The 288,358-nt window shown below is 34.8% G+C and overlaps 5 protein-coding genes across 13 annotated transcripts; 3 read left to right on the top strand and 2 right to left on the bottom strand.

Moving 5' to 3' along the window:
• Nucleotides 1-92,598: 92,598 nt before the first annotated feature.
• On the bottom strand, nucleotides 92,599-272,919 carry LOC149579504 (methionine aminopeptidase 1D, chloroplastic/mitochondrial-like). Of its 9 annotated transcripts, none has more exons than XR_016365143.1 (13): nucleotides 272,482-272,885; nucleotides 199,837-199,911; nucleotides 196,957-196,996; nucleotides 196,220-196,442; nucleotides 162,797-162,913; nucleotides 155,086-155,247; nucleotides 154,939-154,980; nucleotides 154,641-154,712; nucleotides 150,922-151,001; nucleotides 147,539-147,633; nucleotides 115,705-115,752; nucleotides 114,613-114,721; nucleotides 92,599-92,896 (listed from the first exon to the last, which is right to left on the bottom strand). XR_016365143.1 is itself a non-coding variant. In XM_089833275.1 (12 exons), exons 2-11 carry the CDS (start codon nucleotides 199,841-199,843, stop codon nucleotides 115,667-115,669), a joined length of 924 nt encoding a protein of 307 aa, XP_089689401.1. In that variant the 5' UTR covers nucleotides 199,844-199,911; nucleotides 272,482-272,885; the 3' UTR covers nucleotides 92,599-92,896; nucleotides 115,655-115,666. The 9 variants fall into 9 exon arrangements, 5 of the variants coding, with proteins under 5 accessions (XP_089689401.1, XP_089689383.1, XP_089689411.1 ...); XR_016365142.1 differs by having other exon boundaries at nucleotides 92,690-92,896; nucleotides 114,613-114,748; nucleotides 272,482-272,884; XR_016365146.1 differs by lacking the exon at nucleotides 162,797-162,913 and having other exon boundaries at nucleotides 114,613-114,748; nucleotides 272,482-272,919.
• Nucleotides 237,559-238,308, bottom strand: LOC149579508 (uncharacterized). The gene has a single exon (XM_089801982.1). The coding sequence runs from the start codon at nucleotides 238,306-238,308 to the stop codon at nucleotides 237,559-237,561; it is 750 nt and encodes a 249-aa protein (XP_089658108.1).
• Nucleotides 265,979-266,730, top strand: LOC149579507 (uncharacterized). Its single transcript, XM_089833331.1, has 2 exons — nucleotides 265,979-266,465; nucleotides 266,589-266,730. Exons 1-2 carry the CDS (start codon nucleotides 266,047-266,049, stop codon nucleotides 266,608-266,610), a joined length of 441 nt encoding a protein of 146 aa, XP_089689457.1. The 5' UTR covers nucleotides 265,979-266,046; the 3' UTR covers nucleotides 266,611-266,730.
• On the top strand, nucleotides 266,937-267,566 carry LOC149579506 (uncharacterized). Its single transcript, XM_089801969.1, has 3 exons — nucleotides 266,937-267,081; nucleotides 267,167-267,510; nucleotides 267,555-267,566. The coding sequence occupies exons 1-3, from the start codon at nucleotides 266,937-266,939 to the stop codon at nucleotides 267,564-267,566; spliced, it is 501 nt and encodes a 166-aa protein (XP_089658095.1).
• LOC149579505 (uncharacterized) lies at nucleotides 267,583-268,930 on the top strand. The gene is made up of 2 exons (XM_089833318.1): nucleotides 267,583-268,077; nucleotides 268,209-268,930. The coding sequence occupies exons 1-2, from the start codon at nucleotides 267,726-267,728 to the stop codon at nucleotides 268,793-268,795; spliced, it is 939 nt and encodes a 312-aa protein (XP_089689444.1). The 5' UTR covers nucleotides 267,583-267,725; the 3' UTR covers nucleotides 268,796-268,930.
• Nucleotides 272,920-288,358: the final 15,439 nt, after the last annotated feature.

Raw genomic sequence — 288,358 nt, 5'->3', positions numbered from 1 at the left:
TTAATATTTTTACAATGAAATTCCGTCTTCCTTATAAAGACTTCAAAGACTTAGGGTTTGATTTGGATCTATGATCCATATTGAATCTCAATTTCCCGCTCAATACTTGACTTTTACTGATTGGTTGCATGCCTTTATCATTTTTCTTATTGGCTGCATGTGAATTGCACGGGAAAAATAAAAGATTCGATTTTATCATTGAATCCCTCGAAGTTTGCCTTATGTCGGCTACAAAAATTGTTTGCATCACAGTTTGTGCAATTTCAAACTTTTATGCTGATCTACTGAGTTACTCGTCTCCTAAAGTATTGCTAATACTCAGCACATGTTGTTTCCTAGATAGCTCGGCACCTAAACAAAACTATATCACTCGGCACCTGTTACACTTGTCACTTATTGCTCTTGGCACTTGATAACACTTGACACCTGTTATACTCGGCACTTGTTAACACTCGGCACCTGTTATCACTCAGCACTTGTTAACACTCGGCACCTATTATCACTTGACACTTGTTATCACTCGGCACTTTATCTTACTCGGCACTTACTTTTGATCTTGGTTAAGTGTATTGACACTCAGTTGTCAAATTTATTCTTTAAGCTAACAATTAAATAATTAAGAGATGGTAATTTATATCATGTAAAGATGTTTAATAATGATTGTTATAATAATGTAAATTAAGAGACTTTAATGATATTGGATTAAGATGCACTTGACAAGGAGTCATTATTACATTATAACATTGCTATGTTTTGAATTGTTATGTTATTGTTAATACGTTTGAATTATTAAATAACTTATTGATATACCTTAATGTTGTTAAGAGTTAGTCAAATATCAACTAATGAGGTTTATGGAAGGTTCTCTAGATCGATTATTTATAGTTTTGATGAGTTTATTATTTATTAATGTTTGCTGGCTCTAGCAAATCATTAATAAATAATAGTATAATGGTCTAAATGATTATCATTAATATGAATTTGTTAAGAAAATATTAGTATTCATTAAAGAAAGATGAATTTGGTCATTATAGATTTATCAATAAGATTCCCAATATAGCTTGTTATTAAATATTAACAAGTTATTATTATGGAACTATTAATATGAATATTTGTGTATTGGATTGTAGTTGACTTTTAACATACAAATTATAGTTAGTTATTAATCAACTGATATTTATTGGGTTGTTGGTATGGTTATGTAATTATTAATTTAATTAATTAATTAGAGTTAATTAAATTTAATTAATAATTAAGGTATGTAATAAAGTTTTAATTGATATGCTAATATCGATTCCTCTAGCGAAGTTGTGAAGTATTTACATCGAAGTTGACAAGTTGTACTCTCATGACTTGAATAATGACCTTAGATATTTTAATGGTGAGACTTAGTAATATTTAATTGAAAACTATTAGAATGTTAAAAAGGTCATGGATTGTGTACCTATATTAATTGAATGATTTAATTGATCATTTTAATAAAGTTATAATCTTCTTGTTCGAAGATTGGTAACTGGCTTTCTTATAATTTAATGAATAATGATCCTTTGATTATGTTGAAAAGTTGAATTAATGATAAGGAAGAGTTATTCAATTAGTAACATTGATCTTAGCAAAATAAATTGAATGATTTAATTAAGGGTCAATGAAGATTAGTTTAATGAGTAAATATTTATCCTTCAGTTATTTTTGGAATGTAATTATAATAATGGAAGGATATTGCTATCAAGTGAATAAATGGCTTGACTTGTAGATCAAATGATTAATCCTATACACTTGAAGTATACTTGCAAACAGAAAACTAAAAACCTCTACACTTGATTCAGTTATGTAATTTTAGCACACCAAAACATGTGTTTGCATTGTGTATTCTCTATGCTTCTTGTTTTGGGTTTTTGGCTTGACTAGTGTTGACCAGTTATAGGACGTCTACCAGAGGCTCGAGGGTTATGAGATGTGATGGCACATTGATGTTATTTGGTCTTGATCTTTCTAAATTCAACCATGGTAATATGATGGCATGCTCTATGAGATGTTTGTATTTATTGTTTGTTGTTGCTTTTCAGCCTTCATGTGTGAAGCTAAGTTATATGTATGAGACACTTGACTTAACTATTTTTGAGTCATCGATCAATTATCCTCGAACTACTTTCCAGTCACCGTGATGGGACTAAAGTGTTGATTTATTTCTTGATGATGTCATGTTGTGACATGTTTTGACTCAACCATTTTGGAGTCTTCGATTAGTATGATTTTGAGATATATTTCAATTATTGAGAACTAATGGATACTTTTGATTATCAGTGATACCTTTAGTTGCCAATAGAGAACTGTTGTAATCATGATTTTCTATGGATGCTTTTCAGATGCTCATGGAGATTTGATGCTTTTATTGTGGATATTTGATGATTCTTATTGTGGACTATCTTTTGGTATTACTTTCCAGTTGCTTGTATAGGACTGGGGTGATTTATGATTCCATGAGCTTAGGGTAGGTTATCTACTTGTAGTGTCAGAAAGTGGCTTGCAATGGGGGTCGGGGCCCTAAGTGGCTGCCAGGATAACTCATTGTAAGTTTTTTTAATAAGTAAAAACATTTACACTAAATGGGGATTAAATGAACCTAAAAAGATAATTTTTTTGTTCTTGCCCATGCCTCAAGTGCTTGTACAGACTAGGATGGGAGTAGAGAGAACACTTAGTTGCGACCTTACATTCCATAGTATGCCTTGTCAATATGAGAGGATACTAATGGCCACATAAGGATTATTAGGGACCCGTGGAGTTGTAAGCTAACTGCGAAGGTAACTTCTACATGATATATGTGATGACACTTGCCCGGTTACAGAGTAGGTTTCCTACATGTCATTGTGTGCCTCTGGGATTAGATGTCGGTTTTGTGATTGGAACCTTTGAGTTAGTGTACTTTTAGGATTCCTAGACTTATAGAAATTTATGCTATGTGATTTTCATAGCCTGTTTGGGACTTGAGACTATCTCCTCAGCATGGTGGGAGTGGACCATTTAGGTTCCACACGGTCGAGTGGTAGTACTTTATTGTCATGCCCAAACTATGAGGAAAAAACAAATTTTTTTTTTTTTAATTAATAATTAAAATGCTCTAAGTTTGATATGGTTGTGATCACATTTTAAGTAAAGGTTCTCTACATTACGTCTTAAGTTTAAAAACTCTTGTGGAGGAATGCATCATTAAGATTTTGAAACTTTCGTTATTAAGTTGATATCGACAAAAGTTATGTTATTACATAACTTCACAGTAATATATTAAAATTATTTAAATAATAATGTAAATGAATTCAAGTTAGATTAATTTGAAAACATCTAATCAAATAAAATCTACATTTAAACTTATTTAAATAGCCAATTAACCTTTAAAATTAAAACTACTTAATGCTCAAAAATAACTAAATTTTACTATCAATATACGACTAACTTAGAACCTATTAATATAAACTATCATCACAAAAAAAAACTTACACAATTTTAACTTAATTAAATTTAAACTAATTAACTATCTAAAACTTGCTAAATTTAAATTTAATTAATTAACAACTAACTAAATTTTAACTAATCATTAAATTAAAACTTTCTAAATTAATTAAACAACTAAATTAATTTAAAACTAAACTTACTAAACCTAATACCCGCTAACTAAATATGACTAACTTAAAAGCTTTAATAAATTAAACTAATTATACTAACAAATTGAATTGCATTTAAAATTAACTAATTAAAATTATTTATAAATTACAAAAAAAAAACTAAACTAAACTGACATATTAACTAAACCTAACATCATACTAACCTATACTAACCTTACCCCTACCAACACCTACACTAACCCCCTACCTCTACTCCCCCTACACTCTACCACAAACCCCCATGCATTTCCCAACACCCAGTGCATTGTCCCACCAACTGACCCTGCATCAGTATTGTCCCCACCCCCACACCTCACTTGACACATCGACCCCCCCATACCCCTGCGCTTGCTCAGCATCCAAGTACATGGGGGAGCAGATGTCATAAACCCCAAAGTACTGTGCAGACCAAGACTTTAAGAAAAAACATGCGCAGGCCTATCTCCCAAAAAGGTGATGACCTAAGTTTATGAGGGGGGTGAGAATATATAAACAAATTTAACCTACTACCCATGGTCCAAGGTCTGCAAAAATTTATAGAGGGAACAGGTGACATCATGCCTTATGATGGCATTATGACTTTGTTAAACAAACAACTTTTTTTAAAACAAGATCCAAGACCCAAAACTGATGCCAAGTTGGAGGAGTTATTGCAAAAATTAAATAGGTAAGAATTAGATATTTAGGATATTTAGTTTAGTTATAATTTCTTGCTCTCCTTTTTTAGATATTTATTTTGTTATTGTTTTTCATTTTAAATATAATTTTCAATAAAGAAAAAAGGATAATAAGAGAATCTTTTAGATTCTCTGTTACCAAAAAGGTAATAATTCTATTTCTCATACAAAAGACAGAGAGTTTTTACTCTCTTGAAACATTTTTTTTTGTCAAAATTTTTCTCAGTATAGATTCACAATGTAATGTATATTTAATTTTTCAAGGCGTATATTATTTGAATGGATTTAAAACATGAAGTTAATAATTGTGTCACAATAATACATGATTAATTTATCTCCTAAACAACTTGAATTGAACTATCAACCATAACCATTTTTTTTTTCTGTTAGAAATGGAAAAAGAAATCTGTAAATAAGCAATACCAGGAAAGAATCTAAGTGAATAAATGCATGAAAAGATATTACCATAAAATTGGAGAGAGAAAGCTTCAAGCTCCAACACCATGAGACAAGATATTTGGAAAGGGGAAAGCAAAGAAAAACCCTTGTGACATTATGAATGAGGCATGAAAAGCCTAAGAAGAAAGAGAGAGAGAGAGAGAGAGAGAGAGAGAGAGAGAGAAAGAGAGCAATTGCTCATACAATAATTGAGAAGAGGAAGAAACCTCATTGTTAAATGAGAGAAGAGGGTCATCTCTTAAATAGAGATGAGAGAGAGGAGTTAGAATGTAACTCCCATGTCTATGAATGCCACCATTCATAAGTGTGTGAGGCCAAGTGTGAGATTCCTCTTAAGGAGGAATAATCTAAAATTAGAAATTACAATAAATATTTGTCCTCACATATTCCACTAGATGACAAAATAAGATGTAGTGGAAAAAGGACAAAAAAGAAATATATTAGGATACCTTGGCTTATATCCTAATATATTACAACAATAAAGAAAGGAGTTCTAACTTTGGTTTATAAACACACCAAGGAAAGATTACAACTTCTAACACCCCCCTTTAATATTTACTTGGGGTAATTACATCAAAGGGTATTAAACCCATAATTTACAAAAATCTGCAACTTAATCTTCAATATGAAGGAATTTGATTGTCTTCAAGCCATATGGAACATATGCAGATCCAAGAGAAGTACAGGAGTCCTTTGAATGTGATCAAGTGGAAGCATAGACACATCTTCGAGAAGGTTCCTTGATGGATTACCTGAAAAAAAAGAGAACAACAAGACAAATATCCACAAGTAGAATGCCATCATATATGCAAATTTGAAATCCTTTTGAATAAGGATAATAAAACTCTCATAGAGAAACAATGAGTAAAACATGTTACCACAAAACAATGGAGATAACCTGATATCAAGATAAAGTATATGCTCAAAAAATTGTCAACAAGGACAAATTGAGTAAAAAGCTTGATCAATGCTCTCATGAAAAGTATATTATACTAATGCACAAATGACCACAGACAAGGCCAACTAATGATACTTGCATCAATGTTACATCAATCACATGGATATAGACAGTCCACTTAATGAATCATCCCACTGCAAGCTAATGGGGGCGTCCCTCCATAACATGCATGACTCATGATCTAAGCAATAAATTATGCAGATCATTATCACATTAATATATGAAAATAACATAAAGGAGAGACATGCTGATCAAATTAGAATTATCATGATTTGTTAGGATAATCAAAAGAATGGATTATGAGGATATAACAACATCTTGCCTTTATTGTAGAGCCCACTGATTACTCTTTTAAAAGCCACAATATTTGGGTAGCGCCCTTTTCCAGATATCTCCTTCAAAAGTATGGCAGCCTCATCCATGGATTAGCGTGGTGTAATTCTTCATAGTAGGAGTGCACCCATTTGATTCCATGTCCTTCAATAACTCCTGTTATATGGATAGAAAATGCCCACCAATGCAAGCATAAAGATGCAGATAGCAAGTGCTAGTAGCTGCGTGCCAGAGCCCAAAATAGCACAAAATAGAGATTAAAGGGGGGTGTTAGAAGTTGTAATCTAACCTTGGTTTATCATAAGATTCTTAGGTTTATTTCTTTAATAGTCCTCTATTTAGTGTCATGGTCTATTTATTACTAGTGTAAATAATCTTATTATGCTACATGATTGTGATGCAATTCAATCACTTTCTATCAACCTCTTTAATGGATGGTTGGAATGTTCAATTTTCTTCTCATTCTAAATATATATTTTTATTTGGTTGGAATTATTTCTTAATTTTAAGCTTTGTAAGCTTTATGTTTAAATTTTATGTCTTATTTTCCTAATACTCAAATTCATAATAAGTTGAAAACCCTTTGGCGGCAAGCCTTCCAAAGGGGGTTAGATGAAAACTAATAGAAAATAAGAAGTAACCTGCACAAATTAGAGCACACAAAAGTTAATCGGGTTTGGTGGTAAACCAGCCAAATCCAAAAAAAAAATTCAATTTCTTCCATCTTATGAAGATTAAAGAAGAAATTAGTGAAATCTCTCTCAAGAGTCTCCTTCGAATCGTACCTTCATGCAAACACTCAAAACAAAGATTAAACTGCTCTGATACCATGTTAGAAATGGAAAAAAAAATCTGTAAATAAGCAATACCAGGAAAGAATCTAAGTGAGTAAATGCATGAAAAGATATTACCATAAAATAGGAGAGAGAAAGCTTCAAGCTCCAACAATAATATATTACAACAATAAAGAAAGGAGTTCTAACCTTGGTTTATAAACACACCAAGGAAAGATTACAACTTCTAACATTTTCTTAACATAATTTTCATTTTTAACATAAAAGGAAACTTGAAAATTTTGCTTAATTAAACAATCATCATATCATTTTATTTCTGATGTGCATCCATCTAACTAAAAATTATGATTAAATCACATGATAAGCAATTATACTCAATCACCATTTTATTGGCAAACCTGATTAAAAGGCTCATGCCAAGAAAGAACCAAGAAGAAAACTTGGCATCGTTGCCATTACAACAAGGTTTTGAAATAAAAAATACATAGGATTCCAATCCCAAAATTCACAACAATGTAATTGAATTTCCGTCATGACCCTCATCAAGGGTTCCATATCAATTTCTGCAACACATTTCTAAGAATCATGGAGGGAACAAAATCTGATCAGGTGACAACAAGCATGACCAAGAGACAATCAAACATGCATATTCATACAAAGTTTTCACAATAGGATTCACAATGAATCAAAACTAGGGAAAAGTGGATTCTTCCAACAGGAGAAGTCAGGCACAACACCAAAATAGATGCCCAATTGAGGCTATAAACCAAGAACTTCCGTTCTTCCATTTTAACATGTCATACTCATACGAGGTTTGTTCTAATAGGTAGGGGCCCATAACACCCTACCCTCTCTCCCTCTTCTCATCCTAAGAAGAGACTCTACACTGGTTGGAGTCCAACTAAAAAGACCTTTCCCAAAATTGGTCACTTTTGGCCTATCCAAGGGTGAGTAATACCAAAACACCCATACAAGAAAGTCTCAAAATGAAAACATAAACATGAAAGGAAAACATTCAAAAAACATGGTTGCAATCCTTCCCAACATACCCAACATACATACAAGCATCCAACTAACACCACCATAGCATAAGCATGAAACAAGCATAAAAATTTGAACAAGGGAGATGAAAATTCCTACCTTCACAAAGAGGTAACGGCAAATGAACAATTTTGAGTAGAGCTTTTCCCTTCCTTCCTTCACTCTTCCAAGACTCCTCTCTAAAAGTAGAGATTGGGTAACAACCTAAACTACTCCAAGAAGGGCCTCTAAATAAGTCTCAACTCAACCACCAAAAAAAATAATTTCTCCCACCCACCTACAAATCTAGAAGTTCCTAACTCAACCCATACTATGGTTAACCACTAAGTGGAGTTGAGGTGATGCAACTCATGGTAGCCATAGTCAATTTTCGCAGAAAGAAAAAAAGACACTTTTTGAGTGATCTCAAAAGTCAATAAAAGGGGCTTAGGGGATGGAAAAGACCCCCAACCCATACTCATACCCTTTGGGTGTAAATATTTCATGTTTTAAAGCCTTAGGAATAGGTTTGGAACCAAACAAAAGCTAAGAATTAATTAGGACCATCTAACAATCTTAAAAAAATAGATTAAGCACTAATCCAGATTAAGGGTGACTAAACTTGATTAAGAACCAAATTAGCAAAAAGACTCTAACTAAATCTGACTTAGGTCCAAAGGTTACACATCTAACCCTAATTAGCATGCTGAAGAGCATAAACAATTCACGAGTGTCAAGCGACACTAAAAGAGCACAGTTACAAACATTAACATGTACTAATCACATAAAGATACATACATACATCTCACAATTAATTTAATTATGAACAACAAGGTTTCCACAATTAGCACATAGGGATCAGTTCTGTTCATCCGTTGGGTTTCTCAGATAAAATATCCTGCACACTCATTGCACACATCAGTAGCCTCATAAAATCACATGTACATATGTATCAAAAATTCACATAAATTGAAACATACATCAATCAGGGTTTCTTTCATCCTACTTAATTCTTAACCATTTAAAATCTCTTAAACCAAAATATTAATCCTACCTTTTACTTAATTCATCAACATACATATACATAAAACATTAAATGACGAACATCAAATATCTAAAAATAACATCACACAACATGAAATAATATGATATGTTCAAAGCATCAGATAATGTCTCAGCATCTCGAATCGTGAGTATCAATATAATAATAATGTATCACTATGCTACGATGGATCAGGGTGAGGCCTCACATCCTCCCCCACTAGGAATGAACTTCCTCCTAGAGTTCATAAAAAAGATAAGGGTACTAAGATCGCATTTGCATTGCATCCTCCCATGAAGCCGTGACCTCATCGTAACAATCCCACTAGACCCTAACCTAGTCCAGCTCTTGGCCTCAAAGTGCTAGGGTCTGTCGGGTAATAATTCAGATAGGCTCCAATGCTAGTTGTCCATCTGACTCCACCTATAAAGCATCCCAATCTATAATATGAGACTCATTATAAATTTATCCTCTAAGTACTAAAATGTGAAACACATCATGGATGCATGACAGGCTAGGTGGCAAAGCTAAATGGTATGCAACACGTCCTATCCTCTCTAGGATCTCAAACGGTCCAAATAAACAGGGTGCCAACTTAGAGCCCTTTTCGAATCGAATTGGACTCTTAAGCGGTCACACCCTCAGGAACACTCTATCACTGACCCAATACTCTCAATCTGTCTTCTTCGCATCAACATACTTCTTCTGCCTATCCTGCGCCTCTCTCAGGCGTTGTCTAATCAGGGTCACCTACTACTCCATCTCCTTTACTAACTGGGGACCAATAGATGCTCAATCCTTGATCCTATCCCAACTCAAGGGCATCTTGCATGGTCTTCCATACAAGGCCTCATAAGGCAACATGCCTATGGAGGAATGGTACCCATTGTTATAGGAAAACTCGACAAGATGTAGGTATTCCTCCCATTTGACCTAATGGTCCATCACGTACATATGTAGCATGTCCTCCAAAACTTGATTTACTCACTCAGTCTGACCATCAGTCTAAGGATGGTATGTTGTACTAAAATTGAGCCTAGTGCCCAAAGCTACCTGCAACTCTCTCCAAAATGAAGAGGTGAACAAAGAGTCTCTATCAAAGATGATCTTACAAGGAACACCACGAAGTCTGACAATGTCCTGCAAGAACACCTGAGCTATATCTTGTGCTGTGAATTTTGTACACACGAGTGAGAAATGGGCAACCTTGGTCAATGTGTCAACTATCACCAAGATGGCATCATGGCGATGAGATGACATAGGAAGACCAACAATGAAATCCATAGGTATAGTATCCCATTTCCACTCTATAATTTCATGCAGCTGAAGAAGCCCACCAGGATGACGATGCTCCACCTTCACCCTCTAGCACTCAAGGCATCTTGCAACTATGCTAGCAATCTGCACTCTCATGCCTGGCCAGTGATACAACTGCCTCAAATCTACATGCAACTTCTTAACACTGGGGTGCGCTGCATAAGGTGCTCTTTTAGCCTCAAGTACAATGAGCTCATGCAAACCCCCAATGGAAGGTACATACATACGTCCTCTATGATGTAAAATTATGTCAGACTCCAAGGAATACTCTAAATACTTCCCTTCAAAGGGTCTCTAAGAATGCACTATTTGACTCACTTCTACATAAAGCTCATCAGCTGGTAAGTGCTGTGAGATCCACTCTCTCAAGTCAGTGCAAGTAGTCACAGATGAAAGCTCATGGTGCCTTCTACTTAAGGCATCTATAACCACATTCTCCTTTCACTTGATGTAATGAACATCAGAATTGTACTCACACAAAAACTCCATCCACCTTCTTTGTCTAGCATTAAGGTTTGGCTATGAAAATATATACTGCAAGCTCCAGTGATCGGAATGAAGCTCAAATCTATGACCCAGAAGGAAGTGTTTCCATCTCACCAAGGCATGAACCACTACCACAAGTTCTAGGTCATGAGTAGGATAATTGAGTTCATGAGTCTTCAACTTCCTAGACTCAAAGAAAATAGGTCATCCTTCCTACATAAGGACTGCACCTATACCATCTAAAGATGCATCAGTGCACACCACAAAATCTGCAACAAGATCTGGTACTACAAGAATTGGTGCACTCGTGAGGGCTCTCTTGAGCTCTTGAAAAGCTTTGTCACACTTCTCTGACCACTCGTACTTCTTCTCCTTTTTCTGAAGAGATGTGATGGGGTGTGCCAATCTAGAGAATTCTGAAATGAAGTGTCGGTAATAACTTGCTAGCCCCATAAAGCTCCTCACTTCAATAACACTGGTGGGTGCTAGCCAATCCATGATGGCCCTAATCTTTGATGGGTCTACTGAGACTCCATCACCTAATATGACATGACCCAAATAATGTATCTCAAGTCTGAAGAATGCACACTTCAACAAGTTGTCAAACAACTGATTCTCTCTTAGCTTGTGCAATACCTACCTCAGGTGCTCTTCATGCTCTTTCTCATCATGAGAATAAATTAGAATGTCATCAAGAAAAAAAACCACAAACTTATCCATAAAGGTATCAAATACTCCATTCATGAGGCTCATGAATACAGCTAGAGCATTCGTGAGGCCAAATGGTACCACCGTGAACATGTAGTGACCATACCTAGTACAAAAAGTAGTCTTGGAGATATCACTATCCACAATCCTCAACTAATGATAACTTGACTTCAGAACAATCTTTGAAAACACTCGGGCACCCTAGAACTGATCAAAGAGATCATCAATTCTGGGAAGAGGATATCAGTTCTTGATGGTCACTTTGTTCAATTTCTGATAATCAATACACAACCTAAGTGATCCATCCTTCTTCTTGATGAAGATCACTGGTGCACCCCAAGGTGACACACTAGGTCGAATGTGCTCCTTCTCTAAGAGTTCATCCAACTAAGCCTTTAGTTCATTGATCTCATGAGTAATCATCTTGTATGGTACTCTCAAAACTAGCTTGGCTCCTAGCACAAGGTCTATGTGAAAATCCAATGCTCGAGGTGGAGGCATACCAGGAAGCTCTGAAGAAAACACACCTGCAAACTCTTGCAGGACTGGAAAATCATTGAGGGATGGCTTCCCCTCTGAATCTTCCTCTCTGTCACTAATGGTGATAGCGAACAACTGACAACCCTTTCACATGCACCGTCTAAGTTGCATAGTGGAAATCATACAAAGGGACACAAGTCTCTTCACTCTGAAGATCTCCCTAGAAATACCATCATCATCCACACAAATCACCCTCTTCTGTTGACAATCCATCTTGGCGCTATGGGCATAAAGTCAATCCATACCAAGAACAACATCATAAAAACCTAGAGGGGTAATGCGTAGATCAAATATAGTGGACATGTCTCCAAATTGCATCTGACAATTCTGCACCATGGAACTAACTGACACTCTAGCTCCTGAGGCTAACTCTACTTCCCAACTAACATCCTGCCTAATTGCCACTAGCCCACAATGCTCCACCACATATGGAGATATAAAAGAGTCAGTAGCTCTAGAATCAAATAAAATTCTAACTGTACAACCTTGAATAATACCTGTAGCCTTGATAACTGTGGCCTGATGCTCAGCCTAGCAGTTGTCAACCGCTGCAAAAAATTTGTGGGATCTACCAATGTCACCAACTGTCGGCACTGAAAAATCCCTACTCTGACCACTGGATGCCTATCCCTACGGACACTCCCTAGTTATATGACCCATGCCACCACAAGTGTAACATGGTCCTTGAATATAACATTGTGCACCCTATGATCCAGACTATTGTGAGCCTCCTGACCTGCTAGATCCATTGTATCCACCCCTAGAAGACTATTGAGTCTTCACTGATTGTGACATTGAGACCTGTACTTTATGGTCCTGCTTGGGGCCCTATGACTGCCATTTCTTGGGCTTGGAGCCCTAATAACCCTAAGAATGTTTCTACTAATGTTGCTACTATGGTTTCGACTGCTGAGACTGTTGGCCCTTAAAGGACCCTACTGTATAGTTTTGATTCCCTTTCCAAGGGGGTTTCTACTGGGAAGTGTTTCAATTTTGAGACCCATCCCGTGACTCCTGCCTACCTCAAGTATCCTCAGCCACTAGTGCTATCTCCACTACTTCTCTGAAGGTGGTAGGGAAGGTCATCCGAACTAGGCCCTAAAGTGAGAAATTTAGACCCATGATAAAGCAATGCACTCGCAGTTTCTCATCCTTCATGTGTTCCACATAAGGAAGGAGCTCGAGAAACGTGTTCTCATACTGAGCCACTATAAGACCTCTTTGATAAAGAGAATGAAACTTCTTTATCTATTTCTGTCATAAATGCTTTGACAAGTACATCTCTTAGAATCTTTCTAGGAAAGACTCCCATGTGAGGGTATACATCCTCACTCTTCCTATGGTCTCCTCCTAATGCCACCAATTGGAGGCATCCCCTCTCAACTGATGAACTACTAGGCATGCCTTTAGATTACTCCCATAAGGGCATAACCCAAAGCACTGTTGTAGGCTCTATAACTATGCCTCTGCTACTGTCCCCTTAGTGGAACCGGTATATAATGGTGGCTCGAGTCGAATCAATTCCCTAATGTCATCTCCTATATGTCTAGGAGGTCTATCAAATGGGGGTCCTCTCTGTGTATTGAATCTTCCTCATGCTCACCTTGACCCTCTATCTGTCTTGGTGGGGGACTCTTAGTCCTCTCTCTAACTTTGGGTCCACCTCCTCCGGGTCCCTCTGCTTCCACTATTGGAATCTGTTGAACTGGCTGAACTATAGGTACTACCCTCTATTGGACTACACTGATCAAAGTCTGAAGTGCATCTATAATGTCTTGGTTCAGGTTTGGTGGTGGTGGAGGTGGAGGTGGTGGTGGAGGTGGTCCATCCTCCTCTCTCGCTCTAACACCCCTAGGTCTACGTCCTCTATCTCGCCGGTTGCTTCGAGTAACAGGAGGCATCTACACAATTAAATGTTTGAGTTAAGTTTAGGAAGCACAATGGTCTGAGGTTCCTAGTGTTGAAACATAGGCTTTGATACAAAAATGTCATGCCCAAACTATGAGGCAAAAACAATTTTTTTTTTTTTTTTAATTAATAATTAAAATGCTCTAAGTTTGATATGGTTGTGATCACATTTTAAGTAAAGGTTCTCTACATTATGTCTTAAGTTTAAAAACTCTTGTGGAGGAATGCATTATTAAGATTTTGAAACTTTCGTTATTAAGTTGATATCAACAAAAGTTATGTTATTACATTAACTTCACAGTAATATATTAAAATTATTTAAATAATAATGTAAATGAATTCAAGGTAGATTAATTTGAAAACATCTAATCAAATAAAATCTACTTTTAAACTTATTTAAATAGCCAATTAACCTTTAAAATTAAAGCTACTTAATGCTCAAATATAACTAAATTTTACTATCAATATGTGAGTAACTTAGAACCTATTAATCTAAACTATCATCACCAAAAAAAACTTACACAATTCTAACTTAATTAAATTTAAACTAACTAACTATCTAAAACTTGCTAAATTTAAATTTAATTAATTAACAACTAACTAAATTTTAACTAATCATTAAATTAAAACTTTCTAAATTAATTAAACAACTAAATTAATTTAAAACTAAACTTACTAAACCTAATACCCGCTAACTAAATATGACTAACTTAAAAGCTTTAATAAATTAAACTAATTATACTAACAAATTGAATTGCATTTAAAATTAACTAATTAAAATTATTTATAAATTACAAAAAAAAAACTAAACTAAACTGACATATTAACTAAACCTAACATCATACTAACCTATACTATCCTTACCCCTACCAACACCTACACTAACCCCCTACCTCTACTCCCCCTACACTCTACCACAAACCCCCATGCATTTCCCAACACCCAGTGCGTTGTCCCACCAACTGACCCTGCATCAGTATTGTCCCCACCCCCACACCTCACTTGACACATTGACCCCCCCCATACCCCTGCGCTTGCTCAACATCCAAGTACATGGGGGAGCAGATGTCATAAACCCCAAAGTACTGGACAGACCAAGAATTTAAGAAAAAATATGTGCAAGCCTATCTCCCAAAAAGGTGATGACCTAAGTTTAGCAAGGGGGGTGAGAATATATAAACAAATTTAATCTACTACCCATGGTCCAAGGTCTGCAAAAATTTATAGAGGGAACAAGTGACGTCATGCCTTATGATGGCATTATGACTTTGTTAAACAAAAAACTTTTTTTAAAACAAGATCCAAGACCCAAAACTGACGCCAAGTTGGAGGAGTTATTGCAAAAGTTAAATAGGTAAGAATTAGATATTTAGGATATTTAGTTTAGTTATAATTTCTTTCTCTCTTTTTATTGATATTTATTTTGTTATTATTTTTCATTTTAAATATAATTTTCAATAAAGAAAAAAGGATAATAAAGGAATCTTTTAGATTCTCTATTACCAAAAAGGTAACAATTCTATTTCTCATACAAAAGACAGAGAGTTTTTACTCTCTTGAAACATTTTTTTTTGTCAAAATTTTTCTCAGTATAGATTTACAAGGTAATGTATTTTTTTTTCAAAGGGTATATTATTTGAATGGATTTAAAACATGGAGTTAATAATTGTGTCACAATAATACATGATTAATTTATCTCCTAAACAACTTGAATTGAACTATCAACCATAACCATTTTTCTTTCCTTAACATAATTTTCATTTTTAACATAAAAGGAAACTTGAAAATTTTGCTTAATTAAACCATCATCATATCATCTTATTTCTGATGTGCATCCATCTAACTGAAAATTATGATTAAATCACATGATAAGCAATTATACTCAATCACCATTTTATTGGCAAACCTGATTCAAAGGCTCATGCTAAGAAAGAACCAGGAAGAAAACTCGACGTCATTGCCATTACAACAAGGTTTTGAAATACAAAATACATAGGATACCAATTCCAAAATTCACAACAATGTAATTGAGTTTCCTTCATGACCCTCATCAAGGGTTCCATATCAATTTCTGCAACACATTTCTAAGAACCGTGGAGGGAACATAATCTGATCAGGTTACAACAAGCATGACCAAGAGACAATCAAACATGTATATTCAGACAAGGTTTTCACAATAGGATTCACAATGAATCAAAACTAGGGAAAGGTGGATTCTTCCAATAGGAGAAGTCAGGCACAACACCAAAATAGATGCCCAATCAGGGCTATAAACCAAGAACTTTCATTCTTCCATTTTAACATGCCATACTTATACGAGGTTTGTTCTAATAGGTAGGGGCCCATAACACCCTACCCTCTCTCCCTCTTCTCATCCTAAGAAGAGACTCTACACTAGTTGGAGTCCAACTAAAAAGACCTTTCCCAAAATTGGTGACTTCTGTCCTATCCAAGGGTGAGTAATACCAAAACACCCATACAAGAAAGCTTCAAAATGAAAACTTAAACATGAAATGAAAACATTCAAAAAATATGGTTGCAATCCTTCCCAACATACCCAACATACATACAAGCATCCACCTAACACCACCATAGCATAAGCATGAAACAAGCATGAAAATCTGAACAAGGGAGATGAAAATTCCTACCTTCACAAAGAGGTAATGGAAAATGAACAATTTTGAGTAGAGCTTTTCCCTTCCTTCCTTCACTCTTCCAAGACTCCTCTCTAAAAGTAGAGATTGGGTAACAACCTAAATTACTCCAAGAAGGGCCCCTAAATAAGCCTCAACTCAACCACCAAAAAAAATAATAACTTCTCCCACCCACCTACAAATCTAAAAGTTCCTAACTCAACCCATACTATGGTTAACCACTAAGTGGAATTGAGGTGATGCAACTCATGGTAGCCATAGTCAATTTTCGCACAAAGGCAAAATGAGACTTTTTGAGTGATCTCAAAAGTCAATAAAAGGGGCTTAAGGGTTGAAAAGACCCCCAACCCATACCCATACCCTTTGGGCGTAAAAATTTCATGTTTTAAAGCCTTAGGAATAAGTTTGGAACCAAACAAAAGCTAGGAATTAATTAGGACCATCTAACAATCTTTAAAAAATAGATTAAGGACTAATTCAGATTAAGGGTGACTAAACTTGATTAAGAACCAAATTAGCAAAAAGACACTAACTGAATCTAACTTAGGTCCAAAGGTTACACATCTAACCCTAATTAGCATGTTGAAGAGCATAAACAATTCACGAGTGTCAAGAAACACTAAAAGAACACAGTTAAAAACATTAACATGTACTGATCACAGAAAGATACATACATACATCTCACAATTAATTTAATTATGAACAACAAGGTTTCCAAAATTAGCACATAGGGATCAGTTCTGTTCCTTCATTGGGTTTCTCAGATAAAATATCTTGCACACTCATTACACACATCAGTAGCCCTGTAAAATCACATGTACATATGTATCAAAAATTCACATAAATTGAAACATACATCAATCAGGGTTTCTTTCATCCTACTTAATTCTTAACCATTTAAAATCTCTTAAACTAAATTGTTAATCCTACCTTTTACTTAATTTATCAACATACATATACATAAAACATTAAATGAAAAATATCAAATATCTAAAAATAACATCACACAACATAAAATAATATGATATGTTCAAAGCATCAGATAATGTCTTAGCATCTCGAGTCATGAGTATCAAAATAATAATAATGTATCACTATGCTACGATGGATCGGGGAAAAGCCTCACATTTATCACTCTTATCATTTGAGATCCATCTGAGACACCATGGCTGATGCATTCTTTGTTGGCATCTATCTTCATGGATTATGATGGTGGATATTTATCCTCACATTGATGATTTGCATATGTTAGATGATGTTATCTTATGCTTTACTTTGCGTGTTAGATTGCTTTCTACATATGATGTAGTATGATTTAGGAGTGACATTCCTACTATGTTAATACCGATGATCTCTTCGATGATTTGGAATGTTATGCATGGAGGGATGGGTCAGATCCATGATGATCTAATGATGCTATTTACGGTTGGGAGGAACCATGCACTTAGTTAATTATGTTTGATGATTTATAGTTATGATGATGTATCATGTATGGTTTGTGGTTTCATTTATGTTGTTACATCATGGATTAGAGTTAGTATGATGATGTACTTTATTTTCACATATGTATATTCTTTTAAGCCTTTCATACCCTGTGGCATGTACAGTGGATGATTGAGCAATCAAAAATGTAATTTAAGAACGTTGGACTTTTCATTATTATTTCATGTAGATGTGGATTAGATGGATTCATTAATAATAGATAAATTAGATTTGATTCAACATTAAGGGATCCATAAAGAATGAAATCTGTTAAGTTATGTTATGTTTACTTTCAGTTGAATAATGGTGTTGCTTTTGCTACTATATAATGAATTGTTTTACTTTCAAAAATTTATAAATTAAAAAAAATGCTACCAAACTTAGTGAAACTTTAGGTTAATTCTTTGGATCTCTTAGTGGGGCATTACAAATCTCTAATGATATCTTATTGATTGTTAATCAATATGCTATCATCTATTTTCCTTCATGTTTAGTCTCAGATTCAACTCATATCTGCAATATTTGAATAAATTCTTACTTGACAAGAAATTATTTTTTATTATTGGATGTTGATTATCTTTCTCACTATCTATATTTTGATGGTTTCCTCCCTTAATTCAACTGTCGCAATCAAATCTGAATGTCTTAGACTTAGTATTTCATTGGCATACTATATTGCTTTCTAGTCATCTTTTCCTTGGTTAGTATTCCCTAATTTGTTGAATGTATATTCTCTTGTTGGGTCATCTTTAATAGTAATGTATTTTGTTTTATTTTCTATTTCCTTGACTTGATATTGTTTTCACTAATGTATCTACTACAGATGGTACCGATGAAACCCAATATTGCTTCTTCTGCATTGGATTCAAGGATCAAATTTTAGTATACAACTTTCTACTCTTTTATTTATCATAGTTCATCTGTAGATTACTATAATATTTGACCTTTGATCATTTCACCAATTTTTTTTTCTTAAATTTGAAGATCATTGCCCTTTAATTGATGCTCAGTCTATTCAGTTCATAAAATATATGGAAGAGATTAATGATATAAAATCTAATATGTATGCTAGAAGATTTAGTCACAAGTTCATTCCTTATTTCTCTCTTTTTTCTTTTATAAGCTCCTACTCACAAGATGATAGACCCTACTCTTCATCCATGTTTGATAAGATAAATTTAAATAAGTGATGATGTAATTCACTAAAAAATGATATCCTTATGTATTTTTCATGTTTGAAGGGATGTATCTCTTCTAATGCCTATATTATAACTATTATTTATATTATTAATATATTATTATTATTAATATTTTCATAATTATTATTCTTTATTTATTTTATTAATTATGATTAATATTATTTATTCTTTATCATTTAATAACTACACATTTCAATCATAGTATTTGATGTACTACTATTTTATATTATAGTTATTATTATATTAATATAATATCATTATTATATCATTATTTTGATATATAGATTACATTATATTATGGTAATATATAACCTTATATCATAAGTTTAATTAATATATTATATTCATTTATCATTATATCAATAGTTAATAGTAATGTATTTAAATGAGGTTATTTTATATCATCTATCTATCTCTCTTAGGTAGAGAACATGTAATGCCACACTAAACATATACTAAAAGATAAGAAACAAAGAACAATTACCCTATCCACAATAAAAAAAAATTTAAATTATCTTATTACAAGTACAAATACATAGATTGATTCATTCTTAATCTGAAAACTTCAACAAGAAATATAATATCATCCACATATGTTTCCATAATGATACTAATACAAATCGAGTTTAGCACAATAATGTAATACATCATCTTTTCTAAACACCTATGTCTAACATAGGAATCCTAAATGTTGTTTCAAAAGTACTTCAACAGTCATCTTTGGTTATTTGCTATACAATCTCGAAGCACTTGGAAAAACATACAACAATGCAACACAACACAACACAACAAGGGGCTCAGTACACGCTGATTAAAAAAAGTGTAATCCACCTGCATACATGTTAGAATAAACATATATAAACCATAATGCAGATATCTTAACCACTTTATCATAGTGCAGTTTGAAATTAATATGCAAGAAGTAAATATTTACTTAACAATGCAAAATTAAACTCGCACTAAGAATAGCTCATAAATGAATCATATATATACTGAGGTGTCATCATTATGGCACTAAGATTCTGCATCCATGTTTGGTATGCCCATAGTCAACTCATAACAGTAATTTCTATTATACTTATCATTGATAGAATAGAAATATGCCTTTTTTTCTCCGTATTCAACCATATAGGTTTAAGTCATAGGTAAGGCCAAATATATTTTATATAAACTTAACCCATCCCAAATTATTTTAAGGTTATCACCGATTTAATCAATTGAATTAGAATAAATTGATATTCAACCACCTCGATATACGTTCATTACAGTTATCCTTAAAATACACATCAAGCAGATATTCTAAGAATGCACAATTATGAATAACAAATCAGTTATTACATTCTTCATCTTTTGATAAACAAACTCATCTTTTATTGTCACATTCAAAAGTAAACTTAGATTATTTTAACAACAGAAATAAGTACTATAATATTACTCTCTCGTAATTATAACTAAACTATTACACTAGTTTAATGATAATTACCAGTCGTAACACTATACTACTTACTCCTACTGTCGAAGTAAACTAAATTTATCCTTTGAAAAGACCAAGACAATAAAATAATGCTCGTGTGATATTCTAGTTTAATTTGGTTAACTTATATCATAAAGTTGCCTTTCACAAAACAACTATCCATTTCATTTATGAACTGAAATACATCAAGATAAATTAAAAAGAATTCTGTTTCAACATAACATTCCAAACAATCCATATTTACTATGAAAATACTTCACAACAAAATTCAAATATAATTAAATCTAAATACTACCAAATGATCCTTTACCATGCTATGGTAAATCCAAAATACGATTCACAAAAGTGCAATTTAACTTTCAGCATGCCTTTATCCAAAAACCATTAAGCTATATAATCCTTATACAAAAATACATACCATTTAGATATTGATAAAATAGCAACCAAAACAAACCAAATTCTTCAACCATAAAAAGAAGTTTATGCTGTCGCATCAAAACTTATACTTTAAATTCAAATTTCCATATAACTGTTTGACGATTTGCTATGTCAGATATCAACCGACAGCGAGACCTAAATTTTAAATTATCAAATGAATACTTTGTAACAATAATACGATCTCGAATCACATTACATATCCATGATAATGACAATCGATAGTCTTACTATGCTATTAAGCATTATACAACTCTAAAATTCATTTCAATGTTATAGTACCCATTCTAAAATCCTAAAGGTCAAACTCAAGTTTTATACCTCCAAACCCATACAACTGAATAAACAATGCCAGTACCTTCAAAAACATACAGGTGATTCTATGTTACGGCTTAAACCTTAGATCTTTGCAATGGTATGAAATTATAAACACATAATGCCTACTAATTAAGCTCAAACAAAAATCATTATATTGAAAATGGTCTCCTATGCCGTTAATTCTAATATCATTACAATCCAAAAATCACATACAGTTCACTATGTTTTTCCTCATCTTTTCAAACAACAGTTCCAGTTAGCTAATTCATAAAACAAAGTAACTGTGCCCTCAAACCGACATGATACTGCAACCTAATACGTGCACCTGATTGTGGCAAAACCACACATTCCAATAACTCGAGATATGGGTTCTATCCAAACTAAAACCACATACAGCTAACTGTCTTAGAATGAGGCCCCAAAAGGGTTTAACATGAACAAGACAGTATAGCTAGGGCAAAGCCCAAACATAAAACTCATCACTATACCCAATACGGTATTCCCATACTCCACATCCAAAGGTGGGTATCTACAGGGCATTGCACACAGTGCCTTGCTCTGTACATATCCATCTTTGAATGCAGATTCACATTATAAAATCAAATAACCATTTGCAAAATGCTAAATGACAACATAATAAAATTAAAAACAGAAAGAGAGTAGGGTAAGGAATTGCCCCTATGTGGGTAATGATGATGGAAAACTCTTCTGTAATAAAGCTTGAAGCCAAAGCCCAAATCCCAAGTCCAAACCGCACTTCCACAAGACAGAGATTGAAGAACTTTCTCACAATAGAGGAAACAATTTCCAACAACAAAACCCGAACCATGAATCAAATGAACTGACTATCAGCAACTTCTCAAATCTCTGTCTCATAAACACAAAATCTCTTTGCTCAAGACCTTCCATAATGCCGATTTCCCAGCATCAAGGGCTACAGATGCTTAAAAATCAAAGCAATGCGGCCATATTTTCGGCCCTATCTCAAAGATAACCCATTCAAAACAATGAAAAGATCAACAAAACCCATTAAACCATGATATCTCATTAATACGCAACTGCCAGATTCATTGCACAAAAGTTCACCACAGCGCCGTGGATATGGCGGTTCCATTTCCACCGCCATAAGTTTGGCAACGATAAACTGCAGATATCCCATTAAAAGAAATGCTTCAAAAGCAAAAAAAAAAAAAAAACCCTTAGGGTTTTTATTAATAAAACCTCCTTACATAACCAATAAAATAATATGAGATGCCATAAATCCATTAATGAAAGGTATAGCCACGGGTTTTAAGCCCATTCCAAATAAATACAACACATAACATATTGAAGCTATTGGTAATTTCTTTAAAACCCTAATCACATAACCAGAAGAATATAAGTATATATATCTAAGAAGAGAACCTTTTAATACTTTTCATCATTTAACACAACTATAACATAACAAAATATAATTCTTTTAATTTATTGAATCAGATCAAACTGTTTTATAACAATATGCCTAAGCAAGAAAAACTCTTTCTGCATATCATAGATTTGACATTGGCAATTGAATAATCCTAGCAATGTTTGCAAATTAATCACACCATAACATTCTGAAGTAAAATTTCTAACATAATTCCTAACAGAATTATTAAAAATGTTTTCACAACAATATTGTAAAAACAGTGAAATCAAACATAGAAATATGAGATAGCAATATGTTCTGAAATAACACATGTCCCAAGACATTAACACCAAGTTCAATAGATAAAAAGAACGTATCATCAGAAAGATACTATAACCACAAAATCCTGATAAGCAGTAAAGTCCAAGAAAAGGTCAGGCATGACAGAACACTATAATTGGGGTTCTAAGTTGGGGCCATGACAAATTCATCTGAAATGAAATCACCACCTCTGTTTGATCTCAAACATTTCAAACTCTTTCCTATTTCTTTCTCACCTCTAGCCAAATACCACTTAAAGATTTGAAATACATCATATTTTCCTTAAGAAACATTACATTCATCATTCTACAATAGTCATCAACAATAAAAATAAACTATTTATCACTGTAATAGCTCTGTATTCCAATAGGAGCACACAAGTCAGTATGAACCAACTATGAAATATCATTATAAGAATAGGTCTTTCTCTTGAAACTAGACTTTGTCATTTTACCCATTTGACATTGTTTTCACTTCACTTTATTAGGTTTTCATAGTCTTGGTAACCCTTTAACTCTTTTCATTTTACTTATGATTGCCAAGTTATAAAAATTCACATGACATAGCCTCTTATGTCATAACCAAACATCTTCATATTGCACAAATAGACAAGTACCCTCAAATAGATCTAGATAGAACAAGTTACCTCTTGTTTCCTTTCCACTTCCAACTAATTCACCAGTAGCATCATAGATCTTTTCCTTGTTTTTCTAGAAATCAATTGTGTAGTTTATACTTATCAATTGTGCCACACCTAACGATTTATATTTCAAGTCATCAACCCAATATGCATTGTCACACTTGATCTTTTCATTCAATTTAATTAATCCTTTACCTTTCACATAACATGGTGCATCATAACCAAATTTAGCACTACTTCCATTATAATGGTCTAGCTTATCAAACTTACTTGTATCACTAGTCATATGATGTGAGAACTACTATCAATTATCCATCTATTATTCTTACTCACATGTGTGATCAATGAAGTTTTCTCATGTTCATCAAAATTATCTTTCATTGCAAAATAAATAAATTCTTAATCATGGTCTTAAAAATTACTGTTAGAACCATCCTCTTCAGCAATCTAGCAAGATTTCTAATCTTTATCTTTGTAGTCTCTTCTATCTCTATTGCCTTTGTTGTCTTTATCATCTCTTCTTCCTTTGTACTTGAAGTCTTTCCTGTTATTTTTCTCATCTTTATCTAGGCATCTAGTAGCAATATGGCCAACTTTGTAACATGTAAAAAATATAATAGGAATCTTATCTTTGTATTTCCCTTTTCCTCTAGGGATTCTTCTAGCCAACAATGCTTCAAGTTCATCAAGTTTGTCATCTAATCCAGTGTCACTTTCTAGTTTTAGATCCATCAAGAGTTAGTTGTGTTTTGAATGCAGATTTGACTTTAGTAGGGGATTAATTATCAAAATTTGATAATTCAAATGCACTAAGTCTAATAATCAAACTATCCAAGGTCAGATCATTACCAGGTGTACATCTCAATTATTGAATTGTAGATACTTCAATTGCATAGATAGGAAGTAAAGTCCTCAACACCTTACTTATCATAGTGTCATCAACTATTTTTCCTTCATCTCCTCTAATAGAATTCACCATTTTTTGATTCAACCACATTACTTTGCAACATTCTCACCTTCTTTCATTCTCATGTAATCAAAATTTCCTCCCAAGATTTCTACCTTAGCTCTCAATACATTCACGTCTCCACCATGAAGTTTTTCTAACTTATTCCATATTTTTTTAGTAGTGGTGTATTCCTTCACATCATAAAATTCTACATAATTTAGGGCTTCTACAAACACAATCAACATTTGGTTGTGCTCTTGCTTCTCTTTCATTTTCTCAACTATCATAGGTCTAGGAACCTCAATGTATTCATTTTCCAAGTATTAAGATGTGGATCTCCAATACTAGATAAGTACAATCTTATCAATCTTTGCCATGCTTAGAAGTTCTCATTAGTTAGCTTAGGTATCTCTCTCTTGTATATCTTGATCTTTGGCTTGACTCCCTTAAGATTTTTCTAACAAGAACCAATTAGTAGTTGATATCAATTGTTATAATGAGTTATAATAACTAAGAGGGGGGTGAATCAATTATCCTTGAGTCCAAATGTACCAATTAAACTTTTAATCACTTGATCTTTATAGCGTATCATCAACAATGTATCATGTCATGATATATCTTAACTCATTGTCTCTATATGCATTGACTATCAATAAATAAACTCCTATAAAATATAGCATGCAAAATAACAACATCCATGCATGAAAACAACACTTTGACACCAATATTTAATGTGAAAACCTAATTTGGGAAAAACCACCAAGTAACATGCAACCAATTTTTCACTCTTTTGAAATGAGCTTAGTTAAGTGACAACCCTATTAAAGGTTATATAACACATTATTAAATGTGACTCTATTAAAGTATTTAATCACCTTTCTAGGAGTGTCTTTGTTAGAGGACTTTAGATAATTCCATTAGAATGTTTCCTTGATTAAGGATTTACAAAATGACTATTTGGTCAACCTTTATTAAAGGATATTGATTGATACAATGGTTAGAATGTAATAGTAGGCTTGATCTGTAAAGTACAACTCACTTTGTAAATTCAAATCTCCATTTGCACATCTATTGGTTCACTGACTGGCCTCCATTGACATCTCCATCATTGATATGCTTAGAATCTCCTTGAGCAATCACTCTTCACAAACTCTTTGCACTTCGCCTCTGTTTTTCTAGCCCTTCATAGTTTCTCCTTAAGATCATCAATCAAAAACAAACCAACCTTAAAATTTGTTCCTTATGCCTCCTTAAATAGGTCATTTCAACCTCTTGCCACTTAAACACCACCACTACTCTTAGTGTAAGGTCAGATTCATCAAATCCTTCCATCTTTTTGTTATCTTTCTTCTAGAAACTTTTGATCAAATCATTTCCTTTGATCACATAGAAAACTCTCCTAGTACATTAAAAACATCATCCCATCAATCTTTATCTTCCACACACTTTGACTAATTCAAAATTCCAACTATTTCTACCTTAAAATCCATTATATCTCAAACTACAACTTTTGTTGTCACTTAATGATCACTGTGTTCTTCATCTATGTCATCACTATGTAGCTTGGCACACACTATACTTTCTCACTCAGCATCAATAGCCTCACTCGTTCGTTACAATGCTTAGCCACTAATATGACTCTTCGTAAATTTTCTTAGCAATATCTAACAATCTACTTGAACTATTTCACCCAACTTCTACTTAAGTTCTTTAATCTTATGCTTGATCTCCTTCATTGACCGTGTCATACTAATACTCAATCAAGCTTATCTCTTTGGCTTGTTTCTACTCTTAGCTTCATTCAACTATCTTCTACACTTCACGTATTGATTAAACAACATATTATCTTGTCAAGGACTAACTTATCAAGTTCAAATTGTGTTTCCATAATACTTAACACATATGAACTCAACCTTTCACTAAGTCATCTCATGATCTCTTCTTTTCAAATCCTCTTCATCAATCAAATGATTTGGCACTATACACTATTACTAAATGTATCTCTAGTATTTTTCACTCTCTATATTACCAATAGGTTTGACATCAATGAAAACATAAATATTGCTCCAATTATACCTTCCAACATTTGGTACAGTGCACTTCCTGATGAACAATTTCTTTTGACTCCTATGAGCATTATGTTGAATGACAACTCCTTACAAGAATTATCTCCAAATTATTTTAGTTAACTCATAATGCAATTCTTGTTACATTTGAACCATGTACTTATGTTGGATGATAATTCCTTATGACTCCCAGACCCAACATACACCATCTCGCTTAAGTGTGGTTCATGTGGTTCAAACATTAAACCTCCCTATTTTAAGGGATCATAGAAACCATTATTTTATGAGCTCATGCTCAACTATATAAAATATTATAATGTATTATATGTTGTAATATAATATATCATATAAGGGATGTAGTATATAAATATACTACAATATCAAATATTAGATCCATATATGATATCTAATACTATTGACAAGATCTCTATCCTTTGAATTTTTCTTAGGATTGCTAATGGAATTAGCTTAGGATTCCAAATCTAGAAATTCAACAGAAAAATGTGTTTGTTATATTCCCTTGTATTTTTAGACTTCAAACTCACAGTTGACTTTTATTTAGCCAAAATTGATTAAACATAAAGTTTTTGTTAAGGGGGTTCTTACTCTTACATCAATATAAATTTTGTCTTATTTTGAGTTTAATAAATAACTATTTTTCATTTCTAAGTGAATTGTGTATATTATAGGATTATAAAAAATGATTTTAATAAATTTTTATATTTTGAAAACATTTTAATAACAAAATCATAACTAACTATTTACTTGGTAAAAAATAACAATAATAAAATGTCACATTCAGATATAAGTTAAATTTTGAGCATTATAATTGTAACTTTAAATATCACTTTGTATATATTAAATATTGGAGCATCATAAGCATAGAACCTTTATTATAAATAGATAGTGGTCGTATCCTAAGTAAATTAGTTCAAAATTAGTACTGTAGAAGTTGTAAATTATATTGGGCTAAGTATTTATTTTCAATATGAAATAGGAGGTCTATCTAGTTAAATGAAAGAACTTATTGTTAGGGATATTTTTAAAATTAGGAAGGTACAAATTTAATTTGACATAGGCATATAAACATAATCTAGGAAAAGTTGATATAGGATGCATTAACAAAGGCCATTAAGATAACAATATTCACAAATAGAAAAACATTAAGAGTAACTTCAATTTCTTGATGTACTTTTGTCATGTTAGATATCCTCATGGTTTCAATTAAATAGATCAACTTGTGAAAGAAGATCAAGTAGGTTTATGGGAGGATATTGGAAATATCAATCTTAAATTCATTATGAAAAATAAACCCTATGATGAGATATCTAATTTATATATTACGCTATCTTAGTAATTTGTTCACAAATACTACCTATTCTATGTTAAAGAAAAGAAGCTTTGCCAATAAAGTTTTTTTCTTTAAAACAATATTAAGAATGAAAAGGTTGATCATATTCTGTTATTATGTTTTATGTATCTTGTATTAATAAATGTATCTTTAAAAAAAAAAAAAAAAAAAAAATTATTGGAACTTTTAGATTTTAAACCTTAAGATAAGCTTTATTTTTTAAATTTAAGGCATGTTTTCTCTCACTAAAAACTTCATCACAGCCAAGTTTTATTTCAAGTTCTACTCATAAAAATCTCTCAAGAATAAATTTATAAATTCAAAAATTAAGAATAGGCATTAAATCTAAATAACTAATTTTATGCAACAATTGTAAAGGCTTCACCAAAGACACTGAACCAACACTAATCTTTTTTTATATTAAGATAATTTTTTTATTATTTTCATTCTCTTGGTCCTTATGGCCTTTTACCTACAAAAAAAGGTCTTACACTTATAGACTCTGATAAAAATACTATTACTATTTGATTGTCATTGGGAGGGTCATACATAAATCTACTTCATATATTTTTCCTAATGTTTTTGTAGTATTCTATTGAAATTTCAAATTTTCACCAAACAAATTAATTTGTTTTTTTTTAACTAGTAGTTTAAAAACTAAATTCAATTTACTATGTATTCTATTCTTACATTTTTTTTTATATTGTTAACAACTTTCTAAACTTTTTACATAAAGTTCCCTAGCTCTATTTTATCCAAAATTTATTTCCACCTAAGGGTCTACTTTGGCCCTATTGTCAGTCAAAATTGTGCCTATAACATGATCTAGAGTTAAGCTATCCTATTAAAACATGGAAACACTTTCAGGCTATGGGTGAACCTACAATGAGAGTATATATATCTAGGCGAAGGGTTGGTTTTCCCTAGCAAATCACCTAAACTAAACTTGAATGAGAAAAGAGATAGAAGGATATGCTTGTAAAACTGAAGCTAAAACTAATGGTGATGCACTAATAAATTTGATAGGCTTGTAACCACAGCTTCTCAATACTACTCATTAATTAACGCTACAAATTTACAAACCAATTGGACAACCTTGCAAAATTAACTATATGAAAAGCTTCAGTATCCTAATATCTAAAGCGAAAAATGCTTTTTTTTTCACATATTTAGAATCAAAACTAAAACACAATCAAAAATCTGCACTATGGGACATCAAATTCACATGAATAACTCATAAGGAAACTGACTAAATAAAGGTTTAGAACATGATACTTAATAAAATTCTAATAAATAAACACTGAACACAAGAGAAGAATTGAGAAGGAATCAATCTCTACATATGAATAATCAAGAAATATGTTACAATCTACATGCCCAAACTATCGAGCATGATTTGTGAGGTGCAAAATCATGACTAAATGTTAGAACCTTGAATAATGAGATGAAAATACAATAAATAAGAATTAAAACTCCTATGGTCGAATAGAATATGATAGCACAAGATAAGAGGGGTCAATTGCCAAAAACATGTAGTTAACCACCTCAAAACTCCCCTAGACCCACTAAAACTCAAGTAGCACCTCAAAAAACATGTATAATTATCCATAACTACCTCAAAAACTCCAAAAACATGCAAAAAAAAATGATGAAACTCATATGCAAAGACAAAATTCTCAAAATTAGGAACTCAACTAGTTATGACTAAAGTTAAATTGCTTAATAACTAAGAAATTGCCTCTATATGATCATTGTATCTAATGAAAAATAAAATCACCTCTAGGCCATATCTGGATGTATATGAGAAACAAAAAGACTCCAACTTTTGCAAAATGAACTTTGTATGCATATGGTTAAAACCTCAGAAAATAAACTCCCCCATGTATGAAGAACTCCAACTTGATGTTCAAAACTCCAAGTCAACCATCCTATCTCATAAAAGAAAAGAACAAGGAACTTCATCTTTCTTCTAAATTGAACTTAACATTCAAACTGTAATCACTAAATTCATGAAAGAGTCTTTTATTTATAATACTATATTCATATTTTATATATTTTTAATATATTAAAAAAAAGATTTACTTAATATTAAATATATAGAATATAAATATATTAATATTATTAAACATTTTTATTATTAAGTAAAATTTATTTACCAAATATGAAATAGATTTTATATTTTTTAAATTGATTTAAGTAATGTATACTTTATGTTATTTATAATTTAACTTTAATAGATAAATAAAATATCTATTAACATAAATCATATTTACAACATGTAATATTCCTTACTAAAAATGTTAGTTTGTAGTGATTGATTAGGGAAGTATTGTACATATTTCATAAATTCTTTGGGGTTCAAAGCTACTATTTGCCAATGGCCAATGGTGGGCTACTATTCGCCAATTGGCTATTGTTTATATTCACCAATTTATGGCTAACATGTTGTAACTAGGTTTAACCCTAAAGTAGCAAAAATACTTGTATAAAAAGGGCTTAGGATTAAGGATTGTCTCATAAGGTGTGATGCGAGAATTACTTCTTGAGGCAGTGTTGAATCGTAAGGGATTACTGTCATGCCCAAAATACAGGACAAAAACACACCAACAATTTTTATTTTTTATTTTTTTAAGGTCAATAATGCCACTAATTTTTAAAATGTTTATATGGACAAGTTAAAGTATAGGTAAGATGAGAAATAGGTACGGGATCTCCTAACGATGTCTTGACATTTCCATTTAAGTTTTTTTTTTCTCAATCAATGAGTATTGATAGATAGTTAAATTTGAATATTTGTTATTTAATTGATTTTGACGTTTATTTTGTTATACATTAATTTTAATCAATATAGTATTTTTCATATACTTTTTAACAACTCATACATAAACCAACCATCTGTTAAATCTACTAGAAACACAATTTGTAACTACCTTAAAGTAGCATGAATATGAATTTCATAACATTATTTGATCCAAATATTGATAACAATATAATTCAATTATTTAATGACAATATAAGCAATTATAACTCTAATTATTTGAGACATTTGAAATTACAAGAAACTCTCTAAGTAAGGTAACATCTAACATCTATAATCTTGACTTGATTTTTATACTGGCATAATAATACCATCATTACTTTAACCAAGGCTAAATAATAATTCAAATAATACAACTTGACTAATACTCAAATCACCATCTAATTAATTAAAATTAATTCAAAATATCTACCATTCTCTTAACCAAATATTAACTAATAATGAAACTAACTTATCTAAATAAAATCTAATCATTGAATTTTCCTAACTAAAATATACTAAATTTAGAACTTAAATCTCAACATTAAACTACACTATTAAATCAAACTAAAACTAACAAAATCTTTAATTAACACAAACCTAAACTAAAACTAATTAAGATAATAAAATTATCTAATCCACCTACCAAATAAATCCCAACATATTCTCATATATCACTTACAACAATCAAATTTTAGTACTTTAGTATTCAACATGAAACACCATTTACCACTTAATTTAAATAGGTTTAAACAACTGAAAACAAAATGATAGCCATGAAATCTCTAAACCTAATCTAATAACAAGCATATCTTAAACATGTACCAAAACAACTAAGAAAACCAAATTTAATTCTTGCTATATTTGTATTTATTAAAAGAAACTAGTTTCAAACCTAACAATTGATTATATGTGTGAAGCTTCCACTTAAAATTTCAAACAATAATAATTTAATATAGTTATTGTCTATCTACTTTAAACTTTAATTAAATTCTAACATTTAAACTTAAATATAAAATTCCATAAAAATAAAAATAAAAATGAACATCTAATATTAATAAAATCTATAACTTTATTACTACTAAAATTATCCTAACCTAACACCTAACACAACTTACTTAACATCATAATATAATACTAATCTTAAAATATAATACTAATGCAAAACTAATCTTTTAAAAAAAAATCTAACATTAAAACTTAGAAAGAACAAATCCTAAGCTAACTTCATTAACACATAACTTCTAACAACTAACTAAAACACACATACTTTCTAACAACTAATTTACTATCTAAAATTAGTACTAGATACTACTATGCTAACATCTAACTTTAGAAACTTATTCCTAAACTAACCTAAACCCATACTAACCACTAACACACATAACATAAAACCCCAAAACCCCCTACTCTCCAACCTAGCTGCTCACTTTCCTCCTATTCTAACTGCCTCCAAGTGGGATCTCACTTTCCTAGGCATAGGATTAAGAGGGGAAAGGTGGGCTACACATGACTCAAGGGTCTAACTTGGTTTTCCCACCAATAAATGGAAATTTGGCTTATGCATAAGGAACCTCCCCAAAGTACTTGTTGTGCCCAAGGTAATGTGATAGGGAGGGTGACATCAACCACCACTAACATAATTTTAAACTTTTCCATTTCAACACATAGAAAGGAGGGGAGGAAAAAAAGGTATGATAAAACAAGGGCATGTTAATATTTTCTTTATTACAAACGTGCTCCTTAATGGATTCACCCTCCAACCCAAATTAATATGTCAGACACTTACAGCCCACTTGCTATAACACCTAGGAAGTAATGATTATAGCTTGGGCAACACATTTAGGGGATAGGATAGATAGTTATTCCATAAAGATTAGTTGGTGAGACTTTGGGATAGGCTTAGGAGGATATTTTACATTTAAGTACTTATTTATTTGGTTCCAAATCTTTTTTTTTTAAACTAAATTTAGAAAACAATTTTTTTAAAGGAATCACTTTAGAATATTCTTTGTTCCTAACAAGGGACTTTATTTTCCTTCCATACAAAATCCAAAGAACAATATTACTCTTGGAGATTTTTGTTTCTTTTTTTGTTTCCAGGTGTGAAATTTTTCTAACTTGCATAATTTTTCAAGAGGGATACTTTTGTGCCTTAAAGATTTTCATAACAAGGAGGTTTATATTTGAATTCACCAATTATTTAGTTAAGCAAGAAGGTTGAATAATTTTGTTTTATCGACAATGTGAGATTATTTGTTTCCCAATAACACAATATGGATTGAAGTTCTAAAATAACATACTTTCTCCCACAATGTATCGAAACTTGAAAATTAAATAATTGATCATCACCATTTTATCCACTTTTCCATGCACACATACATAACTGAATATTATAAAGTTCAAATGCAAGATTTGTTACTCAATATTTTCTCTTCTATTAATCAACTTGGTTCAAGGCTCCATCAGGAAAGAGCCAGTAAGAAAACCTGACATCCTTGCCAATACATCAAAATTTAAATACATTTTTTTACATAATGTTACAATTCAAAAGAATTCTCTTCTAGGTCCTTCACAAGAGATCCCTTCCAATATCTTTAATGCAGCAAGGGAATCATGGAGTAAATGAGAACTGACCCAGAGGTAAAACAACATAATAAGAAGAACAATACAAGCAAGCATCCTCATCTCAATTTCACACAATAGATTCAATATTGAACTGGACTAGGGGGGAGGTGGATTTTCCCAATAGAAGACGTCAATCACCATACCATAACATAGCCCTTTCGGGGCTAAGATTCAAGAACTTTCATTCTTCTATCAATGCCCTTTCGAGGCCAATATAACTAGAGTTTTCATTCCTTCCCTTCTTCAAGAATTCAAATTTGCATACAAGGTATGTGATGACAAGTAGGGGCCCATACACCCTACCCTCTTTCCCTCTTCTCACCATGAGAAGAGACTATAAACTATTGAGGTCCAACTAAGGCCCTTCCTGATGGGGACACAACCCAAAAACCAGAATAGACACAATAGAAAGGGGAAATTATATTAACTGAGAAAATAAGCTGGTACAAACAGTGCAGAGAAAATAAACTCAAAACATGCCCTGCGGGCTTACAATGGCATAAATCTGGAGAATATTTCTCCTTTTAGCACCTCCTCTCAAGCTCCAATCCGAACTGCCTTTTACAATGCCAGAAATCTCCTTAAATAGACCCCAGAGGGTTAAGGACTAGGAGTACATTCTAGAAAGTGCTAGTAGGCATCCACCGACAAAATAGAAGGTTCCAGAAGCTGCGTTAGAAGTCGGTGCAATTCTAGAAGAATCCAGAAACGGTAGCCGAACTTCCGGGAGGCATAACTTTTGAACCGTAACTCCGATTGACGAACCGTTTACATTTTCGGAAAGCTCTCGAAGCGCTCTATAGCTCTATGGACAAGCTTCGCTCGTCCCCCATTTTTCGACCCTTTTCGAGGTCATTTAATGCCCCAAACTTGACTTTGAAGCATTCTTAGGGGGTCTCCAAAACCCGAAAAACTGCAATAACTTTCAAACCGTGGGGCCTTTTGACCTGATTCTTTTTCTGGAATGCTCTAAATCTCGATTACATTCATCTGGCCAAGTCACACCTTCTAGGTCACCAAAATGATGGTCAAATTGCATGCTCCTATTTTTTCGGGATTTTTAAATGCACTGATAGTTGAACTATGAGAGTTGGAACCTTTATTTGAGCCAAATGGGTATCCAAAAATGCAAAGACATAAAATAGAAGCTAAGTCTAAGTACATTTTTTTGGGTGACACAGGATTGCCCTTATACCTCTGGATGCTCCTGCATCACTTCCCTCGTACTTGGCCACTTCTTCCCTATCCAAAGGTGAGTAATGCCAAAACAATCCCCACGAAATCCCCTCAAAATTTCAAAGAAAAGCATAAGAATGACATCCAAGAACAAGTTAAGATCTCTTTCCAAACAACCTCAACACACATGAAAGCAATACAAGAACAACACAATGCCTTATGCATGAATCAAAGTATGAAAAATATGAAGAACATGATCAAAAGAGTGAAGAACCCTACCTTCACAAAAGAAAGTTATGGAAAAATGACAAGTTGAGAAGAGTTTATCCTTCCTTTCCTTCAATCTTCAAACTTCTCTCTCAAAACCAGAGATTGGGTAACAACCCCAAAAACTTCTCCAAAAAGAATCTAAATATGATCTTAACTCAACTAGGCTTTAGGTAACCCCAAGGTGGAGTTTGAGTCACCAACTCATGAGAGACACAAATCAATTTTTGCAATCAACCAAAAGTAGGCTTTTTGAGTGACCCTAAAAGTCAACCTAAGAGGCTATGGGAGTGGAAAGTACTCCCAGCCCATACCCTTACCCCTAGGATACTTAAATTTAATATTTTTAGACTTTTAGGATTAATTAGAGGCCTATCCAAAGCTAGGAATATTTACTAACAACCTGTAAAATGTAGATAACTCACTAATCTTAATCAGGGGTAATTAAACTCAAAACTAACTGATTACCAAAAAGTTAACTAACCAAATCTAGCTTAAATCTTTAGGTTACTCGATTCCCTTTAACTATCATGCTGGAATGCATACACAATTCACAAGCATCAAGTGACACTATAAAAACACTGTTATGAAGCATTAACATTTATTGAATATAGAATGATGCATTCACCCAAACCATGACACAAATAAAATACTAACAATGGGGTTTGCATCTTTCATTAGATTTAACCCTGGTTTCCACAATTGATACATAGGGTTCAATTTTGTTTCTCCATTAAATTTTTTGGCTAAAATATCCTGCACACTCATTACACACATCAGTAGCTCAAGAAAATTATATGCACATATATATTAAAAACCTATCTGGATAGTTATATAAATCAGAACATAAATCTTTCATAAAATCAACTATTTACCTCATTTCTACTCATATTTAATCATCTAAATCACATAATCAGTCTAACATAACTTATTCATTAATTCATATTAAAGTACCAGAATAATCATCGTTAGGCATCCATACACCTAATCATCATAACAACACCAATTAAAGAATATAAAACTATCTGAAGTGTAAAACTTTATCATCAGGGTACCAAAATCAACACCCTTATCATTAGGTGAAAATGCCTCATAGCATCATTAGTGAAATTTCAATGTTTCAACAATTGAGTTAATGTAGAAGTTCTCGAATCACTAAGTATTTAAAACATGGTTGTATCAACTACTCTTAATTTCATTAGGACCTTCACAACATAAAACATTACTTCAGATCCATTCAAATCTCCTACAACAGATTTAACAAGAAAATCCATATTTAATAATTGCATACGAGGAGGGTCCTTACAATTACATATTGTAATTAGGTTTTAATCACTGGATCATAATAATATTGGATTTTTTATTTGGTGGACATAGCCCAGGGATTGGGTGAACCACGTTAAATCTTGGTGTCTTGTGTACTCTTCTATGTGATCTATTATTATTTTTTATTGTTTATTTGCATGTAATTGTTATTTCTGTCTGAGGTTTAATCCTAACAAGTGGTATCAGAGACAAGTTATTTTTCAAGTATCCTCTGTAGGAAAGTCTCACAATTTAGTGGAAGCAATGGTAGATGATAGTAAGCTAAGGGTTGAAAAGTTTAATGGGTAGAACTTTCGGTTATGGAAGATGCAAATGGAGGACTATCTATCAAAAGGATTTATGGAAGTTGTTGGAAGGAAAAACCAAGAATTGGGGATCTATGATAAATGATGATTGGGATCTATTAGACAGAAAGGCACTTGGAAGCATTCAATTATGCTCGACACCATTAGTGGCATTTAATATTACAAAATTCAAGATGAAAAAAGAGTTGATGAAAACTCTATAGAAATTGTATGAAAAGCCCTCCACTTTAAATAAGATATTTCTCATGAAGCATTTATTTAATATGAAAATGATAGAAGGTGGATCTATTAAGGATCATTTAAATGAGTTTAATACTCTTACTAGTCAGTTATCTTCTTTGGATATTATTTTTGATGAAGAAAATAGGGCTCTCTTGATTTTGTGTTCTTTGCCTGAAAGTTGAAATGGCTATGAGTAATTTCATTTCTAGATCTAATATTCTAAAATATGATGATGTGAGTGATGTTATTTTGAGTGAGAAAACTAGTAGGAAATCCTCAAGTGGATCTATATCAGGAAGTGTTTTGAACACACAAAGCAGAGGCAGAATGACTGAGAGAAGAAGTAATTCCAGAAATTGTGGATAGGGAAGAGGTCTCAATTGAGAGGACCAAACGACTACTAGTACTACAAGAAACTAAGGCATAAAGAGAAAGATTTTTGGACTTGAAAGAAAAATGAAGGAGAAAAGAAAGATGGAGACAAGGAGGAATGTGGTAAGTAAAAAATCTAAAGAGGATGTTTTGCTTCTATCTTTAGAAAGTGTTGATGATTCATGGGTTTTAGATTCTAGTGCTTCATTTCATGCTACATCTCATAGAGATTACTTCATTGATTATGTACAAGGGGATTTTAGGCTTGTTTATTTAAGGGATAATGAACCCTATCAGATTATTGGAAATGGAAAAGTTAAGATTAAGTTGCAAAATGGGAATCATTGGCTACTACATGAGGTAAGACATATTCCAAGGCTGAGTAGGAATTTAATTTCAGCAGGGTAACTCAGTGATTAGGGTTGTGTAGTTATTTTAATGATAAAAATTGGAAGGTTTCAAAAGGTTCCCTTGTAGTAGCAAAATGTGTGAAAGTAGGCACCTTATATCTTTGTATAGGTCATATTATTTCTTCTACTTTAATTGTTTCAGAGAAAAATGAATGTTCAAGAATAGTTGTTGTAGTTGAGTAGGGAGAACAAATAGTTGTTGCAGATTCTGATACAATGGTGTGACATCAAAAACTTGGGCCCATGATTGAGAAAGGTATGAAAGTACTTAATTCAAAGAAATTTTTACTAGGTCTAAAATGTGTTAATATCATGGATTTCTTAAAAGTTGTGTATATGGGAAACAAATTAAGATAGCGAATTTTGTGAAGACTAGAAAGAAAAATAAAAGGGAGAAATTAGAGCTTGTACATGCAGATGTATGGGGACTAGCTCATGTATCTTCCCTTAGTGGCTCTCATTATTATGTTACATTTATTGATGATGCAACTAGAAAAGTATGGGTTTATTTCATTAGATAGAAATCTGATGTATTTCAAACTTTTAAGAAATGGAAATACTTGGTTGAAAGTGAGATTGGTAAGAAATTAAAATGTCTTAGATCTAATAATGGTGGTGAGTATTACAGTCATGAATTTGAAGATTATTGCTCTACTAATGGTATTCATAGACAAGAAAAATTTCCAAGGACTCAACAGAAAAATGGAGTGGTTGAACGCATGAACAGGACTATAATGGAGCGTGCAAGGAGCATGAAGTTGCATGTTGATTTGTCTTTACACATGTGGGTGGAGGTTATCAATACTAATGTATATTTGATTAATAGATGTGCCTCTTACTTCTTTGGGTTGGGGTATTCTAGAGCAAGCATGGATTGGTAAGAAGGTGAGTTATTCTTTTCTCAAAACCTTCAGTTGTGAAGCATTTGCTTATATAGATTCTAAAAATAGGACCAAGGTAGAAGCTAAGTCAAAGAAATGTGTATTTTTTGAATATGGAATTAATGAATTTAGTTAGAGGCTTTGGAATTTTGAAAATTGTAAAATTGTAAGAAGTGGGGATGTCATATTCAATGAGAAAATGTTGTACAAAGATATGTTGCAGCAACATGAGAAGAAAGAAGATGATTATGTAGTGTTGGATGATACTCCAAAAGATGATGTTCTAAGCATTCCTTATGATGTGCAACAACTGCAATAATAAATACCACACACACCAGTAAAAGTTAGATGGTCAACATGGCTAATTAGACCTCTAGAAATATTTTCTCCTTCTTTGTATTCTATTTTACTAACTAATGCTGGTGAACCTAAATGTTATGATGAAGTTGTGCAGTTGGATAATAAGATTCAATGGAAGTCTATAATGAAAGACGAAATGGACTCTTTGCTAAAAAATAAGACATGAGATTTCTGCAAGTTTCCTACAAGTAAAAGGGCTTTACATAATAAGTGGGTTTACAAGTTGAAAGAAGAAGATGGAGGTAATAAAAAATTTAAAGTTAGATGTAGTGTCTACCCCTAGTTTACATTTTTATTATCATGCTCTAACTCTTTTAGGCCAGTTTTATGTTAGATTATTAGTAGTATTGCTTTGAGATGATCAAATATTGTTTCAGATTCAGTTGATTATATGACAAGATTACTTGGTACTCTATACTTCATGTATGCATGATGATTATTTAGTGATTTCAATTATTAATGATGATTAGTTAGATGGATTATCATGTGTTTTCTTATGGATACTTACCCATATTGCATGTGTATGGTGTGTGTGTGTGTGTGTGTGTGTGTTTTCTTTATGTATGGTATTTCTGATGTGGTTAAGGAAGGGATTCACAGTCACCTGATAGTCAGGATCTACATGATGCATCACTTCCTGCCATTGTCCATTTAGCTTAGTATATAGGTGTTTGTATATGCATGAATTTTATACAAATTGCAGGTATCAGGTATTGACTTCCCTGAATTGCTAGGATGAGCGTACCCTATCGCATTATCTTAATGGTAAGAGAGGGGAGATAAATTCTTAAGTCCAAATCTTAAACCTTTAACCCATTTGTCTTAAAAAATTAGGACAAGTATCTATGTTGTTTACCTTCTAAATGCATTGTATGAGGTTAATTTGTGATTATAACCCTTTAGTTTGATCTTGTATATATTTCTCTTTGATGGGTTTTCGTTTTTTTTTTATAAGTCTTTGGTGATTTTTTCCTATTAATTAAGTCAAATTAAATGATTAAATTAATGATTTAATTTAATGGAAAATCATTATGATATTTTAATATTTAATTAATTAAAAAATTAATTAAATATAAATGATTAAAGATAAAGATAAAAGTTATAAGGTTAAATTTTAGAGCGTAATAATATTTATTTAATTTAATAATAATATTTAGAGTTCAATTTTAAATAAATACTAAATACTATTATTATTTAAGTTAATAAATATTTTATCAATTAATATTTTGAAAATTAATTAAAGCATGAAAAGGTATTAATTTATTAAGAATTTTAAATTGCATAAAATATGCATGAGATTAAAATATAACAAATTAATTAAAAAGTAAAAACAAAATATATTAATTTATTAAAAGTTTTAAGATTGCATAATGTGTGTATGCGATTAAAATTTAATAAATTAATTAAAAAGAGAAGTCAAGTGAAAATTAAATAAAGTTATTTTATAATTCATTAAACATACATGAAAAGGATAAAGAAAAGATAATAAAAAGTTAATGTTTGGTGAGCAAGGAGTCCTCTCGGGTGATCACACAATTAGTGCCCCACTTTTAACAAAGAACTCCTTATCACTAATTGAGGGTTCATTTTTAAAAAATTACGAATTTGGGAGAAAAATTTTTGGAAGAGAGAAGGTTTTGAGAGGAGAAATTTCTCTCACAATCTTTTTGGGCGTAGTGATTAGCATCAAAGTCTAGGTAGATCTTTATGATGATTTGCACAGTTTAATATGATTATTTTTTCTTGTCTTCATCATGATTGTGATATGATTATCTAGATAGCTCTTTATGATGAGTATTTTGATTTGTAATTTCGTGTGTGTATGTGTGTGTGTGTGTGTGTGTGGATATTCCTTCTGCATACATAGAGATTAAAAGATCTTAAATTTCCTAATCAGTAATTTTCAAATTAGATATTTAACTAGGGAGGGTTTTGTAATTTAATAAGGAAGATTTAAATAGAGAATTCGACTGGTTGGCCATATTTTCCCTACCAAGGTATTGCTGGAATTTTTTATAAAAATATATATTTAAAACAAAATTAATGAGGGGGGGAGGTTGTTGATATTTTATATTTATAAACCAAAATTATTTTTTTTAAAATAAATTAAAAAAAAAAAAATATATATATATATATATATATATATATATATATATATATATATATATATATATATATATATATATATATATATAAAGGGGAGGCGAGGCGGTGACACCCCCACACTCCCCCCCCCCATGGTTGTTGTTCATACTTGTGCTACGGTAGCAACAGTTAATGACTGTTGCGGCAGCAGTTGAAGGTATACGGCCCTAGTCGTTTTAATATAACATCGGTGGACCTTTGAAGAATATGCCAACCCATTTCTTTTATAATTTTTTTTTAATATAATATAATTTTATTAAATTTATTTATTGATTAATAAAAAAATTATTTAATAATTTTATCAAACGCATTTATTAATTGTTAAAAAAATTATTTATTAATTTTATTAATTTTATTAATTATTAACTATTTAATAAGAGATATATATTATTAACATAGTTTGTTTAATATTAATTAATTAATTTAATTATATGTATTTAAGTTTAAATAAAAATAGAAATTATTTAGTGAAGTGTTAGATTTATTCTATTATTAATTAATGATATTGTTTTTAATTAAATTATAATTAATTTAATTAAAAATTAAAAATTATTATTTAATAATTTAAATAAATAATTACCCTAAATTATTTTGAATGATTGACTTGAAATCAAATGGGGTAATTCTATATTTTATTCAAATAAATGAATGGGTTAACTTGTAGGGTAAACTGAGAATCTTATGTACTTGAAACATTCATTGAAATGAATATTGAAACCATACATTTAACTCAACCACGTGTTTTCAAAATCAAACCAAACTATGAAACCTACACTATGTATCTATATGTTGTCTATGTTTGAGTTTGGGTTGACTAGAGTGTTGACCAGTTCTAGGACATCTACCAGAGGCTTGGGAGTTCTATAAATGTGGTATTATGTTGACTCATCTTGATTATTTTAACTCAACCATGGTAATGTGTTGGTATGCTCTATGATGAGTGTGATTATGTTGTTAGTTATTGTTTTCATTATCATTATGGGATAGTGAGATAAGTTCTATAATATACTTGACTTAACCATTGTGAGTCTTCGATCAGTATTTTGGGATACTTTCCAGTTGCTCGTAGAGAACTGATGTGTTATTGTGATCTATCTTTTGATGTTTTTCAGTCACTTGTATAGGAATGAGGTAATTTTATATGATTATTTGATTTGTGATTTCATGAGCTTATGGTAGGTTATTTATATGTAATGTCGGGAAGTGGCTTGCAATGGAGGTCGGGGTCCTAAGTGGCTGCCAAGGTAACTCATTGTAAGTTTTTTAATAAGTGAAAACACTACACTAAATGGGAATAAAATGAACTTAATAAGAGTCTTTGTATGCTCTCATCCATGCCTCAAATGCTAGTACAGACTATGATGAGAGTAGAAAGAATGCTTGGTGGCAACCATGCATCGTTAGTATGCCTTGTCAATACAAGAGGATGCTAGTGTTGCATAGGGATCACTAGGGGGTTGGGGTCCTGAGAGACTACCAGAGTAACTCTAGCATGATTCATGTGATGACACTTACCCACTTACATAGTAGGTTTCATATGTGTCTTTGTGTACCTTTGAGTCTAGATGTCAAGTTTCTTTATAACCTTTGAGTTAGATTGCTTATAGGGTTTCCTAGACTTAGAGTGTACTTTTGATATTTGGATTGATATCCTATTTGAGACTTGAGACTATCTCCTCAATGCGGTGGGAGTGGCCCATTTAGGTTCCACACAGTCAGATGGTAGTGCTTTTTACTCTTACCACTAAGATCTATCTGTTGATACCGTGGCTAGAGTTTCCTTGTCTACATTTCCTTTCTTTCTATCTTTTTGTATTATGATGGATGGTTATATCTTTATGATGGATAGTTATATTTTTATGATAGATGGTTTCATTTATTGGATCATACTTTGTATCATGGATCCGAGGACGATGATGTAATCTATTCTTATAAATGTATACTATTTTAGCCTTTCATACCCTATGACATGTACGGTGGATGATTAAGCATTCCAAATTTTATTGCCAAGTGGCATTCAAAACAAATGTATATTATTTAAATGGACATTGGACTTTTAATTATTCTTTCATATGGATGTGGTATTTAATTGACTTAGTATTAATTAAATTTAAATTTGATTCAACATGTTGGATCCTTAAGGAATGTAACATATTATGTATGCTTATAGATGATTGTATGTTATTGCTTCCACTACTTTATGATTGATGTGTATGTTATTCCTTCTTCTTTTTTTAAAAAAGTTCAGAAAATTTAGTAAAAACTTTAGGTTAATTCTTTTGGATCCCTTGGTGGGGCATTACACCAAATTAGTTGTAAAAAGATTTGCATAGAAAAAAGGCATTGATTTTGATGAGCTAACCAGGGTATCTTACGAAGAATTCTACTTTGCACTCAAAGACAAAACATATTTAGTTGCAATACCATTTCATTTGATTAGTTATTTTTATACTTTAGTTATTTTGCACGTAAATTTTTACAATAGTTTTGAAAATCTATATAGCTATACATTATAATGTTATAGTTAATAATTTAATGTTGATGTACATAGATTTTTATAATAGTTTTGAAAATCCATATAGATAACTATTGAAACTAAACATTATAATAATATAGTTAATATTTTATCTTTTTTAATTCCTAGAATCATTATAAATATGTTGAAAATGTATTAGAATTAAATTAGTTAATTGCAAATTTATATTAACATTACATATCAAGGAAGTAATATAATATGGGTAAGTATGTTCATCATATTCTAATAAATTAATTGATTTAAATATTCATATTAGTTAATACCCAATGCTATGAATATTTATCTCTATTCACCTTATGTATATGAACTTTTGTATTATATAAAGCTTATAGTAACATGTACCTTGCATATAAATGATATTATAAATTATAAATAAAATTACATATAAAATTCAAATAATAGGTAGCCACATAACTAAAGGCAAGTACATAGCCACTAAGTAGAACTTGTTATATTTTCTACTCCTTCAAATCTGCCTTCATTTGGGAATTAAACCTATTCTATCATTTTGCACTTTCAATTCTTCTAGAGAGTTTTGCGGCTTAGAAAAATGAGGGTTTGTCAGTTTGAATGGAAATTTCTCACATTTGGAAGAGTTATTTTTCATTTCCAATTTGCACAAGAGTACAAGTATAGACAGCATTTTTTGGTTTCTAAATGAACATTGAAATAGTTCATTGAATATATATTCTCAAAACTTTATTAATTTTATTACATGCTTTGTTTTGTGTATTCTCTATTCTTTGTAGTTGTCAACTTGTATGAGAAGTCTTTGATAAAACAATCTATATATCTAGGCTTTTATTTTCCCTCTATTATGTTTATTATTGTTTAAATAAATAGAAAGCTCATAACACTTCAAAAGAATATATGTAGCTCTATTTCTTTTCAGAAAAATAAGGGTTCTGATTGTATCTATTTCCACGGCTATTTGTTTTCTATTGGAAAGAGGGATCTTCATTTTTTTTAAACTGTTGTACCTATATATGTCTCACCATACCAGCCAAATCCATTTAAATACCTTTATTTGTTCAAAAGACCGCATCATCTTCTATGCTATGAACAACAACCTCCACCTCTCTATATTTCCATGTCATCAAACATGGTGAATCAAGAATATTAAATGGGCTCCTTTCGTGTATTTTAAAAATTTCTTTTCTACTAACTCTTTGTTGGAAATGAGAAGCTCCATTTCTTTGCAAAACAATGAGGGTTTGTTGCTCTAGTTTATTTAGCACAAACTTTCTATTTAAAAGAATTTATTTGTATCATGAATCTTTGCCATTTTTTTCTAAAACACATGAAAACGTATTGCTGAAATAAATTGGTGCGCAAAGATATCGATAACTCCTATAATACTACTCAAATTCACATAAAGTTTATTGTCTTTTTGCTTCAATAAAGGTTATCTCTCCAGTTGAAATTTTAGACCAACCCAGATCACAGACTGGGAGAAAGGCCAAAACACGACCGACTATCTTATACATGGCTGAAAGTGGCATTGTATATTCAACAAAATTTCATTTTTTGCAATCTAATCTTTGTTAACAAATTATAGACTTTTCTAGTATATCTTTCTTTAGGTAATGAATACGATTCTTGGATGCATTTGAAACAATATTATTTGGATGATTTTGTTTTTGAATTCACTAGTTCTCTACATTGCGCGAACTATGCTTTAGCTATTCATATGATACTCCACATGTCTTATTGAATGATCACTGACATTGATGGATATCTTTTCCTGGGAAGTATGAATTTTCAGCATTTTCATTTGCAATATGTCATTGGAAAGTTGCTTGTCTCTTATATAGCTTTCAAAATCAGCTTCCTACATGGTCTAACTGCCGTAAAAGAAATCATGTGATTGTTCGTGAGTACCTTAAAGGACTTCCATATTTGTCATTGTAACTAATCTTTGAGTTGTTCCTATACGTTACATTACCTCCATGCAATTTAGTTGCTATAGCCATTCTGTTACTATAGCCAATCACTATAAATCTCTATGTAGCTTCTGAAGTCCAACGTAATCATTTTAATTAAACTTTTATGTAACTATAAATGAAGATATGTTTTCTTTAATTTGTCAATTTTTTCATAGAATCTTTTGAATAAATTATTAATATGTTTCTCTTTTAGTTTCTTTACTTTCAAAAGAGGAAAAATCGTTGTCACAAACATAGCATTTAAACCATGAATGTTCTTGCACATTGTTGAATTGTCATTTTGCACAATGCTTAACAGCAAGAATCCTTTCGAACTCTTCTCTTGAAAAGTCAATCTGAGATCAACACCAAGGTTTTGAGCAATCTTGTGACGTACTAGAATCCACTCATTAGAAGATAAATGTATTTGTTCATCAGGAGGTGTTTGTTGGTTCGAACAATCCGGATAAGATGTAGAATCTACTTGCTATTTCAAAAGGATAAAATACACAAAAAGAAATATTTTTTTTGTATTTTTCTATTTTTTAATGAATGCAATATAACAATGTGACTATGAATTCCTAATTTAACCAAGTGTTTGTCAAAGAAAATAACAAAGATAGGGTAACAAGAAGTTTAAGCAAATAACATGAAAGTAAAATCCTAACGGACATAAGCCACAGAAACAACGTGTTTGCGAATTAAGCCTTTCAAAAGATTGGCAGGTAACCAATGAAAATAGGAGCAATGCTTCCTTAATTCCACTGATGCAATCGTCGATGGGAATTTAGTAACCATAAGATGTTTCATTTTTCATCAAATTGCAAAGTCATAGAAAGTGCGCTCATGCGAGACGAAAAGTTATGCAAGAGCAATATGATGATCTTCTCTCAAACTAAGTATGTTAGCAAAATTTGTAGACCTATAGAAAACACCATAAAAGATCGCACAACTAGAATAATGCAATAAAATAATTGGCTCAATTACACTTCATGAACATACATCCACAAAATATAACTCACTTAGACAAGAATCACTACACTCCAAATGTGAGCACCAATAGCATATATTATTGCATCAAAATAATGGCGGCCTAGAATACATATTACATTCCTAAATTTATAAGAAATCTTCTCCTCAATTTGTGTTGAGAGTGAGAAATATCTTTGTGCAATCATATGCTTCTAAACTAATAAAACAAATCTATTTATATACAAACTGACTCTCTAACTAATGCTTAAAAGGACTCCATCCATATTTATATCATTAAATGGATGCATGAGCCTTTACATATCTTAAAACAAAGAAAGCATGAGAAAATAAGAAGAAGAAATCCTTTAGATGATGTAGGAGTGTCAAGAAGTGCAAAAAATAAAAATTTCATCTTCATTAATCGTCTATAGGAGGTAATCTACTGTCAGAATGCATTTTTTATGCATGGAAAGCACTAAATTTAGAATTGATAGTTAACTATCAACGCACCTCTAAATTCTTCAAAATCTTCTAGCAAACCTTTGAAAAAGCACACCTCGAAAGCAATGCAATTGTGCACATATGCACCTCAAAAGTAGGTTCAAAAATTAAAAAATTCACTAAGTGTCAAAATTGAAATTCTGGCTTCCGGGTTTTGTCCCTCTTTATAGCACAGCTATGTCTACATATTTGCCCTTGAATTTCTCAATAATCTCAATGACTTGAGCTACATATAGAAAATCTAAGACTTCATAATTATCCTTTACTTTTTGCCTATAATTTCCCACCTCGATGCAAGTCTCTGCAAAATTTATGAGTTTCACATCCAACTCTAATAATGCTTCTTCCATTTTGAATACTTGTCTAATATCATCATCATTAGTAGCTTTCTCAAAAGTCTTCCAAAATTGCTCAACTACTATCTCTATAGCTATTAATTTATCCCTAGAATCATCTTCAAAAATGTCTAAACATGCATCGCTATAATATTTCTCTGCCTCCAAAATTTGCTCTTGGGTTTGATCCTTGAGCTTGTGAATCTTCACATGTAATGATTCCATTACTTTATTTCCATTCAAAATCTTCTTTATCCAATCATCAATCTTATCTAACTCTTCTACTGTATACACCTCCATTAACATCTAATACCTTTGGCCTTTGATTTCCTATAGTGCTTGCAAGTTCTTGCCCTAAGTATGTAATTCATCCATCAAACCAAAATCTTGATTCAAAATGGCCACTATCCTATCCACGTTATCTTTCATATGGTGTAGCAACTTAAGATTTCCCTATATAATATGTACACCTTTCTCCTCAAAACTTTCTTGTCATTGCTAACAAGCTCTCAAAAATGGGTCTAGCTGTATTGTCCCCTTTTCTCTTCTCTCTAGTGTTCATTCAAAGTTTCCTCAAGATTTGCAGGATCTAAAGGACCAACAACTCCATTCAGATATCCTTTTAGGATCTCATTTTGTCTCTAAAATGTTATCAATTCTACCTCATCTTGTTCTAAGTGCCTAAGCACTTCTTTAATTCCCATTATCACCATTACCTTAGCCATGTCCAAAGTAGGTTTCCCAAGCATGCCCTCATTGATCTGATAATCTCTTGGAGTCAATTCTTCAACATCTATATGTGGAGGAGGGATAGCCACATGAGCAAATAAGTCTCAATTCTAATCACTCATAATGAAGGCTAATGCTCGTGCATCCTTTGGTGGTGACTCAGGTTTTCTAAGAACTTCAATCAATTCCATCCTATCCTCTTCCTCAGTAGTGAATTGTTGTCTTTTGTTTCTAATGACTTCTTTCCTCAACCATCTTAGTACATACTCTATTGGGGATTTTCCTTTTGAAGATGATGGAGTTTGCTCTACTATGCTCTTCCCTTTATCCATCCTCTCTGGAGTCTTCTCCTTCTGTGAGGGATCCACATTAGGAGCCTCTATATTTGTGGAGTCCACTATTCTCATCTCTATGTCTTGGGAAGTTTTCTGAGGTTGCTCGCTTATTTTCCTTTCTTTTGACACTTCGTTGGTGGATGCTTGTTGTGGCTCTTCCCCTTGTTCTACTTGAACTTGTTCTTCTTCAGTTTTTGGAGGAAGAGGGGTAGATGATCCCTTACCTACACAAAATGTAACATGAACAGGTGATGTTGGAGCTACTTCAAGTCCTTGTGGCTTAGGTGGCAACTGACTCCAATCCTCCTATTGAGGTTCATTAGTCAGAGTATCCCTTATTTTATCTCCAACCAACTTAGTGTCGATGAGCATGAAATCAAAATCTAACATCTGAAAGACATTAGTGCCCTCGCCCTCCTACTCATTGATTTATTGTTGCAACTCATCTTCTAATGTAGTAAACTGAATAGGCTTCTCAGGAATGGGTGGCGGTGTAATTGTGGAGCTTCTTCTCAATTCTAACTATGTAGCTCTTGCAAGATAAATCCTCTAGTTCAAAGGAAGGTTGTCATCTTCATCCTCATCATCCTCTTCTTCTTCTCCCTCGGGGATAACTTCTAGGACTGATGAGAAAGGAATCACTCTCCTAATCATCTTTTGCCTCCTCTTGATCAAAGTCTTAATCTTTCTTCTCTTAATAGAAGATGGGGAGGCTTGTACCTCTTGTTGAGGTGGAGACACTTCTTGTACTTCCATTTTAGCTCCTCGTTGCTCTTCCTTCATTAGTGGCACTTGAGGATTATCCTAGGTCTGTGTAGCTTCAATATTTTCTAACCCTTATACATTTTCTTCCCCTGGCTATGGAGGTGCTTGAGTTGCTCCCTCTTATGGCTTGGCTTGTTGAGGAGAATTCCTCTTCCTCTTATCTTTACCTTTCTAAGCCCGATAATAGCCAACTTCTCTATCAAGTTGGTGCACTATTTCTGGCCTTATTAGCGACTGAGCTATAAATTTGGGTACTATGACTTTGGCTCCTCGACCTCTTGCTGGGTAGGCTTGAGCGTGGAAGACCACTACTTGAGGAATTGAATCCAACTTAAAAGGTCTTTTGATCCTATCCTTCGTTAATTTGATGACATACCTATACCTATGATTGATGTATGAGTTTTCTTCTTTGTCAATCTCAGCATTCATGATAGGTCGATCACTAATCTTATCCCTATTGAACAATGGATCAAGAACATCCTCTATATCAATCTTCAAATGGATCTTTAGTTTCAAGGCACTACTTTCTAGATAGAGAGTCATCCTACAATAATCCCTTATACAGATATCATAGTTGTCTATTGTGATTGTCCAGTGATCCTTGACTGCATCTTCATGTTGAAATGTCTTGCCAGCCAAATATTGTACCCTTCCAATGTTATCAAAATAAAGGTGAGGATATTTATATTCCTCTAAGGGATATTGATCCCATTCAGGCTCGAAAGATGGAATATCTTGTCTCTGGACCACACTAAATGGTTCTATCGTAATATGCCATAACCATTTTATTTTATATCATTTCCTAACTCTATCGTAAGCAAACAAGAGTTGTCGAGTGATTTCAAGTAGAATGAGTATGTCACTAGGACACCTAGGGAGCTTCTTGGGGTTGATAGTGGTACCAAAAAACCTTAAATAGGTGAATGTTTGAAACTAGATATAGTAGGCTCCAACCTCTAATATCTTAGTTGCTGCCTCCTCTGACATCCTCTTCACACAATCCCCCTCAATGAATCAGATTATTGTAAATATAAATGCATCATTCACTATCTTGTATTCCTTACTATGCTCTGGGAGCTTCTTTTTCACTAGCTAAGGATACACTATATAGGGCCATGCATTTGCATCTTGCACGCTACTCTTTTTGTAGATTCTTGGATGATTTGTTGCCCTTACAACTAACAAATATACCAAATATGATGTCATATAGAACTTATGGTTATTCTTAACTACCACTAGCTACTCACCCAAGTTCTCACTAAGAATCAAAGCCCAATCAATTGGCATATTCATTGTCTTGATGGTCTCAATAAAATGCACCATCCAAATATTCAGGTGTCCTAATGCTGGCAACCCCATGACTCTAGTCAAGAGTATTATAGAATATCCAATATCTTCTTTCATGTAGCCTCTCGTCATGTTGAATTTGCCTACTTTACACCCTAGAGGAGTCTTCTCAATGAGGTAAAAGGACTGAATGATTTTGGAAGCTTTGTCTACATGTTCACTATACCATCTTTTGACTTGGTGATAGGTCAATCTAATGAACTAATCTACCCTCAAAAGATGGAACACCTTTTCTATGTTCTTGGGTTAGAGATCAAGGATGATCTCTCCAGTTATGCTCTTTATGACCCTTTCTTCAAAGACATAGTTAGTTGCTAATGTCATGATCAGCTCTAAAGATTGCATTGTTACTAGATGTGATGTTACATTAACAAGTCCTGATTGGATCAAAGCGGCTATCATTGGGGATCTTTTGGTGGGTTTTTTGCATAGTGTTAGGAATGCACTCAAGTCTATGTGATCGAGTTCAGTGTCCCAAATCTCTAAATAATCATCTTGAAAGCATGATTTGGCTGGAGCATCTTGAAACTTGAACACCACGGGTTTTGGGACCATCTTTGTAGCAAGGGAGGATGATGAAGAAGCCATTGAATCTGCACAAAAATAATGTTGATTAGTCTGGAGTCAAAGAAAAATTGATTAATTCAAACCCTAACAATGATTCGAAAAAACCAAAAAACCCTAACTATTTAAAACATCAAAAATCCAATTTGTAACCTTTTTATGCAGAAAAAGGGCATACCTGGCACACCTTGGAGGTGCTCTAGGTGCGCTTATCCTTGAAAAATCAAAGTGTGCACTCAATACACCTTTGAGGTGCACCTAGTGTGCACCTTGATTTCTTTGTTGAGTTATACTACACACCTAGACTTAAGCTTTTATATGTTTTTTTTTTAAAGTTTTTAGGGTTTATTGCATAGACAAAAGGTGTGGCACCTTTTAGGTATTTTAACATTGTTTTTATTGAACGTGTAGGTGGGAGGAAGCAAGAAGAAGCAGAGTTGCATGCCTAATGAAGTGTGCTACTATGATGCGAGAGTTGGTAGCAAAGAAAATGTGAAGTGAAGGGGGTAGGAAGGTCTCAGGTTTTATAGACCTGAGGACCCAGTGCACCTCTTGGTGGTGCACAACTACACTATTGCACATCACCCAGGGTGATGCCTCCTCTATGAATTTGGTGCACTAGGGCACCTGGGGAGGTGCATTGGTGAACCATTTTTCTTTGCAAAAATGACTTAGTCATTCTAATGATGAGTTCCAAAATCTAGGTTCTTAATCCAAGACACGAATCTAACCAAAAAGCACTAGATATAACCCTAAAAAAGACTCGAACCCTAGACTAGGGATCCAGAAAGGTCAAAAAATAAAGTAGGGGGTCCTCATTTCTAGGCGAAATGGGGTGTGAGTTGTGAAACGACAACACACATATACCTACACATTAAAATAAACTTTTTAAATAAAACATGTTACTATTTTGATCGGTTCCCCTACAAATTTACATTCTGTATAATGTCATTTGATGTTTCATAATGTAGGAGTTACTATATATTGGTGTTATTGAGATTTTTCATTGCCTAGTCTCATATAGACTAACCCCCTCTCACCTTCAATATTTTTTAGGTACATGCTCCTGATAGTGCAACTCAACAACTAACTAGCTAGGAACACTACTTTCAATCTGTCATCCTACTCAGGAAATGGTGAACCTTCCCTTCTTTCTTGACTTCTAAATTGTTGTGCATTAGTTGCATTGAATATAATGAAGATCTTGTACCATGCACTTTTCTATAGGTAAATACAAATAAATACTCTAAATTGGAAAAAAATTGTATTTATATGTCTTTTGTAACACCTTTGTGGAATAATATTTTGATCTTATTTTCATGATTAATGAGTCCTTTCATATTGCATACTTTGTACACTCCATTCTCTCTTGAATGTTTAACTCAAAATGAAGCACAATGAACATCACCTTTAAAAAATCAAATTGTACCAATCCATATTAGCTATAAAGCTTGTATTTGTATGCCAATTTTAGCATAAAGCAAAAATTGATAACATTTTTGGTCACTTCTTGGGGGTGTTTGCCTGCTAAAATAACTAGATTAGTTTTCCTTTTTCATTCCATTAGGCACAAAGTCAACTCTTGATTTGAAAACTTGGAAATTTGAAACTTTCTCAAACTGAAAAGAAACTATCACACTCATAAACTAAAAACTGAAAGCTCGCACAAAATTAAAACTGAAATCTACAATATGTGACAGGAACTCACATTTGTTTGTCTTTATTATTATGGTGTAGGTGGTATACCAGATTTTTTGGAGTGAAATACTACCTCCTTTAGTTTTATAGATCTGTTTCACTGGTATATCATCTATATGATGACCATGGAGGTGGTAGGTTTTCATTTTTACTATAAATTATAGAGTCATGTGTTAGAAACACCTACTAAAATTCAAAACCAAACTAAAGACAACTAAAATACTAATTATTGGATGTCATGATTAGCACTTATTAAACTCTAAAAAACATGCATGCTAAAAACCAACATTTGACTATAGTAAGTTATGAGATATTGATCTCTACCTCAAATGAAATCACTACAAGGTTGATCAAAATAACTTCCTAACCTCATAATCCAAGATAATATCTCTCTTTTACTAGCAACTAATAAGACCTTAAGAATGAAAATGAACTTGAGGATATTCTGTAATTTATTTTGAAAAATACATGGTTGTTGACATGATGGTTCTTTTGAATGTTACTAAGAAATAAGTATGCATCTTAATCAACTAGTTTCTCAACAGGAACATCTCCTATAGGTAGTTTAATCAAATTAGGTGGCCTATTTTCTTTGAATCTAGCAATGTGCCTAAGTGGACAACCCTTAGTATGCACAAAAATTGATGGCTTGGTATGAACCTTTTGTTTATATACATCTCCTTCTTGTTTATTTTCTTTATAGGGATAATCAACCCTTTGCCCACTAATTCATACAACTCTAATCATCGTTTGTCCTTGTTTATCCCAAGTGGATTAAAGAGAACAACATGCCTATTAGTTTGATATTCCTGATTAGTGCATGCTTGACCCTTACAAAAAAATAGATCATCAACCAAATGTAAACAAAACTCTTCTATGATATAGGTAAAATAATCCTCTTGCAACTATTCACTAGTTATTTTACATTCATTGTCATCAACATGATTAGAAATTTGAGAATTTGGTAAACTATGTAGATTTTTTCCTTTTTGAACATGCTTACCCCCTTCTTGTTGTTTCTAATGATTTTCTTCAGAAAATCCTTTCTAAACAGGTGCTGGTTCTAATTCAAATTTAGGATGTATCAGTTGTTCCAAACCTATTTGCAAATCTAAACCCCCTTTTGGTGCCATTATCTGAATAAGATCATCATTTTGTCTAATGACATTAGAGATTTTGTTAAACATATCAACCACAACCTCATACTCAGGCTAAATATAACTAGGTAGCTCACCAAACCAACAAGGAAGATAATTTGCATCATCATGTGACTCTAACTCACTAGTAGGAACCCCTTTAATAATTTGTACCTTATCTAATACATTCTCTTGAACCTCATCAATAAAAATTTTATTAGCAATGAGTTTTTTTATCACTTGTAATTGACTTGTCCAATAATCTTAACTTTACACATATGTATGTCTATTGGTAAAATGACTAAGTTTTCTACACATATGTCACTTTTATGCACTATATCTTGAGAAGTCATAATAGCATTCACTACTTGAGGCTTCTTTAGACTTAAAAGGTATTAACTCCTAAAGTACTTGAGCATCAATGAGTTTACTATATGGAAATACTTTCTCAAGAACAATTTTTTTCAAAATTAGGAAATGCAAACATACTTGGTTGTCCTGGTAAAGGCTCTTGCAACAATACAGAATGTACAAAATTTGAAACTTCATAATTAGATGGCTTAGAGGGTCTACCTTGAATAAAGCTAGGAATGTTGACTCTAGGAACTTGCTTTGGAAGAGTTTGTTGCATTCTTTCATGCTGTCTAATCATCTCCTCTATTGAGAGCACAAAGTGCAAATCCATCATCAAGGTTAATACAGTAGCTCACTAAGTTCATAGGTTTCTTTGTGTTGTTTTATCAAATTTGCAAAAAGAAAACCCCTTCTCATTCATCATGTAGCTTCCCATATTACCTCTTCTCATATGATTGAGTGGATGCTTCTCAAGAATGCTTTGACTATACTGTGAATTATGATTGAATCTTTGACTAAAATCTCTATTCTAATTTTGTTTACTAACCTGATAACTAGAAACATTTTGATAAGAAACTTGATTAGACATGTTACCTTGATTATTCTTCCTTTTGAGACTTGTAATCTCAATGCCATAGCTCTCTAAGGTCATCAACATGTTCTAATTTTCCTCTTTAAGTTGTTGATTCTAAACTTTGAGCTCTTCTAATGGCACTATAATTGTTGGAATGTAACAACTATAATAGGTTTAATAGCTTACATGCCTGACTAGATTTCTACAATGTATGGCATTAGAAGCCTTGGTGCAAGCTTACTAGCTTGTATAAAATAGGCCTCTAGAGCAATAGCTATGTCAAACACTTTTGGTGAGGTATTTCCTCTCATTGATTGAATCATCACTAAAATATCACTATTTAATGCCTTTAGATAAAACAAAAATGCATAAGCATTTGATGGCCTCACAAAAATGGGAATCTGGTTCCATGTCCTTCTGAACCAATGATTGAAATCAAACATTAAAGCATGACCCTGTCGCTTAATAGTAGTCAAATGCTCAAACAATGAAAGATGATCAAACTTATCCTCAAATTGACAATTCAATTATTCTAATAATTCATCCCATGTAGATATTGAATTAATTGCTAACCTTGTAAAATAGTCAAGAGCCTTACCTTTTAATAATGCTACAAGTAGCTTCAATGTGTCATCCTGATGAGTAAGTTGATGAACCCCACACAAAGAAGCCACATCTCTGATGTGTTCAAACAAAGAAACTTGATCTTGACCTATGAAATGAGGTAAATGCTTTAGGGCTTCTCTCAGTCTGTCATGATGCTGCTAAATATTCAACAAACTACCTTAATTAAATGCCACAAATGGTAGATTCCTTAGCTGTTGATGAGCCATTCAAAATCCAAATTTGTTGTAAGTATTGAATCTACAAAAACTTGTAATATAGAGTCACCAAGTGTTCAAAATCACCTTCTAAAAAGGCTAAATACATGTTCACACCAATATATATATATGTATGTATGTATGTATGTATGTATGTATGTATGTATGTATGTATCTCAAATGAACTATGGATCAGTTTGTGTCCCATCAGGCGTGCAAAAAAAAATTATCAATCAAGATTGCCCCTATAGTGTGATGTGGTGTCAAGCTATCATGTTAAAATTATTAGAATCATTAATCTTTCTTTGGTTGTATTTATTAAATGGCCGGATGAACCAAGGTATCCCTTATGTATTTTGTCCTCTTGTCCATGTGTGAGGACAAGTCATTTTTGTAATTCCTTTATTACAAAAAATAGTTGATTCCTCCTTAGGAGGATTATGGCACTTTTTATGCACACACTTATGAATGTGTAAATCATTCACATAGGATTTACTAAATAACTCCTCTTCTCATCTCTATATAAGAGATGTTCCTCTCTCATTCTCCATACACACACTCACTATGTAGTTTGTTTGTAATGACTAAATGGCTCCATCTCTCTTTTCCTCTCTCTTTTATTCTTTAGGATTTTGTCCCATTCATATTATACACAAGGGATTTTCTTTGTTTTCCCCTTTCAAAATCTGTCTCCTCTTGTTGATTCATTGGTGGTTGGTACTTGGATTTTTTTTTATTCCATGCTCTCTTGGCTTTAACTTTATGATAACTAGTTTCATAACAAGCTCTCATGGATTATTTCATTTCATTTTGTTCATGTGAAGGTTACCACATTGGAGACTTTTTATTGATAGAAGAAGAGAAGAAAAGCTTCATTACTAAAAACATTAACCCTCTTTAGAAGGTTTACCACCAAAGAGTCATTTTTTGTCATCTAATCTTGTTTTATTTTATCTTGCTTTGGAAGACTTGTTGCCAAAACAAAGAAAAAAATTTCTCTACTTTTTTCGTAATCCATTCTTGCAAGTTTTCATTTAATCTAAGAAGTCTATTGTTACAAGTCTTTCTTTACAAATATTGTAGATTTCTTTGATAGAAAGGAAAGAAAATATAACTAACCCTTCTTGGCTTAACAAAGCATTTTATTACAAGTTGTTATAGATTTTAAATCTATTATCTTCACAATTAATCAAATTTTGTTTATTTATTTTCATTCTTCTTGTATTATTTTCATATATGCCTAATTTATTGTTCAAGATCAGTTCAATCCAACGTGAAGATTCACATTTTTCTGCTCGTCACTTTTTAGCCCACTCCTCTCGGTTCTATTCTTTCCTACTAATGTTGGTCATCTATTTGATCTGTCCGGTCTTAATCATGCTTCTCATTTTGTCTTCACCTAAATTTTTTTAACTAGATCATCCTTTGTGTGCTACACATGTCCATTCTATTTGTTTTACTCTAAAATTTATGCTCATTATTTTATTTAGTAGAGGCATTGATTCAAATTCTTTCCTTGCACCATATATTCGACACCCAAGTAATATTTGTCACCACTAAACTCATAATCAAAATAATTAAGCCCAAGATTGCAACATTGCTTATTATCCTCTATCACTGTTGCTTCTCCCTATTGACTTTGGCAAACAAGACATAAATTACATGAGAACAAATATTCAATGGTGAATCTATAGATTTTGGCAACGCTCCCAAACTTAGCAATGTGTTAAATGAGGTTAATCTTACTAGAAAACTCTGTAATTTTTTTAAATTATGATTCTTGTAAGTTTTTTTAAAGTTTGATTCTTCGAAATATATAAATTTGTATACATTATTCAACTATTCTTTGAATATTGCAATTTTATTTTACATAGTAATTATATTTTAAGCATGGGAAATTTGTGAATAGCTTGTCCTAATTTTATTTTCTAATCATGTAGTTCTTTTTATATTTTTTTCCAAACTTTTGATGTTATGGAAATGAAATATTTTCAAGATTTGTATACTATTTTGCATCTTATAATTCTATTACAAAATAGGTTACTCCTATCTGCTTATCGTTGCATGTACAGAAACTTGCAACTGCTAGTGTTAGTATATTTTTAAAAGAGAGATTATTTCATTTTTTAATAAACTAATAAGAGGGTATGTAATTTCTCGAAAGGGTATCTCTCCTTTACCTCTCCTTTTACATATCTCCTCTTTCTTTTACTCAATGATTTAATTATATAGTTCAAAAGTATCATTTATGGAAATCATATATAAATGGAAAGGAGATTATCTTCATTAATCAAAAGAGATGATTATTCTATTTATTAGTCCTTTGTTATATTATTATTTTTAAGATATTAAGTTGCTCGCTTAAACTTTACATTAAACTACAAAATACTTTGTTTTCATATATATTATTTGATTCAACTCTATAATACATTTCTTTTGAATTATTGATTATACATATATCTAAATTGTAGGTTTTAGTATTCTCTTTACTAAAATTTGTCTAATCATTTTTAATGATAATTATGTTCTATCATCATTTGACTTTCATATGAGTTACATATGATCCAATTTTCTCTTATTTAAATTGTGTGATTTCATACCATGAAATTGGAGGCATATTTATTCAAATATATATAGGTGCACACACATATACTCAAATATATATACAAAATATTGTGTCTATAATGTTTAGTAACTTGTAAGTACATTCTTTTGTAAAGTAAAATGTGTTTTATACTTCAACTTCTTTAATGTAGTGCCCCCTGTTGACCCTCAATGGAGTTTCATACCATCCATACATTTATATATTGTTCATTTCTCTTCCATTTATCTATACTTGTTCCTCAAATTATTTGGGATGATAAATTATCATACACAATTGCATTCAATTTTACTATGCTCTATTGATTTGCACATAGTTGAAGTTTTATGCTTTTATAGCATCGTTCTATGCCCATATTGGCACTTTTTGGTTTATACAATTGATTTATATGAAGTTTATTGGATCTTTTTTGTAAGTTGCATAGGGACCCATTTATTTTTCAATGTTAACTATGAAGGACCCATGAGTATAACTAACTCATATTTTCTTTATTCAGACCATGGAGTATCCCTCCATCCTATCATGTTGTACACTTACTTTCTATGGAGTTTCTCTCCATTTGGTTCTATTTGTTCTAGTTTGAAAGATGATATATTCATACGGCGTTTCCCTCCACTTGGCTCTACTTGTTTCACTTCGAAAGATGATATTTATATGGAGTTCCCCTACATTTTGATCTGCTTGTTCTACTTTCAAATGATTATATTTACATGGAGTTTTCCTCCATTTGGTTCTATTAGGTGTATATTTTGCAACCAACAATTTTGGGTAAAATCCAATCACAAAATAGGATGACCAACCATAGTGTGTGAGACAGAGTCTCTCCTACCTTAAAGGGAAGGCTCCCCCTTCTCACTGTTCCTTGGATCAACTCAAGGTAAGTAAGTAGTTGAGAAACTTTGTAAGGGGTGTTACCAATATTCTTTCCTCTTAGCTTTCAGGAAAGAATCAACTTACTTGTGAACCAAGTAATGGGCAAGATGGAACCTCAAACTACACTTCTATCTAAAATTGTAAACATTGATACTGATAAACTAACACTAGCTCAAAGGCTACCTGAAAGTGTACCAATTTGGCTATAAGTTATATTTTAACATATTATATAAGAATAACATCTACCATTGGGGCACAAAGACTTCTAGAAGTAGAGAATTATAACTATTTTTCATGAATTTGAGATGGTAATACAAGCTACAGTCAAAGCTCCTCGTCAATGTATTGCCACAATCACTCCTAGTCAAAGCTTTAGCTCTAATTGCTTCCTAAATCACTATTCTCTATTATTGAACACACAATAATAACATGAATCAAAGACAATAGGCACAAATTATAGTCAAAGCTTCTAATTTCCTCTAGATCACAATTGCTTCTAGTCAAAGTTTTGAATCCAATTGCTTCTTTTATTCACTTTTCTCCCAAATTTGTACTATACAATCAAAGTTATGTTTGTACAAGTCTAGTAGAGCTTTCTTTCATATAACAAAATATGATTTTACAATGAGGGGCACTCCTTTATATAGGCAAATGAGCTAAGAAAAGATGGAGGAAAAAGTGGGAGCAACTCAACCAACTTTGACCTGATCTAACTAATGAGAGAAATTATTGGGTTACATGTAGCTTGCATTACATGTAATTACACATTTTCATGTAATACATCCTCTTCAATTACAAACATGAAAAAGGAAGAAGAAAGACATAATAGAAATGAAACAATCCTAGGGGTTGTTCTAAACGGGCTTGTACTTAGCAATGTTATCTCAGATGATAACAAGATCAAGAGTTCCTACATTTTGTGTCACTAAATTCACCTTGATAATCATGGTATTATGTCTTTTGATTACCTCTAACTCTCTTTGATGAATTATCCATTGTCATTTAAACTTGATGTGATCAAACTTTTTCTTGTTCAAGTTATTGTCAATTCTCCTTTGTAGATTGGCACATTCTAGAATCTTTGTCACTTTGAAAACCTTGTTAATGGTGTCTAGATGTAAACTTAGAACAAATTTTCACCAACAGCTTCAACTTTTTCTTCTTCTTTTTTGAAGCAAACTACTTGGCATGTTCCATCATGAACTTAGGTTCTCGAGTAACCATTGGAAAATGGAGACCAAATGATTATTGCTTCTTAAGAGTCAAAACATGCCTTCTTGATGAGATATCTCTGTTCTTTAAAGAATTTTTCACATATCTTGAAGAGTGTGCCACAACATGAAGATGATAACATCTTCTAATGAGATTAAATCCTTGAGAACTTTTGGATTTGAGTTAAAATGACGAATCCATGAGGGGTGTGTATTCAAAGTATGGCTTAGACACCTATGAAACACATGTGATGGTTGTAAATCAACCAAAAAGCATATGTATTTGGATGGAAAGGGCCAAAGTCAGACTTGGCTTTCAAGATGTCATTACACATAAAATAGATTACATGTACATGCAACATGTAATGAGGAATGGAAAGTGAGATGAGATGTGACAATGGATGGAGAAAGAGCTTACACGTAAGTGTGGATGATGGATGAGATGAAATGTGTAATGAAAAGGTAAGTGGAATAACATGTATTTTCTCGTGGAGGTGTAAGTGCATATGGAAAGATTGAAATAGAATGTAACTTGAGGCAATGTGAACTTTATAGATGCCTTTGATGAAAAGTAAAGTTAAAGTACATGGGAAAACATGTACATGACATTTTTAACTTTTTAAAAAGTGACTTTTAGTCAAAAATGGGTTTGAGAGATACAATTACATGTAATAATTTTCATGTAATCATGTCATGCGATTGGATGTAGAAAGTGAGATGAGATGAAATGGAAATAGAAAATGAGATTAGATACACATACGAATGATGGATGGGATGAAATACATGTAATTGCATTTGATGAATGAGATACAAACTGTTGTGGCATGGAAAGATGGAAATGGAATGTGATGATGCTCTTGCATAAAATGGAAGATGGAGTGAAGTAAAACATGACCAAGTTCTTGGGAAAGAACTTGAAACTTCTCCAAAATGAAGAAAAATTGAAAAGAAAACACAAAAAAATAAAAAATAAAAAAATAGAACGTACCTTTGGCAAAAGACTCAAACATGTCAACAAAAAAACCACTTCAACATGCAATTTTGAATTTGGAGTTTGGGAAAAAACCAAAAATATGAAAATGATCCATTTTAACATTTTTAAAGGAAAAATCCACATTCCATGGCATATATCAACAAGTGTGAAGCATCAAGATAAAGCATGCATAAAATTAGCAAGATAAGCTTGAGTTAATTAGCAAGAAGGAAAATGTCTACTTACCTGATGATCATAGAGCTAAAATAGAAAGTTTTATACACTTGAAGACCAATTCTCCCTTAAATCTGGATTTTCAAACAATTTTTTGACTTATTTTGTACTTGCATGTAATGGGCATTCAATGGTCGAATTTGACATGACAATGCCAAAAACATAGTCTCCAAAGACAATAGCATACATTAAAACTCAAAAATGACCACTCGTGATCAAAGGTATGGGCTGGAAATGCCATTTTTAAAGTTTTTTAAACAAAAACCTGACATTTTTATGCAAAAATATAGGTCATTTTTGCAAAAACGTGGCCAAAAAATGCATATTTTTTATTCCTTTTTGACTTGTGAATGCAAAAAAGACTTTCCCAAATGCATATACAATGATCAAAACTCCAAAAATACCCATTCCCTAGCAAAAACATGAATTTTAAAGGCCCAAATCTTGGCATTTTTCTTCAAAACGTGGCTTCAAATGGAGCTGTAATGACATTTTTTTGGCAAGAAATTTAACTTTTTTTTGTATGAGAAGGATTGGATATGCATAAACATCCTTAAAGGAGAAGAATAGAAGTCATTTCATGAAAAAATCCAAGATTTCTATGTAAAAACATGTTCTTGGGAAGAACTTGCATGGAGTTTTTTCAAAAATGGGTTTATGAACATCAAATGCATGTGTTTGAGATTAAAACATACCTTTTGGAGGTGTTTGCATGTTTTAAAAATGTAACATAGAGCAAAACATACCTTTTAGAGGTCATTACATGTTTTAGGCTCTCCCAAGGCAAAAACGCATCTTATTGGTGCATATGCATGTTTTAAAAACATACTTTTTGCCAGTTTTGTGGATGCATTTACATGTCTTTGGTGCAAAATGCACATTTTTGGTGCAAAGACATGTTTAAGTTATTTGCATATACGACTCAAGGAAAAAAATCACATTTTAGATGCATATGCATATAACAAATGTAGCTCAACTTTTTGATGTCATTACACATTTAAGTTGAGCTTACATGTGATTGCATCAAAAATGTCCACATTTTTTAGATAATTGCACTTTTGAGTTGATTTTTACATGCAATAGCACCAAAAATGTCCATTTTTAAGTGATTTTACATGTAATACCATCAAAAAGGTCCACTTTTAAGAGATTTTACACATTTAAGTGATTTTTTCAAGCACGTGTCAATTTAATTTTGATAAAATATTACTTAATGGGATATAAATTATATTTAGATTGTTATATTAACAATTTAATGCATAAATATGATTTAATAAGTAATATTTACTAGAGCATTTCATTTAAATATCAAAAATTAAATTGAACTATATAGTTAATATAGTCACTTAAGTGAAAAATCAAAAAGCATCTCAACTTAAAAACATAACATAAAGTGCTCTATAGCTACTTTAAATGAGAATTTAAATGATAAAGTAATTTAAAAATATAACATAAAGTAAATTTAAATTATATTTTCCAAAAAGTGAATGTCAAATTAAAAATGTAACATCATTTTTTTAATTTGTGCAATTGCATCAAAAAGGTCCACCTTTTTAGCACTAAATTGATCATATCTTTCGACTCACAATTCTAATGAAGCCCTACGATATACCAAATTGGAGGAAAAACCAAAAGTAATGACTTGAACAAAACCAAAGGACTAAAAACCAACAAACACACACTCAAAAATGAAGAAAATGACATTGAAGGCCTAAAAAATCAAGCATAGGCTTGACATATAGAAAAAAGAAAAAGAATTGACAAAAGTCTTCAATAAAAGGATCCTTTATATCAATTGGTATTGATAGGTTGATCAATACTAACCAATTAAATGATGAACTAAACTCAAAGAAATGCGAAACTATTTTGAAAAATTTTTGTATTGTTACAACATTTTGTGGTGACAAAATGCAAGACAACAGGCTCTATTTGTTTCACTTTGATAGATTATATTTATATGGAATTTCTCTCTATTTGTTCCTCATCTAGAGGATTTTATTTAGTGAAATTTCCTTCCATGTTTGGTTGATTTCACTCATGTTGAAGGCAATATATTGTTACTATTTCTGGTAAACATGCTAGAAAATCGAGATCTTGAAATGATCTGTTACTTGAGTCACATGTTTATTGACTTATCTTTGTCTCTCATCATATTTATTACATAACTACACTAAGTGGATAGTGTTTCACATACTTAATTTCTTAGATCATAAGTCATGTAAGTGGTGGACAGTTACCTATTCACTTGCAGTGGGATGATTCATTAGTGGACTCTCTCTATCTATGTGAATGGTGCAATGTTGATGTTGGTGGCACTAGTTGGCCTTGTTGTGGTCATTTGTCTATTAGTATATTACCTTCATGGGAGCATTGATAAACACTTTTCATAACTAACATATTTTTTGATATTTTGAGCATATGATTGATCTTGATATCAGGTTAACTCCATTTCTTTGTAGTGAAAAGATAAATTTATCTTTATCACTCTATCTCTATGAGAAATTTCTTTTGATTTTAACATTCCAATTTTTTTACTAGATTGAATATAATATGGAATTATCCTTGTCAATAGTTGCCTTATTTCCTGTTTCCATTTTCCAAGTAATTCATCAAGGTGCATATAAGACAACATTATTTTTTGTACATATCATATGCACCATGAATACACTTGAAGATGTAACACATTTGAAGGACCTATCCACCTCTCTTGGCCCTCCAAAGATGTACCTTCACTAACAAGAAACCTCTTGCATAATTGAAGACATTTCAAAGATCAAGTTGTATTTTTTTATAAATTGGGTTTGATGCCCCTTGTTGTAATATCCCCAAGTAAATATTTAAGGGGGGTGTTAGAATTATTAATCATTCCATGGTTGTAATGTATTAAATGAAAATAACCCAGGTGTCCCTTATGTATTTTTTCCTCTTTTCCATGTGTGGGGATAAGTCATTTTTGTATTTCCATTATTAACGAAAATAATGTATTCCTCCTTAAGTGGATTATAAAACTTGTTATGCACACACTTATGAATGTGGCAATCATGTGTGAGTTACTAAATAACTCCTCTTCCTATCTCTATATAAGAGATGTTTGTCTCTCATCCTCCATACACACACTCACTATGTAGTTTTTCTGTAATGAGCCAAAGACTCCATCACTCTTTTCCTCTCTCTCTCATTATTTAGGATTTTTCCTCATTCATATTATACACAAGGGATTTTTCTTTTCTTTCCCCTTTCAAAATCTTTCTCTCTTCTTGTTGATTCATTTTTTGTTGTTCCTTGGATTTTGTTTACTCCATGTTCTCTTGGCTTTAAATTTATGATAACTATTTTCATAACAAGCTCTCATGGATTATTTCATTTCATTTTGTTATTAATCTTCTTTCCAAACATGGAAACACTCTCAGGCTTTGGCTGAACCTAAGATGAGAGTAAATATTTGGGTGAAAGGTTGATTTCCCCTAGCAAATCATGTAAAAGTAAACTTGAATTGGAAAAGGGATAGAAGGGTATGCTTGTAAAATTGAAGCTAAAACTAAAGGTGATGCACCGATGAATTTGACAATCTTGTACCACAACTTATTAATACTGCTCATTAAAGAACACTGAAAATTCACAAATCAACCGAACAACCTTGGAAAAGTAACTCTATGAAAGCTTTAGTATCATAATATCTAAAGAGGAAAATACTTGTATTTTAATAGATTTAGAATCAAAACGTGAAACATAATCACAAATCTGCACTATGAGATATCAAATCTACATGCATAACTCATAAAGAAATTGACTAAATAAAGGTTTAGAACACAATACTTAATCAAAATCTTACGAATAAACATTGAAAACAAATGAACGATTGAGAAGGAATCAATCTCTATATATGAGAAAACAAGAAATGTGATACAATTCACATGCCCAAACAATCAAGCATGATTTGTGAGGTGCAAAATAGTGACTAAATGTTAGGACCTTGAATAATGAGGTTGAAATACAATAAATAATCATCAAAACTCCTGGGTTGAGATAGAATATAAAAGCACAAGATAAGAGGGGTCAAACTCGATCAAACTATTAGAAAAATGTAGTTGACCACCTCAAAACTCCCCTGGACCCACTAGAACTAAAGTACCAACTCAAAAAAATGTATAATTATCGTTAACTACCTCCAACTCTCAAAAAACATGCAAAATTTTGATGAAACTCGTATGCAAAGATAAACTCCTCAAAATTAGGAACTTAACTATTTGTAGTTGAACTCAAACTGCTTTAAAACTGGAAAAAAAAAAAATCATCTCTTTATGATCATTGTATCTGATAAAAAATAAAATTCCTTCTTAGGTCATATCTGCATTTATATGAGAAACTAAAAGACTCCAACCTTTGAAAAATGAACTCTCCATGCATATGGTTAAAACCTTGAAAAATAACTTCTCACATGCATGAAGAACTCCAACCTAATGTTCAAAACTCCAAGTCAACCATCTTATCTCATAAAAGAAAAGAATGAGGAACATCTTTCTTTTAAATTGAACTCAAAATTTAAACTCTAGTCACTAAATTCATGAGAGAGACTTCTATTTAAAATACTTTATTCATATTTAATATATTTTAATCAACATAACCACCCACAATTGACCATTAAGGGCCTCTCTTGTAAATAAGATTTGCTTAATAATAAATATATTATATATTATTAAAATCATTAACCAATGTATACTTTATGTTTTTTTGTAATTTAACTTTAATAGATAAATAAAATATCTATAACCATAAATTATAAATAACATACTATATTCCTTACTAAAAGGATATTAGTATCATAAATAGAAGGCCCTAAATATGATAAAGTAATTAAAGAAAGAAAATATGTCCACTCTTTTATTAAATTTTATACTCCTTCAAATCCACTTCCATTTGGGAATGAAGCCCTGTTGTATCATTTTGCACTTTTAATTCTTCTGGAGAATTCTCTATGGCAGCTTAGAAAAATAAGGGTTTGCTAGTTTGCATGGACATTTCTCACATTTGAAATAGCCATCCTCATTTCCGATTTGCACAAGAGTTTGTGTATTGCCATCATTTTTGTGTTTCTAAATGAACATTGAAATAGTTCATTACATATATCTTATCAAAACTTTATTCATTTTATTACATGTTTTGTTTCATGTATTCTCTATTCGTTGTAGTTGTCGGCTCTTATCGAAAATATCCAATACAAGGATTTAAATATCTAGACTTTTCTTTTTCATCTTTTATGTTTATTACTAGCTTGAATAAATAGAAAGCTCAAACAACTTCAACAAAATATATGCATCTCTATTTCTTTTGAAAAATAATAAGGACTTTGTTTCTATCTATTTCCACTACTATCATGACTGTACAACCATTTTTTGTATTGGAAAGTGGGCTCTTCATTGAGATTTTCTTTAATTGTTGTACTTGTATATGTATCACCATACCAGCAAAATCTATTTGTTTACCTTTATCTATTTAAAAGACCGCAACCTCTTCTATGCTATCAACAACAACCTCCGCATCTTATATTTCCATGTCATCCAATGTGGTGAATCAAGAATATTAAATGGCCTCCCTTTGGGTCTTTCAAAATTTTCTTTTCTGCTAACACTTTGTTTGAAATGAGAAGCTCCATTTCTATATAAAATAATGAGGATTTGTTGCTCTACTTTCTTTAGCACAAACTTTGTATTTCAAATAATTTCTTTTTCTCATGAAGCTTTGCAATTTTTTTTCTAAAAAATACATGAACACAAATTGCTGAAATAAACTAGTGTGCACATATATCCATAAATCCTATAATACTACTCCAATTTGCATGAAATTTATTGGGGTTTTTTGTCTTCAAGGATTTTTGGTCCAATTAAAATTTCAAACAACCCCGTATTAGAGATTGGGAGGAAGGGCCAAAACATGACTGACTATCTTATACATGGCTGAAACCGACATTGTATCTGATTATGTAATGAGATGTCTATGGGTGACCACATATTTCCCCAAAACCCTTGTCAAAATCTCAATTAATTTAACAAAATAAATTCCTTCAATGTACTTTACAATTCACTAGCAAAACCCCACTAAACAACTAGATGAAAAGGAATCATAAAATGTTATTTCCATAAACCTCCAATAGTTATGCATTATCATAAATAATATTTCATTAAAGTTCCTCGTACAAATGAAAACCAAATCCAATCATAGATACAACAACAAAACTGGATAATAGAAAAGATGAAGCTAGAATACAATGTGAAACAAATGCCTGATGTCTCCAATTAAGATCGAGTTTATCAAGTTTAATGGTTTCCATCCTTCGACCTACTGAAAGTTGATGCTTTCGATAAATCACTCTCCAAGATAGAATGAAATCCAAGTCAAAACCAAATATGTTGAAAATGAACTCCCTCTTCTCATTTTAAGCACAATAAGGTGACTCTTCACATTCCACTTTCTATTTCATTATTTCCTTGTTAACAAAATAACACTTTTCCCCCACTTTAGGATATAAAATGCCCATAGATAATAAAGAGACATTAGCAATATGAACTTAACTTATAAAGTTACTTTATAATAGATCAGTCAAATCTTCAGGCATTAAAATATATGAATAGATGGACTCAAATATGCATGTGTGATAGCTTGTTGGAAAAGTCCCAACAAGATGCTCCTTGTCCAACCCTAAAATGCCAAGAATGCTAAGCCTATTGACGTACTAAAAATAGTAAGTTTTTGGAAACCCTACTTAAACAACTCTGATTGTTCAACAACTAAAACTACCTAGTCCAAAAATTGAACTGATTCCACGAAAAACTCAGTCGGCCCTTGGGACCAAGGAAAAATGGCTAAGCACTCAACAAAATTCATTATCCTTGGAAATGGGACATGACATTTCTCCCTTCCCAAAGAATGTTTGCCTCAAGCATTCCACATTTGTATACTAGAACAAAAATTTTGGAACCCAAATCTACCTCAAAGTTGACACTCTATCCAACTGATGCACTACACTAGTGTAAACATCTCTAGCCACAAAGTCGTAAAACAACTCAACATGAACCCAAATTCTAATCAATTGTATATTTGGAATCCAAAACATCTTGTGTATACTCAATCGAGATAACCTTTTAGTAGTGCTATCATAAAACAAAACACTCTCTAAGCAACTAGGTACCTCACTCTAATTGTATCTACATACACCTCCAATATCGAGAAGTGGCTCGAACTCAATAGTATACTAGTCACCATCAAGAACAGTGCAACAAATCACTCCTTCCAACTTCCTAATCCAAAACCATCCATATGAATGATTCACTTGGATCCCAAGTAATGTTAATACATGAAGCAATGGAGATGATAACACATGCTCGACGGACACAATCACCAAACAACCATGCTGGAAATGGTGAGGCAATTTAACAGTTCATCAACACTCTCACTATCATCATTGTCAACCTCCTCAACTTTCACATCTAAATGTTAAGCTAAGGTAGAGTGTGCCAAATTTAATTCCTGATAAATCTCAAAAATCTATTCTTATGCCTTATGATATGATGCTAAGGAAACCTCTAGGATGTACTTGTATTCGTGAGCTCGAAAGAAAGGATGACCATTTCTTCCTTCTTTCTTAATGCTTCAAAATAAATCTTTGTGATATTGAGAAGATGATCACGATTGAAAGATGTAGATAGTCTAATTTCATTATTATCATCCCATCTTTAATTACGTACAAATGCAAGAGCTCCTCTTTGAGTTTCTCTATTCCTTTTTTCTAATTCTTGTACCTTTCTAAGTTTACAAATCCATCATTCAAACAGTTTTTTCTACTCCCCTAAAGAACTCACAAACTTAGAATCATGAATACTTCTCCCATTAAATAGTTTTCAGCTAGCGTCTCCCAAACAAAATCCCCAAGTGGCACTTCTTAGAAGGAAACATAGTAGTTTTAATTATATTTGATATTATCAAGGAAAACCTTCAAAATAATGGCTTAAAAAGTCCAATCCATACAAGAAACAAGAGTTGTGGGCAACTAAAGTCCTTGTCTAATGTAATAAAGTAGGAGGAAGTATCAACTAATTAGCATGATACAATGGGATCATTTGGTGCAATCATAAATGATTAATCTAAGATTAGTAGTTTTAGAACTATATTGAATATTACAAAATATGAAATATTGATTGACTGTACAATAGAACTTATACATTTTGTACTCAAATTCGTAATAACATATTTTCATTAATAAGAGAGTATTTGAATTTTTCTTGTGATTAATATTTTTTTTAATGTTAGATACCATATGCAATAAAATGTTTTATAGTTATATATTATTACACTTCTCGGAAAAAATCCCTCCAATATTTAGCTTTGTTAGAAGTAAAACCCTTATAAGAACTTTGCTCAATAAGTTGTTTACTTCAATTTCAAACTACCTCTAAACTCATTTATAAATGTCAATTTATAGATCCTTCCAATGTTACACTTGCTATCATCAAGATCCAAACACCTCTCTAGGTTTCTACTGGGCATGAAGATTGATTGGATACTTAAAATAACCAATTTTTCTTTTTGCAAACAAAGAAGAAAAAATACAAATATTTATAAAAATGCATACTTTTCAACTTAGTAAGACTACCTAATCTTAAAATTTAAGGAATTAGAAGAAAAGTAAAGAAAGAATTCTTAGAAAAGAATGGAATAATTTAACTACTACTCCCCATTTTAGCATATTATGAAACCAAATCAATTATAAATGAAACATATGTGTGATATTGCCAAAATAAAAAGATGCAACTCAAGAATATAATGGTCAACTAAAATATTATGGAAGAAAAATACAGAGGAGTTTGTTAGAATTAATAATCTTTCCTTGGTTGTATTTATTTATTTATTGGGATAAACCAAGGTATCCCTTATGTATTATTTATTTGTCCTCTAGTTCACATGTAAAGGACATGTCATTCTTGTCCTATTGTCCACTTGTGAGGACAACTCATTTTGTATTTCTTTTAATAAGGAAAATAGATATTCCTCCTTAAAAGGAATTTGACACTTTGCACACATCTTTTATGAATGTAGCATTCATAGAAATGGGAGTTACACATGCAAAGACATGCAACTCCTTTCTCATCTCTTTAAAAGAGGTGCTTCTCTCTCTCATTTTCATCTAGTCTCCATTATTCACATCAAGTTTTTGATGCTATTGTAAATGAGCTATTTTGCTCCATTTCTTCTCTCTCTCTCTCATTCTTAGACTTTTGCCTCATTCATAATACTCACAAGGGATTTTCTTTGCTTTCCCCTTATCAAATCCTTGTCTCTTGTGTTGTTTCCTCTTTAGTATTTCTCCATTGATCATGTATCATTTGTATGGTAAAACTCTTCTTGCTCTCTTGGATTAAATCTATTATTTCATGCTATTTTATTTTATTATATTTTATCATTTCAATCACTTTTTTCTTACATGATATCAGAGCTACTAATCCTTGTTTTAAGCTTGTGTGAAGGGTTCATTAGAAGAGCTTGATATTGTGAAGATCTTGAAGTTTGAAATATTGAAAGTCTTATCTTATTCTTTTGCATATTTTCTTCTTCCTTATTCATTCTAACCCTCTTTGGAAGGCTTGCTGCCAAAGAGTTCTTCATTTTTTTATTTTTTCTAACCTCCTTTGGAAGGCTTGCTACCAAAGGATTCTTTTTTTTAAAAAAAAATTTATTGTATCTAACCCTATTTTTGTTGCAGGTTTTTTAAGATTTTGAAATTCAAGTTTTTTTCTATTTTTTGTTTTAGAAAGGAAAGTACAGCAATTCGTATTTTTTTTTATATCTCATAATCTATGATCTAGGTTTGGTTGAAATTTTAACAGCATTCAAAAAATATAAAAATATAAAAACCCTTTAAATTTCATTTGTATCAAAATAGTATTGCAAAAGTTATTATACTATATGTGCAATATTATTTGTTTTTGAAGTTTTCAGACAGCTGTTCGTATTTTTATGATATCTCTCAATCCGTGATCTGGGTTTGGCTAAAATTTGAACAGCATTTAGAAGACATAAAAATGAAAAAATCCTTTAAATTTTATTGAAAATAAAGTTAACTTAAAAAATTTATCGCTCTCTGTGTGTAACACGTTTTTTTAATTTTTCAAATTTTTATTTTTCCTGTTTCTTCAATCGGACCAGTGGTTTTGCAGGGAACATTTTAGTTTTTAATTTTGACTCTCTAAATCTCTTAATAATTATTTAACATTCTTGTGGATAATAAGTCTCACTTTTTTATTTCAAATCTATTATTTAAATTTTAAACGTAATTTTTAAATCATGTCGACTTTAATTCTAAAAATCAAGTTAAATAACTCAAACTATCATGCTTGGAAAACTCATCTTTCATTTATATTTTATTTTAAGCATATTTTAGATGTTGCTACTGACCCTTTTGTAGTTCCTGGTACCTCAACTACACAAGATGAAAAAATGCATGGAATACTAAAAATGAGAAAGCCCTTGGCCTCATTGGTATATCTCTTAACCCAGATTTATATGTTCTAATTTTTCATTGCACTAATGCCCATGAAGTTTGGAGTATTTTTAAGCAAACGTATGATAGGCCATCTGAATCACGCAAGATTCAATTGCAAGACAATTTGGAAGACTTGAGGTATATTGATTTCAAATCCATGGATGAATTTTTATTTAAATTATTAAAAGTCAACTAATTGGATTAGGCGTTACTCTCACTGATATTAGATTAATTACCATTATTTTAAAGAAATGTCTTCTTAGACAATTTCAACAATTTATTAATAATGTTCATTCTCAACTTGCTATTCCTACTTTGTCTACTCAATTAACTTATAGTATTTTTCAAAATTTGTTGCGTCAAGAGGAAGCTAAGTTATTACAATTTGGTACTCTTAGATCTAATGAACATGCATTTGTGTCTAAAAATCAAAATCAAAATCTTAGATCATCTTATCATGCTCCAAATAATAATCAAAATCAAAATTTTAATACTCAAAATTTCAATAATAATCATAACAATCATAACTTTAATAATCGTCACAATAATAACAACCTATTTAATTCTAGACCTTCTTTTAACAACAATAATAATCAAAATACAAATCGTAATAATAACCATCCTAATCAATATAATAGTCCTAATAAGAAACCTCATTGTACTTATTGTGGGAAAGATGGTCATTTGACTAACAATTGTTTTAAAAAGCAAAATGATAAGCAACTTATCAATAACAAAAATCAAAAATCTCATGGTAATCAATCTCGTCATTCTTTTACTATTAGTTACAATGCCTCTAAACGATTAGAATGGATAGTTGATAGTGGCGCTTTTCAACATGTTACATCTCATAAAGAAGTTTTTGATTCTTTGCAACCCGATCCTTCGAATACTCCAATTCAATTAGCTGATAATCATCATTGCAAAGTTGAAGGATTTGGTGATGTTAATGTTCCAAATGGAAAGTTACATGATGTTCTTTATGTTCCTGACTTGAAAACCAATCTCCTTTCAGTTGCTAAATTATGTCAAGATTATAAAGTTGAATTTCATAAGGACATGTGTTCTATTATTGATCCTAGCACTAATGTTGTTGTTGCTAATGCTAAGTTGGGTCATGATAACTTATTCAAGTTTTATGAGTTTACCTCTTCAAGGTACTCTTTGCAAGCAAATATTGATTTTAATGTGTGGCATGAAAGGCTTGGTCATTTGAATTCTGATTATATAGCATTGATGCTAAAATCTCATATGGTTGAAGGATTACCTCATATTGTTCCATCTAAGATTACATGCACTGGGTGCATGAGTGGCAAAATGCATCGGGAGCCCTTTCCCCATGGTTCATCATGGAGGGCATCTCATAAGTTACAATTGATTCATAGTGATCTTTTAGGACCTATGGAAAATATCTCCATTCAAGGATCAAGGTATGCTCTTACTCTCATTGATGATTTTACTAGAAAAATTTGGATATATTTCTTACATAATAAAGATCAAGTACTTGATACATTTTCCAAATTTCATATGTTAGTAGAAAGGAAATCTGATTCTAAGATAAAGATTCTTCGAACTAATAATGGTACTAAATATGTTAATAATGTCTTTCATTCTTACTTAAGATCATTTGGTATTAAACATCAGCTTACCATTCCTTATACACCACAACAAAATGGTGTAGCGAAAAGAAATAATAGAACTATTATGGAAATGGCTAGATGCATGTTACATGCAAAAAATATGAATTATAAGTTTTGGGTTGAAGCTATGTCTTGTGCCACTTATATTCTTAATAGAACTCCTACTAAGGCTTTGAGGGATATAACTCCTAAAGAAGCTTGGTCAGGTAGAAAGCCCAATTTACAACACTTAAAAATATTTGGATCTGTTGCTTATGTTCATACACCCAAAAAAAAAAGGCATAAATTGGATGCTAAATCTTCTCCATTTGTATTTGTTGGGTATGATGAAAATACTAAAGGTTATAGAGTTTATAATCCTCTTACTAACAAAGTTCAAATTGCAAGAGATATTTGTATTGCAGAAAATGAAGTACATGATTGTTCTAAGGTTCAAGATGATGAATTTAGTGGAAGTAATATTGTAGTAGTGGAGGACCAACCTCCTTCTCTAAACCCTACACCTTCTCTAAACCCTACTTCTCAAGTATCTTCTTTTATTCCTCCTATTTCTTCTAATTCTAGTAATGATGTTGATACTAATGATGCATTTATAGATCATGACTCTTCTTCTAGTGATGAATTTATTACTAATAAGAGAAGACCTAAATGGGTTCAAAGTTTACTTAATGAAAAAGATGATTATCTTACTAGATTTGGTGGACTTAAACCTAGGAGAATTAATTATTGTAATTATAGTTTGATGACTTCTCTCATGAACTCTAATGATCCTCAAACCTTTGAACAAGCTAAGATTCAACCTCATTGGCAAAAAGCTATGCAAGAGGAATATGATACTTTAATCTCTAATGAAACTTGGGATTTAGTCTCTTTGCCTCATGGTAAGAATTTAGTTTCATGCAAGTGGTTATATAAAACCAAACTTAATGCAAATAATGAAATTAGTAAGTTTAAAGCTAGACTAGTAGCTAGGGGATTTTTCCAAATTGAAAGTTTAGATTACAATGAAACTTTTGCACCAGTTGCTAAAATGCCTACTATAAAAATTGTGCTTTCTTTAGCTTCAAAAATGAATTGGCATATTCATCAAATGGATGTTAAAAGTGCCTTTTTAAATGGTGATTTACATGAAGAAATTTATATGGCTCAACCACCAAGTTTTATCAAAGAAGGTAATGAGCATTTAGTATGTAAACTAAAGAAATCTATTTATGGTTTAAAGCAATCTCCAAGAGAGTGGTATTCCAAAATTAATGCCTTTTTAATTTTTCAAGGTTTTGATAGAAGTAAAAATGATCCTAACTTATACATTAAACATATTCAAGATGATATTATCATTATTATTCTATGTGTTGATGATTTGATTCTTACTTCAAGTTCTAACACCTTGATTTTTGATATTAAGTTTCAACTCAATCAAAAATTTCAAATGACTAATTTAGGAATTTTACATTACTTTTTAGGAATGCAAATATGGCAAACACCTAAGGGCATTTTTTTTTTCTCAAAGAAAGTATGCTCAAGATCTTTTGGATAGGTTTCAAATGAATGTTTCTAACCATGTTTCTATTCCATGTGAATTAGGAACTAAGTTAATGGTTGATACAAACACTCCTTTTGTTGATGCTGCCTCTTATAGACAACTTGTAGAAAGTTTAAATTATCTCACCCTTACTAGACCCAATATTGCATATAGTGTTGGTTTAGTTTCAAGATTTATGTCCAAACCTCAACAAACACACTTTAAAGTAGCTAAAAGAATATTAAGATATATCAAAGGAACTCTTAATCTAGCTTTATTTTATGATGCTAGTTCTACTTTTACTTTACAAGGATTTACTGATTCTGATTTAGGTGGAGATCCCAACGATGGGAAATCTACTGGTGGTTATTGTTTCTTTGTTAGTTCAGGTGCTATATCTTGGAAAAGTAAGAAAGACACCTCTGTTTCTCTATGTTCTACCGAAGCTGAATATAAAAGTTGTACTTATGCATCTAAAGAAGCTCTATGGCTTAGAAGAATTCTTGAAGATTTGGGTCTACCTCAACAAGAACCTACACCTTCGTATTGTGACAATCAAAGTGCAATAGCCTTGGCAAAGAATCCTATCTACCATGCAAAGTCAAAGCATATTTCTCTCCACCACCACTTCATTAGAGAACACATTGAAGAAAAGAAAGTGTCCCTCATCTATTGCAAGGGTGAAGATCAAGTTGCTGATATTTTGACGAAACCTCTTTCTAGAGAGAAATTTGAATTTCATCGTAAGAACTTGGGCTTGATACCCTTTGATGTAATCTCCCCAAGTAAAGATTAAAGGGGGATGTTAGAATTAATAATCTTTCCTTGGTTGTATTTATTTATTTATTAGGATAAATCAAAGCATCCCTTATGTATTATTTATTTGTCCTCTAGTCCACACGTAAAGGACATGTCATTCTTGTCCTATTGTCCACTTGTGAGGACAACTCATTTTTGTATTTTCTTTAATAAGAAAAATAGATATTCCTCCTTAAGAGGAACTTAACACTTTGCACACACCTTTTATGAATGTGGCATTCATAGAAATGGGAGTTACACATGCAAAGACATGCAACTCCTTTCTCATCTCTTTAAAAGAGGTGCTTCTCTCTCTCTCATTTTCATTTAGTCTCCATTATTCACATCAAGTTTTTGATGCTATTGTAAATGAGCTATTTTGCTCCATTTATTCTCTCTCTCTCTCATTCTTAGGCTTTTGCCTCATTCATAATACTCACAAGGGGTTTTCTTTGCTTTCCCCTTATCAAATCCTTGTCTCTTGTGTTGCTTCCTCTTTGGTATTGCTCCATTGATCTTGTATCATTTGTATGGTAAAACTCTTCTTGCTCTCTTGGATTAAATCTATTATTTCATGCTATTTCATTTTATTATATTTTATCATTTCAATCACTTTTTCTTACAGAGTTATACTATATTGCCCAAAATATGATGAAATGCAATGAAAAAGGATTTGATAATGGATCTTAATGGTTTTTGCATACCAATTTTTTATGAGTGGTAAAAGGATAAAAACTTTTTAACGGGGGCAAAAGTTTAAGGGATTGAAATTAAAAGATTATACAATAGTGTAAATAAGATTATAACATAAAATCCCACATTTAAAGACTCCCTCCAATCACACATAAGTTTATTGTTTCTCAAAATAATTCCCATTCATAGATTTTTTTTTTAGCCCTTTAAAAGTAAGAATTCCTTAAACAAGCTTGCAAATAATTTCTAGTCTTGTTTGAGATACAAATAATGACCAAATTTAATTAGTAAATATTATAAAATGGACAAATTGGTTGAAATTGTCAGCTGCATAGCCGCTTGCCAGAGGAACACCTCTAGAAATAACATACTATAGATTTCTAAATAGAATAGAATTATTCTTTCAACCTTATTTGTAAACTCCAAACTATTTCTGACCTTTTTGACACAAGCTTCGATCAAAAGTTTCAGTTTACAACACAACGAATACAAAGTAACAAATATGTGGTACATTCTTTTGGCTCAACACATTAGTTCTAGATGGTGATGACCTCCAGTAAGCTCCACAAATAGTAAGATGCTTCATTCATACCTATAATACCCTATATATATTATGTTAAAATTATTGTTCCATTTTGGATAGTACAAATCAATCTGTTTTTAGATAGTAATTTTAGATAGTAAAAATCTTGTAGTATAAGTCTTTCTTTTTGCAAACTTTAACCAACCCCCTAAGTTTTGTTAACACACAAGTACATAATTTGGTTATAATATCTAGAGACATGTGAACATATATTATAATTAGTATCGTAATGAAGCCCACTATAGATATCAAAGAGATAATCAACAAATTAAATCAGATCCACTCTAATGGAATTATTTGTGCAGTAGAGAAAACAATGTCCTAAGCAGAAAATAATTAATAATTAAAATGTGAATAAAATGTTTAATATTGAGATTTATCTAGGTCATTGTAGTAAGGGTGTTGCATTGCCTCCTTGTTTGATATCCTATTTTTTGAATCATAAGCCAAAAAACACTATACAAATGTGTACCATACAAGCATGGTTGGTATGAAGAAATATTTCAAACTAAACAGACTCATAAAAAAATTGTGGGTGCAAATAAATTATACTTTGAGATAACAAATCTACACTCGGCTTCATATCTAGAACAACAAAGCTTATCTTCTTAGGTTTCCACTCAGGATGTGCATGCCAATCCATGTACTTGTCATGCCTGGCAATATTTCCTCCTAAGGATGTTTTGAGTTGTTTGTTGTCAAAAGAAATTAAAACATAATTCTTAGAATAGAAGATAGTGTTTTGCAATATTATTACATTAATATTAATAACCAATTTTAATAAAGAAACTATATGATTTTATGTACTCTATCATAGCAAAAATTTAAAATAACTATATTTAAACCAAAATGAAAAAATCTTTAATTGTAGAAAAATTTAGTTCTCCAACAATTAAAGGATATACCTAAGCAGATGACTTATTTTTTAATCTGCTCTGAATAAGGTAGTCATTCTAGGCATTTTAGCTGCATAAAAGATCATTTCTATATTTTTGTTTTAAATTTATTGAAAGAATAATGGAAATTAGAAAGGTTCATTTCAAAAAAAAATTGTTTAAATTTATAGAAAGAATAATGGAAATTATAATTCAGGAGGTAAGTAGAACAATGTTTTCATCTTAGGATTGCCAAACAAGAGATATGGAATAGTAAGAAACACCCAAAGAGCACTTTAGGGGCCTTTACCAAAGAATCATCCCCTGACCATGATCAAACCAATTAATAGTATCAAATAAAATCCAAAGTATTGATATTTAAACATTATAAGGCACCCAAAATGGGACAATAAGGTAGGAGTCCTATAAGATTTTTTCTATTGTCGATTGTGGCCATTTCTCCAATAAATTTATGTTATAAATCATGGACATATTTTGGATAAAATAATAAGACTTCTTCTTAAAAACATTATGATGGAATAATGTAAAACTAATTATAAATTTTAATGATTTTATGATGATGATATTAAGGATATGTCTATAACCAAGAGTGTTTTTATTTATCGTTGATCCACAATGAGAATTTATAAGACACACATTTGAGTCTTATTCCAAACCCGTCTTAGTGGCTACATGATATCAAGAAAGGAATTTCCAACCTTAAGAATAAATTTTCTAGCAAAGAAAGATTCTTCAAGTGTAGCTTGACACTTAGTAGTTCTATTGGTAAATAGTAATAAGTATTGAACTTTAATGTTTCCTACTATGCATCCAGCACATTATAGGGGTGTCTGATATAAACATATTAATGAAGCTTATGCTTTTAAAAAGAAGTCAGTCCTGTGCTACTACACAAGGGAAACCAATAACAAGAAGATGAAAATAGAAAAGGCTTATGTAAGGTAGACTTGGGAAACATAACATTATGAGTTAAGGCATTGACACTTAGTAGTTTTATTGGTAAATAGTAATAAGTATTGAACTTTAATATTTCCTACTATGCATCAAACACATTATAGAGGTGTTTGTTTATAAGTAGTTTTATTGGTAAATATTAATAAGTATTGAACTTTAATATTTCCTACTATGCATCCAGCACATTATAGAGGTGTCTGATATAAAAATATTAATGAAGCTTATGCTTTTAAAAAGAAGTCATTCCTATGCTACTACACAAGGGAAACCAATAACAAGAAGATGAAAATATGAAAGTCTTATGTAATGTAGGCTTGGGAAACATTACATTATGAGTTAAGGCATTAACAGGAAGAGTAAATGACAAGGTCTGCAAGTTTTAGTAAACCCCTTGTTTTATTTACCAATACATTTTGAGGCTTCAAGTTCCTATATTAAAACAAATTTCATCATCATTAATTTTTGAAAAGTGAAAACTAAAATTTGACCCACAAAACAATTCATGTTAGACAAATTGAAGTACATGAAGATTTGTAACATAAAAAAAGATTAAAAAGATTAATAATAGGACCAAGTGATTCATATCAATAATTAAAAACAAAAATAGCATAATTCACTTCAAGATTTTCCTTTTTAAAATAACATGAAAATAAAAATAGTATAATAACAAGACAAAAAAATCAAGACGACTAAAACTTACAAGCATTGCCTTGGTGATGGTTCTGCAAAGTAATCATCACATAAATAAGTTGAGTTAGCGTAGTTATCACAAGACTTGATATATATCATTTAGTACCACACCCATCAAGCAATTCAAAATAAACTGTCTATTAACCGGAAAAAAAGCTTTATGGATATCAATAGTTAAAAACATTTGTGCAGTGCATGAGCAAAAATTTGGAAAAATCAACTACATACTAGATAGAATTTCTTTAAAAAAATTAACTGCAATAAGAAGAAATAATTAAGAACACATAATCTAGGCAACTATTTGCAGGAGAGCATGTGATTTATTATTTAAATTTCACTTTATAGTATACTTGAAGATATTATCATTTAAAGCCTAATCCAAGTTCAAAACCTCCTTCCAACCATAAGTCATGGCAAAATTTAACTCCACCAAATACATAAGTGAAAGTGAATCCATGCTCAGAAATCTTGAACTTTCACAATTTAAAATAACCCCACACCTAAAGGCAGCCCAAAATTGAACTAGAATGGGCCAAAAAAGAGCTACTACGCATATTTTAGAAAGATGTTGCCAAACTAGTTTTCAATATTCTCAATATAAACTAATGCCAAACAAGGTATAACTATAAGGTAGATTCCTTGTTATTCATTCTTGAGGAATCTTGCTAATGTAGCAATGGAGACCACCAAATGACTATAACTAATTATGTGTTTTTAAACAACCAAATGCACAAAATTAAGAACTATGAAATTCTACAATAAGTGTTTTTAATACACAATAAAGGTTTTTGGAATGAGAGTTGAATGAAGTAGAAATATGGAATCAACCCTAATATAATACATCTTTCCCATATCCAAAGTCAGGAAACCATTTAACCCTCTTCCAAGAAAAGCTTGGTCAAAACTATTGGGATATTATCAACAATGGGAAAAATGATTATCATGGTGAGTGCATATGACCGACTATTGGTTCATTTGCCGCAAGGAGAACAAGGATGGAGGGACTAATAAGCATTCTTTTGAGAATTGGAGCAGGATATGTGAATGCAAAGGGCCCCTATACTATAACTGGATGTCATGTCCCCTTTCGCGTGACATGATTTCTACAGTAGATTTTCCTATCATTAACTCTCGTAGGCAAATGATTTTGGTGAGAGAGTCATCCTGTGCCAGTTGACTGCATATTGCTCTCGGAATGTTATAATTGAGCCTATATTTAGTAAGTTGGGGGCCTACATGTTTAATTTTGAATTGAGATTGCACTTTTAATTTTATAAAGTTATTTAATTAATTTTATAAAGTTATTCATTAATAAAGTGCATTATAATAAGACTTTATAAAGATGTTTCTAGAAGCTCCTAGTGCTTTCTTAAAAAGATGAATAAATAGAGGGCGGTAGGCACCCATTTGGCAAGCGATTTTGTGGATTCTACTACTTATTATATTGGAGCAATTTGTGGTCTTTGGTCTGCAAATTTCCATTAGGTCTTTGGGAACGAAAACTCCCTTGGATCTGCATAACTGAGGAAGTGAGATATCTTCTGAAGGGTTGCTCATTGGAGATAGTATTCAACCATTTCATGAAGGATTATTCTGAGAAGTGGTTTTGAGGATTTGAGTTTTTGCAAGGGTTCTGAGTTCATCATCTTCTTACAAGATCAATTGGCCAAGTTCAGGAGACAATCTGTGCATATTTGGATGAGATTATGATCAGGTCTGAACTCATATTTTGCTCATAACTTTCCTCAGCATGGGAGTCTGAATTTTTGCTCGGGAAGGGTTATACATTACCCTAAGGCATCTCAAATTTTGCCAAATTAAGCATCCAATACACAGACAATTATTTTGTTGAGCAGGGTCGTACATGTCAGAGTCGTACCAAGGCACAGGTCACAAAATTGTCTCCACTTCACAAACTGTTCAGAATTGCCTTCGATATTTTTAGTGGGCTATTTAATCACACTAGGAAATTCACCACATATCAGTTTGGGCACTGTTTGGAGGGCTGGGGAATTATATAAAAAAATCGTACCAGAGCCGTACAGGTACGGCAGTGCTGTAATGCCTAGAAAGGAGCAGACCTGAGCCACCATTCAGTGATTTACACCAGCAGGGTTGCAGACAGGCAGGAAGAGGTGCCATTTTTAAGACTCATGCATGTGACAACTCATGGATGCAAAAATCCCAGGTTCTTGATGTTGCTTCATTGTTTTAGAATTAAGTTCAGAACTGTATATGCTCAGACGTTGTTACCTTTAATTGAAATATTACAAAAAAAATTGCTATTTCCACTAGAGTTTGTACAGATCAGTCTCTGAATGCTAATAACAGTAAATTTTCCTGAATATTGTTGGTATCTACTGCATTTGTTTCATCCGTTTACTTGGTGAATTGTTTTAAAACATTATATCTTTACGCATTTATGGTTGCATGCTAAGTGTTTGACGAATTGCCAAAAGTCAATTTGGGTGACCTTTATAGTAAGGGTCATTACATTGGATGAGGACAAAACATTATTTATTTGTGCAGGTATGGTGGAAAGTTGCAAATGCAAGGCAATTTGGATGTGCTTGGACCAAAACTGATCTTAATCTTGATGACTGTCATGTGCTAAGAAAAAAAGTACTAGGTGAGCTGACGCTAGGAATTAAAATAGATAATAAGAGAAGATCGCTCTCCTCTTGGACACAAATAAATTTAAAAAATAGAGAGAACAAAACTAATCCCTAATAGACGAATACAACAGAAATGAAACAAAACTACAAAGGACAAGGGGCAATGAATGAAAACTACAAAAATTGAAGAATACCTTGAAACTGTGACAAGATGGACATAGAAACGTACATATGTGATGTACAATAAGCAAAAAAGGAGGAAAAGAAACTCACAAGAAGGAGACCTCGAAAAAGCACTCCCACACTTTTTCTATGTTAACTTTATGTCTGTTTTGCACACAAATGTATGATTTATGTTATAAATTTTCTAAGAAGCTCACACCTCATTCCATGCAAGTAATGGTTGGAGACCAAGTTTTATTTTCTGTAGACATTGCATGTTTCAAAAATTGCAATAGTAGACACATAGCTGTCTTTCGTAAATGACAATTGCCATATTACAAATTTTGGGTAATATTTGTAGTGAGAAAGGAAAAAAATACTGACAAAAAAGCATAATAGCCAATGGGAAAATATTAATTTATATATATATGAGATCAACTAATATCATTTTGAGAGAGGAAATATTTTGAAAGGAAAGATTGAGAGTTCAATGGTTAACTGAAGGTGACAGGAACACTACCTTTTTCCACAGGTTGGCCTCGAACCATAAAAGAAGAAACACGATCAATAGATTGGAAGGAGAAGGGGGAGGAGAATATAAGGACCAAGAGGAGATGGGAAGACATTTTGTGGAGTACTTTAGCAAGGCCTATAAAAAGGAAAATAGAACAGGAAATCAAGTAATAAGAAGTTTGATAAACATGATCCCACAAGTGCTAGGAGAAGTGGAAAATAATAGCATTCTTGGAAACATCACGGAGGAGGAAGTGAAACAGGAAGTGTTTTCTATGAAAGCTTACAAGGCCCCAGGACCTAATGGTTTCCCCCCAGCGTTTTTCTAGCAATTCTGGGAGGTTATTAAAAATGGGTTGATTTGGGTAACCAATGACTTTCAAGGAAGATGCTAAAAAGGATAAATAAGACTTGTTTTGCTTTGGTCCCTAAGACTTTGACACCCACGAGTCTCCTTGACTTCAGACCTATAAGCCTTTGTAACATAGTTTATAAGATTTTTGCCAAAGTAATGGTCAACAAGATTATACCCTTCCTAGAGAACATTATAGAAGCACCACAAAAGGGATTTGTGTCAGGAAGACAAATCCTAGATACTACGATAACAACTCATGAGATCATACATTCAATGCAGAGAAATAAAATACCTAGTATGGCCTTCAAACTAGATATCTGTAAGGCGTATGATAAGGTAAGATGGGACTTCCTTTATGATGTTCTTGAAAGAGTGGGGTTTAATAAAAAAAGTCATAAACCTTATTAAGATGATGGTGAGTATTGTCTAGTATGCGGTCCTACTAAACGGCTCTCCTTGGGGTAATTTTGAAGCAAGGGAGAGGATTAAGGCAAGGAGACCCACTATCTCCCTACCTCTTCATTATGGTGGTAGAGGTGTTGGGAAGATCATTCTCCAAACTGGTAAATACGAGTTGTGTTAAAGGTATTAAACCTACCACTGCTGTTGAAACTAAAGTGTTACAACAATTTGTTGATGACACTTTTCTTTTTCAAAAATCCTATATAATGGAAGCAAGAGCATGGAAGAGTATCCTTAGAAACTATGAAAATAGCTCAGGTCAGCAAATAAACTACTCTAAAAGTAAACTTTATTTTTTTAACATTGATGTTGTTATGCACAAGAAGATCAGGAACATTTTAGGTTGTAAGTCGGCTAACCTCCTGGATACTTATCTTGGTTTATCTTTAATCACCAAGGAGGTAACAAATGACTTCTGGAATACCATTGTTGAAAGAATCCAAAAGAAGCTAGTAGGATGGAAAGGGAAAATTCTCAATAATGTCGAAAAACTACTGCTACTCCTTGCGGCTCTCTAGGGCATTCCAATTTACTTTCTATCCCTTTTTAAAATAAACTAAAACATGGTGGACAAAATTGAGAGAATACAGAGGAATTTTCTTTAGTCAGGAACAGAGGATCCAAAATATGGATGAATATCGTCAAAAGCAGATGTATACCGAGGGAAGGGGTGAGGTGGATTACGGTCAATGGGCAAAACATTAGGTTCTAGGAGGATAATTGGATGGGGGGGAAACTGCTGGTTTACAGCAAATTTAGAAGACTAATGGAAACATTGAAGGCAGAGGTAGTGTTAAAAGTGGCGGATTATAGAGACCCTAGAAGGAAGTGGAAGAAATTACAAAAAGATGCATGTCCTCAAGAGTATACTCAACTACTTAAAGAAATTGAGGAGTTGATAGAAGCTCAAAGACTGCCAATTCTACTTCAAGAGCATAAAGTGGTGTGGGATATAACTTCTAGTGGCCATTATACTATAAAATATGCTTACAAACCCCTCTTTTGTAAGGACTTTTGTCCCACAACATTGCGTAAAGTCAGGATTAGTAATCTTTTGCCCAAAATCAACTTCTTTTGGTGGACTATTCAACATGGTAAGATACTAACATTGGACAACCTAAAAAAAGGGGGCTTTTTTTCACAAACAGATGTTATCTCTGTAAAGAAAAAGAGGAGGTTATCTCTCACCTACTCCATGAATGCCCATATACTCTAATGATCTGATCACTGGTGTGGGAGAAATTTGGATTGTGTTGGGTGCTGAAGGAAAATTTGAGTCAATTTGTGGAAAACTGGGATTGTCCCTTTTATCACCCCAAGCTGGTATTCCTATGGAGAATTGTCCCACCATACATTTAATGGCACATATGGAAGGAAAGAAACAATAGTCTTTCAGGAAGAGTTAAGGCCTGTGGAGGTAGTTATGGGAATTATGGAGAAACTGCTGAAAGAAAATATAATGTTTACCAAATGTAAGGCACCGAAGGAAGAACCAGGAAGGAAAGAATGTTGAATAGCAAAATGATGGGATATCCACTAAAACTTTAATCATTTTGATAACTCTAAGGTAATAAAGAGGCAACAGACAAGATGGAAACCACCAACAATAACATAGCTTAACAAGAGAGGGTGTTGGGGTTGCAGGTGGAGTGCTGCGAAATGGAAATGGTGAAGCACTGCTAGCGTATTCTGGGAAAGTTGGTGGAGGAAGTAATAACATGGTTGAAGCAATGGCTCTACTTTGGGTCCTACAATTGATTAGTGATATGCAAATAAAGGAAATAACTATAGAAGGTGATTCTAAATTAATAATTGATATGGTGAAGGGAATCTCTCAGCCAGGCTAGAATATCCAAAATGTTATCACATATATTAGACATATCCTAAATGGGATGGAAAAAGTCCAATTACAGCACATATACAGGGAAGATAATATGGTGGAGGATGTTGCTACTACCACAAGGTTTGAATTAAAGGAAATAACGTGTTGGAGAAGCATGGATATCCTAAAGGAGGAAATTAAGGCCTTGATTTGCAAGGGGGGGAGCAAAAATTGAGCATGACTAGACAAATAAAGATCAATGCCACATTTGGCAATATCATATCTAGGAAGGCAAAGCTTGCTAAATTTAATAAGAAATGTAAAGGAAAGATGATGAGACATCGTCGTATAGGTTGGATAATAAATGGACACAATTTGAGGCAAGAGTTACTTCGTAATTATGGTAACATAATGCGACATTTTAAATATTTTCTTTTTGAAAGTACGAAAAATATCATTACAGATACTGTCAAAGATTTCATCAACGTTAAAGTTATGATGCAAAGTACACACGAATCCCATAATGAAAAGGTATGGGATTTCGAAGTGCCTAGAAAACTTGCTTATAGGATGTTTAAAAGGCCCTAGAGATGTTACTTTCAACATCTCAGTGTTGTTATTGATGAAATATATCCCCGTTGTCAGCAAGCTTGAGGGTAAGAAGGTTCGGATGCAAATTATTGAGGTTCGAGAGTCAAGAATTAGCAAGGAAGAAATGGGTGGAGATTTGAATCGATTAGAGCCAACAAAGATGGAAAATTTGAAGGATAGAATGGCGACCTGATTCCTGTTAAAAGAAGGGGGATTGCTTCCTTATATGCAAGCAATGGCGGGTCACGACGAAAATTGTGCTCTTTAGTTTGTGAATGGGTGGAATGATCACAGAGTTACCATAAATGATATCACGTTCCAAGTTAATGAGGTTATTGCAATGGTCATTGGTTTGACTCTAAAAGGGAAAAATGGAAGAAGGTTACGAAAATGATGGACGAGGCTAGCATGAATAGCTTTTTTGCTAAGGATGAACCTGTTTGCTATAAGGGAGGCTTTCGAAAGGATTAGCTACCGGCTCCTTGGGATGATGTTTGTCTGGTGATCATGAAATACCTCACGCTTGAAGGGACGTTTGGAGTCTTATTATTATCACTTGCCTCTCCTAAACCATTTTTGAAAAAGACACTTTAATTCTATTTCGTTCTTTCTGTTACACTCCCTTGAGGATATGATAAGTGATGTTAGGCAGAAGAGAAGTAAGGGTAATAATTTCACTATCATTCATTAGGGTCTGATTTTTAGACTTCACCAATTTCATTTTTCCCTCTATCTCCCTAGGGTTGTTGATAATCAACGCCACCACCAAAATTCCCCTCCGAGTACCAGCACCGCACCCTCCCCCAGTAGGGATAATAAGAAAAAGAGAAACCCAAACCCAGTAATTGAACAAAAGGGTAGTAAAAAAATCAAAATTGAAAAGCTAGTAGAGGTGGTCATTGGGGATTCGAAGGAAGAGGGAGCAAATGGCAAGAGAAGGTCGGGAAGGTTAGCCAAAACACAAGCAAGGTATAAACAAAAGGCAAATAGATATAGGGTCCAGAAGGCAGAAGAGGAGAATTTTGAGAACAATGCAAGAGAGCTGGAGGAGGAGAAACATTCTGACTCCAAGAGAGAAAAAGGGAATGAAGAGAAGAAAAAAAGTGAAAACTCTATTGATAACACCCGGGTGTCTGCTAGTAATGTCAATACCATTGAGACAATGCATGTGTCGGCTAGTTTTACCTTGTAGCCTATTACCTTCTATAAGGACAGCAATAAAGTGGATACTTCCCTATCACCATCTCCTCCCCAACAAAGGAAAAAACCAATTTTTTGACTAACCTGCAGACTTTGCAGGATAAGAACCAACCATTGACAAAGACTAAGGAGGTGCATAAGAATAGAAAAAAGAAACAAGGAGAAAGAAGAGGGATAGAATGAGAAGAATGCATAGATGGAGAAAAGGGTCAAATCTTTAGAGGATGTGTTTTACTCCTCTAAATTTCCCTTGAAGGTAAACCATGCTACTGCTACTACCCTCCAATTATTGGCGTAGGAGAAGGATGAGACGGCTGGACATAGGACAACGAGCTCCTGTATAAGTTTCTTGCTGAGGATTGGGCTAGAGTGCTTCTGGCTGAGAAAGGAAAAAATAAGGATGAAAAATAATGTGGTGGTCTCTAGGGGATTTTCAGCCCTAGTTGTTTATTTGTTTTTGGCCGCTACTTGGTTTTCTAGTCTACCACTTACTCGCAAACTTGGGTTGGCTTGTTTACGCGAACAGTTATATATTCTGAACTTTAATAGTATGTTTAGTACTATAGTCTTTTAAATTAGTATAGATGATACTCTCGTAGTTGTAAATGATCGTGTGTTGTTTTTGGGCTAGGTTGGTTTGTTTATGCCAACAGTTCATGTTTTGAACAATCATAGTAAGTTTAGTACTATAGTTTTTTGAATTAGTATAGATGACTCTCTATTAGCTGTGTTTTTTTGTATGGTCTTTTTTGGTTGATAGTTGTAGTTCTCTATAGCAGTGACTACCTTCTACTTGTTTTTGTTGGCAGTGTGCTTGTTGTTAGCTTTTTGGATGTAAGGGCCAACCCCCTTGTTCTAGTTGCTTCTTATTTCAAAAAATAATTTTAATATATCTTACAAACTATAGTGTTAACTGTCATAATTAGAAAGAACACTATTTCAAATGAGAGAATTAATATAATAAAGAAGCTTAATAGCTTTAGTCTCTACCTTACGACAAGGATTAACAATGTTTTCATGACAGGGTTCATGCTAAATATTGTTTGACTTCTCAAATGTTTGTTGGGAGTATAACTCAAAACTCTACCAACTTCATCAAAAAGACTTCTATTAAATAAAATTATGTTTGGACAATTCATAACTTCATGAATATGTAGAATTAAATATTTGTTTGCAATCTTCTCATGAAAACACCAATTAAAATTAAAGATTTCAAAAAGTATTTAAATCATGTGTTAAATGTTTAATAATAGAGAAGCTTCATAACTTTAGTCCCTACCTTACGACAAGGATTAACAATGTTTTCATGACAGGGTTCATGCTAAATATTGTTCAACTTCTCAACTGTCTGTTGGGAGTATAACTCAAAACTCCACCAGCTTCATCAAAAAGACTTCTATTAAATAAAATTATGTTTGGAGCGTTCATAACTTCATGAATATGTAGAATTAAATATTTGTTTGCAAACTTCTCATGAAAACACCAATTAAAATTAAAGATTTCAAAAAGTATTTAAATCGTGTATTAAATGTTTACAATTCTTATACATTATATATTATTCATTCACGCTTGTAATGTTTTCGGCCTATTCTTATGCAAATATTTCCAATGGCTGGCTTGAGGTGTAGCAGGCCCATAAATAATCAACTCTTGTAGGCCGCATGTTATACATAATAAAACCAATCAAAATTAATCACTAGACATTAATTTTCATAACAATAAGTTATGCGGCTTCAGATATATAATAACCACTCAAAACCCACTATAATAATAGTGTTCTAACTTTCTCCATTATCTTAGTTGTGCAAAAGAGTCATCAAATTTATATGAATTCCCAAAGAAGGGCAAATATGAATTGGCCCAATGCCAAGGTTAATATCAACTTTCATTAGGAAATAGAAAAGATTTCACATGTAGCTTTTGAAAATAATGTATCTCTCCCCTCTATTATGCAATGCAAGAAAAAAAACTAACCCAATAATATATCTACGACAAGCCAAAATTTCAAACACTGAATGACAGAAAAATTTCCTAGACATTAGTCGAGCTCATTCAAGTTATGAAACATTTTATTGGAATCAATATGCTGCCAGTGTTGTTCAAATCAGACACAATACTTTAGCGAAAGAAATTCCCTTAGGTATCTCACGAGAATAAACCATGATAAAGACCTATATACTGAATCAAACTTTGGTTTGCAAATTTTCTATTAGTGCAATTTTGACCCTTTAGGATGATAGTATACACTGTTGTGATAGCACTATAGTATCTTGACCAGATATCTTCTTCCCCAAGACTCTTGACAAAATATAGAAATTTTAAACAAATAAATTCATGCAATGTATTTTAGATTTCACCAGCAAAACCTCAATAAAGAACCCGATGAAAAGAAGTTTTAAAATGTTATTGTCATAAACCTCCAACAAAAATACATTTTCATAATAATATTTCCTTGAAATTCTTTAGAAAAATTAGAATCAAATCCAATCGTAGATACAGTAATTACAACAAGATTGGTTAACATAAAAGATGAACCTAAAATATAATGTGAAATACTTGTGCCATGTCTTCATCCGACAATGACTTTTCATCCACTGTCCAAACTTGACAATTTCCGTCCTCTCACCTACTCAAAGCTAAAGCTTTCAAAAAATAACTATCCATGAGATAGCAAAATCCAAATCACAAAACCAAGTATGTTGAAAATGAACTCTCGCCATTTTATAAACACAAATAGGTGCCTCTTTACATTCCCCTTTCTATTTGTTTTTTCCTCTTTTAAAATAATATATTTCCCCCACTTAAGGAAATATAGTGGCCATAGATTATAAAGTGACACTAGCAATGTGAACTTTAAGTTATAAAATCATTTTATAATAAATCGGTTAAATCTTTAGGCATTAAAATCTTTGGTCAGATGGACTCGGATATGCATGTGTAATAGCTCACCATAAAGGTCACAACGAGACACTCCTAGCCCAACCCTGAAATGACAAGAATGTTAAGCTTGTTGAATTACTAAAAATAGTGTTTAAAAAACCCAACTAAAACAGCCCCAATTGCTGAAATTGCCTAGGCCAAAAAAATGAACTGATCTTAGAGATAACTTAGTTTGCCCTCACGACCAAGGCAAAATGGGCTAATTGTGCAAAGAAAATCATTGTCCTTGGAAAGGGGACATTGCATGAGGCCTAGAAGCAATTGTGTTTTCCTATCACAATGCATGGCGTGATAAAGGGTGAGGAGCCCCGCTACCACACCCAACTTAAGGCCTTCAAGGACACAAAAACTTTCATGACACCATTTTTCGTAAACCTATTTCTTTCGAGCTACACGACTCCAAACTCTAAACCTTTCAAAAAATTCAGTGCGATAATTGTTGAATATTAATTAGACCCTAACCATATTTTTTTTACATTTTAAGATAGAAGTTTTAATTTATATAATGGTAAGTCTTTTCAAGTGCATAGGTTTTGTATTCAGTGAGGTTTAATTTTACCCTACAAAAATTGTGAGTCTATGCGGATTCGTAGAAACTCGGCAACACTTAGCTGCCAAGTCTACGAGCCTCAAATGTCTAAGTCTGCCAAGTACTTGATAAATTCAAGGGCAACATCTAAACCCTAAACTAAAAAGCATATCTTACCAAGGGGACAGATTTTTTTTCAAGCTTGTCTTCTTGTGTGCAACATTTTAGTTTAGGCTTCATCCAATACCGAAATTCTGGAAGCAGTATATGATGAATGTTCGATGTACTTTAGATACTTCAATGCAGTCCAGACTAATTCTTTATTTAACTTTTTATAGGAAATTTCATTACAATAAGAAAATTAAAAGATTTGCAATAGATAAAAGAATAAAGACACTTCGCTACTGATAACTCTAATACAAGGTCATTACTCAACTAACAAAAGGTGTAAGAGCGCTGATATTCATTTATTCTGTTAAGAACCCAAATTCTATTAACCTTGTCTGACAGATATTACAAGTTATGCCCTTGAAACACCAAAACTTGGGCATCACGTCATCCTTATGTATTTTGACATTTTCTATAGCGTTTTAATAGTTTATTTAATCTCTCTTCTTTCAAACGGTGTGAAGTAATTATTTTTGACAGCAAATTTCTATGCGTGTAGTTTACTACAAATTGTTTTCATTTTGTACACACAAATTAGCTATTTCTTTTGTCATAGAACTTGTCCAACCAGTAATGTGTAAATTTGAAAGTAGCAATGAGCGAGAAGTGTTTGTGCCGTATAAAAGAAACATTTATCTTAGTAAAATAATAAAATAATGACGTTGGACTGAAATATGGATGAAATATTGGTGAGCTGCTCCGTTCAATGATAGGATGCAAGTTTTCATGAAAAATAATCATCTAAGTAAGCAAACACCAAACAACATGGATACATGCTGCTTTAAGAAAAATAAAACCAAAGAGGGCAGGAAATTAAGTTGTAACTATAATTAGTAATTACAAATTTGAATAATTATTAAGAAATAAATCTGAAAGCGACAAGGAGTAAAATGTTACTGCCATTTAAAAGAGGCTTTAAAAAGTTTAGTGAATGCTTAAAAATAATCATGTTCGTCAGAAATAATTTCAAACTATTCTTTTCAATGATAGGATGCATGTAATTTCATTGGAAAAAATCATATTAGTCAGCAATTATAATAACATGGATGGAAGCAAGTTTAAGTTGCACATATATTTCTTGATGTCTGCTAGTAGGAATCCTTCATGCACTTGCAAAATTGGACGAAATGATGAGATAAGAATAGCTAGTATGAAAAGGACAAGGCCCGAGTACATTATTTTTAGCTCGACTCGAGAATAAAATTGCAATATACAACTCAAGTAAAAGGTCACATCCGATCATAAAAATTGCATGGTTAACAATTATAAATTGTTTTGGCTGTGAATGTTTAAATCATGAGTAGAAACTGTTCCATTGGAAAATAAAAAAGACTGAAAAGTATATGCCTTTACTACTATAGTTGTTATTGCTAGTGCTAACTGAAAATAAGGAAATCTTTGATTGAATGTACTTATTTGCAAACAATTTCTATAACATGATAGAAACATTTTTCAGGTCTCCCAAGGAGGGTAAAACCATGAATGATTGTTAAATTGATGTGAGCAGCATCTGAAGAAACATAAAATCAACCTAATTTCGTCAAAATATCCACACCAGTGTTTGTGATTAACAGTGTATGCTCAAATTGTGCAGAAAGACTACCATCAGCAGTCACAAAAGTAAATTTGTCATCCCAAAACTCGTACTCAATGCTCCCTAGTGACAACAATGGCTCTGCGAATCCATAACCATGTCTTAAAAAAAACAGCTAACATACAAATATCCCATTCATAAGTCACATACTAGAGAAAAGAAACTAAAACATACACAATTCATATGGCATTATTTCAATGGAATTCACACAAAACATCTTTCTAGAAGATATCTTAAACATACACACATCTATAACATCCTTAAAATTCTACTTCATAAACACACCTGCTTTCAACAGAGGAGGATAGGTAGCAATCTTCTCGACAAAAGTCTTGAATTTCTACTGTAAAGAAATTCATGACAGAACCAAACCAATAGATTCTTAACTCGTATTCGAGGTTTACAGAATTTGTTAGGAATATTAGATTATTATGTTCTTAATTATAGTTTGTTTAGAGTTATCTTTATAAATATTTGTTTTGTTTTGGTTATATCTGTGAATCTTTGTGATTATATATACAAAGGAAGTAACTAGTTAGAAGGCTCCCTATAATATAGGAAGAGATTATCCTATATACATGTAATTTGTACTAGATGAGAACTAGATAGAAGCAATATAGTTTTGTAAGACAATTTCTTTTCCACTTCTGTGGCTTTTCTATATTTCTTATCATGATACAAGAGCTATATATGAGTTGTTGATGAATGCCATTGAGACCACTAGAATCATGACAAGGCTGTCAAAGAGTTCGACCTTTTCTACAACACATCATCCACTTATTTAAGCGGTGCCTCTAGTTATGATGTTTAAGGATGGAGTGCAGTTGGTAAATATAGCTTACTTGTATGGGAGATATCTTTCAGGCCAGTTTAAGAGAAAGATATAACTATACTGTGCTATTATTTGATCTCCAGTAGCAATGCAGTTTTCAAAAACTGACCTGGAAATTATCATTATTTTGTGAGCATGCATTGATTTGATCTTCTCATTCTAAAATTGATTTGAATAAGCAATATGTTGCTCATTTCAAACCTCGCCATCTATGGTGTTCTATTTAGGCCATTTGTTCTAAAAAGGTTTCTTATATTTCTCATGCTAGAAGGGCTAAGGCTGGAATCTGGTTTCAAAGGCTAAACTATCCAGGTTTCTAGCCCTCTTAATGGCTTCCTACAAGGTACTAGGGCCAAATGTTTGATCCATCACAGAGTGACTTTGATAATCACCCTATGAACAAAACAATCAATCTATGTTCTGACATTTCCATGACCATAACAAGTAATTTCTAGAAATCCAAAACATATGCTTCAACCGATCCAACCAATTTCAGTTGTGCCAACTTCCCGAATTGTTGTTCCAGAGCCTTCTGTCAAATATGCCAATCAATCTATGAGTGAAATCTGCATAGGAAGTAATGCTATCATGTCCCATGTTCACTAGCCCATGGTAGCACTCATAAGCTTTTCCATCAAGTGAAGGGTGGCATACTTGATTGCTTCCATCTCTATCATGAGCATAAGCTGAAAATAATGTCCTGCACTCCTGCACCAACAGTACACTTACTTGAGCCATCATAACGGAGGATAGGGACAATGCTCACCTTAAAATCTTTCCAATGTCCTTGTTTACTCTCGCCTTTTGGATTATTTCTATATTTTATACTAAAAAAATCTGCCTAAGACATGAGCATAATTTCATCTCCCAAAGATTCATATTCTTTGAGGTAATCTATTAAACTTTCACCATCAACTTACTGTCATGTTTTCTCTCTAGGTGGTACCACCAAAAGTTTAGCATAAGTGGCCAGGGAGTGCTTCTACTAGCTGTCCTAGTGTTGTTTATTGGAACATTAGTGTTACTACCTTCTAAGTAGTTACCATTATACCCATTATTGCCATTACTGTTGCCTTTGTTCTCACAATCACCCTGATTAGTTCTGTTATTTCCATATGTTGTTTACATCATTTAGGTTGTGGTTTGAACCAACTGTTGTATTCCTTTAGCTAGATCACTGTGCATCTACATTGCACGGTTCACATCCAGGACACACACACCCGGTCTGGACACACAAAAAGCAACCGGGTTAGTTCTGGGTATGCAACTACATACACGAAGCACACCCACAGGGTATCCATGGGAGGGGCCAATAAAAAGTAGGAGAAACAACACTCGAAAACACATTTTGTTCATGCTTTTTTACAAAAAAGAAACATATAACGGCTCTTTATGAGACCATTCAAACCTAAAATGTATTCACTTTGTTCTCTGTTTCCTTGACTCGTTTTATCTCCATTTTGGTATTTGGAAGGGCAGCAAGCTTTTTTCGAAGGCGATCATTCATGGAGCGCCAAATAGCTTCCACAAACAAGATTTAAGTGTCTCAGATTTAACCCTATTCTTTTGTCTTTCTTAACAAAACAAAAATTAGATTTTGATCAAGTTTTTCAAATTCTTGATGAATTCTTGCAAGTTGTTTTCAATTTCTTTTTTAAGAAAACAAGAAACAAATTTAGCTCTTTGTTATAATGTTTTTGTATCTTGTTTTTGCACTTGTATACTTGCATTTATTTGTTTTTCTTAATTTAAAATTATTTAATTTCTTAGAATAGCAAAAAATCAGATTGCTAGAATGGCCAAGAGTCAAGTTCAATGTTTGTGAAAGGAAACTAAAGATTCAAAATTGATAAAGGACCCCTTTATGGAGGCATACCACAAGGTTTGAATAACTTCCAAGGGGTGGACACTATATTTGCAAGTGTAATTTGTGTAATGCACAATTTAATAGCTCATATTATTGACTGAAACTGCAGCCTGTGGGCCCTTCTAAACCACAGATTGTAATGTGTGCAAGCCCAAATGACATGGACTTGTTTGCTGAACAAATAGCGTCATTCGTAAGAGAACAAGAAGTTGTGAGTACAATGGTAGCAAGAGAAAAGCACAGAGCTCATCTTTCTGCAAAGGGAAAAAAAAAAGAATTTACCCACTGATATAATAATGGTCTCCCAACATACCTTCTTGCAAATACCATTTACAAAAGATGAAGTAGAAATTCCCAATTCCCCTTGCAAAAGAAGTCCATTGAAAGAGGCATTTACAATTGAATCAAGAGATATTGCTGATTGTAACATTGCATCTTTCATCTATGCCAATAATCATCTTTAAACTTGGTGGGATCACCATATTGGCTGGAAATGGTTTTGGCACTTAATAGTGGATCTCGTGCTTTCATAAGTCTTGGGAAGAGGCTACAGACAGGAATGTCGAGGCTACCAATGGACTAGGGCATGGTAGTTAGCACAATCCACCAAGCTCCAACCCACCTAGTGTAGGAGTGCAATTAACTAGAAGTAACATAAATACAAGAATGACATCACAACAGCCGAAGCTACCAAAATTTAATGTTGACGAGAAGGACCCTGTAAGACACTTTCGTACATGTGAGACAATCTAGACAGTGACCAAACTCACCGACAAGGATGAATGGTTCCAACCATTCCTAGTAACCCCACATAGAGACGTCGTTGATTAGTACTCGGATATGGACAAAGAAAAAACAAGTACCTGGGATAACCTATGGAAAGAATTTCAGATTGAGTTTTGCTTGCTTTGAGATGACAATGAAAAAGTTGTCAAAATCCAACATGAGGCTGGCTGAAGAAACTATTGGGGAAGATGCAAAGCTAGCTAACTGACGGGTTAAAGAAGAGATGGTTTGTGGAGGGACTGAAGGCTTCTCTCAAGAAGAAACTAAAGATAGTAACTCCCATGTTTTACGCAGACGTCTACGACAAAGCCATGAACCTTGAAAGCAAGGATAAAACCTCCAAGAAGAAGAAGAGCAAGTCATCATCAAGGAGTAATGACTCATCAAAGCAGAGTAGCCGTGACGAGGAGTCGAATATGAAGGTACATGCTTTGAAGAAAGATATAGAAAGAATGATGAGGCAATTTTAAAAAATGAAGGAGAGTGCAAGAAAGAAATGTTGAAGGCGAGTTGTGGTGCTCCAATTGCAAGGATAACGACCACACAAAAGGCTCCTATGCAAGAAAACCATTCTACGAGATTTGTCAAGTTATGGGCCATTCCACCAAGGAATGCATATACAACATGAAAAAGGACGAGCCAACAAGTCTTCTTCACACAAGAGCAACCATCCACATCTAAATGCATCATTTGAATGGTTTTGAAATAGCTAGTATGGAGAGAGAGGCAACAATAACCTTGTAGCCCTTGACTTTCAATTTACTTGGTACAAACCATCAAGGAATCAAACGTCTCGTGACACTAAAGGAACAACAAGTCACAATAGGAACGCAACTATTTCTGCTAGACTTTGTTAAGATTCTGCTCAAGAAGATACAATATGATGTAACTCTCAACAAGGGGTGGCTTGTGGCGCTGAGGGGAAATTACAACTAGAAGAAAAACGCCCCCTCCATGGAGAGTGGAGGGTAGAAGTTTGTCATCGAGCTCCAAACCCAAATAGTGAACAAAGAGATCGCATCTTCCTTAGACTCTTAGCCTGACAGAGAGAATGGTTGAATAGACAACCAAAGGAACCGAATGGCACCTAACAAAGAAGTTGTTTTAGAACTTGAAAGTGTTCAAACGGTGAAACGAGCAGAGTGAATGGAATCTTCCACTGGCAAATGGAAGACTGGGCTATTTCACAATTAATATGTTGAAGGTGGAAGAAGTAGAACAAGCATCAGAGAGATTTGCTTCCGTTAGAGTACTAGAGGCTTGCGTGAATAGAAACCCAGCTCACAAATTTGGCACTAAGAAACCAATCAAGTATGAAGAACCATCCTTGCAGATAACCAATCTTGGAGATGAGATAAATCAAGGAAATATAATGGTAGGGGATGATTGGATTCTCACGTTGTAAGGTCACGACATTCAAGATCTTTGTGAAATACAAGGATGTATTTGCATGGACTTATACAGACGTCAAGATTGTACTACTAGAGTTGTGTGTAATCACATTCTTTTGGTACCTGGAGTCGTACCCATGTGGAAAAGGCCTTACAGAATGAATAAAAATTACACAAGGTCAAATGAAGAGATTGAGCATATGCTAGAGGTAGGGATCATCTTCAAGGTACAAATAAGTGAAAAGGTGTCCCCAATTGTGATATCATTGAAAAAGGAGGCCAACCAAATCAGAATGTGTTGACTTCAGGTACCTTAATGATGTCTCTGTGAAGGATCCTTTCCCCATACCATTTACAAACACCATCTTGGAGGAGACTGCTCAACTTGAGATGTACTTGTTTATGGATGGGTTCTCACGGGAGAACCAAATATCCATTACACAAGAGGACAAGTTGAAAACAATCTTCATGGTAGAGGACAAAGTGTATGCATATAACAGGATGCTCTTCAATCTATTCAATGCACCTCTAATATTCCAAATAATAATCCTCCACATTTTTGACAAAAAGTCAGTAGGGAATCTTAGGGCCTTCCTCAACGACTAATCGATCTTCAATAGGCAGGACTGCAACCCTTCAAGAATGTATGGAGTTTCGGTTGAGAGCAAGGTTGGAACTCAACCTAAAGAAGTGCAAGTTTATGGTCCCAAGGGAACTTGTTGGTTTCTATCATTTGCAAGGCTAGATTAAAGACAGACCCCAACAAGCTCAACGTGATCATTGATGGACCCTCCCATAGATGTTACGAGGGTGAATTTATACCTAGGCAACATTGGCTACTACTGGCGGATTATAAAGAACTTTGCTCAAGTCTCTTACCCTCTGGACAGGTTGATGTGGAAAGGAGAACCCTATGTTATGGGGATATAACAAGATGCCTAATTTGCAAAACTAAACACAAGACTAGTTGAAGCACCAATTCTGGTGTACCTCAGTTAGGACAAGTTCCACGTGTATGTGGATGCTTCAAATTTTGCAATTGGTGCAACCTTGGCTAAGGTAGGCGACAACAACTTAGACTATCCCATCCATTTTGCCAACAAGTTGTTCTCAAGGGCAGAAAAGAAATATAGGATGATAAAGCGAGAGGCACTTGGGATGGTTTATGTTATACAAAAGTTCAAATATTATCTATTGGCAACATTGTTTATGATTTATGTGGACCACCAAGCACTAACATATCTAGTGGATAAACCAGACATACAAGCAAGGGTGATCAGATGGTTATTGCTGCTATAAGAATTCACTTTTGCGATCATCGTGCTACTAGGAAAAGGCCATGGTATTGTAGATCAACTCTCTCCTTAAGTTCAAAGAGCTGCCAGAGGAAGTTAATAATGACTTTCATGATGTCCACTTCTTCCAAACTGTAGTCTTGCTAGAATTGTTATAGAGCATTGAAGAGTACTTGTCAACATCATTGTTTCCGAGGGACATGTCACCTGATGAGCAAAGAAAGCTAGTACTTAGAAGCCGAATCTTTCAACTGATCAATTAATTGTTAAAAAAAAGGGATCCGATCAAGTACTAAGATGCGTCATGGAGAGAGATAGTGTTTTGAGGGAGGCGCGTGAGGAGCTAGCAAGAGGACATATGGCACCAGGTACAACATGGAAGGTGCTACATGCAAGGTTGTGGTGGCCTACTCTGTACAACAACACCAAGGAGTGGGTCATGAGTTGTGATGCTTGTCAAAAAGTTGGGAAAAAGATGATGAGGGTTGTCGTACCACTCAATCCTTCGCAAATACAAGAACATTTTAAATGTTGGCGCTTGGAATTTCTTGGAACTCTTAAGGCAAGTAAGGCCTAGTGATGTCGGTATATAGTAGTGGCCACGAAATACCTCACAAAGTGGGTAGACGCATGGGCTTTACCTTACAACTCGGTATTGAGCACGGCGAAATTCATATATGGATTTATTATAAGGTATGACATCCCGATATAGATGACCAACGACAAAGGCCACTTTGTGAACCATGTCATGCAATTGCTCACAACTGAATTCAAGATTTTTCACTCCTTGTCAAGCCCATACTATCGCGGTGCCAATGGCTAAGCAAAACCTACAAAGAAGATATTGGTGTCAGTAATATACAATTAGTGTGGAGTTGAGGAAGAAGACTAGGAATAGAAATTACTGTCTATACTATGGGCATACTGCAACATATAAAGTGAAGACAAGACAAACACCATTGAAATTGATGTACAAGCAAGAAATCATTGCCCCTTTCGAGTTCATGGTTCCAAGTTTGAGGATAGCTATTTAAAACAAATTAGGGGATATAGAAAGCCTTCGGGAAAGATTGCATGACTTAAACAAATTTGACAAGCATCGAATGATGGTGCACTGGACAACAGAGGTGCAAGGTGCGATATGACAAACACCTCAAACAGGTTTGGTTCACACCATGGCAACTAGTATTGAAGAAAAACTAGAGAATTGAGATCAAGCCAAGAAAGTTCAAAGTAAAGTGGTTGAGTCCATACCAAGTTTGAGAAGTTGGCGAGAATAGAGCTATGAAATCATGGACACTAGATGGATGGGAGTTGATATGGTGTACAAGTCTAAGTTAAAGCCCTACGATGAAAGGCGAAGGCAACAGGTAGTGCAACCCAAGTCAAGGGATAGTGTTGCAAGACGAAGTAGATTAGTGTAATATCCCCACCACAAAAGAAGATTTATGAAATAGATTAACAATAATAAACCTATTATTAATATAATAAAATGATGTACTATTGCAATATAATATATAATATTACTGATACGTAATTGATGTAACAATACAACATAATTCATGATTAATTATTATACATATATTATTAGAATATTATAATGTTACTTCAATGGTCATTTTAGTTAGTCTCTAGTTTATTAGGTAGTTTCTATTTTCATCTTTAGTTCACAATTGTTTCTTTAGAGACATCGTCTTTGTAAATCTATATAAGAACGTTACATCCCTATTCTTGCTTAAAAATTAAATATTCTTATAACCGTTGAGAACTTCATATGGAGTTAATTTGGTTAATTTGGTTCATCGTTATGGTTCATGTGAATTGGAAGTGTCAGTTATTCATTATAATTCATGGGATTTGGAATAATGGTTAATCGTTATGATATTATATGAATTGAAAATAGATAGCTAATATGAATACTTGTTATAGTAATCTTGATTGATTAAATGATGAAAAATATATTATTACCATGGTAAATTTCGTTTGCAGTAACATGACTAAGGAGAGAAGCCTTGCCAAAAAAGGAAAGGGCCCAAGGGCACCACCTAGCATTGAGCCAACACGTATAGGTCCTAAACCACCTTGGTCAAGGGGGAAAATCAGACTAGGCAACAATTGGATACCAAGTGATCACCATGAGCTAAATTTGTCTACGTATTTAATAAGATCAAATAATTAACGGAACAAAATTGTAAACTATATATATTGGTATGAACTTCAAAGAATTTAGCTTGTCCATCTTCCTTGTGTTATTAATGACCTGCTACTACATGTTGGTACCTTGGTGGTCAATATTGTATGTACCTCCAACCTCTTGCAATCAAGATTCTCTTACAAGCATGTTTTCTTTGTTTTTTATTTTACCATTTGTTTGTAGAATTTAGTACTTCAACATTCTTCAATTTATGTGGCAACTTTTATGTTAAAATTTTGTTAGTTTTCTCTCCAATTTCAATAGGTTGTAAGCTCTTTTGTCATTGAATGCAATTTGAGTACATACTCCTTTATCCACTCAGTGATAAATTAACATGTCTGTTGTGAAAAGTGCAGAAGACTTCATTTATATTCATTCCAATTTGTGTCTTCTATTACATAAGGAATCCCAACACAAGGAGGGGGCAGCAAAGCTTTTGGATGTAGCTATTCAGTGTACCAACATGGATGCAACTATTGAAGATCTTGCTAGATTCACTATGGATGATGATGTTGATGACATACTTACACATGGTGCATTAAATGTAGTAACCCCAACCGCTTATTACCTCGACAAACACCAATTTTCTTATAATTCAGTTGTTTGGCAATTCCTCAAACACTTTGCAAGCAATCATTGTCCTTGGTCTTCCGATTGATAATGATTTCTTAAATTTATATGTTTTCCTGATTTATTTTCCGTTTGGGATATAAATGAGTTTAAAGGAAATGCTTGAATAAAATGTTGAAATTAACAATTCAAACTAACCACTGAACTACAAATTTTATTCATGCTAAAATAGATAAAATATACAATTAATAAAAAATGGAAACTGATCTTTCATTTTTTTCTGCAACACCTTCTCCTCAAAATACATCGCAGGCCTGTGCATGCATAATCCCAACAGCAGATCACACCTGGAAATAGTAGTTATGTTGTAGCAGAATATTGAGCATGTTAAGGCCCCCAATAAGCAGTTCGTACATATGAAACTTTCCTCCCAGCCTTTAAACGCCTATCACTTCTCTCCAGTTGCAGATCGCATGTATGAGAACAACCCAAACACTGCTACAGGCAATGTTTGCAGCCTCTCAAAATGCACAACACTTCTCAAATCCAAGTCATGGGGTTGGACATTTTAATCACAACCACCAAACTCCCATTTAAGGTTGCCAATTGTTGTAGAATAAATGCCAATAGTGCAAAACACTTGGAGAATATAATTTCCTCAAACAATGGCATCCAAATCAGATGACAAATTAACCACAAGAAAGGACTAGTTGCGAGTCAAGCGAGTCGTCCGGGTCGAAGTGACCCGTAACCTTGACTCGGCTCTCCTGACTCGTGGGTCAAGATGCTCGTGACTCGGCCGTGGCTAGGCAAATCTAGACTTCAAATAAAATAAAATTTTGCTTGTTTTTCTCCTAATTTTTTTTATGTTTCTTTTGCTTATAACCCAAAAAGAGCTTTCATAACTCTTTCATGTGAGAATAGAACAACAAGAAAAAGAATGTCATTGTTTTGCAACCAGCTGAAAGAAGAGGAAAAAAAACTTTCATTTGTGACATTGGAGCAGCTATAATACTTGCATTTAGATCATGAAGGAGTTTATTGGAGCTCTTCTCAAAACTTATCAACTCTTTTGAAATAGGTAAGAGTTGATTTTTTGGATTTAGATGATTTTTTTTTTCTCTATGCTTATGGGTTTTTTGAATGAATTTTTTCTGTTATTGGGTTTTCTTTTATTTTAAATCTTCATAAAATACAACGCTTAAATAGTAGTTTTTGGTTTAAAATGTCTTATTGCAGCGACTTTAAATGTCTTATTGCAGCAACCTTGACATTTGAAAACATTTTTTTCCTTACTCATAATGGCTCCTCCAGCCAAAAAACCCAAGCTCTCTAAAGCCAATAGAAAAGATGACTGCTGAAAGTATACCATAGACTTTCTAGGTAGAGGTAGAAATCAAACAAAATGTTTATCCTGCAAGACCATTAATAGTGGGGGGTTAAATAGATTGAAATACCATATTGTTGGCATATGTGGAGATGTTGCTGAGCCTTGTAAAGTTGCAACTGTTGATTCCAAACATTTTTCTTATGTTGCCTTAGAAAACTATGAACAAGAAAAGCAATTAAGATAGAATTAATTACCAGAGTTAGCCCTAATTGGTTCCACTTCTTGTCCACCCTCATCCTAAAGTGCATCTGTATCTTATTTTACAACCCTAGGTTCAGTAGGTTGTGTAGGAGAAGGTTCTTCCCTTCCTCCCTATCATCCTAGAGCTTTCACTAGTGCTTCTGCTTCTACATCTATTCCTACTAGTGGCATTGCCACTGATAGTAGTATTGGCATTACCTTTCATCCTAGAGTCAGAAAATCTAGTTTGGACTTTTTTTTGTACCACATTCCACTCCTTGTGCACAACCCTCACTTGGGAGCTTGGATTGGAATAAGGAGATCGATGAAGATGGAAGAAGAGCAATTTGCAAGTTTTGGTTTTCTGCAGTATTCCATTTATTGCAGCCAAGTAGTTCATTTAAATTTGATTGTTTTAAATTTTCCATTAAATTTTTTAACTTCAACTTTGAAAATAAAATTTTATAATTTTAACTTCATGTTAAAATATGCTAATTTAACTATTTTTATAAATGTGACAAGTTCCTTATTGGCAGGACACCTTTAAGACAGGGCAAATTAGACATTTGGATGATTCATTTGCATCATGAAGCCACCTTTTATACTTGACTCGGCTTCACCAACATGCTTTTCACTTGAGAGGCTTCAACTTTTAAATATAATAACTCCTTGCACTTTTATGTTTGATACTTGACTTAGGTTTATAACTAATTAAATAAATGTCACATTACAATGATGCCACAACTCTCAACTTAAATGAAAATATAAAGTCAAATTATAAAATAATAATTTGGCCACTAAATCATAATAACCCCCAAAATACTCATCCTTTATGTATGTCTTTTGAAACAAGACTCACATCTATTATTTCCCCGTGTGGCCAAATGGCACTTTCCTAAAATAGAAAGGGTCCCTCTCAATCATCACTCAACTTTCCATAAATAGCAAGGCATGATTGAGGTGGTTTCCATCTATGGTGCAGGGCTTAAAGCCCCCATTGAAGATGAGTTGAGTGGCCCCCTCTTACTAGAAATGGTTGAGGAAATGAAACTTGAGTTGGAAAGCCATAGCAATATTTGGAGCCAAAGGGGTTGCACCATTATGACAAATGGATGGAGAGATGGGAGGAATAGGACTCTCCTAAATTTTCTTGTTTCTAGCAGAGGTAATTCATCATCCTCTACTTCTCAAAGTCTAAAATTTAATGTATTAAATTATTAATTGATTATTGAATAACTAAAATATTATTTTATTGATTGGTCAATGATGATTATTTTGTTTTAATTTGACATTTAAGATCCACCATGTTTTTGAATTCTATAGATGTTTCCTCACATGTCAAAAAAGTAGACATACTTATGTTTGGCTATTGAGGAGGTCGGAAGGGATGAGGGGAAATAGAATGTTGTTCTGGCAGTGACTGATAATGCAACTAATTTTGTTGTTGTAGGTAAAATTTAATATTTAAGTTTCTAAATTTTTTATTTTAGTTTATTAAATATTTAAAGTTTCTTGACATATCTAATTTTTTGCTAATTAATTTAAAATTGCCACAATAAAACTTTTGATGGAGAAACACCCAAGAATCTTTTGAACTCCATGTTCGGCCCATTGCCTCGACCTCATGTTAGAGGATATTGGCAAGATTGAATGAGTGAAATCTTGTGCTGATAAGGACAAAAAAAATTGCAAATTCATCTATAATCATGTCGTGATCCTCGACACTTTGAGCTCATACGCGGGGGAAAGGAGTTGTCTCGTCCCGATATCACAAGATATGCCTCTAATTTTATCACACTAAAATCCTTCCTGAATTCAAGGCTACCGTTGCGGTGCATTTTTGTTGGTCCACAATGGACTTCCTTGTCCTTTGTTACCACCCCTGTAGGAATAGATGCAACTAAATGCATTTATGATGAAGAAGATTTTTGGAACCCTCGTAAGGAGCTTGTGGAGGTAATTTAAATTTTAAAAACTTAAAATTTATAAATTAATTTATGGCATGCATAATTTTGTTTTATTTTCATTGTGCAACTTTGCAAAGTTTCATAATAGAATGAACATATCATTATTCACTCAATTGGTTTTTAGTTTAACTGGTTTGAATGTAACTAAGCCCCTTGTAGCCCTCCTACAAGTTGCTGACGAGGAGAAACCCGGTATGGCTACACATATGAAGGAATGGATAGTGCCAAGCATGCCATTAGAGACAAATATGTAGGAAATGAATTTTAAAATACACCAATAGCTGTTGAAACATTAAAATAATTATTCAGGCCCTTTAATTTTCTAATGTCCCTTCTTTACGGAGCAATGGGCAATATTCTAACATTGTCATGAGATATATTGCATCTTGATTCTTTACTATGGCCGAGAAAAAAATTTGAAGATATAATGATAAAAACTATAGTTGGCCCCAAATAAGTTTATGCTATGTAATGCTGAGGTATTGGATTTTAGTGTTTGCAAATTGAACTAAATTAATACTGAACCTTAATATATTGAGAAGTTGAGTGTAGGAGTCACAGCAAATTCACATGAGCAGTGTCTGATTTACATGAAATTTGTCAACTCCCACTATATTCACAGGTTGTTCCTGTTACGGGTTGTATATGTGCTACTGAGTGTGGGTATCCCATCTTATCTATTTCACTCTTCAGTTGGTTGTTGAATGACAGATTCCACAATGCTGCCTACAGTTGGATCATCAGTTTATGCTCTTTTACCAATGGATTGTCTTGTCCAAGTAATAACCATGCGATATGTCTGTTGCACATGATTGGTCGGGACAGGTATGTCCATGAGAATGTATGTGTTGGGTGGAATCATCTCTTTGTGTACATGTGTAGAAAGGTTGGCAACAACTAGATTGGTGCTCAACTGTGCCTGTTCAGTTATGGCATTGTAAGCTGCCGACAAATCACCACATGCATACAAGCTTGTGTTGAGAACTCAGTCACACACACGCACGAAAGCACGCACACGCACATGTGCCCACACACCCACACACACACACACATCAGAAATACCACTACATGTTTCCAACAAAATATTATTTGAATAGACATTGAGTATCTATGTTATGATCAATGAGCTTTATTCTATAAACTTGGTATGTAAATTATCTAGTAAGATAAAACCTGCTTGGTAACCAACGAATTGTATATGCCATTATAATTATCAAGTGTGCCATTTCCACCTCTAAGAAACAAACACAAAACCAGTTCAAGGATGGAGCTTTCAGATAGCAAGTTAAAATGTTTGACAAATTTACAGCTGAGGGCACAAGACAGATTCTAAATATTAAATTCATCAGAATGTTTGACAGAATCCCTACATGATCTATGTATGATCCAGCATTCCAAGAACTTTATTATTAAGGCTTGGCCTGTGTTTTCGCATGTCTGATCACAAGAACTTATCAGCAATCCCTATATATATGGAAAAAGTCTGATACTAAGTTGTCAGGTTTCATATTTTATAAACATACTATGTATTCTGATTTCTGTAACATTGAATGAATTTTTCTGCCAGTTTTGATTGAATAAGAGTAACTATGGCATGTAAAATAAATGACCTGCAAACTGTTTGTCATCATGTCTGATACTAAACCACATTGACAAACTATTTGGCAAAAGTTATTGGAAGATTTTGATTCCAATCAGAAATGTTCATCATGGGAAAAAAAATGCACAATCAGGAAAAGGCTGTGAAAGAACTTGCTCAAATACAACGACAGTTGGCTCAGAATTCGAAGATGGATTATAGAAATGAAGTAATCAAAGTGTTAGATGAAAATTATACACTCCTTTCATAGGTTCAAAATGATTTACCCTCATCCAAGTCTTCAGAATAAGAATAATGTGGCAAAGAAACAATACCACGAGCTAGCTCATGAACCTTTGGCACAAGGAGCTTGCAAAGAGTTGCATGAGGAGTTTCAAACAGTCAAAAATCAGCTAACAAGTAGTCTTAAAAAAAAAAATGAACAACCAATTACCACTAATTTGCAGCCTTCTCATGATCATGTGAAAGAGGTTAATGCACAGGTTTAATGATAGGTAGTTTGAAGATAGAGGTATCTTATAGAGCTGCCTATAATAGTGCACTTGATGGACATATTGATAGCTCATGTGGTAAGATTTTCCAATCAGCCAAAGATTGTGATTCCATATCTATTGTGAGTGTTGATGCTTATTTTGACCCTGACTAAATGGTCTCTACATGTGGTATGAATTCGCTTTGCAATAAATTTGTTTTTGAATACAGTGTTGTCCCTAATTCCTATACCTAGTTGGGCACAAACGATGGCATTGATAGGTGTGATGAAATGTACACCCCTACACCATATGCAACTGAATGTTCTTGTGTATCTACTAATTCACCTAAATTGGAGAGTCAGATAAAGGTAACTGAAAATAAAATTGTTGCAGACCTGTCAAATTTTGATGACATATATAGGATGTTTAAAAAACACCTTTGGAAGGAATAGTTGGAGGTAAAGCAAACAGGACTCAAAGAGGAATTTCCATACGTATTAATAATCCAAGAAGGGCTGGAAACTATGAAATCAGATTAGCTACACCTTTGAGATCGTGATCATCTCTTTGAGCTTCAACAGATTTACTCAGCAGCACTACGGAAGAAGTAAGCAGAAGTAGATGCATGTATAAGAGGTCATGAATGCCAAGGACACCCTAGAGGCTACCTTAATGGCATTTCATGAAGTAAAAAATCAGATTAATGAGCTTAATTGGAAATGAAATTTGGCACGCTCTACTTTAGCTCAACATTTAGATATGATAGTTGAAGAAGTTGTCAGAAATGATACTACAAGAGTTAATCAGCATGAGCATGATTCATCTACACTCAATGGGCAAACTGTACTTTATGATGATCCATTGACTGAGGTTGAGGTTATTCATCATTAATATATAGTGAGGAGTGCTCGACATTTTTTGTTTGATGGACACAAGGACTTGATGCGGCGCACGAATGGATGGGCCGAGATTTGAATCATCCATTGTGGGATGGATGTCTGCCATCTTCAAAAAATGGGGTTAGAGGCTTTAAATATCCAAACCAAGTCATTATGGGGGATTGCTTGCAGGGACACCAATCAATTTTCCATCATACTGATATATATCCAAAGAGAGTTAGCAGCTTCTATATCCCAGAGGTCTCATGTAGATATAGGTTTATAGGTGGATTACTAGCAAAATCAGCACATTCATGAGGGTCTACCAAAGGTTGGATGAAGTTGTGAGGTTGCAGAAACCTTTAGTAAGTTGTTTCTCCTCATAGCTAATGGATGTGAAAGAAGTTTTCTTTGGCACCTGAGTGCTGCACAGTTAGCAATATAGCTTAGGTGGGTTCCACTAATAGTCTTCAACACTTCTGGCATAGTGAAGATGAGGTCAAAGTCGAGCGACAAAAGTTTGATATCTTCTTTGACCTATTTCTATTTTGGTGAACTCTTGTGAGCGAGATTCGAATGGTTGTTATGATATATATCCTTTCACAATTGAGGGAGGTGAGACAAGTTGGCTTTTCAAGTTGCTCAATTCTACAATGTTCCTTCTTATGACATCTATGGTCGGATCACTCCATCATTTCCAGAGCACAGGCATGGTGATTGTATCGATTTTTTAGGTATTATCATCTTCATTGGTACCTATATTACAGGAGTTGGTGGTATTACGGGCATCACGCAAGTCTCCACATGGCATCCAAGTAGAGCATTTACATGGGTGGTTATGGTCAAGGGAGCTGGGAGGATTCATTTGTTGTGCTACTTTCTTCAAGAGGGTCGGCATTCTGTTGAGACCCGGCCAGCTATGGATATTAGAGGTGTATAAATTTATATTTGGAGAGAGGTACTTAGAAAGAAACCGTTCTTTTTATGATAGCGCCGCATAGCAAGTCGTCCTAATCGAGTATACACATGAGATGTTTTCGATTTGTAGCATTTAGTTGATTGGTCATTTGGTTGATGTTGAGTTGCTTCAAGATTTTGGGGTTGAAGATGTTTACACCAGTGTAGCATACTAGACTGGTAGAGCATCATCTATGAGGAGATTTGGAATCCAGGAATTTGGTTTTAATGTATAGATACAAATTGCTTGGAGGCAAGCAATAGTTAGGAACAAAGGACTATCATGACACCTTTTCTAAACCAATAAATTTTGTTGCGTCATTAACCTATTTTGTCTTGGTCTCATGGGTTAACCAAGTTATCTCTGGGATCATTTTGTCTTGGTCTCATGGGTTAACCAAGTTATCTCTGGGATCAAATCAAGTGTTGGCCTAAGCAATTTCAGATTTCGGCCAATTGAGGTTGTTTTAGTGTAGTTCACAGACAATTACAATTTTAGAAAGTCAGCAGGCTCATTGTTCTTGGTATATGAGTGTTTGACTGGGAGCATCTCGTCGATACCTTTCCATTGAACCATTGCACATGCATATCAGGGTTCATCTGATTAGTGATTTTAATGACTAAGGATTGAATGGTATTTTAATTAAGTGTATATAAACATAAGTTTATATTATTAATGTCACTTTACTATATTTGAGCACTTTATTTTCTTAAGTGGGGAAAAGGTGTTAAATTAAAAGGGCAATAAAGAAACAAAGTAATATGAAGAGTCACAAGGTTGGGCTTAGAAGAAGATAGAGGGCTCATTTGTAACATACTTGGTTTATTATTTTGTATCTCAGTTTTCTCTCTTGGAGAGTTTCAAAAACCTCATCTTTCAACAAGAGAGAGGACGGAAACCCTCAATCTTGGACAGTGGGAAACCCATTCTCAATTGGAGACATCGTACAGGTGTTTCACATAGTGCCTCAGGTTCATTTTTCAAATATCCAATCTTGCTGTAATTTTCCTGACTATGATTAGATTATGTGGTTGTTTCGCTCAAAAAATCCAATAGAATATTATTTCTGAAATTCTTTTTATGTTTGAGCTCAATTGCAACATCATTTCTAAGACTTCATTTTATCTAGTTCTTTTATGTGGATATGCCAGTTAAATCTGTAATAGATTGCATGAAACTTATAATTTAAAAGTTTTAAGACTTTATTGAGAGTTCTGGGGCAAATATCCCATTAGGGATATTACACTACAAAACATTGAGATCAAAATTGGGTGTACCAAAAAAATGTATGCCAAGGTTGAAGATATCTAGATGCTTGTCACAAAACACCACATGACCCAAGGAATTGTCATATTGATCTCAAGTTTGGAGCTATTGAACGTAAGCAAACTTCAACTTGAAGTAGTGATGTAATTTTTTAAAAATAAAAATTAGTATATTTACATTTTCTGATTTTCATAAATTGATTGCGTAATGTGTGATCTTTTTAAATTGTCTATATTTAATCGTTTTGTTTGTTCTACTTCTATTACAAGTTGTTTAGAACCACTTTGCTTCAAACTCAATATTCTTGACGTGACTTGTAAAAGTGAAAGTGGCTCTTTGCAAAATGGTGATCAGCAATAATTGCTATATATGGAAGCAAAGCAACACTAGGAGGGCAACAAAAATCAAGCAAAGGATATTGGATTACTAATGGTGGGAATGTGTGGAATATTTCCTTCACTTCATGGATAGGCCTTGCCTTAGAGAGGTGAATGATGGCTTAGACTCAATGGTCAAGAAGATGAAGAAAATCATAAATGACAAACAGCAAGACCTTGAGGAGACTTCTTCAAACAATTGGTGTAAAATGATGGAACAAGATGACCAATCCTCCATATTTGCTTGCCTACGCATTGACACCAAACCAATTATGCTTCAACTCAATGTTTAATAAGATGAAAAAAACCAAAAATGACAAAGAATGAGACCTTGAGGAGACTGTCCTAAAACAATCTCAAACAATTGTTGTAAAACGATGGAACAAGATGACCGCTCCATATTTACTCGACTATGCATTCATACCAAATTATATAGCAACCAATATCTCAATATACCAAGAAAGCTGCCACAATATAAAGATTTAGAAGTGTCTAATTGGTACAAGGCTGCATTTCAAAGACTGAACTGACGATGATATGCGAGATTTGACTACAGACGAATTCTTATAGTTTGTGAATGCAAGAGGCCTAAGTAATGATGCTCTTTGTCATTAGTTTAGAAAGGAAGCTCATTATCGGCGGTTCCTCCATGGCCAACGATTGCAATTGCTGCAGCCCCTTGTAATCAAAATTATATCACAAGTTTCATTTATAATTTTAATTTAATTTGTCCTCAAAGGTTACTAGTAATTTTGCAACTTTAATAATTTTATTTTGATTGCTACTTTGTGTTGTCATCATAGGTTGCTAGCTCATCTGCATCAAAAAGAAATCGGAGCACATGTTCTTTCATCTACTAAGCATAGCGCAATACGTTACAATTAAAAAGAGCAAAAATTTTAATATATGTGCTTTCCAATCAGTGTCTCCTTTCCCATAAGCCGAATGAACACAAAGAAGGTGAGACAAAGATGTGTCACACCCCTTTCATGATGCCCAATAAGAAATTGAATATTTTCAATAATGGTTTTGTAAGTGTGCCCTAAACAGAAATACCTAATCTAACATTGGTTTTATTGCCCTAAATGGTTTTGAGTACAATGGTTTTGTTGCCCTAAATGGTTTTGATTACAACGATACAGTGGTATAGATTTTCTTCCCTAGGCAGTATTTGTGGACTAACTGTGGTTTTGTAGACTTTCCCTAGGTGGATTCTAGTTTCGAAATGTATGAAATCCCTAACTTAAAACTCGCAATTTGTTTAAGTAATTACAACATAAATAGGATCGAAAAACAGCTTGTTTATCATGTGGATTAAGATTGATGATAAATAACAAGATGCTCATTGATATGCCAATGTAATTACACAAAATCTAATTTATGTATATTTTGATATCAAGATTAACTACTCGTGTGATTGAACGTAGGAAGAATGTAAACCAAACCCTAAAGTGGGTAAAGGTATCACCGAGAAAGGGGATGATGAATGACCAAGGTCTAGATAATCTGGAAATGGTAAGACTTGACAAATTGTACATGGGTAACCAAGGTGACTTAATTTTAAGGACTCACCTTTACGTTCTTTCCTTGACAATTTGATGATTAATATCTTAAAACAATTTCTTGATCAATCTTATAACGTAGAGAACCGCCTGTTATCTAAATTGTCTTGTTCTTAGCAACCACCCTGAACATTAATAGAATTGGACTACTATATTATTAAAATAAAATAATTAAAACATAAATAAAGAAATTAAACTATAATAAACCATCTTCAATTTTGCAATCTTCATATTACTAGGACTCATTTCTGTATCTAATTTCTCATGGAAGTTCCATGATCTCCGAAAACATTCTCAACAATATATAATTATTATTCACCTTCCGCACTATGATCAAGATTCCCTAAGGGACCAAAAACACCCTCTTAATTACTAATTCCCAAACTTACTATAATTTTTCCAAGGTACATAAAATATCTTCATATTACTAGGACTCATTTCTCTATCTTATTTCTCATGGAAGTTCCATGCTCTCTGAAAACAATCTCAACAATATATAATTATTATTCACCTTCTGCATTATGATCAAGATTCCCTAAGGGACCGAAAACACCCTCTTAATTACTAATTTCCAAACATACTATAATTTTTCCATGGTACATAAAATTAACTCTTACGATTGTTATCAGGCAAAACTTAGGAAAGTATAGACAAATTCCTCACTGAACATAGAGAAATGGTTCATAACCAAAGGATCGTCCCATGGATTGACAACAGAAATTTATTCATGACGCGTAAGAAAAGAGTGTGGAATAGAATTAGGGTGCAGGAAGTATAAATAGGGGAGCAAAAGCTTGTTTCACCACCTTTTTACGTTGGAAAGCACTGAAAGTACATAATTAGATTAATTGTACATTGTTTATTAAAATCCTAATGCAATTCTTTCATTTTCATAAAAATAAATTCACGTTAAGTTTGAGTATCATAGTTTGAATATCAAGTTCAACTAATGGGTTAATAATTTATTCTTCGTCTTCTTCAATGCCAATGGCATTAGTTGATCCACCAATAGTACCAAGACTTATTGGCTCAGCTGTACCAATAACATTATTGCTTTCCAAGTCATCGAATGCATCAATTGCAAGCTGAGCAATATTAGCACCAAGCCCATATGCTCTGCATTTATATCCCACATTGTAACAAGCTAAAAAATAATAACAGAAGTTTACTAAGTTTACTAACGGTTTTAGTTAAACTAACTAGTTTGCGCTCAGTATTGGAATAAACAATAACATCTGTAACAACATTTTTTTAAGAAGGAATACATGTCAAAGCAGTTACTATGCTAAATCTATGTTTAACAAGAATTAATTACTTGATACTGCTTAGTATCAAGTAATTAATTCTTGTTAAACATAGATTTAGCATAGTAATCAAGTAATTAATTCTTGTTAAACATAGATTTAGCATAGTAACTGCTTTGACAAGCAGTATCAAGTAATTAATTCTTGTAAAAATCAATTTAGCATAGTAACTGCTTTGATATGTATTCCTTCTTTAAAAAACGTTTTTACATATGTTATTGTTTATTCCAATACTGAGCGTAAACTAGTTAGTTTAACTAAAACCGTTAGTAAACTTAGTAAACTTCTGTTATTAATTTTTAGCTTGTTACAATGTGGGATATAAATGCAGAGCATATGGGCTTGGTGCTAATATTGCTCAGCTTGCAATTGATGCATTCGATGACTTGGAAAGCAATAATGTTTTTGGTACAGCTGAGCCAATAAGTCTTGGTACTATTGGTGGATCAACTAATGCCATTGGCATTGAAGAAGAAGAAGAATAAATTATTAACCCATTAGTTGAACTTGACATTCAAACTATCATACTCGAACTTTACATTATAATTTGTCATTTAAATTTTTTATATTTTGATGTTGAAGTACATGATGGTATGATCACAACGCTGTGATTGCAAATTTATGGTGTTTTTGTGTTTATATGATATTATGTGACATTCTAATCTTAATTCATGCTTATACGCAGTGTATATCTGTGTGTGTCCGTCTGTTTGTACTAACGAATCCAAAACCCATTTCAAAATTTTGTTGTACCTACAAACTGCTTCGTTGAACCCATATCTGAACCTGAACAAAATCAGGCTTCCTAGTTTATTTTCTTTGTTAATATGTAATAGCACGAATATTTTCACACAGTGCTTTGCTTGGTTTGCGAAAAAATTATGTGATTTTTTGTTTAGAGAATTACCTTTCAAAGTTGCACACACAAGTTTTGCAGCCAGCACAGATGGTTCTTGGTCATGTACCCATTCCTTCGAGAAATAATGTGATCTCATGCCCATGTGAATGGGTTGGTTCTACATCATAGCCATTATTGTCCATACCTCAAGATATTTTAGTAAAACATAGTATATTGTCAGCCATGTAATGGATCAAAATGCTAACAGTTGTCAACCAATGAATTTAAATGATTTGTTAGAAATCAGAGTAGCTATCTAGGAAGGTGAACCATCTCAGGTGAGCCAGCAAGTTTTCAGTTTGTGAACCAGAAGAAGTGACAAGTCCATGTTTTGCAAAATTCCATATTTAGTATGTACACCTCAAACTAGAAGACAGGGAGTTTGCAGAAGATACTAGCAGAGGATTAGTACAAGGATTCGACATAAAAAATTTTCATTGCAAATAGGAAATTCATGCATAAATCAGCTTGAGAAGATTGTTTTTTGAGAAAAAATAGGTTGAAGTTGATGCAAATCACTCTATTAGAATTGTGTCACAGGAGTTCTCTATACATCTATGTTAATATCCTATTATAAATGACTAATATCATTCTGTATTGATAATTTATGATCATTGATACTTAAGAATCTGGAAAATCTTCCTTTGTGTATTGTGTGCATGCATTTACTTTTTTTTTTTACCCATTAAAAGCACTACATTAGAAGCTTCGTGCACATGTTTAACTTATTAGAAAGGAATGACGTTAACAAATGTGCTAGTTGTGAGGATTTCAAATATAGGAACATATACTTATCAACCCAAGATTCATGAAATGTCAAGCTACCACTCATATAGTTGGTGTAAAACAAAATGTGCAGAAATTGGATATAGCTTTTATAGAAAGCGAAATGTTAGTGAAGACAATGGTAAAACTTCTAAATAATTATGACCAAAACAAATACAACAAAAGTTCAACCAAATACAACACAACTCTCAATGGAAAAAGATAACAAAAGTAAAAAATTAAGTCAATAATGGTCCTATAAGTTACAGGTTCTAAAATATTTTACTTGATAAGTTTGTTATAGCCAGGCAACAGTTAAATTACAGTGAAGCATACCAAGTGCAAAGGTTTGCCCAACCATCATGCATCCACCCTGATCCTCACCTGTAAATAAAGTGAGAATAAAAATAGAATTGAAGTAAGTATAATTGTTTGACCATTATGATATTAGTATAGAAATGAAATTCAAATACCTAATAAAATGAAACAAAACAAAAAAGAAATTGCATTAAAAGAGAAGCGAGAGTTTTAAAATTTCAGTTTGGGCAGCACACAAATGGATCACTTAGTTCCCAAAAACCTGGATCCAAATTATCCCACCTCAAATTTTCACCTCAACAGTTCTCACTCAGTGCATTTAGTACCTTAATTGATGAAAGAAAAAACTTCAGCTGGAGGACATATAGAATCAATCCACCACTCTTTTAGGTACTCTGTTAAGCTAATCACTTGGTTATAGACAACATTCTCTTTACATACACACATAATGGAAAGAATCATGACCCCATACAGACATGACAATATAATTTTAAACGTGTCTCTACTTAGCAATAGGTTGTACACACATATGGAGCTAAACAAACAAAAACTGCAGGAGTATAAGCATAAACACACTCATCATAATCAGCCATCTTTATAATGGCCCCATAGATTTGGTTTCTGTAGTTCAGCAAAATAAAAAAATAAACAACACTGTGATTTCTCAAAAGCAGTTAAAGACTTAAAAAGGACAAACTTATAGACAAGTTTCAAGGTGAAAAATGCCATTAAAAGCTATGAAAACATAAATTTCGGGTGTGAAAAAACAAACATGAACTTCAAACCCAGGAGTTGCTTGTCCTGATTAAAAAGCATTTTGCTTGGACCGGTGAAAAATTCAAAAGATACACAATTTTCAAATAATGACACATCAATGAAAGGATGAATAGCTTTAAAATTTTGTCACTACATTTTAATTAAATGCTAAGTGAATTGATTGCATATATGATCTCTGAATATGTGATATGACTGAATGAATATGCAAACAATCTTATGTTCAATAGCTATTTCTGATCTAGCAATAAAAGATATACTATAACCTTGGCTGATTAATTGCTTATAGTGATTAGATTGCCATGTCTGATATGTTCCTTAATTAAATGCGCTATGGAATATGAAATAACAATATTGCTTATAGCAATATGGTTGCTATTTCAGATATGAAGTTGTAATCTTGCAACAATGATGGATGTCACTTTTGATTTGGCTATTTATCAGTTCAACTATACTACCTCCTTTGATTTGTACTTAGACACTTGCAACCAATTTTTAGCCAAACAGGAAGATGATCTATCGAGGAGATCGAATGTAACTAAAAGAAAAAAGATTTCCAATGATGCCTTCATTCAATGTTTGAAATGTCTTTGTATATCTTAAGTTAGGAATGATGAGGCATGTTGATGCAGAAGCATCCTAGGTGTGAGGACAATCTTGCATTACCCAAAAATGTTTTTATTTTAAGCCTTTACTATTTTAGTCAGGACTAGTAGACACAAGGGGTTGCTATTTCTGGGATCTTACTATTTTTAGTAAGGTTGTCATACAAGCTCGGAATATTCTAATTTTTAACATTAAGATTCATTTCAGAATTATAAGCCTACCATAAAAATCGCATTGCTCCAACTTCGGTACCAGAGAAGTTATTACAAATTTTCGGTGGAGAATTTTGGAGAAAAATCTTTGAACACAATTTTGAAGGCCTTAGAGGCCCCAGATGAAGTCCGAAAACTCAACAGATGGGTGCTTGCACAATTTCAAGCTTGTAGATCACGAGCTAAGGTTTCTGAAAAGTGGTTATAATAGCCAATCGGAGCAACGGTTCGACAATTATGGCCTTCCAAAGTTGGGCCACCCGAAATTTCTAAAATAAATGTTTAAGATGTATTTGGCTGACTCTATATGTATTGTTAGGGTATGTCGGCCCTAGGTATTAAGTTATAGTGTCTAAAACCTTCCCAAGCGGCATAAAATTGCCTATTTAAGAAAAGCCCACACATTGTCTAAGACAACTCTGGGTAATAGTTCATAGCTTGTCTTGCAGTTTATTGTAATAAAGGCGCCCGTGTGGGTTAGCATATTGTACAAGTGAATTATGTAATTCCGCAATTGCGACGATAATAAGAAGCCCCTATTTTGTTCTCGCAATTGTTGTTGTTTCTTTGTTTCTATTATGTGTTTATGGTATTAAGGAGAGCACCCTTCATCAAGTGGTATTAGAGCTAGAGTTCTAGGGTGTGTGGACAAATTGTTGACTGTGAGGCAGTTCGCACTAAGATAGCGATTTGGGCTGAGCATGAAGACAGATCGCCAATTGTAAGGCAGTTTGCACTAGGGGTTCAGCAGAAGCGTGAAAATGCCTCCACAAAGAGAGGGTGCAGAAGAGTTGTAGATGTTACACTTGAGGGTTTTAGAGCCATCCAAAGACAAATGCAAACATTAGAAACACAAACGCGCAAAGGAATAAATCTTGTCGTAAGAGATGAAAGCGAGGATGAGGAGGAAGAAGAAAAAAATGCCAAAGTAGAGGAAGTTCTATACCCAAAGGAAGAGAGGTTTTTTAAAGGCATCTCCAAGATTGGAAAAAGACCCAAGTTTGAGGTTCCCACATTTTTGGGAAAATCTTAACCAAGAGGAGCTAATAGATTGGATCAATGAATTGAAGGAGTAATTTGAGTATGAAGTTATTGAGGATACTGATAGGGTCAAGTTTGCGAAGGCGAAACTGAAAGGACATGGAAAGATTAGGTGGCAGGAGATTCAGTTGGAGCTAAATAGAAAAGGAAATGACAATATCACCAGATGGGAACGAATGATAGCTAAACTGAAGCGACAATTCATCCCCGTGGATTATGAGCTTGATCTGTTGAAGAAAATGCACGGGTCGAATCAAGCGGGAAAATTTGTTCAAGAGTATACCAAAGAGTTCTACCAAGTTCTCATTAGATATCAAGTGCAAAGTTGCAACCATTACTGGCCACAGTTGCAACAAGATGTGAAGAAGTTTGTGCAAAGTTTTCCATGTCATCAAATATGGGGATGTGGATCTAGCTACTCTTGGAGAGTTGAACAAGTGCATTGATGCTATGCTTGACTAGATGAGGGCAGTTGTGCGAGAGAGGACCCTAACTTTTGCATTTTACACTTAGTACACTCGGCCTATTATTCAGCGTAGATGGGACAGTCGCAACACTCCCTTACATATCATTGCTTATGCATTGAATCTGATGTGGTAATGCCTAGGCCTTGGAGAGTTACACCACTAAATGACAATGAGGCAATCTATTATCAATTTCAACTTTAGTACACTTGCACTTGAAAGTTACAAGTTGGTACACTTGCACTTGCAAATATTTAATATGTTAAATTACTGATTTTAAAATTTCAATTTCAGGTGAAGGAAGGATTCTTCAAGTGCATTGATAGGATGTATGACCTTGAGATAGCAGGGAATGTTCGCACTGAGTGCACCAAATTTATTACTGTTAGCAGCTATCCAACTAGAGGAAAGGTTGACATAAAAACAATGTCACAATAGGATCCTATTTTGTGATGGAATTGTCATGGACCCAAATCAACAACAACCACAGTAGCCATCTGTTTCCTATCTCAAATCTCATGTTCTGCATCTTTAGAACCTTTACTTTTCACTTTCAAATTTCACCTTCACTTTTACTTGAGTCTTTTAGTCATGACTTTCAATTTTGATTTTGTAATTCTTGTACTACTCATTTGATTGTTATGATGTTATCACAGGTATCTAGTTTTTCAACTTCTAAGAGGACCTGATCTACTTATAGCTTCATTCCCTCTCTTAAAATGAATAGATGTACCTCTGAGAAAGCAGAAAAGCTAGTGGTTGTACATTGTGCCTTGTGTATCAAAGATCGCAAGACACTTGTGTATAAGGAGAGCCCTACAACACGATGACATATAGAGCCAAAGGAGCCCTCACAGGTTGATGAGGATGCAAATACTTCTAATGCGGGGTTGGTTGGCGTTCCTCTTCTAGCTCTTACCCTTGAATTGGCCGACGATTCAGAGGATGAGTTTGTTGAACTTGAGCCTCAAGTTGGAATTGATGATTAGAGGCCTCTAGGCAACCTCTATTGCATTTTGGTGGCCCTTGGGCCTTTATTACTTGACATTTTGTCTTCTAATTTTGTAGTTTGTATTTGAGACTTGGATATTATCATATTTGTCATTTGAAGATCAAAATATTGAACATTGAACACTGTGATCATATCATGGTTGTTGTTATTTGATGTAATTAAGCTTATGATGCCACTGAATGATTGATGAGATAATGATACTGATACTTTGATGCCATTTGAATCTTCAATCTTTGATTATTTTAATTTAAGTTATTTAGTAGAAGTTAGAAGTAAGAACTTAGATCTCTTTCATTGTTCATTGTTCAATGTTCAATGCAATGTAAAACTAAACTAGCAATAGTAGTCTTGATGAACTTATACTTCATATTTTTGTCATATATTGTTACGCATCTTTTCATAATTAGCATTTTAAGTATCATATGTATAGTATATACAATATAAACCCCGTCCCACTTCTGATGTCCCCTATCGCTGTCCCCTTATCGTCCCCAAATTGAGGCCCCTTTGTCCTGGAAACTTGTTCCCCCATTCCCTAGGCCGGTATAACTATGTCACAACCTCACATTGTTCATTTATCTTATTTCTAGAAGACCCACTTAGTTTAAATAACATTTTTAATCTTATGTTTAGAAACCAATTCCCATGTTTTGTTCTTTTCAATTCAATTGAGTTCTTCTTTCATACTTTTATCCTTAAATCATCTTTACTAGCTTCATCAGCAATTTTTGTTGGAAACTACAATTGGAACAATTGTTAAATTGTCATGGATGTCAAACCTTACTGGTAAGACATTTACTAACAATGTAGAGTGTCATATCAATTGATTGACGAAAAGGAGTTGAATAGAGAGATAACTAGATCAACTAGTAAAGTTGTTGAGTAAAGAGTAAGTATGTTGGAATTACAATGGGCACTTAATCAGTTAGACTTTGACAAGATAATGTGTTGTTTAATCATTTTAGAAAATGAAGCAAACAATTGGGTTGATGTGTAGAAGAGTTGTTGAGTATAACATTAAGCTTGAACGAGTATCAATTTACTAGGTCAATGAAGAAGTTGACGCAGAAGATTAAGGAGCTTAAGAGATAGTCGAGAAAATAGTATCAGTCGAGATTGTGGCAGAACAAGATGAAGATTGAGTGCGCTAGTGTAAGCCGAGAGATATAGAACAGTAGAGACCAAGCTACCCGATATTGACCGAACACAACAATACAGTGATGACCGAGTGTCAACAAAATAACAGTTTGTGAAAGAATGAAGATTTGATACCGACATAGTTGAATTTTCAGATTGGTCAAAATGCATAAACAATAAGGATTAATGAGCTAGCATATTTATTGCATGAATTGAGTTTGTTATGCAATCTAAGCAAGAATTTAAGGAGAAGTTTTTGGAAGTTTCAAGAAAGGAATAGAAGGATAAAACGATGAACAAATTCAATAAACTTGATCAAACCCTAATATCTACAGTGATGTTTAAGTGACAAAAGATCAAAGCTACCTATTTAAGGAGGGACAGGAGATACTTTATTGTTGGTTGGTTCGATATTGATTGGTGAATTTGAGGACTTGTGAAGAACATAGTAGCACACGAAAAGTGAGAACATTGGTGAAGTGTAATTGCTTTAAGAGTTTCCAAGTAGATCAAAGATGGAGAAAATGATGAAGTCCAGTCAATGAACCAACATATAAGTCGAATGGAGATCCAAACAAGCAACGTAAGTTATATCTTAACAAATCAAACCTAGCTATTACTTCCTAACCATTGTGGCAATAAAATCCTTTAATCAAGGTTGACCAAACAGTCATTTGTAAATTGTTTAATCAAGGTGACATTCTAATAGAATGATCTAAAGAATTCTAAACCTGGCTGATCCTAACGAATGATTAAATCCTTTAATAGGGTCACACCTAACAATGTATTTTGTAATTTATAACAGGTTTGGCACTTAACCGAGCTCTCTTCAAAAGAGTGAAAAGTAGTAGCTTGTTACTTGGTGGTTTTCTCCAAATTGGGTTTCCACGTCAACTCTCGATTACTCAGCATATACTAAACAAAGAGCAAAGTGATGGATGAATAAGTTAAGTTGCTAATGAGTTGCTATATTGGTCAAGTTGTTTTATAAGCTTGAATAAGTTATTTGAGGTTGTTAAAAGCTGAACTGGTAAATCTAGACCTAAGGATAACAGATTCACCCTACCCTACCCCCCCCCCCCCCCCCCCCTCACTCAGTTATTCTATCATTCTAACAATTGGTATCAGAGCTTTGGTGCTTGTAAGGAATTTTTTTTAAGGGACTTGAGCTAAAGGTCAAGATGTATATGAGCGGGGGACTTCCCTACATGGCAACACTTCACGAGATTGCATCTATCTAGAGTTGGAGATTCTGTACTATACTGCCTAGAAAATGAATACATTGAAGTTCCTAGACCCATGTCAGTTGAATAGATAAAGGAGGAGAAGCATAATCAAATATGATAGATCTAAAACTTCCCTCAGTCAGGCTAAATTTGATGATGTAAGGGATTGCACTAATGCAAAGCAAAAGTAGGATAAGTTGGCTCAAATCCATAAAGAAGACAGAAATGTGTTAAAGGCTAAACTTGAAACTTTGACAAGCATGTATGATGACATGATAATGAAAGGAGAAAGTATTACACATTATTGTGGCCAAATCAAGGAGGTTGTGAATGCAATTAGCGAAGTTGGAGCAGACATATTTGATTAGACTATGTTAAGCAAAGTATTGACTACTTTACTCCCTATATATGCAATTAGAGTATCTGCAATTTAAGGACTGAAATGTACACCTAGTAATGATCTGACCTCAAATAGTCTAATTCGTTGACTCACTACAGTTGAATTGTCAAATTTTGATAACTATACACCTTGTAGTGTTTAATGTGCTTTCAACTCTCAACTAACCCTTGATAGATCTAAAAGAAAGAAAAAGAATAAGCATGTCTACGATAACAATGAATCAGATGAGGACCTTGATGAGTTAGAAACATTACTGGCAAGAAGGCTACCAAGAATAATTGGAAAATACATAGTTAAACTTCATATTATCTGCTTCACATATAACAAAGTTGGTCATATTGCTCCAAGGTGTCCTGGGAAAAAAGGAAAGACAACAACTACAGAGGAAGGAGAGACAACAAAGACAGTTGAGGTAACAAAGACTGCTAGGGAAAAGGCAAGAAATCTTGTTACATTGGTGAAGAAGATGGTTATGATAGTGATTCTCATGAAAATGATGAAGTTGTTTATGTTGCAATGAAAGATGAATCTAATGAAGATGAAAAACCTGCTTCAATCTCACATGTGAATAAGAATGACAGATGGATAATTGCTAGTGATTGCTCACATGCGTTCAATATATTTTGCAATGAGAAAGAAATTAAAACACAAATGAGTGCACCAAGGACTACAAAAGAATAGGATAGCTAAAAGAAGAAATAGATCAATCATTGACTATACAAGAACATTGATAATAATGTTCCACAAAGGTATTGCAGTGAAGTTGTAAGCATCGTTGTTTATACACTGAACCGAGTCTAATTTAAAAAAATACAAACAAAACCCCTTTTGAACTTTAGTATGGCTATACACCTAATGTCAATTATTTCAAAGTATTTGGAATCAAGTGTTACATATTGAAAGATGAAAGGAAAGGAAAACTTGATGCAAAGAGTGATGAGGGTATATTCCTAAGATATTCCAGTTAAAGCAATGCATACAAGTGTTTGAATTCTAAGACTAACAAAATTGTGGAAAGTGCAAATGTTAGAGTTGATGAATTTGCAAAGAAGAATGAAGATGAATACAAGAGAGAGCCTCAAGATTACAAAAATTTTGCCTACATTGATGAAGATCCTAGTACATTACCTAAACCATAGAAAGAGGTTGTCAAACATCACCAACTAGGCACTGTCGAGGTTCAGCAGACAAGCTCTACTTAGCATCAACACACTGTTAAGCACGAGGTTGTAGGAATCAAGCCACAACAAGAAGTCGTCAACTCACAGAGAGACAAAACTAAACACCAGACAGACAATGTCAAGTTACAACTAGAGACACTTGAAGAAGATGAACAAGTTGGACCACATGAATTACCACAAGAAAATAAAAACCCTGAACTTGTCATAGCAAAATATGTAAGGAGACACCATACACCAAACCAAATCATTGAAGACAAAGATTTAGGAGTCATGACAAGAAGCAAATTAAAGAATAATACATGTTTAGCAGGTGAGTTTGAACCTAAATCAGTAAAAGATGCATTGGGGATTGAGGATTGGATTAATATAATGGAGGAAATTGATCAAATAGAGAAGAACAATACATGGACACTGGTACTAAGGCTAAAGGATAAGAATGTGATTGGAACAAAATGGGTATTCAGTAACAAGATGAATGAGAAAGGTTAAGTCACAAGGAATAAGGTAAGACTAGTTTGTAAGGGAAATGCACAAGATGAAGGAATTGACTATGGAAAGACATTTCCCGTGCTTGTAAGGTTGGAATTAGTAAGAACATTGCTTGGATATGCTGCTTACAAAGGTTTCAAAGTATATCAAATGGATGTCAAATCTACATTTAGGCTAAAGGATAAGAATGTGATTGGAACAAAATGAGTATTCAGTAATAAGATGAACGAGAAAGGTGAAGTCACAATGAATAAGGGAAGACTAGTTTGGAAGGGAAATGCACAAGTGGAAGGAATTGACTATGGAGAGACATTTTCCCTCGTTCCAAGGTTGCAATTACCATGAACATTGCTTGCATATGCTGCTTACAAAGGTTTCAAAGTATATCAAATGGATGTCAAGTCTGCATTTATGAATAGAAATTTAGAAGATGAAATCTATGTTGAACAACCTAAAACATTTGTTGACCCAAGCAGGAGGAGCATTGAACAAAGCATTAAATGGTTTGAAACAAGTCCCTAGAGCATTGTATGAAAGGTTACATACATATTTCGTGAAAATTGGTTTTTCAAAAACTAATGACAATAGCAATCTGTATTTGAAAAGTGAAACTGAGAACAAGATATGCCTAGCTGAAATATTTATTAATGATGTCATATTTGGAGGACATGATGTGTTGTGCAAATCATATGCTAAAGAATTTGAGATGTCAATGTTTGGAGGGATTAAATTATTTGCTGGTTTACAAGTCTATCAGATGAAGAGGGGTATTTACATTACACAATCAAAGTATATCAAGGAGATAGTGAAGACCTTTGGAATGGAAGATTTAAGACCAATTTGAACACCTATGGCTAGTGGTCATAAATTTTCAATGAATGATGATTCTACTGAAGTCAATCAGACATTGTATAGGTCAATGATTGGAAAATTGCAATATGTTGTTTACAGCAGACCTAACATTGGATTAGTTGTTGGTATTGTTGAAACATTTTCTGCTAATCCGAAGGAGAATTACATGATGGTTGTCAAAAGGATACTAAGATATCGCAAACCTACAGAAGACTATGGTTTATGGTATAATAAGAGTGATAAGTTTGAGCTGAAAGTTTACAAAGATGTTGACTAAGTTGAAAGCATTGATGATAGAAAGAATACAAGTGTATTGATGCAAGTTTTGTATCACTTACATAACATATTAGTAATTGAACATCTAATACAAAGTATCAAACATACAATTCCTCTCTTGAAAAGTTAATACTCATGAGATATGAGAGTAACTCCAATGTTCCTTACTCTTGTGGATACTCGCTCAATTTTATCGATGTGATTTACTGGTAATCACATAGGCGGCCTTACAGTATTCATTCAAGGATGACTTGGGTTTTTGGTGAGATGGTGATGATTTTGTATGAGTGACAGGTGATGTTGATGGTGACAATGATGGTGGAGGATGTAACGCCAGATAATGTTGATTGCGCAAGGAGGCGATAATGGTTCTAATGACTTCTACCTTCCTGACTTTCTTAGAGTGGAATTCGACTACCCAACCACTCGCTATTCTACTACTCCTTCAACTGCTCACTATTCTACTCCCACTCCTATGAATGGAAGGTTAACAAATGGATGGGAATCGAATCTAATGAAAGCTAACCAGTAGCCCCACCTTCACAGATGCAATGATTCAAAGGAAAAATAAACTAGTTTGCCACACAAGGCTTCCCAACAAGCCGCTAGGATGCTAATGGTCTAGTATTGATCCCTATCAAACATTCACTAACATCACCATACAATTAGCAATCTACTTCTACTCTAACAACATGAAATGAAATCCTACTTTAATTTGATACATGAGAAGAACCATGCAATACACCAAAACGATCATGTATATCCTCCATGCAAGTCACAACAATGAATAGAGAACAATTTTGGTAGTATCTTAGCAACAATCCTCCAACATAACTCCCTCACAAATATTACTCTAACTATTTGGAAGTAGAAACCATGCAATAATACCAAAGGCCCTTAATCACCATGCAAGTCACAACAATGAGAAAGAAAGCGATTTTGGCATTAACTTATCCAACAATTTTCTTTGACCCTTACAAATAAGAGCAAATGGCCTTTTATAGATGTCAAAATTACAACCGACACTAAAGATCAAAAGCAAAACCGACGATCCAGATTTTATCCTAAAAACCCTAATTAGGGTTGCCACCCCACCGGCCAATGAGAAGACACCACCTCGTCAATGGACCATTGAAAAAAGTGTAAAAGTGGCAACCAATGAGAACGCACCAAAATGGCAGCCAATCAAAAATAGGCACTTGTCCTATTCTAGAAGAAAGAGAAATTGCCACTTGGGCTTACATCAAATGATCTTCTAATATAAATATCCATTTTTCTTTCATTCTTTTAGCTAAGGCAATGAACCTAGCTAGCCTTTCGCTGACTTCTTCCATGGGAGGACAAGGTGTATGCTTTATCTTGAGCTTAGCCGATTTCATCATGCTGCTTGCCTCTTGTAGTGTCTTCTCATGATCCTTCTCATATTCTTTTGCAAATCCGATAAAGGCATTGAGGGAGGAAAGGGTTCAAATGTTTCTTCTTGGTAGCAACCTTTCCTAACTCATCCAATCTTGATCCAAGTCTTGTCTCATTGATGTTCTCTTCTCTGATATCTTCAAAATCAAGTGTTGCTCTGATGTCGCTCATCATGGTTGTAATGGAAGTGTCAGCGCTTGGGCTATGATGTGCAACCGCTTTTTGTATTTTCTTTGCCAAGGGGGATTGTCCTTCCTTTAGTCTATCCTTTATCTGTAACATATTTACTGTACCGACATTGGTATCAATTATTCGCCTTATTTTCAAAAAGAAAGTTGTTTTGGGCATCATATCCTCTTTGTCTTTTTTAGTGTTTGTTCCCTTAGGATTCTTGCTTGCACTACCATCCTCCATCTCATCGCCCTATTACGGGATGGTAAAGTGGTGGACAATGAATGCAAAAACCAAGGGAGACAATATCTAGACAAGAACGAAAGAAGGAAGTCAGCTTAAGGACCCCTTTCAACTCTAAATGATTAAAAGTCACCTCTACCAACAATCAGATCTGTTATTCACCTCATTTTCGAGAAGAAAGTTGGTTTGGGCATCATATCCTCTGTCTTTCTTAGTGTTTGTTCCCTTAGGATTCTTGCTTGCACTACCATTCTCCATCTCGTCGCCTTATTACAGGATGGTAAAGTGGTGGACAATGAATGCAAGAAGAACCAAGGGAGACAATATCTAGACAAGAACGAAAGAAGGAAATCAGCTTAAAGACCCCTTTCAACTCTGAATGATTTGAAATTACTTTTACCAATAGCCGAATCTTCTTTTTGGAATTTAGGATCAGACTTCGAGAATTTCAAACCCCTTGCAAATTTTGAGGCCCTAGCTCTAGGAGAAAAACGCAGCCCCTCTTGAAAATCATAATTGTATCTTTCAAAAATTTCGGCTCCCACAAAATTCGGCTCCCTCAAAATTCAACTCCCACAAAATTCGCCAAGCAAGAAGAGTGTAGATCTGCTCTTGCAAAAAAAAAACATCCAAGAAAAATAACAATTTGCCCTTGCAAAAATTGTCCAAGGAAGAAGAAATCATGCCCTTGCAAAAATCGTCCAAGGAAGAAGAAATCTGCCCTTACCCAAAAACTGCCAAAATAAGAAGAAAATCTGCTCTTGCAAAATCGCTCACACCATGGAGAGGAAAAATGAGAAGTGAAGAGAAAAGAGGAAAGGGGTTTCCTCTTATACCTAACTTGCCACTCCCTCCTAACTGGCTGACTAGGACCCTGGGAGTAAGAAAAATAATAATTAATGCACAACTATGGCCCCCAATTAAATGCTTAGCTAAATATTAACTTTGCCAAGATGAAATTTACTTTTTTAAATTGCCAATTAGACCAAAATTGCAAAAAGAAAATAAATAATGCCTTGGAGATGCTAAATATTTCCATTTAATGACAATTTAGCAATCAATATATCATTAAAATCGGATTTTGGCTAGCCAAAAGCCATTTCTCAATATTAAATTACCAATTTCATTAAAGGTTAAGAAGTTTTCAAGGCAATTTTAATCCATTAAAGACAATTTTTTGCAATTTAATTCAAATCGATTTTACTAAGCAATTTTAGTTTTTTAACACAAATAAAATTATTTCTCTAAAGTCTAAAATTGATTTTACAATTTGCTTTCATCATAACAAAAATTAATTTTCTCACCGAAAAAATTTCAAGATTTTCCAAGAAAAGTTCAAATCTAACAAAATTTCATTTTTTGAAAATTATTCAAATTTACACAATTATATCCAAATTTTCAAAAGAAATCGTCTAAGTACAAAATTTACAATTTTATCCTACCAATAGTTGTTTTTTAAAATTTTGTCCGGCCTAAGAATGAAATTGGTTGTTCTGGAAAATCAAGTTGAAACGTGTGAAGCTAAACTAAGCCTCTCCCCACTGACCTGAAGGTGTCCATGGCTTAAAAAATCTCAAAAAATCAAATCAAAACTTTTTAGACAATCCAAAAATTTGCCAACGCGATTAAAAAAAGGGTGTCCCCAAAGTTTTGGGGCAATAGTGTGAGAACCTCCCACCAAGTGGAGGCACTTTCTTTAAAGGCAAGCAATTGATTTCACAGGCAAGCACGAAGCAACTGGATTTTTCAATCCATAGTAGAAGCTGAGTATGTTGCTGCAGCAGTCCATTGTTCAAACCTTTTGAGGATCAAACAATTGTTGAAAGGTATGAACGAACAGATTATTGAACCTGTGGTGATATGTTGTGACAACACAAGTGCTATAAACATATCTAAGAATCATGTGATGCACACAAAGACCAAACACAATGAAATCAAGTATCATTACTTGATAGAGTTAAAAAAAGGGGAGACTAGAGTAGAAGCAGATAGCTGATATATTCACAAATGCATTACCTAAGGATGCATATGTGTATCTAAGATGTAAGTTAGGGCTCATTCCCCTATTTGATGCAAACTAAGAAGAGAAGCGGCATTGCATCAATTGTTATGATTAGAATATCTTGCAGATTGATGCAGGAGTTAACACTTTCGAAGTTGCCTAAAGCTATGAAAAGATGAACAAAGGTATGAGTAGATAAAGCTACAAGTCAAAAAAGAAAGAGGGAGTGATATTACAAGATCAATCAGAACAGTAACAAGAGGAGGATGTGTATAGAAAGGATAATGTCTTTGGCATTGTTGTTACCACACATGTTACATATAAAGAGGGTGATGTGCTACCATCCAGTTATGAGAAGAGATGTCAAAGAGGGAGTCATTACAAGTGTTAATACAATTGGTGTCAGAATCTTCAAAACAGAGATATGTGAAAACCCACCAAGAATCTTCAAATAGTTTTTCAAAATAAAATAGCACCTAAGAGTTTAAAATGAAGCCCTAGCCCTTTTTTTAAAACAAAAAAATGGTAGATTTGACTGTAAAAAAATGGTGCAAACAAGAGCTTCTGGCCGCAAATCAAGGATGGAGAGTTTTAACAACCCTAGACAATGACACCCAAGGAGCAAAAAGAGCCCATGATTTGTAGGAAAAATGGCAAAATTTGGGCTGCAAATTAAAATCGCTTAAATAAAAATGCGGTAGCAAAGAGAGGCAACAATTGCTATTAATTTTTACAAAAAGACCACCAAAAGAACACCACATAAAGCTCAAGCATGATTTCACGCAGCTGTAGGCTAGCAAAAGAAAATGACCATGCACCAATCTATAAAATTGATAGTATAAACCTTTAAAATAGAGAAAAATGAGTTCAATCTGAGCACGAAATGTAGAAATGGCACCTATCTCAAGACACAAAAAACCTAGGTAGGTTCTAAAACGAATTTTTGCAAGAAAAACAAATTTCAACGAACTGAAGCAAAGGATGTAGAAAATATTGAGCAAAATTTCATGAAGAAATTAAAAATTTTCAAAACCTATTTTGAAATAACTTAGAAAATTTCAATAGAGAAATTATTATTTTTCAAAATAAAAAAGTTGTGATAGCATATTATGATAAAATAATGAATGTGTTATTAAACAAAGATCATAAATGATCTACATATACAACTTTAAACAAAAATGTTGGAATCTCCTAATAGGGATCAAAGTCTCCTAATAGGGTTGGAATCTCCTAACAGTGATTCCAAGTCTCCTAGCAGGGACTCATATGTACTAAATGTTGTAATAGACTCCTAACAGGGTCTATCCTCTAACAAGGAATATTTATATTAATACATCATCTTGTGGGTACCATCCCCACCAGGGTTTTCCCTTTGATCAAGGGTTTCCTTAGTTAACATATCTGTTGTTAGTTGTGCATGAGTATCTTGTTGTGGTTTCAGCTTATATTATTCATATGGTTAAGTTTTTTTAAAGATGTTTATGTTGATAGTTATATAACTGATTCACAACCCCCACCCCCAGCCCACCCCACCGCACCCCCCCCCCAATTATATTAGTGGAATATATATTCTGACAATTGGTTTCAGAGGTTCAGGTCCTTGAAAAGAACATTTAATAGCTTTGGGAGATCCATGGCGAACATGTTCAAGAAGGATAGTCCAAGGTTCGATGGGACCAACTATGATAGTTGGAAGGAGAAGATGGAGACTCATCTGTTGTGCATGTGTCCAGGATATTGGCTTTTGACGAAAGTTGAGAAGACAATTGTTGGAGAAGATTTGCTTGAGGGATGCAGTGAGGGAGAAAGGGACTTGTTCATGTGTAACATGAGAGTCAAAGAAGCCCTATTGTTAGCTCTTCCAAAGAATGAATACAATCTAGTAAAAACACTTTAAACTTCACATGAAATTTGGAAAGCATTAGAAGTTATTTTTGAAGGTGATGATCATGCAAAAAGAATGAGATTACAAAATTGGATTTTGCACATTTCAAGATGCTAAGATGTTGAAAGATGAATCTATGAGAAACTATATTGGTAGAATATCAAAAAATTGTTGCAGGAATTTGGTCTCTTGCTGGAACTAAAGAAGATGATGAGGTTATAAGAAAGATCTTCAAAAGTTATGACACCACCATTCAAGTCTATAGCTCAGATGATTCAACTAGTAATGCCCTACACCAAAGATTTCGCAAAGGAGACATTGCTTGGAAGATTAGAGTCTGCAGAAATGGAACTTCGGCAGTCTGGAGAACTAGCCAGAGTTGAGACAGCTTTCAATGCTTTGAACATTTGACCTAATCTATCTAGAAGTGCAAGTGCAAAGGGATATTTTGCTGGCAGTAGCAGATCTAAAGAAGATAAGAAGATTGAAGAAGGAATAGCCCTTCTGGTAGGAAGCGAGAAAAATGGTAAGAAAATCTTTAAATGTTGGACTTGTAAGGACTTTGGTCATTATGCATCTAAATTTCCTAAAAGAAAAAGTATAAAGGGAAGTTTAACCCTAGAAGAGATTGAAATTGTTTATATGCAAATGAAGATGAAGAATTTGATGAAAAAGGTCAAAGTGAAAGTGATGATGAATTAGGATTTGTGGCTATCAAGGAAGATAATTTGGACAAAGAAACTAAAGAAGAAAGAGCTCTCATTTCCTAAGTTGAAAAGAAGTCAGATTGGATAATTGACAATGGTTGTTCACACCACATAACTGGTGATATGAATAAAATTGTTAAATTCAGAAACTATGATGGAGGTATTGTTAGGGTTGGTAACAATGCAGCCTGTCATATCACAATGATTGGATCCATTACTTTAGATGGAAGAACTAACACTGACAATGTTTATTTTGTTGATGGTTTGAAACATAACTTGTTAAGTGTTGGACTGTTGGTGGACAAGGGATATGAATTGCAGTTCACAGAGAAGACCTGCACTATCAAGGATAAAGATGGCAAAATGATTGGAACTAGAACTAGGTCCATAGGTAATGTATTTCAGTTGAATACTACTGAGATAACATGTTTGGTAGCTAAAGTGGATAACAATTGGCTATGGCATAGGAGATTCTGTCATATAAACTTTGATAACATTGTGAAGGTTAATAACACGTTTGCAGTTAGAGATTTGCCTAAGATAACAAAGCCTACTAATGTTGTGTGCAAAGAATGTATCTTGGCTAAGCAAGAGAAAGTGCCCTTTCCTAGCAAGAAGTTCACCACCACAGAGAAGTTGGAGATTGTCCATAAAGATCTCAGAGGTCCTACAAAAACAAGAGGATTCTATGCTGAAAGGTACTTAATGATCTTTGTTGATCATTTCACTAGAATGATGTGGGTAGCATTTCTTTAAGAGAAATTTGAAGCCATTGAAAAGTTTAAGATATTTAAGAATACAGTGGAGAAAGAATCTGGTGTTAAGATAAAATGTTTGAGATCAGATAGAGGAGGAGAATTTACCTCTAGAGAATTTAAAGTGTTTTATGAAGAAAATGGAATCAAAAGACATCTATCTGCACCTAGAACACCTGAGCAAAATGGGATTGCTGAGAGAAGAAATAAATCAATAGTAGAAGCAGCTATAGCAATGTTATTTGAGAATGATGTCTCAAAGACATTCTGGAGAGAAGTAATTAACACAACAGTATACACTCCAAACAGAGTGCAGATCAGACAGGGTATGGATAAGACACCTTATGAACTATGGTTTCGACATTCACCATTATTCGAATATTTCAAGAAATTTGGAGCAAATGTTATATTAAAAGAGACAATCAGATCGGTAAGTTTGATCCAAGAAACAATGAAGGTATGTTTTTTGGCTATTCATTGAAAAGTAAGGCTTACAGATGTTTCAACTATAGAACTAAGACAATAGTTGAGTGTGCAAATGTAAAAATTAATGAAAAGCTTGGTATTAACGAAAAGACGATAGATTATAGAAAAGGATAACTCTGAAATTATTAGACAAAATGTTGAAGTTTTCTTTAAAACTAACAATGACTTACAGAATGATGAACGAAGAGAAGAGCAGAGATCTAAACCTACAAAAGAGATAAGAGTAGAGATGTCAACTCCTACCCCAGACAGAAATCCGTCAAGGAATCACCCTCCTGAGTAGATAATTGAAAGTAAAGACAAAGGAGTAATGATAAGGAATAGAGTAAATGAGATATGTCTGATATCTCAAGTTGAACCAAAGTGCACAAATGAAGCAATCAAGGACAATCTTTGGATCCAAGAAATGAAGGAAGAATTGGATCAAATTGAGAAGAATGAGGCACGGGAATTAGTTCCTAGACCTAAAGACAAGAATGTGATAGGAACCGAGTGGGTATTCAAGAATAAGATGAATCAACAAGGAGAAGTTGTGAGAAACAAGGCTAGACTTGTTTGCAAAGGTTACTCACAGCAAGAAGGCATAGACTATGAGGAAACATATGCACCTGTAGCAAGAATGGAAGTAGTAAGGATGTTCTTGGCATATGTAGCAAAAAAGAATCTTAAGGTATATCAGATGGATGTCAAGTCAGCTTTTCTGAATGGAGAACTTAAAGAAGAACTACATTGAACAACCTAATGGATTTCCTCTGACAAAAGACAAAGACATGGTATACAGACTAAAGAAAGCACTGTATGGTCTAAAGAAAGCACCTAGAAGCTGGTACGCAAGGTTGGATAAGTATTTGACACAACTTGGATTTACCAAAGATACAACAGAAGGTAATTTGTATCTAAGACAGGTATGATGGTTTATTTATCATTGTGATATTTGTTGATGACATAATATTTGGAGGTAATTATGAACAAAGTGATAAGTTTGCTAAAGAAATGAAGAATAAATTTGAAATGAGCATTATAGGAGAAATGAAGTTTTTCCTAGGATTGCAGATTGCGCATAGCAAAGATGGGATATTCATTTCACAAACCAAGTATTTAAAAGACCTGTTGAAAATATTTGGATTAGACAATTGCAAACCTGTTGGTACACCTATGATAATTGGTCATAAGTTATCTAGCAAAAATGAGACACCTATAGTTGAGCAGAAGGAGTATAGATCTATGATTGGAGGATTGCAATATCTGACTCACACTAGACCAGACATAGCAAATACAGATGGGATTGTAGCTAGATTTCAAACTCATCCTAACGAGTATCATTATGCAGAAGTGAAGGGGATATTCAAATATTTGAAGGGGACATCTAATTATGGGATTTGGTATGACAGATCCAGTGATTTTACTTTGTGTGCATATATTGATGCAGATTGAGCAAGCAATATGGATGATAGAAAGAGCACTAGTGGTGGAGCATTATTTCTTGGCGGAAGACTGGTTTCTTGGTTGAGCAAGAAGTAGGATTGTATTTCACAGAGTACAGTTGAGGAAGAGTATGTTGTAGTAGCGAATAACTGTAATCAAGTTATGTGGACAAAGCAAATGTTGAAAGATATTAGAATTGAGTTAACAGAACCTATTATTATTTGCTATAATAATAGAAGTTCCATGACTATGTCTAAGAATATTGTATTGCATTCTAAGACAAAGCATATATCTATCAAGTATCATGTCTTGAGAGAGAATGCAGCAGAGAAGGAAATGAGATTGGAGTATGTAAGTACCAATTATCAGATTGCAGACATCTTTATGAAGCCTTTGTCTAAAGATACTTTTGAGTACCTAAGAGGTATGCTTGGGATTATGCCCCTGCCTACTTCTGAGTAGATGATGCAAGGAATGCATCAATCCAGCGGTACAAAGCACTATGATTACACTAGACTGAATGCTGATGCTTCCTACATGGGGGAGTATCTGGTATGTACTGATCCATTGGGGACTCTTGGTATTTGGTATTTGGCATTGAATAGTGTCTTTGGACAGTTGAGCTGATTAAAGAGTTGAAGAAAATGTTGTAACAATTGGAAACATTTTGTATTTGTTTTAAGACCTTTGACATTGATGTCAATGGTGGAGAGAATGTACATGAAAAACATATCCTGAATTATGGGGAGAAGTGTTCTCTTAAGGGATATTTAGAAAGATTCATGTAAAGAGGTAAGCGTATACACCTGATGTGCATCCGATGTATTGTGAGCTTCTTAGTGTGAGTGAACAATTGATGTCTATCAAGACAGAGGATTTACATCTGATCGATGAAGAGGATTTGAGAAGATGACAGTAGCAGAGTACAATTTGGTATTCTTGGAACTTAGATGTTTCTCATCTATGTTGCCATCAATGCCAAAGGGGGAGATTGTTAGCATGAATGTTGATGATACTACCCAGGGGGAGTATCCTGAGCATTGGCGAGTATTGATATGTTGCATTCATGATTGTGTTTGTCATTGATGTCAACATAGTAGTGTTTTTGTTAGAGACTAGAAGAATAGCAATTAGAGATCTTATGTTGCATAAAAATTGACAAAGGTATAGGTGATGCGCAGTTAAGGACATGTTCCAATGGTTGTCTTGATGATGTGGCTAAGTGCACAAAGTCTAAGTCGATGGAGTACAGAAGTTACACTTGATTTACCAAGAGCAGTGTAGAAACAGAGTATTGGAAAATGGTGCTCTGATGATTGTTTGCTATCTTTCATCTAAGATGTAATGAAGGGATGCGCAATCACACAATGAAAGAGGACAGTCGTGTGGCGACGTCAGCGAGTGCGCAAGACCTAGTATTGCATGTTTAAAGTTTTGTATAGACTGTAAGCCGACAATGCTATTGTAATTGTAAATTAATTAATTATCTTATTTTAATTAATTGGGAAATCCTTAAGGCCGACTCAAGGAATTACTATGAAGATATGGTATAAAGGGAAGATGTTTTCCTTAATTGGGATGTGGAGTATGAGGATCTAGATGAGAAGATCAAGCAAAGTGCGAAGTAAAGTTGCGAAGTGCGAAAAGAAGCAGAATGCTCACTGAATGCTTGTAAGCGATCCAAGGGATTATTGGATACACAATATGAGATCTGGTTACAAGATCTGAAGAAGCAGGAGTCTGGTTGATAGGACAGAGACAGAGATAGAGGAAGGAAGTACACTTCAGTTCTATTATTCTACAAGGAATACTACAGAGATCATTTGGACAGTGAGTTCACTGGTCTTAACATCGAAGTTGTTTGGGCAATGGGTCCAACTGTCTTCCACAACTCCTAACAGGGTTGGCACAACTCCTAACAGAGTTGGAATCTCCTATCAGCGATTCAAAGTCTCCTAACAGAGACTCATATGTACTAAATGTTGTAACAGACTCCTAACGGGGTCTATCCTCTAACAAGAAATTTTTATATTAGTACATCGTCTTGTGGATACCATCCCCATGGGGGTTTTCCCTCTGATCAAGGGCTTCCCTAGTTAACATATCTGTTGTTAATTGTGCATGAGTATCTTGTTGTTTTTTTAACTTTATATTACTCATATGGTTAATTTTGTTTAAAGATGTTTATGTTGATAGTTGTATAACTGACTCACCCCCCCTCCACCCCCCACCCTCAGTTATATCAGTGGACTATATATTCTAACATAACTATCAAGTAAAAAGGAAAATTGTCCTAAAAATGTGCAAATATCTTGTCAACCTCCCTTCTAAATACCTTTAAGATTTGTTGTACGTACTTGTTGCTCATTAATTGAAGATTTAACCAGCTATGAAGCCCAAATATGATTCCCAAACAAAAACACTAGGGAATCCTCTAGATCAGATCTTTCATTAACATAGAGAGTATTCTTTAGAAGAGTTCTCATCTCACAAAACCATTGGATAAACAAGTTCAACCAGACAAGTCTATCTAAAAGGTATCAAATTCAGCCATTGTTGCATTACCCAAATGAGCGCAAAAACTATGTTTTAAAAGCTTACAAAAGCTCAAGCCCAACAAAGAAATCACTAGTACCCCACTCCAATAAAGTTTATTTACTATTTTCAACTTTTCATTTTTAAATTCCATTTGAGTACCAATATGGTTAAACACTAATAAAGTTAATTATGTACTTTAACTTTATAACTTAATCTTTATGTAGATTAATACACAAAACCACATTAAAACAAAAATATCAACATCCAATGCAACAATCAACAATTCCATAATAGAAGCATTGTCAACTAACCCGGTCCATATCCAACCTAACAATAATAATAGTATAGACAAACTATTCAAAACCATTCCAAAAAAGGTTGTGATGTAACTATTAAAAGACTATTTTCAATAATAAACCACTACAACCAAAATCTAGATCAAACTATCATCATAAGTCCCTTTACCCTAACTCATTCACCTAGGGAAACCCAACGAATAAGCCAATAGTCCAACATGTTTAGATGCTTAAAAAGGGGGCACTGCGAGCTGCCAAACCCAGAATTGCTTTCCCACAAGTAATTCCAGCTCTAGATGTTGTAAGATTTACTCATTTTCCCAAAACGACAAATTGGAAATCCAAGAGCTTGCTAATTCTCAAATAGGATTCCACAATCAATTATGGCCAACTAACGGAAATGACTTCAGTTTCCCTACACTTCAAGTTTCACTAGACCAAGGCGGGTAAACCTTCACTCCAAAACCTAATCACTTGATTTGAAACTTTTCTATAGCAAATTTAAGCTTTGAAAGTTTTCCATTTGGCAAGGACCTCAAACTCAATAAAAATGAAATTGAATGTTGAGGGCTTGAAATGGTTGAATACAAAATGTTTGAATTGATTAAATATTTTGTGTAATGTTCTTAACACTTGGCTTCATGCTTGTAAGAAGGAAGATATAGATTTTATGACTTCAAATATAAACCCAAAAATAATACTTCAATGATTCGATAGACCAATGTCTATGCTTATTCAGTCAACAAAGTCAACCACAATGAAGATTTTCACATACAACTATATAAAATTCTATGCGCTTATACTGTCAACAACTTAATAATCAAGATGCAACAAATCAAATATATATGCAATCTTAAATTAGTCCAGATTGAACTTTAACTCCTATGGTAGGGAGACCAACTAGATAAAAATACGGAAACAATTCGATATTTCACTATATCTATGATGATCACATTTAAGATGCTAAATGACCATGCCACTTATCTGACATTTAAATTGTTTACAGAATATGAAGATAATTATAAAGAACAAATCAACTGCAATTTAAATCCACATGCCTTTAGTAAAAATAATAAAGGATCATTTGTTTCTATTACATCCCAATTTTTGACCTAATTTAGAATATAGCCATTGAGGTTCACATGAAGTTAGTTGGCAGTTTAATTCGTTATAATCTGGCAAAAAGGTAAGATAGTTAATCATTATGATTTCAAATGAAGATAATATGTTAGATGATCGTTAATCACTAATTCATGGAATTGACATGAAGGTTAACCGTTACGAATATTTATGATTACATAATTTATAATTTAATTACAGGAGAATTTCTTTGCAAAAAACACGTCGAAGGGGTAGAAGCATTGTCAGAAAAGAATTAGGCAGGAGCATCACCATCACTGAGCAGATGGGTAGAAGACCTAGTGGCTTGGAACGGAATACATTTGCAGGACCCGCATGAACTATTTAATAAATAATTTAATTAAAATAATTGAGTTAAAATATAAAACGTATCTTAAAAGATTTTAATTTATCTGTCATATTATTTTAATAATAATTTATATACGTGCATTTAATAAATAAAATGATTTGGCACCATTATAATTTAATAATTAACAAGTAATGTTACAAATAACATTATAATAATGTTCGAATTATAATAATTGTATTATTATAATTTTCGAATTTTAATCTTCCAATTTTATTTTCGTCTTTTTTTATTCTTGCTTTTAACCGATTATTATTTGGCATGTACAATCGAATTTATGTTTTGAATTCGTATAGACTTCTTGGGAATTCAAATGGATTCTTGTAACTGCAAGAAGTCGTAAAGTCAAGCTCTTCTTTTTATAGAGTCTCATATCGTATTACAACCCAATCTTTTTCCTTTTCTTATTTCCATATCGTCTCCTTGCTATTGGAGGTTCTCAAGACAACTGAGAACGATATCAATTTCTATTACTGCTTATTCATCCATCTCAAATCTCTTGATATTTTTTGCCGCGGGTTTCAAATTGGAAGTATTTTTCTCAACAATAGAGTAAGCCGAACTGTAGTAGAAGTGTCACGTAAGACCCTAAAAATACCTTGTGTTATTTCCATATGCCTTGTCTATAGTAAAACGTGCAGAATACCAATTATTATCTGCGGATTTCTTCCTTATTTCTTTTCAAATCATAACATCAGTCTTTTATCTTTTGTGCTGATAATACATAGGAACCATAGCACTGCTGTATATCTATATATTTTGGTACGAATTCAAGAAGATAATTAATAGAACTGTATTCAAGAGGTTTGCATAACGATGTTTTACTGCACCATGACAGATTACCAATTCTGTATAACCATTTATCTCAGAATTAAAATACATTTTCTTTTATTTTTCTATTACAAGATGATAACAAGCAATCGGAACACCAATGCATTCACCAAGCAATGATGCCATCATAGGTGAAGGTGTAAAACAATGATGTGAATAAATTTTAAAAAAATGTGTTCCATCTCTTCTCTTTTCTGATTTAGTATTCATCCATAGCCGCCTAGGCATAGTAGTTAGTGATTAATATATAATACTAGTTGTTGGTTTTCTGAAGTGCATCAAAAATTATTAATCAAGTAACCTTGAGAATTCATCATTTATAAATTCAAATGGCAGTTGTTTAAAAATTTGATTGATTTTATAAATCAACATGCTTCTCTGAACAATCTAGAATAATATTAACACCGAGGAATTCACCAACAGAGAAGCCATGAAATGGTGAAGAGCTGGAGATAACATGCAAGAACATGGAAGAGAATTCAGTTATGACTAATCTAAGTAATTAGGCATTCGATTTTTGAAATCTTTGAAGAACATAATTTATGTAAACACAAAATGAGAAATGATGGTTGTATGTAATCTTCTTGAATAATTGATGGTCGTTTGCTCTGAGAATTCCGAATACCTGGGACTCACCCGACTGTGTAGCCAAGAAGATGGGTGATGAGATGTGAGAAAGGAATCATCAATAATATGAACTAGTATCAGTTATGACATTTCAATATTTATCATCTAATATGAAATAATTAATAGCTCATGCATATTCCTGTTATTACGATCTCCTGTGGATGCCAAGATGATCCCTATCTATTCTAGGTAGGGAGGGCCTTTCTCGTTAGAGATCGTGTGGGGAGAAGTTGTGGTCTGAGGTTGGGTGGTTAAGCCCCTGACAATGTTTCATCTCTCCACAAGTTACTAAACGTGCATCAAACAAAGATAAGTCATACATTCAATTGGTTGTCGGAAACAAGTATTATCATTTTTATGATTAATATGCAAGAAGATAAGATTAATTGAGTTATTTCATTATTTCACCTAGATGCAAGAGATAGATTTTATGGATTGTTTTTCATTTATATGAAATATTGAATATAAGTATATGTTCTAATCTTGAGTTACTGTCACAGTTAAGTAATCGGAAGGAAAGGAATCTGAAGCCCTAATTGATTGAGAGACGACTGGAACCCTAAATGATACAGTGGTATCAGAAGCCCTAATTGAATCTATAGTATTGGAAGCCCTAATTGAATCCATGGTATTGGAAACCCTATTTGAATCAATAGTATCGAAAGCCCTAATTGAATCTGTGGTATATGAAGCCCTAATTGAATCCGTGGTATCGGAAGCCCTATTTTGAATTGTGGTATTGAAAGCCCTAATTGAATCCGTGGCATTGGAAGCCCTAATTGAATCCGTGGTATCGAAAAGCCTATTTGAATCAGTGATATCGAAAGCCCTAATTGAATCCGTGGTATTGGAAGCCCTAATTGAATCCATGGTATCAAAAGCCCTATTTGAATCAGTGATATCAGAAGCCCTCAAAGATTCCAATGGTAATCGATGCCCTAATGATTACAGTGGTAAGTGATGCCCTAATTTTATATAACGATATTTAATGATAATCGTCATTTGATTTTGGTTTAACAATATTGGATAGAAGTCATTTTGTGGTATTGTTATAGAGGTATTTGTGGACTAACCCGGGTGGTTGTAAAAGCATCCCTAGTTTGATTTCGATCTCAACTTTCCGAGGTATGTAGTTTTCAATTTCTGTAATGATTTCATTTGATGGTATTTCAAGTTTTTAAGTCAAGAAATTTTGTCTAACTGATTTTAACGATAAATCTTATTCACATGAACATGAATGATATAATTGTCTTCCTATGAAATGAAGTAATAACTATATTCTTTGAGTATGTTAATTGTTATTTAGACCCGAAAAATCGGGATTTTACAGTTTCACTATAAAATACAATATTTGAATTCATATTACAAAGCCATGCTTTGCGCTCCTTATTCCTCCTAACAATCTCATCCTCGCATGCCACTTCAACAAACATGGCAACCATTGAAGCAACCACCTCAGGGTTGTGATATGTTGATACATCTAACTATACATTTTGCTCCACAATCTTTTGGTTCTTGACCTTATCTTTGCCACTTCAATGTAATGTACCAATCTGTCTATCCACCTGTAATCTGTTTACTATTGTCATTCATTTTTTTCCCTTTAGAACACAAGTTACATCTTTCATCCATTATTAACTATAATTGTTGTATTTTGCACATGGGTTAGAGTGGTCTTTTCCAAACATTTTATGCGAGCATGGGATAGCATTGGAGCAAGTGAGATTAAAACTTTCATCCTCGTGGGTCTACAACCACTCTTTTTTTCCTTTTTTTAACTGTTTTGGACCTATGACCATTGTTTCCAAAAGCTCAACAAATAACATATGAGACTCAAGTAGAATCAAAGACAAGTCCATATGCAGTATATTCAACCTATACACTACGTCCACACAGTATCATAGATTCCTCCCAGTTGAACGTTTCAATAATTTAAGGAGGGCTGAGATCTGAAACTTCCAGATTGTTCTGCCAACATTCAATCACATAACCAGCAACTTTGGTGCTACGAAGTCAATTCCACCGTCAACAGCATAATGAGAGATTGCAATTTAATGTGAAATCTGATCTCTTAAACTTATTGAGATCTCTCCTTAACAAGGCTCTAATACCATGTAAAGTTTCTTACCAGATTTCAAATTCGTGGCTGACCAATGCACAATATTATTGCAGGTATGAACACTGTTAACAATGGATAGGTTTGCTCTAGAATCTGTATATGTTAGTATAGAAATAACAGAGATAATATAATGTTCTTGAACTTGAAATGTACTTTGATCCTTTGATGCGCTTGGATTAATTGATTTCGATGCCTTGTTTATTCGAGCAAATCAAGTATACATATCACAGGAAGGTGTGTGAGGGTGAATGGTCATGTCTCTAAATGGATACATGACATTCACAATCACACGAAGGGGTGTGAGGATGAATGGTCTTGTCTCTGAATGGAGACATGAAAATTCACAATCACACCAGTTCGGTGTAACTGGTCATACCAGATTTGTTACAAACTTAACACAAGTCTAATAATGTATTACTAATCATTATGAACTGCAGCCCGATAAAATATAGATCAATAGTGATTTAAAATCAACGGAATCAGAATAAGTTTTGATTATGACTTAAATGATCTCAGAAAATATATATATGATCGTCGGTTTCAACTATGCATCAATTCACATACAGCAATGATATAGATGCATATGTATATAACAGTATGTGAATCATACTGTTGTACATATATACATACATATATGCTTACCATAGTTATGGTCAGACCGAAGATACATGCTTTAACAATTTGAAATAACAATTTTATCATATCTGAGTCTATTTGCTTCACATGGGCGAACGAACATGCAGATTGCAATGAATGAAAAGAATGACCAATTCGTCTGTGTCTTCAATTACAGATAACTGCAAGACTTTGCTAGTTGGTGTTGTCTAGTCTTCTCTAGCAGGAATCTCTTTCTTTTGCATCTTTCCTTGACATGGTGGACTGCCCATTCGAGAGTGTTGAGACTTGCTGAGGATGATCTCCCCCTAACATATCACATGATTTAATCCAGGCAGCAATCGGTTGTGACTATATGACTTTTATAAGCGTGTTTGCTTGTTCATTATTGAATTGGGATGACTTGTATATCTCTCCATCAGTACTAGACTTTTTCTGTTAATAATTGTTACCTCTCAACATTAACTATTTTTTGACGATTGTACCTTCACCGAATCTCTGAATATGTCCCACGTTTTTGTTGTTTATATCCATCGCAGGCTTCATGAATTCCTGTGTAATCTTCAGAACCCTATGAGATTTGACTGAGTTTTCATTCTATGAATCTTTCATCAATGATTTTTGCTTGCTCCTATTTTCTTGATTTTATTAACAGCAAAATGATTGTAATCTGAAAGACGCCATCATCAAGGAGATGGCTTTGGCATTACAGATATCAAAGATTCCATATTGTAGTCCATCTCACACATCTTCCAAATTTTGATTTGGATGCCACGACATTACTTTCTTGCTGTCATTCTTTTTTAGAGACTAACCACTATGAAAGAAATCTGCATCGCCTGATAGTACTGACAATGTTAATGGCCCTCAATTTCAACATTTGACACATTCGGAAGATTCAGACCGGATGCTTTTGGATATAAAAGAACTGGACAACACAGTTCCAAGGTAAATGCAGCTCAGTCATCATGGACAATAGATGGTCTGCAGAAGAACGCTACTGATATGAGATATATATAAATGAAAACAGAAAATCAGGCTCTTCTTCAGTTTCACAAAATATAAAGAGTTTCAAGTAGACCCACAATGAGAAAAATTCAAAACAAGCCTAAAAGAGACCTTAAACAATTAGGCCTCCTAATCAGGATTTAGGACTATAACTCTAAACTTCCAAAACACCCCAAGAAAAAAATATGTTCAAACACCCATTTCAGAGTTCTACAAGATTCCAAAGAATCAGGTCTCCAAATCCCTTCTATACCATTGAACTAGAAACCCTAGGTTTAAGGGTTTTAAGCCTAAAAATCAGGAATTTTGATGTTTCAGCGGTCTTAGGAATATACCTACTTGTCAAGTCTCAGTTTAATTAGTATGAACAATAAATATATTTTCCTAAGAAGCGATCACAGTGAACCAACACCGTCTCCATTCTTCTGCAATACTCTGCTATCAAACCCTAGCTACTCACATACCCAAATGCCTAGCTTAAATAATAGAGCAAAGTATGACCATGGTAGGAAGCAAAGTGTTTGAGTGAAGACAGCTCTGGTTCAAACCACTATATCTTTCTTCTTTGTGAAAATCCATAGTTACAGTGGTTTTAAAGTGAGACATAGCCCATAAAGACCAAGCCCTAATTAACAACCATACATTCACAGTGATAGCTAAGTCCAATCAGAGTACAAAGAGCCCACTAAACTACAAACAAAGGGTTGTCAAATCATATTAAATGTAATGCAAAACATCCTCTTTCATTCCCATTAATAAGTAGGTGAGTATGAATAGCTATGCAAAGTAAACAATGAACTTACAATCAGGTACAGTACGATTTCCAACCAAAATTGAAGTCCCAATCTTCCACTAACTATCCAAACTGTCTTCTCCCCATACATTTTAACATGGCATATATCCTTTATCCTTCCATGAAGGTATTTCAACCAGGAAAACCAAAAGTAATTGTTCACCTTCAAAGATTGACAAGACATTCCAAGAGTTGCATTTTGCAACTTTGCAATTTAGCGTTTTTCCCAATTTTGCAACATTCTGAACATTTTCCAATCCAGCAACTTTACAATTTAGCACTTTTACCAATTTTGCAACATTCTGAACATTTTCCAATCCAACAAAGTTGAGACCCATACAACCATTACCAAGGGGTCTAAATTGTACGCCAAGATAAAAATATTATCATATGACCAAGTTTGCTGAAAATCTGACCTTTGACTGCATTGACCTAGGTTGACCAAGTGGCTAACATAGCTTTATTGGGTTCAAAACTCACACAACTAAACTCCAAACTAATATCAATTATTAAAAACATCAAATGACATCCTATGACTGACTATCACACCAAAAATGAAGGAAATGATGAGGACCAACACTGATGCTCCTGCACCAATTTGGTATGGCTTTATTGTATGTTTCTCTCTACTAATCTCTACAATTTTATTTTAGTTGTTGGATTCGTTCTAGAAAGACCGGATCCAGATTCGGGCTTGGATCCTTGAGGATTAGGGCAGCATCCTTGATTCTGTTTGTGTAACCATCAGGATCCATGGGCCACGGATCCAAAGGCAGAATCAAGGATCCTATCCAAATTGTCAGGGATCCAAGGCACAGCCTGAGGATCCTCAAGGATAATAATTTCATTTTTTAATTAAGTAAATAAATGTGAATGTGTTGATTTTTATTTATAATCATGAAAATAGATAAATGATCAAATACTAAATTTATAGATACATACTAAAAGCATAAATTCATAGTATGAAATGATTTGGTTTTAGAATTATGTATATTTCTCTTATCTTTTAGTATATATAAACACACACAAGAATCCCCCACGAATCATAATTAGCAAAAAAAAGAAAATTATTAAACCACAGATCTGATTCAGTGCCCGAATCGGATTCGTTTCACAAATCAGCAACTAAGAATTTTATTGATCCTTACAATCTCTGATCGCTGACTGGATCAGTCTTAACTGTGACGGTATCTCTGTGATGTATTTATGGAGTGACTGATGTCCTTACAATTTGGCTCTACATTATTAATATTTTTTCTTATTATTATTATTATTATTATTATCTCCAGTTCCTTATTTACTGCTATTGGACTATTCATTATTTACTAGCTGCTTGGTAAGTGGATGAATTATTGTCACTGTGTATTATTTTATCCCTATCTTATATGGTTGGCGCTGCTTATTATTAACCTCTTGTTGGTTGACGACTCCAATTTTTCTATGTTTTTCGTTGCTGTGGAAAGGTCTTTTCTCCTTACTGTTATGTTCTATGTTCTTAATTTCTTTCCTTGTCCATCCCTATTGGATCTCCTTTTGTCTTATATTACAATTTGTTGTCCCGAGGGTAGCAGCACATAGTCACTCGCCCAAACACACGACCCATGCTTGTTGCCGCCGAGAGACCTTTTTAACAAATTATTATGTTTTTTATTATTATATTTGTCCTTCAGTTTCTACAAAGAAATTAAATGTTTTTATTGTAGTATGTATGAATATATATGTATTAAAGATATAAGTTTTGAATAATAAATATATATATTCTTAAATATGATTAAAATGTAAATGATAAAATATGAATTATTAAATATTAAATTGAGAACTATTTTTAAAAATATATTCCTTTTAATTGAGAAAAAATCACATAAATCTTTTTCTTTCATTACTGATTAAGGGCTACTACTACAAACAATCTCAATCTCAGAGGCACTGAACATGAAGTGAAAATGGGAAGTCTTAACGCAACTCAAGACCATTACCTTAGTCTTAACCAAGTTCACAGTCAACTCTCTCAAATCACAGAAGGAAGCCAAGGATTCCAACTGTCTTTGTAAGCCCTTGGGGTAGGAGACCAAAAGAACCATATCATTTGCAAAAAGCAAGATATGAGCCAACACATGGTGAAGAAGGGAACCATGACCCACAAGAAGGTTCTTCCAAAGGAATACCTCAAGCTCATCAATATAAATCCCAAACAGAGTAGGAGATAGGGGGCATCCCTTCTCCTTCAATGGTGCTACTAATGTAGTTGGAGAAGCCAATGGGATTCCTAAGACGACACTAAACAAGCTCATAAAGTCTCATAATGGTACTGATAAATAGGTATGAGATGTCAATGTCACAAAGTCTTTGAAAAAGTGCCCATCGAGTGACCATATCAAAGGCTTTGCGGAGGACAAAAAGAAGCAATAGACCTTTGAGGAACGATACCGAGCCTTCTAATTGATAGTGTGGAGTCACGATGTAGTCCATAGTTTGATAATCCTGTCAGAAGAAACATATAACAATGCAAACAGATTTAGAAAGCCATGGGTGTCCCGCCAAACATAATAACAGCCCAAATATTTCTCATTGTCAAGTCCATGCTCCAAGAAAAGGGTAAAGGGATTCTGCATGTAAAGTGGGTTTATATTAAACCAGCATATCAGTCATATGTGCATAAATGAAGAACGCAAATGGCACGAACAAATGTCATACAAATGCTGCAAAAGCATAAAAAAAGTGAAGGTCTGCATCGTGACTTTTTAGCTTTCAAGAAAAATGAGAATAAAGATTAACTTACAGAAGTTAATGCAGGGTGCTGAGTGAAAATGCTTTCCTATGCCATGGCCAGCATAGCTTGTATCAACACTATATCCATACTTCCCTGCAATATCACTTTATAAAAAAAAAGGAAAGAAATCATTTCATAAAGCTGAAAAATAGGTTTGTCAAAATAAAAGCCAAATTCAATCAGAATTCTTTTAAAATATCTATGGCTAATGTCAAATAGACATTTTGAATTTTGCATTTCATACTCAAGTCTAATCTTGCTTGAGAAAATTATGCAAGAGCAATTACATTTTGATCACAACAAACATTACAATTATTCATTATTTGCCAAAAATCACTAAGAAGGTTGTTAGTCAATAAAGTATTGTCAAGATGCCATTGATGCTACCAACTTTCATAGCCAAATAGACGTTCAGAAGTATTGCTATTATCAATAAACATTAAAAAATTCCACCATTAAATAATGAAACAGTTGTTTTATTTTACTAAAAATGTATGTAGTTTGCACCCACACATAGATATGTATTAATGATCAATATATGCACAATAGTTTGAAAAGTCAAGCTCAGCACAGATTCAGCAGCCTTAAATAGGACTCCAACTTGTGAGTCAGCAAAAAATTACGCTAGGGCTTGGCCAATGAAAAATTAAAAAGGGGCTTTAAGCTATGTTACACGGAAACATGTTTCCTTTCCCTAGGAGACTCATTTTCATCCCAAAAATGTTTTGTGTGCAGTGGGACGAAAGGAAATGTCCCCTTGTTGTCCCCGATTACAACAAAACAGCAGGAAACCATAGGGAACATCTGTCACAAACCATTCTTGACGTATGAGTAAATAAGTAAAGGTGTAATACATATACTTGACTATATAGATCTTAAATTAGTATCTATTCAACTATTAAGTAACTAGTCTATATGACTAAATCAACACTTATAATGTAATGCAAAAATAAAACATATTTTATTATACTTCTATTTTCCTATTCATTTATAATTATTTATAATTTATAGTCAATATTGTTTCTAACTCAATATTCATAATTTACAATGAATTATAATCATTTTATAATCAATATTGTTTTATTCATCAATATTAATAATTAAGAATTAATAGTCTGAATGTACAATTAACATTCTTAAAAATACAATATGGATTGTTAGTAATGAATTAATAATACATTAATCCATTTACTAAACACTTATAAATAATTAATAACTACGAAACTTTAATAAAGTCATTGAACAAACAGTTTGTAATGAAGAAAATCAACAGCTTCAAACAACAATGTAAGCCACGCAACAATTAGGAATATATGTGGAGTTGAAACGTGAGGCTCCTTTTTGAATTTCTCGTCGATCACATTACTCTACTGATATCCACATGCACTCAATTGAAAATTTCAACCTCTTTATGATTGACTCAGTATAGACCATATAATCAATTGAGACCAAAAGCGCAAGATAGGATGTTGAGCTTTAATATTAGATAAGAATTAATAGATAAAGTTGGCAAATACAGTTGGATTTGGACAACAAGATTCACTCTCTATGATTGGAAGCAAAAAGTAAACCAAATTCTAAAGGACCTATATTCGTATCAATAGTAGATGAGTAAGCTTGTATCTGTAATGAAGAGGGAATTTGTGAAAGGTTGAGTAATTCGGGCGCAATGAGGAGAAGATTCCCAAAACAAGGATACTTCATGAGGGAGAGTCTATTTCCACCTGAGCATAATAATTCTACCATTATTATGGAATATGCGAAGACCAAGGAAGACCCATCTATTATAGAGTATTGACAATTTTTGAAATAAATAATTATTATTAGTGTGATAAATAAACCGTAGTATACAATGCTGAATTCATCATCTCTCATCTCCACCTCGGATTCAATATGGAACAGGTTTGGGAAGGGATCATCATGAAATCCCTAACATTTGGGGATGGTGATCCACGTCCAAAATGCGTGGTGGATGCCCAAAACTTCCCTAACCCATCCCCAAAAGAAAAAGTGTACCTGAAATATATGGAGGAGATTTTGCATTAAAAATTGTGACTTTTCCTTAAATTGTTTTTACCAGGTTGACAATGTTGGGGGACATGGGGTAGGGGCACAGGGTTCAAATTCGCTCCTACAGACAATAAAATTTGTGATTAAATTTTTGCAGTGAAATTTGTGATTAAATATGTTTAACATTTTATATATTCAAAGCATAAATACAATATTTAATTTAAAGGCTTTTAAACATTTAATTATTAGAATAAAAAATAATTCAACTAATATTGTTTAAATATATATATACACATAAATGTAACCTTTAAGCTCATTAAGTTTGAATTTAAACATTCATTGGATGATCCACTTCTATCAGAGGGATATGGTGAATCAGAGACTCTAAGAATTTGAGTACTTGATAGCTAGAATGAGGTTTAGTTTCATAAGTTGTGCCTGTAGCCTATTATAATTTCATGTTACAGACTTTTGGATACATGTTTGAGATATTTGAATTTGGATATTTGTATTGATAGACAATGGTTTTGATTTTTTTTACTATTGTTATAATGTTGTCATACAGATTTCAACTGTTGCTCTTATCATTTATGTTGTTATACTACTGTTGTAACTTGTGATTTGGTTATTTATTTGAATTTAGTCTTGTCTATAATCAGTTATTGGCATCTCTCTCTCTCTCTCTCTCTCTCTCTCTCTCTCTCTCTCACACACACACACACACCTTAATCTTTTTCCAAAAATTCACTCATCCACAGACATAATTATATATTTTCAAAATTTGAATACTCAAGTCTCCTACATTTGGATCATTAGGCAACATCCCAGATATGTGTCCCCTGCTGCCCCCCGTCACCATCCCCAAAATGCAGTGGAACATAGGCTTTAAGTCCTTTTTTGGCATTTCCTAAAAACTCGCAAGTCTTTCCCCGTGACTCCGCTCACAAGTCCATGGCAACTCTACTCGGAAAGCCATGGGACTCGCAAGTCTAGGGCGAGTTCTAAAAGTCTTCATGCTAGGCTATGCAAACACTCTTATCAAAATGCTGAAGTATGTAAAAAAGAAAGAATCAACTAAATTTATATAAAATCCACAGCATGCACTACCAATCATGGTTGTCCATCTAAGAAGGTTAGATGGAGTTGACCTCACATTTGGTCATTCTTTATGAGCAGAACATGTACAATTATTTTTCTGATTTATATGAGCTTCTTATGTGGATTTGCCATGTCAAGTATGCTTTAATCTTAAAATCTATGTAACTTGGACTAGCAACCAAAACTATGGCATAGAGAATTGCAATATACCACAACTACATAAGAAGGGTATAGCTCTTATCTAAATGATGAGAAATAAATGGCACAAACTCATAGATGCTCACACAAATATTTTGCCAAGCTCTTTAAATTGAACCCCTGGTCCACAAGCAGAAATCGCCTTTTCCAAGCACTCCTCTGTCACCTGCAGCAGAACACAGATTAATACCAAAATTAATATAAAGTATACCAAAAAGGAATGTTTCTTGTAAAACATGATTAAATTATGTTTGTACCAAAATACTATGATCCTCGGAAAAAACTAAACCTATCATAAGTATAGACTAGTATCCATATGATCATTGCTGATTATTGGTTCAGCTTATAACAGTTATTTGAACAAGGTAGTCCATGGCATCAAAACAGGGTACTATAACAACACTACACTGCAACCTAGCTTATACTCCTCGAAGGATCTTGCTAAAGATCTTCTAGGAACAACTTCATATCCCTCATAATATTTTTAAACATAATGGTTCAGATTTCACCAAACAACTTAATGTCAGCTTTCTATGCCAGATTATTAGCATTATAATTTTTCTTTATAAAGCAACATGCGAGGTAAAACCTTTCCTCAAATTAGAAGGCGAAACTCCTTTGTAAAGAAGCATGAAATATGATTATCTTAATTAGAATCCTAGAATATTAAAGAATGAACAAAATCTACAGCTATTCACAACATTCACAAGGTAATTTCCTAGAGTTTTATACATACAGTGCAAGAAAAATTCAATTGCCCTATTTTTTTGTTTCTTGGGAATTAACACAAAACTGGAACAGTGGACCCACTCAGGACATTAAATTTTACTTTTACGACCTGACTGAGACAATTAACCTAAAAAAACCATATAATTTCTAGCAAGGTATTCATACACCAAAAGTTATACGTAATTACCATTAGACAGAAAGCTTGTGACTGGATAACAAACTTGATTTCACAAAATAAATGCTTGAGAATAGTTATTCAGAGGTACCTATATTCTAATTGATGATAACCACAATACAAAGCCTGTAACCATCATTAATTTGCATTTGACTTGTAAAACAATTCACACATAATGCAAGTGATAGGCAGATGAATAATAACTTTGGATACATCATAAGGTTCTATAACTCAAACAGAATCAGAACAATAATTTCAGTATCAAGCATAACAGAAAAATAATACTGAAAACCTAAAAATCAATAGCAGTTGTAACTGTTTACAAAATTTACATGCTTGTGTAATCAATATAATTTAATACTTTACATGGCAATGCAGTTTAAGAGGGATATAAAAAAAAACAAAATGACTAGAGCTTTTGCCAGAAATAGGTTGTTTGGCAGCCGGGCAATCCACAAATACCAGAACCAACATATATAAACTGTCTCAAAATTAAAAATCTTGAACAATAATAGTGGTCTGCCAATGATAGCAAAAGCTTGAAACTGCTATTCTGAAAGATATTAAGGTTTTAAATTAGAAAATTCTTGAGGATTCTTTGAATTAGGAAATTCAGCTCCACAACACATCATTTTTCACTTTTATTTCACTTTTCTCACAAATTTGGACTTTCAACTCAATTTTAAGAGGGGCGGAATTTTGGGTATCCAGAGGATTTATGTTTCCTAGGACATGGTTAGATTTTGACCTAGTGCTTAGCTCCCAAATTCTTCAAGTACATTTCTTCAGCTCAGAGCAGGACAATTTATATAAAATAGAACATTTGAGTATAAAAATTTCCTTTCTTATACTTCGAGTTGTATGTTTAAGAAATACTGTCAGATACTTTGAAATAGGTTTCAGCTTCGTAGGAGTTATAATAAAGATTCCAGATTTTGGGAGTTTCCCAAAAATTCTAGACAGCCAAATATCAGTATTCAACATTCCTTTAGCATTGTTATCTCCCACAATCTTTCACGACTTTAAGAGATGAAATTGAAACTAGGATAAGGGATTTCAAAAGGTTCTAACTCATTTTACAAATCCCTTGGTTTCAACTCCATATCCTTGACTAGCTTAGCCCAGCTCTCACCCACAGTCTTTATATACATAACTATCCCAACAAACCAAAGTTGCCCAAACTCATTTGTTCAACTTTGTGACTTGAAAAATAGTTACCAACTAAAAGAACCTAAGACCACCTAAAAGCATCTAATACCACTACTCCTATTAAAACAAAAAGAGGGTGTTCCCATTCACAACAGAACAATGCTGTGAAAACCTCATAACAGTACTATTTTTTGTTAACCATTTGGTATTGCATTATTGCCTGTTCTGGTTCATGATTGCATATGGATTTCTGTAGTAAGTTTTTGGACAATTTCAAACACTCTATATTTGATTGAATCCATTTGATGCATTTTACACTTCCATCAGTCCGCCGTGCTTCACTTCGCTATATTTTGTCAAGTGAACTGTTACTCTGTCATTAAATGGCCATCAATTCTAGAAACTAATAATTCAGTCACACATCTTTAGACAAAGCATAGTGTGTAATCAGTTACCTATAAGTACTTTTAGTGGATTTGCAATTCAGGATTTAGCATTGTAAACAGGGATACACCACATATAGAACTTTTCTATTATCTTCTCTTGCTTTTCAGCCCTGATGATCGATCACAGCAATTGATCAGAATTGTTGGCATCAATAATTCACGTGGTATTAATCAAGAAGCAATGGAATTTAATTATGACGGACTCTGGAAGTTTCATCAATCTGATATATAAAACTGTCAATTTGTTCATTACAAGTTAATCATGTATACTTGCACTTCTTCTACTAATGTCAATATGGGCTATATAAGAGATTATTTGTGCAGTTAATTAGCCTTTAACCAAAGTGACAACCTTAGGGATTAAATTTAGTTTAAATACAACCTTAATTACTCTATGAATATCTTTCCACATATCTTTCAGCACATTCAATCATGTTCAGAAAATCCATTCTTGTTCGTTGGCCTTCATACATCCCCAAATTGTTGATTAGGCCCTAGTTTTCCCTCACGAATGAAAACCCCTGGCCTTGAAGGTAAAATAGTGTTCTAGAATTGTAAATCAGTGGTTTCAAGACCCAACAAGCTTGAAGAATTGGTTTTATTTGGACAACTCCTTGTACTTTTAAATCCAAGGACATTGGGTAGGTAATTGAAGATCTTCTATGACAGCTTTTCCAATAAGCATGAAGCGGCTACAAGTGGCTTAGCAGCTATACAATAGTGTCTGCAATATGGAGCAAGGATGCATAAAATGAATTTTCTAAGATTGCAGTTCTGGTACTACAAGTTTATCAGAGGTTTCAGACTTTCTTCTGTATATAACAGCTAGAGAACCTGTTGAAAAAGAGCTTTGAAATGTGGACATAATCTTAGATTAAGGCCTTGCATATCATTAAAAAATAATTGATCAGGGAACCTTTAAGGGTATTAAGAAAAACATTGTAACTATGATGTTTGATCTTCTCAATGCCATACTATTATAAGTTTGATTTAAGCTTCATTTGCTAAAAACATTTATTGAAGAGCTCAATCTAAGATATTGGGTCTTCACTTCTGCAAATACATACAAAAATTGATTGTATCACTAAAAATCGTACGTACAACTAAAAGTAATTGTGTAATGTGTTTTTCAATCTAGCGAACACAAGTTAGGGTGGTTTTTGGAAGATTTAAATGAAGGAAACAATAAGAAAAATGTTAGTGACAGTAACACAATACCGAAATAAATCTGCCATAAATAAGAAACTTAGAAAACTAAATTATCGATTAAATTGTTGCCAAGTCAAATACTTGGAAAAGATGTTACCTCCACCAATTGTTTTGCATTATTATTAACATTGCCGCACAAAAATGTTTTTGATGTATCTGCGTGATATCCCTAAATCAAAAATCGAAGAATAAATCAACTAAACAATTACAAGAAATTGTAACTGTTTTCAGTAAATTATATCCAGACAACATATTGTAACTAAAATGTTGAATAACCAATTAAATAAAATCGTCCGAGGCAATGAATACACAAACTATAGAAAATAATTTCCAACCTCCCCTGACAAAATAAAGTTTACACTCTAAATTCCATAAAGAAAAGGATATGCACTTACATTCAAGTAAATGCTAATATCAATGTTGATAATATCACCATCCTGCAATGCATTTTAGGATATTAACTCCATTAATAAACTGTGATAACAGCAGCCCAAACAGTATCAATACAAAGATGTCTCTCATTCGATTCAATAGCAATTTACCTCCAAGGGGCGTAAGTCAGGAATTCCATGAAATGCAACCTCATTTACTGAAGTACAAATACTTTTTGGAAATCCTTTGTAACCCAAAGGAGATGGATATGCACCACCACTGATAATCATTTTGTGGACAGCCTTGTCGATTTCATCAGTAGTGACTCCTGGCTAGAGAATGTCAAAATAGGTTTCACATAAATACAGCAAGAAAATAAAATACAATAATACTTACAGAATAATTAAATAAGTAAATTGCAAATTATAACCAAGAGTGCAGATTTTTCTATAATGATATAGCTCAGAGAAACTATGCATCACAAATACAAAAGACTTTTTTAATATCAGTACACTAAAAACATATAAGAAGTGGAAGCATGAAATACTTTGAGGTGTGTAGTCAGTGCACAGTGCCTATTGTTATGCCTGAAAAATATTGATTATCTAACAATGTATTAACCATCTATATTAAATTTGTTTTCACTCTACACTAGTTATAAGATTTGGTTGGTTAACAATTGTGTTCCTCTTGGCAAGCGTCAGATTCTTTAAATATGTTGTGTATTGTCAAGGGAGGATGGTATGGTTGAATGAATTGGAATCCTTGACCAACCATCTTTGTTCTTCTCAAAAATAATTTCATAAGACCATTGAGACAGTTTACTATTGTTGCTAGTACACATGGCCATTTTTATTCTAATTTTTTGTATCTAATTTATCAGATTAGCAGTAAATATGGCATATAGAAAAGATGACAATGTTGAAAAAGAAAAAATTTGGTTTATAAAATTTCTTGAAATTGCAGAGAATTATATATACAAAGTCTACTAATGAAAATAAAAGAACTAACAAATAGTTTGACAACTTATGAGGACACTGATACAATTATGTTTGTACAACTCTTATGCTCTCCATGTAGGGATAGAAGCAAGGTTGAGCCTAGTAGTGATTTATTTTAGTCATTTTTGGCACAACAATCCTTAGTTGTTAGGCGATATTAGTATAGAATCACGGCCCATGTATCTGTCTATAATGTCCCCTACCAAATTTGCACTAGAATCACAGTTGCAACAAATTATGGTGACATATATGTCTTACCAAGTAAGTAGTTTCTTTAAATAATGCGATCCTCAATTTCTATTTAGCAATAATAACATAAGAAATACACACACACCAGATTTACTATTAGATAAGATCACATCATTATCAAATAACTCTATACTATTGGACAAAACATAATTTTCTCCCTTGAAGGAATTTGTATAGTAAGCCCACATGTGGATGTCTTCCAAAGCCCTAGTTTCTTACTTGTTTTGCCTGTAACTATTTCCCCTGTCAATGTCTCATCCTCCCAAAGACACATGGCATCTTGTGTAACTGGACAAAAGTCATCAGGGGGTTTTTCGATCCTATATGAGTGCCCTCTTGTCCCTAACAGCAAGTTTGGTCAACTCTACAACTGCCCTACCCATTTACTATAATCTTCTACCACTAGATAGTGTTTTTCAGTTCTGATTTCTTTCTCCCAAATCTATCTTTGGCCAGCATATAACAATTCTGACTTTTTGAAGGTTTATGAGCTCGTCACTTATGCTATTAATATTGTCAGATTATTAGTGTAACTGAGGGGTCGACAGTTATAGGTTGTGATGGTTTGCCTTGCACCCCCTCGCATCTATATATGTACTTTCCTTGGATTGAAAAGGATACCAAATCTTATCCTGTCATTGAAATTATTGTTACATGATGTCATATTGTTGTCATACTTTGTAAGCAATTTATGAATTAATACAAAAGCATTGAGTGTTCTCTGACATATCATGTTCTTTTATGATTCATATTGTTATTACATGCATTAAACCTATTAGCCCACTGGGGCATACATCGGGCACTATTGTCGATACTAACTTCAAAAGTGATGGAGTATTGATGGCAGAGCAAAACTAATGGGCCAGCTAATAGACATTAGTGCGAGTAGTAGTCGAGAGCAAGACGATAAATACCAAGAACTTTTTGAAGGTGTCTGGGCACTAACCTCAAACTTCATAACATTGTTGAAAGTGTGAATCCACACTCACATAACGATGGAAGTTGGACGAGAAGAAGTGTCAGAAACTATTGTGTGGAGTGCCCTCAAAGTGAGTCATGTTGTAGACCAGTTAATGTATTGTTTCCCTCAATTGTTAACACAAACCTTTCTTGCTCTCTAAAATCATCATGCAGGGGTTAATTGTGATAACAAGCAGCAACCAATTCTCCAAATGTACGAAGAGAATAGACACCAAGCAAACGGACATAAGGAATAAGAGGAATAGGACGAAGTCAAATAGACGCAATGCAATAATTAATGCTCAACCTCTTAAACAAAAAGAGAAATAGATGAGAACATACAAACCATTGTGAGATCGTCCAAATAGTTGTAACAGTCCAAAAACCAGCAGATCAAAGTAGATGGTTAAGGAGACTTGCTGTGGAACTATCGAACGAACGATTGGCAGATGGGACCCAAGTTGGCATCGTTGTAGGTGAGGAAGACAAAGGAAATTAGTATGGTAGGGAAGAATACCACCAATAGTACGGTAGAAAGAAAAACCGTCAAAGTATGGTAGACAAGAATGTAGTCACAAGTATGGTAGGAAGGCATACCACCAGGAAGGGAACGATGATGACTTGTTAGAAGAGACTAGAAACGGATTAGTTAACTTAACCCTTACATTGCGCAAGGAGGGAAGGCAAAGTTGAAGGAATGGAGAGGAAGAGGCCAAGGTCAGGTCAGGTACGTTTAAGACACCAGTGTAATTAGGATGTCCGAGGAACATTGCATATTAGTCAGCACAACCTGTCATGCTCTAACCCAACCAGTTCAGAAACTCAACCAACCAGAAGTAACATAAGTACAAGACTTGCATCACAAAAAAAAAAATCAAAATTTATTCGCAAAGACAAGGATTTGGTAAAGCATTGTCATACTTGCAAAACAATTTGATACACAAATGCAGTAACTAACAAGAATGAACGGAGTTTAGGTGTTTAAAATGATAAAAGTAGGTTTTGTTCGGAATATTCCCATTTATCTCCATTTGATGGTCATCGTGTTATAATTTATTGAAGATGGGCAACGGCAACTGTGTTTTGCCCAAGAAGTGTGACAAAGCAATGGGTGAGCATTAAAAACTATTCTTAGAATGAAAATTTTTGGATACAATATTTGCTTCAGTTGACAAACAGTCATACATGCCATAGAGAAATGGCCAGCAATTGTCTTCAAAAATCAATACTGAAGCTTGAACTTACATACAAAGTTCATATGTTGGTTCCTATGGTTGTGTGGCTGCAAATTTTATTGGTTATTTTCAGCGAAGTATGCTGGTTAGTGTCTCAGCTGGTTCATAGTCTCTTTTTAGTGAAGAAACTATGAACCAGTTTGGGAACTTAACCGTTACACTGCGCACGAAGACAATGAAATCCCCAAAGAAAGAAGAGGAAGAGGTCAAGGTCAGTGACATTGATGACACTATAGCAATCAAGATGTCGGAGGAACACCGCATAGTAGTCAACACAATCCAATAGACTCTATCCCAACCAGTTTAGGAACTCAACCAGCTGAAGTAACATAAGTACACAAATGGCATCGAAAATGAAAAAGCTACTAAATTTACTAGCAAAGAGGAGGATCATGTAAAGCACTGTCATACTTGCAAAACAATTTGGTCAACAAATGGATTAAGTGATAAGCACAAATGGAGTTTAAGTGTTTGAAAAATAGATTTTAATCCGATATTCATCATGCTGGGGTACTATCAATTATTGGAGATAGGCAACAAAAATTGCGTTTTGCCCAAGAAATGTGACAAAGCAATAGGTGAGCTTTAAAACTTATTTTCAGATTGAGGATTTCTAAATACAATATTTGCTTTAGTTGAAAGACTCTCATACAAGCCAAAGAGAAATGGGCGACAACTGTCTTCAAAAATTAATGCTAAATTTTGGGTGTACATTGAGAATTCATAAGTTTGTTCCAATGGTTGTGTGGCTGCAAATTTTACTGGTTCTTTTTACCAAAGTATGTTAGTATCTCAACTCTAACTCTTTAACACTGTATGCGTAAACTTGTAATGGGTTCATCCATACAAGAATTTTCCAATTTATATCGTGCAAAAGGGCAAGGCCATATCTATGATAAAAATTCAAAAGCATTTCTAACCATGTCTAGTGAAAATTCTGCCTACCTAGGTGTGGTGAATAAAAAATGCATTGAAAGCATAAAGATGCAGATGAAAAGGTGTTAGGAAGATAGCAAAACGTGTGACAAATTGCTGGAGAGTTACAGAACTTAAAATGATGTGGTGGAGAGCTACAAGTTGTGGTTGTTATATGTGAGTTTCGATTTTGAAAAGTTCACCAGGGCTGATGGCATTATTAAAGAATTGTTTAGGATGATGGCAAATGAAATTGTGTTATGCATGAGGTAAGCATTGGACTTGATAATGCTACATACTGAGAAGTGGGCAACCATGGGCATTGAAGAGCGAATTTCTTATATTGCATATGTTCATGGAAAAATTGGACTGGGTATTAATATGTGGCGCAAAGGATGGAATTAAGTGGGCTTCAGCATAGTCCAAGTTTTACAATTGGCTAAACTTTTCAAAAGTTTTTTCTTCAATTTCACTATCTCCATGATAGACTCATTTTATAGATTTTATAGTAAGTTTATTAAATCATAGGATTACTAAAGTGACAACACTAATGTCTGTAAATATATAGACATTAAAAATATTTCAAATTAATTTAATAGTCTTATGCTTACCTAGCAAGTGCTCAATTTTGTAACTTTTTCAATAACTACTCCTTGAAAGTTTGGTAACGTATTACGTTTAAAAAAATTCATACAATTAAATGATACACCAACCGTTTCATCTTCTCTTTTATAAGCATTCATAACAGCAACAAGTGGGTTGCTATAAATGTGTGTTTTAACTCATTTTATAAAACTACAATTGGCTACAGGATCTTTCATTTTCGCAGGTTGGGGGAATGGAATAACTCAATTTGGTCTTACATTGTTTTTCGTTGTTTTCAAAGTGTTTTATTTTCACGAGGTAAAATTTTGAATGTTTACTTATCATCCCCTTTACCTGTATTGTTTTCTTTTTTGTACAGCACAATTATGAAAACGAGATATTAAAAAGTTCATTTCGACAATTTCGATATTGTCTTATGTAGTGTTTGTGCAGTCTATTAGAAAACTCTCCTTTTGTTGTAATTCATCAGATTGATTTTGTTTCTAGATAAATAGTTTTAAACTGGTACAATATTTCATCAGCTACAAAGAGCTCAATTTATAATAAACTCCTTTTACTCTTCTTTACATCATCTACATGCTTGAAAAAACTTATAACAGACTTACACACATAGTACATCGAAACATCAATTGCATTGTACGCACTACTACACAGAAAACTAAAAAAAAATTGACACCAAAAAGACCCTAGACCAAATCAAAATATTAGCAAATAAAATTGCAGCTAAATTTGAGTTTCATTTAAAACGCTTCCTACTCGTAAGGTTTTTTTATATCGGATTACTTTTGATATTTAATGTTAAAAATTGATTTATGTTAAAATTAAATTTTTCACCGCAAAATATAAAATTTTGAATCTTTCACCTCATTGGTAATTTTTAGTCCTACCAAGTTTTGTCTTTAGCTGTTGTTTTTTGCTTGCTAAAACTTTGGGGCAGGTTATGTGCCATTTGCATAAGTTAAATTATGGATGGGGTTGGGGGCTACTACATTCACTAGATTTTGAATTTGGATAATGCCGTGAGTGTTCTTCATAGCCGCTCTGAACTTCTGACCTTTAATATATCATTCTCCCGCATAACTTTAGCAAAAAAAATTTGAAGGATCAAGATATATTATGAAATGGATACTTTTCGTTGCAATTTACCAAAACTTTCTCCGAATCGGAATTTATAAATATTTCTATACAAAATGGCAATCACAAAAACTTTACACAAAGGCATGTAGAAAAAACTCATCACTGCATTTCCAATCAATTAAGCATTTGGTAGAGAAAGTATTTATGAATCGGGGGAAGACAACCTCGCAATTTAAGGCAGTCAAATTAATGATAGAATGTAAAGAATTTTTTTTTATAGATAAGAGGCAAATGCCCATTTTATTAAATCATAAATATTTACAAAAAATCCTCCTTCAAGTGCAGGCACCAAGGGAAAAAGAACGGGGTTAAGAAAACCTACAATGTAGCCAAGGACCGAAGTACTGTTTCTAATACATTTGCCCAATATATGAAGGGAGCATTGCCCCTTTTACAACTAATCAAAGATTCCATGATTACAACCTAGTTTGCATATTGATGCATAATTACATAGATCTCTTAGATGAGAAGTTACAATTTTAACTAATACAGATGCCCAACATAGAGTTTTGAATAGGGCATACCTCTTTTTACATCTTATTAAGAGATACAAAAATTAACAGTTGATATAAGGAAATGCAGTATTGCATGGCTCTCTTTAAGGAGAGATTACAAAGATTTCAAATTTACCATGGATTCCCTCTCTTAATACTCGAGATAGTATTCTTGGAGCCATGAGGGGCCATTTCTAACTTACATCTGGTGTTGGAGATATCACCGCTAAAGAACCTCCAATCTTTATGAAATCATTCTTTCTATATACTTGAAGGGGAGTTAGAGTAAAACAAAACCAAACTAAGAAGCATTCATGGGATTAACCATAGAATTTAACATACACCACAGAAGCCATAGCTAGCCTACCGAAGTAAGAACTGTTTATCAGATTTACCTTATGAAGGATCTTAAAAAATTTAACCATCCATCTTATTAATCCATTAATCCAATCTGTCCTCGTTAATTCGGGAACATTAAATATTGATGCTATTACTATTAGCTTTATGAAGGAATTAACTCAAGCCATAAAACAACATAGCATGGCAGAAAGCACTCCCAGACTGTCAACCATGAAACAACAAGGCATAAGGGAAAGCATTCTCGTTTTTCAACCAAAAGACTACTTCATAATTTTCAGAATACCTACGATGGAATTGAGCCACTTCCCTAAAATTACGGTCCTTTTGTATGAAAGGAACATAGAAACGAAAAAGTCTTACAGAGCTACTGAGGAAGATGAAGAGAAATGAAACCAAGAAATAGTCTTCTCTAAATTGATGATGCTATGCTTTGTTTATCAGAGTTCCCTTGCAAAGGGGTTGTGGTAACCTAGATGGTAACAGCTAAAATCACACAGCTTTAAATAAGATAGCGATTATAAACTACATTTAGTTCGTAACCTTAGTAAAACAAAATTTCTAAAAACAAATACTTTGAAACTCAGCTATAACTAGATATTTTACCAAACTGTAGTAGCTATTGTTCATTGACTTATAGTACTATTTATATACATCCTTAATGTTCATGAAGTTATGCGGCTAAGAAAAATTTAAAGATGTTTGCATATTCATAATAAACTAGAAAGAAGACAACATGTTATCAAAATTTAAACAACTGCATCCACTATTACTCCTTAGAAGTTGCACAAAATCTTTAGTGGCAGCTTTTAGGGGTTGTTCATGCAAAATCCCATCTTCCTTGAATCATTTTTTCAACCAGTCTTTTTCAATGCAATCCAAGATGGCAAAGAAGAACACGAGGAATCAAAGAGTTCTCTAGTATACCTCCCTATCTCCACAAAAACCCGTTGGATCTTCAGTGAAGGTGATTAATCTTTGACCGGTTCCACCCTTACATATAACATGTTGAAGTTCGCAGTGAACAGAACCGTAAGCTCTCCTCTGATATTCAGCAAAACAATATCAATATCACCATATAATTTTTCCTCAAACAACTCCCAACAAAGACTTGTGATAAGTTCATTATTGTCATAGCAATGGCAGCCTATAGCTATAAACATATGCACTACCTCCACATTGGAGGGAAACCTGTTTGGACAATTGGTATATTGAGTTCCTAAACACTGGATAATTGTTCTCCAAAAAACCTTATTTCTTACTGACACAAACTGCATAATCCTTTCTAACTAAATAGGTTTATCAAAATCCATGAGATGGGATGGGGAGGTGAGCTTGATTGGGGTATCCATGGCTTTTGATATGCAGATTGAAGCAAACATTCCCCAATAAATAAGGGAAGAAGGTAATGAAAAAGAAGAAACTAATGCCATCGCTAATCGAGGAGTTAAGGGTAAATAAAACTTGCACAGAGGAAGGAGTCACTCTTGCACAAAAAGTACACACCACCTCGCCTCAAGATTTTATTCTCATAAAAAAATGTTCTCAAGTACACCGAGTGAATCCATCCAAGATTGATAGAATAATATGATGTTATTTAATGAAAATGTTTGGTTTTGGAGGAACAATTTTGATTAATAATTAAACTATAAATAGTTTAGGAAGTTGTAATTGAGAAAAGGTGGACTAATCATTGCTTGCTATCCCCTTGTTTGCTATATTGTCCATAATATTATTACCTTTCCTATATATATGATTGATCATGATTATAAAATTAATTGATATTTCAAGGCCATGGTAAAAGAGTTTTGTTTCAAGGTGGTCATTATTTGCCTTGTAAAGGCCTTGATCAATATAGAGATCACTTGCATTTAATATTTTTAAAGTTAATAGTAGATGAGAATTTGAAAGAATAATGATGAGAAATAAGAATATCTCATCTACCCCCAAATTAGCAGATTATCAAGGTTGCTATGGGTGGAAAGAGCATGGTATCACTTCCCCATCTGCCCCTTCATTTGCTAATTTATCAATCATACAGTTTCCTTCTCTATAAATATAGTTAATTGTTAGTTTCTCAATATTTTTGGCTACCGCCAATGCCTTAGTAAGTAGAGAGTTTAATCTCCAATTAGGCATAGATTGAACTATTCAAGCATAACCACAAGCCCTAAATTAAGGCTCTTAAGTTCAACATCATTATTAGTTGCCTTACCTATTGGTTCAAACATATGGCCAAAGGTTCACCATGATCGTTTCTAATACAACAATCAAAGCCTACTATACCCAGACTGCCCCTAGAGGCACCATCAAAGTTGAATTTAGCCCAATTCATTGCATGTGGGGACCAAAAATAGAGTGCCCTTTTTTCCTTGCTATCTTATGGTCTTACCACATTTGCCAAAAAATGAGGGTAGTTGAAGTCTTGGCTACTAATTCCTCATTTTATCATCCGAAGGTGGGATTGGATTATTTGTCTCATTAAGGCTTAGAATTTTACAATTGACAATTTCAATAATGGATACTTCTATCTTAATAGTAAGTTGATCCCATGCCATGCTAGTGTTATTCAAAATTCTTTTGTTTCTCTCCTTTGGTCATTCCTAAAAGAATTATGCGAGGAGATATTATGCACAAACCATGATAAAGACTACCAGGATAAAACTTTGGCCTGGAGAGTAATAGGGAAGATAAAGAGTTGGGTAGAGTCATCTTATAATTCATTTTGATGCAAAACCAATTCCAAACTTTTGAAGCATATAAATAATTCAACAAAATATGATATGCACCTTCGTAACATGCTTCACATACGAGACATCGAAGAGGGCCCTAAAAATTAATCCTTCTTATTCTATGCGTAGTTGAAATTCTTTTTTGGGGGGCTAATCAGGAAAAGGGACCAGCTTTTAGTAAGCATGGGGAGTCCTAGCATACAAAATAGGGCAATTCCACTTTAGGATGCCTTCAATTATTTATGTAGTCATAGCCATCTTTTGAGTTATAATCTCCATTCTTGGATCCATCCCATAATAGTTTATCTTCCTTTCTTGTAAAGGTAATATTCCTTTCGTTTAATATTTTAATAAGTTTTTCTTATTCCTGACGAGGAATATTAAACGTTGTGAATGGCTTCAATTTCCATACTACGAAAGTATTGCTATCTTTCTCAACATAGTTAATGAGAGATGAACCAAGTTTAACCTCCAAAATATTTGTTGTTGATTCAAAGTTATATTGATAATAATTTGATATTCTTCCCAAGAGTAAGTCCAAAATCCCACCTGATCCCCTTTGCCAATTTTCCATGTAACTTTATTCAAAATGATTGACCTACAACTTAACATAAGTTAGAATCCCTAGGGGGATCTCTTGTTCTAAAGACACTGAGTGGGTCATTAGAATGCAAATATTTGTTATACAGAGTCCTTGTCCAATTTAGATGGGGAATCCAATCATTCTCCAAATAAGCTTGGCATCGAGAGTGGTTGCTTGATCTTTTAGATTTTGTACACCAAATCATCCTTCTGACCTATGTTGACAAACCTTGTCCCAGGCCAGGCGAGATATTTTCCTCTAATCTTTTGATCCTCGCCATAGAAAGTCTTTTAAACTTTTGTTAATATTATCCTTCTTTTAAGATAGCATATCCAGAGAATGGAATACGTGACAAGACTGATTTAAGCATAGTTATTCTTCCTACTAAACATAACCATTTTCCTTTCCAAAACTGAACACTTGCTTTAGTTTTGCCTATTAAAATATCCCAACTAGAGTGTTTCTTTTCCCTTGTCCCACTTGGACACCTAAGTATCTCCAACGGAGAGATCGCAGTCCCTTGTCAAATAATGGGTCATCATTTTTGCAAAAACATACAAAACTTGATTGTATAACTAAAAGTCATATATAAAACTAAAAGTAATTACGCAATGTGTTTCTCAATCTAACAAATAAAACTTTGGATGGTTTTGGAAGATTTAAATGTAGGAAACAATGAGAAAAATGCTACGTACAATAATACGATACCAGAATCAATCTGCCAAAAATAAGAAACTTAGAAAACTTAACTTGCAATTAATTTGTCATCACATCAAATATCTATAAAAGATGTAACCTCTACCAATTGTCTTGCATTGTTATTAAAATTGTCGTAAAAAAAAGGTTTATGATGTATCTGCATTATATCCCTAAATCAAAAGAAGAAGAATAAATCGACTAAACAATTACAAGAAATTGTAACTATTTTTAGTAAACTATATCTAGATGACGTATTGTAAGCAAACGGTTGCAAAACCAGTTAGATCAATCATCTGAGGTAATGCAACACACAAACTATAGAAAATAATTTCCAAGCTATTCTAACCATAGTTTAAAAATTCGGTATCGGCAATATCTCGGCTGACCCAAAAATTGTGAAAATAACGGAATCAGCAAAAACTTGGCAAAGTATTCGGCAATAAATCGACACTTTTATCGAACATTTGAAAATATAAAATTTCTTAAAATATTCTTAAAAATGCATACATACACACTACATTTGTAGAACTGTGAACATATAATGATTTGAGATATCTACCATATATGAAGCAAAGTTCTGAGTTAAACAATAATTCATAATTTCATAGCAATTAAAACTTAGTAGATTAACATAGTAATAGAATCATAAATCGAAAAACAAGTATAACTGTATAACATCAAAATATAAATAAGTTCAATACATATAGCAATCAAACTCCATGAAAGTTTGAAATAACAACTTCTGAATACATATTAAATTCAAGTTTTAGTATCAATGAAAACTAAAAGTAGCAATCATAAATTGCGTCTACGAGTAAAACTCAAAAAAGATTGTTGTTGCTGGGTGAGTGGTGTTGAAGTAGTTGCCATAGCAACATCCTCAACAGGTGCCCTAGTAGGTGCCTCACACTCCACAGAAGCCTCTGGTGGATGACCAAGCTCAGGTTCCACCTCACATACTGCCACATCTGCATCCCAGTCATCTGCCTCCATCTCAAACTCAGCTAACTGCTCATCTGTCAATAAAGGTTCACCCACATCCTCATCTGCACCCTCACCATCAGGAGGAGCAATCCAATCTGTTGAATATGGATCAATGTCATCCAAGTCTAGTGCTGCATATGAAGCTTGCCCTTTCACCTTCTTCTCGTGCAAGAGAAGGTTGTACTTCACATAGACCAAGTCATTTAGGCGTTTTTGAGTCAACCTATTACGTTTCTTTGTGTGTATGTTTTGAAAGGTACTCCAATTTCTCTCACAGCCAAAAGCACTACAAGGCTGTGATAAAATTCGGATGGCAACCTATCGAAGATTAGGCGTTGTGGCACCATAATCTTCCCACCACAGATTTGCAAGGTTTAAAAAAATCATTTATGATGCGGTTAAACTTCCAATAAACTTCATGAGTGAAATAAATGGTATGATAAAAGTAAATGCAAGTTCTTTTTTACCTGGCTGCAAAGTGTATCTCCTACGCTTGCAATCAGGAGAAGAAAATAATGGCACCTCTTCCCTCTTGTAGCTCTGCAACTCATCAAGTATGATGTCTCGGAGGTCCGTATCAGCAACCAATCTTCGAATACATGTGTCCAAGCCAATCTGAACCTTTGCATCTGCTTTAAAAGTGTTGGAGAAATAGTACGTGGGGTTCAAGTAGTAGGCAGCTGCATGAATGTGTTGGTGGAGTTGTTGGTTCCACCTACGATCAATGATGTTCCATATGGGTCTATACTTGGTCTCATTTGACCTATACAAGTGCTGAATGGCCTCTTTTGCGCTATCCATAGCCTCATATAGAAACCCCATGGGGTTTTTATCCCCATCCACAATTTGTAGAACCTTCACCAACGGCTCTGATGCCTGGACATAATAAAACATACAAAATCAGCCAACAAAAATATTTCAAAATTAAATTCTAAATCATCAATTAAGATTTGAAAACTTACTTTGAGGGTCTCCTTCATTAGCTTTTCAAAGCTACTATCAAACACAATCCTCACAATCTTCTCTGCTTCAGGCTTCTTGGCATAAGGACTCTCTAACCATTTCTTATCAAGAAACATGCGCCTAAGGTCTAACAATGTCTCTGATATGCTTTGCAAATTTAGAAAATTAGTAGCAAAGCATGTGACCCCTGCTCGTACAAGATCCTTACCACTAGTGTGCTTTCTCATAAGACTCAAGACCCATGTATGATTGTAGATGTACTTCGCAATATTCCTTCCATCTTTAACCGCCTTCTCCACCCAGCTCAATTTCCCTAGATCCTCAAGAAGCAAGTCGAGACAATGGGTAGCACAAAGGCTTCAAAACAATGTGGGATGTCTCTCCATTAGAAGTCTACCGGCTGCCACATACGCAGCTGCATAATCAGTCACAATCTGGATGACATTAGCCACTCCCACTTCTATTACCACCTCATCCAACATGTTACACAAATTTTCTGCATTTTTCACTTGATCAGAGGCATCAACTGATTTTAGAAATACCAACTGCCCCCTGAAGCAACTAGAAAGTTGATGAGTGTCCTATTCCTGCCATCAGTCCACCCATCAGAGACAATAGTGCAACCTTTCTGTTCCCAAACTCTTCTTTGCTCTTCCACAAGTTGTTGAATGTTTCTTACTTCGTCATCTAACAACGGCCCACTCACCTCATAGGGAGTTGGGGACTTGAACCCCTTACCAAACAAAGAAATAGAAGTTACCACTTGATCCCATTATGGACTGCATAAAGCATTGAAGGAAAGATCATTCCGGACCCAAAATCTCATAATTGCCACTTTTGTCTTTTCGTGCATCTCTTTGTTCCATGCAGTACCTAGTAAGCCGAGTTGAGCACCAGGAGTGTTACGTGGAACCCAAAAATCTGCTAAAGACCCACTCACACTTCCCGATCCCCGTATCCGAGGCCCAATAAAAGAAGAACTTTCTCCACCTGTTTGTGATCCTGTAGAACTAAAAGTCCCCATTGGGGCTGCCATGGCCTCGAATATCCTCTTTTTTGTTGCCTTACTTTGTGCATATTGTTGAAGGCTTGCCATAGCCTCTCTTGTAGCCTCTTCTGGACACTCTAGACATGGTGTAATATCATTGCATGGAATCTTTGCAAGATGATATTTCAATCGGCTTATCCCTGAAGTCATGCATTTAGAGCAATGGATACACTGGATATCTCCTTTGTTTGCTCCTGGGATACCATGTTTCCATAAAGGGTCCTTTGCTTTGCCACCACCAGTCATCTTGTTTCAGTGACACACACAAGTCCACTGTACAAGAACGAAAAATCAGATATTAGATAAGTTTGAGATAACTAATATTATAAAAATCCTTGGTTCTAAAATGTAATAGAATTTAATAATATATTATTATATTGTTCTATGGCAACATGGTTTGGTTTCTATTGTTTAAAACTTAAAACGTGCTGATTCTGGAGATTATCACTTATTTGGAATGTGAATAAATCTTGAAACTTGAAAGTAATCACTTGGACATTCAGATTTGTAGCTTTACAAGAGAACTGGAAGCTAAATCTGATAATCAATCAATTCATGATATTACAAATCAGATAATCAATTTCCCCTGCTGTCATAATAAAGCAGATGCAGATGATATTAGGATCAATCTGATTTGTAATATCATCTGCAAAATATCAAGTAATCAAAATATCCGGAATAAATCTGATAATCAATCAATTCATGATATTACAAAGGGTAAGTTCAAATTGTTCAGTTCATAATGAGCTACATCAAACTAGATAGATTACATTCCAAAGTAATAATCATCATGCAGAGTTACATTACCTTCTACAAGATAACAAGTTCTAACACATCTAAATCAATTTATTACAAATTAAAACTTTAAAAATTATATTATGTTACTGAATGTCAATTACTATTAAAGATCCTTATTAGGCATAACTGCAGTTAAGCTAAGACAGTAAATATAATGGAAAATTCAAATGCGTGAGGAGAAACTCTCATTGTCAGACTATAAAATTATAAGAATAGAGTTGCAAACAAATTTAATTTATTTAAGGATCTGTCATTTGGTTGGCCAATGAATCCCTTAATGCAATCGTTTAATGTATTAGCTTACAACTACAAACTGAAAATGGCAGTTTTGCAGAGAGCCCTCAACGGCCAAATGAAAATCGCAGGCAAAAGCGAATGGAAAATCGCATGAAGAAGAACTTTGCTACCGAATGGAAATCGCGAGTGGTAACTTTTACCCTATTTCGCGAATGGAAATCCGACTTAAACAAAGTAAAAACCCTAAAAAAATTCGACGACTTTCCATCCTCCACTAGTGACGACTTTTTCAACGTTTTTTGGGCTGCGTTATTTACGTTTTCGTACGGGATATTTAGCAGAAATCGCCGCAATTTTTTCCATTAAATCGGTGCCGATATATGGGCCGATATATTCGGCGTCACTTGTAACCCGCGAAATACCACGATATCGGCGGTATTTCACCATTTTTTTAAACTATGATTCTAACAACACAAAGTTAACACTTCAATCCCATCAAGAAAAGGTTATGCACTTACTCTCAAGCAAATGCGAACATCAATGTTGATAATATCACCATTCTGCAATGCATGTTAGGATATTAGATCCGTTAATAAACAATGATCACGACAACCCAAACAAAATCAATACAAAGGTGTGTCTCATTCAACTCATAGGAATTTACCTCCAAGGGGATAAGTGAAGAATACCATGAAATGCAACCTCATTTCCAGGAGAACAAATACTTTTTGAAAATCCTTTGTAACCTAATAGAGATGGACATGCACCATCACATTTTGTGGATAGCCTAGTCGAATTCATCAGTAGTGATTCCTGGCTAGAGAATGCCAAAGTAGGTTTCACATTACTACAAAAAAGAAATAAAAATACAATAATATTTACAAAATAATCAAATAAGTAAAATAAAAATTGTAACTAATAGTGTGAATATTTCTATACTGATATTTCTTAGAGAAAGTATGCATCACTAATACAAAAGACATGTCTGATGATTATTCCACTAAAAATTTATAAGCGGATGCATGAAATTCTTTGAGGTGTGTAGTTTGTGCACGATGCTATTGTTATGCAAAAATATATTGGATTATCTGGCAATGTAATAATCATGCATATTATGTTTGTTTTCACTCTCATGTGGTTATAACATTTTGTTTGGTTAACGGTTGCATTCCTCTTGGTAAGCACCAGATACTTTAGATATGTTGTGTAACGATGGTATAATAATATAAACTAGAATCCTTGACCAACCAACTTTGGTCTTTTTCTCAAAAATAATTTGAAAAGAAAATTAAGACATTTTAATCATGTAGCTGGTACACATGATCATTTTTAATCTAATTTTTTCTATCTAATTTATCAGACAAGCATTAAATATGCCATATAGAGAACATGACAATGTTTAAAAATAATAATTTGGTTTACGCAAATGCTTGAGATTACAAAGAAGTATATATAAAGTCTATTGATGAAAATGAAAGAACTAACAAATAGTTTGATGCAGTATAGGTACACTAGTAGAACTACGTTTGTACAATTCAAATGCTCTCCATGTAAGATAGTAAGCATGGTTGAGCCTTGATAGTGATTTATTTTAGTCATTTTTTAAACAACAATCCATAGTTGTTAGGAAACTCCATTATAGAATCATGGCCCATATATCTATCTACAATGTCGCCCACATAATTTGCACTAGTCACAATTGCAACAAATTAGAGTTAGAATCATATCTTACCAAGTAAGTATTTCCTTCAAATAATGTGATCCTCACTTTGTATTCTACAATTAAAACATAAGAAAATACACACACAAAAAATTAGGATTGGATAATATCACAACATAATCATATACCTCAACAGTATTGGACGAAACATAATATGTTTGTCAGAAGACATTTCTAAACTAAGTCGTGGTGCGGATATTTGTCAAAGCCCTACTTTTTTATTTGTTTTGCCTAAACTTATTTTCCCTATCAATGTCTCATCCTCCCAAAGGCACGTGTCATCTTGCATAATTGGCCAAAGGTGATCAGGAGGTTTCTCGATCCTCTGGAAGTGTCCTCTTGACCCTTATAGCTAGATTATGGTCAACTTTAGGATTGCCCTACCTTTTACTATAATATTTTTCGACTAGATAATGTTTTCCAAATCCAATTTCTTTCTCTCAAATCTCACTTTGGTTAGCATAGAAAAATTCTAAGTTTTTGAAGGTTTAATACTTTTTCTGATTTTTTTCCTTTGAAGATTTTTAGTTTATTTTTTCTTTTTCGGTTTTGAATGATAATTGTGCAAAAAAAAAAACTTAGAATACAAAATGTTTAAGTCAACAAATTCTTAAAACATAACACCAAATTGAACAAACTAACTTATTTCTTTAACAATGTATGAGTCTAACCAGGTCTTTTGATATATAACAATTAATGTTGTTAAAGTATCACTGACGTTGTTAATATTGTTACATTGTTATCGGATCAATATATTTCCTTCTCTCATATGGAAAAGGATATTAGATCTTACCGTGTTATTGCAATTGTTGTTACTGTGATGTCATATTGTTGTTATACCATGTAAGCAATTTATAAACTAATACAAAAGCATTAGGTGTTATCTGGCTTGTTATGTTATTTTACGTTTCATATTGTTATTACATGCAGTAAACCTGTTAGCCCATACGAGAACACATCAGGTGTCATTAATACAAACTAGAAAAATGATGGGGTGTTGATGGTAGAGAAAAAATAATAGGCCAACTAAAAGACGATAGTGCAAGTCACAATCGGCAGCGAGATGAGAGATTTCAAGAACTTTTCCAAGGCAAACAAACACTAACCTCAAACTTCATAACATTGCTCTAAGCATCAATCCAAATTGATGTGTTAAGGGAAGTCGCACAAGAGTGAAGCTTGTTGTGGACCAGTTAATGTATTGTCTCCCTTTGATTAGCATAAACCTTTCTTTTTCTGCAAAACCATTTTAAAAAGGTCAATTGCGAAAATAAGTGCCAAGAAATTCTCAAAGTGTACAAAGAGAACAGACACTAACAAAATAGAGGAAAGAAGACAAACTGGACAAAGCCACACAAAGGCAATGCAATAATTAATGTCCAACCACCTGAACAAAAAGAGAAATAGAAGAGAACATGCAGACAATTGTGAGGCTATCCAAATAGTCTTAATACTCTGATAAGAGATAGAATGAATGAGACAGCTAAGGTGACTTGTCGTAGGAATAGCAAAGGAAAGCTTGGAAGAAGGGAACCAAGTCAATGTCGCAATAAGTGAGGAGGCCAAAGGAAAACAATAAGGTAGCCAAGAATACTGCCAAGAGTACGATAGGGAGAAAATTTGTTATGAGTATTGTAGAGAAGAATATTGTCAATAGTACAAAGGGTAAGAAAACCAACGAGTATGGTTAGGGAATTTAACCCTTACACTACGCACGAAGAAACTTGGAAGAACGAAGAGCAAGAGGCCAAGGTCATGGACATTTAGGTCACTAGTGCAGAAAAGATGTCGAAGGAACATTGCATAATAGTCAACATAAACTGTCAAGTTCTAACCCAACCAATTTAGGAACTCAACCAACCTGAAGTAACATAAGTGCAAGAATGGCATCGCAAAAGAAAAAGCTAGCAAAATTTATTGGCAAAGAAGCAGATCCTACAAAACATGGTCATACTTGTGAAACAATTTGGCCAACAAATGGATTAACCGATAAGAACAAATTGAGTTGATGTGTTTTAAATTGTAAAAACAAGTTTAAATCCAAATATCTGCAGTATATTCTGCACTTGATAGTTAGCATGTTGGGGTCTACTATTATATATTGGACATGGCCAACAGCAATTGTGTTTTGCCCAAAAAGTGTGACAAAGCAATAGGTGAGTTTGAACAATTATTTTTGAATTGAAGATTTATAGATATGATATTTGCTTTAGAAGATAGACGGTCAAACAAGCCAAAAAGAAAAAGGGTGACAGTTGTCTTAAAAAATTAATCCTAAAGTTTAAGCGTACATTAAGAGTTCATAAGTTGGTTACAATGGTTGTGTGGCTACAAATTTTATAGGTTATTTTTAGCAAAGTATGTTGCTTAGTATCTCAGCTCTTCCTCTCTAACAAATGTATGTGTAAACTTGTAATCGATTCAACCAAATAAGAATCTTCCGATTTATATGGTGGAAAAGGGAAACACCATATTGAACTAGGAAAGTTTTCTTTTTTTGATAAATACTCCAAAGCATTTGTAACCATTTCTGGTTAAAATACTGCGTACCTATGGGCATTGAATAAAACATGCATTGAAAGCATAAAGATGCAGATGAAATGAGGTAGGAAAGATAGCCAAACGTGTGACCAATTGGTAGTTTTGCTTAAAAGAATATCTTCTATCAAATGAACATATGCTCAACATCCAAAATAGAATGTTCTTTTCCAAATGGAAATAGAAAGAGAATTTTCTATTTGCAAAGACTCTGGTAGGATGAGAATAGTTTCAATAATCGCTATCTTAGTTCATCTCTATCTAACTAATGAGGACGTGAAAAGGGCGATTGAAGTTATACAAGCATGTTTTAAGGCATGAAGCATTATCAATCTCCTTGAAAACCTTGACACTCAAGTTTTTATTGTAAGTAAAGCAGCTGATAAATTATTTCTAAGTTTGAAGAAAAAATGAAAATTAATGCAGAAAAATTTTAGGATATCTAGTTCAATTGACAGTTCCCTTGAAGCAGTCAGAGTTGCTTTAAGCATTCTACTTCAAAAATCGAAAAACAAAACTGACCAATACAACCACAAAACTTGAAATGATGTAGTGGAGAGTTACAACTTGTGGTTGTTATATGTGAGTTTCGATTTTGAAAACTTCTCCTGGGTTGATGGCATTATTAAAGAATAGTTGAGGATGATGGCAAATTCAATTGTGCTATGCCTGGGGTAAGCATTTAACTTGATAATGTTGGATACTGAGAAGTTGGCAACCATAGCCGTGGAAGAACGAATTTCTTATACTACATTCATGGAAAAATGAGGTGAATAGCTTAAAATTTGGGTTGGTTGTTACTATGTAGTGCAAAAGAGGCAATTAAGAGGGCTTCAACAAACTCCACTCTAGTTACTAGTCTTAATAAAATCCAAATTTTACAGTTGGCTAAGATTTTCAAATGTTTTCTATTCAATTTCAATGTCTCCATGATAGACTCATTTTATAAATTTTACAGCACTAATGTTTGTAAATATATAGACATTTAAAAATAGAAATCATATGATCTAACAAACACACTATAAAGCCTATAAAATGAGTCTATTATAGAGATATTGAAATTGAAGAGAAAAAATTTGAAAATCTTAGTCAATCATAAAACTTGGACTTTTACTTAAAGTAGCAATTGGAGTGGGGTTTGCTAAAGCCATGTTAATTCCCTCCTTTGAGCCACATATTAGCATATAGCTCAATTTTTCTACTATAAACCTCATTTTTGCATTAATATATGTAACATAAGAAATTTGTTCTTTTATGGTCATAGTTACCCACTTCCCAATAGCTAGCATTATCAACTCCAATCTTTTCCCCATGTATAGCACAATCTCATTTGTCATCATCCTCAATAATTCTTTAATAATGTCACCAACCCTATTGAAAATTTCAAAATCAAAACTTGCATATAACAACAAGAAGTTGTAACCCTCCACCACATCATTCTAATTCATGTGGTTGTATTGTTCAGTTGTGTTTTTCGCTTTTTGAATTAGAATATTTAAAACAACTCTGGGTGCATCAAGGGAACCGTCAACTAAAGTCAACATCCTAGAAAATTTCTACATCAATTTTTGTCTTTTCTTCAACCATAGAAATAAACTGTCAACTGTTTTACTTACGACAAAAGCTTGAGGGTCACGATTTTCAAATAGACTCATAATGCTCCATGCCTGAGAACATAGTTGTATAGCTTCAATCACATTTTTTATGTCCTCACTAAATGGACAGAGATTAATTAAGATAGTGATTATTGAAACTATTTTCATCTTACCAAATGCTTTTTAGATAGATATTTCTCTTTCTATTTCCAATTTGACAGGAAAATTTTATTTTAGATGTTGATCATAGTTGTAACTAGAAGAAGACATCCTCCTAAGCGATATTTCTAATTGCTCACATGTTTGGTCAGCTTATTAAGCTTGCAATTTCATGCTTTCAATACATTCTTTGTTCACCACCCATAAGTAGGCAACATTTTCATCTGACATGGTTCCAAATAAACTTTTAAATATATATAATAAAATGAAAATTTTCGTAGTTAAAAATCACCCTATCCTTTTCCACCATATAAATCAGAAAATTCTTCTCCAGTTAAATCCATCACAAGCCTACGCATACACTTGATAGAGAAGAAGAGCTCAAATACTACCAGCATAATTTGCTAAAAAAAGTCAATAAAACTTGCAGACACAACCATCAGAACCAACTTATGAACTCTTAACGTACGACCAAGCTTTACCATTAATTTTTTAAGATAGTTGTCGTTCATTTCTCTTTTGCTTGTGTGTTTGTCTTTCAACTGAAGCAAATATCGTAACCAAAAATCTTCAATTGGAAAATAATTTTTAATGTTCGCACATTGTCTTGTCACACTTTTTGTGCAAAACACAACTGTCCTTGCATGTTTGCAATATATGATAGCAAACCCTAGTATGATGACTATAAAATAAAGAATAATGAGACTATTCAAAGAAAAACTAGTCATTACCATTTCAAACACTATGACTTCATTCGTCTTTATTGGTTACTCCATTTGCCGACCAATTTTTTTCGCAAGTATGGCAGTGTTTTACAAGATCCTCCTATTTGCCAATACATTTTATTAGTTTTTTCTTTTGTGATGTCATTCTTGTACTTATGTTACTTTTGGTTGGTTGACTTCACAAATTGCTTGGGTTAGAGCCTTACGGGTTGTGTTAACTAGTATGTGGTGTTTCTCCAATATCCTAACTGCACTGGTATCCCCAACGTCCCTAACCCTAGCCTCTTTTTCTCCATTCCATCGGGATTCAGTTGCCTCCACGCGCAGTATAAGCATTAAGTTCCCTAACTAGTTCTTAGTCTCTTTGATCAAGTCATCATCGTTCATTTTTCTGCTGCATTCCTCCCCAAAGTGCTCATTGGTCTTCCTCCCTACCTTACTGTTGACAACATTCTTCTCTACAATACTCATGGTAGTTTTCCTCCCTATCGTACTCGTCATCATATACTTGCCTACCTTACAATTTTCCTTTGGCTCCCTCATCAAGCGCAATACCAAATTGGTTCCCTTCTGTTAACCCACCCTTTGATAGTTTTATGGCAAGTCTCCTCAATAGTCTCCTCCGTTCTATCCCTTGTTGGTGTATTAAGATCCTCTGGGTAGCCTTTCAATTGTTTGTATGTTCTCATTTATTTCTCTTTTTGTTCAAGAGGTTGGGAATTGCCTCTCTCTGGCTTCGTCTGGTAACTCTTTTAGCCTGTGGTTGTTCATTGGCATCCATTCTCCCCGTACACTTGGAGCATTTGTTGGAGCTCATTTTCACAATTGATCTCTTCACAATGGTTTTGGAAAGCAAAAAAAATTTGTGCTAACAATTGAGAGAGATGACACATTAACTAGTCCACAACAAAACTCACTCTTGTGTGGCTTCCCTTGTCATATGACTTTGGATCGATGCCTACAACAATGTTAAGAAGTCAAAAGTTAGTCTCTATTGCCCTTCGAAAAGTTCTCGTAATCTTACGTCTTGCTCCTGACTGCTACTTGCACTATTGTCTATTAGTTGGGTCATTAGTTTTCCTCCACCATCAGCATTTCGTCACTTGTTGCGTTTGTATCAGCAACAACACTAAATGTTTGCCTTTGTGAGCTAGCTAGTTCAATTCATGTAATAACAATATGAAACATAAAATAACATAATATGTCAGAGAACACCCTATGCTTTTTGTATTAATTTATAAATTACTTACAAGTTATAACAACAATATGACATCACAGTAACAACAATTTCAATGATATCATAAGATTTGATTTCCTCTTCCATGCGAGAGAAGCATATATATAGACTCGAGGAGCTACAAGGCGAACAACCCATATTTGCCTACCGCTCTGTTACATTAACAATGTAACAATATCAACACCATAAGTGAAACCTTAACAACATTAATTGTTATTTAAAAAAGTTTGGTTGAACTCCTATATTCTTAAAGAAATAAATTAGTTTGTTCAATTTCGTGTTAAGTTTTGAAAATTGACTACCTTCAACATTTTCTATTCTAAGTCTTTTCTCTTTGCACAATTATCATCCAAAACTAAAAAACAAAAAAAGAAAAAGTTTAAAAAACCAAAAAAAAAAAATTAAACCTTCAAATAGTCAAAAAATTTATATGCTAGCCAAAGTTAAATTTGAGAGAAAGAAATCAGAATTGGAAAGCACTATCTAGTGGTAGAATATTACACTAAGTAGAATAGTCATAGAGTTGACAATAAACTAGATATTAGCAACAAGAGGGCACTTACATATGATCAAGAAACCCCCTGACGACCTATGGTCAATGACGCAAGATGGCATGTGTCTTTGAGAGAATGCGGCATTGATAGGAAAAATAGGTACAAACAAAACAAATGAGAAAGTAGACTTTTGGCAAACATCTAAACCTAGGCTTAGTATAGAAATGTCTTCTGGGGAACATATTATGTTCCTTCCAAAATTATTGAGGTATATTATTATAATGTGATCTTATCCAACCCCAATTTTTGTGTATTTTTTCTCATGTTATAATTGCATAATACAAATCGAGGATAACATTATTTAAAGAAAATATTTATTTGGAAAAGCATAATTATAACCCTAATTTGTTGCAAGTGTGACTTGTGCAGATTAGGGAATGGTTATTATAGATAGATACATGCATCCTATGTCACAAGATTCGTTGAATTTTCGGCTACAAATTCGAAATTCAGCAAATTTCAAAAACAAAACATTAAAATTCGTATGAAGTTCGTCGAAGTCTATTGAGAAGGAATTTTTACGGCTGCAGCTGGCTGAAAAGGAAACGTCTACGGCTGCAACTGGGGCAAAAGAGATTTGCGGTGGTCCGAATGTGTCCGCTAAATAATGAGATTATGGTCATGATATGTTCATAATAACATGTCCACCTAAATTTCTAGGGCATAAGAGATTCCTTTGCTATTACGATTTGGACATCCACTATCTAGAGCATTTCAATTTGGACTGCCACAATGCAGACGACCAACATATGAAGCTTGAAAGTTGCATGCCATTCATGATATTCGTGTTTGTTTAATCCGCTTTGGAGCATGCCACGTCATTTAAAGTCAACAATGATTTTATATATTTATATTGTAAATATTAAAAGAATCGCATGTTTTAACATTGGTTTTAAAATAGAATAAAAATGTGGTATTTTATTTATTTTTTAATGTTATAATAAATATTTTTATTATGTTTTTTACTAATAATATTGTAGTGTTCTAATTTTCTGTCTTGTATTTAAAAAATGAATTTGCTAAATTTTTATTTTTTATAGTTAAAATTTTTAATTATATATTTTTTATTTTTTTCAAAATAAAATTTCATGACTATTTCATTTCAAATTTATAATGTTTTGAAGTATTAAACTATTTTGAATTTTATTGAATATATTATTATATTTTCTAAAAATTAAATTTATATTAGGCAAATTTAATGTCGAATTTTTTTAAATGTTTTACCATGCTGAACTTTATCTGAATTTGATTGTTGCTAAACTCGAACTCGAATTCGAACCTAGTGACTTAGCATGCATCATGATTCTATAATCAAGTCTCCTAACAACTATGGATTGTCGTCCCAAAAATGATTAAAATAAATCACTATCCAGGCTCGACTTTGCGTCCTATCCTACATATCGAGCATTAGAATTGTACAAATATAATTCAATCAGTGTCCTCATAACACATCAAACTATTTGTTAGTGCTTTCATTTTTATTAGCAAACTTTTTATATATAATTCTTTACAATCTCAAGCATTTGGTCAAACCAAATTATTTATTTTTCAACATTGTCATGTTTTCTATATGTCATATTTACTGCTTATCTAATAAATTAGATACAAAAAATTACTAAAAAAATGGCCATGTGTACCAATTATACATGATTAAAATGTCGTGATTTTCTCTAGAAATTACATTTGAGGGAAAAAGCAAAGATGGTTGGACAAGGATTCTATTTTATTCGACTATACCATCATCCCTTGACAATATACAACATATTTTAAAAAGCAAGTGCTTACCAAGAGGAATACAATCGTTAACCAACCAAATCTTATAACCACTTGCAAGAGAAAGCAAACTTAATATGGATGGTTAATACATTGCCAAAAAATCAATATATTTCAGCATAACAATAGGCATCAAACACCTCAAAGAATTTCATGTGTCCACTTCTCATAAGTTTTTGGTGCAACTATTGTAAAACATGTCTTTTGTATTAGTGATGCGTAGCTGCTCTAAGAAATATCAATATAGAAACATCTTCTCTTAGTTACCATTTGCAATTTACTTATTTAATTGTTTCATAAATTTTATTTTATTTTTATTTCCTTGTTATAGTTATGTGCAACCTAATTTGATATTCTTTAGCCAGGAATCACTACTGATGAAATCGACAAAGTTGCCCACAAAATAATTATCGGTGGTAGTGCATACCCATATCCTTTAGGTTAGAAAGGATTTCCAAATGGTAGTTGTTTTCGAGGAAATGAGGTCACATTTCATGGTATTCATGACTTATACCCCTTGGAGGTAAATTCCTATGAATTAAATGAGACACACCTTTGTATTAATATTGTTTGGGTTGTTGTGATCATTGTTTATTAACAGAGTTGATGTCCTAAAATACATTGCAGGATGGTGATATTATCAACATTGGTGTTAGCATTTGCCTGAATCTAAGTGCATATCCTTTTCTCGATGGGATTTGAAGTGTTCACTTTATTTTATCATAATAGTTTGGAAATTATTTTCTATAGTTTGTTTATTACATTGCCTCAGGTGATTGATTTAATTGGTTATACAACATTTTACTCGCAATACTTCCGCTACATATAGTTCACTGAAAACAATTACAATTACTTGTAATTGTTTAGTTGATTTAGTCCTTAATTTTTGATTTAGGGATATCATAGAGATAGATAAGAAATATTTTTGTGCAGCAATGTTAATAATAATTCAAGACAATTGGTGGAGGTGACATCTTTTCCAGATATTTGACTCGGCAACAATTTCACTTGAAGTTTAATTTTTTATGTTTCTTATTTTTGGTACATTGATTTCGGTATTGTGTTACTATCACTAGAATTTTTCTCATTATTTCCTTCTTTTAAATCTTCCAAAAACCATCCAAGCTCGTGCTTTTTAGATTGAAAAACAAATTGCACAATTACTTTTAGTTGTACGTACAATTTTAGTTACAAAATCAAATTTTGTATGTTTTTGCAAAAGTGAACACCCAATATCTTATATTGAATTCTTCAATAAATGATCTTAACATATGAAGCTTAAATCACAGTTATATTACCAAGACAATGAAAAGATCAAACATCATACTTACAAAGCCTTTCTTAATACTTAACAAATGAAGCTTAAATCTTAGTTATATTACCAAGACAATAAAAAGATCAAACATCATACTTACAAAACCTTTCTTAATGCCCTTAAAGGTTCCCTTATCAATTACCTTCTACAAGATTATGCCAACTACTCTAAGCTCTTTTCTCATAAGTTCTTTGGCAGTTATATAAAGAATAAAGTCTAAAAGCTCTGATAATCTCGTAGTACAAGAACTACAATCTTAGAAAATGTGTTTTATGCTTCCCTACTCCATATCGGAGACACTATCCTTTCTCATAGGTTCTTTGATGGTTATATAAAGAATAATGTCTGAAAGCTCTGATAATCTCGTACTACAAGAACTGCAATCTTAGAAAATGTGTTTTATGCTTCCATACTCCATATTGGAGACACTATTGTATAGTTGTGAAGCCACTTGTAGCTACTTCATGCTCATCTAATTGGCCAAAAGCTTAGACAACAATTTATAGAGAGTATTGCATAATGCAATTGGCCAAAATTCCTTAAAACTTTCCTTTGAATCTTGTTTTGGAATAAGAGCATGAAAGGTGTGTCGACTACTTTAAATAAGGCCTCTTGAATTTGTATAACTCTCCAAGGCCTCAATAATCTCATCCCTAAAAAAAAGCAAGCGCTTTTGGAAATGAGCATTACTTACCTCTTCGTTAGAGATATTATTTAATAATACTTTGTGGTGTTCATTGGAGATCAATTTATTAGAATTTATTGCAATATAATAAAATGGTTATAGTATCACCATTTTATTAAAAAATTATTAACATCTAGCTTGATAGATTATTTATTTATTTCTACATTATCAATTGCTCACATATAGGCTCTAATATGAGTTTTGTCTATTCCCCACTATCCATTGACGTTGTGCAACCCCAGCAAGCTTGCTTGAAGTCCTCCCCTAAAATCTAAGAACGCTCCTAAAAAAAGGGATTGTGCTAGAAGTCTCCAAGCTGATCTCAGAGGTCTCCTGGTGTGTCCCAACTCTTGATTAACTCCTAGTTCATCTCTAAAAAATAGGGATTCTTCCTAGAATCTAGGAAATTGTGCAAACCAGATCAAACTAGTTTAAAACCCCATATATGCCTCCATAAGCTCCTAAACAGGGTTCATTCTCAATCAATGGCCTACAAGAACCGAATAATAGGTCAACCCTGCTAAAAACACTAGCACTAATAAGGTACAAATATGCGGACATTACAGTTACACCCCAAGCCCTTACTACGAGAGAAGTTGCATCTACTCAAGCATATCTTATATTCTATCACAAAAATTCACTTAAACGTCATATATTAATATTATACATAAGGAGGAGCATGTATATATAAACCACAATTGCTTGCCAGAAGGAAAAATGTTGAAAATTGCAGATCTGATATAGTATCAGTCTGTTGATATGAAGATAAATTTCTTTGGGGTAAATGCTAATCAACCTCTATGATTTGATCTTAGACCTTTCTACCCTTATGCTGACTGCTTTGATATTCATTGGTAATTGTATTTGGTGATGAAATGTCTGCTGAATATATTTGATTAATTCCATGACTTTTTGTATTGTATGATTCATGGTATCAATGTAATAATAGACAGTTCGCAGATTAGATAAGTGATGAATAAGACATCGTTGATTAGATGATTAGTGATTTATGATGTAATGACCATAAGTTTTATATATTGACAAATTGAATGTATGATGATTTGATATAGTGATTTGCTAATTTTGGATCCATAAGTGATCCTTGAATAAACGGGATAAAAAAATTTATACTTTATTTGTGAAAGGGCCACCACCTTTAATAAAACTAGAGTGACTACCATCCTTGCTTCCCTTTGACAGTTATAAGTTTATTTTGCAATTCATGTTCCTTTAATCTGATCTTCAAATGAAACCTTCTTTCCTTTATATCTTCCAATGTAAGGGAGAGGTCACATCTCTTCATAATTTCTGCCTTTTAAAAGTGACAATCTTCCACAATTGGCACCTTTTGCAATCGTACAACCCTTCATAATTTATCCCCTTTTAAAACAATCTATTCCTTATTTCATTCTCATTCCTTTATATATCTTTCTTTGATTCATGTGTTGCTTTCTTTATTCCTTAATCCATTAAATCTTTCTTGATTCAGATCTTTGAACTATGTCTTAATACTTCTTGGAGTCTGAATATGTTTTCCTTCTCAATTTGCATTACCATATTATTTTACATCTGCACAAATTCCTCTTTAATATTTGCATCTACTCTTCTAACAATTCCTTTATCAATTCTTCTTGCCCGCAACCTTTCTTCGATGATCGTCTCTTTTATCTTCTCATTTGATGGTTGCACATTTTAGATAAACACAAAGAGTTAAAGCATGAGTAAAATATAAAGATTAAGTAAAACATTATTCTCTTAGACATTCAATCCTTCAGGTTTCTCTATATATACCTCCTCTAAGTTCCAATTTACAGAAGCTGATTTGACATCCATCAGCCACACTTTGTAATTTTTATGAATGGAAAAAGCTAAAAACATTCTAATTGCTTCAATTCGAGCTATTGGAGCAAAAGTTTCTTCAAAATCAAGTGAAGAGAACAGCGGTTCTGATTATCAAACTTCAAAGAAGGAGAGACAAGTTCACCAAAACTTTGCAGCTAGATTATATCTGCTCCTGCCTTGGGGGGCTGATCGTGTGGGTCCCACAGGCTACTTTAGCCTCGTGGACATCATTAAAATCTATCCTATCATATCATATCATATCAATGCCCTCAACTTCTGTATACCCTTTTCTTAGAAGCCTATCTTTATTGCTAGCAAATTTTTCATTTTGATTTAGTTTATTCTTAAAAACCAACTTAGTACCAATTACATTTATATCAAAAGGTCTGGCAACTAACTCCAACAATCTGTTTTTCTCTATTTGACTCAAATCCTCTTTCATTGCCTTAACCCAATTATCATCTTTACTTGCTTCCTTATAGGGTTTAGGCTCAAATTCAGATACTAAAGAGAGACATACTTTTTAATTATGTTGTTTAGCAACTCTTCTTCATGTTTGAACTCTGTCGTCCTTATTATCTATGATTTGTCACTCAAAATGTCATTTGTTTTCACAAACATTGCGGGGCACTTGTCATGAAAATATCAAAATTCTTGTCACCATCATTCTCCCATGTGTTCATCCCTTCCTCACAATGACTCCCACAAGCTACTCCTACGACAATTCTTGCAATGACTGCCACTGGATTTTCCGCACAACTAGCCCCCTCGATCATTACTGTCGTTTGTGCAACTAGTGATCTATGTTCGTGGTGTTTGTTCGCAGATGTGTGGCTTGTTTTCTATCGTTGTACCAACCTGGACTAGTCTTTGTCATCATTCCGCTCCATTTCATGTCATGTGTGCAGATGCTTTTCTTTGCTTGTCCACACGTTCTTTCCAATCAAGGGTTTTGTTTGGCTGCTTCATGTGTTTCAACGACTCGTTTTACCCGTGTCGCTAGCGCCATGTTTTCTATGTGTGTCTCTATGTGATTATGATGTGCATGGCTTCCTTCTCTCTATCGTCTCTTGGCAATACTACAGTAATCGTTGATCTCTCCTTTCATGAGTTTAGCGGTTGGGCAATTGTCTGCATGATCGACTACTTTGCGGTTCCTGTGTGTTTCTCTCCCATGTTCCTCTTTCACGTCCTCTCCTGCAAATGTTCTATTGGGAGTTTGTGTGTGTTTGGGATTTGTTCTGGCCAAGAGTCCTTCTGCTACACTAAACACTCAGCCAGACCTTTGCGGATTTATTGGTTTACCTAGCACAGTTTTCACATCACTACACCCTATCGTAAGCTGGGGTGTGCCTTCTCGCCATGGTTGTTAGTGATGACCTACCCTAGCCCTCCCTATTTACTAGAGACTTTTCGACAAAGTAGTAAAAACTAAAGCTGAAAACCAGTGGCTGATAAATATAGTTCAAACTCTATCCAAGTATGTGGCGAAACTTAAATAGCTAACAAACTCCAACAGAATGCTCTCTTCCTCGATTGGCTCTGATAATGCATGCCTCATATTTGATCTAAAGTCGGTTATCAGACAACAAGCCAAACTGACCTCTAGCAAAGAGAAACAAATTGGGATTGTAGAGAGGCATTCTTCTCTATTGACGGAAACCAAAGATAAAGTGAAAACTTGGGCTTCTTTATGTAACTCCACTGTTGTTGCACCCTTCTCTAAAGTTGAGAAGTTGATTAAAGATATGATGGACAATAAGTGGGAAGAATTGAATATTTGCCTCTGTGGTCTTCCCTCCTCTACTTGCCCATCAGTGACTGGGCACTCCTATCTCACAAACCAGCTCGATATCTTAGATATGATACTTGACCGGTGTTGGGTTGGGCCAAATGGTATTCTTTTTATCTGTTTTCTTTCCCTTTCTAATAGGTTGTGGGCTCCTGAGGCGAAGATGAAGTTGATCCCTCTTACCACTAAGATTTATCTAGAAGAGGACCTCACGAAATCCCAAGTGGCTGAGTTAAAACACTCTAGGAGCCTCGTGATAGAGGCTAGGAGCCTCGTGATAGAGGCTAGGCGTAATGGTGAGTGGGCATTAATTTATAAGCTCAGGGCAGTTATCCGTGACTCTCCTCTCAATGGTTAGGAATCGAAGCTAACCACCAAGGCCAAATGCCATCTTCACCATCAGTCAGACAAAGGTGGCCCTCCATAGGCTCTCTTCTTGTCAACTGCTAGAACGACAACGGCTCTTTGTGGTCATATCTTGGTCTTCACAGAGCCACATAAGAGTCCCATACATCTGCTGCTAGGTTATGCAAGGTATTCATGGTTATCTAATTGCAGAGAGGAGGTGTGTGCTTCGCCCAGCGATTGAGGCTTTGTTGGTGTGGGTTGTTTGGTTAGAAATTATCTCTTCACTTCTACCTTGTTGATCCATTCAGACATCTATGCTAAATTCTTGTGGATCCATATCAATCCCATTGTTCAACGTGAGAGGGATATCTATATGGCTATGTGCTACTCTCCACCTTTCTCTTCTCTCTATGTCATTCACAGTCCTGATAATGGGGGCACGTTTTTGGACTCACTCGAGGGCATATCCGAAATTGCAACCATGGGTGGCATCATTTTATTAAGGGATTTTAATGCCTAGACCAAAGATCCACAGACTCCTATACATGATTGTTGTTCAAATTAGACTTGTTCTTCTAAGATAAATCCAACTAGCCTAGGGCTTAACCACAACTCAGACGTCACGATAGTCAAGTGTCACTCTCTATTTATGGTCCTCATCTCCTCCAGCTTTGCAAATTTTGCAACCTGGTGATTCTGAACGGTCTCACATGCTTCCACAATTCTAAATTGTTCATTGTTGGCCCCATTGTGGTAGTGCAAGTGTTGTTGACCATGCTCTCACTTGTGCTTCCTTCATTCCCTTCATTTGCCGCTTCACCATCACCTGCATGCCCTTGGCTAACCATGCTATCCTCAGCCTCGTGCATTGATTCTCCCTTGTTGTTTGCCTCCCCCTTCCCACTCCCCGATGGCAGCTATCCACGCCCATGTTCTCTTCATCTAAGTTGAGAGTAATGGTGACCTTTTCCTCATCCATCTCAAACGCCTTCTTCCTCATGGTGTTTTCTCCGAACACGACCTGGTCTCGTGCATGTTCCACCTTTTTGCCATTGTGATCTAGGAGTCTACTCTCCTTCCCATCCCTCATTGCCCCCGCCACCACTCCTTACGTCTTGGTACTTGCCCTATGGACAGTCGATCCGATGATGATTGTAATCCTTCCACCACTGCTTGCACTCTACTTTCATCTCTCACTCTAATGATTTGACCAGGTTGCATCGCTAACACTGTCTTTTTCCTTTGTTACAAGAAACAGTAATTCATTGCTTCCCAATTCTGTTACCTTAACGACACGTTATCTGGCAATCAAAGCTCTTTTCGTGCCCTTTATTCCCTTGCTACTCCCCCCCCACACCCTCCCCAACACCCTCAATCTCCACTCCCTCACCACCCATGCCTCCATTCTCCTAGACATTCTTGGCCAACCTCTCTCCACCTTAACCCACCTCCTAGCTACAACCTTTTCACCCCATCCAACATTTGTGAGGCCATTAGATTGATGAGCTCTAGTACAACGGCTAACAAGGAGGGTTTTCAGTCTAAATGACTTAAGCTTGGTCTCCCTATCTTGGTTTCCTTTCATACAGTGGTTTTCAAAAGAGTTATTTGCACTAGTTCTCCTAATTCATGGTCGAGACACATCATATATCCGATTCACAAGAACGGTTTGGCTTCAAACCTGAGCAACTACAAAACTATCTATTAGAATAATCTTTAATGCTCACTGTTGTAGTTTATTGTAAATATTAGAATGTTTCTAATATTTAGGTGTAGTGTAGAATAGAATGTTTCTATTCTATTCTAATCTCCTTTTGTATATATTGATCGTTTTGATCTCTATTTAATCAATATAAAATACTCCGCCATTTACATTTGTAACATGGTATCAGAGCACTAGGGTTTTAGAATAAAAAGTCTGCGAATTTGTGGAAAAACGTCTGTGTTTTATTTCAAATCTGCCAAATCACGTCTCTTCCTCTGAGCGTCTGAAATACATCGGAACTACGTCTGTTTTCGGCTCCAAATCACGTCTCATCCTCTGCTATGAGCGTCTGAAATATAAATCCGCCATTTTCTCAGTTCGATTGCAAATCGCGAGCTCCTAAAACACGATTTTTTTAGTCGAAAAACTCGCGGTTTTAAGGTAAAATCATTGTTTTTTTATATGTTACCTTTGCCGTCTCATTAATAAAAAAAATGCCCCCAGTCTGCAACTAAAATCAGCCATTTTCTCTGCTAATTCGTCCTCCATAACTACCGACTAGGGTTTTCTTCGCAACCCTAGTTTTTAACCTCAGAAAAAATTTCTTATCTCATATTCTTGGTGGGTTTCTCGAGATCTCAAATGGGTATTCATTAGTTTTTTATGGGTGTCTTGTTTTTCGTGCCTTGATTTTTGAGCCAGCGGATCCAAATTCCGACAACATTTTATTTCTGGGTTTTTCGAGCTCTTTTCTGGGTTCTCCAAATTTTCTGGGTCTTTAATTTTCTCACCTCAAAGTTTGTGCCATTTGAGATATTCACACGTTATGAACATCTGTATCAGTAGCATCAAAAGTCAGACTCAATTCAACAGCAAGCCAATGCTGCCTAGCACTCAGAGCAGAAAGAATCTATCATGCCTTTATGGCCAACATACCTACAAATCATGCGAAATCTTCTGCCTAGTACATCGATTCTGGTGCCTCCCGACATTTTACTCATAGGCGTGATTGGTTTGTTGAATTCACTCCCTATTCTGATTCAGTAATCTTTGGAGGCGGTGAAGAATACAATATTGTTGGCAAAGGCAATGTTCAAATTCAGTCTGGAGGAAGAAAACTCATGTTTCTCAATGTATGTTATGTTCCTGGCATGAAACATAATCTTCTGTTTGTTAGTCAGATTATGAAGCACTCTCCTCAATTGGATGTCATCTTCAGTGGAAATGAGTGTTCGATTATTGATCATGCTTCTCGCACTACCCTTGCTATCGGTCTTGAGGATCATGGTATTTATAGACTTATAGATTCAGAAGATTCTCTTGAGCATGCCTTCATCACTGAATCATCCACTCTCAGCAGCCTCTGGCATTAGCGATATGGTCATCTGAACATGCAATATCTAGCACAACTTGCTCAGGATAATTTAGTCCATGGCCTACCTAACATCCAGAGCCAGAACCATCGCGTTTGTGGAGCTTGCCAAGCAGGGAAGCAACATAGGACACCATTTAAGAATGGCGAATCATGGCGGGCATCTAGAGTGCTATAGTTGGTCCACGCTGATGTATGTGGTCCTATGAATACTTCTTCTATTTCCGAGAACAGGTACTTCTTACTCTTTGTGGATGATTTCAGTCGCAAAATGTGGGTATATTTTCTTAAGCAAAAATCAGATGCTTTTCCTATATTTCAGCAATTTAAAGCTCTAGTAGAAAAATAGTCTGGTTCCTCCATCCGTACTCTTAGGACCGATAATGGGGGGGAATTCTGTTCTTCTGCTTTCTTTGCCTTTTGTACTACTCATGACATTAGACGTTAGTTCACCACACCTCACACTCCTCAGCAAAACGGTGTTGTAGAGCGTCGAAACCGTACAATCACAAAAATGGCTAGGGCTATGCTAGAACATAGAAATGTTCCCAAAAAATATTGGGCAGAAGCAGTATCCACAGCGGTCTATCTTCTTAACCGGTCACCCACCCTTGCCGTTAATCATAAGACTCTTGAGGAAGCCCAGTCTGGTCGCAAACCTAAGATCAACCATTTGAAAGTTTTTGGCTCTCTGGCATATGTATGGATTCCTGATGCCAAACGCACTTAGTTAGATTCCAAAAGCCAAAAACTTATGTTTACAAGATATAGTCACACACATAAGGCCTACAGGCTAATTGATGTAAATACTGATCGTTTAATCTTCAGTCATGATGTTGTGTTTGATGAGGAACTCGGACCATTTCCGCTCTCTGACTCTCCACCGCATTCCGAGATTCAGTCTTCAACAATCTCTGACTTGGGTTCTTCTATTTTACATGAGTCATCTGATGCTACTGATACACCACCTCAGCCACCTCCTAATAATACAGCCCCTGCTTCTGCTCTTCATCCAGCTATTCCGATAGCATTTGATATTGGCTCCTCGACTCTTCGGCCAAAATGGTGGGCTAAAACGATTAGTGATCTTCGTCCTGATGAACTCGTTTAGGGTAGAACCTCCAGAAATAAGAGCATTCAGCACAACACAATCAATATAGCTCTTATGGCCAACATCCATAGTATCCTTGAGCCCCAGACATATGCAGAGGCCAAAGGAATTCCAGAATGGGAACATGCAATGGATGTTGAGCTTCAAAGTCTTCAAAAGAACCATACCTGGGTTCTTTCAGATCTTCCTCTTCGGAAGAAACCCATCAATTGTAAATGGGTCTATAAGGTCAAGTACCATGCAGATGGTACCCTGGACAAATACAAAGCCAGACTTGTTGCTCGAGGATTCACCCAGCGTGAAGGCATTGACTATGAGGAGACATTTGCTCCAACAGCCAAGATGAGCACTATTCGCATTCTTCTTGCCATTGCAGCTCAGTATGGTTGGAAAGTTCATCAGATGGATGTGAAGAGTGCTTTTCTCAATGGTGAATTACAAGAAGTCTACATGACGCAACCCCCAGGTTTTAAGGTTGCCGGTTCAAAACCAAAAGTATGTAAACTCCAGAAGGCCATCTATGGTCTTAAACAAGCTCCTAGGGCTTGCTAAATAAAGATTGATCAGTACTTGGTTACTCAGGGATTTCAGCGCAGCCCGTCAGATGGTAATCTGTATATTAAACACTCTAGTAATGAAATTCTTTTTCTTGTTGTCTACGTAGATGATCTGATCATTACTGGGAGTTCAAAACATTTGATTTCAGATATCAAACAGGATCTATGCAGAACTTTTGATATGATCGATCTTGGATTGCTTCATTATTGTTTAGGTATTGAGGTTTGGCATACTGACAACAGTATTTTTTTGTCTCAATTCAAGTATGCCAGAAATTTCCTTGACAGGTTTCGAATGCAGGATTGCAAACCTGCCTCCACTCCTATGGAGATTGGTCTGAAATTGTCCGTACAATCTGATTCTCTTCCTGTAGATGAAACACTCTTCAGGCAACTAGTAGGTAGTCTCATCTATCTTACTACTACTAGACCTGATCTCAGTTTTGCAGTCAGCTACATCTCTTGGTTCATGACGAACCCCAAGACTGATCATTGGGTTGCAGCAAAACGTGTGTTACGCTATGTACAGGGTACTTCAGATTATGGTCTTCTTTACACAAGGAGTACTACTCCTCAGCTCAGTGGATTCACCGATTCTGATTGGGTCGGCTAAGTTGATGACAGGAAATCTACTTCTGGTTATGTGTTCAGTATCGGATCTGTAGCAATTACCTGGACCAGTAATAAGCAACAGGCACATGCACTCTCCTCTATAGTAGCAGAATATAGAGGAGCTGTCAAGGCAGCTTGTGAAGTAGTTTGGCTCCGTCAGATGCTTGCAGATATGCATATTTCTCAAGCAGGTCCAACTTCTTTGTTTTCAGACAATCAGGCAGTACTCAAACTTGCCAAAAACCCAGTGTTTCATGAACAAACCAAGCACATAGAGCTTCATTGCCATTATATCCGACAGTAAGTAGATGGATCTATTCAGTTACTCTATGTCCCCACCTCAGAGCAACCAGCAGATATTTTCACAAAACCCCTTGGTCGTGACAAGTTTGTTAAATTCAGGGGATCTATTGGTGTAGTAAATAGATTGAGCATTATGGGGGGGTATTAGAATAATCTTTAATGCTCACTGTTGTAGTTTATTGTAAATATTAGAATGTTTCTAATATTTAGGTGTAGTGTAGAATAGAATGTTTCTATTCTATTCTAATCTCCTTTTGTATATATTGATTGTTTTGACCTCTGTTTAATCAATATAAAATACTCCGCCATTTACATTTGTAACACTATCATGATTGAGCACACTTTTGCCAAACCCTATTCTAAAGTGTGGAACATTATTCTTTCCAGCTAGCTTGATAGGGTTGATTAGAAAGCCAGAGGCCATGCTAGCGTTCGAACAAATTAATAGACCATGAACCACATCTTGACTCTACAGGCCATCATCAAGGAGGCTCGTCACCACTTTGTGAAAGTCTACTCCTATTTCGTGGACTTTTGTACGGCCTTTGATACCAAACCACGGGTGGGCCTTTTCTAGAGATTGGGAGACATTGGGATTTTGGAGATACTATTAACAGCGATTATGCGATAATTTGAGTGTGCCTAGTAGATTCAGGATGCCGAAGGGCTCTATAGCTCTCATTCAGAATAGTTTTGGGGTGAAACAGGGCAGCCCTCTTTCCCCCATCTTGTTTGGTATTTATATTGATAAGCTTGAGTCCTTTCTCAAGGACTCCTTGCTCCCTGTAGATGGTTGTTACTTACATTAGGTCCTAATCTCCATTCTCCTATTTGTTGTTGATGTGATCCTTGTGGCCTCCTCTCCCAAGAGACCCCAGAAGCTTGTTGGTGGCTTAGCTTCCTTTTGTGAACTTTGGCAAATTTCTGTGAACATAAGCAAGACTCGAGTTATGGTCTTCAATAGTTTTAAGACTTCGCACTTGCACTTCTATGTCCAGGGTAAGGAAATCAAGGTTACCACTTCCTATGTCTACCTCTGGGTCAAGTTCTCTGGACTTTGCTTCAATTTGAGACTTGTCATCCAGTCTAGAGTTAGTAAGGGGATGGGCTCCTTTGCTATGCTCGAGAGATGATGCTTCAAACATCAGTTACACGAGATTTTGAACATGATGTCCCCCCTGGACTCTTTGGTCAAACTGATAGTTCCTTATGGCTTAGTGGTGTCGAGATCCTCTCTTCTTGACTCGAAATGGGCATCCATCAAGTGTGTTCGGACTTTGTTGCTCTAGCGTATTATCAGATGTCACCTGCTCATCCTTCACACCATTATTCTCGCTAAGTTTGAGGCCCATCCCTTCAAATTAGCCGCCATTTTTATCTTGTTTAGTTTCTTCGTCGTCTTCATGGCTTCGCAAACTCAGAGGGCAACCGACACAGATCCTCATACTCAACTCATTGTTTTTCTGTCATTTTTGCAAAGTCCAATCCAATCTCTCATGCTCGTTGGTGGTTTTTGCGGGCTTCTTCCTTACTGGGCTCCACAGGGTTCAATATTGACAGGCTCCCTCCCTTTCAGTTCTCACTTGATGCTCCCACTCACCTCCTCCCCTCACAACATGAGTTGAACGGGCATGTCAGACTTGACATCTATAAGCAATACATCACCATGACTTGGTGTAACCCTGTTAGGGACTTGCGCCAAAGATGGCCTTTTATGCTAAGCACTTCCTTGATATTCAAGACAGTACTATTATGCGCCCTAGCTACCTATCTCTACATTGGTGTCATGCCTTACGCATCTCCCCTTGTTCCTTAATAGTTGGCTCCCACCAGCTTTGGATCTAGATAGACCATCACATTGCTAGTGAGGACTGGACTTGTCACGTGTATACCTTGGCTACGGCTGAGACAGAGATCCATTTCATTTTTTACTACCCAGCCTTCTACGAGATTCATGGGATATTCTATTGCTTATTCAGATAGTGCTACTCCCTCATGACCCTTTTCACCTATACGGACGAGAGGTGCCTTGCACTGTATCTCAAAGAGGCTATGTAGTTTTGCAACCAAGCTTTACAACTCTTATTTCCCCAGAGAGAGGCCTCGGTTCAGCTCATTACGGCTTTCTTTTCTCCCTCATCTCTGACTCATGAGACGAAGCGGCTATCCTATGAAATCACCACAAGTCACTCCAGATTTATGAGGTTTCGTAGTAGTTACACTTGTCAACATCACCCCTCAATAGTTCTCGACAGCAGCTTGGGGCCCTTGCTCATCCTAGTTTGTACCCTTCGGTGCTTGACTTCTTTCAACTAAGGAAGGACACCTGGTTGTTGCCTCGTTGAGTTGTAGCTCCTTCCTCCTCCTTTTACTTCACGTTCACTCTTTCCCAACCACCGTTTGGTGCTCTTGTAGGTGGTTGTCTTTCTTCTTGTATGCTTTCCAGACCCATAGACCCTTGGGTGGTCTTTTGTTGGACATTAATAAATTTATCTTATCTTATCTCAAAACCCGTCTCGACAACATCATGTTCAAGTGCATGAATGTTAGAATCTTTATCAGAATTTTTAGATTCCTTTCCAAAAGCGTTTTCAGAATTATCTTCTTCACAATTTCGTCATTTTTTGCATTAACACTTTCGATAACCCTTTTCAATCTTTTGTTATAGCACTTAAAAGCCATGCTATGCGTGGAGTAACCAAGAGATATACCTTCACCACATCTGGGATCAAAACTACCCAAATTATCTTCATCCCTTTTAATAAAACACCTACTACGAAAAAAAAAAATGAAATATTTAGAAGAAGTTGGTATATAATAACAAAGTTCATTCAGATTTTTCTTGTTGAAGGGCCTCAATTGTACTCTGTTAAGAGTGTATACAGCTGTGTTAACTACCTACAGCCAAAAGTTATCAGATATCTTGGCTTTGTTTAGCAAAGACCATGTCACTTCTTCAACCATTTGACTATTTCGATCAACAAAATTGATTCTATTGTAGTTTCCTTGCAGCAGAAATATGTCTAGTGATACCATATTTCTCACAATGTACAACAAATTTGATAGATACAAATTCACCGCATTTGTCTGATCTAAGACATGTAATCTGAAAACCACTTTCTTTTTCAACCATTGCTCTAAAGATTTTAAACTTTTCAAATTCCTCAAAATTTTCCTTGAGAAAAAGTCACCCATGTCATTCTAGAGAAACCATTGACAAATAGGATAAAGAAGCTTTCATTTTTCAATCCTTCAGTTCTAGTGCCACAAAGTGCCAGTATAAATTAGCTCGTTGCAAGCTTGAATATTCTTTTGGCTTAAATCCATAAGTTATTTGCAGGTTGTTTCTAGATTCAATTGAATGAGCATTTCTACATTAATTGGATGACACAATGTGAGCATTTTTTAAATTGATATAAACATGCTGACACAATCAAATCCAGCGACAGCATACGGAGATTTGATAAAGTTTTAATAAGATATGCACTTACATTTTTTAGTCTTCGACTTAGTAGATTTGTCTTAAGAACATTTGATTTCATCCTTTTTTTTTAATTGCTAACTGCATACTCCTTATAGGAATGATTTTGAGAGGGTGACATTCTATTGTGATTGATGAGTGCATTTCTCCACAAAACAGATGCAAAAGTCATCACTGAAGTTATGTAGCATGTAGTCTGAATTCATTAGGCATTATAAATTCACATCATAGAAGAGCGATAAGAAACAACTAAAAGATATAGTTGGAGGAGTCATTAATACCGTACATTGTGCCTTAAATGCTCCATATCCACTTAAAGACCTGCACACAATATGAACCACTGAAGCTAGCTTTCTTATGCCAAACAATTGATTTCTAAACACCGTGTTCACTCTGGATGGACATCAATTATGCATGAAAGCAGATGGACATGTTAAGAAAGGTATCGGAAATAGAGTTGTGAATAAAAAGATTCAATTTAAAGTGAATTTCATGAATCTCATATGAGCCTGCTTGAATGTATTCTGGACATTGGGAGGAAAATCGAGAAACACAGCATTAACCATTGGAAAACTTAATGTAAATGCTTCATGGTTTACAGCACAGCATCTTTGGAGGTAGAGATGCAATATTGGAGGTTCAGAGTGTTTATATTGACAAATGGATCTTTTGGTCAGAAGCACAGTCCCACTTTTGGCAAACTAGAAAATCAATCTAAGTTAATTAAAAATAAACTCAGATATCCATCAAAAAAACACATGAAGCAATATTTTCACATGTGAAATAGCATACCAAGTAAAATATAAGCTTAAACAAAGTAATAAATCTATTTTTTATCCTTTACCCAAAAGCAAGTTGTCCTATGATGCAAAGACCATTTACCTTGACATATGATCGAGCATATTCTAGTGCTGAAGCAGCAAGTCTTCCAGCATTTTTCATGTGGTAAATACCAGTAGCATCATGTATCTCTGGATCTTTTACAGTAGCAGAATTTGAGACAGATCCCACATAGGAAGGCCTATTAATATGGCTAGGCACACTCTGAACTGATGAAACTTTATAAGGTTTTATTTTTTCCTGTTTCCTTATCTCATTTAGCACTCTGTCCTTGTTCATAAGATTATAGCATGTTAGGTAGTACTCTCAAAAAAAATCCAGAAAACAAAAAAATAGCATTCAATTAGAAGCTTCTTCAATAATGTTAATCAAGTTCCAACTAGGTTCCTTCTTTCCTCAAGCTAAAATTTCCATATAATGTACACCATATGTGTCAAAACATAGCCTGGGTGTATATATCTGCTTTTTATACAGAAAAGCTTTATAAATCCATACTTGAACAGTAGTTTGAACTGCACAATATGTAAAACTTAATTATAATTCCAAAGAAATAATAATAAGAATGACCCACTTTGTTGATTCTTTATCCCAAAAAGAAAAAATCATTTTACTTCCAACTCTAAGATGAAATGGGAGATCAGTATTGGGACTAACATCTGTCGACAATTTTCATGGATAATGCCCGTGAATATGTACAATTACAATACACCAACTCAACAAACATTATTTGTGCTGACGAAGATTTATTAGGTAAGGTTAATCAAGGCATGACATAATACCTGGTAGTGAAATAGCGTCCAGTAGCACCCAAACTTGGCCCTGCAAGCACAATTGTCAATACATTTCAGAGTGCATCGCCTAATTACATTTTTTTGAACACTTGTTTCCCAAACAATAATGTTACAATACAAGCATATTTTAATTGATTATGCACCTCCATTGACATTGGTTTGACCTTTGTTCACATGTGGCAACATAATTAGTACTAAGCAAAAGAATAAAAACAATATCAAGAGCTTAGAGCATCACTTTGTGATTATTATCTTATACATACCCTGATTATACTCGGGCATAATTCTTGTTTCTTTGAGCACATTTTAATTTTATATTGCACTAAATAATGCAAGAATTATAAGCTAGCACAGCAGACAAATTAGCTTTCAACAAGCAGAGATACCCCAACAACACTGAACAAAGCTGACATAACTGCAGCATGTGTATCCCATTCTAGGTTATCAAAGGCCGCAGTACTTTTGGAACATGAAATCAGAAATGCACAAACAAAAAGTATCTGAAAATAAGTAATACTGAAATACCCACAGATCATTGTCTGTATGAAGAATTCATATGGTGTGCCATTGTTTCTGAATTTGGACCATCAAACCTTTTGATTATAGAATTAGACATGGGCAATCCTAAGATTATTCTAGAAGTGAAACACAGAAAATCATCAAGCAAGAGATGGTACTTTTTAAAAGAGACACCAACTGTGGTCATGATTGATCCAATCAACTCCGCCACATTAAACTTTTGTCTGTGTTGATAACTTCTTTTGATTTCAAATTATTCCTAGTATTGTCACACCTAGCCTAACAACAATAACAATTAATATCAAGAAAAGCATAGATGCCAGAAACATGTCCAAAAGTTCACTAAGATGGTCTTCACTAACTCTTGAAGAATTGAAAACAACAGAACATTTAATTTGTAATTTGCATAAACATTCCATAGCTAACTCACCAACATGAATCTCATCAATTTGTATGCAAACCTAGTTGATTGCATATGACTTATTTTATCTGTTTTAACAAAAAAGAAAATTTGTGGGAATGGAGTATGAGAAAACACATTACTCTTAGAAAGCCTGATACGGAAAGAAAGCTTGTTTCCCTTCTCTGGCCAATATCTTTGTTACATCCCAACTTTTGGCTCCATTTGAAATGTTCATATAGCCGCTGAGGTATAATGAGAGGTTTATTGACAAGTAAAATTAGTTACAATCATGTGAAATGGTAAGATGGTTAATCACTATAATCTCATATGTAGTTGGCATGCGAGTTACCCATTATGATGATATTTTAATGCTATTTAGGAAAGTTGGTTATTTACATGAATTCATGGTAATTGAAAAGGTGGTTAACCATTATGATTGTTTATGATCAACAGCTTTTTATGATAATATGATTTAATTGTGGAGAATTTCCTTGTAAAGAGCACGTCAAAGGGGTGGAAACATTGTCAAAAAAGAATTGGGCACAGGGGCACCACTATCACTAGGCAAAGAGGTATGAATCTTGAATCACCATGGCTAAGGGTAAATGAATAGGCAAGCAAGAGTGCGTGTGGGACAATACCATGAGCTACCTGGTCAAACATAAAATATATATATAGCTATCTTAATCAAAAATTCATGTTCAAAACCATTACCTTTGTTGCTCTATAATGGCGTCTTCATTTTTCTTCATAAATATAAATATATATAGGTGTGTGTATAAATGTATGATGCCACCATGATATTAAATCCCTACTTCGTCTCTATTGCATATATATCAAGATATGAGATTAAGATAAATCATAATTCTCTAAATTATGCACATATATAGATATACGTATTTTATATGATGGTTTCATGTCATCCACTATTTCTTTCCTGATTGCCTTCCAAAAGTATGATGGTTTCATGTCAGCCAACATTTTAGTTACTCAGGGTGCTCTGAGTAAGGAGCAGCATGGATTCCCCCCAAAATCATTCTCTGAATTTCTGAGTCTTTAGGTATGTACATCCTACATTTATATCTTAGAAGTCCATCCATTTCCAATTAATATCCTTTGTATCTAATATCTTGAGGATCCCTTTGCAATGCTTGACGCACTTCATTATAAAACCCATCTCTTGGTGGACATTGTAGTACTTGCTCCCTAAGTCATGTATTTATTGCTATTATGGCCAAAATATGTCTCCGCCTACTCAAGGTGTCAGCTACTCGGTTGACTCTCATACTCGAAGATTTTTCAATGTTTTTGAAAGCTTTAGTTTCATTTTTCTATATATCAAATTAATCGTGCCATGTACATGGATCTGTAAATCCATCGTTTGCACTTTGTTTACAAAATACACTTTTACATGTAGCATAATAAATTTTCTTTTGTATGGGCATGAAAGTTGTGCCATTGTTTACTTGGTTGTCTAGACATTTTTATTATGTCTATAATAGATATAGTTGATTCGTATATGTATGCATTTGAATTTATTTTAAAATACGATGCACGATAATTAGTGTTTTTTCTTTAAACACATCATTTTTCAATTTACTGAGGTTGCACCAAATGTAGGCACTAAATCTAAGTCTGAGGCAAGCTTGTTGAGTCTATGCCAAGTCCAAGCTTAACACTATGCCCCTTAATACCAACTCCAAGTGTTAAGTTGATCCCATCCCAACTCTGGCTAAAATACCCTTTGATAATGTCATAGAAATTTTTAGTTAGAAACTTAGAAGGATCAATGCGAAATATCCAAATGAGACTTCTAATGTAGCATTTAAACTATATTGTTTTGTCTCATTGCTACCTGTATTCAATTTAAATACCGTCAATATTTTAATTTAATCAACTCATGAACATCCTTAAAACAACAAGAGACAAAGGATTTCGATACAAACCTTTCATTAATGACTAAATTCGGAAAGCAACGTATATTACCAGAGACCATCTGATTTTGTTCAAACAACACATTCCTGCACAAGCTCAACAAATTTGAGAGGCATTTAGTTTTGCATTAAAAAGGTTAATAGCCCTAAGAAGCTGTAAAGTTATGAAACATCATTTAATATTTTAGTCCTTGAATTCATTATTATTGTATCTAGGCCCTCTATCCTCTTAGTTTTTGAAGCTATAACTGTTTTATTCCATCTTTGAGTGTCTCATAGTTATCTGTACAATCATTAAGGCCTTGCATGATCTTCTTGTCAGCAAGAAAAGACCTACCATAAAATGATAAAACAACAAATCAGAATAGGATTGTACCCAGATGCAATAAGAGATGTATGTAGCAAATCTTGTAACCTTATGATAATAATGTTCTAAAGCTAAATCACTTTTTTCCTAATTGTAATTACATGATGTTGAAATGCTATCTTTGGCCTTATCTATGCAAAGGACCTTTGCCACACTGTTGCTGAAAATCTTGCTATATCTTCAACGTGGCTATAATAGTCATTACCAAACATACTTTTGAAGGCTGTTTGTCATCAAATTTGTTAGGATATGTACCATTATTACTTGACATCCAAAAAAAGGAATTGTCTTTCCATAAAGATTTCACAATTAACTACTAAAACATTAAACTGCAAGTCAAAAAATCACACAAATCACATTTACCGTTAAGAACAGAGCAGATATATGTCAAGACATCAAATTGTGCAGAGAGGAAACCACTTGATGAAAAGAAATTGGGCATGCATTAAAAGTTGGCAAGGCAGTTATGATTAAATCATAATACACATCAAAATTTCAAGAGGAGAGAATCATGAAGAGAATGTAGGTGAAGAAGAAAAAATAGGTTAAGGGAGACCTATTAAGATCTATTTAGAGAATTAATGATGAAGAAATTATTGAAAAAAAACTTCATGCTAAGTACCAAACATCCTATGTATGTTGGACACTTGTGAAGGAGTTACAACTCAATTATTCTCTTGGGTCACTCTTAATGTAACTCCCATATTCCCTAATAAGAAGAATAAGTGTTCATATGAAAATTTATTTTCATAACATATAATTATATTCTTACCCTTTAGCAGCCATAACTAGCCATGGGGAGATGTACAACAAAACATGCTACTATGAACATTACAATGCATTTTTAGCATCATAAAAATGTTTTGAAAAAATGGCGATTCCAGTTAAAATTAGACATCAGACAGTAACATGATTGGAAGAACCTCATCTATGAGTGCACAGGTTTCCATAGAAAAAAAAATCAATTCATAATAAGGTATGAGAGGATGAATATGTTGGCACTTGTTTGTGAGGCATCATGCTTTCACCACATTCAACCATGCAAGAATCAGCTCTCTCATACGAGACACTATGGTTGGTGTTTACAACCTGGCCTCCAAAGAGGTTTCTCACTAGGGGAAATCCGTTTTGTTAGCTGAGTAATGTTGTATGTATACAAAAAGTGTATCATGTTCAATTTCAAGATAAACTTCTCTTCAAGTCCAACATTATGCTTCAATGCTTTATATCTTGTCTAACTTTGTCATTTTTCTTCCATAATTTTGATGGGACAAGGGAAAAAAACCTTAAAATACTACAGCCAGAGCAAATAATGGAATTCAATTATTAAGAAACTATGATCATACCTCATAGTCCCTGATTTCAAGGACAATTTACTTCAGCAATTTGTCTTAAAGAGAAACTAGCTTGTTTTATGAAAATTTTATCAATATTACATACATCACTAATTTTAGAAAGCTTTTCCCACATTCAAAGGTTTTCATTATCCAAGTATGGTAGTGTTCACTATTTTCCATCATCTTTAAGCAAGATTTGTCAATTAATGAGAAGTTTGAATTTGTAGAGTACATGTTCTTTACTACTAGTATCAAATAAAAAGTTTCAACCTAAAACTTCCTTCCAAGTTATTGTTGAGCACCCTAGAAGGTTATGGAATTTTTTTGAAAGCATAAATTGACAGGGCAGAGTATGATGGTGCATGTATTTCTTAATCATGTGTACCAAGTAATGGACATGTGAAGACGTGTACCAAGTAATGGACAAAATGTGCTTTAAAGATCAAAATGATACCATAGAGAGCGTTACACGCCTTTCAAACAAATATCAAAAAAATTGCAAAACCCAAATTGTGCAGCTGAGGCGTGTAATACAATGCAATGCCCTCCCATTTGCAACCTTGAGATGTCTTGGTCTCAACATTGTTTTTCAACCATGTGAAGAGGTGCATAGGTTATATCAGTGCTTGTTGTTTTTTAATGTGTTTTGGTGTTTCCACTTCACCTCTTTCTTTGTTAGTCTTGTTGTGGCTTATTTTCCTACTCTACATTATGTGTTTGGACCGTAGATGGAAAACTCGGACTCAGCATGGCCTTAGCAGTGCAATAACTTGGACTTGGACTAAAACTCGGTGAAAACTCAGGAATGTTTCAAACTTTAAAAATGTGTATAAAAACAACATAAGCTTATAAATGTTTACAAAATTACATATAATGATGCGTCCAAATGTAAATAACGGAAAACTAGAGACTAAATCTTCTTCTTTCCTCTCCTAATATAACTCAATTTTTCCAGCCTTGAACTAGAAGGTGCTGAGGTATTTAAATAATGAGTTGATTTTTTTCCTTCAAGATCAAAGTCCTTGATTTTGTCCTCTTCCGTTTCATCAGATTCATCCAATGTTGTTGCTTCTAATTCTTTTCTGCTTGTCTCTCTAATTATGAAAGATCTTCTTCAGAAAGGACATTTTCACCATCATTTTGTTTACTGATGGTGTAATGTCCCTTCTTGGAACTAAACAAAATAATTATTAAATTGTAACACTCTGATACTACTGCACTGTCTCCTAATAAACATATACACAATTTATCTATTCCTTTGAACGGTTTGCTATTATAAATCAGTTTCTGGAATGTACCCACCACAATCTTACCAAGAGATTAAACTCTTTCTCAGAGGTACTTTACCATACACAGTCTCTAACAAACAATTGTTTAACATCTGAAGGAATTTTTTAGTAAGTTTAAGATAGCTTCTCATTCATATCTACAGTAGAAAACTCAAATTGTGAAGACAGTCTGATCTTTCTTTAAGATTGGTAACTTAAACCAAACTAGACTGATATAAAATCAAGTAATAGTAGTATTTATCAATAGAAATGTCCCAAATAGCAACAGAAGTCAATACCCAATAAATCACGCTCAGTTTCTAAAGCATAACCTGATCTTCATGGATAACTGTGAACAAAGAACTGAAAATACCACCATGTGTTTCTTTGTAATCTGATATTGCAACTCGAAGGATTGATACTTCCTGTTCACTGCATATAATTCATAGTATTGTTTGCATGATATATTCTCTTTGTTAAATTTAGAGTGTTTGTGGTCAGGTGTTGATTGGGTCTCGATCCTGTTAAATGGACGCTATAAGTGATTGTGAGTCCCAACCAGTTGTTGAGTACAAGATGAAGTCAGCAGGGAAGTTTGATGATACATCCAAAGAGGACCTGAGGAGGAGACAGCTTTTCTTTTGGTACAAAGAGCCTTTCTCTAAAGGTCATACTTGTGCATTGAGGCCGAAGGGAGCAGCAAACCATGGCATGTGAGTTTATACTAATGTTGTTGAGGGAGAGTCATCGCAGCAGCTTGAGGATGAGGATGGGAAGGGGTATGGTCATAGTGGCAGTAGAGTTTATGCTATGATGAGTATTTACAGTCTTGCATTTGACTCACATTCTTAGGATTTGCACCGGGTGTAGAGTTGGTCTAAGCCTAAGTTGGATTGTTTGCATGATGATTGAGCAAGTACAGTGAAGGAGAGTGTGCTAAGATCTCCTATGGACTTGTCTTCTAGTGATGTCCTGACTTCTACATCATCAGCGGAGATGTTAGGTGCTATGTTGCAGGTCATGTTATTGGTTGTGATGATGTATTGGCATGCAGTTGGTTCAATAATGACAGGGATGTCACATGCTTCTTATGGGATTCAAGTGGAGGTTTCAGTGGGTTGTCAAATCGCTTAAGGACAAGCAATCTCAGGGAGGGAGGACTGTAACGTCCCCACTTTTGGCAAGCTTTTGCAAATGATCGAGTCAATTCATTATAGCAACCGTCATGAGCTAATAGAGTGATTTGGGGCTCTCAATGGTGGGATTACTATTTTAGTACGTCTAATACAGGCAGTTGCCATATTTGACAGTGCAGATGGTGGCTCTGGCAGTCAGTCATCACCTGCATCGTATAAGACTATTTATTACATGAGCTCATATTCATTAATCAATTATTAAAATTTATATTATTATAAAGACACTTTATTATTATATGTTATAAAGTGATGTTGTGTTGGTGAAGCTTCTTAAAGGAAGTTCCGTTTTAGAAACAAATGCTGTCAAGGGATTATAAATATGAGCTCATTACGAAGGAAAAAGTATCCAATTATCCATTTGTTTTTGTTACTAGTGAAGAGTTTTTCCTATGGTTGATTCTATGGCCTCGCTGAAGAACAAGGGTTTGAAGCTGAAAGGTATTTTGAATCATTGTTGAGGTATAGTGATTTAATCATGAGTTTGGTTTGGATCTCCTTTCTGTATTTGTCTGTGATTGGGGAGATATTGTTGTTGTCTCAAGATCTGTAGTTTGTTTAAAATTGTGATTGCAAATCTCTATTACTTCTCTATTGTCGCTTCTGTATATAAGAAGTTAATATATGCTGAAGAGATCATCTGCTTTGAAGAGAGGTTATTGGTTGCTGATAAATTAATATATACCTGCAATTTATTCATGACAAAGTCAAGAGTGCATATGAGAGGTTAGGGTTCATGTTAGTGGTGGCGATTGAGTTTTAAAAGGCCGTGACTACCTGCTAAAGGCCTGCATTGGAAGTTTGGGGGCCAGCGTTCAAGTTTTTAGAACCTGCGATTGAAATTAGAGGCCCTGTGATTTGGTATGTAGGCTTGTATCAAGCATGGGGGGGGGCTATGAAGGACTGTGCAGGACCTGCATCAGTTATTTCAAGGCCCACATTACTCTAATTTGCAGTACACCAGCATATTGCAAGCTGTAGTTATATAGCAGGCAATGAATACATACCCTCTTTCACTCATTGATGAATTTGGAGGCAGTAGTGAACTGCGTTAGACTGGGAATTTGGAGCTAAGGCCAATCCTTGCAACAATCAAACATTAAAATTTGCAGACCAACCAGGTTCTCCAAATTTAAATTGCTAAAATAATAAATTGGTTTATTCATAACAGCTAATTGGCACAAACTCTGAAATTCATTTGTTCTTTGATAGCGGGTTTGCATTTAAGCAGAGGGTTATTGTAAGTGCCATACTTTTGAGTTGGAACTATTATTATGTTTGTCTTCATATTGAACTTGCAAATTTCAATAAATTAATAAAGAAATGACTTGTGGAATCCCAATTGGCAGATTCATAAATAATGAGTGATATTTCTTACATAATTTGTTGTGAGCAGTTTATTTTATATTTGAAATTTAGTAATACCATATATTTGGAAGAGCAAACCAGCTGGGGGTTATTACCATGTTCAGAGATATACCCCCAAGATTTTCACTAAATAGATGTTTCCCACACGTAATCAAGTTGGAGAAGGGAGCAACCAGCAATAATCACACCTTATAATCATCTAAAGGTGTATAAGGAGATCAAAAAAGCAATCAAAAAACCCTTGGATATGAGACATATAGGTACTTTCCATCATATGTACCATATGTGAAAGCTCCAGCCCCTTTGCATCATATGTAGTGTCTGTAAAGAGGAAAGATGGAACTATGAGGGTGTGTATCAACTTCTAGGCACACAACAAAAGTGCTACACTAGGGAGCAGGCTCCAAGACATCCTATAGCTGATGAGCTAGTGGATGAAAAAAATAGACCTATAGTGGTGCACTAAAAATGTTCCATAAATGCAAATGCCTAGAAAGAGAAGCAAAAGTTATAAAAACACAACCACTTGTGTGGTGCCAAATCAACACACCATTAAACATGATCAAGTGCATGCCTATGGGTATTACAATTTTTTGGACCACTTTTGACACGTTTCCCTAAATTGGCTTGTTAACGTGCCAAACTGATGACTCAACATTAGAAATTTTGATTTGGAGTTGGCAACTAGGTGAAGGAAATATAAAATATAAAATTAGGTATGGGGATCGACGTTGATCCCCTAGTTAGGGTGAGCATAAACTAGATCCTCTCCCCTATACCACGATCTGATGAGTTGTGTGTGGCAAGGTATTTCTCCAAGATTGATTTATGTTCAAGGTACCATCAAATCAAGCTAAGAGACGAGGATGTGCATAAAACAACATTTCAATGTCATTATGGGCATTATGGGTTTTTACTTTTAGTAATGTCATTTGGTCTTAAAATGCACTAGCAACTTATCAATTACGTGTGAACCAAATATTAATTTTACAATTGAGGAAATTTGTTTTGGTCTTCCTTGATGACATTCTGTTGCTAGACTTCCAATCTCCCTTTTTCAAGCTTCCAGTTTGGTCACAATTCAAGGCAAATGAGTTCATATCCAATATAAGCTAGCCCTTAGGAAGCCTTAGTTCTCACCTTCCTCTAGAAGCTTATCAATGTGGGTATTACGCAAGTAATGTTTATCAATCAAGCTAGGTAACTATAGGTTTGGAAGGGGAAGTGCCATGCATTTTGCTTGGTATGAAGAAGGCTAGTACTACAGTATGTGCTCTAAAAGTACTTCTATCAAAGTCAACATCCATATGAAGATTTGACCAAAATTCATGTTCCAAGTGACATCTGCCAAAATCTACTTCAAAAAGATGAAATTCATGCTCTTAGGAATCAGAGGCAAACTTACTTGAATAGAGACATGCTGAAGATTCCATACTTTTGGTCAATTTTGGAAAACCCCTACTTCGGCTCCGCAGTAGAGCTCTTCACCCCTTTTCCCATGCATTCCCTTTTCCCAACTAGTTTTAATCGAGGATGCAACCCTCTTTCAGTTCTACATCAATGAATACCTTTCACATGTTCGAGGTTCAAAAGTCACTAGGACAATACTTTGAAGGAAGATATTCAATGAAAGATTAGGTAGATATTACGGCTCGTATACACCAACAAAGAATAAAAGCTTGAAAGATAGTCAAAAGTGGAGTGCGGGAACCGTAGATTTGCCTAGCATTAAAAAGATGTGCTTTGATCACAAAGCTGATAAAGAAATCATCCTAGTCACTCATTCGCTCGTGCAAAAGCATAAATTTGGTCCACCATCTATTTCAAAAATTGCCTTTCTCAATGTACCAAGGTCATTGGGGAACCACATATCGAATTAGCCGAAAGTATATTTGAACGAGTTTGTTTGGTATCTAAACTAGAGGAGATTGCCTCTTTGAAGTTTTTGCACAGATCTTATAGTGTTTGTTTGGTCAAATCAACCAATTTTATCAAAATTTGTGCATTTTAAATAAGCACCCTCATTACTCTGCGACCTCAAGTAGTGTACCTCCAAACACAGTTTTCGGAAAAGCACCAATTAGGTCAGATGGTAAGTTCTCTGTGCCTAATTTTCATTCTTGGAGTTATTTGAAAAATTGTGAATATGTTGGGGAAAAGGTATGTAGTTTTGTTGAGGAAGCTAAAGGACTTCTGAAATCTGTCATTCTGGCTACGTTGGATTCTCCATAGTGGAACCGATCACACCTTTTTCCGAAAAAGGGTGAAATCGGTTAAGGTATTGTCATATTTTGCATAAATTTCACTCTGGGAAGTAATTTAGATGATATTATGCATGCTAGATCATTTTTGAAGAGCACTATGAAGGGCATAGTCCCATTTTGGAAGTTGCCCGCTGACGCTACACAATGTTCTTTACGAAGCCGCACCCCCTGTTTTTCAAAATTGGAGTTTGGAAAAGTTTTACCAAATATATATATGGAGTTTTGGAATCCTAAAGGTACTAAGGGAAAGCACGTGCATATAAAGCATTCAGGTGAGCAGATTTGGTGAGAGAACCGATGAGAGTGGAAAATCATCTCTGAAGCTCCATTCACGTATTGCATAAGCCATTTTTCTTAAATTAGAGATATGGCTAATAATGAAGGTATATATGATAATGCCTTGTAGTCACCCTCATTACTCCACGACCTCAAGTAGCATACCTCCAAACAGTTTTCCAAAAAGCACCAATTAGGTCAGATGGTAAGTTCTTTGTGCCTAATTTTCATTCTTGGAATTATTTGGAAGATTGTGAATATGTTGGGGAAAAAGTATGTAGTTTTGTTCGTGAAGCTAAAGGACTTCTGAAATCCGTCATTCTGGCTACGTTGGATTCTCCATAGTGCAACGGAACACACCTTTTTCCAAAAAAGGGTGAAATCAGATAAGTTATTGTCATATTTTGCATTGATTTCAGTCTGGGAAGCAATTTAGATGATATTATGCATGCTAGATCATTTTTGAAGAGCACTACGAAGGTGATAGTCCCATTTCGGATGTTGCCCACTGACGCTACGCAATGTTCATTACAGAGCCACGCCCCCTGTTTTTCAAAATTGGAGTTTGGAAAAGTTTTACCAAATATATATATTAAGTTTTGGAATCGTAGAGGTACTATGGGAAAGCACATGCATATGGAGCATTCAAGTGAGCAAATTTGGTGAGAGAACCGGTGAGAGTGGAAAATCATCACTGAAGCTCCATTCACATATTGTGTTGGTTCCCAAAACCGCAGATTGGAATCCTACGAGCCTTGCCTGCTCTATGCTGGGATATCCAACTGGTTTAGGCCAACTTGACGGGATTAATCAATGCGATCTAAATCCCCTGCGCTTTCGGCTCTGCAAAACCAAGGCGGGTGTACCTAATCCTGGACAACAGCCTTACGTCCAAGATGCTTAAAGCAGATCGGCTAGGATGCGGATACAACAAAAGCTTTCAAAATGGCAAGAACTATTGAAAACTTCAAACTTGCGATTTATAAATAATTATATAAATATAGTAACGTTTTAAAGAATAATTACAAATTAATGCAACAGATGAATATATTATTTCTTCAATGGAAAGAAATGAAACATTTGCCAACATATGGATTATGGATCAGGAGTAAAAGACCAGTGCCTAATTAAACGGGCAATCAGAGTCAACATTATTAGTTGAAACGTACAACTTTATAAAGTTCAATATATTAAACTATAAACAATTTTAATAATTTAAATGCAACAGACCAGTTATATGAACGCAATTTAAAATAGTCTAAAATGCACCTTAACTCCTGTGGAGACAAATTAGACATAAATATGGAAACAATAAAATATTTCACAATATTTACGTTTATCAAATTTAAAATGCAATAATGATCCAGTCCACTTATCCAAATATTAAAATATTTATAGAAAATAATAAAAAACACTTATAAAGGATACAACTTAATAATAATTAAAACCCTGATGCAAAATAAATTAAATAAATACTTCTTACAGATTGTGCCGGAAATAAAAATTATACGTAGAGACACTCCTCATGGATGATCAATCTACTGCAAATTTTCAATCCTGAACTCACATATAAATTTGCTCGATAATCCAAAACCCAGAAGCTTTGTTCAATTGCTCATTTCTCCGCCAGATAAATAATATAATATATCATCATGCATAGGATAGATAATTTTTTTTTTTTTTAAATAAGAATGAATATGTATACGTCTCTCCTTGTGGAATTTTACATCTATACTTATAAACATTCTAAGGGCAGCAGTTACTCAACCCAAACATCACACCCTTTCATGCAAAACTAATCAACATTTAAGATTTTAAATAACATATATTGTAATAGACGGCTGCATCATCCTCGTGGCCTAGTCTTCAAATGCAATTTCTCTCCTAAATAATTTCATTTTACTGAAAATTGATCCGCGAGCCTTCTTTTTCCTCCATACTCGACATAGCCACGCTGCCGGCATTTTAGATAAATTTCCCTCTGAATCGTGACTACCATCTTCAATATGCGAGCTTTCGTTCAGGAGACTTCACATATGCCTTTCGCGCCTATATTTTCTTCTTTTCTGCCTTTGATCGCTGTCCAGTATCATTCGTCTGGGCACTTTGCTCTGTATACTCGTGCAAAACAACTTCCATACATGATCATACACCTGCCATAAAACAAAAGAAAATATTAGAAGCAAGTTGTTGGGCAATGTTTAATAAAAATACACATTTTAATGACTCTCCTCCAGCGAAACCAGTCCAAACTGTGACTCCTAGACGCGGGATGAAGAATATCATTTATATGAATGTCACTGCTTGTAATAACCCCAACAGGCTATAACTTCTTCAAAAACCAAAAATCTTTATACTTCAGTTGTTTGACATTTCGTCAAACACTTTGCAAGCAAGCTCTGATACCAATGTAATAACCCTGCTCAAATCCGACCTTAAAATGCTGATTGAAGGCTCGAAGAATTTTGTCAAACACTTTGCATACAAGGGGTCATATGACTGATATAACTTTTCAGATTGCTGCAATAACTCTTGTTTCGATTTGCATCAAAGAGAATGCTTACAAAAAAGACTCCAGATTGTCTAAACAATGACCTAGCATAAATGTGCAACTAATTTTGACAATATTCAATACAAATATGTGACTTAACTACTTGCAATATGCAGCTACAGCAACTAGTAATTATGATAAATACTTTGGATGCAACCTAAGATGGCATTAATGCACTTACAACCAAGTGTCATTAATATAAACACTTAGTATGCGAAATTATAACATTATTTATGCCAAAAAGAGAACTTACAGCCAATTGACATTTTGTCAAACAATTGGAATGCAAACTAATAAGCTGATCATCAACTCTAGGGTTGAAATATAGATAGTCTAAAAATTACAACGCTCTTTCAATTGCAAAATCTTAGTCTTCCTTTGATACCAATAATGCCAAATGGCAAACAAAGACAAGTACAAGGTGAAATAATGAAGTGCTGAAGCTATATTTTGTACTCAGCTGAAAACCTACATTTCTCAGAAAATATGCCAAATGAGAAGTGAAGACCCTGATTGTGGATGGCCGTAATATTTTCCTTCAATGCTGCCCCTTCTGCTTGCTTTTTTTCCGATTTGCTTTTTCCACTTGCTTTTTCCGGATTTGCTTTTTTCGTTTTGCTATTTCGAACTGCTTTTTCAGATTGCTTTTTTCGGAGCTGCTTTTTCGGACTACTTTTTCGGCTTGTTTTTTTTTTCAGTTTTGCTTTTTCGGCCTGCTTTTTTCGAACTGCTTTTTTTTTTCGGTTTCGCTTTTTCGGCCTTTTTTTTTCGGACTGCTTTTTCAGCCCGCGAACCTACTAGAAATGACCTCCAATAATTTTGCCCCTGCTAAAATTGCCTCCTGAAATGCTGAAAATGGCCTTAGGCCCAATGATGCCCTAGCTAAAGTGACTGAAGTATCACCTCCAAATGTGCAACCCTTCAGAAGATATTTCACTTCCTCAGTTATGCTAATCCAAGGGAGTTTTCGTTCCCAAAGATCAGTTGACTATCTAAAACCACTTGGCTCCACAATAGACTATGTGACTGAATCACAATTTGATGTCAAGAGAGAGATAAACAACTGGATGATTAGAATGAAGCCCGGGGTGCCTATTTATTCTTTTTTCTCCACTTTCTCCAGAAGCTTCTAGAACATTATTTTATTTTATCTATTAAGTGACTTTAAAAAATATTTTATAATTCAAGTCACTTTATTAAATTAATTAAATATAAAGTTACCTTTTAATATTTATTTATTTGATAACTTTATAAATAATTAACTTAATACCACTTATTTATTTAATCAAAATAATTAATTAGTCATCCTCATAAAATATTCATTATTTTGGATAACCTAATTAATTTAATTAATTAAATCAAATTGCCTCCGAAAATGGGGACATGACAGTCCGCCCTTCCTGAAATTGCTTGTACCCAAGCAATGGCTGAACAATAAACCAATCAATCCGCCTGGATCCCAAATGTAGTCATGAACTATATTGCTATCAATCAACACAGGCTCCTGCAATATCCTCTGCAATATAACCAAGAGGAATCCATAATCAAACTGACAATTACAGCTCAACCAAACTCCAAAATCACAACTGCCACGGTCAGAAACCCACGAGACACAAACTCTTAGTACATCAGAACCCAAGTAAAGTGGACAACTCAAGCTGCCAACACAATAAATACCATCAACACATCCCACTGGCCTATACGGAATGTACAATCCAACTCTACAACAACGGTGAACACTCCCGAATGAAACTGTACCAAGTATGGAGAATCCACACACTGTACAACTCCTGCAGTCAACACAACTCTGCAGATCACCGGCCACTGTCTCATAACCATAACTCCCATGCACTGCTGATGGTGAAAAAACATCACAAGATAAACAGCAAGAAATGGAACCCAAACCAAATTTGCCTGCCATCAACTCCTCAACACAAGGATCAAATGCTAACTGATGTACATACCCTGCAGTATAATGTTGATAAAAAGAACCAACCTCAGTCAACAGCTCACCATGAACAAGTGATACAACCCACTGTGACTGATCACCAGCTAAGTCAGGAGATGTCATAGCCAAAGGAGTAGAATCAATAACAACAACCGCTGAAGCATCACTCCCAAACTCCTGCTCTAAGTCATGTATTATCAAGCTGTCAACTGCAGAACCCATCGCCATGTCATGCCCATCACAACTCTCATCCCGAGGCGTCAAACCATCCCATAACTGATGACAAGCACTAGGAACCAAAGTACATCTCTGTATCATCATCTCATCAACATGGTCATCAAAGGTAAATTGATGACCATACCTCACAGTGTAATGCCGATAGAATGCGCCAATCTCAGTCAGTGGCTTAGACTGCAATCCAGATGAAACTAACTGCAATCGATCATTAAACATGTTGGAACTGACTACTACCTCCGAAGATATCACCAAGGGAGTAGTATTACCAGCAGGAACCATGCCAACTGCCGGCTCACCAACATCACACATGATCTTTGATACAACATCTCTAGTCTCCGTGCCATCAGCACTGGAGGCCACCACCATGTCAGACATATCACAACAATCTGCTGCAGCACCCAACTCAACTGAACCTGTCTCTAGTGGGAATGAACTCGATATGCCAATGTTAGTATCAAGGATGGATGCATCCCCATCTCCATTGTCTTTGACAATCTCGACCATGGACATCCTCGGATCACCAGACACCACAGCTTGTGACTGTACCGAATCTGGTAAAGACTGCAGTCGCTCTAATTCCATGGTCACCTTAACCAAATGAAACTGTGACTCCTTGAAAGCCAACTGTGTACTCTCAAGAATCTCAGAAATCACCTCGAGCTGTTGAGTAAGCTCACTCACCTCATCTTCCTTGGCCAATAATGTATCGTATGCTGTACTCCCCCACTCCATAAGATAATCTCTGTCGGCTACCAACTGCATATAATTCTGTCTCAGAATCCGAATAGCCTCCCATAAAGAGTGGATCTTTGTCAAGGAAAGATAACTGCCTCCCTGCTCATCACTAGTAGGAGAACCCCATCCATAAACTGCTAACAACTGACGAGCAGCATCGAATTCTGGCAAGCGATAGCAATGTCTCCCTCACTAACTCTCAACTGACTAGACACATGATGGCACTGGCTAGACTGTCTCCTACAAACCTCCTCTGACGCACTATCTAAAGGAGTATCCTCAAAGTTACTGGTCTCTAGAGTATTACCATCCATATCCTGCGAATCAACTCCAACGCTCATATCAACATACGGAGTATCAAAGTCTGTAGCACTGCTGTCCAACTCCTTTGTACCAAAAGAAACTGCCAAGGAAACTAAGTCTTCAAAACTGCCCACTGCATCCTCCTAGATGTCATCAATGCCAATATGATCCTAGGACTCATCTGTACACACTGCCAAATATGAAAGATCATCAACACATTCCAGCAAGAATGGTCGACTGGATATATGAACAAAGCCCATCACCGGTGTATAAAAACTAATACCAACATCGGACAAGCTGCTGGCACAAGAAAAGACAACACCGTGCAATCTGCTAATCAAATCCATGATAGCACCCAAACAATCACTGCTACCAAAAAGTGTTAAAGATCTCTAGTCAACTGAATCCCAAACGCCAATATAACAATCTCGAGTCCACAACCGTAAACTAGAATCAGTTGGTAACTCAAGCCAACTCCTCACCTGAGTAATATGACCAATACCAACTAACTCCACATACCTGTCTAACATTGTCCCTGTATCCTGGATGTGAATGCAAGATGGACTCACAACATTATCAACGACCACATATGATTTACGTGCCGCAGAAAGCTGAGAATCAGGAGTGCAAGATGAAACTAAACTCAACTCCATGCCATGCTTATCCCCATGTCTCTCCTAGTCCTGTAATGCCAATGGAGTATTCACCAAAAAAGCTTGAGTGTCCTCAAGCTCGCGAGAAAGCTTGTCAACTTCCTTCATCCTCAAGGCATCTGAATAGTCTCCGACAAGGCTAAGAAGATGGTCACAATCTGATAGAAGATGTAAATAACTCAACTTCATCGTTCCCATTCCTTCCCTAATCGCCTCTAAGTCAACACAAGAAGACTTTGCTTGAACTCCCTTATGTCTACCCTGTAACTGAATCATCCGAATGTGATCCTCTATCATATCCCGCATCCTGTCATGATGAGATAATGAAGTCATAATACTGTCTTCGCTCACCTTCAGCTGGCTGGACAAATCATGTGAAGTACTACCAGCCTCAACCTCATGTGACGAAGCATCTATCTGTGCCTGGTACTCTCAGCAAAGTCATGAATGCTCAATGTCTGCTCATCTCTACCAAGTATCTCACCATCATGCACAACAACATCCTCATAATCATCATCTGAACCCATTACGTTGTAGTCACTGCCTGTTGGAACTAAACCATCTTGAGTACCTGTGACATCACCCTCTGACGACCTGTATACAATTGTCTCAACTTGAGTATCAAGTTGACCGTTACTATCAATCTGCGTAATATCCATTCCCACTACCTTCTTAAGTATTGTGTGCCCAACATCTTCCTCCAAGCTAGTCTGATTTTTGTCCTCCCTAGATTCAGCTATATGCTGGTCACCAACTGCTGCAAACTCCTTGTAGAGGTTTCTAGATATCTCACTTATAGAGACCCCTTGTTCCTCTTTCTCTTTGTTCTGTGATGTAGTCCTCTTAAACATGGAAACCATCAATTCATTCATCCTTTTCTGACTTTCATCCAACCTTTTCAAATTTTGTTTAAGCTTCTTCATATCCTTGTCCCACTGCTTCTGGGTACTTGAAGTAAACATGATTAACTAACTGATTCAATGTCCAATCTACCCAACAGGATGGCAGGTCAATAGCTCTGATACCACTGTAATAACCCCAACAGGTTATAACTTCTTCAAACACCAAAAATCTTTATACTTCAGTTGTTTGACATTTCATCAAACACTTTGCAAGCAAGCTCTGATACCAATGTAATGACCTTGCTCAAATCCGACCTTAAAATGCTGATTGAAGGCTCGAAGAATTTTGTCAAACACTTTGCATACAAGGGGTCATATGACTGATATAACTTTTCAGATTGCTGCAATAACTCTTGTTTCGATTTGCATCAAAGAGAATGCTTACAAAAAAGACTCCAGATTGTCTAAACAATGACCTAGCATGAATGTGCAACTAATTTTGACAATATTCAATACAAATATGTGACTTAACTACTTGCAATATGCAGCTACAGCAACTAGTAATTATGATAAATACTTTGGATGCAACCTAAGATGGCATTAATGCACTTACAACCAAGTGTCATTAATATAAACACTTAGTATGCGAAATTATAACATTATTTATGCCAAAAAGAGAACTTACAGCCAAATGACATTTTGTCAAACAATTGGAATGCAAACTAATAAGCTAATCATCAACTCTAGGGTTGCAATATAGATAGTCTAAAAATTACAACGCTCTTTCAGTTGCAAAATCTTAGTCTTCCTTTGATACCAATAATGCCAAATGGCAAACAAAGACAAGTACAAGGTGAAATAATGAAGTGCTGAAGCTATATTTTGTACTCAGCTGAAAACCTACATTTCTCAGAAAATATGCCAAATGAGAAGTGAAGAACCTGATTGTGGATGGCTGTAATATTTTCCTTCAATGCTGCCCCTTCTGCTTGTTTTTTTTCCGATTTGCTTTTTCCACTTGCTTTTTCCGGATTTGCTTTTTTCGTTTTGCTTTTTTGAACTGCTTTTTCGGATTGCTTTTTCCCGAGCTGCTTTTTCGGACTACTTTTCCGGCCTGCTTTTTTTCGGTTTTGCTTTTTCAGCCTGCTTTTTTCGGACTGCTTTTTTTTTCGGTTTTGCTTTTTCGGCCTGCTTTTTTTCGGACTGCTTTTTCAGCCTGCGAACCTGCTAGAAATGACCTCCAATAATTTCGCCCCTGCTAAAATTGCCTCCTGAAATGCTGAAAATGGCCTTAGGCCCAATGATGCCCTAGCTAAAGTGACTTAAGTATCACCTCCAAATGTGCAACCTTTCAGAAGATATTTCACTTCCTCAGTTATGCTAATCCAAGGGAATTTTCGTTCCTAAAGATCAACTGACTATCTGAAACCACTTGGCTCCACAATAGACTATGTGACTGAATCACAATTTGATGTCAAGAGAGAAATAAACAACTGGATGATTAGAATGAAGCCCAGGGTGCCTATTTATTCTTTTTTCTCCACTTTCTCCAGAAGCTTCTAGAACATTATTTTATTTTATCTATTAAGTGACTTTAAAAAATATTTTATAATTCAAGTCACTTTATTAAATTAATTAAATATAAAGTTACCTTTTAATATTTATTTATTTGATAACTTTATAAATAATTAACTTAATACCACTTATTTATGTAATCAAAATAATTAATTAGTCATCCTCATAAAATATTCATTACTTTGGATAACCTAATTAATTAAATTAATTAAATCAAATTGCCTCTGAAAATGGGGACATGACACTGCCGCAGAAAAACTCCCATATTCTCCCACGAATTCAGCCACATCTCCGGATATCTCCATTTAATACATGCTTGCAGCATTTTAGAAATGATCTCCATGTATACTGCTGTTATTTGCCTCCTCTCAGAACGACTGTAAAACTTCACCACTGTTTCCAATTGTTATGCTATACATCAAGCATCAAGGCTATTAACATATTTTGTGCAGCTTGGCCAACAGGCGTACTTTTAACCTTTAGATATTACATTAATTAATGGTTCCAAGATTGGTATATATGCAGCAGCCACTATGGCATCTACTTTGGCAAAGAACCTAATACTTCCTAATGCTCTGTTGTGCATATCATTGGAGTCACCATAGAAATAGGATACCAAGTAAGACAGAAGTTCAAAATGATCGGAATTGTGAGATTGTGTGTCAATGATTATCTCAGATTCATATTTGTTTCTAGATTAGGAGAAACAAAGATATGTGCTGCTCTACAACTGTCGGCCATTTCCTTTCGATCCATTCAAGGTAATGTGAGCATGGTACTTTATTGAAACAAGCACTTTATATATGCATGTTGATGCACTATTCTCCATCCTCTATGCTAATCTTGATCAGCTAATAATTGCTCTTGTTTGTCAATGCAACTTAGAACTATCTGTGCTGCTTTAACTATATAGATTGGTTTTCATTACTTAGTGTCCGACACACTTTCTTTGATTCGACAGGCCTTTGTTTCAAACAAAGCTGCTAGCCTTGCTTAACTCTTCTTCTTCTTTGAGTCTTCTCCAAAGGGAATCTCAGAATTCTTTACTCTGATTTATCTTGAAAGTTCACCACTTCGCAAATATTTGCTTCTTAAATCTTATTCGAGTCTTTTAAATGTTGTGGCCTTTTTCTTTGGCCATCATATGTTGCTCAAACTGTCAGTCATTCTGTACATATTTGCCATCTTTGTAGTTTGCTTGAATTTGCGGGAGTAAAAGCCAGTGTTCCAGACACTGATACATATTTCCTGAAGGTTTCCACATTTTTTTAATCTGGGCATACGTTCTGAGTATGCATGAACTTCATCATATTTTCTGAGTTTTTTGGGTGTGGATAATATGCCTTTTGCCTCAAAATTCCATTCCTGGAAATGAGGACTGCTGGTATATTGTGAGCTCAAGACTTTGAGATGGCCAAGGGTTAGGAAATATGCTGGAACAATGAGCATACATTACAATTTTCAGAATGATTATGAAATAAGAGTAAATTCCAAATGATAGTGGCCATTTAAACAAACACTCTGACTATCTCAGATTTAGGACACTTCAGCAGGTCGCCTCTGCTGATTGGGAAGCATTATAAAACTATCTACAACCCTTCATTATACCACAACTTCAAAGTGATTAAAAACAGATGACAAATACTGCTTGTACCCTATCACAGCAAATTTCTCTTCAATCACATCCCAGCCTCGGTTGTTGAAAAGATCCCCAGACCTGTACATTTCAAGCTAGTGAGTATGAAGATTCTCCCCCTGGCATGACATTTGGGAATTTGAATATTGCAAAAATGTAGAGTTCCATCATATTGCATAAGCAATTTTTCTTAAATTAGAGATATGGCTAATAATGAAGGTATATATGACAATGCCTTGCAGTCTAGTGATGTTGAGAAGCATTCATATTACAATCGGATTATCCTTTGGAAGATACAATGATGCTATTCAACTTGATCCTGGGCCTTGGATACATTCAGAATTGAGAACTTCAATTAAAGCAAGTCCCCATTGGAAAAGTGTGGTTTTGACTACACACTCAACAAGTAAGTACAAAATAAGGCATGTTTCCAAAGTGCAAAAAGTAGCAAAGAGAAGAATTATAAAAATTGAAGAATTAGAAGGAACCATTCAGTTTTGGAAAAGAAGTAAGAGTACTCTACACTCGACCGAAGGCAAATAAGCTAAGTTTCAAAGGTATCGGAAAAACACCAAACAGCAACGCACCTAAAACATTAAATAGGAGAGTTGCGAAAGGTGAGATATTGGTCATTTCCTCAACTCATTAAAGAGGTAGTTGTTCCTTGAGGCCTCTAGAGCTTATTAACCAAAACACAAATAAGTGTCGGGAAAATGTTATTTCTGCTATGCTTGAGCTTAAAAGGTATGAAATTAAGTGGTACGAATTGCTCTTAAAGTTGCATTTAATTCAAATAAGGTCATTTACCCACCATAGTAATGGCAAATATAGACATTATCATCCTAATAGGCCGGATTTGCTCATCTTTCCACACCCTACTCGAGTGATGCGAGATATTCAAAATTTAACAGTTATATTCAAATCAAATAAAAGATTTGATGGGCGCTTCTTCCATGAAATCTTACAACAGCACTATCTCTTTTCTATATATGAACTATTCTAAGTTTTTGTAATTCATGGCATTAAGAACTGAGATGCAAAACAAGTTGCTTGGTCTGGTGAGCAAATTGAAGGATTTAACAGAAACTTCTTTCCGTTTTTACGATCTATCTAAGCATCACAGAAGATTGAATTCCTAGCCAATTTACCCAATCACAAAGAGACTCAAGTGGAGTGGTCTGGTTGAAGCTGCGAGATTCCCTATGGCCATCCAAGCCCTTGAGTTAGTTTAGGAGTGCATTGCCCAGTATGACCACACGACGAAATAGATAAAGAAGTTGGATGATGCCAGATAGAGATGAATTATGTGATATCGATTTTTGATCATCCGCCTCCATGTACAATGAAACAAGAACTCGAGGGAGAGATGATATTCTAAGTACTTGGTTTCAACCACCACGGAGTTCAAAACGTAAGTTGCCTAAGACCCTGTTTGGAATTAATTTGAAAAGAGAAATTGTGGATATATTGATTCTGTTGTTAAGATTAAATGGACAAGATGAGGCGTTAAATTTCATTGAACATCACTTCTTTTTTATCCATGTTGTATGTGCTGAAGGACAATATTTAAATTGGGCACACATATTGTGTGATGAATTGACAAGCTGGATCAACTCAACTAGGGCTTTTAATTAGTTTTACATGTCTTCCTATCTCATTTATGCCCTAACAACACATCACTTATGGCGAGGCTTACCCTATAATGAAGATTTTGATGAGTCCACCAAAGTGTATGAGTATTATCCTTGTCTTTAGCTAGAAAGAACCTATGAACAGTTTGTAAAGATAAATGATGATTTCACTATGAGATTGTGTAGGAAGCTTCAAGCGTGTCCTGAAAGAAGATTTTGGTTTTGATGGTTTTACCCAAGTATCCAAACAACAGAGTCGTGCTAATTGAGCTTTCCACGCAAATGCTTGAAGTAAACACTCTCTGTGTTGGTAACAAAAGAGTTGGAATCCCCTTTCCAATTGAGATAGGATCTTATTGGTGTGCATCAACATTTGAAGCAAAGAACCTCGTTAAGGCAAATCAAATTCGAGCTCCCTCACAATACCTAAACTAAACAACTAGAAGGGAAACTACTCTACCCTTTGGGCCAAATGGTCCAAAACAAACTCTGCCCTAAAGAGCGGAAAGAAAACTACCTACTAACTGAAACCAAACCCACTCTATGTACAAAAGGGCTTTGAACGGAATCCTAGGCTTGGAAACAATGCTTGAGGAATTGACCATTAACAGGCAACGAAACATCCCTGCCAGTGAATGTCTTAAGTTTGAATGCATTGTCCCCAATAATCTCTCAAATCTGAAAAGGACCCTTCCATAGTTTGTCAAATTTATTATGCCGTTCTTTCTTTTCATGGGCTTTGTCCCAATATAAGACCAAGTCAGAGATCCTGAAGGCCTTGTTTTGTGCTTTTCTATCAGACCAACACTTTACTACCCCTTGATGTTTAGCAAATTTCTCTAGGGTTTCGTCTCTTTTTTCATCTAATTGCATCAATTGAGCCAACCTAACTTGGAATCTGTCTTCGTTCTCATCATAGTATTCTTGCATGAACCTTAAAGTTGGGATTTTCAATTAAATCGGGAACATAGGATCTTGTCCATAAACCAAATGATAAGGAGTGATTCCTATGGACTCTTTAACTCTTTTTCTATCTACCCACAGAATGTATCTTAGTGGTGTGTGTCAATCTCTTAGGTTCCTGTCTAAAAGTTTTCCAATCACAGTCAAAATGTTCTTGTTTGTGGATTCTGCTAGGTCATTCCCCTGGGGATAGTAACTTGATGAAGATTTTAAAATGATCCCATGGTTGAATGCCCACTTATGAAATTCCAAAGAAATGAAAGCAGAACGACTATCATATACAAAAGCAGCAAGACACCCAAACATGGTAACGATTCTTTCCTCTGAAAATTTGATGACAATCTCAGCAGTCCAATTCTTGAAAGCTTGAGCTTCTGACCACTGAGTACAGTAGTCAGTTGTGGTTAGAATATAATTGTGTTGTGCCAAGGTAGGTGGGTTAGAATATACTTGTGTTGTGCCAAAGTCTTTATCGATGTACAGAGGTCTCATCTCAACAAGTTGGATTCCTCTGTCTCTTTATCGATGTTTGGGAAACATGACAAGTCTTTAAGTGCTCATGAGTGTCTTTGAACAAAGTTGGCCAATAGTATCTGGCTCTTAATATCGAACGTCTCATAGCCAAACCTAATCCATGTCTTCTTCCCTATTTATCATGAAAATGTTCCAAAATATTTAGAGTATCATCTTTTCTGACACATCTCAAATATATCCCCTCATCATTATGTTTGTATAACACTGCTACTTGCAACATGTATCTTTTGCTCTTGAATTTCAATGCCCGCTTCTATACCGGATTCAAATGTGAAGGGCATTAGTGATTTAACAAATAATTGATTATGTCCTGGTACCACTTCGAGGTGCACATCCTCCAATTCGTAAACTTGTTGCACAAGTCCAGGTCCCTTTGATGCCATGGTCTACGTCAATTGTTGTCCTCTGACCAATTTTATCGGTTGAATTTCTAATGTCATATTCCTGGATAGTGGTGACCCACTTTACTCTTCTCTCTCTAAGTTGATTTAACAAATAATTGATTATGTCCTGGTACAACTTCGGGGTGCACATCCTCCAATTCGTAAACTTGTTGCACAAGTCCAGGTCCCTCTGATGCCATGGTCTACGTCAATTGTTGTCCTCTGACCAATTTTATCGGTTGAATTTCTATGTCATATTCCTGGATAGTGGTGACCCACTTTACTCTTCTCTCTCTAAGTTCGTTTTGCATTAAAAGAGTCTTCACTGCTATGTCAAGCACAATTGCATGTACTTTGCTTCTCAAGATGTAATACCTGAACTTCTTCATTGCCTTCACCAAGGCATAAGTGTGTTTCTCTACATTTGGATAATTCAATTGGGCCTCCCCGAAAGGTGCACTCATGAATGCTATCGGATGCTATTCATCTACCTCATTCTTCTGTGTTTAAATGATCACACACGCTTGATCTGAGGCAAAAGAATAGCCTCTCATAATCTAGGCTTATTAGAACTAGTGCATTAACGATAGTGATGGAGCCCTAATTTATAAAATTAGGATCTCCATTTATGTACACTTTTAAAGCCATATCACTATCAATTTTATCTTTTAGATCATTACCCTTGTGGCTATTACAATAGATTTTTATCTGATCGATATACTTTCGTCCTATATTTCCAAGTTACATTTCCAAACTTCACACACCATTTGTCTTTTGTAAATCTAACTCTAAAAAGGCCATCCTTTTCACATGAAATCTTATACAATTTTGCTCAGTCATATAATTCTGCATCACATCCAAATTTACAAATTGTTCGTCCATGGTATTCTCCAGCCAGCAATACTTGGATATAAGATTGAAAAGATTCCTCTTACTACTTTTCACATATCTGAAGAAACTGTACAGCATGCCTTTATCTCTCTAAGATACACCTGGAACTCTGGAATAACAATTGTTTAAAAATCATAACAGATGACAACAGAGGTGGAGTTCAGAGTATGTACAGTTTGGTAACACTACAGCAATGATGTGAAAACTTTAATCCTATCAACAGAGTCTTAGGGAACTATGTATATTGGAATATCCAGTCGATAATTATTTATCAGGCAGCAATAAATACCATTTTTAGAAGTCAACACAGAACAAACCATGTCATGTGTACACTAGTGAAATATACATGGAGTCATGAACCGTGACTTGTGAGATAGCTGCAATCTTTGTAGACAAGCACAATATGGATAAATTGCATGTCATGGCAGGAAGTGTGATTGATCTACAAAGAAGTTAGCCCAATCAAGCATTCAAATATATTCACAGAAACAGTAATAAAAGATGTACAAAGTTATATGTTGTGGAGTTGATTCAATCTGCCTGCATACAGGAGTTACACAACACAGAAACAAATAACATACACACAATGGTATCAATCCTAATAGGCGTTGATTGAAAGATAATGAAATAGATGAGTTAGAAGCAAATATGTTGTACAGGAAGCAAAAGAAACTAGATGACAGTGAAGAGGACTTCAAACGAAGGAAGTGCCCTAAAAGGAAATGGACAAGCAGGCCAACGTGTGTGAAGTGAAAAATATTGGGATGAATACAAAAGTGAAAAAATATGCAGATCGACCACCTTCTCATTCCCGTGAAACACAATCAATCATTGGAGATTTATAAATGAAGACTTTCCTAGTATCACCTGAAAGCATGGATGGACTTACTACTGGAATCAGACATGTATCCTGTCTGTGTGTTTGTTGGAGTTGGGCATTTGAGTTCTTATCGGAAATGTATTGTTGGCAATCCATCTCAGCGTAGACACTGCTGGGAATCTTATGCAGCTAGAGACAATGGCAAGAAGGAAATCTGGCACGTCCATGCACGCCTGAAAGCTTCTAAATATGCATGTGCGGCATTTGTGTTGTGGACACCTGTAGTTAATAGTTTGACCATATATGCAGAAATCACAATAAGAAGACATCCAGTGGTAATTGACGGTGATGAACTTAGATGGACATACTGTATACGTCTAGCAGAAGACAGTTAAACCCGATGGCAGCAGATGTTAATGAAACCCAAATGAAATAAAATATATATATCATATACATCGCAGGAAAGAAGTGTGGCACGAGGTAATCAATTGAAGGCTCAAACTAGTATTAATGACCATCTATGTCAGAAATGGGTGCCGTCAGGAGTAACTTATTAAGGATGTGATTAATATCAAAGACCTCTATCATTACAAGTTCAAAGCAATTATAAAGTGGTCCGATGCAATGAAGGTTAATAATCTTACAAATTAAAATTTGAAATTTGGTTATGTGCCGGCAATTTTAAAATAAATCTGAAGAGGTGCGATTTAATGTTTCTAAATAAAATGACTTTTCATTTGAAAAGTCACGTCTCCTTATATCTAAAATATAAATAAGGGGAAAGCTATTTGTAAAAGGAAAGATATCAAAAACATTCATTCAGATATTCACAGGAAGAGATAAAATATTTATTATTTTGTATGGAGAGATCAGGACAATATTGTGATTTTGTAATAAAGTCCATTATTTTATTTTTTTAAATAAAATAAAATGTGTTTTGTTTATTTCTAAAGCGTGGAGATTTAAAACTGCAGGTGAATCGTCCTTCATAATTATATTTTAAAATTTTATGATTTTGTTATCAAATAAGTGGACAAGGTCAATTAGCATTTTAAAATTGATCATCATAGGTGTTGTAAAATATTTTGTTTCTGCAGCTGTGTCCAGTTTGTCTCAGTAGAGTTAAAATTCAATCTGGACTAATTTAAAGATTGCATTATAATTGGTCTATCACATCTGGATTATTGAAATTGTTGGCAGTATAAGTGCACTGAACATTATGAAGTTGTACGTAAAGTTTCACCGAAGTTGACTCTATCGCCCAGATGAGCAAAGGCACTGGTCTTTTTATTGAAGTTAGAAAATCTATATATTCCTCCTGCAAGCATCAAATTTATTATTATTCAATTGTTCAAAACATTTAACCATTATCCAACATTTCAGTTTCATTCTGATCGAGTTCAAGGACCTTGCCAGCTGAGGAACTCGCCAAGTTTAAATTCGCTATGGAAAAAACTTTGAACCGAGCAGTCAGTGTTCAAGGTGAAGGTTAACCTACCTGGGTGTAGCGGAGCCCAAAGTGCAGGGGAATCTAAGCGATTTCCGTTCGTTGGCCAGAACTGATTGAGAAGTCCTATCGGAGAAGTGGCAGGCTCTTGGATTTCCAATCTACAATTTTGGGAACCAACAGATAGCATGCTTTATTTCTTCAAATGCCTTCTTGGTTGTTGGAGTCCAATCCATTTTTGCATCTTTCTTTAACATGTCATTCATCGTCTTTACAATCTTTGCGAATGCGGATATCAACTTTCTCATGAAGTTGATCCTTCCAAAGAATGATTTGAACTCTTTCTTGCTAGTTGGTATGCCAAGTTTGGAAATTGCCTCCACTCTCTTTGGATCTATCATGATACCCCTTTATGAAATTACATGTCCCAAAAGTTTTCCCTTGGTGACTCCAAACATACATTTCTTCAGATTCAAAGAAACTTTGAACTTTCTACATCTCAGGAAAACCTTCCTCAAATCCAAAGTGTCGTCTTCTCTATTTTTCGAAAATTTTGTGATGTTGTCCATGTAAATGATAATGCGCTTGTCTTTACGTCCTTGAAAGCATAATCCATGGCCCTTTCAAATGTTGCACCTGCGTTGATCAGGCCAAAAGGTATCCTCTTGTATGCGAATGTTCCCCACTTTGCGGTGAAAATCTTTTTTAACCTATCTTCTTCTTCAACAGTCGCTTGATTGTACCCCGAATACCCATCCACAAATGACATCATCTGTGCTCCATTTACAACTTGCAAGACCTCATCTAGTGATGGCAATGGATAATTATCATTTTCTAATGCTCTGCTCAAATTCCTAAAATCGACACATAACCTTGTTTCTCTAGTGTTCTTCCTAACTAGGACGAGATTGGTGACCCACATTGAATGTCTCACTAGGAAGATGATTCGCACATTTAGCGGCTTCTTACTTCTTGGAATATCAATGGTTCTAACAAAGGATTCACTGGCCTTTGTTGCTGCCTGAATAGCTTACTTCCTTCCTTCAGTGGAATTGTATGTGTGATGATGGAAGGATCATATGTTTTCAAATCTTCATATCCCCAAGCAATTACATTTGGAAATTCCCTCATCAAACTTAGTATATCCACCTTCTCCTTAGGTGTACAAACTCTCCCAGTGTGAACTATTTTGGAACAATCCTTTGTTCCCAAATTTACCTTTTTACATTCATCACGCCCTGTGGGTTGATATGGGACCTTGTTGAATTGGTCTATGTCGAATATTCTTTCTAGCTCAAGCATTCCCTTTGGAATAGTATTTGTCTTCAAGCTCATAATTCCTTCTAAATTGATTCTTGCTTCTTCATCCACTTCACCATCAATGTTTTGTGCTATGAAAACATCTGAATTGGTCAAGAAGTTGAGGATATGTCTATCATCTTCAAACACCTTGAAGTTCTTGACATTATCTAGTACTGATGGGACCAATGCTAACTCAACTCTAAATTTCTTGAAGCGTTCCAACTTAATTGGTGCTAGTGAGCTTGTAGCCTATGTGAGTACATTAGCCACCTGATTATTTGCTCTATAGCTAAACTTAATATTAAAGGCATCAAAGTCCTCTATCAAATCCCAAACTCTATTTCTATACCTTTTCAATCTCTTGTCATGGCAAGCAAACTTTTGTTTTACCTGTTCAGTTACCAAATACAAATCTCCACGTACATTAAGTATCTTGGCACCTTTCTTCATACTGCACAACAAGCCTAAAATCAAAGCTTCATATTCTGCCATATTGTTAGTGCATGGGAATTGCAATCTATGTGCCTCCAGATACATTGCCTCTATCGGGTTGACTAACTCAAATCCGGCTCCAGCCCCTTGCTTAGTTTTGGAGCCATTGAACCTCTGAGTCCAATACTTCATCACTTTCTTGATAATCCTTTTGGGAACCCTTCGACTTGTCTGATCATCATTTTTCTTCACTTCCAAGTTATGTGGTGTAGTTTGGTTCTTTGTTTCACCCATCATGCTACTTTCTACTTCATCAACTTGTAGAGTTTCAACCTTCTGTTTGTCATTTTGATCATCTTGTTTTAGTGCCCCTAGGACTCTTTTTTCTACTTGTTCTAAGGCAATTGTGCAGAAGGAGCAAGATAATTCTGAATGGAAGTCATCGTGGATTTGCAACAATTGGGCAATAATAAGTCTCTCAATGATGCTTGGTTACCCAACTCTACTCCTTGTTGTACAGCCCTAATCACAAAGTTATTAAAATTCTCAAACATGCCTTCACCATTGTCGGAGGAAGCGTCAGGATCCAACTCAATCAGGATCTCAGTGGAATCCCTCCCTTTACTTATGATATCCAAAGTCAGCACCTCTGCCTTCTTAGGTCTATAGATGTTCATACTTGTCTCTGCAAACAATATTTCATTTGATTCCCCATCCTCAGTAACTGCCAATCTCAACCTTGAGGTGCTATCAATTTTGATTTGGTTGACGAGTCCCCTCCACGGGAGCCAGGTGTGAGAAAAGTCAATTGCCATGTATCCATTCAACCTTCTAGCCCAATCCCTACCTAGGATAAAACCATAGGTATCGGCCACATCTACCACTAAAATATCTACCATGTGTTCCATCCTCGGATTGGATGCCAACTGCATGTGTATGTTGTGTAGCTCACTTACCACCAGCACTTTCGTCTAATCATATTGGATAACCCTTTTATTTGATCCCAAAGGTGTCATTCCCAAATTTCTACAAATGGTCAAAGGCATGACATTACTCGATGCTCCTGAATCTATCAAACAATTATGTTGGCTCATCTTTCCCTTGATAATATACCATTGGTGTCTTATGTACTTGCTTCCACTTCACTCTGAATTTTGTCGGTTGAACTACTTCTTCTACCTTCACCATTTCCTTATTATTGTCGGGTCTTGACTCCTTTGAGTCTGTTGTTCCATCGGCATTGATCCTTGAGCCACATAAACTGGTTGAGGCCCTCGCTATCTATTGAAATTACTAATGTCGCCATATGCAATCTCTTGTGTAGAGTCCTCCATCTCACTATATGAAATCCCTTAAGATGAATTTGTTGTGTTCCCACCTGAAATGTCTTGGATCACATGCACTGAGTTAGGAGGAGGCCTCCCTTGAGTATGTGTTATTGCACTTTGAGTGTGAGACCCTTCTGATTTGTTATCCTTCATTGTTAAGGAATGTATCTCTAATTTCCATTATCTTCAACAATTCAAACAAAGGGAGACTGATTTTGATCTTCTTCATCGCCTCTGTTACACTTTGTCCTAATCTTTTCAACTCGTCATTATTCATAGCATTGTTCCATGTTCTTCCTCTATTTGCTTCTTGTGTTGATTGGACACTTTGTGATCCTTGAACATCTTGATTGTTTTGTTTTGTACCTTGTTGAAAACTCTGTTGTCCACTTCCATTGTTATGGTTGCTATGTCTGTACTCGGCTGCATCCCTTGAAGGATTTGGTACATTACTTGCATTGAGATGTGGAGGCGTATTGAAATTGTTCGAAGGTATGGAGGACATGAAAAGGTCCCTCATTCCTCTTATTGTTTCTTTGATAAAACCTTGCATTGCTAGCTAGTTGCTGAAATGTTCGGTTCCCACCTGTCCCTTGAACTAGAACAGGGTCGACCAAAGGTGGGAAAGAAAAATCCAACCCATTGCTATATCCATTTTGATCTAATACCTCGCTAACTGGCCCGTTGGCTGACTTGGGAGGAAATTTCCCTTGGTATTCTTCATATGCTTCAAATTCTGGTGGAAATGAAATCTCCTCAAAAGTCAACAATTAATCATATCCAAAGGATGGGACAATTTCATACCCCATGACCTTAATATCTTCCTGATTGATTGACTCATCTACTATGTTCTGAAACAGGTTAGATCCCTCTTGAACACAGCACATCCTAACTCCGAATGTTGATCAATCTCATGGAATCTGCAATATTTAGACATGGTGGACTCAACTAGAAATATTATGTCAATAGGCCTACTATCTGCTAAGCCTTGATTACAAAGTGGTGACACCACATTTTCATTGTTTGGGCTTGTGTTCCATGTCCTCTTTGGTTAGACTGATTGTGATATCCTTGATCTTGTGACTGGCCGCTATCTTGATGATTGTTATTTTGATTGTTCCTTTAATAACCACCACCTTGGGTGTTTCTTTGATAGTCTTTGTCCTGATAGTTCCTTTGGTATCCACCCTGATTTTGATAATTATTTCCTTGATTACCTCCTTGATTGTTCCTCTGGAAAGATTGGAGTTGATTGTTTTGATTTCTCAAATAAGCAACTTCCATGGACAGCTTCTTGACTTGCTCGATCAATTCCTTCATTTCATCATTTTCTTCTTGCGTTCTCGTGGCTGAACTTGCACTTTGCAGATAAACTTGCATTGGCGGTGGTACCTGAGACAACGGAGTTTTCGGATGTACCACAAGCTATTGTGAGGTTCTCACACCATCGCCCCAAATTATTTGGGGACCCCTTTTTTTATCGCCTTGGCAAATTTTTGGGTTGTCCAAAATTTTTGAGTTTTGAAAATTTCACACTTTGGCACCTTCAAGACAAATGTGGGGAGGCTTAGCTTATTTTCACCCGGCTTCGCTTGATTTTCAGAGCCACCAATTTCATCCTTAGGCTGGACAAAATTTTAAAGAGCAATATTTGGCAGGATAAAATGGTAAATTTGTACTTAGATGTTTTTTTTTTAAAATCCGGATATAAATGTGTAAATTTGAATAATCTTTCATAAAGGAAAATTTTGTTAGACTTAAGTTTTGGAAAATCTCAAATTTTTCTTTGGTGAAAATTTTAATTTTGTTGAAATGAGGCTAAATTGCAAAAATCAATTTTTGGCTCTAGAAGAAATTTTATTTTATTTTTGTCAAAATTTCTAATTGGCATAGCAAAATCAATTTGGAAAAAAATTGCAAAAAATTGGCTTTAATAGATTAAAATTGCCTTGAAAAACTTTTGCCTTTAATGAAATTGGTAATTTAATATTGAAAAATGGCTTTTGGTTAGCCAAAATCCAATTTTAATGACGTATTAATTTCTAAATCCTCATTAAATGGAAATATTTAGCATCTCCAAGGCACCATTTAATTTCCTTTTGCAATTTAGAACTAATTAGCAATTTTAAAAGGCAATTTTCATTTTAGCAAAATTAATATTTAGCTAAATATTTAATTGTGGGCTATAATTTTTGCATTAATTATTGTTTTTCTTGCTCCCAGGGTCCAAGTCGGCTAGCTTGGGGGAAGTAAGAAAGTTGGGTATAAGAGGAGGCCTCTCTCCCATTTCTTCCTCACTTCTCACTTCTCCTTCTCAAGGCATTGGTGATTTTGCAAGAGCAGATCTGCACTCTTCTTGCTTGGCAAATTTTGTGGAGGGGGAAATTTGTGGGAGCCGAATTTGTGGGGGCCGAAATTTGTGGGGGCCAAAATTTGTGGGAGCCGAATTTTGTGGGAGATAAAATTCTGATTTTTGCAAGAAGTTGTGATTTTTGCCCTAGGTTGGGTAGACATGATAAATTTCTAATTTGCAAATGGATTTGAAGTTCTTGAGGTCTAGTCCTAATTTCGAAAATTCGTTGTACGATTATTGGCTAAGGTGAATTTTTATCATCTAGAGTTGTAAAGGGTCCTTAAGCTGACATCCTTCTTTCGTTCTAGTCTAAGAATTGCTTCACTTGGTTCTACTTGCCTTTTGGTCCACCACTCTACCATCCCATAATAGGGCGATGAGTATGGAGGATGTTAGTGCAAGTAAGAATCCCAAGTGGACAAACACTAAGAAAGACAAAGAGAATATGATGCCCAAAACACCCTCCTTGAAAATGAAGAGAATAACCGACACCAATATCAATGCAGTGGACATGATACGGATGAAGGACAGACTAAAGGAAGGACAATCCACCTTGGCTATTGGTAAAGGTAATTTCAAATCATTTAGAGTTGAAAGGGGTACTTAAGCGGATTTCTCTCTTTCGTTCTAGCCTAAGGATTGCTTCCCTTGGTTCTACTTGTCTTTTGGTCCACCACTCTACCATCCTGTAATAAGGCAACGAGCATGGAGGATGTTAGTGCAAGTAAAAATCCCAAAAGGACAAACACTAAGAAAGACAAAGAGGATATGATGCCCAAAACACCCTTCTTCTCGAAAATGAGGCGAATAACTGATACCAATGGCGGCACCATAAAAGGATATAAAAAAGACAGTTGCACATCACAGCCCAAGCGTCAACACTTCTATTTCAACCATGATGAGCGACATTGGGGTGGCACTTGATTTTGAGGATATCAAAGAAGAGGATGTCAATGAGATGGATTTTGGATCGAGGTTGGATGAGTTAGGAAAGGTTTCCATCAAGAAGAAGCATCTAAGCACCCTTTCCTCTCTCGGTGCTTTTATTGGATTTGCGAAGTAATATGAGAAGGATCACGAAAGGATACTACAAGTAGCGAGCAGCGTAGCGAAGTCAGCAGAACTCAAGGCAAAGCACACACCTTGTCCTCCTATGGAAGAAGTTAACAAAAGGCTAGCTAAGTTCATTTGAAAATGAAAAAAAGGGAAGATTTATATTAGAAGATCATTTGATGTAAGCCCAAGTGGCAATTTCCCTTTCTTCTAGAATAGGACAAGTATCTATTTTTGATTGGCCACCATTTTGGTGCCTTCTCATTGGTTGCCACTTTTTGCACTTTTTTCATTAGTCCATTAATGAGGTGGCAGCTTCTCATTGGCCGATGGGGTGGCAACCCTAATTAGGGTTTTGAGGATCCAATCTAGATCGTTGATCTTGTTTTGATCTCCACCTTCCGTTGTATTTTTGGCCCCTATATAAGGCCATTTGCTCTCATTTGTAAAGTGTTGGAAAAATTGTTGCGAAGATAATATCAAAATTGCTCTCTTTTTCTTTGTTGCGATTTGCATGTTGATTAAGAACATTAGGTATTATTGCATGTTTTCTACTTCCACTTACTTAGATTTCCTTTCAAGTTGTTGAAGCAAATTTCATTTCAAGTTGTTTAAGTGAGAGTAAAGTAGATGGATAGTTGTATGGTAGCATTGGTAAATGTTTGATAGGGATCAATACTAGACCACTAGCATCCTAGCGGCTAGTTGGGAAGCTTTGTGTGGTAAACTAGTTTATTATTCCTTTGAATCATTGCACCTGTGAAAGTGAGGCCACTGATTAGCTCTCATTAGGTTCGATCCCCGTCCATTTGCTAACCTTCCATTCATAGGAATAGGAGTAGAATAGTGAGTAGTTGGGTAGTCAAAGCTTAGAGAAGTAAGTTAAGCGATAGAACTCATCCATTCACCTTCCACCACCACCGCTTTCCATCAACATCATCACTGGTAGACACATCCTTCATCACCACCACCATCAACATTATCTGCCACCCGCACATTTCACAAACCAAACCACCATCACCTTCATCCCACCAAAGTCCAAGTCATCCTTTAATGAATCGCGTTAAGGCCGCCTACGTGATTACTAGCAAGTCACATCGATAAAACTAAATGAGTATCAAACGGTGTAAGAAACATTGAAGTTATGTCTCATGAGCATTAACTTTTCAAGAGAGGAGTTGCATGTTTGATATCCCATATCGAATATTCAAATCCTAATATGTTATGTAAGTGATACAAACTCACATCAACATCAGTTGGCTTGTAGGTGTCTGGTACATAAGTTGTGGAACTAGATTGTTCGAATACCTAGCGTTTGGGGGTCCCATCCCTTGTTGGCCCCATTGCTTCCCTATTTCAATTGCTTTAGTGTAAGCTCCATTCAACGTTGTGGGAGTGGGATTCGCTATACTTGTAAACATAGTTGTCTCACTGTCTAAGGCATTGTAATATGCTTGCAAAGCACCTACTCTTGCATTGTGTAAGGGGCTTACAATCTTGTGTAGGCCTTGTGGAAATGATTGTTGAAGGAACTTATTGATCCTTTATCGTGTCTCATGATGTCCACAACCATCCTACGCAAGTCCAATGGTGTGGTGGGCATGCAAAATTTTGTAATAAACGCTGCTTTGAGTTGAATCCATCCTGTTTTAAATGACACCGGCAGATTGACGAACAAGTAATAAGGTTCCTCCACCAATGAGTAAGTGAAAACCCTGTATGCTACATCCTCATGTAGAATCCTTCTGTTGCACAATGCATCTTCAAATACTTTGATATGCTCCTCTGTTGTACGATTGGGGTCATTAACAAGGAACTTGGAGCAGAATCCCACCAGATTTTTTGGTAAGTCATGATATTGTTGAAATGAAATGGGCGAGGCATTGTTTTGAATCCATGGTGATTGAGCCATCATTGCTTGATTGACTTGAGCTTGAACTGGCTAACTACTTGAGGAGCTAGCCAAACTTGAAGTATTAGCTACCCAATGATTCCTTGCTTTCCTGTGAAATTGCAACTCAACTGAATCCTCTTCTTGGTGTGGTGTAGATCTCAGTACCCTTTGCCTCCTATCTAATTGTAATTTCTCAAAACTTTTGGGGGAGAAAGACCTAATTCTTCTATTCAGCTTAACTATAGTTCAAACCCGATTGATTTTGCTAGTTTGAATTTTCCTCAAGAGTGGCCTGAGCTTGTCTTTGTGCTTTCTTTTCCCTTTCTAGTTCTCTTTTATGTTCCAACCTTTTCTGAATTCTCCTTTCAATAGCTCATGTTTTCTTTTACTCTTGATTCAATACGTCAATGGTGTCCAAATACTCTCTAGTATTCTCACTTTCTTCCCAAGTTGTTGAGCACAAAGTGGCTACAATATGATCTTGAAGCATTCCCCAAGTTGCTTTAAGTTAATTTGATCTAGGAAGCACCATCCTTCATCATAGTTAACTAGCAACAAGTCCTCAAACAAAAACATTATCACGCCCTCCTTCTAGCACCAAATAATGTTGATGGTGCAACGATGGAAGGTGCATGTTCAAATGACTTATACCTTTGATGATTTTTCTTAAATGAACTTCAAATCAGCCCTCCTTCTAACACCAAATAATGTTAATGTTAGTTTTGTACCACTACATAACATATAGCAATTAAATACTTGATATGGAATATCAAACACTCAATCACTCTCTTGAAAAGTAAATACTCATGAAGAACAGGAGAAAAAATCCAAGGTTCCTTACACCTATGGATACTAAATCAGTTATATTAATGGGATTTGTTGGTTAATCATGTAGGCAGGCTTACGTTGTTCTTTTAAGGATGTTGGACTTTTGTTGTGATGGTGATGAATCTAGCCTTGCAATGTATAATAGCGCCAAATGATGTTGATGGTGATGATGGAGGGAATGTCCACCAAAAATGCTTCTAATTTTCAAACTTTCTTCTTGAATGAACTCCAACTACTAAACTACTTGCTACTTTACCTCTACTCCTATGAATGGAAAGATTAGCAAATGGACGGAGATCAAATCTGAAGAAAACTTACTAGCGGCTCTACCTCCATAGATGCAATGATTCAAGGGAAAAAGACTAGATTACCACGCAAGGCTTCCTAATCAGCTGCTAAGATGCTAGTGGCCTAGTTTATAGATCCCTATCAAACATCCACTAATATCACCATACAACTATCCATCTATTCTTACTCTTGCTTAACAACTTTCTTGAAATGAAATCTACTTTAACAACTTTAATGGAATTTAACTCTAACTATTGGAAGTAGAAACCATGCAATAACACCAAGTGTTCTTAATCACCACGCAAGTCACAACAATGAGAAAGCAAAGCAATTTTGTTATTATTTTAAGCAACAATTTTCTTCAACCCCTTACAAATGAGAGCAAATGACCTTAGATAGGCCAAAATTACAACCAATGGTAGAGATTAAGAAGCAAAATCAATGATCCAAATCGAATCCCAAAAACCCTAACTAGGGTTGCCACCGCATCGGCCAATGAGAAGATGTCACCTCATCAATGGACCAATGAAAAAAGCAAAAGTGACAACCAATGAGAAGGCACCAAAATCCAATCTCATCCAATCTCAATCCAAACTCTATTTCATTGACATTCTCCTCTTTGATATCTTTAAAATCAAGTGCAGCCCCAACATTGCTCATCATGGTTGAAATGGAAGTATCAACACCTAGGCAGTGTTGTGCAATCTCATTCTGTATCTCTTCAAGTATCCTTAATCTGATAGTCAAGGCAACATACCAAGACTCCATTGTACTCATTCCTCCTTAATTCTTTCCAAATATCTACCCGGTAGCCCAATAAATGCCCGTAGCCTGAGAATGGCTAAGTCCTTGACTGGAAGGAAATCCTTCCACTCCCCTTCAAATGTTCTAAATTTGTTTCTAATAGCCACCAATGACTTGAATGTCAAGATAAAGGAAGGCAAGAATTTTTGCCCATCTTGAATTATATCATTGATCCAATCTTTGATTTCGCTCAACTGAGCCAATATCTCTTCTGTGTTGGTCCCACTGTCTTGCAGAAGGGCTGCCTAATGCAACTATTGGATTGGCTGGCAATCTCTCCAATACTTGTTTTTGGCCTACAATTTTACAATCCTTTCGTTTGCCTTCCTCAACCTTTCTCTAATTGGAGCCATGCCTTCCTAGATCTCCTCACATTTCATGTTATCTGTGATTCTTCCCAAGTTATGCTCTACTCTCATACTCCCGGGCTACAATCTCATCCACTACCGTGCTAACCTTTGGTATAGCAATCTTAACTTTTTAGTGAATCTCATCATCACTCCTAATTACCTTTACCACCGCTTTTGCAATTTGTTTCTGTTTCTCACTATCCTCCTATTCCACTAACCCTTGAATATCTTCAACAGTTCGGACAGTCACCACCTCGCCTCTTGGCATAAGCATTTGCTTTAACCATAGCAATGCAGTGCATCTCCCCAAATCTGGATTCGGTTCAACTAGCAAAGCATCACCAACGGCCTCAGGCGCTTGGCTTATTTCCTCAATATCAATTGGCCTATCCTCTTCTTCACTAGTGACTGTCATACCATCTCCATGTTGGTTCTCCAAAAGAGGAGAGTGGTCAGTACTATCACTGCAACCACTTGATTCCTAATCAGAACTCACCTCTACCAAGACCCTTTATCCACTTGTATTAACCAAGGTTACCAGGAGATGGGGGTACTTGGAGACTTGGGAGACTGGTACTGGTACTGGTACGTCAAATATTCAAAAAAAGGAGACGGGGGTACTTGGAGACTATCAATTTTTTTTTAAATTAACATTTTATTAATTTTTAGAAAATAAGTAACATGACAGAACATTGAAAGAAAGAACATCAAATATGCCAAATAACAATAAGTTTTAAATTTTAATAAACAAATGTCAAATGATATTGTATCAAAGAGTCCAAGACTCCAAAGTCCAAACTCATACCACATATTTCAATGTTTCATATTTGACTGTCATTAGTACTACTACTACTATAGTTTGTTACATATTGAAATCCAAAAATATCGATAGTTTTAATGCCAATGGCAAATGCTGATACACAAACCAAAACAAAAATCAGAAATCCATCATTTATGCTGCTATGTTTTGATCAACCACATAAATTTTCTCAGCACAAAATTCAGATATCTATCATCTATGCTGCTATGTTTTGATCATCCACATCAAAATCCTCAGCTAGGGTGCTATCCAGATACTCATCACTCTCTAACTCAGGTTCCTCTGATGGTAGTACAATTGGAGGCAATTCATTAAGGCCATCTGGTTCAACCACTTCATCCCCTATGCCTGGAAATTCTCCATCATGTGCAATTTGTTCCCATTTTGCTGAAGGACCTTCTATGTATCCTGGATCAACATAAGAGAGAAGACGCAGAGCACTATGAATGCAGACCAAATTCTCTGCTTTCTTTGACCCTAATCGGTTCCTCTTTTGTGAATGAATAAAACCATAAGTACTCCAATTTCTTTCACAAGATGAAGAGCTAGCTACTTGTGACAGCAATCTGATTGCAAGCGATTGCAATTCAGGTGTTCCATCTCCATGGTTCCACCACCATTCTAAAGGGTCTTTCTTTGCTTGCATATCATATAAAGCCTCTATTGAAGCAAAATCACCTTGCCCACGTGAAAACTTATTCCATTGAGTCCTTATGATTGAGGCATCCTCACCTTGACCATATATCTTTTTTACTGCAGCCCAAAATCCCTTCATTACCTCTCTATCATCATGTGGAGCCCTCTTATTGGTCTGTTCTGTATTATGCCATTTAGGATTCAAGGCATATGCAGCACAATGAAGGGGTGTGTTCAGTTTGTTCCACCTTCCATGTAATTTTTCTTCTATCGAAGGATACAAAGCAATGTCTTTTGCATCTGCTATTTTCTTGACTCTTTCACACATAGAATCTATTTCCTCATAAATTTCACCCAAACATGGCTTGTTTGAATCTGCAAATTTAATCACCTCACATATGGGCCGAATGAAGTCCACAACAAATCAAACATCAGCCCAAAAATGGTCATCAAGGACCAAAGCTCTCACCTCAATTGCAGTATCTGAGGTAGATTGTCTCCAACCTGCCCATGCATCACTAATAACTGTAGAACACAAAGCTCCTTTAACTTCACAAAGACGCTCAAAAAGAATAAAGTAGGAAGCAAACCGTGTATCAGCGGGTTTGAGAAGTTCCACCTTTGCAAATTTACGGTAAATAGCTTGTGTATGGCGATGGTTGCAAATGAACATCTGTATTTTTCTGCCCTTCTCAATGAGGTCTGAAATCCATTCAAACTTTCCAATATCTTTGAGCCCATTATTCAATGAATGCACACAACATGGTGTCCAAAATATATGCTTGTACTTATTTTGCACCATCATACCTGCTGCTTTACAAACAAGGGCAGCATCAGTGACAACTTGGACAACATGTGATGCGCCCACCTCCTCAATGCTGTCACATAGCTGACTATGAAGAAATTCTGCATTTTTTCCTTGCCCTGAACAGTCTATTGCCTTCAAAAAATAAGGCCCTTTGCTGCATGTCACCATCACATTAAGCAATGGACAATTTCTTGCATCTGTCCACCCATCCATCACAATACTACATCCTTCTATAGACCACACTCTTTTCATTGGTGCAGTTAGTTGCTCTAAACGAATTTTTTCTTTATCAATTAGAGTTGTGCCAAGCTTTTCAGATCCTGGGGGTTTATAACCAGCTGGTCCATTATTGATAGCTTGGACCATCTCTCCATAGAACGGTGAGCGAGCGACATTAAATGGTATTCCATTTGCATAAAAGAACCGTGCAATAGCTGCATCAACTGCTTCTCAACCTTGCACATCAAATAGCCTGCCAATGGGGTTTGAACTGCCAATATGTGGTCTCTTGTTAGATTGTTGTGCTGCTATATCTCCAACTATAGAAGACACATCCACCTCTCTCTCTCTATTCTGATCAGCAGTTGCAAGACTTGCCCCTGTTGTTGAAGCATGAGAGGAGCTCATATTATAAACTTTTCCTTCAGCCCTTTCTTGCTCCCTCACAGCCTCATATCGTTCTATTTCATTCACACAAGGATCAACATATTTTCCAGGTTGGTGAAGGAAATGAGCCTTCACCCTCATGTAAGAACCTAGCCATGCCATTGTACAAAGTTTGCATTTGATTGTTGCTGTTCCACCTGAACCTTTTGGTCCCAGAACACGGTTGACATACTTCCACAGGGGATACAAGCCTTGTCTTCCCCCACCCGACATTTTGCACAGTAAACATTAAAAATTAAAATAAAAAACCTATGTCAGCATGTTTGATTATTTTAGGCTTTAGCTTTTGTTTTCTGAGTTTTAGTTATGGCAAATGACAACCAATAGCAAAAAAGATGTTGAAACTTTGTTTTATAATAGGAAATGTGAGACTAATGACATTCATGATTTGAAATTCAAATTTCATTTCATTCTTGAGTGTTTTAATTGCTTTAAAAAATTATAATTTATAAATAATCAAACTGTAATGACATTTATAATTTGAAATTTCATTTCATACATGACTATTTAAATTGCTTTAAAAATATATAAATAATAAATATCCTATTTGATAGTTAAATTCAAATTGTTAACTCTATAAATTTTTATTTTTATTTTATAATCTCATTTTTTGAATTTATATTTATAATATAAATTTAAAATATATATTTAGATCTCTTAAAAATTGCAATAATAATTTTTATTTTTTAATTTTAACTATATAGCTTTTACAAATTTAATAATTTTAACGTATATATATTGAAAATTAAAATCAATTTAAAATTCTTAGCCTTTAGCACTTCAAAATAAAAATTAGTAAACTACCAAACTTAATAGTTAGTTTTATAGCTTAATAAGTTTAACTTTTAATTTTTTTAAACTATATTTATATTATATAATTATAATAATATAAATAAATACTACATAGTTTTGGTATAATTTTACAATGTATATCTATTATTTACTTTATAAAAACGATATGTTTTTTTATTTGCGTTTGGTCTGATGGGTTTATGATTTGTTTAAATTATTTTTCGTCTATAATTATATAATATATACTTTTAATAGTATTCACTATAATTTTATAAAATATTATAAACTCAATACTGTTAGTTTTTAATTTTAAACTTTAATAGCTAAAAACTGGAAACCTAATAAACTTTTAATTTTTTAATTTAAGAGCCACCACACAAGAACTTCTACCTTTTCCTTCTCGTCTGCAACTCGCGTCTCCAAATTCGTGCTCGTCTGCAACTCGTTCGACGTCATTGCAATGTTTATCGTCTGCGACTATAAACAAATTCATCTGCGACGTCACTGCAATGTTTATAACAGTATAACTTTATCGTCTGCGACGCGTTGTTTGCGACTTTCCTAAGCGTCTGTGCGTCGTCTGCTGCAAAAACGTCGCTTTTGGCCGAATGAACGATGGGGTTTTAGGTCAAAACTCATAGTTATAACTTATGAGTTATTACAATAAACTATATGTTTTTTCCCATTCGCAATTCACAAAAGACAAAACTATCGTGCTTTTTAGGTCATTGACTTTTTATTTTCGTTTTTTGGCTTTGATTTTGTTGGAGACGTTGAAAAATCAACGAGACTGCAGGAGACTTCATTGCCCGCTTCTTGAGCACCCACTAAGTCTCCTGAAACGTTTCGGAGACCAGAGACGAGTCCCAATACCCGAGACACGTCCCAGGGGTATGGAGACGGGTCCCCTGATAATGCTGGTATTAACCTCTTAGCTCCTAGCCTCAATTATGCTCTCCCTTGACAGTGTTGCAATCTGTCTCTTTAGTGGAGGTTCCTGATGTTCTTTACTTTTCTCAATCTCCAAATTTCTCTTCTTGCTCTTAACTACTCTTTGTTGCCAGCTACTACCCCCACCTTTTTGTTTGACTAACTCCGCCGGACCTTCTTCCTCCAGTTTCATCTTCTTGTAAGTAAGGCATACCTTCCAACTTTGTAATTGTCTTAACTTCTCATTGTACCATGACTCGGTGTGTAGATCAACTGTCCTTGTAACTGCCTCTAAGGAAGGATCCTGATGATCATCCCAATCTACTAGACCCAATTCCACTCCATCCACTATATCATAATCTTCCCTTAACACATTTTCATCATCTTCCAACTCATCGGGAACATCAAAGTCTCTCCATCTGATTGCCATCATCATGCCCACTGACAATCTTGAGAAAGCTAGCTTCCTCACGTGAAAGTCACCCTGTGCATTGGCCCAAAAATCTTCTATAGTAGGAATATGTTTGAATGTGTTTTCATGAAATGCCTTGATAAGACCATTAGGATTGAATCCTTATCTTGCTCTATACCATCCTAGATGATACCGTTCTAACTCCTCCATAGCTACAAAGGCGATGGGATTGGGGCAAGTATCATTGCCTATTACAAATTAGAACGTAATCCTTGTCTCACCTTTAAGTTTCATCATTTTTTCATAATGCTCGAGTTGCCTAGCCAACTCCATCAAAACTATCTTGTCGAGTGGGTACCTTGGAAGTCTCCTAGGACAAACTATACTTTCTGCTACTCTAATATATGTGAATTGTGTAAATTGGATGAACCAACTCCCATACTTCTTAACTTTTGCTTTAGCTTTCGATGAGAGCCTCCTAGTAGGTGTCCCTTGTAATATCATTACCGTCTTCATGGCAAAGGTATCATAAAACATCTTATAATCTTTGGTGTTGTACAAATGAAGCTATGGATAGCACTCATGGACCAAACATTGCCCCGGCCATTGCCAATCACTCCTAAGGCCTTAAGTCCAAGATTTTCATATAGTCTCAAAAATCAGATAGAAATGATAGGATCCTATGTAGAATTGTTTTTGAATTTGTATCGTCCTTAGTTGCAACTGTAAATTTTCACTTATAATTCTAGCCCAATCAAACTTTCTCTTTCCATTTTCAATTTCATCAATAAAGTAGTACATCCAATTCTCGAATTGCATACCTTGAGCCAGGCCCATTATTTGGCTGAAAACCACAATAAGGTCACCATACTCTGATTTGAAATTTGACTTGGTGAGCTTTGACGACTTGGTAACTCCCCTCTTGCCTTCATGTAACGAACTCTACTTTAGATGAATGAAGCAGGCCTCCTAATTATCCTGAAAGAACTTGGTTGTTTGATCCATCATTACCATTGTCATGGCTTTATGTTGGGGAATATTGAGTACTTCTTCGACCACTTGTCCATTGATATTAGCCAACACTCTCTTCCCTTAATCAAAAATGGACTTGGTCACAATATCAAACCGGGATGCACACTCCATTACCAATTTTGGACAAAGCAAAGTATGAGAGAAAGTTGCCGCGTATACAATTCTGCTCTTATAGATCTTCTTCGCCATGGGGGATTGTCTTTCAATCTATTCTTCAATTATACCATGTTCACTGTGTTGATATTGGTATCACTTATTCGCCTCACTTTCGAGAAAAAAGTGGTCTTAGGCATTATGTCTTCCTTGTCTTTTTTGGTATTCATTCCCTTTGGGTTCTTGTTTGCACTAACATCCACCATCCTAAACACTTATTTCAGCCCCTTCATTCTAAATGATATGGACTACACTTATCAATCTCCAACCTTCTTTCCACCGATGGAATTTAACTTATTTCTGCCTCCCCAAATCCTATCTCTACACTTATCAATCTCCAAACTTCAATCCTAGGGGTGGGACTACCACTTATTTCTGCCTCTTTGTTACTTTAGGATGGACTACACTTATATCTCCCAACTTCAATCCTAAGGTGGTCTAGCTTATTTTTGCCTCCTCAAGTGTCCTATCACGAAATCTACACGTATATCTCCCAACTTCAGCCTATCAATGGAAATGATGGAAGTGGCGGATGAAAAGTGCAAGAAGATAACGGAAACGAACCAAGCAAGAACAAGGAGTAAAATTTGCCTTTAAAACCAATCTTCACCCCACAAGATAAATGAAAATCTTACCTTAAATTTGCCTTCTACCAACAATCAGGCCCCTTCAAATTCAGATCTGATCTCAAAGGTTTCAATCCTCCTCCAAAATATGATGCCCTAGCAAATGAATTGCTTGCAAAATCTGCCCTAAATCGGAATGTCAACTTCCCAAACTTGCCTTCAAATGCAAAAAATCAGACCTTAAATAGCCATAGCTAGAGGAAGAAAATCGTAGCCCTAGGAGGAAAAATCAGACCCTAAAAAATTGCCCAATCTTGCAAAAATCGGATCTGCTCCTCCAAAATGGCCTTAGGGCAGAAATTACCAAACTTGCAAAAATCAGATCTGCTCCTCAAAATCACCTTAAGGCAGAAATCACCCAACTTGAAGGAAGAAATCACTCAATCTTGCAAAAAGAGATGGAAAGAATGAATGAGGAAATAAGAGGGCGGCGGCCCCTTCTTATATCCTCCAATTTATCTCTAGAGTGGGCCGACCTGCCTGGAGGGAAACAAAATTTAAGTTACACCTCCAAAAGATGGCCCAGTTTTAAATAAAACATGAAAATAACTAAGCCCCATAGTGAAATTGGCCCATTTAATTGTCAGTTTGATCAGAATTACAAAATAGAAACAAGGTAAGCCTAAGAGATGTCAAAATTTTCATTTAACAACGTATTGGTAATTAAAATATCATTAAAATCGAGTTTAGCAAGCCAAAATCAATTTTCAATTTCAAATTACCAATTTCCTTTAACATTTCTAAAATCTTCTAGGCAATATTCAAACCAAATTAATGAAATTTTGCAATTTAATCCAATTTCAATTTTGCAATACACTTTGAATTTTTTTAGAAAATAAATCATTTTCCTAGCAATCGAAATTCAAACTCTAAATCCAATTTCAGTATCAACATTTCTTTTCACCGAAAAATTTCAGCATTTCCAAAACAACTAAATCTAACAAATTCATTTTGAAAATGCTCAAGCTCATACAATTATATCAAATTTTCAAAGAATCATCTAAGTCCAAAATTTGCAATTTTATCCTACCAGATATCATTTTAACCACTGAAAAATTTTGTTGAAACCTGTTTGGACTAAGGACAAAATCACATGTTCTGGAAAATCAAGTTTTGCACCGAGTGAAAACAAATCAAATCAAATCCTGGCCCAAAGGCGTCCAAGGTGTAAAATTGTCAATTCAAAAAAAAACCTCTGGACCACTCCAAATTTTGCTAAGGCAACCAAAAAATTCCAAAAATCCGTGAAAATTGCCGAGGCTTGCTCGAAAAAGGGGGTCCCCAAAAATTTTGGGGCGATCGTGTGAAAACCTCACAACACTAGTTTGGGCACATATTTCGATATAGGGCACATGGTGGTAGAGGTAGTTGAACCTCAAAAAGAAGAAAGAATTGAGAACTTAGCTCCTTGTGATTTCTAGATAAAATCAATTGATATAGGTCATCCAATCAATGACTCTATAGTCAGTATATCGAAATCTACAAATTACAGGATTGAAGACAGATTAGAGGAGTTGAAAGTAGCAAAGGAAACATTGAAGGCTTCCAACAAGGAATTAGTTTATATCAGAGCTATGCTTGGACCTTTGGCTATTGTACCAGCGGATAGTGCTTCTCCAAGCATGTTTGATCCAAGTGCAGAAGAAAATAAAACTTATTGATAGAATTGCAATAAGAGAGGAAATTTAGACATATTGCTCAGAGCTTGGATTGAAGATCTTTAGTCACAAGGTCCCCCTCTAATTGAGAATTTGGGCAATTTGATTTGGGATGCACACAAATTAAGGGAGGCAGTGTCTTCACAGCAAGTCTCAATGCCAACATGGTCCAAGAAGCTTAAAGGTGAACTAATACTGATCCAAGAAATAACTGACATGAAAGTTGATGTTGCCTTCAGTCTTGGCATACTCAGAATTGGCAAACAGCCCTTGCTTCATTGGAAGCAATCAATTGAGTTCAAACATGAGTGTCTGGTTAAAGCCAAACAAGAGTTGAAAATGGTGTATGATGTTGTGAAAAAGGTAATTGAGAAGGTCTACATGTATTCTAAAGACTTGCACACGGAGTCACACGTCAGTACAAATAATCAACTACTAGACATTGAAAGGATGAAGGTAAAGTTCCTTGAATTCATAGATGAGTCAACTAGCCACGCAAACTTTCAAGATTCAAAGGTTTTAGAGTTGGTTGCTATTAATGGAACACTGAAAAGAGCGTCAGAGAAGCTCAAGTCTAAGGTTACCACTGTGTAGAATCTAATAGAGGACCACAACTACTAGGTGGTGAGAGCTACAACATTTACATCCCAGGTGTCAAGGAGATAAGGATGATGTTGGACACATTGAATACATGTAATGTTCCCATGCCTTACTTCCGTCTGGAGATTGTCCCAAAACGCAGATATCTAGAACAGAACAGGTCATATAGTTGTGAGAGAGAGGCCTAATGGTCGTACGATTGTGTGAGACCCTGATGGTCGTACGGAACTGAGAGACTTAAGGCTGTATGGTGTTGTAATGCACGATGGGGTGGAATGCTGATTACTAACCGTACAATGATAGATAGTCGTACGGGAATGAGGAAGGGCTTACAGGACTGAGAAATCCGTACATGAGATGAATGGACAGCCGTACGGTGTACTGCCATACGGTGATATTGCTTGACAAGGAGTATTCGTACAGACAATTGGAAGAAGCAAGGAAGTCGTACAGTAGCTTAGTGTAGTGTAGCCGTACGGTGAGCAGGAGATGGGAAATTGCAAGGGGGGTAGGATATTAGACTGAACCGTACGTTGGGAGGAGAGGCATAAACAATCAAGTTCTATAGCAATGTAATTTGCAAGTGGAGGGAGGGAAAGTGTCGTACACCATCAACTATTAATTAATGACAAACAATAATGTAAACACCATACAATGACCATACCAGTTCGGATGAACATTCACCAGATTGATAAGAATTGCAAATAATGAGAGCACTCCAAATTGTCAGATACAAATCAGTTGAACATCGACAAAATAGGGTGAGGGTTGAATCCCACCGAAACCACACGAGCCAAATAGGGATGATCTTTCACCTCTAAAATGGTGAACAATTCCGAATTCCAACAAGAATCCGCAGTACAGAGAGATATAATCCAAAGCATGCCTACAACTTTCAACAAGCCGCACTTAAATACCCATCGGGAAAAAACTTTCCGAGGGTGTACAAAGTTAGCCGACAGCGATACAAACTACGAAAACTAAATAAAAATGGGTCCAAGATAAAATAAATCAATCGGCTTGTTACAAAGATTAAATGAGTACTTTTATTTTATGACGGGGACATTACAATCCTCCCGTCCCAAAATTTGTTTGTACTCAAGCAAGTGCAGTGCCGAGTGTTGGAGGATGTGTTCGCCTTCCCACGTTGCGTCGTCTAGTGGCAAATGTCGCCAACGTACCAAGTACTCCCTAACGGTTCGGTTCCGCAGGACCTTTCCACGCACTTCAAGAATCTCAGCAAGTTCCAGAATGAGCTTTCCTTCCTCATTGAGTGGCGGAAGGTCGGTAGTGATTGTGACATTTTGCCCGATAGCCTTCTTCAGACAGGAAACATGGAAGACATTGTGAATGCGGCTACCCTCCAGAAGTTCCAGTTCGTACGCTACCTCACCAATGCGACAGATCATGCAGTAGGGACCATAAAAATGCGGCTTCAATTTCTCCTTTCCTGTTCCTTTTAATGAAGACTGTCGGTATGGCTAAAGCCAGAGATAGACCAAATCCCCCACTTCAAAACTCCTCTCTATTCAGTGTCTATCCGCGTACACCTTCTGTCGATTTTGTGCTTGTTGCAAGTTTTCTTTCAAGCTCCTCAGAATGTCTTGTCCTTTTTGAAGCCAATCCTTCACCCTTGGAGCGTGACTATCGCCCAAAACTGTGTCGATGAAAGAGAGTGGTTCGTGCCCTTACAGAGCTTTGAACGACGCCATCCCAATCGACATGTGATACATGGTATTGTAGCAATACTCCCCGAGATGGATCCATTTTACCCACGTGCGTTGCTGAGCTGAAACATAGTTCCATAGGTAGCCTTCGAGCCATTTGTTCACAATTTCAGTTTGGCCATCTGTCTGTAGGTGGTAACTCATGCTCGATGATAATTATGTCCCTGCCATCTGAAACAATTATGTCCAGAAGATACTGACGAATCGACCATCCCGATTGCTGACGATGTTTCGAGGTAACCCATGCAGGCAAAAGACTTCCTGGAAAAATAGTTCAGCAACTTGTGCAGCCTAAAGGTCCGAGAGAATGGCGAAGAAGTGAGCATACTTTATTAGTCTATCAACCACCACAAAGATGCAGTCCTTTCCGTTCACCTTGGGAAGATTTGTTATGAAGTCCATTGATATACTTTCCCACTTATGTTCAAGAATCAGCAAAGGCTGTAACAGTTTGGCAGGAAGAGTGTGTTCGGACTTGTTTTGTTGGCAAACCATACATTCTCTAACATGCTACAACACATAGCCTTTCAGTCCCTTCCATGAAAATCTCTCCTGAACACTTCTGTAGGTTTTAAGGAAGCTGGAATGCCCAGCCAAAGAGGAGTCGTGCACTTCCTTCAGGATCTTCTGCTTCAATTTGGATTCTGGTACCAAGTATATTTGGTCTTTATAGTAGATGATATCATCTACCACTATACCGATCATCATGGATGTGGTCATCCATTATCTCACAGGCAAATGTATTCTTGGAATATTCTACCAACAATTGCGCCTTCCAGTCAGCTGAGATCCGGTCTAGTGAGCAGATGGTGGGTTTTTTGGACAAGGCATCTGCAACAACATTGTTCTTCCCTTTTACATATTCAATGTCGAAATCAAAAGATTGAACTTTGCTTACCCACTTTTGTTGTCGTTCGCTCAAGTCCCGCTGCTCCAGGAAATATCTCAGGCTATTGTGATCCGTACAGAGAACAAGCTTGGTACCAACCAGATACTGGCAGAACTTGATCAGTGCATTTACGATGGCCAACATTTCTTTATCATAAATAGAATACAGGCGTTCTACTGGTGTAAGCTTCCGGCTCTCATAGGCGATGGGGTGTATGTCCTGCATCAGAGCCACTCCAATGCCCTCCCTAGATGCGTCACATTCCAAAACAAATGGTCGGGTGAAGTCAGGCAGTGCCAGAACTGGGCAAGTGCTCATGGTCTCTTTTAGCTTATCAAATGTGAGTTGTGCTTCTTCATTCCATTGGAAAGCCCCCTTTCCACGTCAAATCCGTTAAAGACGCACTGAGCTGAGAAAAACCTTTAACAAATCTTTTGTAGTAACTACATAATCCGAAGAACCCTTGCAAATCCGTGACTGATTTTGGGAGAGGCCAGTCGAGGATAGCATGAATCTTCTCCTGATGCACTTGAACCCCGTATTGACTGACGACATGCCCCAATTACAATATCTCTGTCATCCCAAACTCACATTTGGACTATTTGGCGAACAAGGACTGCTCCTCCATGATACTCAAAACCTTGTTCAAATGCTTCAAGTGCTCCTCCCATGTCCTGCTATAAATAAGAAGATCGTCAAAGAATACCAATAGATACTTACACAACTGTGTTGAAGATGCAGTTCATGGACGACTAAAATGTGGCAGGTGCGTTGGTCAGACCAAACGGCATGACCAAGAACTCATAGTGTCCGTAGTGGCAGCGGAAGGCTATTTTCTCCACATCTTCTTCCCTCATTCGGATCTGATGGTATCCAGAACGAAGATCTATTTTTGAAATATAGACCGCGCCATGTAGTTCATCCAGCAGCTCATCTATCCTCGGAATGGGGTACCTATTCTTTATTGTCCTTTTGTTCAGCGTGCGATAGTCCACACACATGCGCATCATTCTATCCTTTTTGACCAATACCACGAATGATGCGAATAGGCTAGAACTGGGATGGATCCATCCTTTCTCAAGCAACTCCTGAATTGTCCGTTCGATCTCATCCTTGAATTTCTTAGGATGGCGGTACGGTGTGGTTATGATTGGTTTTGCCCCGGATTCCAACTCTATTGTGTGTTCAAACCCCCGATGCAGTGGTATGCCAGGTGGAATATCCATGAAAACTTTTTCATGCCTACTTAAAATATACTGAAGTTCATCATCCTGTGGAGGTGTTTGGTGCCCCTTCATTGGTTCCATCGAGATAAAACAATGCGCAGCCCACTCAACATCATCGTGCCACAAGACTGCCTCCATCCAATGCACAGAAACTTCCTTCAGACCTTCATTTGCCATCCCTCGGAGGACCACCTTCTTCCCGTCAACCACTAAAGTGAAGTCCATTTGCTTGAAACTTTGCGTGTACTCATCAAGCGTCTCCATCCACTGTATGCCAAGAATGACTTCCATGTCAACGAGGTCCACTATGAAAAAGTCCTCTGTCACTATGTGATTTGCCATCGTGATGCTCAGTTGAGGAACAAGGTGCATGCAGGGCAGGAAAGTCCCTCCTGCAACCTTGACTTAAAAGCCTGCATGTGCTTCCGTCAAGAGATTCCTTCGCTTTACCAAGGAAGAGTTTATGAAATTCAAGGTAGCTCCACTATCCAACATCACCATCACCCTTTGTCCCTGAAGGATACCCCACACACAGAAAACTGTGCACCTCGAACTGCCAGCCAAAGCAATGGATCCTCCACGTTGTACCAAGGCAGCAATCCTCTCTGTACGGTTTAAGTTGGCCACGTTGATGTCACCACTAGGTTGGATATCTTCCACTGGCATTTCTTCTTGTTCCTATTCCTCCTCTTCATCAAACATTACCTCGATGTAATGGATCTTCCCCTTCCCGAGGCATTGATGGCCAAGCTCCCAAGGCCCCTTGCAATTGAAACACAACTTCTTCCTTTGGAGTTCTTGTTGAAATGCTTCATCCAATGATGGCTTCTTGGGCAAAGGTTTGTCCCTTGGAAACATCGGTGGTTTCGGATGTGAGTAACTCCGAGATGGTGAAGATGATGCTGACGACGATGCCATGCTTCAAGCCTTACTAATTGCTTCTGACAGGGTTGACGGATCGGACTCCATTTCAGCACAGACGTGGGTGATGAAAGCCGATACCTACTTTCAACTGAATCCTATGCCTGAAGAAGAAGCTATGAAATTCACCACGTTGCACTTGGAGGGTGTTGCACACGAATGGTGGCACCACGACACTATCACACTAGGGCATGATCAAATAAAGACCTATGCGTAGTTTACAGAAAGATTAATAGAACGATTATGGTGTACGGCACTTTCCCTCCCTCCACTTGCAAATTATGAGAGCACTCCAAATTGCCGGATACAAATCAATTGAACATTGACGGAATAGAGTAAGGGTTGAATCCCATCGAAACTACATGAGCCAAATAGGGAAGATCTTTCACTTCCGAAATGGCAAACAATTCCGAACTCCAACAGGAATTTGCAGTATAGAGAGATATAATCCAAAGCATGGCTACAACTTTCAACAAGTTGCGCTTAAATACCCATCAGGAAAAAACTTTCCGAGGGTGTACAAAGTTAGCCGACGGTGACACAAACTACGAAAACTAAATAAAAATGGGTCCGAGATAAAATAAATCAATCGGCCTGTTACAAAGATTAAATGAGTACATTTATTTTATGACGGGGACATTACAATACACACAAGGTTGTTGCAGCAAAAAAGAATTGGAACATTGCAATGCTTCTCATGATGACCTCCCAATCCTAGTTTTGTCATTTATCGCTCTCTGCTTCCTCTATTTATTGTAGCTAAATATAGCAATTCGCCTCGCATATGTGCGTTTTGTAACGGATGATTGTCAGTCAATCCTATTTTGAGGTATTCCTATTCTAATGCTCTGAAATGTAATCATGCGATGTAACCGGCCAAATCTAAGAGGGCCTATAAAAGTAATTTTCAAAGTTGAATAGAAGATCAGCAAACTTTTGGTGTGAATCAGTTGTGTAGTTCCATCTACCTGGTTTTCTTTGAAAGTTTGTCACTCATTGCATGTTAAATTAGATTTTTGTGGAATTGAAGGACAAATGTGTATGGAACTGTTGATTTCTTGCTAGATTCCATTTTAGTAGTGTTATCATTAAAAGGCACCTCCATTTTGCACTTTTCATACGCAATTATGTTTCTTTTCCATTGTTGCATGTCATATTAGATTAAGTTTGCTGAGAATTGGAAGACAAATATATTTGTTATTGTTGATTACTTGTTGGATTCCATTTTGGTGAAGTGTTACAAGTAGGAGCAACTCTGTTTTACTTTCTCACATGCTTTTTTGTTTCTTTTCCTTATTTGCATTGCATCCTTGCACTCAATAGAGTTATTAATAGGAGTAAGGGTAAATAAGAAGTTAAAAGTAGGGTAAAAGAGCTGAATGATAATTTATAACAGTCACTCCATTGGGTGTTGTGGGCTGTCCAAATCTCTCTTATCACCTGTGGTGCTTGCAGTTGTGGGCATCCTGGTCAACCTCTATTGCTCTCAGGTTAAGAGCATCCCCCCCAAAACCTCTAATCTATTAAAAACATCATTCATTGCAAATCTTTACGGATATAAGGGAGTTGTACCTTTCAATTCAGGGGAGGTGACACTAGTGTGCACTAACCCATTCTGTTGTTGACATCCTTTTGTTCCTCCAAACATTGGGCAATTTAAGAGTCAAGGTATAAACCAAACTAGGAGAACAAACTTTTAACCAACACATTCTAATATATAATAAGACTTGGAAGATCATTCGAAACATTTGAAACATGTGGATGAGGTGTTGGGAATATTTGAGTGACTTTCTTTCCATGCCAAAGCTTCCAAGTGTGAGTTTGGTTTGACAAAAGATTTGTAAGTGGAATTTGAAACTAGTGCAATAGGAGTTAGTGTGGATGAAGAGAAAATCAAGGCTATCCACGAAAGGCCTAGACCCATTAATTTAACACAGCTGAGTGAATTTGTTAGGTTGAGCAACTATAATAAAGGTTTGTAAGAGGATTTTCATAACTTGTTGCTTCTTTGACTAATCTCACTGAGGAGTGTTCCTTTGGAGCCAAACAGCCTAGCAAAATTTTGACAAACTCAAAGAGGTAATGAATTCATCCCCAATGTTGGCAATTCTGATTTTTCACTTCCTTCTGTTTTGGAATGTGATGCTTCAGGTGAAGGAAAGGGAGTTGTTTTGATGCAAAATAAACACCCTGTAGCATATGAGAGTAGAAAGCTCAAGGAGGTTGAGCGTAAGTTCTCTATTTATGATTAAGAAATGCTCACTATAAAGCATGGTCTAGCTAAAATTAGGGCATTGTTTGTGGTACATTTTTTGTTAAAACTGATCATTAAAGCTTGAAGTACTTGCTTAAGCAAAGAGATTTGAATGATAGGCAGAAAAAATGGTGTAATGTCCCCATTTCTGATCCTTCCTGCACAACACCAATTTTCTAGGGATTGGCCGATCAGTAGGGTCCTGTAGGCAAAAGAGACAAATAGGAACCCATCCAAGGGTTGCAGATTCACACAGGATATCTTCTGATTGCATTTCAGGGCTTTGTCTAACGCAAAGTAACGAGAATCAGAAATTGGATCGGAACCGGCAAGGCCGAATCGAATCGCAAATCGGCCATGAATCGGAATCGAATTGGCCATGAATCGGAATCGAATCACAAACCGGCCATGAATCAAAATCAAATTGGCCATGAATCGGAATTGAATCGGCCAGGAATCGGCAAATTAAAAAACCCTTGAAATTTAGTAACTCATTTCATAAACCCTCTATCACTGATTTGATTCACCGATTCACAAAAAATCGTTTGGATTGAATCGAATCGCATGAATTGCTTGAATCACCATGATTCTCATTACTATGGTCTAACATCACCAAGGTCAAAGACGGTTTCCTTAAATTTAATAGGGGGGCTCATTTAGTGTAGGACAGTGGTGAAAGGCTTTATGAGCCATTCTAAATGTTCAGAGACAACTTCCTAAATTTTAGGAGAACCCCTATTTTTTAGGAGGAGAATGTGAATTCACTCATTGACCACCTGAAGCTGGTCGAACTGAGTAGGAGGCTTTAGGAGCCATTTTTAGATATGCAGAAGCGGTCTTCTATTTTTATGGAGACTACCAGTTGACTTGTTGACCATCCAAAGGACCGTGGAGCATTGCAAGAGGCCTTGTGAGCATTTTCATTTGAACAGAAACAATCTGCTGCTTCTAAGGGGATTTCCTTTTTTCTTTTAGCAGACTGCCAGCTGGCCTACTTCATTTAGACATCACCCTTGGACTGGTAGCAGCATTTAATTTTCAGTTCAAAGTTCAACACTTCAACTAATGATTTCAGGAATAAAATTGAGTATTTTAGTAATGACTTGAATAATTTCAATAAAGTAATCATCTAATTAACTTACCTTGTATTATTTTACCACCATGGGTCATTGCCTAGGAAGACATAATAAATTGCTTTTAGAGTAACTTATTTTATTGATAAAGGGAGTCATAAGGGGTTAGAATTTTTTAACAAAAAATAAATTTGTAAAAACATTAAAAGTTAAGAGAGCCTAAAAAGGGATTAAGCTTCGTGGGAGAGAAATATGGTAATTTTGGAAGCTTTCATGGTTCCTTCCATGGATTGAGAAAATTGGAGTTATGCCTTTTTGGAAGACAATACTTTCAGCATAAGCAATCATGCTTTTGGGAACAGCAATTCTTAAGAGATCAGCTACCTACACATGTGAAACTATCACCCAAACATATTCTCACACGTTTTCATCAATCAGGGCTGTAGGAAAGATCTATTTTCAGCCATTGGTGAAGAGTAATCAGGGAGCAATCAGAGTTAAATGGCACATCCATTCTGTTTGGGCATCTTTACCAGCTTGGCAATTCATCTGCAAGCCAATTGTACCCTTGAAGAAGAATTTACCATCAAATCCTAGCTTGAACATGGGGGAAAAGGCCTCCCCAGGTTGCAGATCAGAATTCTTTGAGGTCAGATATCATGAATTAGACATTGAGGGAGCGTTGTGGTGAATAAAACAGGCTTATTCATTTCAGTTATTAGCAGCCCAGTATACAGATCAGACTGTACTTGATCTGTACAGGTACATAGACTTGTTTGGGGGTAAATAAAATTCAAAACTATTAACCCTTTCCTTAGTTTTTTAATAACTATCATTTCCAGCAATTAGATTTTTTTTTTTTTTTTTAAATTTTTTTTTAGGTTAAATTCAATACAAAGCAGAATCTCAGCACAAAACCCTAAAAAAAAAAATGTAAAATAATCACACCAATAAAAATTTCAGAACCTTAAGAAAAATCAGAAATTCAGAGAAAAGACAAAATAGTTAAAATTTGCAGTCTCAGACCAGGGGTGGATACTACAAATGGGTAATCAAAATTCAAGCCTATGACTTTGATATTGAGTATGTAAAGGGGAATAATAATATAGTAGTTGATAGACTATCTAGGAAACCATATTTGCATTGTATTACTAATATATCTGCTGACTGGCAGTCATATAATACAGCTGATTATGGGAAGAACTCACTTGCTAAAGATTTTTGGTAGGAAGAGTTCAAGATGATAAGTTCAAAGCAGCAAATGAGCTGATTCTCTACCAGGGACAAGCATACATTACACTTGATTCCAAAATGGAGAAGAAGATATTGAAAGCTTGCCATGATAGGTATAACAAGCTCCTTAGTATGTTTTGGCAAAAAGTCTTGTGTTTGACAGGTACCGAGCTGACACAAGGCACTAGCTGTCATCCACAAATAGATGGGCAAACCAAAATAGTGAATAAACTGATTGAAGGCTATTTGAGGAGTTATGTTACAGGTCAACAAACAGCATGGCTTTAATGGTTGCATTTGGGTGAGTATTGTTGCAACACTAATCATCATATGTCCATTGGAATGTCCCCCCTTAAGGTACTTTATACCTAGGTATCTCTTCATTTGTGAATCTAATTTTGATTGTAACTAGAGTTCCTAGTGCAAAAGATGTGGTTCAGCAAAGCAAGGACATTCTAAAAACTCTCAAGGAGAACTTGTGGCATGCTCAAAATTGACAAAATATGTATGTTGATAGGCATCGCATAGGAAGGACATCAGACAGGGTGTTCTTAAGGTTACAGCTTTACCAACAGTCCCAAAATTAGGATATAGAGGAAAAGTATTAAAGCCATGTTTCTATGGGCCTCAACTTGTGAGAAAGGTAGAACAAGTAGCTTATGAGCTGGAATCACCACCTAACAACTGAACTCGTAGTACTCTCCATGTTTCATGCCTGAATAAGGACCTTGGACAGCAGGTTACCACTTCGATGGAGTTTTCTCTACTTGATTATGAAGGCAAACTAATCCTTGAACCTGCAACAATGTTGAATACAAGGGTGGTAGGGAGGCTCTCCCAATGAGTTTCAATGAGCTCTTCACAAGGCCAACTCTAGGACCAATTAGGGTATCTCCTATCCCCAAACCCTACACCCTAAGGAGGTTTCAATTTACTTTCCCCTACTCAACTAAAGCTCTACTGTCAATTCAAGGTGTACTTCCCCTTTGAACTCACAAGGAGAAGTTCAACAACCAATCACCTAGGCCTTTCTCAGTCACCTTGCAGGAGTATTTGGCCATCAAATCAATTTGTTTCATAAAAAATTGCTTCATTTTGATTGAAATTGACCAAGACATTGGCAGGGCGACCACATTAGTTGATATTAAGTAAGCAAAATTCAAGCCTATGACTTTGATATTGAGTATGTAAAGGGAAATAATAATATAGTGGTTGATAGACTATCTAAGAAACCATATTTGCATTATATTACTAATATATCTGCTGATTGGCGGTCATATAATAAAGCTGATTATGGGAAGAACTCATTTGCTAAAGATTTTTGGGAGGAAGAGTTCAAGATGATAGGTTTAAAGCAGCAAATGAGCTGATTCTCTACAAGGGACAAGCATACATTACACTTAATTCCAAAATGGAGAAGAAAATATTGAAAGCTTGCCATGATAGGGATAACAAGCTCCTTGGTATGTTTTGGCAAAAAGTCCTCCATTTCACAGGTACTGAGCTGACACAAGGCAGTAGTGATCATCCACAAACAGATGGACAAACCGAAATAGTGAATAAACTGATTGTAGGCTATCTAAGGAGTTATGTTACCAGTCAACAAACAGCATGGCTTAAATGGTTGCATTTGGGTGAGTATTGTTACAACACTGCTCAGCATATGTCCATTGGAATGTCGCCCTTTAAGGTACTTCATAGCTATGTCTCTTCATTTGTGAATCTAATTTTGATTGTAAGTAGAGTTCCTAGTGCAAAAGATATGGTTCAGCAAAGTAAGGACATCATGAAAACTCTCAAGGAGAACTTGCAGCATGCTCAAAATTGACAAAAGATGTATATTGATAGGCATTGTGTAGGAAGTACATAGCGTTCTTAAGGTTGCAGCTTTACCAACAGTCCCCAATCAAGGGAAACAGAGCAAAAACGTTAAAGCCATGTTCTATGGGCCCCAAGTTCTGAGAAAGGTAGGATAGTAGCTTATGAGCTGGAATTACCACCTAACAACTGAATTCACAATACTTTCCATGTTTCATGCCTGAAGAAGGACCTTGGACAGCAGGCTACCACTTCAATGGAGTTTTCTCCACTTGATTATGAAAGCAAACTAATCATCGAACCTGCGACAATGTTGAATACAAGGGTGATAAGGAGGCTCCCCAAATGAGTTTCAATGAACTCTTCACAAGGCCAACACTACGACCTATTAGAGTTTCTCCTATCCCTTAGGAGGTTTTAACTTACTTCCCCCTACTCAACTAAAGCTCTACCATCAATTCAAGGTGTACTTCCCCTTTGAAGTCACAAGGGTAAGTTCAACTACCAATCACCTAGGCCTTTCTCAGTCACCCTGCAAGAGTATTTGGCCATCACATCAACTAATTCCATCAAGAATTGCTACATTTTGTTTGATCTTGTGAGCATTCTCTTGCCAATCTCAAGATTCCTAGTTTTTAGGTCTATTAGGCCTACTAGGTCTCCACTAGCCCTCCAAAATGGGTTTTTGGCTCTAACTTCAAACTCGTCCACATGAGCCTATGAACAAACTACCATTCTTGATATCCTTTTGGGCATTCTTCAAGATTTTTAAGGTTTTAGGTCTCTGGCCTCTCCGTACAGCACCAAACCCTAGCTGAGCCAAATTACAGAGGAATTAACCTAATTTCAAAGTTTTAAAGGGTAAGCCACCTAAATAGAGTCATCCACATCTAAATCTGTGTTCAAGACTATGTATGGACTCCCTCGAAACCTCCAATTCATTAGCTTGATTAAGTCAATCCACTCTTGCAAACAGAAAACAACTGATATTTCTTGCTCCTAACCGGGCTATGGCAGAGCTCACCTAGGCAAGACCTTAAAAACAGAAAAATGATGAAGGGCCACACCACCCTTACCAACTCATAACCAAGAATACAACAATATGGAGATAACAAAGATAAAATGCTTCCCAAGAAATTTTATTTTACTTGAAAATCCTTACTGCATCCACAAGATGATATCATAGATATAACATCTTCAAAAAGAACTTTACAAATTCTTCAACATAAGAGAATTCCCAAATAAGAGTCTATACCTTGAGAGCTTCCACACCTTCCAGCTTCCACCTTGAAGCTTGACCTTCCAGAGCTTCACCTTCCCAAGCTTGATTAGAAATGCTCATAGGTCTTGCTTAAATAGGCACTTACCACCCAATGCATGATTTATCCAAAACCTTCAAAAATTCCACCTACACACCTCGATAAATGGAATGACAACCATTTTTTTTTTTTTTTCTATTACGCCACCTATGCACCTCGAAAATAAAAATTCATTTTTTTCTTCTTTTCTCCTTTTTCCCTCTTTTTTTTATTTTTTTTATTATTTCTCCTCTAATTTTCGTCACTTTCTCTCTCCTCCACAATTTTTTTTTTTTTTTTTTTTTTTAAATTTTCCCATGCAAGATGCTCTTGCATCAAAAAACATGGTTTTTGATCTACAAAAAGGAAATTTTACTACATGATCATACTAACAAACCTCAATTGGCCGTGAAGATCCCACAGTGAGGTTTCACGATAGGGCCATTTTATTGGCTTAAACCCTGTTCAGGCCAACAAACTAGCTACCAAAGATTGAATTTTATTTAGGCAAGCCAAATTGTGCAAAGCTCAACTCTAAAGAAATAAAAGCAAGAAAAGAGACTAATCTAGTTATTTACATGGAAGGATTTGTAATTTCAATCCATTACACTCGAATTGCTCAAGTTGCAAGTAGACTCTAGTAGGTTTTCAAAAAACTATCACTATATTGCTACTATCTAAACTACAAAAACTTCATCCAACCCATGTACATCGACTTAAGAGGGCTTAAATATGTATCCTCAAACCTTGCACCCTTAGGAGGTTTCAATTTACTTCCCCCCTACTCAACTAGAGCTGCACTATCAATTCAAGGTGTACTTCCCCTTTAAACTCACAAAGGTAGGTTCAACTACCAATCCCTAGGACTTTCTCAGTCACCTTGCACGAGTATTTGGTCATCAAAATCAATTGGATCCTTCAAGAATCGCTTCATTTTGTTTGATCTTGTGAGCATTCTCTTGCCGAGTAGCCCTCCAAAATGGGTTTTTGGCTCCTAACTTCAGCCTATGAACAAACTATCATTCCTAATACCCTGTTGGGCATTCTTCAAGAATTAAGATTTTAGGTCTCTAGCATGTCCATACAACGCCAAACCCTAGCTGAGCCAAATTACAAAGGAATTAAACTAGTTTCAAAGGGTAAGCCATCCTAATGGATTCATCAACCTCTAAATCCTTGTCCAAGACTTCGTATGGACTCCCCTGACACCTCCAAGTCATTAGATTGATTATGCCAATCCACTCCTGCAAGTAGAAAACAACTGATATTTCTTGTTCTTAGCCAAGCTATGGCAGAGCTCTCTTAGGGAAAAACCTTAAAAATAGAAAAACATGTTTTCTGAACTTCTGCAATAAGGAAATTATAGTACAGAAACCCTATCAACAGACCTCAATTGGTCGTGAAGATCCCATGGTGAGGTTTCAAGATAGGGCCAGTTTATTGGCTCAAACCCTATTCAGGCCAGAAAACTAGCTAACAGAGATTGAATTTTATTTAGGCAAGCAAAATTGGACAAAGATCAACTCCAAAGCACTCTAAGCAAGAAAAGAGACTAGTCTAACTTTTTCCAAGGAAAGATTTGCAATTTAAATCCATTGAACTTGAATTGCTCGAGTTGCAAGTAGACTGGTAGGATTTTTCAGAAAACTGTCACTGTATAGCTATTATCCAAACTGCAAAACTTCATCCAACCCCCGTACATTGTCTTAGGAGGGCTTAAATATGTCCCCTTATCATAATCCAACAGTTGGCTTTGGTCCCTAACTGTTTTTCCTCATGATGCAATTTCTTGCAAAATCTTGTCATGCAACTTTTGCAAAGTTGCAAATGTTGTCATGACTAATGGAAAATTCAAAATTGCACAAAGTTGAAAAAATGTTGTCATGACAACATTTTTGCAACTTTGTGCAATTTTGAATTTTCCTTTACAACTTTGACTCCAAATGTTGCAGAATGATGTGAAATCATCCGTTACACATGTATGGCATCAATATACCTCACTTTGTGCATTTTGGAGCTATTTTGCTTACTATGCCACATTTGGCCCATATGACAACTTTTGGCCATTAGAATGACAAGTTTTTGCCCATCCTTGGCAATGTTGTGCAAACACATCCAAAACCTTTCTGGACCCACTTATTGGACTCTAGGATAGTCCTTATCCAGACCATGACCCTTGTAGGGCCTTACACACCAAAAGTTTTGAGGGTTACAAACACCTAAACCTAGGTGCTCCTGCACCAAATGGAAAAGAGGCTGAGCAGCAAATTGATTCTGGAACACTTGGTGAAATGGAAAGGACTCCCCATGTAAGATGCTACATGGGAAACAATAGACATCTTTAAGAATCCAAATTTGAAATTGCTTAAGGTCGAGCAAATAGAAATTGGAAGGATTGAGATAAGCCAGATTGAATAAGGGCTTGTAGGCCAGCCATGCGGCACTCATTAGCACCCTTTATGTTTATTTTATTTTAATTAAATAAATCGTGAAATATTTTTATAAAATAAAATTAAAAACATAAATAGAATTGTTCCATAGGCCAACCAAGGAACTAGTCTTTAATAATTTAAAATAAACTTTTTATTTTTATGCTTGAGCAGAGTCTTTAATAATTTAAAATAATTTTTTATTTTTATGCTTGAGCAGACTTAGGCCAACCGAGGTTAGTGTTCCTATTTACAGAAGGTGTTGTGTTGATTGAAGTATGCTTGTAAATCTGCTGTTTGCATCTCTGAGCACACAAGAGTATTTGAGATGAAAACCTCAAGATTCCAGCAAGGTAGGACAGATACCCTGCCCTTGCACAACAGATAAGAAAGTATTTCTGAATAGCAGATATCGATTCTCTTACATTTCCATTGCAGGCCAATCATGTTGTTGAAGAAGGTAATCCATTCCATATTAAGATTTATAAAATCTATCTTAGAGCAGCAACCTCGGTAGCTCTGTAGAGCTTGTTGCACTTGGGTTTCACCCTTTTTGAGCACCACACTCGGGCAGAGATGGAGTGCACAACTTTGAGGGCATCTCCACTTGTTTTGGAGGCAGCTTGGAGCAGCAAACTCTAGGTGCATCCCTTGGAGAATTTGCCCTGCTAGGGTTTACCATTTGCCCTCTAATTTGCATGCATTTGGTATTCACAGCTCTTTAAATCTGATTTATGGTGCAGAAATTCTGGGCACTGCTTGGCAGGTCATGCCCTAAAATCCATCGTAAAGATCAGATCAGCACTTTCAGTTGTAGCAACAGGATTTAATTCAGAAAATCAGATTTGTTGTTTAAATTTGGTTGCCTACATAGAATATAAACTTGTAGAACCACTTGCAAATAAGGGACTACTTGAAGAGGTTGCTTGTAAGAATTCCAAGGAATGCAAAGCAAATTACAAGTGTAAAATATTTGTGTCTTGTGCTCATCATTTTCACTGTGTGTAATTTCAATGTCTTGGGTGTGTATTTCAGTGTTGTTTCAGCATCAGGCAGTTATAGATTGTGATTGGAAGCTTTAACAAATATCGCAATAGTTCACCTAATTTTATGTTCAAAAATGTTTTATAATTGGAATCATGAGTTGGATATCATTATCAGTGACGCTGAAATTTCAAGATTGTTAAGCAGCAGTGATAGTCGAAGTCTAGAGAATGGAGAAATTTGGGACAGAAATCAGAACATCCCTTCAATGGTCAAACAAGATGGTTCACCTATAATCCAAAATGGGAAAAATTACATAAATTAAATCAAATTTCTGAATTCCATATATAAAAGCCACAAATGTACACTGTAATAAACATATTTGGCATTTCAAATTAAGCTAAAGAGTGATTCAAAGAAGTGATAGAACAAGTCAGTCCAGTGGGATAATTCGTGCTCCAATAAGGTAGCACATAGTTAAGTACACTGAAATAAAAGTATTGTCGTTAAGGTAGCTCAGCTAAGACTACCCAGAACAGAAATTAATATGCTCCAACCGCTAAACATTTGTTATTAACCAATCAGAATGATCGAGCCAAAATCAATGATGAGATTGGGCTAAATATTGTCCATAGTATGTTGCAATAAATCATGCAAAATCTCTTGTCAAGAAAGAAGTTGATAACAACAAAAGCAGTACACATATAAATCTCAAAATATTGCAAAATAAACTATTCTGCAAAAAGAAATTGAGAAATATGCTATAACTGAATTATCCTTTTATAAAACAAACAATGCAGCTGCGACAGAAGCTTTGCTGACCAGTTATGAAAAGAAAGATATAAACATACATGGGGAAAATGGGACACAGGAAGTAGAAAACTTTAGTATCAACCTGCTAGAGCTTCTCAAAGAGTCAAACGACACTTCGTATTTCCTCAATTAAATCAATGTTTGGATTATTTATTCACAACCACCTTGTGACTAAACTGCTAAAATTGAGAGAGAGAAAACCTCAAGCTACAGTCTACCAGTTTGGCAGAGCACATTTCCAAAATTACCCCAAGTTTAACTAATCCTAATCTTCCTTATATTCAGTCAAATAAGTAACACCTGTACTTCCCTTCTATTCTGCCAAGCTTCGCGCCAAAAAAATTGTTCAACAATTTCATCCCATATTTATTTTTGAGCTAAAATGTCTGTCTGCCAACCCCATTTATAGATTGGGAACAAAGGTAACCTGTGACAGTAATTGCAGTTTTACCTGTGATAGCTGGCACCTCGTTTATGATAATTGCCAATTGCCCAAACATTTGAAATACCACACATTTTAGGTTAACAAGAGAAAGACTATTTATGCACAATTGGGTGTAAATGGGAACAGGACCCACTAAATATTTTAAATAAGAGGTACAAGAATAATTAAAAGATAGAAAGAAAAAAAGGCTAGGCAAGACAATTCCAAACTGCATTGCAAGCAATGAGCTCATTTTGCAAGTGAACAGTTGAAAATACCTGAAAATTAGATGTAAGCGGTTATGCTCTGAGTGATCCTTGGCTTTTTGAACAAGAATCAAATGTATCAGAAAAGCAAAAAGAATGCAGAAGTATCCTTCCTGAATTTTCTAGCACACTATTTATTTATGTTTTCAATAGAACCAGTTTGCAGACATAACTAAGATAAGAATTCAAAGTTCAAACCAATACCAGACTAACCACAGCACACTAACAGTACATAAACATTGAAAGAAGTTCAGAATCAACTTAGATGATCATAAATCATGAAATTTACCAACACAAAGAAGTATCAAACTAAAAATATATTCTAAATCCTACAGTGAAAATGTAGCACAACTGCCAAGATTTCAAAAAGCCACCAACACTGCAACTAAATATATCAATACAAAAAGAAAATAGGACCTAGGAGTGGAGCCGTCTATCCTGATGCAAAAAGCGACATAGTAGACGGAAAAACATGCATTTTGTACTAAACTAGCAATTGCACCTTAGGGTGCAATAGGTACACCGAAGAGATATTTAAAAAATCAATTATGGAAATGATTGGGTTGATTTCTTTTTGCATCGATGACTATACATTTACTTAACCTTAACCCTAATTTAAACATTAACCATCATAAATGAAGATAAACTATGATACTAACCTTCACATGTAATATCTAATCCTGAAAATAATTATAATTGTAGACTCTAAATCCTAATCCTAAGCCAGATACTATGATTTCAATTAAAGATAAAGCCCTTTATGTTAGCTATAGTTATAAGCCTATATACAATTGTAACCCCAACATAACCACAACGCTAATCCTAATCCAAGCATTAAACAATAAACCTAAACAAGATCATAACATAAACTATAAACCTAATCCTGACAATAACCAGGCATAAACCTAAACTTTATCCTATCCTAAACCCCAAATATCAATCCTAATCAAAACCCTAGCCTTAACCATAATTACAACCATGATATAAATTATAGACCTAACCATAATTGTTATTATTAACCTTGTTCTTAATTCTAAATAAGATAATATCTCAAACTCTAAACACAACCCCAACCCTTAGCATAACGTAAAACAACCAAAATCTCAATCCTAACCATAAAAGCCTTAAATTTAACTATAACGCTAACCATATTCCTAATCAAGCCTCCATCAACACTCAAATTAAGGGTGATTTTTAAGTATGGTTTCGTTACTATATTACTATTCTTATTGTTTAAGAACGGAAGAGTAGTGCTACAAAATTTAACTTAAAAAAGGTTATTCTTAGAAACCTAAATGCATCAATGCATTATTTAACCATGTGTTATTTGAATGTTTTACAATGCAATGGAAATAAACAAACCCTTCTCCACTAGGATGTTTTCCAAGCCTAAATATTATAGACTAATTATCATTTTCACTCGCTATATCAAATTGTAGTCAGTTTTTCAATAATAGATTTAAGAGCTCGATCCCAGAATTAAAAAAAGGTAAATATTCCCAATCTAATTGCAAATTGGAGGCACCATTAAACTCATTTCCTAATGGATTGAAAAATGCAATGCCAGTTTTGCATGTTCTACAGCTGTCGGAGGAGGGGGTCTTCATGGAGACCATTTACAACTGTCGTGGGTGCCTAAGGAGGGCATAGCAAGCCAAGGAAGGAGAAAATGAGGGTTATGACCCGAATCCACGAGCTTCTTGCACTTCTGTAGGCACTGCTAGCCATCTGGCCAGAATTGTTCAGTCTTCAAAGCCCCTACAATTTTGTTCCATATATTTGTTTTCTTGGCCTGCTTTGCAAACTTTGGCTCAATACCAGTTTTCAGCCAAATCAGTTTCAAAGTTTGGGACATTTTCAGTATCTTATGATGATGTCTTTCGCCAGTGTCTGTTGCATCATCCTCATCTTCATGAGGGTTTCAGGGAGATAAGGAAGAGATGGAGAGAAAATGAAGGTTATGACCCGTATCCACAAGCTTCTTACGCTTGTACAGGCACTGCCGGACATCTGGCCAGAATTGTTTAGTCTTCAAAGGCCCTACAACTTTGTTCCATATATCTGTTTTCTCGGCCTGCTTTGTAAACTTTGGCTCAATATCAGTCCTCAGCGAAATCAGTTTCAAAGTTTGGGACATTTTCCGTTTCTTATGATGTTGTCTTTCGTCAGTGTCTTTTCCATCATCCTCGTCTTCCTAAGGGTTTCAGGGAGAGAGAAGAGATGGAGACACGCATTGTAGGGCACATTTTAATCTCAAGTTAAAGATCTTCATGTGGTACATTTCAGTATAAACTATAAGTTTGAATGCAGAGGAAATGAAAATTAATTAGTGCAAGATGATAGATCCAGTGGTTAGAATGTTATAAAATGAAAGCCCCTGGGAGAGAGCCATGCCTGGGAGTCGGAGCATTTCCATCACGCAGACTCCTAGTTGACTTTTGCTGGCCATGGGAAAACCTGGAATTAAAAGTCAAACTTATGGAAATGCATGAAAGTTAGTGGAACTAACACCAAACGTATGTAGTGTCATGAAGCGGCTATTTGAAGAAACTAAGGGTAAACATAATACGAACAAAGGATACCCTAGTCTGCCTTATTACCAAAGTAATTGACAAACTCACAATAGACGGGCTGCATTTCGAACCTGTTAGAGTAAATAATTAATTTATTAATTATTTATTCTATTTACTTAAGCTTACTTAAGTAAATACATTTATTTATTAGTTGTAGTCTAGGAGTTAGTTATAAATTGTTGACAATACGGGAGTTTGTTCTCTCCTAGGTCATACTTATCCTCTCACATTGTTCGAGGACTTTCCACCTTATGTGGATGTATGCTTAGTTGTCACACTTATCTCCTAGCATCTTCTAGCTTGTTCTAGAAGATTCCTGGAGCTCTTTATATTCGGGCTCCCTCATTGTATTTTATATATCACTTTTCATTGTTTATTGTAAATACATTTTCATTGTATTTCAATCATAGTAACGAGAATTGCCCAAAAATCGCCTGAATTGGCGATTCCGCGACCCGATTCATCCTGCGCGATTTTTTTTGAATCGTGAATCGGTATCGCCGATTTCTGGGCCATGAATTGCCTGAATCGGCGATTCAGGCGATTCATGAAAAAATCGCCAAAATCGCCTTAAAAAATCGGCTATGAATCGCCCACGGCATGTAAAAAGGGAAGTTGAAATTTTTTTTAAAATCACTTTTTTTTTCACTTTGTTTTTGACCTATTCTCTTTGTTATAACCCTAAAGGGCCTTCTATTTGTGAAGCATGAGTAGAAGAGAGGAAAAGTGAGAGAGAAGAAGAGAAAAGAAAAGCCATAGGTTTCCAACCGGTAAGAAGGAGGAGCACCAAAGAGATCAGCAGGCCATTTGGGGAGCCCATCAATTACTTTGGGAGCATTGAGGAGCCAATATCAACACTCCTCAACTCATTTGCAAGAGGTAACTGCTTTTTTTTTTCTTGCATGTTAGTGTATTATGCATTTTTTGTTAAATTTTTAATGTATTATGCGTTTTTTGTTAAATTTCTGTAAATCTTGAATGCTCTTTATTTTTACTAAGTTGCAAGCTAGGGTTTGTTGTTTTCTAATTTTTATTAGCTTCAAACTTTGATATTTTACATTAAAAAAATTTATTGCAGCAGCCTTTGCTCTCATTTTTCGCAAATTCCAATGGGTAAAAAAGATGAATGTTGGAAATATAATGAAGAGTTTCCTGGAAGAACCAAATATCAAACAAAATGCATGTTTTGTAAAGAAAAAATAACTTCCAGGGGTATTTATAGATTGAAATTCCACATTGCTGCTATACCTAGACATGATGTTACAGTTTGCACTCACCAAACTCCTGAGGCAAAACGCACTTGCTTAATGGCATTAGAAAAAATTGAAAAAGACAAAGCAAATAGGAAAATGCAAGTTGAAGGGTTAAGGGGTATTGGCTCCCATGTTCCCGCATCCGCAGCCACATCCACATCTGCATCTGCATCAGCTTCCACATCCGTAGGTTGTGTTGGAGAGGGTTCTTCTAGGCCTCCTTTTTATCCTAGTTCTTCTGCTCGTGCTAGTGCTAGTGCTAGTCGGTCACATACTGAGACGGAGTCCCACACCAACCTATTGCAGCCTAGAGTGCGGAAAAACAGAATGGATAGTTACTTTGTGCCCCGCACTACTCCTGGTTCCCAACCCACGCTTGAGGGCATGGGTTTGAACAAGGAGATTCACGATGCTGCCAGAAAGGAGATATGCAAATTTTGGTACTTTTGCAACATTCCATTTATTGCAGCCAGGTAATTTATTCTTTTTTCTTTGTTTTCTTTAAAGCTAAAATTAAAAGTAAAAGTAAAACTTTAATTATATCTACTTGTTTTATAATTTGAGTCTTTGACATCTAAACTTTTATTTGTGACAAGGCTCCTTATTGGCAGAATATGATAGATGCGGTTGCTATTTGTGGTCCGGGGTTTAAAGCCCCAACTGAGGCTGAGTTGAGCGGATACCTCCTGGATGAGATGGTAGAGGACATGAGGGTTGACCTCGAGGAGAACCGAAAGGAATGGACTGCAAAGGGTTGCACCATTATGACTGATGGTTGGACCGATAGGAGGAATAGAACACTCCTCAATTTTCTTGTATCCTGTGGAGGTGATTGATCATTCTACTTTCCTACATACATTGTAAATTTTGATTTGTTGAATGCTAATTCGTTAATGATCCATTTAATATTATAATTCGTTGTTTTGTTATTTGTAGGATATACCATGTTCATAAAATCCATTGATGCTTCCGCACATGTGAAAAATGTCACATATTTATGTGAGGCTATTGAGGAAGTTATAGCAGAGGTGGGAGAACAAAATGTGATCCAGGTGGTGACGGATAATGCAGCAAATTATGTTGCAGCAGGTAAACTTTTAACTTTGCAAGTTTTGAAAATAAATTTATTTGAATTTTGAAATTTGAGTTTCTAATTGACTTAAAATTGTTGTAGGTAAACTTTTGATGGAGAGGCACCCCACCATATTTTGGTCCCCTTGTGCGGCACACTGCATTGACCTCATGTTGGAGGAAATTGGCAAACTTGAGTTTGTCAAGTCATGTGTGGAAAGGGCAAAAAATATATGCAAATTCATTTATAATCATGCATTTGTCCTTAGCACAATGAGGAAGTACACAAAAGGCAAGGAGTTAGCTCGCCCAGGTATCACGAGGTTTGCCTCGAATTTCATCACCTTGCAGTCCTTGTTGACATCAAGGGATGGATTGAGGAGCATGTTTGTTGGGCAGGAGTGGATTTGCTCTTCCTATGCTACGACCACTGTAGGGTTAGATGTGGCAGATTGCATATTTGATGAGGATGGTTTTTGGAAACCCGCTAGAGAAATCCTTAAGATAAATTTATTGCAATTTAACATTTAGTATTTTGCTTTTACTTTAAGTTATATTATTTTATATTTAAGTTTTGACTCAAATTTTTTGTTTTACTTTATATGTAGGTCACTGAGCCCCTTGTAGCTTTGCTACGAACTGCTGATGGGGAGAAGCCCTCTATGGGCTACATTTATGAGGGCATGGATAGGGCCAAGGAGGCCATCAGAGCCCAATATGCAGGAGTGCAGGAGAGGTATGGCCCTATTTGGGACATCATCGATAGGAGATGGCAGAATCAGCTCCATCGACCCATCCACGCAGCAGCTTACTATCTGAATCCGGCATTTCGTTTCCGTCCTGAGTTCAAGGCTGATGCAGAGGTTCTCACTGGCTTATACACAGTGATTCAGAGATTGAGTAGCGATGAAAATAGCGCTGCTGCGATTGTTGAGCTAGACCAGTTCAACAATAAGGAGGGGCCACTTTTCTCTGGCAGGATGGCCATAAATGCTCAGACAACACTACAGCCAGGTAAAAATTAAATAAAATATTCAATGTTCATGAATCTAGATTCTAAACTTAAAGTTGATTATATAATGCATTAATTTTAGAGTTGTAATTTGTAAATGAGACTAATTGTTTTTGTTTTTTCCTTATTTCAGATAGATGGTGGCAAATGTTTGGGGCCACAACCCCAAACCTTCAAAAAATTGCCATCCGCATTCTGAGTCAGCCGAGCAGCGCTTCTGGATGTGAGCGCAGTTGGTCCATGTTCGAGCACATCCACTCGAAGAGGAGAAACAGGTTGACAGTGCAGAGGTTGAATGATCTTGTCTTTGTTCATTACAACCTTCGTCTTAGGATTAGACAGATTTTGGGCGCTGACTCCTCTCCGATCATTCTAGAGGAGATTGATCCAGAATCAGAGTGGATCACAGAGACTGTGGACCCAATCTTCACTGAGGAAGACCACGCGTGGGTTGACCAGGTGGATGTAGAGGCTGAGGCTGTGGCTAGGGCAGAGGAGGCAGCTAGAGCACGTTCAGGCATTGGTAGATGCACACGCGCACGCACAGACGCAGGCCCTAGCGACGTTATTCATGAGCCCATTGCCCATGCAGGGGACATGGCTCCGCGGTCCTCTAGGACCTACCTTACACGCCTTTCTCATAGGCAAACTGGATACTCAAAGGCTGAGGTTGAGGCTGCAGCAGAGCTAGAGGATGATGATGAGGATGATGAGGCTTGAGCTGGAGCCTTGTTTTTATATTTTGTTTACACTGTATAGATATTGATAGTGATACTGAATCACTGATAGACATATGTTTCAAACTTTCATGGATCTTCATCTTAGATTTATACATACATTTATGATTTGATGTCTTATAGATCTTCATGATTTCATCTTACTGATTCTATGATTTGAATCATTATGAATATTTGATTTTTATTTACTTCAGCTAGCATACAATTTACATTTTAGTACATAATGATAACATAGTTACGTATGTGATGGATTTTATGTTTCATGTTTATGTATGTTAGATTCTATTTGATGATGTTATAGTGTTTTTAAGTTATATTCAATAAAGGGTGCATGAAATAAGTCTTAAATTGTTAAAATTTTTACATTTAAAGGGTTTTTTCAAATTTGCCGATTCATCGCCGATTCACCGGCGATTCACCCCCGATTCATGATTTGATTCGGCCGTGCCAATTCACGTTACTATGGTTTCAATATCTTGTGGTCTCTCGTGTCCGTTTAGGGTTTTTCCCTTGCTCCATGCTCTTCCTCTCCTTGGCTTCTCTTTGACAAGTTTTCACATGCAGGTGATCTTGGACGTCTTCAGAGTTGGCTTTCATCAACTCCAACATGATATCAGAGCCTTCCTGCTGCAGCTTCGTTGAAGGATTTTTGATGCTGTGATTTGAAGTCACAAACCCTAGTTTGTTTGTGCATTTTTTCTTCAAATCAGGGGATCAGCGATTTTTTGGAGCACTTTCAGCCCAAACGGACACTACCATTGAATCCGGAAGGCCGTTTGCAGTCAGAAGTCATATAAAGCTTTTCGTTTTTGGAGACAGAGCTCCGAGAGGCATAATTTTTTTGGTTTCAGCCCTTTCGTACGGACTATACAGACGATCTTTGAGCCGAAAAAAATTTTTAAAATTGTTTAAGGGCGCACCGCCGCAGCGCAACTCAGCGGCTGCTGCCACTGGCAGCACCGCCGCAGAACTGCTGCGGCCCGACCGCCGCCAGCGGGCCACCCCGGCGCCGCCCATTTGCACTTCTCCGCCAACGCAGAGCTCCTTCTCGCTGCCTCTGCCGATGTCTGCGCCCGGGTTCTTCAGCTCCGCTCCGCCCGCTAGCTCTGCGCTACTCAGCCACATCTGCACCAGCGTGTACACCCTGTTCGGCACAGTCAACACGACCAACGAGCGACACGTGGCACGGGCGCCACGTGGCCCCCTGCCACATCTATCGTACCGCCACGTGGCCTCTTTTTAGTGGCGACGGCCACGTGGCCGTCAATTTTAAGCCTGTAGTTTGCTGATGTCAGCATGACATCATCCTTGCATTAGCATCCTTCTTGCACCTCTCCTTCAGGTTCTGTTTGGGAGCTACCTTTGATTTTTTGGCCATAACTTTTTGCATACGAAGGTATTTTTCCGATCCGAAAGAAGCGCCGAAAAGCTGGTTCCAAGATGGAGACTTTGGTGCAAGTATTTTTAGGTTTTGATGCTTTTTTATTGCCTGATTTTAGTCAAAGTCCGAAGTTATGTTTTTGACTCCGGCAAGCATATCTTTTGCGTCCTTGAAAACTTTATATTTTTGGAAAGCTGGTTCTGTCACCTTTTCAGAAATGTAGTCATTTTTCTTAGTTTTTGGCTCATGCTCTTTCTATCATAGTTTTGGCGTTTTTGTTATATGGTGAATATTTTGAGTGTTTTACGCCCGAAGATCGTTTTCCTAGCATGGTTTCCTTTGTTTTAGGCTGTACTTTGTTTTTTTGCAGCTTGTTTTCAATTTTGATCATTGTAGCTATCATTTTGAAGCACTTTTATGTATCGCACTGAGAGAAAGTGTCACTCTTGCATTCCGGGGGTCATGAACGTTGTTTTGAGTCAATTGTACATGCACTATTTTCATAAAGCACCATGGGGGGGATAGTTGTTTGCTGTTTTAGGCATTCTCCCTTTGTCAAGTGAGTGTCCCTTCCATGACATTAGCCCATGTAGCGTCAGTTTGACCATGTCTTTATAGGTGTCTGTACCTCTTTCCCTCTCTCGTCATTCTTGGTTCGTCTGCAGGAGACTTCGGCCCACCTTCTCAGTTGCCTGTCATCACACCCCGTCTGCATTAAGGGGGGGTTATGCTGTTGTTCTAATGCATCCTTGGTTCGATGGTTCGATAGTGTGAACTATGTATTCAATGGTTGATCCTATGTACAAGGCGATTGCAGTGGCTGGCTACCTATGCATTTCGGTGAGATGGATCATCTACCATATAGACATGCTCAGTTCGTGCCTTCTTCTTCCATGGAGGTTTTTCAGATCAGCAGTTTGGCAGATTTTGCGGCTCTTCATGCTTCAGTAATGCTTCTTCATGATCTCTCTTTGTTCCTGTTTTAGGGAACATTTCCCTAGTTGGAGGCTTCTTTAGTTCTTCACTAGGTTTTTACCTCTTTTTGGGGGAGAATTTTTCCCACGTGGTTTTCTCTCTTTCTCCATTTTCAGAGGTTGCATTTTCTTGCATTGTACATGGGTACCTAACATGGCCTCGTTGTCGAGACCCATTATGCATTCTGCATTCTACATTTCATCTTAATTTTGTGAGCTTAAGGCATTTCCCTAAGTTGCACTTAAGGGGGGGTGTTAAAGTAAATAATTTATTTATTAATTATTTATTCTATTTACTTAAGCTTACTTAGGTAAATGCATTTATTTATTAGTTGTAGTCTATGAGTTAGTTATAAGTTGTTGACAATACGGGAGTTTGTTCTATCCTAAGTCATACTTATCCTCTCACATTGTTTGAGGACTTTCCACCTTATGTGGATGTATGCTTAGTTGTCACACTTATCTCCTAGCATCTTCTAGCTTGTTCTAGAAGATTCCTGGAGCTCTTTATATTCGGGCTCCCTCATTGTATTTTATATATCACTTTTCATTGTATATTGTAAATACATTTTCATTGTGTTTCAATATCTTGTGGTCTCTCATGTCCGTTTAGGGTTTTTCTCTTGCTCCATGCTCTTCCTCTCCTCGGCTTCTCTTTGACAAGTTTTCGCATGCAAGTGATCTTGGGCGTCTTCAGAGTTGGCTTTCATCAACTCCAACAGAACCTGCCTCCTGAAAGTATTTTTAATATCCAACTTCAATGGCGCTGCTAGAGTGAACTGGAGATTAGTTGGGGCAGTCATTGAAAATTGATGTGAGTATTTGGCCATCGACTCTTATATTCGGCTTTTAGATTTTTTTAAATTTCTTTTACAATTTTGAGACTTGTGACACCACACATTTGCAATACACTAATATGAGTTTTTCCAGATTTTGAAGTCTCTTGAAATCATGGTAGTATTCGCACGGACATTGCAAACAGGAACTTTTTTCTCTCCCTCTATCCAATATTCAGAGTGCTTTCCCCAATTATTAAGATTAAACATATGCAGATGTGCCAGGGATTTGTACGCGTGGCGGTCTAACAGATGTTGATGTCTCCGAATCGAAATTCTCTCACATAAAAGTCATTTAGGAGGCCATAATTAGTCGCAGAATAAACGGCCAGAAACATCGTCATCCTCATACCAATACAGCAAAAGACAATTCAAATGCACTGGGGATCAAAAAACTGTCAAAAGAAGAGCGCAACAGCAAGCGAGAACGTGACATTTGAAAAGAACACGCGAATAGCCAGAAAAGTTTAATACTTACAATTTCAGCTTCTGTTCACTTTTTTCCGCAATCGATAGCGCTCAGCATGTGTAGAGCGGGGTAGCCCAGATGATCTCGAAATAGATCGTAGACAATTCCAACAGTAACAATCCAAATTCAAACAAATGGTACCGGTCGTCCTCCTATTTTCCTTCACGCCATCCTCCACCAAGAAGACTGTACAGGCCCTCGCACCAACACATTTTGGGATTGAATTTCTCCGGAGAAAAGATTACAGAAACAGGCTATCGTGGATATGTTTTTAGGCTTACACATGCGCTGGGGTTTGGCCTGTGTATCCTATTCGTTTGTTTTTTAATTCAGACTTGAGCACGACACTTCTCTCGGCTGTGGACGCTTCCCCGCGTACGAAATGGCTATTAACTAGCAATCGGCACCTTGGTGTGCGATAGGTACGTCGAAATATATGTTGAAGATAAATTAAGAAGTTTAGTCTATTTATTTATATACATTTGTGTAATATGTGGTAGCTTAAAATCAATTGTATGTCCACTTAAAAGGATTCATAAGTGTCTTAAACAAAACTTTTTATGTGAGGAGAGAAATAGACTTCTCACTCCATTACCAATAGGTTCATGTTTGAGATCTACCTATCTCTATATTAAAATTATAAAATTATATTTATGATGATTGTTGCACAAATTTTAGCATCAATATTTTGGGTCATAATCATGATTCATCATCACATGCCAAAATATCATTCCTAGTGGAGTATGAATAGTTGATGCGAAAATCTCAGATACAATTGATCCCATTATCTTTATATGATGGGTTGTGGAAATCTATCTATTGTAAATATTAAATTTATACTTTATTAAATAAATATTGATTCCATATGACTTTGACTCTCTTATTTTGCCATATGTGGTTACCACTTGCTTTTGTTAGGGTTTTCCAGGATCCGAGGAAGCTGGAGGGTGCTTAGTTTTCTAATTGTAGATAGTTGAATCTAAATGCTCCAAGTAAAGATGGAGTGAACAATTAGTGGTAGAGGAATCTAAGCAACAATAAGCTCAAGGCATTGTTTGATGACACCAACATTGAAACATCTGCCAAAATTGTCTTTACACGTCTCTAAAATCTAGTCAGTTGCATTTCAAAGACATGTGACGCCTCTTTATCTACATGCAGTGCATAAACAAAATAGAATTTGCCTTGCAAAAAACTCATTACTATTTCCCTCACCTAAGCTCCTGAAATTTAGATAAAGTGGTAGAAGGAAACATATGCATTACCAACCTCGTTGGTTTCTAATCCAGCCATTGATTGCATTGTGAATCATCCTTCACACCCTTATCAAAGGACCCACACACTATTGCACGTGAGTTCTCTGGCAGATGGCCTCCACTATAATCTAGATCACAGAAATAGAAATTCCAATCTAGATCAATATGCTTCCCTTACATTTTCCAGTCTCTTGGGCGTGGGGAAATGTTTTTCCTTAGCCTTTGTCATGAATTTAAAGATTCAGTGAGCACAAATGTAATAGAGGTTCCATGAGAGGGAAGCTACATCATGGGATTTATATGGCCTCGCACAAGATACAAAATAGTAGAAATATGTAAAACAACTTTACATGACCGCTAGCATGGTTGCATACAACTTCCCTTCGTGGAATTCAATTCTTGAACCGGTAGAAATATTTACAGTAGGATGTATATTCCGTCTATTTAAAAAAAAATTATTACTATTTTTTTCAAAATGACAAGTCGTCATCCCTCACAACCCTAATGCATTTGATGGCCATTAGGCTTTTAGCTTTGGTGCTAGTTATTTAGAGAAAGAAATACTTATATTTTATTTGAAAGTTGGATAAAATTATAATTGGATGAAGCAACTTTCAAGATGGATGCCTAAGGATACATCTAACTATTGAAAAATATATTAATCAATTTTAAACATAAATAAATTGTCCAATCAAACAAGCACATCAACACACTATTTGTTTGTGAATCATTTGTACACACACACACGCACACACATATAATAAGAGATAAATATTGTGTTAAATATTTTTTGCATTTTCCTTTTAGATGAAGACTATATATAGTATTTTTACAACATATTACATAGTTTTAGGTTACGGTAAAAACAGGTTTTGAAGGGACCTCGAAACCCTTTCACATCCTCAAAAAGGGAAAAAAAAACAAGATATCTATCAGGAAAGAGTCCTTAAACCTACTAGAAGTAGCACCAAAATCAAGTTTTACAAGGTCTTGAAACCACTAACAAAGTCCAAATAAAGTACCCAAGTTTTACAAGGACCTAGAACCTTCAGTACAGTTTAAAAGTAAAAACCAAAAAAAGGACCAAACACGGTAACCAGATGTAGCAACCAGCAAACAGAACCAAAACAGGAACCCTACCAGAAAAGAAGACCCAAGGAACTATTGCAGTTCCAAAATCATCTTAGCTGCCTCCTTACCAATCTTAGCCATATCTTGGATGGAGTTAGCAGCCGAAGAAGCAACAACAGTCAAGGCTTTCTTCCTCAAACTTTGTCTTGTCCTCTTGCTAGGGCCCTCTGAAGATATGGTTCCTTCATTAGCTCTTTTGCCCAAGGTCACCGCAGCAGCACAGATGCTTGAAGTAACATGCTCCATTTTCGTTCCACTTTCCTTGATAAGCATTCTAAGATTCTGCTCATAATCCTTAAGTTTTTTTGGGATATCTCCCATTTGCACCTCCAAGTGTTGGATAATAGCCCAATCGGTCTCCTGGTTATGTTGCAAGGTTTCCACTTTCTTCTTCACCTCCATTATTTCATTATAAATCCAAGAATTGACACAGAGGAAAGAGTCGGCTTTTAGTTTGGTAGAATGCAGGAAGGATAGCTTGGTTTCCCTTTTCGGGGAGTCACCCGCGTCTTCAGCAGTGGTGTGTGGTGAGGGGCCAACTTTATCAATTTGTTCCTCCCCATCCAATGGCTCCTCCTCACTAGACACCATAGGGTCAAGTTGACTAGGGACCTCCTTATCTTGTCCCTCAGTCTCCTTTACAGGATTGGAAGCCTTCCCCATGTTTTCCTCCTCACTCAAAATGGTTGTATCATCAATTAAATTATCTTTCTCTTTATCACCTTCCCCGGACACAGTATGAGTTCTCAAACTTGCTCTACTCTGAGTTATCCTCAGTTGTATCTTCCCCTCTCCCTTTCTCATTTTTTCCTTTCGTTTCCCAATAACCTTCTAGGTTAGAGCTAAACTCCCCAACATTCGTCCCTTCCTCTTCGTCAAAGACATCCTTTTCTGAGCCTTTAGTACTCTCCACCTCTGTATCCTCTTCCACAATTTGTCTTTGAGAGCTAGAGGGTTTCGGTTTTGCATTATCTTTCTCTTTAACATTCTCATCAATTTTACCTTTTAAGGATTTAGAATCCTTATGTTTGCCAGTGGAGGGAGATGAAGCATTGGATTTATTTTTACAAAAACCCTCTATGAGCAAAATCAGACCTTCATGTAAGATGGGTCATGACTCTTTCTTTCTATGGGCATTCAAGCTTTGGAGCAAAGAGAAATGCAAATAGAAAGGGAAGGAAATCCTGTCCTTGTACCTAAAATGGTTAAGAAAAACAAAGTGGAATTTGTGCATCCTTTTATTCTTACCATCAAGGATAAAGTACTCACGAATACAGCCAAGCACATCATGCCAAATACCTTTAATTTGTTGCACATCGAAGAAGTCTCCATTCTTCTCCAATTGCATCTCCTCTTCATCCGTCTTCGAGAATTTTTTGTAGGCTGCATCGATCAACTAAAGCCTTCTCATGAAAATCTCCTTTCAAGGGATGGTCCTTATATTACATAGTTATTATATTTATTTTCGATATACTTTTTATAATTATAATATCTAATCCATGTTCTATAATTTATATATAACATAAAATTACTATGTACTAATTTCCTACTCAAAATAAGCACATTAGAATTGATTTATGTATGAAATTATTTGTTTCAAACAATAATCTGTGTATATTGCCCTATGAAATGGGAAATTTATTTTTTAAAATTCAAGGAAACTATAAAGTAAATTAAAACACTTTTTAGAGTTAGAAATAAAAGAGGAATCTTTTAATTTGATGCTATTTATTTACTATTATAATATATTTTTAAATATATGGTTTATTTAATATTTTTCATAACTTTGTATTATGTATATAAGGCATAGGTAAAACAATATTAATAATTGAGTTTACTGCAATGAGTTTGAGTTGTAAACAATAAGTAAAGTAGATACATCCTTCGTCTTTTAGTTAGTTGTTATTCATTTATAATTTGTTGTTGGTTGGTTTACCAGCTTCGTAGTGAATTATTTTATCTCCAAAATTGTATAAATGAATATCAACTATACATCCACTTATTGGATACAAATGTCTTAAACAAAAAATTGAATTGGAGAAGAAAATTAGGCTCCTTACTCTATTAGAAATAGTTTCATATTAGAGGTCTTTTTCTTCCCCTCTCATTTCATCTTTCCCACCTCCTCTATCTTCCCTAATGTCACATATACCTCTCTTATCTCATTCTCTCTCTGCTTCTCTTTCTCAACCTATGCCCCTCTTTTGTCCTCTCTCTCTCTCTCTCTCTCTCTCTCTCTCTCTCTCTCTCTCTCTCTCTCTCTCTCTCTCTCTCTCTCAAAATAAATATTGAATTTATCAAGTTAATTAATAATCCATGAAAAAGTGAAATTAAAGTTTTGCATGAAATATTATACAAGAAAAAACATACCATTTTACATTCACACTCACTAATTAAGAATTTGAAAAATAAGTTTAACAAGTAAAACATGATGCTTGGGGACATAGATTTTATATGCAAATTTGAAAAAGAATATTGTGTCTATAACTATCTTCCCAAATTTAGTGTTGTCTGTTTACTCAAATCACACTTTTGCATGTCTAATGTTTGAATTGCATTAAATGTTTGAAAACATGTACACTACTTTTGGTGCATGTACACCTTACATTATTTCCCACCAAAACAAGTTACAACCTAGATAGCAACCAATTGACTAGGTTGTTTTCTTAGAACTATTCCTTTCCTCACAACCATCAATTATTCTTAAAGGAAACTCTAGTTTTTTAAAAAGATGCTTAGAAAAAAATAGAAGATTAAATAATTAATTTTAAAAACCACAAAACATACACTTCACTTTTTTTTTCACGAGTGATTAGTTTGCTAGTATTTTCACATTACTATACATGTTAGTGGTTGTACATGTAGGCTTCTCTAAGAGTAGTTGTAACATTTGAAAAAAAATATTTTGACTATCCATTGATTAATGTCCAATGGTCCTATTTTAGGGCACATAGTAAGGCTTAGGAAAAAGTTGTGGAATCACACTTTACATTGAGCAATTGCATTTTCTTCAATCAGCCTAATACATTTGCCTAAATCTTTCTATGGCTTTTTCAACAATTTTGTTTTTGGGCATATCCTATTATGGTTGCAATCTAGGCAATGACATCTCTATTAACATTTTTACAAATAGTTCACATGCATCGTTCATGCTACTACATTCTATATACATATCTACCAGGAGATTTTCAACTATTTTCAATTGTCCTCTAATGTACAAGCACACTATGTTTAGTGACTCCCATTTGAGGTTTGCAAATTTGAGCCTGGGCTATGAAGATGCTAGAAAAGTTTGTGCATTTCACACAACCATACCATTTCATGAGACATCATCTCTTTGAGGGCTATTGTCAAATAGCTCATGTGCTTTGCATATGCCTTACATAATATCTAACAAAAATCTATCTCCACTATAAATAGATGTCTATACCATGTACCAAACGTTGTATTTTAGCTACAACGTAAACCAATATGTTTGTTGCTAGGCTTGTTTAGATTGTAAAGGGAAAGGCAATCCTTTGGTTGAGCTTTCTTTAGTGAAAACAAAATAGATATTTGTAAAAAATTAAGTAGTTGAATCTTCATGATCTACATCAACAATGTTGTTAAACCAAAAAATTGAGAAATAGGAAAAATATTCTATTTTACAAATTTTGAATTTTTCACAATGTTATTTTATACAGAGATTATGGCTAACTATCTTTATTTACATGTAGTGAAATATCATCCACAATTTGAAACATCATTGTAAAATAAAATATCTGATTACAAAATTTTAACACATGAATACCATATACCATTTTAAAAAATCATATCAATAATAAATTAATACAATTCAATATCTTGTCATACTATTTAATTTTCTTAAACATTCATGAATATGTTTCTAGCCCATAATGAATCTCCACTTATTAATTATTATGTTTATACTTTATGCCATTATTAATCACTACTTTTATAATGATTTGATTACTAGGTATATATTTTAAAACCATAATCAATTCCAAGTAGTGACAAAGATTTAGAGTGAATTGTATATACCATAAATATAAAAAGCAGAGAACGTTTCATAATTTCAAAGGCCAAGACCAAATGGTGAGATATGGTATGGACATGTGTCCTTATAATCACTTTACTAAAAGTCCTCTTTCCTAGAGCAACTCCATGAACACTACACAAAAATAAACATAAATTTCCCCATCCTTTTCTTCTAGTGCAAATGCTATTATGAAGAGATGGGTAGAGTAAGTTGAACCTCAAATTTTCTTCTTGCTAATGGCTTATGGTAAATATAATTGATCTTATAGCCGAATGTTTAAAATTTCACAAATTATTGCTAGATTCAAATATTCCTTATTTCATGGCTGAATTTATTTAAATATTCTTCATCTTCTAGCTGAATTCAAACATTCTTTAGAATATACATTTCACAAGACAATTTTATGTGTAGATTTAGCTGAGTTCAAGGCTTAAAGTAAACAAAAACTAATGGCAGTTGTCTTACATTGAGCTTCTCCATTCATTATTTCAATCCCTGAATCTTAAAATTCAAAGCATGTAGATTTATGGATGCAATAAAAGACAAAGAGTGAGATTGTTTTATAATTTTACTAAAAACACAGAGTCATTGCCTGGTTTGGGTGTTTATGTTAAATATCGATATTTGGTGTTCCCAAATGGAGAGTTATGGTTTCCCTTTGAAGAAGAAGCAGAGGCAAAACAAGAGCAAAATATGTACAAAGAGAACCGAACCAAAGGACCATATGTTCGGCTATTTACCCAAGGGCAACTAGAGGAGACATTCACATACTCATTAGTATTATTTCTTACACAGTAGCCTCAATGGTGGTAAATGTACCGAGCCAAGTGCAAGCCCCATTTCTCGCGGAGTCAGTAATCTCAACTGTGAATTTGATGGACTCCTCTGTACCATCTCTTACATAGAACAAAAATCTTAACCAAACAAAAATCATGTGTTTGACTCATCCTCTTGGTGCCTTGTGGAATTGTTGGCCAGATCAGAAGACATGTCGTACTTGTCATGTCCAAGGTCAACAACTTACCATCAGAGCTTTGGAATGGAACATGTTTAGAACTTTATGACATATGTGTGTGTTGATATCAATGAAAAGGTAATAAGAGATCTACGATCCACATCACCTCAATGGTAGTCATTGTCTCTCCAGGATTGCTTCACCATCGGATGTAGAATTTAGCTCCTCGCATTCATATAGGGAACGCCTTTGGCATAATTAAGGCCCATTTGGTTGCTGGAATAGGACTAGAATAGGAAGAGAAAATTAGAATATGTTTTATATTTGTTGTTTCATACACTCAATTAGAATTAGGAATAGGAAGACATATTTTAAATTTGTTGTTTCATACACTCAATTAGAATTAGGAATAGGAATAGGAAGACATATTCCAATTTTGCCCCTAAAATGAGCATATGTCTATGCCAAAAAATAGTTGGAACTGGAATAGCCATTCATATTCCCAATCTATTTTTTTATTAAAAAAAATAAAATTCAATTCCATTCTTATTCCATTTTTCTATTCTAATTTTCAATTCTTATGCCAACAACCAAATGGGCTCTAAGAGAATGGGTCGTGGGCCCATTCTTCTACAAACTTTTTAACTATATTTTTAAAATTCTCTCGCCTATCCATGCCATATGTATGCCATTGCCAGTTTTCCTAGCAATACTGCAAATAATCCCTATGACATGTTTTTTTTTTGTTTTTTTTAAATGGTTGAATAAGGTGGTACTGCCTAGCTAGCAACACCTTTATAAAAAATATGTCGATAACAAAATTCTATATGTTTTTGAATAATAGAGTAGCCAAAACAAGGAGGTTGGCTAACAACAATCACATTCCCTATAACTATTTATCAAAACAAAAACATCATTCTAAGGAGCGTAATAAGTGTTTGAGCTAAATCTTGTTAGCAACATATTTTTTCTACAGATGCAAATATGTTTAATGAAGGAAAAAATAAATATTATTTAGAATAAATTGTATTTAAAATATTTTAATATTTATATATATTTTTAAAATAATTTTTTATTTGTATTATTGTGTATTAATCCTTTAAAATATTTAAAATTTATTAATACTAAAATTTATTAAATCATTATTTTATATATATATATATATATATATATATATATTATTAGATGAAGCAAATTTGTTTCTCACTTTTTAATTTTAAAGTAATTTTATAGAACTATTTATAAAAATTATAGTATCTATATATTTTCTTCAATAATTATTAAAGTTTATAAAACTTTATATAAATATATTCATAATTAATGATATCTATATGATGATTATGAATGTTTTCTTGGTAATTATTAAATTTTATCAATTTTATATAAATATATTCATAATCGAGTAATTACTAAGCTTTATCAAACTCTATATTAATATAATCTTATATATTTTAATTGTTATGATATTTGAATCATGATTGAATTAATTATTAATATATAAGATATCATTTTTTATTTTAGCATCTTAGGATATCAAATTCAAATTCAAATGATTTGTACATTTTTTAAAGAATTTTACTTTATGTATAAGTTTCATCTCAATTTATTATTTATATATAAGTTTTATTTAGTTAAACTATTATCATATTTCAATACTAAAATTATGTCTTAAATGATGATGATCTAATTAATTAGAGTAAATACAATGTAATAGTTTCTAAATACTAAAATCATGTCTAAACAATGATGGTCTAATTACTTAGAGTAAATATTATATTGTGATTTCTATATAATATAACAATTTCTAAATATTCAATTTAGTACTATGATTAATTTAAAATTTAAATAATAAAAATATTCTTAAAAAATATAAGTAATGATGTTAAAATATATTGAATAAATTTGATTATTAAGAAAAATGGTACACGATGTGTGTAAATATGTAAAAATTTTGGGCAAAGGTAAATCCATTTAAGTAGGAAATATATATATATATATATATATATATATATATATATATATATATATATATATATATATATATATATATATATATATATATATATATATATATATATATATATATATATATATATATATATAACTAAAAAAAATATTGGTAAATGGCCAAGGCCATGATATTATATTATTACTAATAAAATAATTACAATAGCGTTCTATCGTTCAAGCGGGATTGGTAGGAAAGAACGGGGAAAGAAAACCTCTAGTCTAGCCTAGGACCTCAGTCCTATATTATTACAGCATAAAAGGGGCATACGCCAGTTAGAAAATCCTATTTATCCATTACATTATAAATAATTGAGTACATTGATAATCAGATACATTACTCTGAGAAGCCACCAATGCAAAGATTCCAATATTTCCTTTTTGTAATGCATAGAGACCAAATACGTTCATCCTTGTCTGACTATCTTGCAATCAAACTGGTTAATAATAAATATAAGATAAAATTCCTACTAAAGCAAGTCAATATATAAATCCTAAAAAATAAAAAAGAAAGAACACAATCGATGCAAATAAGATCTCCTCTATACATCAAGATCTTAAAACCAAAAATGCCTTACCAAATAAGACATTAAAGAATGATTAAAGGCCAAGTCGAGATCAAGTCAATCACAAAACCAAAAAATGGATTTAAATTTGAATGCTCACTTCCAATAAGCAAGACTGTAAATATCCATCACCAAATCCTTATTCCATATTCTAGCCAACACCCCAAAACTGCATGCCCAACTTTAGATGCCAACACAGAGATGCTTTACTAAATAATAACGTAAGCATAATAGGTGTAGAGATTAGTGAAAACCTAAACTGGAGACCATCTAAGGATAGAGGCAAACATATGAATGCAATAGCATTAAATACCATACATTATAAATTTCACTAATTTAACCAATAACATGCAAATGAAATGTGGAATATTTAGTTGAGAAAATCTCAATGTAACCATCCCTATTTATCTCCAAATTTTGGTCAGATGTAAACAACAAAAGAGTACCTTCCTTTAAATGAAATCACAGGGAGAACCTCCATATTTCCAAGAAAATATGATACAGAATTTAAATCTAAGATGTCAATCGGAATAATAGTGCAAGAAGCACGTTGAATACTGTGTAACACAAACATCCATAAGCTCCAATCAAATAGTTATGAGCATATTAGAGCTAATGCACTTCATTTAAATAAAGATTCATAAATAAACAACCTACCTTACTTCCATATAACTAAAACTATATTAAACAATTCATAAAGACATAAAGATATATAACTAAAATTGTTAAAATAAATTAATGTTAGTATTATCGTAGAGTTTTGGATATGAAAAAGGAAATTGAAAACAATTTAAAAGATAGAAAAAAAATTATATTATAGAATTTTTGTAGAATAAAAAAGGGTTGGTATTAGTTTCTAACAATGTATGTTGAAATAAGAGTAGTTTTGGATTTGTTGTGCATAATTTATTCACTCCACTTAAACATTATTATATCTCCTACCTTGCGTAAATGTTGGGCAACGTGTCCTTGAAATTTGGGTGGTTGTATAAGACCCCAATTGTTTTGTCATAGCTCTAAATTAGTTTTCTTAATATATAACTGTAAGAAATGTGCATGTTTACTATAAAAAAATATTAGTTATATAATAATATTTTTTAAAAATATTACGATTGGTAGAAATAAGAAATTTTACACTAGTTAGTGAAATCTTATTACAATAGTACTATGCCTATGACAAATACTAATAACGAGTCATGTGAGCTTAAATAAAACTCTTATGTAGGGAAAAGATCAAAATCTTCAGCTAAAATGCTTTAGGAATTTATGTTTGAGAGTATTTTGTAATAATATATTAAATGTCTAGATTTACCCAAGTTTTCATTATAATTTATTTTAATAAATATGTTAGTATAATATATAAATAAATGGCAAATCCATTATGAAATGGAAATCGGTCTATAGTGCAAAAAAAAGGAGTTGACAAAATGAAAAACTTATTCTGAACACAAAAAGGGTAGCATAGAACGCCTTAGTCCTAGGAGCTAGGAAAAACCCTCATGGCAATCAAAAAACTACATTCTCGTTTGTAGAGTTTGTGGTATGCAAGAATAGTTTTGAAGCACTTGTAAGGCTCCATGAAGAACACAATTCAAACTTGGCAAAAAATTGTGACATTCTCCCTAGATTCCCCTTCAAGTTGTTGCAGAATCATCCCAAGGTATTAGGTCTATCAAATTTCGTACAAATGGAGTTCTCCTTGATTTTGGATGGAAAATGGTACAAAAAAAAAAAAAAAAAAAACTAGGAAACAAAAGTATCCAACAAACAAAAAATTTGAAACATACATCCTCAAGAAAAGTATAAAGACGAGTGATTAAAATACCGAGATAAATTACATAATGGCTAAACAAAGTATCTTCTATTAAAAAACAAAATACATTACCTTGCCATCAAAGAAGATAGAGGTAATCCCATCAAAGTCATGGCAGATAGGAAGCTTAGCCCTAGAGAAGCAAAAACTCTCTCAATTTTATCCAATTCTGAAACATTCCATAATATCATAAGTAAATAGCTGTAATGTTCCCATTATAAAACAAATAATAAATTAATCTTTGTAATGGGCTGATTGATTTATTTTATCTTGGACCCATTTTTTATTTTGTTTTCATAGGTTGTGTCATCGTTGACTATTTTTGTACACCCTTGAAAAAGGTTCTCTCGATGGGTATTAAGCACGACTTGTAGTAAGGCTATAGGTATGCTTGGAATATATTTTCTCTTTACTACAAAATCCTATTTAAGGTTCTCTATTGTTCCCATTTCGGAAGTGAAAGACCTTCCCTATTTGGCTTACACGATTTTGGTGGGATTCAGCCCTCACCCTATTCCATTGTTGCATTGTACTTCATCGCTCGGACCTGGCAAGTCAAAGCTCCAATTATGGCAATATTAATTGGTTCATCTTTGTTGGTTTATTCGTATCTAAAGTCTTTGGAATGTATGTTTTCCCATAATATAGTTGTATGTTCAAGGATCTAGGAAATACTTTTTCCTACCCTGCAAAATCTTGTAGATATCTCAACGTACAACATTGTGTTCACTTGGCAATCTCCCTCTGTATAGCCTTACAACCTTCTTCATACCATATGGCCTATACTAGCACTGTATAGGCTTCAATAGCTTTTGTATGACTTGCCTACTAAGTCACCGTATGACTTGTTAGGTCCACATATGACATCCCTTCACATAAAGTATGATCGAACAAGGAAGTCTACCGTACGACCCTCAGTTCTAACTGTATGGCCTTTTTCCTAGCGTATGGCCCTCTGCACATTACTCCATTCACTGTACGGGTATTCTTAATTTGTAGATACTGTACACCCCATCCTCTATACTCACCGTACGAACATTGTTTCATATCGTATGGTCACTCTCAATCCTCCAGTTGCTTCCCTACCATACACATTGCCATTTCATTTAAAAATGTAAGTGATTCAATGTACAAGCCTCTACAAACGGGAACTAGAACATTACAATAGCATTCTTATTGGTTCAAAAAGACCTCCAATGTATCTATCTCTCAAGCATTTAATTAACACTACCTCAAATTCTGGCCCATATATCCCTCTGCATAGGAAAATGACATTTGCAGAAATTTGCCCAGCATAAATTAGGATTTATTCAGTCATATACCCTAGAGACTAAGGAAAACTTAGACAACCCTTCCCTAGAATGCTTAAACAACAAAGTAGGTTTTCAAGCAAAAAATATAAAGACTCAATCCTCTATTCAAATCTCCAGCATCCATCAAGTCTAGAGGACTAAGCTTTGTTCTAAGCTTTGAAGGACTAAGCTTTGTTCTAGAGATAGTCCTAAAAACCTTATCAATCAGTCTTCATACAATCAAAATTGGAACCAACCTCAATTCTCATTCTACACTTCAAATCAGACCATTCTTTGAATCAATGCATTACTCACACATCAATTCAAAGAGGGGCAATATGTAATCACTCAGAATTGGTCAATCCTTTAAATGTAGAATTACATCTCATGGTGAAGGTTCAAATTGAATTAATTGAATCAAAGAATAAAATGAATTAATTCAAATCAACTATTACAACCCATTTAAAAAATACACATGAATATTCATTTAAAATAAATTGAAAATTAACATTTATCTCCAAAAATGAATATTTTATTCATAATGGATGGAAATTAATGTTTTATTCATTATAGATGTGTTGTCGGATATCAAAATTGCCTCAATTTCTGCCTTTTTGAGCTATGATTATTTTCAGAATATGCCTCATTTTAAGCATTAAAATGGCCACTTCACTCAGAGTTTTTGAGAGATTTTGCCCTTCAAATATCTTTAGCTTGTTCCCAGCTCTGTCCAGCACTTTGAATTTCTTAAATTCGGTTCCTGAGTCAAAATTTTTCTCAAGTTAATGGAAGGAACCAAAATACATATTTTCAACCAAATCATTAACCATTAACCTTTAAAAAGGTTAAGGTTCGGGGTCCAAAACACGTATTCTTGACCATTAACCTTAACCTCCTAACCTTTAAAAAGGTAAAGGTTTTGGGTCCAAAAGACGTATTTCAAACCATTAACCTTAACCTCTTAACCTTTAAAAAGGTTAAGGTTTGGGGTCCAAAACACATATTCTAAACCATTAACCTTGACCTTTTAACCTTTAAATAGGTTAAGGTTCAGCGTCCAAAACACGTGTTTCACTTTGAAATCTTAACCTCTCCATCAAAGGTTAAGATAAATTTCCAAAACATGTATTTTCCACCCAATCATTAACCTTAACCTCTCATAAAAAAAAGGGTTAAGATACACTTCCACAAAATGTATTTTTGAGACAATTATTAACCTTTCACTTGATAAAAGTAAAGGAAATGAAAGGTAGAGACAATAGGTATAATGTAGAGTCAAAGAAAAGGCATCCAAAGCTTTACAAAGCTCTCAAATCACTAATTGCAAATATATTGAAAAGATCCCACTCTGTAATGGTGCTTTGGCAAGAGACATATGTCAAATAGATTAAGCATGATAATTATCAAACAAAGGAACTTAACTTTTAGCCTGTGGCACATTGGATGGTATTAATAAATCACTTTCAAATGAATTGAATTCACTATGTGAAGAAAGTTTGGAGTTTGTGGCATCTTGATCATACATGAAGAAGAAGACACGATAGTTGCTTGATAAAATGAATATTGATTGACCCAATCATTAACAGAATGCATGGATTGTTAGACTAGTAATTCATCCAAGCTTTCCAACTCATGTGCAGAGAAGGTCACAAATGACACATGGGAGCTTTTTGGTAAAGAGCCTACACAATGGCAGTCAATGTGGATATTTTGAAATGGTAGAAGATGATGCATGAACCACTATTTCAGTTTCTAGCTTGTGCACTTGGAGATTAGAGACTTCATACATTGCAAATAATGCCTCTTAACAAAGAGTAACTTGTAAGGAATGCATAGGCATGAAACGTCATTGGTCTGGTAGATATTAACCTTCAAGTTTTCCACAATCCATGTTGAGCATCATTATATTAATGTAAATATCAACAGAATATACTAGCCTCCAAATTAAGTCAAAGCACGTGAATTGTATGATGAAAGGTTGCCAACCTAGAGAATGAAAACATGGGCATTGCATGTTATTTGTTTGACAAAATGCCTAAAAGTACTGGAGTGATGAATAGTGAATCCAAACCATATCCTGTTACAAACAACAAAGGCATAGAAAGACACAACATTGGTCTAATAGAATCGCTAACAGAGAAGGTTATTAATCGTCAACCAAGTCACTTGTTGTTGGTCATTCTTCATGACACCTTCAAAATTGTAGATTGTGAAAGATGACGGAATAAACATGGTCACCACATGGCTTTCAAATGCCACACCACTCTACACTAGTATTGAGAAAGGAGAATTGTTCTACTATATCTGACCTTGGACCCAATTGCCCCAGCACACTTGATTACAATGCATCTTCACCTTATTTTCAAAGTCTTAAGTTGTGGGGTGTCTCCTTGAAACAACTACCAGCTTGGAATTCCTTTAGAAAACTTCATACATTGGAAGTGGTTGGTGTTCATGCAGAAGACATTGCTCTTTATAATATGTTTCTTACATGTCTATTGCCAAAGAATCTGGCTCTACTTGGTTGTGATGGTGTCAAGGTAGTGGACATTGATTTGAAGCATTTAGAACAATGCAAGCTTGATTTTTATGGTAGAGGAGATTGCTTTCTCAACATAATTGCTCCTAAACTTCAAATTTTTGAGGTTCAAGGGGCTGCTTGGATATGATTAACGGGGGATCATTTCTTACGAAAACTATCAATAGTGAATAATGCTGATCAAAGTGGGGAAATGTGATTGACTATGTTGATCTATTTTATTAAATTCCTACATAGAGTGTGCCATGGAAATCATCAAAGTTCAGAGGGAGGTCCAAAGTGAGATAT

Source organism: Cupressus sempervirens, chromosome 1, assembly GCF_028749045.1.
Source record: "Cupressus sempervirens isolate cs-2001-9-10 chromosome 1, ASM2874904v1, whole genome shotgun sequence".
NCBI classification, from domain to species: Eukaryota; Viridiplantae; Streptophyta; class Pinopsida; order Cupressales; family Cupressaceae; genus Cupressus; species Cupressus sempervirens.
The sequence above is the reverse complement of the archived record's forward strand: the minus strand, read 5'-3'. Positions and strand labels throughout refer to the sequence as shown.

Coding starts and splice junctions, on each gene's coding strand:
- LOC149579504 (XM_089833257.1), bottom strand. Junction 154,981..155,085: donor CTGACTTACGCCCCTTGGAG/GTAAATTGCTAT, acceptor AATGCATTGCAG/GATGGTGATATTATCAACAT. Junction 151,002..154,640: donor ATGCAAAACAATTGGTGGAG/GTAACATCTTTT, acceptor GTTCTGCTGCAG/GTGACAGAGGAGTGCTTGGA.
- LOC149579508 (XM_089801982.1), bottom strand. CDS start 238,308: ATGGTCCAAGCTATCAATAATGGACCAGCTGGTTATAAACCCCCAGGA.
- LOC149579507 (XM_089833331.1), top strand. CDS start 266,047: ATGGCATTAGAAAAAATTGAAAAAGACAAAGCAAATAGGAAAATGCAA. Junction 266,466..266,588: donor ATTCCATTTATTGCAGCCAG/GTAATTTATTCT, acceptor ATTTGTGACAAG/GCTCCTTATTGGCAGAATAT.
- LOC149579506 (XM_089801969.1), top strand. CDS start 266,937: ATGTTCATAAAATCCATTGATGCTTCCGCACATGTGAAAAATGTCACA. Junction 267,082..267,166: donor AGCAAATTATGTTGCAGCAG/GTAAACTTTTAA, acceptor AAATTGTTGTAG/GTAAACTTTTGATGGAGAGG.
- LOC149579505 (XM_089833318.1), top strand. CDS start 267,726: ATGGGCTACATTTATGAGGGCATGGATAGGGCCAAGGAGGCCATCAGA. Junction 268,078..268,208: donor TCAGACAACACTACAGCCAG/GTAAAAATTAAA, acceptor TCCTTATTTCAG/ATAGATGGTGGCAAATGTTT.